This window comes from Arvicola amphibius, chromosome 9, assembly GCF_903992535.2.
Source record: "Arvicola amphibius chromosome 9, mArvAmp1.2, whole genome shotgun sequence".
Classification (NCBI taxonomy): Eukaryota; Metazoa; Chordata; class Mammalia; order Rodentia; family Cricetidae; genus Arvicola; species Arvicola amphibius.
In genome coordinates, this window is record NC_052055.2 from 120,619,989 (window position 1) to 120,870,341 (window position 250,353).

The window sequence follows — 250,353 nt, forward strand, 5'->3', positions numbered from 1 at the left end:
GGAATTATTATATATCCATCCAGTTCTAACTGCACAATTACAGGTCAACATGGTTATGTAAATTATACACAATGTGGGTGCATCTGAATGCAGGGCCTCCGAAGCATAGTGAGCGTTTGCTCAGACACTGCATTATCCCTGGCAGCTATCCAGAGGATCTGGGGACCAGCCTTCCACCTTCTAGTCTGCTGGTGACCAGGAGTGGTGATGGGATGGGGTGACTCTCAGCTGCAGGAAATCTCCGAGAGGGTATTACACATACCAAAGCACATCCGACAGGGGGCTGGGGAACATGGCAGGGACCTCAGGGATAGGCGCAGACCCACTCAGGAGACTGGGCTGGAGGACACATCAAGGCTGAGACCTGGGTCTCCTGGCAGGTTAGGGTAATGGGTGAGCCTTTTTACACTTCTGCCTGCGAGTCAGCCACTAACCTGAAGTCTTTGGGAACTGCCCTGGTGTTGACAGAGGTTTATGTCCTGCCCAGTCCCGTGGTTGTTCAGTCCCAAAGAAACACACAGAGGCCTATATTAATTACAAACTGGTTGGCCTATTAGCTCAGGCTTCCTTATTAACTAACTCTTACATCTTATAGTAACCCATAATTCTTGTCTGTGTTAGCCACATGGCTTGGTACCTTTTATCAGTGAGGCATTCTCATCTTGCTTCCTCTGTGTCTGGGTGATGACTGCAGGCTGAGACTTTCCTATTCCCAGAATTCTCCTGTTCTGGTCATCCCACCTATACTTCCTGCCTAACTGCCAATCAGCATTTTATTAAACCAGTACAAGTGACAAATCTTTACAGGGTACAAAACCATTGTCCCACAGCACCCAGGGACCTCGGGGACTCAAGGCCCATAATCACTATTATCATGTACCTTAGCAATTAACTGAAGATCACATCTTTGCTTTGCTTTGGACAATGTGCATTCATTGTTATTCAGGGTACAAATGAAAGTGTCTCTAAGAATCTGGAGTCCATCTTTTTTTGTTTAGAGACAGGGTCTCCTCCAGCCCTGGCCTATAATGCGCAGCTCACAAACAGTCAAAGAACAGCTTGCAGGGGCTAGTTCTCAAGGCCCCTGAATTCTTTTTTTTTTTTTTTTTTTTTTTTTTTTTGGTTTTTCGAGACAAGGTTTCTCTGCAGCTTTTAGAGCCTGTCCTGGAGCTAGCTCTTGTAGACCAGGCTGGTCTCGAACTCACAGAGATCCGCCTGCCTCTGCCTCCCGAGTGCTGGGATTAAAGGCGTGTGCCACCACCGCCCGGCAAGGCCCCTGAATTCTTAAACTTCTAGTGTTTGCTTTTTTTTTTTTTTTAAACAAAGGAGCACATGCTTATTGTTGAAGAAAGAAGAGCATTAAAATGAAATGAAAAAAAAAAAAAAGAAACCAGAACCTCAGAGAGATGGGCGAGAAGGAAGCCTTCCTAATGTCTGGCTTCTGGGTCTCATCTGTGGATGTCTCCCTCTCCACCTCCACCTCTGCTGATAGAATTAAACTGACTTAAAAGATAAGATTATGGGCTGAGTTTCACAACCTTTGGGTAACCACTGAATTGTGTTCACTTTGAAGGACACGGCACGGTTTCCTCTGGAGCCCTGTATTGCTGTGGCAGAGGGTGAATGCCAAAGCAGAACCAGGTCGTGTATTTTTTTTTACCCGCCCCTCACCCCAAGACTATGTAGCCAAGGATGACCTTGTCTCTTGTCTCTCCAGTGCTGGGATTACAGGTGTGTGACACTGTGCTTGACTTTAATCAGCATGTTTCCTTCAGGACGGCTTCAAACATGCGGCAGTCCTCCTGCCTCAGTTTCCTCAGTGCTAGAATTGCAGGCACGAGTCAACATGGCCCAACTCAAGTCCATGTGCTTTCTGTTGTTGGATGATAGGTTCTTTTCCTTTTTACCAGATGTCAGACGAGGCTTTGACAGCTCCCTATTTGTCTAACCCTTCGCCAAGATAATTTACTTAGACTCCTAGGGGTGGAATTTCTGAAGACAAAGCACCATTAACGTATTTTAGTTTCATTTAACTTATGTTGGAGGGTGTTTTTAAAGATTATTTTTTGGTTTTGATTTTCAAGACAGGGTCTCACTATAATCCTGGCTGCCCTGGAACACACTCTGTAGACCAGGCTGGCTTTGAACTCACAGAGATATGCCTGCCTTTTTCTCCCTAGTATTGGGGGGATTAAGGATGTAAACCACCTTGCCTTCCAAGATTTAGTTGTGCACTCGTGTGTGTGTGTGTGTGTGCCACATATGTTGTTAGTGTTCTCACAGTCCCAGAGAGGGTGTTTGAATCCCTGAAGCTGTCGTTACAAAGGATTGTAACCTTCTTGACTTGAGTGCTAGGAACTGAATGTATGTTCCCTGGGCGATCAGCAAGTACTCTTAACTGCTGAGCTGTCTTCCTGGGCTGTTATTTTGATTTTTGTGAGGCCTCAAAATCTGGATCCTCCTGTCTCAGTCTTCTGAATGCTGCATTAAGAGCAGGTACTACCACAATCAACGATTTTTATTATTCATGTATTTACTTATTTTTATTATTTTATTTATTCAGTTAATTTTAAGTAAGAGAGAGCTGGAATATGCTTGTGAAGGTCAAAGGACAACTTGCAGGAATTAACTCTCTTCTTCCACCATGTGGGTTCTGGGGGTTGAATTCATATCATTGGACTTGGTACCGGAACCCTGACCCACTGAGACATCACACCACCCTTTTTGAGATAGGGTCTAGCACATGCTGGCCTCAGACTCCCTAAAGAGCCTTGATCCTCCTCCACCTCACGAGGGCTGAGATGACAGGCACCATCCATATTCAACTTTCCTTTCTCTGTCCAGGATTTTGTCACACAAGATGTCCTTGTGGGCTTGAGCTGTAAGTGTATCGGTTGCCTGGTGCTGTGTAACAAACACCCGGGAACTTAGTGACTTATAACAAGATGGCGTTAGTTCTGGCAGGGCTGTGGGTTGGTGGCTGGTCTCATGAGTGCGGTTGCAAGGCTGCTGGGTGCTTGGCTGGGCCAGGTAGTCTACAAAAGCTGCCATGCCTGGGCCCCTAGTGGTCGTTCAGGCTGATAGAGTTTCAAAAGGGCAAACGCAAGAGCTTGGCCTCAGAAGCAGGATGCCATCACTTGTGAAGATCTTATTGATCAGAGCAAGTGGCAAGAAGCCCCCCCCCCCAATTCAAGGAAGGACAAAATGGTCCCCCTTGACTCCAACAGCAGAGTCACAATGCAAAGGGACCTGGGCACAGGCATGACATTCTACTGGGGACCCTTTTGGTCACAATTCTTCCCAAGGATGTATGTAAAGTCACTGGCGTACACTGCCCTACGCTGACGCAGATATGCCCCATTGTGATGCAGCAGTCCCATGTTGATTCAGCACGCCCTAAGCCAATGCCCTATGTCCCACGCTGATGCAGCGTGCTCGGCACTGACACAGCATGCCCCGCACAGGCCTTGGCTGAGACCGTCCGAAGCTGACCTCATATTCAGCTTTGACTCCAGTGCTCCGGTGTCTCCCTGCTGCCTCCTGGCCAGACTCCTTGGCCTGCTCGGCCCAGCTTCAGAGCCGATTGGCCGGCTGGGGCTCCAGCTCTGGCTTTGCTGATGACTGGAGGATGTGATTTGGACCCTCCAAGCTCCCTCCCACTACTCCCAGGCCCCTTTCCGATTCCCAGAACTCATAGCCCGAACCCCAGCCCTCGGCTTCCCTTTGGCAAACCTGCCCTGCCCTCCCCAAGGAGGAAACCCCAGCGGTCCCAGAGTGCCAGCGCAGATTTCCCAGGAAAACTGCACAATGCGCTTTTTGTATGGTTTCAGTCTTTCTTTTTTGTTTCTTTATTTCTTTTTCTCTTCTTTTCTTCAATGCTGGGAAATAAACCTAGGGCCTCACATGTGTGAGGCAAGCTCTCTAACATTGATCTACATTCCCAGCCCATGTTTTCTCTTTTTAAAATCTATTTATAATTTGTTTTGAGATAGGGTCTCATTGTGCAGCTCCGGCTAGCCTGAAGCTCTCAGCATTGTAGAACAGGTTGGCCTTGAACTCACAGAAAGCCACCTTCTTCTGCCTCCTGATTGTTTTGATTAAAAGTGTGGGCCACCACTCTATGCACATACCACACACACACACACACACACACACACTCATGCACATACACACACAATGCATATATACACACAATTTATTTTTAATATACAATTATTATGGGGGAATTTCATACACGCATACAATGTGTCATTTGTCATTCTTTTTTGAGACAGGCTTTCATGTAGCACAGATTGATCTTGAATTACTGATCTGCTCCTACCTCTTAAGTGCTGGGATCATAGTCCTGAGCCAACACTCCTGGCAAAAGAATAAAATGCATTAAAAATATTTAAAACATTTGGGGACTGAAGATGACTTGCTAAGAATATTCCCAGAGGCCAGGGCATGGAGGTATCTACCTTTAGTCTCTGTACTTGGGAGGCAGGTGGATCTCTGTGAGTTTGAGGCCAGACTGGTCTATGAAGCAACTTTCAGGCCAGCCATGGCTACATAGTGAGACCCTGTCATTGCCCCTGTTCCCCATGAGAAAGAGTGCTTACTGCTCTTTCAGGGAAGCAGAGTTCAGATCCCAGCACCCACATCAAGCAGTTCACAATTGCTTATGAGTTCAATTTCAAGGGAGCCAAAGCCTCCTTCCGTCCTCTGTAGATACCCGCACTCATGTGCATACACATATACACAAATAAAATAAATCTTGGAAGCAAGAAAGACTATGTCACTGACAAGGCTCAGCACGTAAAAGTATCTGCCACCAAGCATGACAACTTGAATTTGATCCCCAGGACCCAGGAGCTGGTTCTCTGACACACACACACACACACAAATAAAATAGTAAAAAAGGACCTATGTCCTCAATCTGTCTTCGCAGAATGTTGCATGTTGGGAGAGACCAAGTGACCTCTTTTTCTTTTCTTTTGCATGTGTGTGTTCATGTGCACATGTGTGTGAGTATGTGTGTATGTATGTGCAACGTGCCTTGAGAGCCGGAAGACAGCCCCGGGTGTACCTCAGGACCCATCCATGTTGATTTGGCCTAGAGCTTGCAGATTGGACCAGGCTGGCTATCAGAGGAAAGAAAGCAGCTGTGAGGAAAGTCCCAGGGGTGAGGAATACAAATCCAAACCATGGGGGATGGGGCATGGGTAAGAAGAAAGGTTAGACACAGCCTAGCATGTCTGCATGGCTGTCATCCCAGCACATGGGAGGTGGAGGAGGAAGGGATAGGAGTTCAAGGTCACCCTTGGCTACAGCCCGGGCTGCTTGAGACCCCTGACTTAAAACATAAAAATCAACAACAAAGTCTAGTGATATAGCTCAGCTGGCAGAGTGCTGTTGAAGCATCTACCCCGGCACTGCATGGACAGAATATGGTGGCACATGCTATAATTCAGCCCTTTAGAGGCTGAGGCAGGAGAATAAGATGTTCAAGGTCATCCTCTGCTATATAAAAGTTCCAGGCCGGCTGGGGCTGCTAGAGACACTGACCAAAAAACAGGCATGCGGTTGGAGAGGTGGTTCAGCTGTCAACAGAATAGGGCTTGCTGCTTTTCCAGAGGACCAGAGTTTGGTTCCTAGCTCTCACAATGGGCAGCTTGCAGCCCTTTGGAACAGCTCCAGAGGATCTGAGGCCCTCTTCTGGCCTCTTTGAGTACTGACAGGCACACACACACATACAAATAAATAAAACTGGTCTTTTTTTTTTTTTTAAGATTTATTTATTACATATACAGTGTTCCACCTGCATGTACGCCTGCAGGCCAGAAGAGGGTGTCAGATCTCATTACAGATGGTTATGAGCCACCATGTGATTGCTGGGAACCGAACCCAGAATCCTCTGGTAACGCATCCAGTGCTCTTAATCACTGAGCCATCTCTCCAGGCCCAAAACTGAAGTCTTATAAACAACAATATACCCGAACATTTGGAAGGCAGAGGCAGGAGGATATCTGTGAGTTTCAGGTCAGCCTGATCTAAAGAGTTAAGTCCCAGGATAGCCAAGGCAACACGGAGAAACCCTACAAAAAACTTAAAAGAAAAAAAGAAAAACAAAAAACCACCCTACAGTGATAAACAGAAAACGCAGAGACTTGAGGAGGGAAAGGATCAGCTCCTGCCAGCTTGTGACAACAGACATGGAGTGATTGGCAGAGGCCAGGGTCAGGTCAGGAGCAGAGGCGGAGTCTGTCCTCAGCCCACCTTGGCCTTCAACCTCCAAGAGTGTCACCATCTGCCAAGGCCCACATCCAGCTGGCAGCTTGCCTGGGCACATGGAGAGCAGGAGAGGATGGGGGAAGGTGCCTTGGCCACCTAAGGAGTTAGTGGTATTCAGGTAAATCAGGCCATGGCTGGTGACTTCCTGGGTCTCTTAAAAAGGCCCCCTCCCTCCTTGTCCTGTGCTCTGTGTGTGCTGGTAGCAGTTTGACATTGACTTTGATGGGGGTTGGAGTCAGAGGGATTGATTTGCCAACATGCATGTTTGCTAATTCCCATGGTGTAACTATACCCATGGGGACCAGTGTCAAAAGCAGTCCCAAGGGAGGCCAAGCAGGCAAGAGGTGAGGGCAAAAGGATGGGATCACGGGCAGTTAGGGGGCTTCGTTCTGATTCCCCCTTCTCTTGTGACCTCAAACACATCATTTCACCCCCCGACTTCTGGTCACCCCAACAGAAGACAGAGAACACCCGCCATAGAGTGGGTCAGAAGACCCAGCAGGACATGCAAGGATTTGTGTTTCTGTCCTTTCTTGCTTTTTCCTTCCTTCTTCCTTGTGTTGTTTTGAAGATATTTTATTTACATGCATGTGTGGATGCATACCATGTATGTGCAGGCCTCTGGAGGTCAGAAGAGGGCACCAGGTCTCCTGAGAAGGGGAGTTATAGGTGGTTGTGAGTTACCCAGTATGTGTGCTGGAACCTAAGCCAGGACCTCTGAAAAGGTAACAAGCGCTCTTTACCACTGAGCTGTTCCTCTTGCCAGCCTCTTGTTGTTGTGAGTTAGGATCTCATGCAGCCTGGTTAGCCCCGGGCTAGCTACACCTGGCCAGATTGACCCTCAATTCCTGATGTCCCCGCCTCTACCTCTTAGTGCTGGGACTATAGGCATGCCGCCATGCCTGGTTTAAGGTGTGCTGGGGATCAAACCCGAGACGCGTGCACGCTGGGCAAACATTCTCCCACCTGCATCCTCAGCCCCGCCACTACACTTCCAAGCTCTTGCTAACTGTTAACCTCTGGGAACCAAAGGTGAATTAAAGAGTGGGTGCTGGGTTAGCCGACAGACATGGAGACCCTATGACATCACCAAGGGAGTGGCAGCATCAGTGAGCATGACCACACACGTCATGCTGCCGTCCCTGATCCTCAGGGAGGACAGACCTTGTGCCTGGTGCTGGAGCTCCAAGGACTCAGTCCTCCAGAAACCCGAACTCACGTTTTAAGAGACAAGCTAATCAGGCTAACAGAAAACAGCACTGATTTCGGGGCAACAGTTACAGATGAAGCAAAGTCAAAAGGGCGACCCTGGGGAGGTGGCCAGGGAGATTCCTGAAGAAGGTCATTGAGGCAAAGGTCTGAGTCAGCCAGGGATGTTCGGAGAAGTCCCAGTTGAAGGAATCGCAGGTGCAAAGGCCCTGAGGTGCACCTGGGAGTCCTGGACACGGAGAAGATTATCTTAGAGGAGACGGGGGCTAGATCACAAAGGGCCTGGTGGCCCACAAAGAGGGCCGTCCATCAGACAAACTTCTAACCCGATGTTGCAGACGGAAGCCACGTCCTACACATGTGTCTTGGCTACTTTTCTATTGTTGTGATTTAATTAAAAAAATGGCCAAACATCTTATAGAAAGAAGGGTTTATTTGGGTTTACGGTTCCAGAGAGCTAGAGTCCGTGGACATCACAACCAGGAAGCAGGGCATCAGGCAGGCAAGGAGGAAGGAGCAGCAGAGAGCTCACACCTCTAGTAACAGAGAGTGAACTGGGCATGGCAAGAGGCTTTTGAGAACTCATAGTCCAGGACACACTTCCTCCAGCAAGGTTACAACTTCTGAGCCTCCCCAGTGTCACCAATTGGGGACCAAGTATTCAAGTGCCTGGCCTATGGGAGACATCTCAGTTAAACCACAACACCACCATTGTAGAGAGAAGCATTTATATGACCAGGCACAGCATTAGCCCCAACACTTAGGAGACAGGCTGGTGGATCTCTGAGTCCAAAGCCAGCCTGAGCTACATAGAAAGTTCCAGGCTACCTAGTGTGTCTCTGTCAGGAAAGAAAAAAAAACAGAGTATTTATGCAGAGCATGGGCATCAGGACCCATGTGAGAGCCAGGGGAGTTTAAACCAGAGATGGCATGGTTTAGGGTAGCATGGTGAACTGTGGACCAGGGTGAGCAAGCTGTCCCTTTGGAATACATGCTGAAGGCGGAGGCAGTCGGGCTTAGGGCTAGATGGAGTTATTCTGAGAATGTGCTGATCTGGCTCTGCTGGTGGAGTTGCCTGATACACAGGATCCCTGGGTTCTGGCACTGCATACATGATACATGGTACAGGTAGAGACAGGAGGATCAGAGGTTGCAGATCATTGACTTCAGCCTGGGCACAAGAGACCCCTAAAAAAGGGAGGGAGGCTGGAGAGGTGGACCAGCACTTAAGTGCAGGTATGGCTCTTCCAGGGGACTTGGGCTTGGTTCCCAGCACCCATGTCAGACAGCTCACAGCCATCTCTAAGTGGAGGTTCCAGGGGATCCGACGCCCTTGTCTGGCCTCTGCCACACTTGCGTGGACATGGTACAAATACAAATATACACGTAAATAAAAATAAATAAAATCTTAATTAAAAAATAATAAATAAAAGCCGGGCGGTGGTGGCGCACGCCTTTAACCCCAGCACTCGGGAGGCAGAGGCAGGTGGATCTCTGAGTTCGAGGCCAGCCTGGTCTACAAGAGCTAGTTCCAGGACAGGCTCTAGAAACTATAGGGAAACCCTGTCTCGAAAAACCTAAATAAATAAATAAATAAATAAATAGCTCATGGTACGCTCACACGCCTACCAGCCAAGGCTATGCACATATTCAATCAGTGGCCACCCTCCTCCAGAGATGTGTCTTGCCCTAGAGGACATAGGCAGGGCTGTGCAGTGGGCTGGACACCACCTCCTGGGAGATGCTGCCCCCTAGTGTTGGCTGGGTGTGACTTGGAAACAGTCCCTGAATGACCTTAGACCAGTCATGCTACCTTTCTTGGCCTCTCCTACTTCGTCTGTATCTGTGGGTACTCACTGGTGCCAACAGACTGGTTTGGAGCTGAGGATGTGGCTCCAGCTGGAAAGATGCCTTGTTGGCAACACGGTGCGTTCAGATCACGTCCAGAAGGAAAGGGTGAAGGGAGCCAGAAACCTTGAGTGCCAGTGGCAGGGTCCGGTCCTCAGACTGAAGAGTAATGTCCCAGAGGGGGGGTCAGGAGAGGCAAGCTTTCTCCAGGCTCTGGCACCTGACCACGACCCCTTCATCAAGGTCTCCTCCCAGGGGATCCTCGCATCCAGGTTCCTCCTCAGCTTTCACTATGTGGGTGCTGGGACCTGAACCCAGGTCCTCTGCAACAAGTGTTCCCCCACTGCTGAGCCACCTCTCCAGTTCCAAGATCATGTGTGTGTGCATGTATGCATGTGTGCATGCATGCGTGGTGTGTGCCTATGTGTGTGTGTGTGTGAATGCAGGTGCCCTTGGAGACCAGAAGGTTCTGGATCCTCTGAAGCTGTTGGTGCAGTTAGCTATCTGCTGTAGGCCCTGGGATCCCAACCCAGGTCCTCTAAGATCAGCAAACGCCCTTCACTGCTAAGCCATCTCTCCGGCCCCTAAGTTAATTTTAAAATCAGTATAAGGAACGGGTTCCGCCGTAGATTCCTGCACGCATTTCACTTTTCCCTTCCTCCGCTCTCTTCCTGTTCTTCTTCCCATGCTGACTCCCCTCCCACATCTTTCCATTTTCATGTCTCACGCGTGTGCCCCCCTTTTCTTCCCCTCAAGACCTTCTTCCCATCTCTTGGTTCCCTTTCTAGTTTTAAGACCTAAATTCCCCTACATATATATATACATATTCATACATTTTAAAATTCAGGTCCCATGAATGAGAGGAAACATGCTGTGTTTGTCTTTCTGAGTCTGGCTTATTTGGCTTAAGGCAGTAACTTTCATCCATTTTTATGCAAATATGATGACTCCATTGTCCATCATTGCATGAAAGTCCACTGTGCATATATGTGCAATGCATTCACCGTATCGTTCATCGGTTGATGGATGGACAGGGTGACTGGTTCTGTCCTCTGATGACTGTAGACAGTGCAGCAGGACACACAGATGTGCAGGTACCTCTGTGGCATACTGACCTTGTTAGAGTGCGTGGCCAGAGGGTGGCACATCTGGGCTGGACGGTAGTTCTATTTCAGTGTCTGAGGAACTTCCATCCTGATTTGCACAGTGGCTGCTCTTTATTATTATTATTATTATTATTATTATTATTATTATTATTATACAGTGTTCTGACCGTGTATATGCTTACATGCCAGAAGAGGGCACCAGACCTCATTACAGATGGTTGTGAGTCACCATGTGGTTTCTGGGAATTGAACTCATGTTCTCTGGAAGAACAGTCAGTGCTCTTAACCTCTGAGCCATCTCCCTCGTGCCAAACGGATTCTTCTTTCCTCACATCTTAGATGCATTTTTTTTTTTGAGACAGCATCTCATTATGTAGCTCTGGCTGACTTCAAACTCACAGAGATCCACCTGCCTCTGCTTCTTTAGTGCTGGGATTAAAGGTGTGGGTCCCCACACCCAGCATAGACCTTCTTCTCAAGATGAACTTATTTAGACTTCCAGTTTTGACATCAGGGAAGTAGCGTATGGCTAGTGATCGTGACATTTGGCAAACTCTGTTTTGCACTTGTGTGTTCTGCCCTGCCAGTTCCTCCCTTAAAGATGAGCTGCCTGGGGGCGCGACTGTTGCTATGTCTCTAATGAATTAGACTCTTGGAAGATGTTCAGCATTTATTGATGAATGAACACAGGGACAATCTTCTGGCCAGGCTGGTCCTCACAGGGATGATGCCAGCGGGGGCTCGGGACTTTTACAAGCCCTCCTTTCCTACCCGGCACCAGAAGGATTGCTAGGCTAAAATCATATTTTTCCACATTTATTTGCTGAGGGTGGGGGTTATATGAGCATGCCTGGCACACATGTAGAGGGCAGAGAGTCAGTTTTTATCTTCCATTTTGTGGGTTCTTGCTGTCGGGCATGGTGGCAAGTGCTTTTACCTGCGGAGCCATCTTTCTATCTCTAAGCTTCCCCACTCTTTTTTTTTTTTTTTTTTTGTGCTAGAAGGGGTGGGGCCAGACAGAGGTGCCCATTTCATCCCTATCTCCCCCACTCTCCTCTTCCCTCCTTTCTCTGCCTTCTTTTCGCTGAGCTAATGACTTACTCTTGTGATACCTGTGTGACCCAGAGGCAATTGTCATTCTCCCTGCATCGATGTCCTCATCTGGAAAACGGGAGTCTCAGCTCATGATTCAGAGAATCCAGATGAAACATCCAGGGCATTGGTGGCCTGCGCCTGTAGTCCCAGCACTCTGGAGGCAGAGGCAGGGCCTTCTCTGTGAAGCCAGCCTGGTCTACATTGTCAGTTTCAGGCCAGATGGGGCTACAGAGCTACACAGTAAGACCCTGAAAACATGCACATCAACACATGCACGCACGCACGCACGTGTGCTCACTTGCAGAGGCCCCACGGTAAGCTTACTGCTGTGACCATGGTCCCACTGGTTTTGGCAGGTACCCGAAGATTTTTGTTTCCTCTCCAGCCATGCAGCCCAGCACACACTGCTCTCCAGTGGAAGCAACCCAAGTTCTCTTACCTCCCTCTTCCCAGACCAAGCAACTAAAAAGCCTTGCTAGTAGACATGAACAATGTTTAATTTCAGAGGCAGTTGGTGTCTGTTTTCCACAACCATTCTAAACCTTCCTAGGTGATTACCTCGCAGCCTGGGCTGAGACCCTCATGAGGGTGCCAACAGTCATGGGTAACTGGGACTTCTCATACTTTGAGTTTTTGTTTGCTTGTTTTCATTTTTTCCAGACAGGGTTTCTCTGTGTAGCTCTGCCTGTCCTGGAACTCACTCTGTAGACCAGGCTAGCCTCAAACTCAGAGATCTGCCTGCCTCTGCCTCCCCAGTACTGAGATTAAAATTGTGTGTCAAACCACCTCCCAGTTTACCACTACCTGGCTTATTTTGATTTCTGTGTGTGTGTGTTATGTGTTGTGTGTTGTGTGTGTGTGTTCTTGCAAGGTCTCATGTAGTCCAGGCTGGACTGTAACTCACTATGTAGCCAAGGGCGACCTTGAGCTTTTGGTATTCCTTCTTCTACCTATGCAATTGCTGGGATCACAGACATGTGTCACCATGGCCAGTGTGTGTCGTGCTGAGGACCCAATTCAGGGCTTCATATGTGCTAGGCAAGCCCTCTACCGCTAAGCTACAACTCTCGTCACGCCTCCCGGTTTCAGCAATGAAGGTCTCACAGCTCAGGGACACTCCTGCCCCCAGCCAGCTGAGACACGTGGTTGTGTCTTCCTGAAGTAAAGGACCTTCATCTACTGAATACAGAGTCGGGGTGAACTTCTGGACATAGATGACAGAGTGGGTCAGAGTAACCTAACTTGGCGTGGAGTGACAGAGCAGTGGGGTCAGCCGGGGAAGGCTGCCATGGGCAAGGTTCTTGAGAAACATCAGCCATGGTTCAGTCAGAAATGTCCTCCTCGTCAGGTCCCTCAGGGGTCCAGCCATTGGCTGCGCGCTTGATAGCCCTCACCCAGCGGCCCTGCAGCTCTTCAGACTCAGCTTTGAAGGTGTACAGCTGACCTGACTGTTGCAGCTGGAAAACCCGAGGGTCCCCCTGGGGTCCCGCCGTCACCTGATAGCCCAGCAGGGGAATGGAGGTGTGAGCCTTCATGTCCTGGTGGAGAAGAAAGCCAAGTGCTCCGCCTTAGCCCTGATGCTCCCGACAGCCACACACCCCTGCTCACGCAGAAGCCCCCTAATGGAGGGGGCTGTCAGAAGACAGGAGGAAGAGGAGGAAAGAATGGGCCTTCCTCAGGGCAAAGTAGCTGCAAACTACAGTCTGGGTCAGCTCTGAAATTCAGTAAATTGTAACTTGAGAATACCATGTCCCCATAGGGCAAATAGTACCCTAAGCCCCCCTCTCCCCACCCCGTGAGAATGAGGCCGCCTAGGTGGGACAGGCGTGGCGTACCTGAGGGGCTGCGTAGACATACAGCACAAGGGGGTCATCTCGAGGGATCACACACCAGCCCCGGGGGCCGCTCCTGCCCCACTTGTCCCCTATGAGATGCAGGAAGCTGCACACCAGACTCTGGTCAGGCCCTGCCAGGGAGTCTTTCTGAAAGCAGAGAGGACAGTCAGGTGACAGAGTGCTCTCAAGGTGTCAGGGGACCAGACACAGCCAGGGAACTTCACGATCACTGCCATTTTTTCTTTTCGAGACAGAGGCTCACATAGCCCAGGATAACCTAAAAGTTGGTATTTATCAGGAGATAGCCTTGAACCTCTTCCCCGCACCCCCAGATTCTGGGGGAGTAGGCATATGCCAGCACTTCCGACAGTCGTTACCCTTAATTAATCTCTGCAAGTTACTACAAGGAATGAAGATGTCATTTGTCTCTGGAGCGTGAAGACACCCCACCATGTGGCCCTGGCTCATGCTGACCCACAACAGACAGAACTGCAGGAGAGACAGGTGTGTGTGTGCTTACAGGGCAGGTGCCAGAGCCAGGAATGTCATCCCGAGCTGCTCAGGGGACAGAGTTGGAGTTTGCCAGGCATGAGACTCCAGATGCAGGCCTTTTGCCTAGTCAGGGTCTGATCTGAGGGGATACATGGGACGGGAAGGGGCTGCAGTCTGAGAAGGTGCTAACTTGCCTGTCGGAATCAGTTTCGGCTCAAATAGGCCAGCTTTTCCTTCTTTCCCAAGGGACTGCAGGATGCCTCTCTGGCCATCGTGGGGGAGATAGGGGCGCTAGCTAGCATCTGGGTTTTAACATTGCACTTGAGAGTCAAAGATGAACCTGACTGGAATCCACAGTGAGGGCTCACGGGATGGGGAGTGGTCCCGGGACGCTTTGAAGGTGCACACAGATCACAGAGGTCAAAAAGAGCTGCAGGATGTGAAACAGGTCACCTCTCTGGATTGGTTTTCTGAGGCCCCTTCTGGTGAGGACACTGCCTGCAGTCGGCCTGACTGGAGCCTGGGCACCCCATTCATCACACATATTCCTCTCTCTACTGTGCAGAGCAGGGGGCTGGGCCCTAGGACCGTGAACTGGAACAGATGGGCCGCACTGTTATTGGATGGGGACGCAGCGGAGCAGAAGAGATTGGATAGTAGCCTACAGTCCATAGCCACTTCTGGCTGCTGTCAGGCCCAGGGTGGTTGGACTGGAGGAGACAGGGCTGCCTGTGCGTAGAAAGATGAGGAAAGGCGGGACGTGGTGGTTTGTTTCTCAGAACCGAGGGCAGAAATCTTCCGGGAAGGGATGAGTGGGGCGGGTGCTGCCAACCTCACCTCCAAGATGCCTCTCCTCTTGTCCTCCTTGCTGTCAGGGAGCACGTTTCCGGTGAGAAACGTGTAGCAGGCCAAGCAGACGCGGTTGGGCCTGTTGCCGTCATATTTCAACTCTGCGCGGTAGTCGGAGCACTTGGCACATACTACCTGAGGATGGGGGCAGAGGGGAGGGGGGTTGAGAAAGCATGGCCTCCGGAGCCCAGGCAGAAGGCCCAGGGTTCTGCGCAACTAACCACGCCCCCTCCATGAGCCTCTTTCCTGGGGCTGGGTCCTGGAGGGCTCGGCAGGGCAAGCCAGTAGCTGCCAGGACCTCGCCGGCCCCAGCAAGGGCAGGACTCTAGTCTCCGCTGATACAAGGCACAAGGGCAGGGTGACTCAGAGGAGAAAGTGCCTTGGTTACGCCACACGGCTAACTGGCAGCGCAGGCGCCCTCGGCGTCTTCACAGGCCCACAGTTTAGAGCCAGGGATGTAGTTCAGTTGGGAGAATGCACGCACAAAGCCCAGGGTTAATCCCCGGGATCACAGAAAGCGGGTGACGTAGTGCACACCTGTAATCCCAGCGTTTGTGCGGGAGCAGGAGGTTAAAGATGTTCAAAGGCCACATTACATTTGCAAGAAAAATCTTTCTTGCACGTTCTGTCTATTTTACGGCGGCAGCCGTGACTGAGCACAGGAATACAAGGGGAAGAAACGCTCAAGGCTAGCCTACACTCCGTGAGACCATGTCTCAAAAACACAAACAAAAAACAGGAAGTCTGTCATCTTGCTGGAGTCTATCCTGCATTAACGGAGGGGCAGGAAGACCTGGCAGGAGTATTTTGGGGAGTCCAGCCACCCCAGCTTACCCCTAAGGGTGGTGGTGCATAAAATATTCATCGATACTAGGTAAGGCTGAGTAGGGAGGTGTAGAGAGAAACTCTGGGTGCTGTGTGACTCCCAGGAACACTGGGGTGCCCCAGGCATGCTGGGTGTGGTCACTCTCAGGGAGTCACTGTGTACCCCGCCCTTACAGGGTGCCCGAGGCACAAAGGGGAGACAGAAACTGGCAGCCAAGCACGAAACGAAACGAGAGAGTGACTCACTGGCTCCCTAAAGAGGACATCACTGGCCCCAGACACTCAGGAGTCAGGATGGGGACTCCCAGGGCCTGCGTGCCTTGGGTGGATATTAGGTTTTTATTGAGAAATTTAAACATTTGTTTCTATTTATGTGCATATAGGTGTCTGTGTGAGTGTATGCCATAGGCGTGTGGATGCTTGTGGAGGCCAGAAGAGGGTGTTGGGATCCCCTGGAGCCGGAGTCCTCTGCCAGTGCTCTGGAGTACTGAGCCAGCTCTCTCCTGCCTAAGAGAAATTTGTTTCCTATAACCCTTCAACATTTATTTTTGTTTGTTTATTTTTAGTTTTTTGGGACAGGGCTTCTCTGTTTTGCCCTGTCTGTCCTGAACTCACTCTGTAGACCAGGCTGGCCTTGAACTCACAGAGATCTGCCTGCCTCTGCCTCTGCCTCCCGAACGTTGGGATTAAAGGCGTGCACCACCACGCCTGGCTCAATATTTAATTTTTTTCTTCATCAACCTTGTTTGCTTTTCTGAGGCAGGCTCTCATGTAGCTGTGCTCCAGGCTGACCTGGAGCTTCTGATCCTCCTACTTCTACCTTCCGTGTCCTGAGGCTACACATGTGTCCTGGGACATTTGGCTTTGTGTTAAGTTGTCACCATTATTTTTAAATTTAGTGTGTGCATGAGCATGAATAGTGTTTGTATATATGTGTGCATGCATATCCTGCATCATGGCATGGGTGTGGAAGTTGGGATAACTTTATAGGAGTTAGTCCTTTCCTTCTCATATGTAAGTTCCGGGGATTGAACCCAGGGTTGGTGGCAAATGCCATCACCCTCCGAGTCATCTCAGTGGCATAGTGTTGTTTTTTAAAGATTTAAGACTGAGTCTTTCTCTATAGCTCAGGCTGGCTATGAACCCTAGATCCTCCTGTTTCCCCTCTCCCGGGTTCTAAAATTTTATTTTAGGTCAGGTGGGGAAACTGAGGCCTGCACAAGAAGGTGGAGTTCGCAGCACATAAGAGGATGGGAGGGGGGGGGCTGGAGAGATGGTTCAGTGGTTAAGAGCACTGGGCTGCTCTTCCAGAGGTCTTGAGTTCAATTCCCAGCAACCATCCACATGGTGGCTCACAACCATCTGTAATGAGATCTGGTGCCCTCCTCTGGCGTGTGGGCATACATGGAGGGAGAATGTTGTATACATAATAAATAAATAAATTTAATAAAAACGAGGATGGGAGCAAGAATGAGGTTGGGGTGCCTGCCAGATGGTGGGACTGGAAAAGTGGTGGGTGGTGAGCCGATACCCCCCTGGGGATAGAGACCCTCTCAGTAAACAGGAGAGTCACAGAAGGAGGCTTCAGGGAGCCAGTTCACCCTCTGAGCCCACCTCCCATCCCAAGAAAGCAGGGAAGTAGCACACTGCTTTACCATACTGGGCACTACAAGGCCAGGGCAGTGGACACTCCACTCCCAGTGTGCCAGCCGAGGCTGCAGAGTTGGCCAGGACGGGGATCCAGCTGGAGCCAGACGCTGGAGGCAGGAATGGCATAGGCAAAGGCAGGTCCTGGGCTGGGTCCCCAGTCCCCACAGGCATACTCACATAGCCACAAGCCCGGCAGTGGTGGCGCCGACGCATCAGGGCATTGAAGGGCTCCTGGCAGCGCATACACATGGTCACCATTTTGTCTCGGATCCACTGAGGCGCTCGGAGGCCCAGCTCCTCTGCCTGTGGCTGAGGGAGGAGAGCATCTAGCTGGGTGGGCACGTCGAGGCATCTTGCACCCATTGGAGGCCTTGCAGCTTCTGAGGTAATCTACCTACTAATATCCTTACTGTATAGGGGAGGAAACAGGTCTAGAGAGGTTGAACAACTCAGGATCGGCACCCAGAGAGCCAGAGTTCAGAGCCAAAAGCCTACTCACCTCCCCCGCACCCCCACCCCACTTCTCTGTTAGACTCAGCTCTGGTGAGGAGCTGGGATTAAAGGCCTGTTGCAATGCCCAGCTAAAGGCAGAGAATTTTATTTTTATTTTTGAAGGTCTTTTTGAGTTAGGATCTCATGTGGCCTGAGTTGGCCTTGAACTCACTAAATATCAGAGGACGACCTCGAACTTCTGACCCTCCTGCCTCTCCCTCACGAGGGCTGGCATCCCAGCACACCTGGCTCGGAGAAAGATTTTGCTAACTAGGATACTGGCCCTGGGTCACCTGAGGGTGGTGTCGGGTGGAAGGGCTTCCCTTGTGTCAGTCCTGGTAGGGGACACTCTCTGTTCCTGCCACCTGGCCTTGAGGTACAGAAGCTGCTATTACCTTGGGCTCTTGTGTGTCCCCCTGCGGTCCCTGGACAGCAGTCTTGAAGGTTTCACTCCGCTTCTCGACGTGGTCAATAGCTGCCTGGCAGGCCTGAGTGGAGGTGAGGGTGGAGGGTGAGAGCCGCCCCAGGCGTCTTGCCCGCCCAAACTCTAACCGCATGGAGAAGTGTTAGCTCCAGATTATACACGTCAAAAACTCCTGTCTCAAATGACAGGAGTTGCTCCAGACTCCCCAGCAAGGCAGTGGGACACAGCAGGATTTGAATTCGGGGCTGACTTCAAACTCCACAGGAAGAGGGGACAGCTGAGCACACTCATGTGTGGGGCACACATACACCCTCTTCCCCCTTCCTCCCAAGTAGGCCTGGAGTGTCCATACCTGAATCCAGGAAATCATTTCCTCTCTGGACCTGCGCGGAAGGAAACAGAACAGCGCAGAGGGTAGCACCCACCCGCCCTGTCCGCCCTGTCTGCCGGTCTCCCGTAGACCCCCCGCCCGCTGGTGCCTACCGGGCCTGCAGCTCCAGCGTGCGCTGCTTTCCAGACACCAGGAAGGAGTGTGGGAACTCAGCGTCAGTCAGCTCCCGCACCTGCCCATGGAGGAAGGAGCACCAGGCCTTACACTGCAGGCAGGAACAGCCCTAACCCAGGCAGGTGCACAGGCACCCGACTCTATGCAAACTGGACTGAAGCCTTAGGGATTTTGTCAGCAGCATCAAAGCTGACCCAGTGTGAAGTGGAAGGACAGTTCCAGAGAGTCACCAGAAACAGAAACGACCTCAAAGTAAGACGGGTCTGTGAAAGCTTACGGGACTATTCCCATGGCCTAAATATTTCCATCATAGAAAGTTCGGTCATTCTTAGGGGGATCCTGGGAAGTGGATCTCATCCGTATTTACACGGCGCTGGAACTGGAAGCTCAGAGCAGGTTTGAGACCTGCCCGAGACTGCACCACATTTCAAGGGGAAAATGAGGCACCGAACATTGGATTTCTGCCATCAAGAGCGAGGTTAGATGAATACTGACTTTCACCCCTCCCCCAAAGTCCAGCCAACCCAGTCCTGCCCCAGGTGTACACAGGGAGTGGCCCAGGGAATCTAAGCCAGACCCAAGACTAGAGCCTGGGGCTTGCGTTCCTCCAGCTCCGCAGCGGCCAAGGCTTCTCTGCGCAGTCTGTCCTTTGAGAAGGACTGGGAGTGGCCTGGACCCTGTGTCCTGCCTCAGGGAGGCCCTATGAACGGTGTAGACTGCACACAGCCACTATGCACAAGGGATGAATGGCAAAGCTTGGGTGAGATGGGGCCGAGCATTTCTGCAGCTCAGGCCTTTGGACAGAGGGGCTGGGAGAGAAGGGTGACTCCACTGACGGACAGCATGGGAGGCCTGGGCAGACTCTGTAACCTGTCAGGGGAGGGTCAAAGAAAAGAAGGTGGAAGCCCAAAGCTTGGGGTCCAGGGTAGGAAGGAAGAGAACGGTTGAGAGGAAAGGGGGAACCCTGGGGAACTCTCTGCCTGGGTCAAGATGCTCTGGAGTCCTCATTAGCATCTTCAGGCTTTGGTGCCCTGCTGGGCCATCTTAGCCTGCTTGGCCCTCTCTGGGTCTGGCTCAATTCAGGACTCCTCTAGCCCACTCAGGTCTTTGTGCCCATCATCAAAGGACTCCCTGCTTCAGAAGGCTTTCCTGGCTTCTGTTGGCCAACTGGCTCATCTCCAGATCTTGTTAGAACAAGACATTTGACTGCCATCTGCCGGTCAACTCTCGCTATTAATATGCGAGCTATGCTACGTCACAGTTGGCTACAGATGGCACCTCTGCGATGGGGTGCCCTCGAGCACCTGTTTGGGTGGATATGAGGTTCCGGAAAGGCATGCCTCTGTACCCACTCCTTCACAGGACCAGCTCAGACCAGGGCACAATCACCTTGTGAGAACCATGTGGTCCTGGCACCAGACCATAGACCGGTAGAACCACCAGGGTGGTTCAAACCAGATTCCTTCAAACCTGACTCAGAAAATGGTTCCCATTTGTTGTAGCCTGCTCTTCACCCGCTGTGCCCAGCAACATCCAGCAGAGGGTACTGTGAGGCCACTGACAAGAGACGCAGGCTTGTGCCAGAGGGTGGCAGCCAAGAGCAGGCACACAAGGGATACGTGGCCTTCTCAGCGGACCTTCTGTTTCTGGGGCGGGTTCTCACGTGGTCTTGTCCGGCATTAACCTCACTATGTATCCAAGGATGGCTGGAACTCCTGGCCATCCCACCAGCACCTGCCAAATGCTGAGATTACAGGTGTGGGCCAGCACATCTGGGCTACTGGTTGCCTGGATCTGATCCAGGGCTCTGGGAATGTTAGGCAAGTTCTCTACCAACTGAGAGACATTACAAACTCTGTTTTTTGAGGTGGTCTCTCTGTACACCCCAGGCTGACCTGAAATTCACCGCACAATTCAGTTTGTCCTTGAATTTGCAGCAATCCTCCTGTCTCAGCCTCCCAAGCGCTGAGATTACATGTGAGCGCTCCCATGCCGAGCTGTGGATCTCCTTTGGTCTGTATAGCTTTTGTCTCCTTTAGGTCCTCCCCTTCTTTAGGGACAAGGTTTCACTATGAGGCCCTGGCTAGTCTTGTAACTCACTATGTAGACCAGTTTAGTCTCATTATGTAGATCCATGTAGATTCAAACTCACAGAGATGTGCCTGTCTCGATTCCATAAAACTGAGATCAAAATCATGTACCATCACACCCGGCCCTGGTGTCTGTTTCTTGCCTTTGTCGGTCAGCCTCTGACACTCTCTAGGCTGAGTCCGTCCTTCCAATATATTTCTCCTACCCATAGTTCTGTCTACCTCCTCCCTCAATCTTGCTCACCAAAGGCCCTTCTCAGACATGCCTGCTCACACTCTGGCCTCTGAGACTCTCTGACCATCTCAGGATGGAGGCTAGAAGCCTCAGGTGGAACCACACACTTAAAAGACTCCAGCCAACTCAGGTGAAGACACTATGAACTCTCAGAAAGTGTTCATACCCCTGGAACTCTCCATGGGGTGGGGATGGGGGTGATATCCTGGGCTCCAGACTCAGTACCTCTGAGTTTTCCCCCCTGGCTTGGGTACTATAGGGAGAGTTTACTACCCAACTTTGGGGTCCTCAGGGCCGGGATTCCAGGGGTGGCCCACTCTACCTAGCTGTGCAGCGCAGGGGATGGAATCCACCAGACAAGCACTCAGTCAATCGAGTCACATCCCCAGCCCTATCTATAACTGTCCTTAGACGATAAGAAAACACCTCATCCAGGGAACACGCGGCAGCAGAGGACTGTGGAGAGGGTCTGATGGAGGAGGAGGCGGGGCTGGCCCTGCTCATCTGAGCTCTACTCTAGATGAGAACACTCCAGCCAGTGGCCAGGCCAGGCTTACTCTCCAATCCTGCTCAAACATCAGCACGTGGGCAGGAGTATCAGGGTCACTTGTGGTCACCTGGAAATGCAGGACTCCAGGCATGGGGTAAGACCCAACAGAATGCTTGCCAGCTATCCCAGGCAGGTGGTCCATCCCCAGCAGCACACAGTACAGAAGAGCCTACACACATCAGGCCGCCAGGCCCACCAGGCCCACCCGGACCTGCCACTCAGAACATTGGTCACACATTGCCATGTGGACAGCAATGGTGCCGATAGCAAGGAAAGCTAGGGAGTTGACAGGGTTGTGCACTGTCCTGGGATAAGCCGTGCTGCCCCCACAAGGGCCAGACAGAGCTCTGCTCACATTTCCTCCCAAGGACCTGCTCTGCCCCCCCCCCCACCGTTGCCCCCTATCCTGGGTCCTCTTTGGAGGATGGCTCACCTTCATGCCAGCCACATCGATGCGGGTCCGCACCTGGAACTGGGCACCCACTTGGAGGACACGGGGTACACAATACAGCAGCATGTTGTTGAACTGGGGAAGACACAGGCAGTATGGGTAGCAGCTCAGGGTCTCTCGGGTGATCTGGCCATACCCTTCCCCTTCCCCCTGGCCACACTCTAGGCTGGCTTACAGGTCTGCACAGGTGATCCCTCCCCTTCCCCCGGCCACACTCTAGGCTGGCACAAAGTCTGCACAGGTGATCTGGGAAGGAGCGAGAATGTAGCTGTCTTGCCCCCAGTTGCACCATCGGACTCTGAAGGGTCCCTCTACTCTGAGCACTAGGTGACCAGAGCAGCCGGAAGAGCCTCAGAGCTGACTGGGTTATTGACCTCAGTAGCCATACGGCTGGATGTCCGGAGACCCTGGTTTTTCCAGGGTCAGTCCGGCAGATCTTCCTGGTGACTGCCTTAATTCCCTCGGGCTGTGCTGTCTTTAGAAGTCAGCCAGGGCTCAGACTCTGATTTTCTGCTTCCCAGCGCACACCTGACAGCGGAACCCGGCAGCCCCTACCAAAAACAGGTATCGCTCCATCGGGTCGCTGCGACGGAATGAGATCTTCAGGACGGGGCCCTCTCGGAGCAGGGTGTTGGAGGGGTCCACCATGTCGTCCTCCAGGCCCAGGCGCTGATATACCTCCCACAGGCCCTGTAGCCGCTCCTGGAGATGGGGCACACCTTCAGCCTACGCTGGGCAGGGTCCCAGCTTCTTGATAATGTGCCTGGTGGGGATGGAAGGAGGGAGCCAGAGGCAAGGAGACAGCGTGGGACAGGTACCCTGGGCGAGATCGGTGCATCTGGAAATGCCCCACACCCACGCCAGGACGGGCTGCTCACCATCTCTGCAATGGCTGCATTGGAGTGCTGTGCGGCTGAGAAGATCATGTCCAGCGCTCCTAGCAAGGGAGCAAGGATGCAGTTACTCCTGGAGACCTGCAGGCTGGGGCTGGGGCCCCGCAATATGGCCTAGGGAACCTGCCATAACCACCACTAGGCACAGGACAGCCCTGCCCATGCAGGCCAGCATAGTGAGGGTCTAGAAGGCAGGAAGAACCACCTAGGAGAGGGGCACCGAGACCCCCGGGAAGCTGTGTGGTTAGATGTATGACTTCAGTAATCATCTCTACTCCCTGAGCAAAGCCAGACCTAGAAGGTACACCTTACAGATGTAGATTCAAATTCCAGCTCGGCTCTGTTCTGGCTTGTGTGACCCTGGCAAGTCATTTAACCTCTCTGGGCCTTACTGGCCTGTCTGTCAACTGTGGCTGTGGTGTCGATAACATGTATGAAGTGTCAATGATAGAGGTCATGAGAATCATTTTAGTAGGTCCTTGGTATACACTTGACCTTGACCAGCCTGCCTTCCACCCCAGCTCCCTGGGACCCATGGTGTCCTCACTCTGAGCATCTGCACGGTCTGGAGCTTCAGCTGGCAGCTTCTGCACATATTCCTTGAGCAGCAGTTCGTACCGCGGTATCCTCTGCACAGGCTCCAGCATGTGGTGTTGCAGGGTCAGGCTGCCCGAGGCCTCGCTGAGCTTGGGGAGCAGAAAGCGGGGGCGGTAGGGTAAGGGGACAGAGAGCAGAGTCCGGGGTCTGAGCGGGGCGTCCGACCTGGGGAAATGAGGCAGGCCCACCAGGTGAACGTGCAGGCTCCACCCCTGTGCCCCTCACCTGGATGCGGGTGACCACCTCCTGGAAGGGCTGAGACTTCTCCATCCAGGTGGCCAGCAGCTCCGCCGCGCGCTCGAAGTTCTTCACATACTCACTGTACATCTTCAGGAAGGGGGCCAGTTTCTGGATCACATCTCCGATGCGGGGTGTGGCTGTCCTGAGTGGGGGATGGGAGGCTCTCAGTCTGGCCCCAGCCGCGAACAGCCTTTCCAGCACCCTTGGGGCGGGTGCAGGAGAGAGCAACACCCCAAGGGTCCCACTCCTCCTTAGACTCTGAGCTCCTGGGCTCATGACATCCATGGTCTCTTAAGTCCCGGGGCCTAGGATTGCCCCCTTCCTCCTCAGCTGTGCAAAGAGTAGAGGCCTTTAGGAGACAGTCATGGCCAGCATTACACTCAGTGTCTCACAGGCTCCCTGGCCTGGGTCTGTGGCCCCTGATCAAGCTGGGGCACTGAGACCTGGCATCTCACCAGTCATCCACGCGCTGCTGCAGCTCTGGGAGGAAGAACTGAGCGTGGAAGCAGTAGATGGAGGAGATGTTGGAGAAGATGAGCCGCACCACGTCCTCAGGGAAGGCCTTGCTGCGGCCCGCCTCCCTTAGCAGCTCCTGGAAGAACACCTGTGCAGGGGACCGGCACCGGGTCATACCCTGCCTAAGAAGGAGCCGCTGTCCAGCATCCCTGCCAGCCCAGGGGAACACCCGCTCCAGCAGAGCCAGATTTACATCCTAGCCACAGCCCTGGGAGAGATGGCCAGGGGAGAATGGATTCCAGCTACTTTACAGACAGGCAGGCAAGCCAGGAATTTCTAGGACGTGGCCAAGGGAACAAGGGAAACAGCTTCCTTGGTTGAAGCGCCATAAGAAAGGAGGGGTGTCTGGCGAGGGCAACCTGGAGAAACCAGGAAGGGCTGCCATGTATAAGGATGATTAGGAACAAAGGCAGTGCCCATGGTGCTAAGGGTCTCAGTTCCGATGCTGGCCCAACACTACCCGAGGGTCAGTGGGTTGAGTCAAAGCCAAGCTCTGGGCTGCTGTCAGCATTCCTGATATGGAGGGTGCTGGGGAGTCTCCACTGGCCTGGTCAAGCAGGTGCAGGCGTGCAACGTAGGCCTGCTCTGTCTCCAGAAGCTCCCACACGACCCTCTTCTCCTCAGGTTCCTACGAGGGGAGGGGGAAGAAGGATCGTCACTTGGCTTGCCACTCCTCAGAAGACACTGTGGCTGTGCCCAGTGAGCACACCCTCTGGTATCCCTGCCCTCCCACAGTGCACCAGGTCTGGCCCTGGACCAGCTTTCTTAGGATACAGCCTAGAGGGGTGCCTAGTTTGTGGGCTGAGGCTTTAAGGTTAGGCAGCTTCCATCTGGGTTTTCATGGGAGCCAGGGACAAAGGAGCCACTGTGGAGGAGACCTGGCTGCCTGCTGGGGAGTTCTCTAGACATGGAGCAGAAGGGGCCTGGCTTCCCAGCTGAGCCAGTCTGGTTTTTCAGGGGTAGGGGGCTATCAAGGTTACATTAGGTCATAAGGGAGGGCCACGAACCAATAGGAAGAGGGGGACTTGGGCTTATTGGAACACACTTGCCATCCCAACACTGGGGAGGTAGAAGCAGGAGAAGGTGACTTTAAGGCCAATCTGGGCTACATTCTAAGGTCCTGTCTGGAAGAGGAGGAAGAGGGAGAGGAGGCAGGAAGAGCGAGAGATGGAAGGCTGAGGGGCCCTTCTACCCATCCCCCATTAGAGCCAGCAGCCCTGAGATCCACTCCTCACCTGTGCTTCTGGCCCTGGGCTGGCCCCAGGCTGGCCGGATTTCCTCCAAGCCCCACTTATCAGCTTATTTTTGAGGGAGTTCAGATATGTCCTGCTGACTGGTCGGTGCTCAGACTTCAAGGCCTCCTCAGCAGGAGGTGCCTCCCAAGGTCCTGGGGACAGGGGCAGCTGGTGTTCGGGGCTATGGGGCTGGTCATCAAGACTATGGGATCCAGGTGTTGTTCCCAGGTTCCTGCAAAGAACAAAGCACGCTTGAGGGTCCCCTCCGGGTGACTGGTGTGAGTCACTGGTATTCACGGGGCCCCCAAGTGCCTGGTACAGCGTGGGAACTTGCCAAGACTTCCGCATCTCTCCTCAAGCCCTCCTGCCCCCCACTCTTTTGAGCCGGGATCTCAAGCATCACAGGCTGGCCTTGGCCCTCTTTATAGTGGAAGGTTATTGGGGATCACCAGACCCTGAATTTCCTGTAAACAACTTGTTTTCCTCTGGTCTGAGCAGCCTGCAGCTGCTCTGAGCATGAGACCCTGATGGCAGGGAGTGGGCTCTGATGAGGTCTGCAGCTGAAAGAACCCGAGAACTGGGGCGTGGCCAGAGCCCTATGTAAGCTGTCCCTGAGCACAATAAAGTGGGCATTCTTGTATCTTGTATCAGGGATGGCCCGTGTCTCGTCTGTGTATGTGCGTGTTTAAGTCTCCCGCTTAGTTCCTGGCTTGCTCACCATCCCATGGTGCAGGTGCTACTTTGGACTCCTGTTCCTCCTGCCTCGACCTCCCTAGAGCTGGGATAGGCATGGGGCACTGTGCCTGGTTTACATGGTGTGGGGGACAGAACCCAGGGTTCTGTGCATGCTAGGCAAGCACTTTAGCAACTGAGCCATGTCTCCGGCACCATCAACACCCTTCTGGGAGGGAACTGCACCGGTTCTCTGAATGAGTCATTGTGGACTGTTTTATTCTATGGGGAACTGTATACTTCCCTGTTTCAAACTCAACCACGTCTAGAGAACCTCTCCTTTGGCACACAGAAGCTTTTCAGGGGCACCTTCAGGGTCACCCTCACCTTTGGACTTCACGCCGGTTTTAATTTCTATAATCCTGATCGAGGGAAGGTGGGAGCCATAGAGTAATACAGAAGGACCCAGATGATAACCTGGGGCTTTTCAGGGGAACCCATGCCCTTCACACCATTACCAGGGGACAAAGGCAGCCTGGGGAGCAGGGCTCCTGCCCCGCGGGTCTGACCTTCACAGGGCAGTTTTATTCCACTGGATATATCAATTCTACAGTCCAAAGAAGCCTGCCCTGGCAGAGTGCTCCCTGCTAGGTGTGTGCAGGGAAGCAGACCAGGTAGGCATCCCCATGAAAAAGACAGACTGGGAAATAGAGGCCAGACAAGTTGAAAAAAACCCTCCAAAACACAAAGAGAAAGAATATCATTGCATCCATGCTGCAGCTGTGGAAACTGAGGCAGAAGGATGAGAACTCGGAAGGGGTTCAAATTGTGCAGGCTGGGGTCCAAACCCCCAAAGGATGGTGCCTTTTCTCTTGAGAACTGAAGCGATTGTCCAGGTCACAGGGCCCAATGGAGGTAGTAGCAGGAATATTGGGGCCCATTCCAGGCACTGAAAATTGAGTTCCTTGGCTTCATGGCGTGCAGCCAGGGAGGCATGGGTAGCGGGAGCTGAGCGGCCGGGAGTGTGCTGAGTCTCAGATTTTCTCTTCATCATTTGGTTTCAGCTTCTGTATTTTCCAAGCACTCAGGCCTGTGGCTGTTTCCTCCCCAGGCTTTAGTTTCAGATCAGCTTGGTGCCAAGGGCCCCACGGGAAAGCCTGCATAGCACCCCTGGCTTTGTAGGCTGACTCCCACATCTCTGAACATGCTTCTTGTGACCTGCTCCTGTCTAGGGTGACTCCACCTGCGAGGTGCAGCCTGGCACAGCTTGGTACCCCAGGGGCTGACACCCACACGAGTGTACCCACCCTCCGGCACTCTGGGTGTGGTGGTCGCATGGCTGGGGTGGTGGGGAGCTGTCCCGGGTGCTGAATAGGATGAGCTTGGCCAAGCCCCTGGAGAGGCAGGATGAGCTGCCAAAGTTTCAGAAGGGAAAGTACTGCTGGCTTGATGTGGGACTCCGTGGCCTGCACACAGCATGGAGGCCTGTCTAGTCCAAGCCTGTGGTCTTGCATTGTGGGAGGGAACTTTTTATCATAAGCAGAAGTCTGTCCCTGCACCCTCCATAGGCCCCTAGGCACTGCACTGTGTTCTCATGGCTCCCTAGGGCTGGGAGCACTGGTGGCTGAGGGTTATTGTCAGAGTCCCCCTCTGGGAGCTGCCCTCCAGGGAAGAAACCTGCCTCACCCAGCATCTAGCAACTGGAGGCCTAGGTGCCTCAGCTAGAACAGAACCCCTGTGGTCATCCAGGTTCTAAAACTCCCTAGCACAAACAGGGTCCAGCCTCTCCTCCCCCCCCCTCCTCCCCTTCTTTCAGGCTCTGCTTCTCAAAGAGTCTCCCCTAAGCCTCCTGAGGCCAACCTGTATCTGGGTGTGCTTCCAGAGAGCGTACCTAAGACACTCCCAAGTCCCAGGTCTGCAGAGCAGTTCCATGTGTCACACTCCAGGACCACCTAGGACCCCCCACCACCTGGCTTTGTCCTTTCCCTTCAGATGCAAGCCTTAGCACAGGTCCCAAAGCTCAGAAATGTAAAGAACCTGGTCCCACCCCCACCCCTGCCTCCTCTTTCTTCTTTAAAGGTGGGAACAGAACCCTGGGGCCATTAGGGTGAGCCCGTATGAAAGGGACCGTGAGATGGTGGCAGTGTGAGCAATGGCTCTGCTTGGCCCCGTCCAGTCCCATGTCATCTGTGCCCTGCCCTTCGGCTCCAATCTCAACGACAGCCACTTAACTGTGTCCTGGTTTGAGTGGGAAGTGTGTGTGTATTGGGGATCCCCCAATGCATGCTGTTTGTTCACCCTGTCCAGCTCAGGACCCCAATAGCAGTCTCCAGTACTGCCAGTCACCTGTCCTGAAGGGACCTGGGAGAGAACCAAGGGCAGGACCCGAAGAACCAGGCAAATAGAAGGGCTTGACCCCTCCCCAAACACCTGTACCTGCTGTTCTCAAACACAGCCACCAGGTTGCACACTGAGGCCTGCTTCTCCTCGCTGCTGGCAGCATGCTCCATCCTGCAAGCCTGCAGGGTGATCCTCAGTTACCCCAGAAGCTGGGAGGAAGGCAACTGGCCAGCGCACTCCACACTCCCTATCCTGGGAGCAAGGCAGGGCTAGGACAGCCTGAAATCTGTGCCCATCTCTTCAGACTGCCCTGCAGGGTAGGTCCTATTTTCAGAGTGAGAAAAGAGGAAGTGGTCCCAGATGCAGCTCTCCCTGCTGTGGGAGGAGCCTGCAGAGTTTTGCCCACTTTCCTGAACTCTGACCTTTACCCCCTGGAGATGTCTACCTTGCCCCTGCTCTGTTAGAGAAAGCACCAGCAGAAGCAACAGGGGTCACAGGAAGTTTCTGGAGCTAGAACCTGGACAGAACAGCTTGGCCTGACCCATAATCTTCTGCACGGGGTTCAGGGATTTTTTTTTTTTAACTTAGTACCATTCTCGGCATCTTCTTGCATCTAACCCCCTTCATTGCTGTAAGGTGCAGCACACAATGACCGTCTGCACTCTATGTGCTATCATACAGTTCACAAGCTTTGGGCAAGGGGCTGGAGGTTGAAACACACAAACACACAGAGACAGAGAGACAGAGACATGAACCTCTAGTCACTGGTAAGAAGCCCCCTATTCAGTAGCACCACGGAGGCTTAGATACCCAACAGTCAGGTGGACCAACAGCTGAAAACCTTATCCTCTGATCCTCAAGGCCAAGGCAACACGTGCTCGTGAAGCAGAGCTGGTAAACAACTTTGACACAGCTTTCAGTAACTCAAATCAGAAGGAAAGTAAAGATCTCTAGCAGGGAAGAGCAGCTGGAGGCCAGGACTCCAAATGGTCCCAACAGTAAGGAAACAGCTAAATGTTAAAAATGGATCACAGGGCTGGGATGTAGCTCTGTTGGTAGAGTGCTTGCCTGGCCTGCAGGGAGCCCTGGGATCCAGCCTCAGCATAGCAGAGCTGGTGTGGGGATGCAGGCCTGTGGTACCCACTTAGGAGGTGGATGCAGGAAGAGAGAGATTCAAGGTTGTCCTTGACTGCCTAAGGAGTTAATGACAGCTTGGGCTATATGAGACCCTGTCTCAAAAAAAGGGAGGAGGGTTGGCATGGGCTTTAAAATGGCATAGTGGGTAAGAGTCCTTGCTGACAAGCCCGGGGGCTTGAGTCTGATCCTGGAGTCCTCCATGGTGGAAGATAGCAGGCTTTCTTTCATTTTATTTATTTTTACTTTTATGCGTGTGATTGTTTTGCCTGCATGAGCATATGTGAGCCACATGAGTGCTAGGTGCTCATAGAGATCAGAAAAAGGTGTTGGATTCCCTGGAACTAGAGTTACAGATGGCTTTAAGCCACCCTATGGATACTGGGAACTGAACCTGGGTCCTCTGAAAGAAGAATAGGTGCTCTTAAACACTGAGCCATCTCTCCAGCCAGAGAAAGACTCTTCCAGGTTGCCTCTGAGATCCAAGCCCCCTACTGTGTCTCTTGTACCCCTCCCCTAAAAAATAACACACACACACACACTGGGCAGTGGTGGCGCACACCATTAATCCCAGCACTCAGGAGGCAGAGGCAGGTGGGTCTCTAAGTTCGAGGCCAGCTTGGTCTACAGAGCAAGATCCAGGACAGTCACAGCTATGCAGAGAAACTCTGTCTCAAAAACAAAGGAAAACACAGACTGAGAGGAGCTGCAGGGAGGGGCCCTGTGCTCCACAAATGCCTCTCTGGGTGCATTTATCTTGATCCGTTTATGTCAAAGCTATCAGTTAACTGTTTCCTCCAGTAGCTCTGCCTTAGGCAGTTCGCTCTGTTACCAGCTCCAGTTCTACAGAAAACTGAGGCCCAGGGAGGTCGCAACACCTGCCTGAAGTCATCCAGTAAGGACAGGAGGGAACTGCCATTTCCGAAGCCCAGGTGGGTGTCCTACAACTTCAGCAAAGGTCTGGGGAGCCTGGAGAACGACCTTCATGCGCCCCATCCCAGGTCCCCTGATCACAGCACCCTAGGGAAACTTGCCTGCCGACTCCTGGGCCCCTTGGTCACATGACCAGTGCCTCTGTTCTGCTCACTCAAGCTGGAAGGCCATTCACTCCATTCTCCCATGGCTTCTGAGCCAGGACCCTCCACTGAAGCCAGCCTTTGTCCTAGGATCCACCGTGAATCATTGTGGAGACCAAAACGCCTGGCACAGTGTATGCTGTTGTAGCTGTGGCCTGGGGCCTCCTGCCCAGCAGTCATGCACCCTAAGCCTTCCTCAGCTCAGTTTTCCACTGGAGGCCTGCCCAGTCCTGAAACCTAAATCTCACTGACCCCACACCCAGATCTTCTGCAAGCGCTAATTTTTGTTTGTTTGTTTTTGTTTGTTTGATTGTTTATTTTGAAGTCAGGGATTCTCTGTCTAGCCCTGGTTATCCTGGAACTCACTCCAAAGACCAGGCTGGCCTTGAACTCAGAGATCCACCTGCCCCTGCCTTCAGAGTGCGGGGATTAAAGTGTGCACCACCGCTCTCCTGCATGGCAAGTGCTCCTAACCACTGGGCCATCTCCCCAACCCTCACAAGGCCTGAGGACTCAGAGCTGGCCAAATACTCTGCCAACTGAGTGTCAGTCACCCTCAGCCCCGCTCCTACTTTCTGTCTCAGAAAATTTAGAACAGAAACAGAAATAACAATGAACAATTCATCCCCACGAGCTCTCAGCCCAACCCAACTAATGAAGCGTGACTAATAAAAACTCATAGAAAGAAATTGGGGTTCAACCTAAAGACTAGAAAAGCAAAGCATCCAGTCACTGGCTCTTACCTCGATCTCAGTACGAAAATGGCCATCCTGACTCCAGGAATCTCAGAATGAGACTGTCTGAGAGCTGTCTTCTCCCGTTTTATAATCCTCTCTAGGACTGAGATTAAAGGTGTGCACTGCTCGGTTTCTATGGCAACTAGTGTGGCTACTGGGATTAAAGATGTGTGTTACCACTGCCTGTAACACCCGATTCTGTGTTACCCCCTCGGTACAGTTCGCGCGCCACTGTACCTTGCGCAAGTCGGACAAGGGCCTGGAGATTGAAAGAACACACAAAGAGACCTGGGTCATTCGAAAGGAGATCAGCCGAATGCCGTTTATTTAGCCTTGGGGAAAATCTTATATACCCCACTTCTGCCTAAGGAATTCCACCTAGGCAGGTGGGAAATTACCATACCAACAATAGAGTCAACAATGCCCTACAACAAATCACCAGGCGGGGCAGAGGGAGCACAGGAACAAACAGGATAGCTTAGTCATCTGACCAGAAACTGTCCTCAAAATGAGCCCCAGGGGGCTGGAGAGATGGCTCAGTGGTTAAGAGAGCTGCCTGCTCTTCAAAAGGTCCTGAGTTCAATTCCCAGCAACCACATGGTGGCTCACAACCATCTGTAATGGGGTCTGGTGCCCTCTACTGGCCTGCAGGCATACATGCAGACAGAATATTGTATACATAATAAATAAATGAATTTAAAAAAAAAAAAAAAAAAGATGAGCCCCAGGAACAAGGGCAGACCCGGGCCCTACAACTGCCTGGTCTGTAAGGCTGACCAGTGGGGCTGTTTTACTCTCTGATCTTCAGACAAGCTTTATTTATTAAAATAAAAAAGAATATTTTATGTATTAAAATACAAATAGCTGAGCTAATAGACCAAACAGTTCATAGTTACTATAAGCCTCTGTGCGTTTCTTTGGAACTGATCGGCTGCAGAGAAGGCACTGGACTGAACAGTCCAAGGCCTAGGTGGGGACAGGGTGTGTTCTAGTCCCCTTTTCAGCCCTAATCCTGCTTTCAACACAGCCAGACACAGCACCTGCAAAATGACAGATTAGCCAGCAAAGCAGCTGACACTGTGGCTTCAGTACCCACGGAGGCCTCACCTCCTGGTTGGTCACACGCAGGCAGAGGCCACTCATGGCCATTCTAGGAGGCAAGTGAGTGTGCAGGTAACCAGTCCCTGGCTATACAGGGAGGAAGAGGGGAGGGGAATGGCTAGCCTAACCAGCCAGTCTGAGCGCTTGCTGCCTGCCCCTCCCCCAGACAGCTAGGATTTTTTTTGTTTCACTGCCAGAAACTCCACAGTTCTCTAGGGCTTTCCTGTGGAAGGGCTTGCAGCTGACTGTCCCCTCAGCATGCACAAAGATTTTGCTGACTTCCTGATGTCCCTTTTCCTAGGAACTTGCCTGTGTTCTGGCTGCCAAGAGACCTGAGCATTCCTGTATTTTACTGTTAAACTGAGCAATATCTTCTTTGGTTAGCCCTGTGAGGGCAACGAGGGAAAACACCCCTGAGCCAGGCTGCGGCTTGGTGGAGGGCCCCCTCCAGTCCCTGCAATGACACAAAGCCAGGGTGACCGCAAGTACGCAGGCAGGCCTGACGTGACACCTGCAGCTTGTCAGTGGGCCACGCAAACAGCCTTTCATCCTTCTGGGCACCAACTATCCAGTTTCAAAGCTGGGAGTTGGCTGGGTTCTGGTGAGGCCTGTGCCAGGACCTCAGGAAGGGCCCAAGGTCATGAGAGGTGGCTTCTAGACTGGCTGGGGACCAGGAGGGGCAGCTTAGGCCTGGGGATCAAGCAATGGTGCCAGCCTGACCACGACAGTATGAAGCTGGCAGGAGCCTGGGTAAGGAGGTGCCAGAAGCGATCCCAGGAGAGAGGTCCATGCAATGCCTGGGAAAGTCCCTGAGCCCTACACAGAGACAGCACATAGGCCCTCCAGTCTAGCCTGGGCTTCTCCATATTTCAAGGCCCTGACTGCTTTTGCCTTTACACAAAAGAAGAAACCCAAATGGCGTGGAGAGAAGTGGCCAGGCGTCCAAGCGAGGAAAGGACAGCTTGTTCCTGCCTGTCTAGCCACCCTGCCCACTGTTGCTCTCTCTCCCAGCTGCCCCCCACCCTAGGCTGGTCACCCACTGACTTCGCATACAATAGTAAACAGTGAGCCCTCCCACAGCCTGGCCATATCACAGCCTGGCCATATCATCCTTCCTACATTACTAAGTGCCTGGGTGATAGCCCTCCGGGAAAGCTGATATGTGAGCAAGCCCACTAGAGACACCAAACGTTCATTCCCAGAGTCAAGTGTCACACAGGAATAAGGCATGTGCCGAGCTTGCAGGAGGCCCTGGGCTCCGTCATCACTAGGGAGGGACCTGGCAAACTGACAAAGGATACTCACCTGTGGTTTTAGTCCTCACAAAAACCCTGAGAGGGTGTCCCTGTTCCCAGAAGCCAGCACAGAGCCTGCTGACCAGCAGATGTACCAGAGATCTCTCCCAGAAGGGGACAGAAAGGACTCAAGGTTCTTTCTTCCACTTCCTACCTCCAAACTAGGGATGGAATGGGCAGTCACAGAAACACAAAGGTGACCTTTTCCCTGAGAAACCAAGCACAGCCCCCAGACCCAGATTGCAGGCTATCCCCGGTGCCAGTTACCAGGGCTGAATATATAGATGTCCCCAGCCAGAGCTCAGACCGACTCCAGGGGCGAAATCACAAAGGGCTCAGCTAACCCTGAACGGAAGTCTGAGCTTGGTTATTTATTCTTCCTTGTTTTATTCAACATGAACCCAACAGGGTCTCATGAAAACTCACTATGTACCCAAGGATGACCTTGAACTTCTAATTCTCCTGCCTGTGGTTGATGTGGTTCCAGGAGAGAAACCCAGGGCTTTGTGGGTGCTGGGCCAGCACTCTACATTCTGAGTTATATCCCCAGCCCTTCTCCTTTTTAAAACAGAGCCTCACTCCACAGCCAAGATTGACCTGGAATTCACTATTGTAACCCAAGCCAATCTTGAACTCATAAGGATCCCCCTTCCCCTGCCTCAGTCTCTTGAGAGCTGGGGTTGCAGACAGGAGCCACCATACCACACCTGGCAAATAAAACATTTTTGTTTTTGTTTTGAAACAATCTCATGATGTCTCCTGGCTGCCCAGAACATTCTATGTAGACCAGGTTGGCCTTGAATCCTGCTTTCGCTTCTCAAGTGCCGAGGTTAAAAACATACGCCACTATGCCTGACCCAAAGCTCCTTTAAAAAAAATTATTGGTTTATATTTATTGTAGATAGTACTAGGTACTAGGTTTCACCTTTGTACAAACTTATAGCTTTTTGACTGTGTTCTGTACCCGCCCCTTCCCTTTTTATTTTCCCCTTCTTCTAGTTCCGTTCATCTTCCTAGGCAGCTTTGCTATACTTCTGCTATATAGACATGACTAGGATCTACACATGAAAAAAATATGATGTATTTGTCTTTCTGAGTCAGACTTAACTCACTTAATATGATAATCTTTGGTTGCATCAGTTTCCCTCCAAATGGCATGATTTTATCACTTTCATAACTGGATAAAATCCCACTTCTTAAAAGATTTTATGTGTGTGAGTGTTTTGTCTGCATTTGTGTTGCTGATGCCCTCAGAGGCCGCTGGACCCACTAGCATTGGAGTTACAGATGGTTTCGAGCCACATGTGGTGCTGGGAATTGAACATGGGTCCTCTGTATGAGCAAAAAATGCTGCTAACCACAGAGTCATCTCTTCAGCCCCCCTTTTTTTGTTTTGTTTCATGAGACAGGGTTTCTCTGTAGCTTTGGGGCCTGTCCTGAAACTAGCTCTTGTAGACCAGGCTGGTCTCGAACTCACAGAGATCCACCTGCCTCTGCCAAGTGCTGGGATTAAAGGTGTACGCCACCACCGCCCAGCTAAAAATTTATTGTGTATACAATATTCTGCCTGCATGTCCACTTGCAGGCCAGAAGAGGGCATCAAATCTCATTACAGATGGTTGTGAGCCACTATGTGATTGCTGGGAATTGAACTCAGGACCTTTGGAAGAGCATTCAGTGATCTTAACCTCTGCGTTATCTCTCCAGCAAGTTTTTTTTTTTTTTTTTTTTTAAAGTAGGGTTTTGTATAACTCTGTCTAGCCTGGAATTTTCTATGTAGCTGAGGCTAGCCTTGAATTTTTCATTCTTCTGCTTTCAACTTGCTAGTGCTGGGTATGCCACCAAGCCTGTCTATTTATTTAGTCATTTTTGAGGTGGCGTCTTTTGAGTTAGTGTTTGTCTTAGGGTGTCTACTGCTGTGAAGAGACACTGTGACCACAGCAACTCTTATAAAGGAAAACATTTAATTGGGGCTGGTTTACAGTTTCAGAGGTTTAGTCCTTAGTTGTCATGGTGGGGAGCACGGCAGTTTGCAGGCAGACAGGGGCTGGAAGTCCTACATCTTGATCTGCAGGCAGCAGGAAGTAACTGTGAGCCAAGAGGCCTGGTTTGAGCTTCTGAGACCTCAAAGCCCACCCTATGGTGATATAGTTCCTTCTCCAACACCTCCTACTAGTACCATTCCCTGTGAGGAGCATTTTCTTCCAAACCATAGTGTTCTATTGCTGTAAAGAGACTCCATGACCAAGGAAGCTCTTACAACGAAAAGCACTTAATTCAGACTTAGCTTACAGTTTCAGAGGTTTAGTCCAGCATCATCATGGTGGAGAGAGTGGTGGCACCAGGTAGGCACTCTGCTGGAGAAGTAACTGAGAACTTCACATGCCTGATCCCCAGGCAGAGAGAGACACTGGGGCTAGCCCTGGGTGTTTGAAACCTCAGTAGCACACTTCCTCCCACAAGGCCACACCTCCTAATCTTTTCCAAATAGTTCACCTCCTAGGGACTAAGCATGCAAATATTTGAGCCAGTCTCACTCCAAGCACCCAGATGAGTTTAGGATCTTCCTGCCTCACCGTCTCAGGGTTTAGATTATAGGTGCGCAAGCAGTACCTGACTGGACTGGCTTTTGTCACTGCAATGTATTTATTTACCTTGTGTGTGTGTGCGTGCGTGAGTGTGCATTTAGTGTGCATTTACGTGAAGCCACTGCTCCAACTTCTGGCCTGAACTTTTTATGTTTTACCTTAGGAAGCTGCTAGAGAAATGGCCCAGCGGTTAAGGGCGCTAGCTACCCTTCCAGCAGATCCCAGCCTGGTTCCCAGGATCCCTGTGAGCCCACTCACAGCTGCCTGTCACCCCAGCTCCAGTGCAGCCAATGAACTCTTCTGGCCTCCTTAGGCATCTTGCACACACTTGGTACACACACGTGTTGGGCTGAAATCACCAGCTAGGCCCCCGTTCTCTCTCTTAGAGAATCTCCAACAGGCCCAGTTACATATGCTCAGATACGGTGGGCAACGACTCCCCTGAAGCCACCAGTTCCCCAGTCCCTGTCCAAAGCGTCATAAGTGGGCACAAACCCAGCTTGCGGAGGATGAGTAATTACCCCGCCCCTACAGGGTATTTAAGCCCCCTCCTTCAGATCGGCCTCATGATTTTCTCCTGCTGCCCTCCCCTGCCTTGCTCTCTGGGGGCTAGTCTTTTACTTTTTAATTCAACTTGATCTATTGCGCTGGTGAAGAAACGGATTATCGGGATATAGAAAACCTATCATCTCACACACAATCGTAAGTAAAAATAAATCTTAATTTTTTATGAGAGAAGGTTTTAAATTTTTTAAATTAAATTAATTTTTTTTGTCATGCTGAACTGGAGGCTTTGACATGCTGTTCAAGGGTTTGCCCTGGTTCCTTTAATCCTTTGGTGACCCTAATAATTAGGAGCAGGAATGGGGTGTCCGGACAATGCTATAGTGAAACAATGGTGGTTCTCGGTGTCTCAAGTCCTACTGAGCACCCAGAGTGAGCACGGGTTCCCTGGGACACCTTGTCTTGTGACTTCCACTGTGAATTTTTGGGAGTGTATGAGTGGAATTCAGCCCCATCCCAGCTTGGGGTATGGCCCAGGGCTAGACCGACTGCTTAGGATGTGTGGGGCCTTGGGGTCCATGATCCCAGTACTGCTAAAAACCACAATTTTTAAAAAGAAAGGAAAAGTAAAAAAAAAAAAAATAAGACTGGCGTTACTAGTTCTCAGTGGCACACACTCTAAACAATGATTAGCACACCCTGGTGCCAACTGAAACCACATGGGGAACGACACCGGCCTCAGAAGCTGTAGGATGAACTTCTTTTTTTTTTAATGTTTTTTTAAAGATTTTATTTATTTATTAATGTATACAACATTCTGCCTCCATGTATGCCTGCAAGCCAGAAGAGAGCGCCAGATCTCATTACAGATGGTTGTGAGCCACCATGTGGTTGCTGAGAATTGAACTCAGGTCCTCTGGAAGAACAGTCAGTGCTCTTAACCACTGAGCTATCTCTCCAGCCCTAGGCTGAACTTCTTGTGTGGAGAAGTCAGGCCTCTCTCCTGGGGGCAAATTTTCTACTGCAGTGGCCTGTGGTTGTCAGGAGTGGATATCAGATTTTCTTCTTTGTTCTCCTCAACAGGAACTCAAGACTCAGGGATGTTTGTTTGTTTGTTTTTTAAGACAGAATTATCTGTGTAACAACCCTGGGTGTCCTGGAACTCACTCTGTAGACCAGGTTGGCCTCAGACTCACAGAGATCTGCCTGCTTCTGCCTCCTGAGTGCTGGGATTAAAGATGTGTGCCACCACCACCCAGCAACATTTCTAATAGACTCCTTGCTCCCCAGTAAGCTTTCTTAGCAGCACTCTTGAACTACAGTTCTCTCAATAACCTTCCAGCCGCTGCCTGGGCAGCCCTACCCAATGGCAAAGACAGATAGCTTATTCCTAAATGTAAAGAGCCATCACCTGGAAACTTAGTCAAGCAGAATGGGAACTGACGGGCACATGGGCACACTAAAATCATACTAAGGACTGGAGAGATGGCGCAACCATAAAGCTCTCTCGACGCTCTTACAGAGGACCTGGGTTCAATTCTCAGCTCACAACCATTTGACCTCCTAGGATACCATGCACACATGTGCACATAGATATAGACACAACATCCATGCACATAAAATAAAACAGGCCCCTTTAATCCCAGCACTCGGGAGGCAGAGGCAGGCGGATCTCTGAGTTCGAGGCCAGCCTGGTCTACAAGAGCTAGTTCCAGGACAGGCTCTAGAAACTACAGGGAAACCCTGTCTCGAAAAACCAAAAAAAATAATAAATAAACAAAAAATAAAATAAAACAGGCCTCAGAAATTAGCACACCAGACCAGGAAAGGATGGAGCACCCTCCCTGGGGCCTCATAGAGATAAGGACACCTGACAGTGAATGGCAGACCTAACATTTGACCACTCAGTGGACAAGCCAGGGAAGATACAGAGAACTCCTGGCAGCCCCGGAGGCTTCATTCAGCTTGGCTGGGTCCCCAGTGTTTGATACAGTCTGTTTGAACTGCCATCCACCAGTCTGTCGGCTCGTTGTTAGCCTGTGTGAATTGCCATGCACCGGTCTATTTGCCCATCTGCCTGGACCCCATCTTTTTCAACTCCACTCTCCCCGCCAGATCTGCAACCCTTCTGCTTTCGGCATTTTCTCAGCAGCTCTTCAACTGGTTAATATCTAACCTCAGAAGTGACTTTCTCTGCCTCTGCCTCCGGTAAAGCCTCTTGAAAGTCCTTGAATTCTGTGGCCTTTGCAACCCTTTGAAGTCATCTGTAACGCAGACACACACATACAACTTCAGTGTGGTTTGTATCTTGCATTAAAAGAGCCTGTATTGCCCACAGCCAGCTACCAATTGCAGTCAAGAAAATTGACGTGACAGAGTACACAGCCCAGGCTGGCCTTGAACTCTTGATTCTGCTGTTTCCACCTCCTGAGTACTGCTGGTTTACAAGTGTGAGCCACCACACTTGACTGTTTGCACTTAAGTTTCTTTGTCTGGTTCGTTCACTTAGGAAGAATTTCCCTGAAGATATACTTTGTATGCATCCCTATATTTGGGGTCGTGGAAGACAGACATTAATACCACACAATACAATACAGAGATAATACAACACAGCTCCCTTACAGGGAGTCACAGGCTGTAAGAGCCAGACACGGGGCCCAATGGTGGACAGTCAGATTCAGACAGAAAAGCAAGGCGTAGGGGGAAATACCAAGGAGAAAAGCCCACGGAAGGAAAAGATTTGGGTGGGGAAGTGTCAGGAAGGTGAGGTAAATTTCGCCCCTTCCCTCATCCCTGGAAAGCAGTCTTCTGGGTATAGTCCTGCGCTATGAACTTGACATGAAGGTCCCCATAAAGAAGTTAAATCAGAATCCAGGCAAGAGGAAATCATTTAAAGCCTGTCTAGGAAAAGGTAGAAGGTTTGATGATACAGTGAAGTGAAACCCTCCCCTGCCCCCACTCACCAACCCCCCTCCCCCCAGGGGAGGATGGACAAGTCTAGGTTGGGGGAGCAGAATGGGAGGTGGAGGAAGCTCACTCTAAGGGGAAACTGTAAGGTTCTGAAAATGACAACGGGTTGTTGTCAGAAGTGGTGGTGTTGGTGGCAGTGATGGGCTTTTTTCATGGGCAATCATGAATGGATGCACATGCCTCACTAAAGATTGTCCTCAGGAATGAATTAGCAACAGAGTAAGGGCAGGCAAAGAGCCCATGTGCCTGCTCACGCTAAGGTCCAGAAAATTATATTATTGGGCAGGGCTCGACTACCAGAGCGCTGCTGGGCTTGCTCAAAGGTGGGACCAGGTCACAAACAAAAACAAGACACTCGCTGGAGGAAGCACCTTCCTGGAAGGTGGCTGTGAGGATTGCACTTAAGGCCCGCAAAACACCGTGTTCCAGCCACTAGACTAGAGCTACTCTAGGCCCAGTTACTTAGTTACAAAACACACCCAGCACGGGGCCTATGCCAGTGCACAAGCCACGGGTGCTCCTAACCCTCACCAGCCATGAATTACTCAAATACTGAGGGGTTTCTACTCAGGCCCGGGGAGTTCGCTGGAGGGGCGCAGAGGCAGGCCGCAGAGGCGCTGATCAGTAGGCACAACTGCGGCGACAGGCCTGGTCCGCAAAGGGGCGGGCTGCAGAGAACGGGCCCCGGGCGGACGAGGCCGGGCAGCAAAGCAGCACTGGATGGCACGAGCCAGCCAGCCATGCCCCCTTCTCCCAGCGGCGCTAGTGGTGCCGCCCGGCCCCGCCCCTTGACGCACGAGGGGGCGTGGCCGTCACCACGTGACGGGGAGTGACCTGCCGCCTGGCGCCATGGGGGCTTCGGACCCGGAAGTGGCGCCTTGGGCTCCCGGCGGCGCCGCGGGGATGGCGGGAGCCGGAGCTGGAGCAGGAGCTCGCGGCGGCGCGCCGGCGGGAGTCGAGGCCCGCGCTCGCGACCCGCCGCCCGCTCACCGCGCGCACCCTCGCCACCCTCGGCCCGCGGCTCAGCCGTCGGGGCGCAGGATGGACGGCGGCGCGGGGGGTCCGGGCTCCGGGGACAACGCCCCGACCACCGAGGCGCTGTTCGTGGCGCTGGGCGCGGGCGTGACGGCTCTGAGCCACCCGCTGCTCTACGTGAAGCTGCTGATCCAGGTGCGGCCGAGGGTGCTGCGGGAGGATGACGATGGGGGTGTGCGATGTGGGGGTGCAGGGAGGGGGCTAAGGGACGCCGGTGACAGACGTGGAATAGGAAGAGATTTGGGGGTGCAGGGAGGGGGCTAAGGGACGCGACTGACAGACGTGGGATAGGAGGGGGTTGGGGGTGCAAGGGGGGCGATAAGATATGAGAGATAAATAGTCGGAGGCAGTGGGCTTGAGATTACGAAGGGTAATGGATTTGGAGTGCGAGAAGAAACCACAGAGCTGGGGGAGGGCCGAGAAATTTTGGTGAATGGGAAGAGGAGGGCTGGGGACGTAAGCAAAGTGTTTAAAAGGTGAATCCATTTGAGGCAGAGGACAACGGGGTCTGGATTTATAGGGATGGATAAAAGCGCTTTTGAGGGACAAAGGAGTGGGCACTGGGGCCAAAAATCTGGGAGGGAGAGAATGCAACAGGAAAAAGCGATCGGTTTACTTGAGAAGGGGGCTGTGGATTTGATGGCGACGACAGATTTGGTGGGAGGAGGGGCCTCCGCATTGGGGGAGTGGAGCCGTGGTAGCTACGAGTCTGGAGAGGGGAGCCAGGAGGCGGCTTTCAGGGGGAAGGGATGACGCATTTATGAGAGGAAGGAAATGGAATTGCAGTGGTTGTGTCTGCGTGGGTGGGAATGGGCAGAAAGGGCAGTGGGGATAGGCACAATAGGTAAGGGCCGGCTAAAACTGAGCCAAGGTAGGGATGTCTAGACTCTAGGATGCTTGGACATATAACGTTTTTTGTTTTTTGTTTTTTGTTTTTTGCTTGTTGCCAGTGATGCAGTTCAGAAAGAGGATGATGGGAGGAGAAAGGCGGGATGGGGGATGGGGGAGATGGAAGAACGTGTTCATTTGGCAGAACTAGGTGGGTGTGATGGGGGTGGGGACACTTTGATTGGCATGGTTCAGTCTCAGACTGATAGCCAAAGATGTTTTCTAGAAATTTCCAGTTCAGAGGAGTGGAGGATGGGTAGTGAAAATTGAGATGGAGACCCAGCTAAGATCTGAGGATTGATTTAAGGCCAGTGGGTGTGAGGTTTTACTGTCCTTGTAATAGAACTGAGAGAATCAGGAATGCGTTTGGAATAAGAAGGCCTTGAGAATGGGAATCATTGAAGCTCTGGGGGATGGGGCTGTAGAATCTGGAATTTGACTAGAAAATATGACAAGGAATGAGAAGACGCAATCAGGGCCACTGGGCATCAAACTGACAGGTTTGGAGGTGGCTGATGGGACATTTACAGCATTAGGATTTCCAGCACGCTGAGCCTCAGCTTGGGAGAAACACTGCGCTTTGGAGGTATTTTGAGTAGAGCTGATGGGTTGAGAGTTGAAAGCTGGACCTTAGAATGACAGGTGGAGTGTCTGTGGGGTGGGGTGGGTGGGGGGACTGCTGGGTGCCAGGAATGGGTGGACTGCATGGGAGGGCCCTGGGTGGTGTTAGTATACAGGTTTGAAAAGAAGAATGACATCAAAGGGTTTTGGAACAGGACCTGGAGTGTGCGTGGGAGCCCAAGGGTGGCGAGAACTCGATGGCAGGGGTAAGGACTGAAGAGCTCGGTTGGGGGTGACAGCTAAGGCGAGAGCTTAATGGGTGTAGCTTAGCAATCAGAGTAACACTGGGGAAAAGTACTAATAATGACAGGTTGTCTTTTGCAGGGAGCAGGTGTGCAGTGCTAGATGGAGGTTGCCTGCAGTGAGGGAAGAAAACGTAAGGCCTTAGATCAAGACTGTGGGTGTCAGGGTGGAGGTGGCACAGGCTTGAAGGTGGTGAACTGGCTCTGCTGGTATTAGGTTCACAATGCTGGATGTGGTCAGGACACACAGAAACACATTTGGGTGAGCATGACGGGAACAGATCATGGAGAACTTGACCATGGCTAACAGTGTGCCTTTGATGGTAACCCAGTGGACATTAGCAAAATAGACTCTCGGCCGGGCGGTGGTGGCGCACGCCTTTAATCCCAGCACTTGGAGGCAGAGGCAGGCGGATCTCTGAATTCAGGGCCAACCTGGTCTACAGAGCGAATTCCAGGACAACCAGGGCTACACAGAGAAACCCTGTCTGGGGTCAGAATAAAGACAATGCACTCACCAGATTTGGGTGACGTGAGCATGTGCGGCTGGGGGGGCAGGTTTCAGGGCTGGGCTGGAGCTGTAGTGTGAGCCTGGGAGGACAGCTCCGTAGCAGGAGCCTGGGGCTGGAAGTTAGGAGCACAAAGGAAGGACCCAACACTACTGAAGGAAGATGGCAGGAACTTCAGACTAGAAGAAAAGCTCTGGAAGGGAAAGCTGTTTGCCTGGCTCACCTGACTCTTCCCTGGATAAGCTCTGCAAGCTGCATTTTTTAATTTTAAAGACCTCACAATGAAAGGGTTTTGAAATTGTACAGTCAGGGTCTGTGAGATGGTTAGCGGCAGGTAGGCCACTCGTTGCTCAAACCTGAGGGTGTGAGTTCAACCCCTGGAACTTACAATCAAGGTGTCGAGAGAAAACCCGACTCCAGAGGTCTACCTACACAATGATAATAAAAAGAAGAATTAAACATTTGCGAGCAGTTGTCTTTAATATGTCTCAGAGGCGCACCCACAGGAATAGGGTAAACTTTGGAACCCCTTCCTAATGAAGATGAAGAAACAGCAGCAGGCAGCAAAGGGCCAGTGCGGTTTACAAGGCCAGGCCTCCTAACCTGTGGGCTTTGTCCTCTGCTACATCCAGCAGGTGCCGCTCCCGTCTGTGCTGAGGGCACAAGGCTAGTGTGCCACCCTTTGTGCCAAGTATGGTAGTCCTCACCCCCACATAGGCGCTGGTCTGTGCCCCTCATCTCATGGTAGCAGTTTCTCATTTATTGGCAAAATATTAGCGCCCTGGCCCCTCCACAGGGGCCTCATGTAGGTGTGGCTGACTCAGTCCTCTTGCTGTCCCTCTGTGGGTCAGACAGATCCTCGGTGATAATGCCCTGCTCTACAGTCTGCAGAAACAGGCCCTCTTGTCCTCGGGATACAGGGTGATTGAGACCTTGCCTGCTAAGCCTGGTACTGGCAGGGACAGATGGGGAGGTATTCGCCAGAGCCATAGAGGAACCGGGCAGGTGGCAGCAGAGTTGAGACCCAAGGCTGCCGTTTTGTCATTGTGGTGGGAATTAGGCTGGAATGAAGTTTTCTCCTGAAGATGGGAATGAATAGATTCATCTCAGAGGAGAATGGAGAATGAAGACTTAAAACTGGGGGCTGCAGGTCAGCGGATTGGTAAAGACATTGCTGTCAAGTGTGATGGATGACCTGAGTTCAAGCCCCAGAACCCTGAGTTCCAGGACACTACACAGTGAAACCCAGTCTTGGGTGGCGGGGATCCCCAGAACCCACATGACAGAAAGAGAACCAGTTTGTGCAGATTGTCCTCTGACCTCCGCTTGTATGCCATGACATATATGTGCACATAAGTTAATAAGTGTTAAAAAAATTTAAACAGTTGGGCAGTGGTGGCGCACGCCTTTAATCCCAGTACTTGGGAGGCAGAGGCAGGCAGATCTCTGAGTTAGAGGCCAGCCTGGCCTACAGAGCGGAGTTCTAGGATAGCCAAGGCTACACAGAAAAACCCTGTCTCAAAAACCAAACAAACTTAAACGTGTATCTCTGAGCCAATGAGATGACTCTGGATAAAGACACCTGAGGACTTGTATTGACTCCAAAGGATCTACATTGTGGAAGGAGAGAACCAGCTCAGCAAGTTGTCCTCTGACCTCCATTGCATACCTGGATGTGTGTGCCCGTACACAAATACACAGGGATGTAAAACAAATGTAGTAAAGCAACCTGAGTTCTATCCCCGAAGCCCACCTCAGAGTAGGAGAAGAGAATCTGCTCCACAAAGTTGTCCTCTGAGCACGCACATCTCAATCAACCTCCTTCCATCCTGCACACAGTCATAGACTACAAAGTAGCAAAAGGCTCTTAAGTAGTAAAATGTATCCCTTCTTCCATCCTGCACACAGTCATAGACTACAATGTAGCAAAAGGCTCTTAAGTAATAAAATGTAAGCCCGTGTGTGTACTGAGATCGTCTAGCATCGAGGTTGTGGGGGAAGTGGGATTTAGATTGAGGCCAGAGTGGGACCTAAGTCTGGGCATTGATGAAGGGTATCAGCTGATGCTCCCAGGGAGGTGTAGTTTAGTTGCGCATGTGTAGGAGGTAGCCACGAGCGAGGCGCCTTAGAGTGACCCTGTCCTTTGTCTCTGTTGATTCTGAAGGTGGGTCATGAGCCGATGCCCCCCACCCTTGGGACCAATGTGCTGGGGAGGAAGGTCCTCTACCTGCCGAGCTTCTTCACCTACGGTGAGTGCCACAGGCCCAACTAGCCTTGGGAGCCTGCTGTGCAGCCTGGCACTGGGAGCCAGTGCCAGCTCCAAGGAGGGGACCTGAGAGTGGCCGAGGCAGAGGAGTTGGGTAGGAACCTATTGGTGCTGCAGCCCAGGCTGCAGGACAGAGGCTGGTTCTAGAACTGGGCATTGGTGGTGGTGGGGGTGTGCAGCAGAGATTCTCTACAGATACACGAACTTGTACAACCGCTTGTCTGCCCCAGCCCCACGAACAGCACTGGTTCCTCCCTGTGGGGAGGTTGGTCTGACGAGATACCCACCTCTCTGGCTCCGCTGCTGTTCTCAGGCTGTGGGTGACAGCTGGCTAGGGCATGGTAGGATGTGTCTCCCTGACCCCTCCTGCCAGCACAAGGGATCTTAAAATGCCTTTCCGAGTTTACTGCCTGCGTCCCATTCCGGACCTCTCTTACCCATTTGGCTAATCTAGAATGTTCTTTTTGAGTCTCCCCTGCTACATAACCTGGTTCTTGACCTCTGAGTCTCCTTCTCCAGCACACATTAAATGTTGGCAGAATCACAGGTCAGGTTCTTTTCCAGTTTTGCCTCCAGTTCCGAGTGTAGCATGTAGGCCCAGGCAGAATGGCCATTTTGTGGGGACATGTGTTTGTGTTTCTTTTAAGATTTTTGATGTAGGAGAACTATGCAAGTAGAGCACCCCCACCCACCATTGTACACAAAGATAACGTGATAACCCGGCTTTCTCAGATTTGACCATGGCAGCTGGCGCCGTTAGGAAGGACTTGTGTCTGATGTCATGCCTGTTCACATGGGACCATCCTGACCTTTTAAGGGTCCCTCCTTGCTAGCGTGAGCCAGGTTCTGAGGCGCCCCCACCCAGGTTTTATAAATGTTTCAGATCAGATGTCAAGAACGGATGTCAGCGGGGCTCTTCTGGACACTGGCTGCTCCTGGGTCAGGAAGTGCCGGCTGTCTGGCTGTCTAGAACTGTCTGGCCAGTGTCTCCTCCCCCACAGCTGTGGACATTGTGTGGTGTACGGCTGGAATCCCTGGGGGTTTGCAGGCTCTGCAGAAAGGGCTTGAGGAGTTGGGCGGCGCGGCTCCGGAGAAGGCCTCTGGACAGTGCTGTCTCGTACTGGACAGCTGAGCACAGAAGTGGGAAAATCCGAGAGCTGGCTCTGTGAGAGCCTGCCCCTCAGTCCAGAGTCGAGCTCTGCTCAGTTCATTGTCCAGCCTCCGGCACCCTCATCTCCTCCCCCACTCCCCTCCTCAGGAAGCTGTTTATGCAGGTAACAGGTGTACTGCCTGTCCCTAGAAGCCCTTGCTGGGTGTGACGTGAAGGCATCTGGCAGCTATGCTGCAGAGGAGAAAAGGGCACACATGCTCGCCACTGCCTGTGTGCGTCATGTTTGTGTTCTGTGCTAGAGAGCTGACGTCACAGGTCTGAAAGGGGATCCAGTTGAGGGAATATTCTGTTGGCTTCCAGGGTTTAGAGAAGCACGTTACCTTCTTGAACATGGATTAAATGTAAAGTAGGGAGTGCAAGACATGTCACACTGAGTGTGAAATACAGCAGTGGGGACAGGAAGTCCCCATTGCCACCTGACCATCCAGGGTCTCTCCCAGTGCTGCTCTGTTTCTACCTTGTCCCTTACTAACAGGAGCCAGAGGTGTCAAGTGTCGTCCTAGGTATAGCACAGCATGGTAATGGTTATAGCGTGGCCCACAGACCTTCCTAGGCCTGTCTAACTAACCATGCCCTTCCTTTCCCCCTCCCTTAGGTAGGGAAGGTCATCTCTGCTTGTGGGCAACCCACCCCCACCCCAAGAAAAATATAAGCAGCTGAAATTGGTTTTGGATTACAGCATTCCAGCTGCTGAGTTGAGAAACGACAGTTGAGTTTGCCAAGTAGTTTTCAAAGCTAAGGAAAAGAAAGAAAGGAAGCACGAAAGAAGTCAGATGGGCTTATTTGTCAGAAGAACTGTGGAACGCTTTACCAAAAGAGACAGATCAGGTGACACTTGGGTTGGAGCTGGCTTGTGTCAGACCCTGGACACACACCCTGGCTGCGTTTAGCAGTGATTGGGAAACCACTGGTCTGGGTGTGTGGTCCAGCAGTGGGTGTCCTGGGCTGGGCGTGATGCCACCCCCTTTGCCTTCTTACAGCCAAGTACATTGTCCAGGTGGATGGGAAGATAGGGCTGTTCCGGGGCCTGAGCCCCCGCCTGATGTCCAACGCCCTGTCCACTGTGACCCGGGGCAGCATGAAGAAGGTAAGCAGTGGCCCAGGGTTCCCCAGGCTCCAGTCACAGTCGGGTGCAATCTGCCGGCCCTGGTCCCACTTCTCCACGCAGACTCCAGTGAATAGCCCCTGGGCTTGTGCTTGGGAGGCCCCTACCCCACTGTCCTCCCTCTTTCCCACAGCTGTGGCAGCAGTGATGGTGGCCTTGCCCCTCAGTTCCCCAAGCCTGGTGGTTACCGACAGCCCAGACAACAGACAGAGTGCCTGTCCCTTAGGCGCTCATCTGTGATTCATGACTCTGTTTGTGGCCAGGTTTTCCCTCCAGACGAGATCGAGCAGGTTTCCAATAAGGACGACATGAAGACTTCACTGAAGAAAGTTGTGAAAGAGGTTGGTGCCAAGGGACAGAGAGGAGACTTCTCATCCCCAGGTGGACACTGCAGGGGCTCTCCCTCCCTAAAGCCTGTGAAGCCGCTCTGGCCCAGGGTGGCAGCACATCTGGGGAAGCCACAGGGTCGGGGTGGGCCGCATCTGTGGTAGACCCAGGCCTGAGGAGGGAATCCGGGTTTCTCCATGTAGTCTTGTGTTTCCCTGTGGATAGAAGCCTGACAGTCCCCACCCTCCTCTCTCTCACAGACGTCCTATGAAATGATGATGCAGTGTGTGTCGCGCATGCTGGCCCATCCTTTACATGGTAAGGACCATACTGCTGAGCCCGCTACAGTGCAGTGGGTGGGGTGGGCTGGCCCCTTCCGGACACAACAGAAGCCGCGGTAGATGATGACTGGGAAGACTGGCGGGGGAGGGGGTGGGAGGAGACTGGCTGTGCCCTTCCACAGGCGATACTGTGGCTGTGGGGTCCGAGGACCACCCCTCCTGAGCTGCACTGGACGCCCCAGGGGTCGGGTGCCAGCAGTTTCCCTCCAGGTCACCCCAGTGCTTTCTCTCTCCTCAGTCATCTCAATGCGCTGCATGGTGCAGTTTGTGGGACGGGAGGCCAAGTACAGGTAGGTAATTCTTGAATATCTGTACTCTTCTGGCGGGGGATAGATTGTTTACCGATTCACTTCTGAGGAATGTCCCTGCCTCATGTGATTCTCTAAATGAGCCTCAGCTCCTTGCAGAGTGAGGTGCGGAGCCTCAATGCCCTGTGCTGGAGTTTGGGTTAAGTGTGAGCTGGGGTTCCCTCCTGGACTTCTCAGTTTCTCTGGCTCCCGAAACCTGGCTTTCTGCTCTTCTCATCCTCCACCTAGAAGCTCCCTTCTCCTCACACGCCCAGATTCAGCTCAGGCCAGGAGGCCCATGGCCCAAGCACACAGCCTTTTCCGCTGCTGTTTCCTGACTTCGGTTGTTTTCTTCAGCCAGGATGCTTGGCTCTGGGTTCACTCATGGGAGTTGTTTGATTCCCCAGACTGAGATATGAAGTTGGTAAATGACCCGAGGGGACAGCTTGGCTGAAACCCCAGTGGGTCAGGCCACCGTCACAAGAAGAACATAGGGTATGATAGGGCTGGGAGCCCGCCACCAGCTCTAGCTAGCCAGGCTTGTATGCCTGCCTCTTCCACCTGGGCATTGCAGCGCCTCTGTGCAGGCCAGCTGTTTCCAGTCACAGGTCAGAGGTGACTGTGGAGCCAGGAAGCCGTAGCCTGCCTTCCCGCTAATCTCCTGCAGGCAGCCGCAGGGCTCTTGACCCCAGGCTTGCCGAGTGGGGGGGGACTGAAGTGTTTTACTGGGTTGACCCCAGGCCTTCCAGCTGCAGTGCCCTCTGCTGCCCAGTGCAGGTGATCTTGTCTGCTCTCACTCGCCTTTCTGTCTTCTGCCCTGTGGGTTGCTGCGCCCCAGCATCCACGAGTGGTTTAATAAATTCATCTTACCCCAAAAGAAGGTTGCTTCTCCCCTATGGTCCTTCCTGGTGACAGACTCCCACTCTGACTTGTGCTTGCTGATCTGAGTAAGGCTGGAAGGTAGCCTTCTGCTAGGTGACCTTGTCTCCATCTTGCCTCCCCAGTGGCGTCCTGAGCTCCATTGGGAAGATTTTCAAGGAGGAGGGACTGCTGGGATTCTTCGTGTACGTGAGTCTATCCCAGTACCGGCCACACATGGCTCCGCTAACAGGTGTGCTCTCCTCACCACAGAGTGGGCCAGGCTCAGCAGCTGCTGCCCAGCTGTGTTGCACTTCATGGCATGGTGGAGACCAGAGCTGTCCATGTGACCCGAAAGGGTCACAGCTTAGGTGAAAATGGACGTGGGCAAGGGATATAACTTAGTGATAGGGTGTGGCATGCCTGAGGGCCTAGGCTCTGCACCCAGCACCACACACACACACACAATCTCATGCTAGGGAGAGGAGCTAGCCAGCCCCTGCCAGGCCTCATCTGGGCTCTGGGGTTGCCAGGGACACAGAACTCGACTTCAGAAGTTCTGCATAATCCTTGGTGCCGTTGCCAAAGGTGACTGTCAAGCTACGACTTGGACTAAGGTTTGAGTGTTGGCAGTGGGGCTCTGTTCGGACAATTAGTGGACTTTGAATGCTCAGTATGATTTGCTCAGAAGTCCATGTTTCTGACTTCTTATAACAAGTCAGAAAACCTGACCTTGTTGGGCCTGTGTTTCCACAGGGCAGCCATTAACAGAGGTACAGAGGCCTGTGTCTCTGGGTATATGATCTCCTGAGGGCCACAGACCTGGCACTGTTGGTTTTGAGCCCAGCTTACTTACCCACAAAGAAAGATCAGACCATAAAGACTTTTCAGAAAGAATGTGTGTCAGGCAGCCAAGGAGGCAGGCTGACAGTGTGGCTTTTGTTTTGCTACTTGAAGGTCTAGGCAGTGGTGTACAGTGGTCATGCGCATTGTCAGAGACCAGCTTTGACAAAAATGCCACTTACTAGGGTAGAAGCATGGGGATGAGAAAAGTAGTAAAGAAGATAAAGATGCAAGTGAAAATAATAACACAGAAACATAGATAGTACCTGGAGGGAGTTCCAGTGAATGCTGAAATCTTCCGTGTTTAATTTCCGACTGCTTAAAATACCTGACCCCCAAAGCTAGGAGTAAGATAAAAACTGCATTAACATGATACAAGGAAGTGAACAGACCAGTTGTAGGTAAACATTTTGTTGCTAGAATAAGACAAGTAACACACCCTAGATCAGTTAAGTGTTGCTCAGCTCTAAATGGCCGTAGAGCAAGGTTGAGAAACCCATCCCTGTACTCACACCCATGTGTAAGAGTCCACAAGTGCCCGTGACACACTCCAGCCCTGGGCAGCTCGTGACTGGGGTCCTCTGCAGCACATGCTTGTTGTGGGTGGCTTTGGAGAAGGGATGCATATAGGTATAGTCTCTGCACCCACTGGGGAATGGTGCATCTGCCGAGATGTTTGTTGACCGCCCTTAGAACACTGGTGTGCTACTTAGTTAACTTTCTTGGACTTTCAGATTTTTTTTTAAATTTATGTATGTGTTGCTTTTATGTGTGTGCCTGTGTGAGTTTGTGTGTACCGGGTTTACACAGGAGCCATGGGTGCCAGAGGAAGTCTCAGATCCCTAGAACTAGAGCCGAGCCGGGTCCTTTGTAAGAGCAAGAGGCCTCTAAACTGCCTGGTGTCTCTCTGGCACCTCAGCAACCTCACAGGGAACCTTACGATCCAGAGAATGGTTTGCCCTGAAGCATCTCCACAGGGAAGCTGTCCTTGCAAGCACTTGTGTGGTGCATTGCAAGCACATGCATGATGCATTGTTGGTGGAACATTCCAGGGTGAAGGACAGAGACACTGAGAGTTGGTCGGGTGAGTGACCAGGAGAAGCTGCCAGCTGCCAGGCATTCCTTTGTGACCTGTATTTGTCCTGCTATCACACTGGGACACTGGGGCTTCTGAGAGTAGCTTATGATACCACTAATCAGCTTGTGACACCCGAGACCTCCATGTGGGAGGAGGACCGCCGCTATTCTCCCAGGCCCTCCCGAAGGCTGGGCCTGGGTGCTGCAGGTATAAGCTGGGTGCAGCCTTCCCAGCTCCTGGGTCTCGACCCTGCTCATCTCTGCTCACCTTGTTTTTTTAGCGGCTTAATTCCTCACCTCCTGGGCGATGTGGTTTTCTTATGGGGCTGTAACCTGCTGGCCCACTTCATCAATGCCTACCTGGTGGATGACAGCGTGAGTGACACCCCAGGGGGGCTGGGGAACGACCAGAATCCAGGTTCCCAGGTTGGTTGGAACAAGGGCTTGCCTTTCTTTCTGTGTGCTGATGCCCAGGGGCTGGGACAGGCTGGGATTTGGGGATTTTCTTGACCTGGATGAGAGGGGGCCCTGACTGTCCCTAGCGCTGGGGAGATGAGATTACCCTGACCCCTGCCTAGATAAAGTAAAGTAATTCCGTCTCTATAGTGTTAGAAGTGGGCCCTAGTTTATACAAAGCTTTGGCAGATGAGGGCAGCTAATAGCTCCAGTTCTTTATTATACGTCCTGCTTTAAAACCCACTGTGAGCGGGCCAGTGGTGGCACATGCCTTTAATCCCAGCACTCAGGTGGCAGAGGCGGGGGATCTTGGAGTTTGAGGCCAGCCTGGTCTACAGAGTGAGTTCCAGGACAGCCAGGGCTATACAGAGAAAGCCTGTCTCAAAAAACAAACAAAAGAATCCCACTGTGGCCTGGCATGTAGTCACAGCACCTTGGAGCAGAGGCAGGAGAATTATGTAGTCAAGGCCATCTCAGACTGTAGATGGACACTGAACCTACAGTGCCTCTCCGTGACCATAGTGACCTTTGGTCCTGGCAGCACAGGTGTGCTATCCTGGGCCAGGTGGTGCCCTCTGTGTCAGCCTGCAGACCTCACCTGCAGGGGTCAGGCATCAGAAGGCCCGGGCACTTGAAAGTTTGATGGCTTCTGCTCAACCAAAATAAGGATTAGGGACTCACAGCCGGTTAGGGTTCCTGGAAGCCAGGCATTCTGAAAGCAGGAATGGCCAGACCTGGAAGGATAGGGGAGGAGATCATTTGGTCATTCATGGTCCATGGGGTGTCTGTTGGCTCCAGTTGGCAGTCCTGGGGGAGACTGGTGGGTGGATCTTCCCTGCCCGTTCAGTGTCTACAAATTAAAGCAGTTTTGTGGAGCTACACCCTCATCTGCAGGAACTGGCCTGGAAAAGGGGGTATGAAGGGTGAGATGAGGCCGGGTGAGGGTACCACAGACCTAAAAGTCTGCCCCTAACATCCCTGTGGTAAACGCTGCTTCCTTTCTGTCTACAGTTCAGCCAGGCCCTGGCCATCAGGAGCTATACGAAGTTTGTGATGGGGGTAAGTCCTGCTGACTGCCTTCTTAGGCCAGGGTGGGCTGGAGACAGGTCTCATTTGCCTTGGAGGACCCGGTAAGAGGCATGCTGGCACTGAGGTCTGTCTGTCTTTCAGATTGCAGTAAGCATGCTGACCTACCCCTTCCTGCTTGTTGGAGATCTCATGGCTGTGAACAACTGTGGGTATGTGTGTACCCTTCCACCTGGCCCCCTGCCAAGGCTGCTGGGACATTCAGATGAGCCCTTGCAGCCCCTCCACCTACACATAATTTCCTGTGGGTTAGCATGGTGTCTGGGTGGGCATAGGGCACAGCGCCTGAGTTCTCTGCCCTCTTTGACGATGTGTCTAAGGACCCCTGTTCTCCCTCCACAGGCTGCAGGCTGGACTCCCTCCTTATTCCCCTGTGTTCAAGTCCTGGATCCACTGCTGGAAGTACCTGAGCGTGCAGGTGAGCAGCTAGAAGCGGGGAGGGGGGGTGTTCTTGGCTGCTCCGGAGGAGACACACCTGCTCTGAGACATTCACAAGGTCACCTTTCAAAAAGGCCTCTGTACTAAGTAGGTACTAAGTAGTCCCAGCTCTGGCTGAGAGGAGAAAGTCACATGAGGCTGAAGCTCAGGGCCTGGGCAACAGTGAAAACCTGTGAACAAAGGGCCAGGCGGTAGTGGCGCATGCTTTTTAATCCCAGCACTCAGAGGCAGAGTCAAGCGGATTTCTGTAAGTTCGAGGCCAGCCTGATCTACAAGAGCTAGTTCCAGGACAGGCTCCAAAGCTACACAGAGAAACCCTGTCTCGAGAAGCCAAATAAATGCTGTACCTTCTTTGGAGGTGGGAGCTAGCAGAGACCAAGAACTCAGTCCCCAGTAAGAAGGGTGTCTGGGATGCCTTCAGCCAAACTCCTCCATAGGCCCTTTCTGGACCTGGGGGATCTTCGGGGTTCATCTGGGTCGGATGGGAGTCTGGCAGGGACAGCCATGGTTTCTGGGGCTCTGTACTGAAGCCTCCTGCTGGATATAGCTTTTGGGGGTCAGTGGCCAGGGACCAAGCTCATGGCTAGGAGCAGGTGCTTGCCTTTTCTTGGCCTTACTTTGCTACCAGTCAAATGAAGCTCTGGCCTGAAGAAGAGCCAAGAGTGCCAAGTGCCCTTCAGGTAGAGAATAGGTGGAATGGGGTGAGGCGGCTCAGTGGGTAAAGGTGCTTGCGGTGCAAGCCTGACAGCCAGAGTTCATCCCCAGAATCCACCCAAAGGTGGAAGGAGAGAGCCAGCTCCTCAGAGTTGTCCTCTGCCCTGCACACGTGAGCCCTAGTGCACACACACCTCACCCCCAGCATATGCACACGCAATAACCGTTTAAAAGATTTTTTTAATCTTTACTCGGAGGGAGAAACAGAGTAAGAGGCAGAGTTCCCTCTAGCACCGCTCGTCGGGCTGCATCCTCAGCCTCCCCGTGGGGATTCCTGCAGGGTTGGGGCTGGGATTCCTGCTCAGCCATAGGTACTAGAGCCCCCAGGCATAAGGGAACACTTTCGTTTGGAGAGTGAACCCAGTGTCTTGTGCATGCTAGGCAAGCACTCTGCCACTGAGCTAGATCCATTTTCTGCCTCCCTTTTTTTTTAAAATTTGTTTATTTATTTGGTTTTGGTTTGGTTTGGTTTGGTTTGGTTTTCAAGAGCAAGTTTCTCTGTGTAGCTCTGGCTGTACTTGAACTCACAGAGATCCGCCTGCCTCTGCCTCCCGAGTGTTGGGGTTAAAGGTGTGCGCCACCACCGCTTGGCTCTCATCCCCTTTTACTTTTTATTTTTAGACAGGGTTTCACTAAGTTGCCCAGGCTGGCCATGAACTTGCTTTGTGGACCGGACCAACCCTGAATTAGTCTTGCTGGTGAAGGCAAAATCTGTCCTTGCTTTCATGACTGTGTCTTGTCCTTACACCCTTTCTGTGGCTCTGGGCCTCTGGGCCTCTTGCTTGTTTTACTCTGAGGAAGTATGGCCTCGTTCCCGCTGACTGCCTCTTTTCTCCCGCAGGGCCAGCTCTTCCGTGGCTCCAGCCTGCTTTTCCGCCGGGTGTCCTCAGGATCATGCTTTGCCCTTGAGTAACCTAAGTCGCCTGACCAAACATTTATGGGGTCTTGGCCTCCCCCTGGTGAGGGCCTGAGGGACTCCAGCCCAGTCCGGCTTCATGTCCATATTTGCCATGTGTCCATCCAGATGTGGGGCTGCTGGAGGTGGTTCACCTGGGACCCGAGGAAGCCTGGGGGAGCAGAGTTGGGGAAGAATCCCCTCCTGCCCAGAGGTACTTGAGTCTGTCTTGTACAAGGGCAGAGAAAGGCTGTGGAGGCAAAGGTCATGGGCAAAGGCTTACGGGATCAGGTCCCTCCACCTCCAGCCCAGCTCACCCTGCCACTCAGCCAGAAGCACCCATTCCTGCTTTGTAAATAGGGCGCCATCATGCCTGGGCCTGTGTTGGGAGGCTAGTGCTGTGTCCGGCCCTTGTCCTCAACGCTATTTTTCTGATTGAAGGGCAGTGCCTTCTCCTGATTGGGAAATCATGTGACTCCTAAGACTATCCCTCTCATTCGCTTGTCTGTGACGGTGACACCAAGTGTGAGGGTTGTCACCTGTGCAGTGTGTGAATACACACAGGTCACGCAGGCCAATGTCTAGTCCTCCCCTCGTGGTAAGATATGACCCCATCTCCTCAAATAAATGTATTGGTGGTAATTTGGACTTTTGTGGGAGCCTCTTTATTCTGTGAGCTTCGCCAGTCCCTTGTGCTGATGTCTTAGGTCTCTGGACTGCCAGTGTTTGCCCAGAGGTGTGACATGGCCTAGCTGTCTGTCCTCGGGGTTCAGACTGAGAGCAGCAGCTGGCACTTGGGCCTTCTGCCAGGGAGGTAGCAGCTATTCCAGAGAGTCCCACCCAAGCTACCAAGTGGCAGCTTTTGAAGGTGACTGTTTACAAGCCTTCAGAGCCTTCTGGTACAGCAGCCACATGGTTAGGGCAGAAGGAAATGGCCAGCCAGAGTGTCTGCCTTCCCTCCAGGGGCCTGGCGTGTGAGAGCTGCAGTCTGCTGCTTCTCTTGTCCCCTGAGAGGTAAGGTCTGGGTCATCCCCAGGCAGCTTTGGCAATCTGCTCTCCAATAGTCTAGTGGCAGGGACTCGGGGATAGGCCTGCTGGGTCCTGTGCTCATGAGCAGTGTGAGGCTCTGTGCTCTCACTGCTGTAGATTATGTCCCCTCTGCTGGAGAGCATCACCCCAGGTGGTGATGACCGGGGATGCTGCCCACATTGTGCTGTGTCTTTAGATCAGTGTCCCGAGGCTGTCAGCCCAGTGCACCCCCACAGTCACGATGCTGGGGGTGACTCTTCCTCTAGATTCTGTCTTTGCACTGGTCCTTCCAGTGACCCCCAGTTTTAGGGACACTTGTATTTCAAAGTTGAGCTGAGCTATCCCCTTACCATGACCTCCCAGAGGTTTCTAAGAAGCTGTCCAGCCTAACAAGGCTTTGGTGGCCTGACCATTCAGCACAGGAGGCCCTGCTGTTCCCAGGTACTATCCTAGGAGCTGGAGCAGGGGTCCTTATCGGTTAGGAGGTCTGGTAGCCTTAAGCATGGTGTAGGGCAGGAGCTGAGCTGCCAGTGAGGGGGACAGATGACTCTAGTGGGGATGTCCTGCAGGGAACCAGTGGCCTCCCTCTTAAGGACCTCCCTCTTAAGTGTCCCCCTCAGCAGCCCATGTCACTGCCAGCCCTAAGAAGCCTGGAAGCCGTGGCTTATAGTGTGAAAGGCTTTCTCAGGTCATCAAGGCCTCTGGGTGCCAGGCCTCTCCATCTTCTGTTGAACACAGTTCAGTCCTTACTGACATGTCCCCCTTCCAGCCCATTTTACGTCCCTCATCCTGTACCCCTGATCTTTGACAGAGCTGCAGGCCGCCAGCAGATGCTGGGCAAGTCAGGAAGAGCCACAGGGAAACCAGGATAGGCTTGGGCCTCTGAGGGCTCTGGTCCAGAGGCTCCCACCCCTGACCACTCAGGCCTAACACTAGCTCAAAAGAAGGCCCTTCAAGAAATGCAGCTGCTGTAACACCTGTAGATCAGCCAGATGCTAAAGTCATACTCTGACCACATGACCATCTCAGTAGACACAGAGAAGGAAGGCCTTTGAAGTCAACACTCTAACAATAAAATACTCAGGTAGACAAGGACTAAGATAGCATCCATGCAAAGTTCTCACGACTGGGGCTGGGGAGATGGGTCAGTCCGTAAGGTACCTGCTGCACAAGCATGAGAGTCCAAGTGTGATCCCTAGCACCCCCACAAAAGCTGGGTATGGCGATGCAGGTCTGTAACCCTAGCACTGGGGACAGGGTGAATGGGGAGTAGAGACAGATCCCTGAAGTGCATTGGCTAACTATCCTTGCCAAATTGAGCTCCAGCATCCCTGAGAGATGCCAGTTATCTCACAAAAACAAGGTGGCGGCTCCTTAGAGTGACACCCAAGATTGACCTCGACTGCACGCGCATATGCACACAGGAGTGCGACACACAATGCAGCTTTGTAGTGAAGAAAGCATTCATGCTGCAGAATGCATGAACCTCAAAGATATATTAAGTCATCACAAATACATTGATTTGGCAGGAATTTACATGAAAGTCAAACAGAGGCAAATGAGAGCCGTGAAATGGCTCAGCAGGTAAAGGTGTTTGTCACCACACCTGACCCCTGTGGTGGCGGTGGCAGGAGAGGGGGGTCCTCTGACCTCGAGCACATTGGCAAGAACCCCTCCCCCTCCCAACGAACAAAGAGGGAACAGGAAGTGTACATACAGATAGAAAATAGAGGAGCAGTTGCTTCGGGCTAAGGGGGGTTGTGTGGGAGTGGGGACCAGTGTAAGGTGTTTCTTGGGTAACAAAAATGTTGGTATTAGTTATAGTTAATAGTCCTATAATACACTAAACCCATCAGGTTGGGATTGACCAGTTGACTCAGTGGGTAAGGGCACCTGCTGCCAAGCCTGACACCTCGAGCTTGATCCCCAGAACTCAGAACTATTCCTGCAGGTCTTCCTCTGACCTCCCTGTGCACATCACTGCACTCGCCCCACCCTGACAGACACTAAATAAATCTTCAAACGTTGAGTTGTGTGTGTTAATTTTTTTCAGCCAAGAATGGTGATGCATGCTTTTCATCCCAGCACTCAAGAGGCAGAAGCAGGTGGATCTCTCAGTTTGAGTCCAGCCTGGTCTACACACAGAGCTCCAGGACAGCCAGAGCTACATAAAGACCCTGTCTCAAAAACAAAACAAAAAAAGCAAAAAATAAAACCACCCCAATAAAGATGTTGGGGTAAGAAAATGTGTGCCACGGCACTTATGTGGTTGGAGGATGACTTGTAGGAGTCTGTTTTCTACCATGTGGAGCCAGGGGATTGAACTCAGGTCATTGGCCCGAGCAAGCACCTTTACCTATGTATGAGCGATCTCACTGGCCCCAGGTTGTATAGTTGCCTTCTATGTCTTTATTGAGAGGAACAGCCTGGACCAGGGTCAGTACTTGTTTTCTGGCCCACAACACTTCTGGACCACTCTATTCTGATCCCCAGAGAGGTTTCTGTCTCGGGGCTCCTCCAAGCACCTGAAACCTGTGTCCAGGACAGGCCCGGAACATCAATCAGCACCCTTGTGAAAATGTCCTGAAGCCACCTGAATAAGTCCCACTGAGACTGAGGTTAGGGGAGCCAGCAGGCACCCTGAGCTCCCTTCTCTCTGTTCTCTCTTCCCTGCCAGACCATTTGTGGCTTGGGTGGAGCAGAAGGTACAGGAAGGAAACAGGGGGGCTCAGAGTGAGGGAGAGGGGAGAGAAAAGGCCAGAGTTGCTTAGGTGGGCAGAAGCAGCTGCCCACAGCGCTCCATCTCACACACCAGAGACTTGGCTCTCAGACAGGCTTTATTCAGGAGTCAGGGCCACCTGGGTTCCCTGCTCCCTGTCTCCCCACCCACAGAACCCCACTTGGGTGGGGCTTGTTCTTCACCTGCCCCCTCATGGTCTGCTGTCCCAGCCATATGGACACTCAGAGATCCGGGGCCCCAGAGCCTGCAGGAAGACAGCACCCCTCTTCCACCCTGTGGGGCAGGCAGGTTTCCTCAGAATCATGTTCTCTGTGGGGGCTCTGTTGTAAGGGGCAGGAAGGGCCCTGGTGTGCGATTTCTGGTGAGCTGGACCCCACAGCCTTTCCCTTCCAGAGGGCCTTTAGCCAGGCAGACTCTTGTTTGAGGGCTGGGGACAGGACGGAGGACACAGCAGTCAGGCAGCTACCTCTTCTCCCTGGGAAGGAGTAGGGACTCCTGCAGACACTCCTGGACTCAAAAGGCTCAAGAAAGAGCCCAAGGGACTAGAAGGGGCCAAGCAGTTCCTGAGGAGGCTATGATCCTTAGGCACATGTGGCCCCTAGAACCCTGCTGAGGGCAGCACCCCACCCCCACCCCCGTGGAAGAAGCACTTCTTGGGGTACTGGGCTGGCACTGCTCAGTAGAGGGGAGGGAGGGCATGCAGAGAGCAGGACCTGCTCCAGAAGCTCTCGTTTCTAACTTGGAGACAGAATCCAGAACAGGCATGAGGCCAGTCTCACCAGGCCTTGCCTCTGAGTGTCCCCTTCAGAATATTCCACTCAACAGCAAAGGAGGCAGCAGCAGTCCCAGGAAAGGGCCCTGAACGTGGCCAGAATTCTCCAAATCCAAGCCGGCACCTGCAGAAAAGAAGGGGCTGTGGCTGGGTTTGAAAAGAGCCTGACTCCATGCACAGTGCAGGCAGCAGGCAGCAGGCAGAGGAAGCATCTTCCAGATCACGCATGCTTTGCCATGCCCCAACTGCTGGTACCAGCACAGGACACCAGCCAGGAAGGGAAGGAGGGGCTGCGGGCCTTACCTGTCAAGGGTGACTGTAGGGCCAAGGTGCGCCCACCTGTGGCATTAGCCGCGGCAGAGGCACTGGGGAAGTTGGGCAGGGACGTGAAGGCAGGGGCGCCCGAGTGGTCCAGTGAGGCCTGCGGCCCACCATGCTCCTGGGCTGGAAGAACTGGGACCGCCACCTCACTGGAAACGGGCAGCTCGGCCTCTGCCTCAGGCAATTCGCCCTCTGCCCCAGGCAACCGGGCCTCTGCTTCAGGCAATTCAGCCTCTGCCTCAGGCATTTCAGCCTCTGCCTCAGGCAATTCAATCTCTGCCTCGGGCAACTCTGCCTCTGCTTCGGGCAACTCAGCATCTGCCTCAGTCTCCTCCTGGGCCTGGGGTAGGGACTCTCCTGTCTGTGTCAGGGACATCTTAGGGTACAGAGATTTCTCTGGGCTCACGGAGGTTGCGCTCGACTTGCTGCCTTCTTTGTCCGTAGATTTGGGGACAGGGATATGCGCTGATGTGAGGAAGTTAACTGGCCCTTCATCCATTGAGGGCTGAGTGTGCGTTGTGGAAACGTAGGGGACCTCGGTCGGGAAAGATTGAGCCTCTGTTGCCATGGAGGAGGGGCCTTCCGTTGCTAAGGAAGATGGGGCTTTTGTTTCTACCACAGGTGAGGACTCGGTTGCCTGGGAGTCCGAGACCTTTGTTACCGAGGAGAAACGTAGAGTCTCAGAGGTTGCTAGGGACGGAGTACCGGTTTCCCTGGAGCTTGGGGCTTCTGTTGCCCGGGTGATGGAAGGGACCTCAGTCACCCGTGGAGGAGAATCCTGCTCCTCTTTCGGGTTTCTTGTGGGCTCTGTTTGGCAAGGCTAAGCATTAGTGTTGCAAACGGGACCCCACCCGGCCGCGCAATGTTCCACCGGGACACGCAAACCACACTCCTCTGCAGCGGGTGTGCCCCTCTGGTAATGTAAATTCTCGTCACTGACACGACTCCTCCACCCACCACTTTCTCCAAGCTTCCCTTAGGGACTGAATTGGAGGCCCTGCCTATTTGATCACAGACCCCGCCCACCAGCCCAAATATTCCCGCTCAGCCACGCCCCCTGGCACAGCACTCCAGGGCCTCTGGCTCTCAACCCTCTGTAGGGACCAAAGAATGGAATCTGTCAGTTGGGGCGCCAAGGTGGCGTTGCAGGAAGTTGCAGAAGGTCCCCGCCGTCGCATCTGTAGCCCCATCTCCTGCTTCTCAAGATGGGAGTCCTGAGACTCAAGGCCACTCAGACAACATCCCATTCTCCCAACCCCTTCTCAGCTCTGGCCTGTCACTCACCACAGAGAGAGTTCTCGCAGTTGTAGCCAACGGGGCACTGGGAGCAAGGAGTCCCTTCCTGGTAGGGCTTGCGCCCCTTCACGTTCCCCCTGAAGGAGAAGGCGTTGCTGCAGGGGAAGGTCCTCGCCTTCTTACCCATCCCCACCGTCCCCAGAGGCACAACAGGTTAGGAGCTCAAGGGGCTGCTAACTCCCACAAGTTGCTTGCTGGGGACCACAGGCTCCCTGGCATGCTCTGCCTAACTAAATTAGACCTGCCATTGGAGGGACATCACAGCTGCCAGGAGGGACTAGGCCAGCCCACAGTGTCCTTGAGCTGCATCCAGGTCTGTTCTCTCCCAAACCGCTGGCCTCACGGGCACTTACGGAGGCTCATAGTTGCACACCAGCAAATGGATGTTGGCTTCTTCCACTCCCTGGAGCGACTCACAGAAGTGGGAACCACAGCCAATCCTCTCCGTCTTGCTCCAGACTACCTAAAGGAAGGCAAACCCAGCAGGTTAGCTCTGAGCTGGGTAGACAGTCCCTGTCCTGTGTAGCTCCACTCCAGCTTTTTGTGGGTGGCTTGAAGACACTCTATAGCCTTGGCCTTCCAAGTCGGCTAGAGGTTGGAGGTCATAGCGGCTACCCTGTCCTGTCAAACAAAGTCACCAGGCCTCTGATACACCCTGCCCACTTTCCCTGTGGCCTCTTTCTAGAGGTTCTCAGGATGTTTTCTGTTTGTTTTGTGGGATTTCTTTTGGGCAGGGTTTCTCTGTGCAGTCCTGGCTATCCAGGAACTTGCTTTGTAGACCAGGTTGACTGAGAACTCAAGAGATCTGCCTGCCTCTGCCCCGAATGCTGGAATCAAAGGTGTGTGCCACCACACCCAGCTCTGTCCTTTTAAACAAAGGGGTACAGGCAAAAAAGACATGGTGGAGAGTCACAGCCACAAGGGAAGACCAAGGGAGGGGCTACTCCAAACTGAATCCTTCCTCATCCCAACTCTCACCTCCGCCAGGGCCCCTCTTCCTCATTTTGTCTGCCTCTTTGGGGGAATGGGCTGGCTACTAGAATAATTTCTTCTTATATGCAAAAACAAAACAGCGTTAATCCCAGCTCTGGAGACAGAGGCAGGCAGATCTCCGTGGGAGTTCAGGCCACCTTGGTTACCTAATAAGACCTGTCTCAACAACAAATGTGTGTCCTGCCACGGGTCTGAGAACAGCAGGCTTTCATCCATTCCTAGGCTCAGGTTGTCTGGGGTTGGGACGTGGGGAGGGGCCCTCCTTGTGCTATCTATGGCCCCTCGGGTTCCTGTTTGGGCAGAGATGACTCCTGGCTTCGGGTAGAGCCAGAGAGAGCTTGGTCAGTCTGGAAGCACTGTGTTGGGTGAGGTGAGTTGCAGGGTCCCAGGAGGGAGGGTGCCGGGACCTCACAACTTCCCATCTTGGGTGGGTGCTTCTGAGTATTTCCTTAAGATTAGGGCTAAAAATATCAGCTCCAAAGGGCACTGAAAAAGGGAGGGAGGGAGGGATATGGGTGGGATTCTTTCCCTTTGGTTTCTGGTGTAATCATTTGTACAATAAGCATCGGGAAGAGAAAACAATTCCTTTAATTCTAATCCTAAATGGTTTTGCTATTTGTTTGGGTTTTTTGTTTTTTTGTTTGTTTTGAATCAGGGTTTCTCTGTAGCTTTGGAGCCTGTCCTGGATGGAACTAGCTCTTGTAGACCAGGCTAGCCTCATACTCAGAGATTCACCTGTCTCTGCCTCCTGAGTGTTGGGATTAAAGGCATGTGCCACCACCCAGCTCTAATCCTAAGTGTTTTTAAGTTTTTGGTTTTGTTTTTTTTGGTTTTGTTTTGTTTTTTTTTTTTTTTTTTGTAAATGGGGTAGAGGGGATCCAGCTTGGTCAGGCTTGGTGGCAACTCCCTTACCCACTACTACTCTCATCTACCCTTTTACAGAGGTTTTTTGTTTTTTTTTTTTCTAAAACAAAAATTAAATGGGTTCGTCTATTTGCTTTATCAGTTTGGCAGATTTGAAACAGCAAATTAGACGTGAAAAACGCCAAGAGTGTTGGGCGGTGGTGGTGCATGCCTTGAATCCCAGCAGAGAGGCAGGCAGATCTCTGTGAGTTAGAGGACAGCCAAGGCTACTCTGAGAAACCCTGTCTCGAAAAATCAACAAAAAAAAGAAAGAAAGAAAGAAAGAAAGAAAGAAAGAAAGAAAGAAAGAGAGAGAGAGAGAGAGGGAAAGAGGGAGGGAGCGAGGGAGGGAGGGAGGGAGAGACAGAGACAGAGAGAGAGACAGAGACAGAGAGCAGGCGCCAAGAGCAACAAGTGGCAGGAAAGGGATAAGTGGGGCATTTGCGGCTGCTGCGAATGCTTTGGACCTCTCAGGGTCCACTGTCACCCAGGACAATCATTGCATTCAGGAGACCGGCGCTGAAAGGGTGACCTAGGTTGTCAAAAGATGAGTCTTTAAGAGGAGATGAAAACGGTGGGGGCAGTCTAAGTGGCCTCTGTCTGCGCGCTATCTGCTGTGTACATCGTTTACGGAGGCTCTAAGGAGAGTACCATTCTAAAGCCAGGCTGCGCCCACTGGAGCCAAAAAGCTAGGAACCGCCCCACCTGGCCCAGTACGAGGGCTCCACGCAACACCCGCAGATCCTGCCCATCCTGCCGGTCCCACCCCGCCCCGGACCAGGTGGCTCCACCCAACACTAAGAGGCCCCAGCGCACCCCACCCCCAGCCCAACGTGCACCTCGAGGTTGAGACCAAACTCAACACGCACGTGGCACATCACATCACTTGGAGCCCTCCCTCCCCCTACTTCACGAGGTACAGACCCTCTCCACACACGTGACCCCATACACCTGGAGGCTCCAGTCCGCCCCGCCCATCGTGCTGGCGGCCGTTCCCGATACCAAGAGACGCCCCCCATCACGTGGCTGATCCAACAAGCTGAGGCCTGCCCGACACCTGGAGGCCTCTGCCCTCACCCCGACCCACACCTGAGCTCAGTGCCCGACGCGGTCTGCCCTTCCTCCGCCCCACCCCCGTCCTCCTGGACCTGTCACCTGAGTGTAGTGGCCGCACATCTGGCCCGGATCGCAGGTGGCGGTGCTGAGGTTGTAGTGTTCGCGTTCCTCAAACCAGTTCCCCACGGCCAGCGGCACGTCCATTCCCTCGTCGGTGATGGCGAACAAGTTCTCCCCGCGCCGCCCGCGCTCCTTGTTGTGTCCCCACACGCATTTCTGCGCATAGGCCTTGGCGAAGGCGGCTAGGTCGTCGTCCCACCTCTGCAGGGTTGCCAGGGAGGCAGGAGAGGGAGGTGAGGTGGTTAGAGTAGGCTGGGGTGTCCTGGGACCTCAGTAGGCCAGAGACAGGGCTTGCCTCACCCAAGGTGACTCCCGACCTTTCTCAGGAATCTGATCCCGTGGGTTTCAGTGGGATCGGGAGAGTGCCACCTCCGGCCTCTCTTACCCCTCACAGGGCGAGATGGGGGACTGAGGCCGAGTGTGATCTTACTTGGCGTGTTCTGTGTAGCTGGGGAGGGGGTGGAGATGCTCGGAAGATCCAGTGATATGGTGGAGGACGATGGTTTGTTCTGGTCCACGCGTCTAACACAGGGCCCACCCCACTGCCTAGGCCCTTCCCAGCAGGCACTCTTCCTAAGAGCTCAACTCCCTCCATCGGCTCCCTCCTCCGGAGGAAACTGTCTCTGTGGCACACTGAAGGTCCCTCACTTCCAGTAGGCAGAGCCTTCCTTAACCCCAGGTCAATGCTCTCCGTGGGCGTCTCGAGTGAGACGCTGGAAAAAGAGCAGTTTTGCTTAGAGCCGCTCCGAAGTTCTGTCCCCGGCTAGGAGACAGTGTGGGAGGTAAAGGATTGGGGCATCTGACCCCAAGGACTGAGGCAGAAGGTCTGGATCCTATTAAATTATGTTCTTGGCCTTTCCTGGAAACGGATGCCTACTGGGACTCTTGTTCAACACTCTGGGGGGCACCATTCCAGCTTCCAGAGCCCCACAGCCAAAAAAGCAGCAAGAGCTTGGTGACAAAGAGACCGTACCCACTTCCCACCCAGTCAGTGCTTTTGGGAGCAGCTGCCTGGAGCCCTCATGGGAGCCTGAACCGGGACAGAAACCACCGCTGTGCCTTAGTGACCCCTTTCTCTCCGGTCATTTAAAAAAAATTTGTACATACTATTAGGTGTGTGTATGTCGTGAGGCTAGTGCACACCCAATAATGCCTGCATGACCGTCAGAGGACAACTTTTGGGGGTCCGTTCTTTGTTACTCTAAGGGAGGAAACTCAGGTCACCAGGTTTGCGCAGGCAAGCACTTTTACCTGAAGGACACCCGGCCGTCCCTGCTCTAGCCATTTTGGTTTCAAATCACAGGTTTGGGTAGTCCCTTGGACTCTGGCAACAGCAGGGGTGGAAGCTGCGGTCAGGGACTCTAGGGTGATCTGCAGGGCTCCGGGATAGACAGGCCCCTTCTAGGGCTGACAGTAGCATGCTCCATCAGTTACAGTGCTGGGGATTGTGGGTACTTCATAGATAGTTGTCAGTTCTTCCTGACCAAGAGGGAAGCCACTGTGGGTTTCTCAGCCTGTGGCATTGCAAGAACCATGATCTTCCTGTCCCTGGAAGTAGGTCCGTCCACCCTGTCATTCAGTAGTCCTGGGCACTGGGCCAGGATAAAGCAACAGAAAGAACCAAGAAAACCGACTTCACGTAGTCATAAGTCACTTGGAGAACATGACCACTGTGGTCAGTGGCACAGGCAACTCAGTATTGTGGGGCATAGGAAGGCTGTGTAGCCAGGTTGAGGGTAGAGAAAGAGATGGGGCTAAATGACAAGGTGCTAGCCAGGTGGGGGGCACCCTGAGCAAGGTACACACTGGCCGCCGGGGTGTGCAGTGTCTACGGCGACTCTGGACCTCAGAGTCCAAGAAACTGATAACTAGTATCCGGGCTTCAGATTTTTCTGCAGTCCCTCGTTCCAAGAACAACGGGGCTGAGATGGCTATGGTGCTGTGAGCACTTCTCACACTTCTGTGTGACCTGCAGGTGGGGACTGCCATACCTAACCGTCCAGCAGGAAAAGGCTCCCTCAGAGTAACCAAGCCACCGAGGGCAAGCTGAGGCTATCACCTAAACGTGGGGACCCCAGCTTTGCTGCTGTATTTCCCTGGTGACTTGGCTCTTGGCTCAGGGGTTCCAAGTCACCAGAGGGTGTCTGGGGGGTGGGGAGGGGGGCTGGATCAGTCAGACCTCTGCAAGGACAGAAAGGGATCTTACTTTATCAGTTGAAACCAGAGCAGACATCCTGTCCCAACCCTGTCATCTGATATCATCCCTCCTGCCAGATTGGCCGCCGCCACCCTGCCTCTGGCTCCTGTTAACTGCTCCCTTCTTGCTCGCTGCCCTGTAGACAGTTTGTATTTGTGCTATATGTGTGCTTTAGACTTCACTGCATGTAGGATTACATGTGTGAGATTCAGCCCATGTATGTGGATGTGCTTAAGACCTCATTTCATGGATGAGAGGCTGAGAGCCCACATGGTGACAGAAGGGGCCCTAAACCACGGTCTGGGTGCTCGAGTCAGCACCTGTGGCCCTTCTCAGGCATGCTCTCCCCTCCCCAGTGCTTCCCAGGTTCATCCTGCTCCTCTTCTCGGGGAATGTCAGGACATTCACAAAGAGCTTCCCCTCAGGTCATCACATCTTGGGAAGAGTTGGAGCCAGGGTTGAAGCCTGAGTGCCAGTCCCTCAAGCCTCAGTTTCCCCATCTAGATGATGGAGCTGCATATGAGGACCACATTATACAGCATTAGGGACTCTGCCGCTGGCCAGAGGAAGGGGTCTGAGAGCATCCCCGGGAGGAGTGGGGTGAGGCAAAAGGCTGCGGCAGGCTGCACCCAGCACCCCTCCAATCCCAGGAGGCGGGGCCCTCAGTCACACTCACCATCTGCAGCATGTCTGAGGCTGGGGGGGACACCTGGGCACGGTAGAAGTTGTGAAGCTCCACCATGGTTTGCTTCTCATCCTCCGTGAGGGCTGAGGTGGGGCCAGCAGCAGTCAGCAGCAGCAGCAGTGGGGACAGCGCAGTCGCCCAGAGGTTGCAGGAGCTATGCATGGTGGCCAGCCCTCTCAGTCTCTCCCGATCAGGGGTCTGGCGGCTGGACTTAAAAGTCCTTCCCACACAAGCACCACCCTGGCTAGGGTGGGGCGGCGGGGGCTGTGTCTGGACGCCCAGCCCGGCTCACACAATGTCTCCAGGAGGGCTGGGTGCCTTGGGTCTGGACCAGAGTTGAGTCCACTCCCCTGGAGTCCTTGGCAACAGTCTCCTTTCTCTCGGTAACAGGGCTCAGGCCAGGGGCTGTAAGCTCCATGGACCCTCCAGAGGTGTGGGCAGATCCTCAGGGGACAATTCCAGAAACGGCTCACACCCACAAATGCTGAGGACGGGACAAGGAAGGAGCCTTATAGATCTGCTTCCCCCAGCCCCACCCCAGGATTGGGTAAGATGAGGAAGTTGCCAGTGCCACCAAGAGAACAAGGAAGGATGAGAGGATGTGCCCAGCTGCCCGGTCCCTAGGCCCTGGCCACGGAGATGCGTGTGGCAGAACTGAGTGGTGACAGCAACACCACCTCAGGTCCTCTGCAGGAGCATCAGGCACTTTCCAATGCTGAACCTTCTCTAGAGTCCCAACACAGCCTTTTAAATGAGACTAGGAATAGCCACAGAGACAAGGAAGAAATGGGTGGGGGAAGCGGTGGTGGTCTCTCATTCCTCAGATGAGGTTTTCATTATGTAGCCCAGGCTAGCTACTCTCCAGTTGCTATCCTTCTGCAATTGCAGGTTTTCCCCTCTCCATTTTTTATAAAAGATCTCTGAGACATGAAATATGGAGTTTAAGTTCCTCACCAGTACAGACTTGTGAACATTTAAGTGTGATGGCTTAAGAACGAGCCGGGCAGCAGTAGCGCATGCCTTTAATCCCAGCGCACAGGAGGCAAAGAAAGGCGGATCTCTGTGAGTTCAAGGCCAGCCTGGTCTACAAGAGCTAGCTCCAGGACAGGCTCCAAAGCCACAGAGAAACCCTGTCTTGAAAAACCAAAACCAAAAAAAGAATAACTAGAATTTAAACAGACACATACAGAAGGGGTATCAGAAGAGGGGGAAGGGATCTGAAGATGTCTATTCCAAAAGTGACCTGAAGTAAACTGCCTGAAGGAAATGATGGCCCACAGGCCTCGCGCTCCGCTGTGTGGCTTGCTCCTGCCTCAGCCGTCTACACTGAGCTAGATCCTCGCCTGCTCTTCACTGCGCCTCTCTGGCCACCGCTAGCGCTTCTGTCAGCCTGCTGCAAACTCACGGGTGACAGTGCTTACTTGTTTGAATCCCATGGCCCTTCCGGGTTCTTCCTCCCAGAAGCAGTTCTAGTACCCTCTCCACATGGCCACGGAGATGGTGCCATGGAGGGTGGATCCTTGCAAAAGGGAACCACCATGGGAGGGGACATCTGGCTCCTGTGGACCACAGCCCTTTCTGGAACCCTTGGCATCCACACCTCGGAATACTCTCTTCCTGGTGTAACATCTGCTTCCTCTCAGAGAGAAGGAAAGAACCCAGGCTTTTCCACTGGGGGAATTCCCAAAGCGGGATGGATAGTCACATATAAATCTGAGCTAAGACGACACACAGACAAGGGCTGGGTGGAGCTCAGGGTCAGGGCACATGGATTTGGTCCCCAGCACTGCAGACCAGCATGAAACCAGGCAGGCAGAGGAATTTAATTAGAAAGAAAATAGTTAAAATGGCTGAACTCATTTCAAACCAGGAGCAGTGGGTTGAGACGACTCAGTAGGCACCTGTCTGGGCTAAGACAAATTACTGACGCAGGACTGTTGTCCCAAGCCTCACGGGACAGATGGGACAAAATGATAAACCACCGTCTTTGAGAAACATGAGGCTGGGCCTGAGTCTGCGGTCAAGCGTGAGGAGGGAGGGGCACAGTCAGGGCATAGCAGGGATAGGGAGTGTGTCTGACTGGCAGGGGGCCAGCCTGTGCAGGTGTTTGTGACTAGCCAGACTCAGAGCTACTGACAGCTGGCACCGCGGACCAGGGAAGAGTGTGAAAACAAAGGAGCAGCTGAAGGGAGGGTTGGCTGTCCACAAGCAGCCCTTCCTCCAGTCTGGTCTCTCGGAGCCCACAGTGACCTGAAACTCCTGATCCTCCTGCCTCCAAGTTCTGGGATTCTGAATGAGCATCACCACTCCCGAGTGGCGACTGCTTATCTTAGAGGTGGTCTTCCTCACACAGTACCTCGTGCACAGGGACCCAAAACTCCAGAGAAGTAAAAGAGTTCTGATGAGAGCAGAGGTACCTGTTGGGGGATGGTATCTTCAGCTGGGTGACTTTTGTTTACACTGCATTTGTTTAACTCTGTGAAGCTGTGTTACTGTGCCTGTCTAACACACCTGACGGTCCTAATAAAGAGATGAACGGCCAATAGCGAGGCAGGAGCAAGGATAGGCGGGGCTGGCAGGCAGATAGGATAAATAGAAGGAGAACCAAGAAGGAGAATGAGAAGCAAGAGAACAAAGAAAGGAGGACCTCAGGGATCAGGCACCAAGCTACACAGCAAACTATGGAGAAAGAAGCAATGAAACGTATACAGAAATAGGGAAAGATAAAAGCCCAGAGGCAGAAGGTTAATAAGGTAAGAAAAGCTGGCAAGAAACAAGCCAAGCTAAGGCCAGACACTCATAACTAGGAATAAGCCTCCATGAGTGATTATTTGGGGACTGGGTGGTGGGCCCCTTAAGAGCCACAGTAGGCACCATGTGCCACGTTCAGACTGGGAGACAGCAGCGAAGGCCCGGAATCCTGCAATGTGGAGCACGTGGCACACGCTCCCTGCCTCGAGGAAACCCGGCTGTTTTCGTCCTTTGCCCGTTGCAGGGTCTCTGTTGCGCTGCGATTGAGCAGGACACATCAGCGCAGTCTCGCAGCTCCAGTGCTGTCCAGCAGATGTTCTGTGTTAGAGCTTCCACTTGGTAGCTGCTGATGCCCAATGCACAGGGCTACAAACACCCTGCGGCCAGCGTGGCTGGGGACTACGCTTTTAGCTTAGTTTATTCAGGCTCATCTAGACATGGTGAGCGGAGGACCGCTCTGAGCTGAAACACGGTCGTGCGTTCCCTAGACGGACTCATAACACAGTGGATTTACTGGGAGGTGAAGGGAGTTCACAGGGTGTACCCTTCTGTGTTCCCCCAGCTCCTTCCTTTAGCCTCGGTTTCTGCTTCCTGGTCACTGGTGTGGGTGACCCCACTCTGTCCCCCACTCCACCCTCTGGTGCACAGAACCCCATGCTCTGTATGAACCACAGGAAAAAGGTGCTCTCCTCCGGTCGCAGCAACGCAGGCTCCTGTCAGGAGTCAGCCTAGACGGCCAGGATGTTCTGTCAACCTGGAAGACTCGGCTCCTGGCACGTAGGGAGCCGGCCTGCATGGCTAAGCTTCACGGGAGACCTCCTCTTCCGACAGGCCCGGTCTCCAACGGGTTTCTGTTCCCAGCGTGCTTTGCGCCAGACCTACTCCTCGGGTGAGTGTGTGTCTACTGCTCTGATTCGCTTTCTGCTGTTTGATGGTTTCGTCCTCGGAGGGCATCCCGTTTTCCAGTGTTTAGTTTGCTTTCCCAGGCTTCTTGTCCCTTTCCATGGCGTAGAGGCCCCAGACTGGGCATTTTGACGTTGTGGTTTGAACACAAACGTCCCCCATAGCCTCATACTTGATAACCAGTTTTTGGTGCTGTGTTGGAAGGTTGTGAAACCTTTGGAGGCCATGGACCACAGGGGTGGGGTCTAGGGTTTTATAGTCGGCCCCACTTCCTGTCTGAAGATGCAGTGTGGTGCCCCTTTGCCATGATGAAACACTTTTTTTTTTAAATATTTATTATGTATACAGTATTCTGTGTGTATGCCGCAGGCCAGAAGAGGGCACCAGACCCCATTACAGATGGTTGTGAGCCACCATGTGGTTGCTGGGAATTGAACTGAGGACCTTTGGAAGAGCCGTCAGTGCTCTTAACCTCTGAGCCATCTCTCCAGCCCCATGATGGAACACTTTCCTTCTCAAGCTTCGATCCAAAACAAACCCTTCTGCCCTCAGGTGTTTCTTGTAAGGCATTTGCTACAGCTGGGCGAAAGCCCCGACAGGTCCCCTGGTGCGGTGCTCAGCTCCAGACGCCCGCCCGCCCAGTAGGGGCTGAGCTGCGGGCACTAAGAGTGAGGTAGAAGTAAAACAGGCTGGGGGCCAAGAGGCCAGGGGACAGCTCCTCAAGCTTTTTGTGTGGCAAGGGTGCTCACCCAGTAGCTTGTAGCTGCTGTCAGCCAAGTGGGCAGGAGGGAAGGAGAGACCCGCCTCCCTGGGAATGCTGAAAGGCTTAGCTCTGAGAGAAATGAGTCTTTGTTCTCCAAAGCTGGACCAGCAGGGAAAGGACACTCGATGCTAGGAGTCCTCGGGTCTGAAGGCTCTGCTTGGTGCAGGACTGTGAGCATCCCCTTGGGGAGGTCTACAGGGTACAGGATGGAACAGGGCTGAGGCCATTGGCTACTTCTGATTGGTCCAGCGTGGGGTCTCAGCTCTGTCCTCTGTGCAGAAAAGGCAGGGCTGGGAGCTGTGGGTCGGGGTCCAGTTGCCAGGGCAGGACAGCTGTGCTGTCCGCTGGTGGCTTGGAGGACAGCTCTTGAGTGACAGTTTGCTACAGAGGAGGGCCTGTTCCGCCCCCACCCAAAGTCATCCTCTGGGCAAGCCACAAACTGGATTTGTAGGGAGGCTGCAGGTCCCACTTTGGAGTCTTACCCAGCTGGGTCTGACCTGTGTGCCCCAGCTCTTAATTTGTTTCATTTTGTCTTGCTTGAAATTTTATTACTTGTTCTTTAACGGGTTGGGGGAGTATACGCCATGGCACGTATGTGTGGGACACTTGTAGGGGAGGCTTCTCTCCTCCTACCATGTGGGTCCTGGGGCTGGAACTCAGTAGTCGGGCGTGGCAGCAGCGCCCTCACCCACCGACCCTTCCCACTGGCCCTCTCCGTCGGTTTTGATAATTTCATTTTCAGTATTTTTTTCCTAGTGGAGGTAAATACAAGAATTTTAAGAAATGAGAGTGGGGTGGGGTAGGGAAGAGGAAATGGCTGGCAGGGAAAATGTTCGCTCCGGTGCATGCAGGAGGAGTGAAGAACAGAGAAAGGGCGGAGATTCTCGTTGAGCCGAGGCTGCCTGGTTATAGAGGAGCAAGATGGCAAGCGGCGAGTCCTCAGTGGGCCATGGAAGCGAGTTCTTTTAAAACAAAGATTCTGGAGAGATGGCCCAGTGGTTTAGAGCACTGGCTGATCCTGCAAGGATCCAAGTTCAATTCTCCAGCACCCAAATGGCAGCTCGTAACCACCTGCAACTCTAGTCGCAGGGATCTACTGCCCTCATCTGAATTCTGTAGGCACCAGGAACTCTTGTGGCACACAAACATGCACACAGGCAGAACACGCATGCCCATAAAACAGGAAGTCTAAAAGATAGAAACCTAGCTGGTGAGTGCTGTGTAATGGATTGAGGATGTACCATATTCCACAGAAGCAAGAGGTCCAGCCTGGGCTACCACAAGAAGCAGCAGTTGTTTTAAAGAAAGGGTGTGGGTGGCTGGGGTGTAACTCGGTACACTCTGTGCTTAGCATATTCTAACTTAAGGACCAAAAATTAAAAATAAAGAATAAGGAAAGAAGGAAGATAGTGTACAGAAAGTGGGTTGAGAGGAAGGGGGGAGAGAAAAAGAGAGGGAGGGAGCGAGGGAGGGACTGAGACGGAGGGAGGGAGAGACTGGTGGCCCCAACATCTGAAAGACAAAAACAAAGGAAAAGGGCAGCGGTAACTGGAAACAGACACTCCCAGCAGCCCTTGAGCTACAGAAGAATGAAATGACCTGGCTTCTAGAAAGTGCGGGCTCAAGGATAAAGCAGCAGAACAAAATGAGGAGATCACCCTGAGGGGGACTTCAGACTGGAGTGGGGACACAGCAAGAAATCAACAGATACAGCCTGGAAAACTGTTTGCTTTTTTTTTTTTTTTTTTTTTTTTTTTTTTTTTTGGGAGACATTGTTTCTCTGTGTAGCCCTGTCCTGGAATCCACTCTGTAGACTAGGCTGACCTCCAACTCAGAAGTCCACCAACTTCTGTCTCCCAGAGTGCCAGGATTAAAGGTGAGCATCACAACCACCTGGCAAGGGAAACAATTTAAATAGAAAGCTTGAGATAGTCACAGTAAATGAAAAGTTTTTGTTTTATTTTCATTGATTTATTTACTTTTTTTTTTTTTTTTTTTTTTTTTTGAGACAGGGTTTCTCTGTGGCTTTGGAGCCAGTCCTGGAACTAGCTCTTGTAGACCTGGCAGGCCTCAAACTCAGAGATCCGCCTGCCTCTGCCTCCCAAGTGTTGGGATTAAAGGCGTGAGCCACCACCACCCAGCTTTTTTTTTTTTTTAAAGGCCAGCATTATAATAAAGAGAATGAGTATAGATAGACTTAAAAGCAAAAGTCCTTACACAGCTAAAGTAAGGGGTTCGTAGTGGGGTAGTGGTGACACACACCTTTAATCCCAGAACTCAGAAAGCAATGGTAGGCAGAGCTCTGAGTTAGAGGCCAGCCTGATCTATACAGTGAGTTTTAGTACAGCCAGGACTTGAAAAAAAACAAAAAACAAAAAACAAAAAGTAAAAAAGTAAGGATTTCATAAATAAACCAAATAAGGCATACAAGATGGCTTAGCAGTTAACAATTGCTGCTCTTGCAGAGGACCCAAGTTAGGCTCCAGGATCCACATCTGGCAGCTCACAACCAACTGCTAACTCCTGCTCCATGGAATCCAACGTCTTCTTCTGACCATTGCAGGCAGACATCCATGGCACAGCATATACATTCAGACACATAAAGTTATATATTTAAAAATATATATAAATTACAGAATGGGTTCCTGAGAGACAGGTCCTGACTAAAAGAATTGGCTGCTCATCCAGAGACCCAAGTTTGATTCCCAGCCCCTACATAGAGGCTCACAACTGTCTGAACTATGATTCCAAGAGATTCAATGGCCTACTTTGGCCTCTACAGGCACCAGACACTCACATGGCGTGCAGGCAAAACACCCATACACCTAGGAATTAGTAACTAAAATAATGTGTGATTTTGAAAGAAAAAGCCATTATACTGAGAGAAAAATGACACTTGGTGAAGTATCTGCCTTGAGCACAGCGTCGAGTCTCATCAGGAGCCTAAGGAACGTGTCATGCTGGAGGAATGTGCAGTCGTAAAACCTAGCTTGAACGGAGCTAAAAAGGACGTACTAAATATTCAAAATGTTATCGTGGGATGGGAATCATAACTTCTAGTTACATTAGTCTGAGGGTGTTACTCAGTAGTGGAGCACTCTCCTGGCACGTATGAGGCCATGGGTTTGGCCCACAAGCATCACAACCAATCTTTCTAATTTAAAAAATATATATTTTTCATATATATATATATATGAATACACACACACATTTTATCTTTTAGATCTTGTGTGTGTGTGTGGGGGGGGTGTTTTGTCTGTATGTATGTCTGTGTACCATGTACCCGCCTTGTGCCCATGAGGCCAGAAGAAGACTCCAGGAGTCCCTTGGAAGTGGAGTTGCAGTTACGAGAGTCCATGTGGGTACTAGGAGTTGAACTTGGGCCCGCCAGTGCTCTTAACCAGAGTCCTCTCTCCAGCCCTCTTATTTTTACTTTTGTTTCCCACTTAGTTTTATTTGAGACACTCACATACTCTAGGCTGGCTGCAGCCAAGGATGATCCTGAGCTTCTGGTTCTCCTGCCTCCGTCGAGTGCTGGGGTTACCTGTGTGCACTGTTTACACAGGGCTGGGACTGAATCTAGGTCTCTGTGTAAGCTGGGTGTCGTAGGATCCCTGCTGCTGTGACAAACATGACCGAAGCTGCTGGGGAGGAAAGGGTTTATCTCAGCTCACAGTTACAGTCCATCACCAAGGGAAGTCAGCAGGAACTCAAAGCAGGAGCTGGTGCAGAGGCCATGGAGGGGTGCTGCTTACTGGCTTGCTTTCATGACTTGCTCAGTCTGCTTTCTTTCTTTTGTTTTTCTGAGACAGGGTTTTTCTGTATAACAGTCCTGGCTGTCCTGGAACTCACTTTGTACACCAGGCTGGTCTCGAACTCTCAGAGATCCACCTGCCCCTGCTTCCCAAGTGCTGGGATTAAAGGCGTGCGCCACCACTGCCCAATCCCAAACTGCTTTCTCATAGCATCTAGGACCACCTGTCCAGAGGAAGCAACCCCCACAGTGAGCTGGATCTTCTCCCACCAATCTTCATTCAAGAAAATGTCCCCTAGGCTTGCCTACAGATCAACCTGGTGGGGAAATTTTCCTCAATTGATTTTCCCTCTTCCTAAATGATCTTGCTTGTTGTTAAGCTGACTTAAAGCTAGCTAGCACAGTAGTCAAGGCCTACATCTCCTGTCCCCTAAAATAACTTTGTGCACGAGCATATAATCTGGATACAATCCTACAGCTTCCATAGAACCCAGCCAGAATGTGGGGCACTTGTTTCATAACTGTCAACAGCTGACTCATAAGTTCACGCTGGGCAAGAGCCTCAGAAGACCCCACTCAACACAGAAGGAAATGGCATTACTGACGTCAGGATTTGATGTTAAAGCCACCGCCATCATATAGCATCATCCCTGTAAAAGAATTCACAGTGGAGCATAGGAGTGAGCTGGGAAGAGACCCGTAAAAGCAGTTGGCAGGGGCGGCTGACAGGGAGCAAAGGCATCATTGTATGGCAAAGGAGGACTGACGCCCCAAAACAAGCATCCTGGACCCAGGCTTTTCACCCACCACAAGAGTGAACTATTTGGTCCCCAGCATTGGAAAAAAAGTTAAAAGGCAAAGGTGGTGGTGGCGGCATACACCTCTAATCCTAGCACTCTGGAGACAGGGACAGGCGGATCTTTGTGAGTCCGAGGCCAGCCTGGGCTGCAGAGCTAGTTCCAGGACATCCAGAGTGGCTATATAGAGAAACCCTATTTTGAAAAACAAAGACAAAACAAAAAAGACAATGTCAAGAGAATAAAACAGTCCACAAAGTGGAGGAAATATACATAAAAGACAGAGTTAATAAGGGGTGATTACCAAAACGTACAGAGAACTCATTTTTAAAAAAATAATTGAACTCTATGAGCAATGGTGTGACGGTTTCAGATTCCCTAGAACCAGAATTACAGACAGCTGTGAGCTGCCATGGGGGTGCTGGGAACCGAACCCTGGTCCTCTGGAAGAACAGCTGGTGCTCTTAACCGTTGAGCCATCTCTCCAGCCCCCAGAGAACTCTCAAACACAAGAAAACAATCTAACTTAGAAATGGGCAAAAGACCCGAGGGACTCTTAATGAATACATACAGATGACGAATAGCAACAGTGTCCTTCATTGTATGTCACTGGGGAAATCACAGACTAAAACAGTCATACCAGTAACACAGACCAGACAGAAGGGCCAAAATCCAAACGTGGACGTCACCAAATGCTGGCAGAGGTTGAGAGCAACAAAATCTCTCATTGCTTGGGCAGGAGTGAACGTGGAGACTCAGGAGCGGTCAGAGTGCTGGGGGTGAGTGTGAGTGACCCAAATGAGACCTAGACCAGCTGTCCCAAGGCTCAGGGCACATTGCAGAAGATAAGAGCCAGAGAGGGTGGGCAGGAGGGTTGGGGAACGCTGCCTTTTGGAAGTGATGGGGCTACTGCACTTGTTACGGCAGCTGTAGTCAAAACCTGCATAAACTGGGGCCCTTAACTATTCTATCAAAGGTGAGGGAGGGGCTGAGGCCCCGCCCACCCCTAAAGAGCTGTATTAGCAGTTTATGATTGTTGGGAGGGTGTGTCATTTCTTCATCTGGGTAGCTAAATGGTAAGTTGTCCACATGCCAATAAATAACCCCCACCCATGCATATGTGGGCAACCCTAATTAAAAGCAATAAAATACATGAAAGTGGATGGGAACTCATTAGAAGAGATCAGTGAGAACAGAGTAAAAATGACCAAAATGGATCATATACATGCATGGAATTGTCAAAGAATTAACATTGTTATTAGGAACATGGTTAGTAGGAACGCTGGATGGCTGTAACCACTCGGTAAGGCGATGTGACAGTTTCATAAAACTTTACTCTTACTGTAGATCTAACAACTGTCCACCCAAGGGAACTAGAAACGCGTCCACAGAAAACCAGCACACAGCACATTCTAGCAGCTTCATAGCTGCTCAGACCTGGAGGCAGCCAGGAGCACTCGTCAGCAGGTGGATGGAGAAGCACTGGGACGTCTAGGTAGTGGAGTGCCAGGCAGCACGGGAAGGCAGCGAGCCGTCACACTGAGATCATGTCTGTATCTGTTACCAAGAAGCCAGTCTGAAAGCCACGCTGAGGATGAGCCCACAGTATAGCATTCTGGGAAAGGCAAGCCTATACACATAGTGAAAAAAAGACTTTCTACAAGCCAGTGGGTGGGATGATGGATAGATGAATAGACCTGATAGATAAGTAAAACCTACTGAGCATGCCCAATGTGGGGGTGCACACCTTTAATCCCAGCAGAGGCTGAGGTAGGCAATCTCTGAGTTCAAGGTCACCCTGGTCTATTCAGTGAGTTCCAGGACAGTCAGGGCTGTGTAGAGAGACCTTGTCTCAAAAACATACAAACGAAAACAAACCTACTACATGTGGTGCCACTATAATTGTGTGCATGTTAAATGCTTGTTCAAGCTGATCCCATGTGGGGTAGCAAGAGTGACGGGAACCTGGGGTAGAGTGGACTACAGGTGGTAATGACAGGTCAACATGGGCTCAGGTGGAGTATTCCACCCCGGTGCAGGATGCTGGGATGGGGGCAGGCTGTGTGTGGTGGTGAACCTCACGGCCTTTACGTGATTTTGGTGTGAACCTAAAAAAAGTTCATGCAAACCAAAACCTTGGCCGGGACATTTCCAGGAAGCACAGTGATCCAGTAGAGGTGGGCACAGCAGAGAGGATGGGAAGTGATGGTGGGGAGGAGACTGAGGCAGGAACGGGGAGGGGGGCATGAGTCACAGGGAAAGTGAGGCACTTGTGTTCTGGAGAGACTCTGTGGCAGCTTGCGTGAGCAAGAGCTGGGCTGGTGGGAAAGACACAGAGGAACCAGTGAGGGGCTGCGAGCAGGAGGCAGCCGGAATCACTGTGGATGTGGTGCCTGAGAGGGCTTCAGAGCATCAGCGAGGAACTCTAGGCACTGGGTAACCAGGGCCAGCCTCAGGAGTGCTGGGCACTGCCCTGCAGACTGGAGGAAGGTGCAGTACCGAGGGGAGCTCTCGCTGCGCAATTTATGCAGAAGACAGAGAAGGTCCGAGGGCAGGCAGGGCTTTCTCAGTCCTGAGGTCCTAGGGATAGAGAAGGGGCAAAGCCTGGGAAGGGAGTGGTGAAGGTGAGAAGCTGAGGGAAGGAGGGGAGAAGGGGGGACTCAAGTCACACACAAATGCTCTCAAGGGCTAAGATTAGCACTGAGGACAGGGAACCAAATGCTAATTGAGGCCAGGGGCGTTAACATGTTCTGAGTAGGCAGATCAGTTACAACTTGGGGGTGCAATGATTTCTGAAGAACAAACATTAGGGTGGTAATGAGCAATAACATTCATTTTGTACAAACACTTAACACCAAGCTCCTTGGTGTATAATGCAAACGGTCGCTCTGCAGGCTGTGGTTCACCAACAGCAGAATGGCGGGACTAACGGAGGCACAGCCACGCCAAAGTATTAGCCATGTGGGGCAGCCTTAGGGGAACTCCCTCCGTGGCGAGCTGAGCACAGGGCACCTGGAAGAAGTTTCCGCTTTGAGGGTGATGCACTCAGGTGGTACAGGGCTCCCTGGCATATGTGGGTTTGGTCCTAGATACGTTTTTTTTTTAAAAAAAAAATATTCATTATGGATACAATATTCTGTCTGTGTGTATGTCTGCAGGCCAGAGGAGGGTACCAGACCTCATTACAGATGGTTGTGAGCTACCATGTGGTTGCCGGGAATTGAACTCAGGACCTTTGGAAGAGCAGGCAGTGCTTTTAACCTCTGAGCCATCTCTCTAGCCCCTTAGATACTGTTTTTAACTGACTGTAATCTGAGCACTCTGGAAGGGATGGCAGGAGGACTGGATATTCAAGATCATTTTTGGCTACATAAAGAGTTCAAGGCCAGCCCGGGTTACATGAAACCGTATAAAAATTCCATATCTGAGAAAGTGACGCCCCAGGAAAGTTCCTAGCAAGCAGCATACATTCATTACACAGCACTTTCATGTACACCCATTCTTTACCTGGTACAGCTTCTCAAGTATGGTATGCTAAACTACCGTCAGTGCTCTAGAGCAGTGGAGCTCAACCTTCCCACTGCTACGACCCTTTAGTACAGCTCATGTTGTCATAGAATTATTTTCATTGCTGCTTCATAACTAATTTTGCTACAGTGATGAATCATAGTATAAATATCTAATACGCAGATGGTCTCAGGCAACCCCTATGGGATGATCTTTTGATGCCCCCAAAGGGGTCATGACCCACAGGTTGAGAACTCCTGCTCTATAGGATGCCCTGGCTAGGACAGGTGAATGCCTCTCTGTTCACACGGCCCACCCAGAGGCCGCACCTTGATTCTCTAGACTGCACTGGTCCCTAAGGACAGCAGGCAGAGGCTGTTCTGGGAGCACCATGGCTACCTTGAGCCTTTCCTCCCTCACTCTGGGCATCTGTCAGTGTTCTTTTCACCGGAGTCGGGGAGAGGGGGTGGGGGGGGGCAGGGATAAGAGGCCACTGTCAGCCGCTTCTGGGGAGAACTATGGAAAGCTGTGGAGGGCAAGTTGCCTTGGTGAGACAGGCTTCTTTGGAAACGCCTGTGTCCACCGGGTCCTGCACCAAGTGCAGCTTGAGGGAGGGCCACTGTGGAGTCAAGATGGCTGCCCAGAAGGACCCCACCCCGGAGTGGCTGCGGTGGAGTGAAGTAACGCCTAGTATGAAGCAGATGTTGTGACTCCCCAGTTTGTGTGAAACTCAGAACACAGCGGGGTGGGGTCCCCTTCTCCGCAGAGCGCTGGCAGCTGTGGCTCTTGGACTAGTGAGCACTGCCTGCCGGTCAGGCATGAGTGGAGGCGGAAGGGTCCCTGCTTGGTTATGTAACATTCCTTTGCCCGGCTCGGCTTCAAGAGTCTGGACAGTGCGGTCTCCAGAGGGAGAGAAATGACAGATGGATTTAGCACTAATGCTGAAATCATGCAGGGCAAGGAAACCAGACACTGAGGGGCCTGGACAGCTGACAAGCTGGCTGGAGGGCTTCTCTGGAGCCCAAACTTGAAGTCACATGGTGCCCAGGCAAGCTGACTTGGCACAGGGTGAGCACCTGCCCATCTTTCTGCTATGCTCTTCCAGAAGCTGCTGTGTACTGGAGACTAGGTGAGGACAGGCTGCCTGCCTGGAGCTGTTTAACATTTGCCATGGCTGTCTCCATGAGCACCGACAGCTCCCTCCTGGGCATGCCTGGTTCTGAAGGACCACAGCAAAGCACACTCCTAGTCACTGGCTGGGTGGTGGGGAGCCTCTCCCCCGCCCATGCCCCAGCCTCGGCAGGGCAAGGAGACGCTACTTGAACAGTTGCTGTGGAAATGATAGGCTGAGCATGTCCAGACCACAGGGACAAGGCTGAGGCCACCTGTGGGGGAAGGAAGAAATGGGACACTGGTTTTCAAGGCAACAGTTCTGAAACCCTGGGGCCTCTGCTGGGTTTTGGAAGAAGGGAACAGATGGACAACAAGTGACGTAACTCCAAAGGGACCCACATCTGGAACTGCACACACATCTGGAAAGGCAGAGAGGGAAGATGGCTGGATGCAGTTGCTCGCGCTCCGGCTACATCCTGTCAAACGGGGAGCGACATGGGGAAGGCATTTTATAAAGACCGGATGGTGAGATTCTTTCCTCTGGCATGTCTTCCCGAGGGCTTGGAAAGCAAATCCCACAGAGCTCCTGTTTTACTGACCCGTCTGGGTAGGTCTCCCACCCCAGTGGGACACACCCACAAGCCAAGGGCATGTCCCCTGGGTGGAACCACCTGCCACCTGCCCGTAACTTCCTGTTCTAGCCTCAGTTTCTTGCCCTGTGAAACAGGGATCTGCCCCTACTTCACAGGACTGTGTGATGGGTAAGGGATGGTGTATGTACTCGAGGTGCACTGGAGGCTAGGATGACATGGGGTGGTATTCCTTTCTGTTAGAGAATGAATCATGGAACTCCAGCACTTGGGAGGCAGAGACGGGCAGATTTCTTTTTTTTTTTTAAATAATTTTTTCAAATATTTATTTATTGTTATGTATACAATATTCTTTCTGTGTGTATGCCTGAAGGCCAGAAGAGGGTACCAGACCCCATTACAGATGGTTGTGAGCCACCATGTGGTGGCTGGGAATTGAACTCAGAACCTTTGGAAGAGCCGGCAATGCTCTTAACCGCTGAGCCATCTCTCCAGCCCCAGACGGGCAGATTTCTGTGAACGGATGCCAACGTCTCCACAGTGAGTTCCAGGCCGGCCAGGGCTACATAGGGAGGTTCCGTCTCCACAGTGAGTTCCAGGCCAGCCAGGGCTACATAGGGAGGTTCTGTCTCAAACCAACCAACCACCCCACCCCCAAATTTGCTCTGAATTGCACCAAATAGGAGAATTCTACTATCACAAATCATTGTTTGCTCTCCCCCCTCCCCCTTAGTAAAATCCAGAGCGGATGAAGGCAAGCCTGCCTCTTCACAGACCACAACAGGTGCTTGAGTTCTGGCCACTCGGACTCAAACGCTTCAAACTGGCTCAAAATACTTGCCTTGCCAGAGAGCTGATTTCCAGGGCCTAGAGGCCCACAAGAAATGAACCTGACTCACACAGAAGTCACCATGTCACTGCCAAGTAAACACTTCATAAACTGTGAGCAGCACGATGTTTTTGGAGCCCCCTGGCTGGTCCGCACTGGCACCTGAGGTGAGGTGGTTAGACTGTCCTGGCCTTCCCAATGCCAGTTCCTCTTCTTGCTGATGCGCACCCTCCTCTCCACACTACCACACACGCAGAGGGGCCTTCCCTGCTTCTGTCTCCAGGCCTCCGGCTGGCGGAGAAACCCATAGGCAGCCCGTCCTGCCTGCAGGATCCACAGTTCCTTGAGGTGGGCAACTCCTGTGCAGGGCTTAAGAGCAGAAAAGCCTGAGGTGTCTCCCTGACCTGCACACAGGCCTCAGCTGAAGCACGCACACGAACTCCCGTACTGCTGAACTGTAGAAAGTCTGGGACTTTGGGGCCTTCCAGGTGCCTTCTAAGGCCAACATAGGCAGTTTCCTTGTTTTCAGTTGGAGAGTTCTTTTCTGGACTCGAGGATGTAAACATGGAGTCCAACAGGGAAAGAACAAGAGAGAACACCTAGTCAAAGACAGTGGCTCTGAACGTCACCTCTGAGCCTCCTCTCCAAGGATCAAATCTCAGAAGGCTCTGGAGACCCTGGGCCCAGGACCTGAGTGTAACCCTGCCCGACTCACCCCAGGGGAAGACTGCGGAAGCCCAGAGCTGACCTCTCATGGTCCTCTGACTTACAACTCTGAAACCCCAACTGCTTCACAGTGGAGCTTGTGTGTGGACAAAGCTCTGTCTTCCTCCAGCAGCCGCACAAAGGCTCCACTCTCTCAGGAAAGCTCCTCTGCCCGCAGTTCACACTCCAGCCTGCGGAGGCTCTGCGCCACTCCATCCAGGGCTCATGAGGGCTTCTTGTCTTCCACAAACCACCTCAGCCTCCTCAGAGCCCTCTTTGTTTAACCCCACTTGTTCCCCCCACTGTTGTTCATGAAACTCAAGGGACCAAGGGCCTGGCAAAAGGGACAAGGTCCCTCCATCGATGGCGAAGACTCCAGAGAGGGTCGCAACTTCCATCGACTGCGCAGGCCTGTGCAGACCTACTGTGCAGCCTTCTGACTTCCGCAATCTAGAACCGGGGGCCACTCAGTTTATCTTCATCTTTGTGTGGCATGATCAGTGGTCAAGTACTTAGCCATGTCAGTATAGGGCCAATATGAGGGCAGAGGAAGCTGTGTGTCGTGGTGCATGCCTTTAATTTCAGCAATAGAGAGGGTGAGACAGACAGAGATCCCTGTGAGTTCAAGGCCGGTCAGGTCTACAGGAGTTTGAGACTAGCTGAAGCTACACAATGAGAAACCCTGTCTCAAAACAAAACAAAAAAAGGGGGCAGAGAAAGCAAAAAGAGCATCCTTGCTGGGAGAAGGTGAAGCATACCTTTAATCCCAGTGCTTGGGAGGCAGAGGCAGGTGGATCTCTGAGTTCTAGGCCAGCCTGGGCTACACAGAGAAACCCTGTCTCAAAAATTTAAAAAAAAAAAAACCATCCTTATTATTTGCACTGTTAGATGAAGATACCCCAAAAGCACTTGGGGGAGCAATAAGCACAGCAGACCACTAGTTAGGATAGTTGTGCATCCTGATAAAACCAACATGTCACCTTGCCTCCCAGTATAAAGGCAGGACCACGGTAGGACAACCATGAAGTGAGCCGCACACCGATAGCAAACACTTTGGCTCTGCAGCTCCTTCCCCAACCACATTACATCAGCTTTGAGGCTGCTGAAAAATATCTCTGTAGAAAGTCAGGCCTAAAGATCAAACTCGGGGAGGTGCCTGTCTCCCTCAGGCCAGCTATTCTAACTCATTCCTTCTGAAGGGGGTGGGGCGCCGCAGCAGTTGACTCAGTCAGGGCACTGCAGCCTCTGCCAGGGTGCTGGCCAGCGAGAGGCACAGGCACCCAAAGGAAGATTCAGAACTCTAGCCCAGTCTCCAGGACCCACCACCAGAACCCCAGGAACCATGGGCATTATGAGAAAGGGACACTCTCCTTTTCCTCTTTGGGATGCGGGGACTGATTCACACGTGCTGGGCAAGCACTCTACCACTGAGCTACATCCCTAGATTGAGGAGGTACACTGGGGGGTGCTCAGACAGTCTCACTATGTAATCCTTGGCAAATCTAGAACTCACTATGTAGATCAGGCTAGCCTAGTACACACCACGATACCTGGTGTTAGCAGGCACTTTTAAAAATGCAATTTTGACTATCTGATCCTACCCACACTGGTTCCAAATTCATTCTGCTTGTCAAATTGTAGGAATTCTTTTTTTTTGAAACAGGGTTTCTCTGTAGCTTTGGAGCCTGTCCTGGAACTACCTCTTGTAGACCAGGCTGGTCTCGAACTCACAGAGGTCCGCCTGCCTCTGCCTCCCGAGTGCTGGGATTAAAGGCGTGCGCCACCACCGCCCGGCAAATTGTAGGAATTTTTAAAGCTGGTCATGATTTCCCTTTTGTACTTTTTAGTACAGGGTGATGTGGTCAGGGAAATAGTGGACAGATAGATGCACCTGGTGAAGGGTGCGGTGTCAGCACCCACTGCTGCCCCTCCACTGCCGGGAAGCCAGCGAGGAGCCATATCTACACACACAGAGGGAACCACTAGCCCATTTCTAACACCTCGGTGTTCAAAGGCCCGGGAGAGGACAGATGTGGACAAAGTGTTGGGTAGCAGCCTGGCTGTAGCCCTCCTCAGAGAATCTAGTGAGAGATGGAGAGGTAGCCCTAGCTGCTGTCTCCAGCACACAGCTGACAGCCAGTGCATCCAGGGCAGGTAACTAAGCAACAGACCCAAGGAAAAGGTTTTAGTGTTTTTATTCCTCCTCCCTGTTCTTTTCAGCCTGGTTTTCAGCTCTTTAAGCAGTTCCTACAGACAGTCGTTTCCTATTGCTCTGAGAGAGTGGTTCCATCGCAGACGACCAAAGGCTGGACCCCTCTGGCTACAACGTAGACCTTCCAGTGGGTGGCACTGGCATAGCCTGGGAGGAAAACAGCAACAGGAAAGCAGTGAATGTCAGGATGAGGGACACCGGGCAGAGCCATGGTCTGCAGTCCTGCTGCTCTTGCTGGAAGTCTCTGGGCTCTCTGAAGTCTGAGTACGCCTTGCTATTACTAGTTCTCTGTGACCTGACAGTCAGACACTTCAAACCCAGACTTTTCTCCCCACCCTTTTCTGGGCAACTGAATCACATTCCGGCTGGTCGCAGAGGCAGCTTGTTTTACACGAGGGAGGTATTGGCCATCAGGTCCCAGGCTGAGAGTCTTTTTTTTTTTTTTTTTGGAAGTGGAGTGCGTGTTTGACAGGTTCTTGTTACGTAGTCTAGACTGGCCTCAAGCTTGGGATCCTCCTGCCTCTTGAATGCTAGGACTTCAGGGTGCACACCACTATGCCCAGGTCTGGATGGGTTCTGTGGGGAACACACAGCTATTCCTAAGATGATGTGCTCCAGCTCACACAGACTGACTTAAATCAGCATTCCCTAGTGTGGCTCTGCCTGTCTTGAATATCTGAAGAGGCTTCCACGGTTCCAAGACTTCTCGGGGCCCGTGTATCCTCCACACTGGCTTCTGAAGTCCTAACTCAGGAAGCCTGTTCCAGGCCTTCTCGGGAGGCTCCTGTTTCTACCCAGGGTTGTTTGGAAAACTCAGACCTGCCACTCACAGGACTGTCTTGCATGCTCTAACATGGGACAGGGGATCATGCTGGGTGCGGGGCTACACCTGTATTCCTGCACTTGTAAGGCTGAGGCAGGGAGACTTTTGGGATTGAGACTTCTGAGCCAGGATTACCCAGCCAGATCTCAGATAATCTCTCCTCTCTCAAGATTTATTTATTATGTATACAGTGTTCTGTCTGTGTATGCCTGCAGGCCAGAAGAGGGCACCAGACCTCATTACAGATGGTTGTGAGCCACCATGTGGTTGCTGGGAATTGAACTCAGGACCTTTGGAAGAGCAGGTAATGCTCTTAACCTCTGAGCCATCTCTCCAGTCCCAGATCCCATATCAAAAGGACCAGAAGTCAGCCAAGTAAAGAAGTACATAAAAGTGGAAGGCTGGAGGGGGTGGCACATCTCTGTAATGCCAGCACCGAGACGGAAGCCAGCCTGGGCTATCTAGTGATACCTAGGCCAGCCAGAACATATGGCAAGACTCTGCCTTAAAAGTCCAAAACAAAATCATCTCATGCTAACCCTTCTCTTCCCCCCTCCCCCCTCCCCTCCCTCCCTCCCTCTCTCCCCCTCCCTCTTGTCCCTCTTCTCCCTCTTTCCTTTTTCTTTCTTTCTCCTTTGAGACAGGGTTTCTCAATTTAACAGCCCTGTCTGTCCTAGAACTTGCTTTGTATACCAGGGTGGCCTTGAACTTTCTGAGACCTGCCTGCCTCTGTGCTGAGATTAAAGGCGTGCGCCACCACTGCCCAGAACCCTCTCTTTAAACATTACTAAGATAAACAGTCTCAACTGGAAAGTCGGTCTAGAAACTAATACTCGGTGACTGAGGAAAGGTCACATGATCTTGCTGGGCCTGTGTCATGACAGCTGGTGCTGTGCCCAACATCTGTCATCCTTGATTATATCTCCCTCCAGGACTCCTGGTGGATCTGTAATTCCGGCCCTCCACTTCCAGGTTAAAACCCCAGCATTTTGGTTAAAAAAAAAAAAATAGAACAGCTCGTCCCAGTGCCATTCTTAAGGGGCCATGCTATACTCCCAAATTACTCTTTCTCACCAACAGGCCTGACTCTCATCCTTACCACCCGAGGCAGCTGTACCTCTATTCCTCTACTTGACTCCATTCCCAACACGGCTTTAGGCACCAACCATCCCCCCTCCCAGCTCCCCCTTGCTTGTTCTGTGCCCGCCCCTTTTCTGTGCCTGCCGTGAGGCTGGCCACTAAGGCTCTGCCAGTCAGGAGCCTGGCATCTGTGTCTTAGGCTGCTCTCGTCTATCAAACTTCCTCGGCAGCTGCCAGTCACCTCTTCTTTTCAAATCTGATAACTGGCATACTGGATGCTTGCAAGAACTGGAAATCTAGGACCTGGAAAATTTAAGGTGCTCTGAAGCTGTCTGAACAATAGTATTTGTAGAAAGCAAGACAGAGAGGCCTGTCTAAGTGTGACCACAGATTTAACACCCTGTTTTCTCTAACGGCCACTCAACATAGGGTCAACTCCACTGCAGGAAACGGCCTGCTGTTTCCACACACATTCACTTTTTACCGCAGTTTTGCACGGCCGGGCCAGACCAGCTGGGCCCCATTATTACTGTTTAGTCTGTGTCATACTTCCCTCGTCTACGCTAAAACAAAGGTTCTGAGATGTGGAGCAGAGCTTGGCACAATGCCAGCCCCTGGCCCTCACGGAAGTGAGTGTTTTAGGTACCTGGGACTTCTGATGGCCAATGGAAAAATGTCCCAGCTGGAAGCTGGCCTCAGCCTGGCAGGGGCTCCAGATCATGTGATGTAGCACCAACAGGGGCAGCAGTGGCATTTGCTGCCACCTCTGCTTCTGCCAAGAGGACTGCTGTCAACTGACTAACTCTGGAATAGGTTCTGAGGACACTGGTAGGAAACAAGAGTCAGAATTGGGGTGTGTCAGCAACTGAGCTGGGACTTGCCTGTGGGATGCACACAGAGGTGACACACACGTGATAGTGGCCCGTCACATCAAACTGACTCATTAGCAAAACAGGTATAAAGGCTTCCTATGACCTTGTCTTGGCTCTGCCCTGACATGCCTGTGTGACCGAATGGTAGGACACTGGGAAGGTCATTTGACTCTCATTCCAACTTCCTCATCTATAAAATGAAGAATTATTCTAAATAACTTCCAGAATCCCTTTTAACTTGGAGTGATTATGCCAAACAGACATCCACATTCTCAGAGCTGTTGGTGCACATGTCTCCCTGTTGTGCACGCGTATCCTATGCTACTTTACCTGTTCTCTTTTTAAGCATAATATATTGACTCTGTTAATAAAATGTTAATTTTGATTTAACCAGATAGAACCTTTGTATATTTTTGGTTGTCAGCCTAGCCTCTAACACCTGACCTATCTGTCCAGCCCAAAAGATAGACCTTTCTTGAAGACATTGTTGATACTTAGAAATATTGTCTCTGTCCTCCTGGGACCCTACATACCAATATCTCCAGGTTCTATCGGCATGGCCACGGCATGACAATGTCTTCGGCACTGGAAGGGAGGGATGATCTGCAACATGGCTTCCCCACTGCCAACAGTAAACAGGTCATGCACCTTATGCATCTGGAGTAAAGAATGGATGCAAAAGAAAGAGGGAAAAGAATGAGTATTAGTGGACAAAACCCTTTACACATAATGGCTTTTTTCTTTCCATCTCTGTCCTAGAACTCTATGTAGACCAGGTTAGCTTTGGACTCAAGAGATTCACCTGCCTCTGCCTCCCAATTGCTGGAATTAAAGGTGTGTGCCAAAATGCCTGGCCTTACATATGGCCTTGCATTTCCTAGTAGGCTGAGCAATGAGGAAAACACGATTAATAACAAATTTTTTTAATTAATGTATTATGTATACAATGTTCTGTCTGCATGTATGCCTGCCCGCCAGAAGAGGGCACCAGATCTCATTACAGATGGTTGTGAGCCACCATGTGGTTGCTGGGAATTGAACTCAGGACCTCTGGAAGAGCAGCCAGTGCTCTTAACTTCTGAGCCATCTCTCCAGCCCCTAACAAATTTCATAATTATCTCTAAAAAAAACAAACTAGTCTCTCCTAATCACGGCATCTCCTGGTACTGAGGCCAGGGTAAAAATCTCTTCTCTGGGTTATTTTTTTTAAAAATATTTATTTATTATGCATACAATATTCTGTCTGTGTGTATGTCTGCAGGCCAGAAGAAGGCACCAGACCTCATTTACAGATGGTTGTGAGCCATCATGTGGTTGCCGGGAACTGAACTTAGGACCTTTGGAAAAGCAGACAATGCTCTTAACCACTGAGCCATCTCTCCAGCCCCCTCTGGGTTATTAATATTTTTTATTTTATTATCTGTATGCCTATGTGTGGGTATTCCTGGAGCCTAGAAGAGGGAGCTAGAGTCCTTGGAGCTTGAGTCCTAAGAGCTGTGAGCTGCCCAATGTCAGTGCTGGGAACTGAACTTCGGTCTCCTGCAAGAGCAGAAGTGTTCATACCACTGAGCCTCTCTCCAGCCACCTACAGGTTCTTCTTAGGAGGAACTGCATGATTTACTGGGCAGCATCCTCAGTGAGAGCCCAAGTGTCTCCAAGGCCAAACAGAGCCATTTCACTGGCAACCAGGGGCACAGGAGGCCTCCTATCTTGAGCTGGCGTGCAGGAAGTAAGAACCAACACTGGCAGATGCTTTGCCATCTGTAGTCCTGAAAGACTACATAAGACCTCAACCAGGTGGTGCAGCCCTCATTCATAGGCTCAGAGGCTTGGGCGGTGCCTGCCCCCCATGCCCAGGATGGAACAGAGGACTGAAGGGCCCGGGGCAGCACTGAGGAACAGGGGACGTGGGCTGAGTGTGGTGACCGACCCTACTTCTCCTCCATCCCGGCACCGGCCTGGGACACTGCTGCTTTCCCAGGGCCTAGGGACCAGGAGGAGGGCAGCAGGGTGGAGTAGTGAGGCTGGGTGGGATACACATGTTCTAAGAAACCCAGCCTTTGGGGCACTCCCCACAAGATGACTGCCATAACCGTTTGAATAGCTGTATTACTCCCCTGGCTGGACTCCTTTGTGCTCAGCAAGCTGATGAAACTGACTTCAGTATTCAAGTGGGAAAACTGAGATAAAGTCCCTCGCCAAAATTCTATCATAATTATGAAGATGAAATCCTACTGGGGCCCTGAGGTCTGGCTGGACACAGCAGGCCAAACCAGTGAAGTCTGCAGTGAGAGCGGCCCCTCCTGACACCGCAGCAGGCAGGCACTTACTTCTACACAAAGTAGGGTTTTTCTTTCTTTTTTTTGGAGGGGGGGCAGTTTCAAGACAAACTTTCTCTGTAGCTTTGAACCGTCTTGGAACTCGCTCTGTAGACCAGGCTGGCCTCGAACTCACAGAGATCTGCCTGACTGTTTCCCAAGTGTTGGGATTAAAGGCTTGCACCACAGAGTAGGTTTTACAGGCTATGAAATTCCATCCTGACAGTTCAGCAAGCTTGGAACAAATAAGGAGTATCAGGAGGCTGCAGACACAAACCAGAACTGGTAGAAGGGCACAGGTAGGAAACTCATTCAAACTCATTCAAAAGATGAAACCATCTTCAGGAATGAGAACAAATTCAGATAAAAGCAGACAGACCCAAACACAGAGGGGCTTCTCCCATCCACTGGCCCTGACCAATGGAAAGGGTGGCATAAACAGGTCAGCCGCTTGCCTTAAAGTGCCATTCAAATGTCCCAGGCCCTCAAGTGTTGGCCTTTCCTATTTGCTGCCCTGACTCTCTTGTTTGTAGATGGGGTTTTCTAAGTTCTCCTAAAGTTGGGTTAAAGGTTTCTCTCTCAGGTTCCATTTCCCTATTGGCATAAAGAAAAGGCTGGGACTATAAGGACACACTATTCATCTACAGCCTTGTCTACATTCTGACTTGAGGTAGGGATGTCAACTTCCCACTCCTCTGAAGAGAAAAAGCAACAACACAAAGATCCACAGGAAAGATCTCTGGGAGTGCACCTTCCTGCCAGACGCCAGCAGTGGGGTTCAACTCACTCTCTGAGTCCACATGCAGAGAAGGCCTCCATCGAATGGGGAAAATAAGACCCGAGTCCTGACAGCATGTCTTACCTTGCTATCCACCACAGGTTCCGGGTGGATCAGGAAGCACTTGTTTAACGAGGCGTCTTTTGGAAATGGAAGTTGGGTAAAAACAGGAAAAAGCTCCCGTAGAATTTGTGATCTGTTTAGAGGTCTCCTCCTGAAAAGTGTGAAAAGAAACAAGTCACCAGCCAGGTCAGCCAGCTCATCTGCAGGAGGGACAGACCATGGCGGAGGTGCAGAAGAGAGAGCTCAACTATGCCTTTTGTGCTTTTTTTTTAAACATTATTTTAAAAATGTTTTATTTCTGTAGTTGGGAATGGTGGCACACGCCTTTCAATCCCAGCACTCGGGAGGCAGAGACAACTGGAGCTCTGAGTTGGAGGCCAGCTGGTCTACAGAGAGTAGAGCTACAAAGCGAGCCCTGTCTCTACAGATGCAGGAGACACTTGTGTCTGTGAGAGTATGCATGTGTGTGCGGGTGCCCACAGGGGCCAGACAGGGAGTTATGTGCTGTGGCTCTAGGAACCAAAACCAGGCCCTCTGGAGCAGCACACCCTAACTGCTGTCTTCTCAGACCGTCTGATCTTTCTGGAACAGTTTCATGGATCCCAGCTGGCCTCCTACTCACTTTGTGGCTGAGGCTAATAACTTTATCTGATCCTGCCGCCTCCACAGTCCGGTGCTGCGATGACCCAGCAAGACCATGTCTTAGCATCAGATCCATGGGGACAGTCATGCAGAACTGATGAACAGTACCATACACGCTCACCAAGAGAAGGCCTACAGGTAGTTATAAGGGTGGGTGTAACGCTAAGTTCCAGCAGAACCAATACAAAGAATAAGAATCAACTCATTGTACCTTAAAAAATAAGCGGAAGTAACAGCAGGCTAGCTGCAGGGAGAGAGACTGAAGGAGGGAAGAGGAAGGGACCAAAGGCAGGACTTTTCTTTGAGGCAGAGTGGGAGACAGTGAGCAGCCATTCCATCACACAGGACGATGACAAGTGTAGAGAAAGGGGGGAGGTCAGGGAGATGGCTCAGCAGGCTGAGGAACTTATATGTAGGCCTGACAACCTGAGTTTCACCCTTGGGTCTCATAAAGTGTCAGGGAGAACGAACTCCAGAGAGCTGTCCTCTGACCCCACAACTGAGGAGGGCCTAGCGAGGGCTCAGAGGTTAAGAGCTTATTCTGTTCTTGCAGAGGGCTGGCGCTCGGTTCTCAGAGTGCATACGCAGTGGCTCACGACCAGCTGCAACTGCAACTCTAGCACATCTGTTCCTCTGGCCTCGGAGGGCACCTGCACTCACGGTGCATATCCCATACACACAAGTTAAAATAATAAAAAGCTACATGGGCCGGGCGGCGGTGGCGCACGCCTTTAATCCCAGCACTCGGGAGGCAGAGGCAGGCGGATCTCTGTGAGTTCAAGACCAGCCTGGTCTACAAAAGCTAGTTCCAGGAGAGGCTCCAAAGCTACAGAGAAACCCTGTCTCGAAAAACCAAAAAAAATAAAAAAAATAAAAAAAAAATAAAAAGCTACATGGTAGGAAGAAACGACTCCTGAACATTGTCCTCTGACACCTATGCACGTGCTATGGCACACAAGTATCCTTTCTCTCTCTCTCTCACACACACATATAAAGTATGTAAAAAGAAGGCACAGGCATTAAGAAATTAGCCAGCAAAGGAGCTGGTGAGATGGCTCAGTGAATACAGGCATCTGCTGCCAGGTCTCAGAACTGAGTTCCATCCCAGGCCCCACACGATGGAAGGCAAGAACTGCCTTCTACAAGTTGTCCTCTGACCTCCACACATACATGATAGCACAAGCACACACACATGAACACAATAAACAAATGATGAATGTAAAAAGCATTTTAAAAAGAAACTATCCAACAAAACCTTAAAGTGTAATTTTAATTTTCCTTTGAACTAGTTCTCCATGGAGGCTGGCTCTTCCTTTCTCACAGGAGGGAGTCTTAGCCTTAAGGAATGGCCTATGTTTTCTGTCAACACAGAAGGAACTAGGGAGCAAACAGGTTTTCATGGTGAGTGAGCTTGGCAACTGTCTTAACCTGTCTGAATCTAATCTTCAATCTGCAAAGTGACTGAGAATCCTGCTTTGCGCCTTGGCCTGGATGCAGCTCTTGTACCTGCTAAGCTTTCTCCTCAGCCCTCAACCTCCTGAGCCTCCTCCTTAGAAGAAACAATCAGGTTCTGGTGGTTTAGATGAGAATATCCCTCGTAGCCTCAGGCATTTGAATTCTTGGTCCTCAAGTGCTGGCATTGTTGGGGGAGGCTTGCTAGAGAAGTCACTCTGAGAGCTTAAAGACTCTGTGTGTCCAGGCAGTGGTGGTGCGCATGCCTTTAATCCCAGCACTCAGGGGCGGAGTCAGGTGGATCTCTGGTCTACAGAACTACACTGTAGCCTGTTTCCAGGCTACAACGAGAAACCCTGTCTCTAAAACCAAAACCAAAACAAAACAAAAAATCCAAAAAACAAAACAAAACAAAAAAGACTGTCTGCTGGGTATCGGTGATAGCTTCTCATTGCTCTGGAAACACAGGCCCAGATAAACACGGTATTTGGTCACGGTGTTTATCACAGCAGAAAGTACCAGATACATGAGCTGCATGGCAGCACCTTCCTTAGGGACCCTGCTCCCTTCCTCCTTGCAGTGCATGGCAGGCTGACCTGAGCTTCTGTCCTTGACTTGAAGGTGTGCTGTGAACTGATCATTTTATGGTGCTGGCTCTCACAGCTGACACCTACCCTGCCCCTTCCTCACATGCAAGCTAAGCACCCTCCAGACTCACCATGGGTAAGGAAATGGGAACCACCTCTCAGGAAAGCAGCGCCACCACTTGGTGAGAAACCCCTCAGTGAAGCCCTCTGTGGCTTCAGGGTACTGGCATGAGAAATGCTGAATCTCTGAAGACAACAGAGGCTGCCCTGTCTTGATGACACAGAAAGACAAAGAAAGCCACAGTGAGTTACCACAGCTTCGCAGGGCTTGATCCAGCCTTTTATGGGCAGGCTGTTCATAGGAAAACCCGGCTTCTTGCCTACCTTGATCACCAGAGGATGGAGTCTCTCAAAAGTCTTCGGAGTGTCCTCTGGGAGCATTACTTTGAGGGGAAATATCTGGGCACAGCCAGTGCAGTTGACAGGGATGGGTTCTGACTCATTCTGCTCACAGTCACTTGATGACCAGGGGTCAAAGTCTGAGAGGGGAAGAGACAGAGGGCAGACAGGTTCAGAAGGACAGCTGCTGAGCCAGGAGCAAGCGCAGACAGGGAAGGACCAGTCTTCTCCTGAAACCCCTGCGAGCAGGTCTGAAGGGCGGGGAAGGAGAGATACTTTTTTCTGTATGATTTTCTATACTGTGGAAATAAAATCTTTTAACACATACATGCATGTCCTCAATCAAATCACTCAGAAGAGCCTAACAGTTACAAACATTTAGCTACACCATTCTGTTTCTGACCTGGACCTGGAATGTCTGAACATCTCCATCCCGGAGCAGGCAGTACGTACATACGTGCTCCCACACTAGGAAGCTCCTCATGCATGCACACACTCTGCTGTGCCTAGACCCTCGGTTCTTGGGCACACCTGTGTGGAGGCCAGGCCAACTCTGGGAAGGAAGCGTGAGATGAGGGCTGACTCTAAGGCAGAAGGGATAGAGACTTCTCTGGCTATTTTGGGTGGGGGGGGAGGACAGTGAATTGTCTTTGCTTATAAGACAATGCTCTACCTCAACTGGGAAGGGATATGCTACTACCAACTGCTGCTTCCACTCCAAGGATCGATCACAACGTGGTCGGAATTTGTTCCACTCAGACCCGAGCATTAAGTGCCAGCTAGCTGCCTGGCACTCCTCCCCGGCTTCTCTGAGGGGGTCCTGTATCCATCCCCTCTTTTTCCCACTTCTGACCTATTGCTTTATTTCTTGTTTATTTCCCATTCTATATTTGTTTCCAAAATGTTTCACGAGATGGTTCTGAGAGATCCTAAACCACAAGGCAGCAGACAGCCAAAGGTGGCCGAGACAGTCAGCTTTCTAAGCCAATACGAATACTTGGAAAACTGTTCCTCAGTCAGTGTGGTGGCGCATGCCCTCAATCCCAGCACTCAGAAGGCAGAGGCAGGTGGATATCTGAATTGGAGGCCAGTCTGGTCTACAGAGTGAGCTCCAGGACAGCCAGAGCCACACAGAGAAAACTTACAACAACAAAACAAAACAAGAAAACTGCTCCCCACAGAATGTTCTCTGAGACAGACAGGCAGCACCCACAGTTTAGTTCTGAAGGCAGCAGTGGGTGCAGGCGTCCTCACCTCACCAGTGGGTGCAGACTGCACTCCCTGTCCCCCGCATCACCCACTATACACAGCACCTGGCTTTCCTTGGGAGAGATCTCCACTTCCAGGCTCTCAGGTTGATGATGTGCCTTTCCTGTGAGGGCCTCTCCCCTAGGGCCCTGCAAGGGCCACCTGTTTACATGATACAGGTCTTTACATGGCACACCTACTTACATGGCACATAGTGAGCTGCCAAGTAGGACATTTTTCTTCTCTTCTGGAATATTTTCAAATCTTTTATTCTTCCCTCCCTCCCTCCCTTCCTCCTTTCCTTCTTTCTTTCTTCCTTTCTTTATTCAGAGACAAAGTTTCTCTGTATAGACCAGGCTGTCCTCGAACTCAGAGATCTACCTGCTTCTGTCTCCCAAGTACTGGGATTAAAGGCGTGCGCTACCACTACCCAGCAAAATATTTATTAAAGGCCAGATATGACAAAATACAAGAACTCCCTCCAGGTAATGGATATACAAGGAAGCATAAATAATGAGAAATTACAGTGATGGGAATGAGGCTAGTGCATGGAGTCGAGGCCAGTCTCAGACCCTGAGCAGGGACAGAGGGGGTGGGGACAGAGCTGCAGCTCTGGGAGGAGCTCTCCCCCACAGGAACTGTGGCTTCTGGCTCGGGCTTCCTGACGTCTTAGGAAAATTATATCAAGTTGCGACTAGGATATCCTGAGAGGAGAGGCCAGCCAAAGGAAGGCCTGGTTTTATATCCTGCTTTACCCCTCTGGACAAGGAGCATGCGATGCTGAGCCTTGGCAGTCTGGGGAGAGAAGAGCAGACTGCAAGGACAGTGGGGGAGACACTGCCGGAGCGACATGGTGTTTCCTGGTGTCACCCGAGCACGGGGAGCACCACGCGGGGGATCTGCAGATCTGACTCAGACTCAGTGATGACAACCTCCCCAAAAAGTAAGAGGAGGGTGTCGGGACAAAGGAGACCGTCCTCATCTGTGCAGGGGTCTGGTGGGCTCGTGGCAGCAGCTCTGAACCTTTAACTGTACTTGGGGTTTTGTTGTCTGTTTGGTTTAGGTGTGCTGGGGTGAGCGTCCTGCGATGCTGAGCCTGTCGGGAAGCCACTCTACCACCATGGAACTATCCTCTAGGCCTGTAACTTGTTCAGCTCTATTACGAGGCGATACCTGAGTGGCGAGGCCTTACCAAGTGAGCACTGACGGAAAAGAAGAAACGTGGGAACCAAGAGAAAACGCTGCTGCTGCTGCTCCCTGAGTCTAAGCAATACACGCCAATACTAACGGGCTGGACACAGCAACGGGCCAGGAGGCGCCAGCTCAGTATGTACGTCATTAGCTGCCTGGCCAGGCTTGGCGGCACACAGCTGCAATCCCAGCTTCTTGGGAAGCTGAGGCAGGAGGATTGTTTGAGACTAGCCAAGGTCACATAGGAAGACCTCATTTCAAAAATAAAAATTAAAAAAAAAAAAATCAAGTTTTCCTACTCTTCTAGCCATGAAATCAGCTGAAGCTGAAGTAGAAAAAATTACCCAATCCACGATAATGGGCGGGAATTCCCAAGGGGGACAGAACTAAAGCATGCATATAAAGAAGACTGAGAAATAACTAAGTATGCTCTGGTCCTACAGAACACTGGCCATGCATGTAAACAGAGTGCACCATACAGACACAGCTCATCTTCTTACGGAGCGCTCAGCTGCTCTGGGCTGAGCAAGGGCCCCTGTGCAGCTGGCATGGGCGATGCCTGCTCTTCTTTTTCACACCTCACACTGTAGGTCCCTGGGGAGCAGAGGCTGCTCCATATATTTTCCCCACTTAATTTTGCTTTGAATTCAAATTTTCTCTAAAAACTTGAGTTTATTACTATTGTGTGTGACCTGAAGTGCTGTTTAGTTTTCCTAAGCAGAAGAAGCCGTGCAGTGCCTCTGCAGAGAAACTACGCTGATAACTTTTAGACAAGGCTAAAAGTGCTGCCGACTGAAGACGGTATTAATAAATCAACCATAGGTATTAAATAAAAGTCTTTAAGTAGGAGCATACATAAAAGTTAAATAATAATTTTAAAACTATTGCAGAGCCAAGTCCTGTGCTTTCTCCAATGACAACGAGTCAATACACACTAACCCAGTACTGGGTAAGAACTAGTTTTTTTTGTTTTTTGTTTTGTTTTGTTTTAATTTTTTGAGACAGGGTTTCTCTGTAATAGCCCTAGCTGTCCTGGAACTCATGCTATAGACCAGGCTGGCCTCGAACTCATGGAGATCTACCTGCCTCTGCCTCCTGAGTGCTGGGACAGCGAGACTTGGCTCTTAACAGTTGTATGTGCATGGACCGGAGCAGCTCACAGCTGAGAAATGTAACAGACCCATGTGTTTCCCACAAGCAGGGAAAATACACATTCAGGCAAGAAGCTAAGGCACAAAAGAATTGATATGGGATTCCCCTCCATATGCTGTGAATATCACTAGTTAATAAAGAAACTGTCTTAGGCCTGTACAGTGCAGAATATAGGTAGGTGGGGAAAACTAAACTGAATGCTGGGAGAATGAATGCAAAGTCAAAGAGAAGCCATGTAGCCCCACCAGAGAGAAAGAGATGCTGGACACGACCTTGCTGGTAAGCCACAGCCAAAAGGTGATACACAGATTAATAGAAATGGGTTAACTTAAGATGTAAGAGCTAGCCAATAGGAAGCTAGAGCTAATAGGCCAAACAGTAATTTAATTAATACAGTTTCTATGTGGTTATTTCAGGTCTGGGCGGCTGGGAACGAACAAGCAGCTCCATACAACAGAGAATGTGGAATGGATTCCTCTGCATGTGGGATCCATTACTGTTACTCCTGTACATGTGGGGTCCATTACTGTTACTCCTGTACATGTGGGGTCCATTACTGTTACCCCTGTGCATATGCGATCTATTACTTAGTAGAGGCTGATTTTTTTTCTCATGAGGAAGGGCAATTCAGCAAACATTTAAGGAGCAGGGATCTTTATTTGCAAGAAAGTAGTCTGATCTCTGATCTTTCAAAAACACAGAAGTGAATCCCAGATTACTTAAAGATATAAATGATAAAATTTAAAGACTAGAGAAAAATATAACACAATTTTTATTATTATTATAATATTTTTTGCATGGGCGTGTTGCCTGCATGTATGTTTGTATGATACGTGCATGCCTGGTGTCTGAAGGGGCCAGAAAAGGGTGTCAGATTTCCTGGAACTAATGTTATAGAGGTTGTGAATTGCCATGCGGGTGATGGGAATTGAACCTGGATCCTCTGAAAGAGCAGCCAGTGCTCTTAACCACTGAGCCATTTCTCCAGCACTTGTTTACTATTTTGTTTTGTTTTGAGATAGGATCCCTCTATGTAACCCTGGCTGTCCTGGAGCTTATTATGTAGACCAGGCTGGTTGCGAACTCGGATATCCACCTGCCTCTGCCTCCAGAGTACTGAGATTAAAGGTATTAACAACACCCTCCCTCCCACTTTTAGAGACAGGGTTGTACTATATAGCTCTGGCTGGCCTGAATCTCACAGAAATCTGCCTCTTGAGTGCATGGATGAAGTCATGTGTCACCATGCCTGGTCTTTTCTTCTTTAGGGTGCATTGGTGTTTTGCCATGGATGTCAGATCCCCTGGAACTGGAGTTACAGACAGCTGTGAGCTTCCATGTGGATACTGGGAACTGAACTTGGGTTCTCTGGAAGAACAGTTAGTGCTCTTAACCACTGAGCCATCTCTCCACACTCCCCTACCCCTTGGTTTTTAAAGACAATGTCAAATGTCTTACTAGGCTGGTAAGATGGCTTGGGGTGTGTTTTTGGCACAAGCTTGCTAACTAGAGTACAATGGTAGGAGAGAAATGGTTCCAGAAAGCTGTTCTCTGACCTTCAGATGTGCACTGCTGTAAAACACTCACACAAAAATAGATACACAAATAGATAAACAAACAAACAAACAAACAGATGATGCTTAAAGAAAAAGAATATCCGACCATGTAGCTCAGACTGGCCATGCCTTAAACTATGAAACCTCTGCCTCAGCCTCTCAAGTGCTAGACTTACAGTTATGTCTGGCTCCAGGATTACACAGTACAAGAGTACATGACATAAAGGGGTGTGCATATAAACACCTCACATTGTAGTGCTAAAACAAAACGTGACACTAGCCAAATTAAAGGAAGGCATAAAACACAAGATCCTTCAATATCAGCCCCTCATTCCTGTCCTTTCTGGATTTGGAAACTCTATCTTTGCAGACACAGTTATGATGGGTCATACCGATGGAGAATGGGCCTTGAATCTAAACTGAATGATGCCCTTACAGGAAGAGGGGACACAGGAAACCACGGAGGGAAGACAATGTGTGAAGATGAGGCAGTGAATGGAGCCACAAGCAAGGAAAGTCAAAGCTGCTGCCCAGCAGCGGCTGGAAGCAGTGCCAAGACTTTGGATGGAGCACAGTGCGATCAGTATTTCGTTTCAGATCTTGCTCCCAGAATTTCCACAGGATAATTTCTCTTGTTTTGACCCATCCAGGCTGCCATACTTTATTTTGGTAGCATTAGAAATCAATAGTATGTCTAGGTAACAGTATTATATACGTAAAGATTTTTATGTACACATGATCTAAGAAGGATCATACATATGTATATATCTATGTAAACAAAAGTGTTTTTTTAAAAGATTTATTTATTTATTATGTATACAACATTCTGTCTTGATGTATGCCCCCACGCCAGAGGAGGGCGTCAGATCTCAGTACAGATGGTTGTGAGCCACCATGTGGTTGCTGGGAATTGAACTCAGGACCTCCGGAAGAGCAGCCAGTGCTCTTAACCTCTGAGCCATCTCTCCAGCCCCCCCCAAAGTGGTTTTTAGGCCAAGCTTAGTGGTACATACTTGTGGTAATCCTAGCACTTAGGAGGCTAAGGCAAGAATATCATGAAGGGAGTGGGGTAGTGGTGTTGCACACCTTTAATTCCAGCACGCAGGAGGCAGAGGCGGGGAGACCTGAGTTCAAGGCCAGCCTATTTAACACAGGAAATTTCAGGTTCACTAAAGATAAAGATTCACAGAGAAATGGTAGAGGGGAAAAGCACTTTAAAAATCACAAGAATGCCTATTTGTGTGCGTGTGGTGGAAGAGAATGGTTTGTTTGTATCTGTCTCAAAAGCAAAAATGTAATAAATACTGGAAAAAAAAACCTTAAAAAAAGATCCATAGAGAGCCTCTGTCTCAACAAAAAAACAAAAGAAAAAAGAAAATTTGCTTCTCAGTCTTTTGGCTAGGCTCATGTATAAAATATTTTAAGTTTTTTTATTATTGTTTATGTGTGGGCATGCTTGCTACAGAATGCATACAGAGGTCAGAGGTCAGAGTGGAGTCAGTTCTCTTCCTCCACCTTTATATGACTGGCAGGATGGCAAGGCAAGCACTCTGACCCCTCTGAGCTGGTTTGCCCGGCCAGGGTGCTTTTCTTAAAAACAAACTCTTATGTCTCTTTATGGTCTTTAGACTCATTAGGTGTTTCCCATGAAGATCAGGAACACTTAAGCCAGGATTATCAACTAAGACTGAGTCTCTCCTAAGGCAGCCCTAAGCAGCCCCTGACAGGAGCAGGGCAGATACCAGCCTGGTGGCCAGCAAAGCAAGGGGAAAAATGAGGGAAAAGGACTAAAGGGACTGGGTAATACAGCCTACCACATGTCATGAGGGAGAGCTACATCTGCTTCCTACACAGCCCTGAGATCACTGAGGAGGAATGGTCAGCCATGGATTGTGGTGGTGAGGGGGCATGGAGGTGGCACATCACCCCACAGCATCCGAACAGCACAGAGATGTGGCCAGACTCAGTTGGCCCTCTGTCTCTCCACAAAGGTTTTGTTTGCCAAGCCAGTGGGAAAACGCCAGCAGCAGCAGAGAGGGCACCAGGCCACCCTGGCTCAGACCCCGCCTTCAAGAGCTCCTAGAAGGCCACTCTCGACTCTCCAGCCTCTGTCCTCACCACTTCCTCCGCAGCACACAGGGAAGGCGGGCACTCAGCGACTCCCGCCTTCCACTAGTTTCCAGGACTGTTACTCCAGACACCCTCCTCTAACAACTAGCTATCTCAGAAACCAGGCCAAGGGTCACTGAGACGGGAACACCTTGGAGCCAACTCTCAGGCACAGTCAGACCCCAACCCACCTGCTTCTGCTGATTACCAACCTCAAGATAAAAATGGCATGTGCCCACCCTCAGGATGTTTTCATCACAAGTTCTCCTATCTGGCTTTCGTTGTTGTTATTTTCTTTAAAACACTAAAAATGAGCTTAATAAAGCTCATGACCTGTATTTCAAGTTCTCCCTGGGGTCTGGATCATTCCACTGTTTGAAATGTCAAATTCAGTGTACCAGACCAAACACAGCCTTGAAGTGCGTGTGCAGAAACCCTCCCACCCTTTCTCACAGCCGGGAACCTCTGCAGAGGAGTGGGTGGGCTGACCTACTGTGGAGGCCTAGTTGTTGAAAAAGAAAACTGGGCACAGCCTAGAATTCTCAGTAGGGAAGGCCTTTCACACACATTATTACCCTGGCAGAAAGCAAGACTAAACCCCTTTCTGGGTAAAGGGCAGCGCAGGAAACAAAAGCACAAAGCTCTTGCTCTGTGGGTGGGGGCTGTGGGGCCTGTCTAAGGCGCTCAGGGCTCAGCTGAGAACAGCGCAGGACATACATGGAGGGGGGGGGGCGCTGACTTTTCAGAACCTTCCCCTGGGGAAGAACATCGGAAGAGGAGATTGACACAAAGCTCAGAAGAATGACGACAAAAACAGCCCACGACGCACTCATCATGGCTCCCCACGCCAGACCTCCTATTCTAGGAATATGCTCAGAAGAATGTGCCGAGCCTGTGACAAAGGCCCTCATTCCCACGGCCTGTGCTCACTATTTAATCAGACTCTGAAAGCTCCTGTTGCACAGAGCCCTTCCAGCACCCCTAGCGGTCAAGGTGACCTTCTCAAGGTGCCTTACGTTGGAGGCAGCATGCCCAGAGCCATTTTCACACACAGTGGGAATGGACAGGGCAACCTTTTGCCACTCGCTTTACTAGAGGAGCACAGCACTGGAGCTATTCCACTAGAGCCCCTGTCCGCATGAGTCCGGCTGTTTCTCTCCAGCTTTAGGCAGGCTAGTCAGTCCCCATCTTAGCACGACCCGCATTCTGAGGTGCCATAAACACTTAAGGGAGTCTGTGAAGGCTGAGAAATGAACACAAAGACCATGCAGTGTGCAGGTGCTTGTCAGAGCTCTTACCACAGGGGAGCTTATTTGCAAGTAAGAGGCAGGCAGGGCTGGGGCAACTCAGCAGAACTCACGGAGCACCAACAAGGCCTCCAGGACCACACACCCAAGTACTGCACGGTGGGCTATGGCGTGGACTCTAAGCCTTACTTATTCCTTAGATCTGAAGCAATGATGGGCCCGCCATTTTCCTAACTCCTCGATGACACTGCATCCGTGTCCTCCTTCCTTAGAAGGGTCAGAATGCAGAAAGCTCCACTTGTAAGGAGAGACAGCTTCCCACACGAGGGCCAGCCCAGGCTTTCCCAGTGCAAAGGTAAGTTCTGACTGAAAACTGTCCACTGAGCTTAGTTCAGGTTGTCTGTAGGAGCATATATGGGGGTGTTCCTACCAGAGCATGGACACCAGTGGCTACCCCGCTGAACCAGCAACACTTAAGTGCTCCTCAGGGTAGGCAGGGTCTCTTGAGCCATCCCCATTTATGATGGAGCAATGCTGGTCCCATCTTGGGCAGGCAGCCATGAATATCTTTAATGCAAGTATTTTCAGTGGCATCCAAAGTCTATGTCAGAAATCTGAGAAAATGCCAATTAGGGTAAGTGCATACATTTCCAAAAGAATTACTAACTGTGGTACTAGAAATTGCTGTTCAACTCTATGGCAATAAATAAATATGATATTTCCTGTCGGTTTAAAAACAAAAAATCATGGCGCAGAGTTGTTTGTTTGTTTGTTTGTTTTGAGACAGGGTTTTGTTGTAGTTTTGGAGCCTGTCCTGAACTAATTCTTGTAGACCAGGCTGGCCTCGAACTCACAGAGATCTGCCTGCCTTTGCCTCTGTCTCCCGAGTGCTGGGATTAAAGGTGTGCATCACCACCATCTGGTGGCACAGCGTTCTTATCACACAATGTTCCCTTCCTCTGGCTTTGATGTAGTTTGGAAAACCTTTTCATAACTTCCTCAAATGTACACAGATAGCTTTCAAAGGCGACTTTCATGGCTGTCAAAGTCAGGCTTAAAGGAATGACACTATGATTTTATAAAAGTCAGGGAGAGTCTTTTTCCTGAAACATTTTCTAAGACCCTGGATTCTAAAGGCTTCAGAGGAAAGTTATAAAGAAAATGTGGACAAACGGGAGTGATACCACAAAAACACGCAACCAACCAACCAACCAACCAACCAACCAAACAAACAAACAAACTAAACAAACAGAAAGCAACCAGGGCTTGAGCAGGCTGGCAAGATGGATCAGTGTGTACAAGTGCTTGTCAGGCAAACCTGAAACCTCAAGTTCAGTCCTCAGAACCCCGTCAATAGGAGAATCAACTCTTGGAAGCTGTCCTCCACAATTGTGAGTGCTCATTGTACACACACACACACACGACACACATGTGCCTGTACTCACACACACGATGTGCATGTGCCTGTACACACACACACACACATATACATGATTCACATGATACTAATAATTTTTTTTCAAAATCTAAAGGGGGATTGGGAGTATAGTTCTAGCCTTGACTGTCCAAATGCCTGGGTTTAATCTTCAGCATGGAAAAGGAGAAAGAGAAGATTAAGACTCAGATCCCAAATACCCTGAGCAAGAGCCTTCCTTCTATGCTTTCTCAAAACGTAGGTCTGACGTGATCCCTTGCGACACTGTTTTCTAACAGAGTCCCTGCGGCTCCATCATTGTTAAAGTGTGTCTTGACCTGGTTGTGGGGCAAAACTGCCGTCCTCTGGAGCTGCATTAGTATCGCGCTTTACTGTGGTAGTGAAAAAGAGCAAGGTGAGAGGGACAGCCCCGTAGGGTAAGAGCAGGGCGAGGACCTGGTTAGAGCCATCCATCACACACAGACCCCAGGGGGGAAGGCCCTAGAGAGAGGGTGGCCCTTCTGCAGACTCCATCCCCAACATTAGAGAATTTGAATCTGGCTCCACCAGACATGTTTCTCTGGCAAGTTTAACTTCTCTGTGCCTTAGATTTCCTGTCTCAAAAATATGGATAATACAATTCATCCCACAGTCTTAGCAAGGGTAGAATGAAGACGATATTGGGAAGATGTCTCTTATTAGGTACCAATAAATCATTTTCTATTAAGTATCATCAAGAAAAGTGGATCTCAGCACTGGTGGGACTGAGGCCAGCCTGAGACTCAAATCAAGTCTTAGGACAGGTTTAGCAACGTGAGACTCTATCTTAAACACAACAAATTAAACAAAAAGAACACCCATCTCTAAGTGCAGCCTTCTACCTGGGAAGGATTTGTCTTCCTCTCCGCCTTGCAGAGGAACGCCCGTAGTCTCTGACATATACTTCTTGGTGATGGGCAAGGACATCAGCCGAATGTGATGGATGAGTGAACGCCAGGTGTGAGCTCCCGAAAGCACTGGCTCGGGTGCTAATGAGCTAAAAGGTTGAATTATAAAGTATACACCGAACAAGATTAATCCCAGCGTTAGGAGGACCTAGAACGAAAGACAAGAGTGGCATTAAGAATTGCCCCAACAAGAAAGTTCCGTAACACTGAGGAGAAAAACAAGCCTCTTCTGCTATTTCCAGTATACCTAGAACTGATCCACTTTCATAAACAAGCCATTTGCTTGCACTCCAAAGGCATTTAAAGCTTGAGAGCTGTGAGGCCTCCAAGGCTCCCCAAGCTTCCACCCCACAACCTGGGGCTATGCCCACTATACACACACAGCTTTCACTTCACATCACACAAGTCAGATTTCCTAGCAACAGACAGCAAGGATAATGGCTGGTTTATGCTAGAAAAACCTAGTTCAGAGCTGGGCGGTGGTGGTGCACGACTTTAATCCCAGCACTGGGGGATGGGGGCAGAGGCAGACGGATCTCTGTCAGTTCAAGGCCAGTAGGGACAGGTTCTAAAGCTACAGAGAAACCTTGTCTCAAAAAATCAAAAACAAACAAATGGACAAACAAACAAAAACAAGAACAAAGAAACAACAACAAGAAAAACCCCACCTAGTTCAGTACTGGATCAGTCAGCAGTAATGGGAGGGGAGCTGAAGCCCTGAGATAGGCTCGACAAGCAGCACTTTACCTTATATATCTTATACACGGTTAAGAGGAGAGGGTACTGGGGTGGTTCCCTTTGAGGTTCATTCTTCTCCAGTAGCCGTCTGATAAATTTTTCGATTGCCTTTTCTGACATTCCACACTGATGGCCTGTCTGTCTCACCAGATCAACAGTCTCTGAAAGCTTGTCATAGATGCTGATCTCATTAGCAGCAAGATCCATGTTTTCCAAAATGAAATCCCTGGAGAGAACAAAAGAACAATGAGCTTCTTTCTTCTTCTTCTTTTTTTTTTTTTTTGTTGTTGTTTTTGTTTTGTTTTGAGACAGGGTTTCTCTGTGTAGCCTTGGCTGTCCTGAAACTCACTCTGTAGACCATGCTGACCTCCAGCTCACAGAGATCCACCTGCCTCTACCTCCAAAATGCTGGGATTAAAGGTGTGAGCCATCACCACCTGGCAAATGACAGTTTCTTTTCTTTCTTTTTGTATTTTTCTAAGACAGGGTTCCTCTATATAACAGTCCTGGCTGTCCTCGAACTCACAGAGATCCGGGATTAAAGGCATGCACCACCACCGCCCAGCAAATGATTTAAAAATGTTTCCTGCCGGGCGGTGGTGGCGCACGCCTTTAATCCCAGCACTCGGGAGGCAGAGGCAGGCGGATCTCTGTGAGTTCGAGGCCAGCCTGGTCTACAAGTGCTAGGTCCAGGACAGGCTCTAAAAAAGCTGCAGAGAAACCCTGTCTTGAAAAACCAAAAAAAAAAAAAAAAAAATGTTTCCTGCCCAACAATGTTTCTTGACCCTGTGTTTTTACTCCCAAACCACAGCAGACCAATACCCTACCAAACACAATGAGATGTGCATGGAAAGACAATGTCCAACTGTTGCATGAACAACACTTTTCTTTTTTTAAATTTATTCTATTTTTTTAATTTTATTTATATATTTTTATGTGCTCTGCATGTACACCTGCAGGCCAGAAGAGGGCATCAAATCCTAATACCAATGGTTGTAGCCACCATGTGGTTGCTGGGAACTGAAGACAGGACCTCTAGAAGAACAGCCAGTGCTCTTAACCTCTGAGCCATCCTCCAGCCCCTGCACAACACTTTTCAAACTATCGTTTTGTTTTCTGTTTTGAGACCATATCTTGTTATGTTGCTCAGGGTATTAGAGTTATCAGGCTTGAGAGATTTTCTTGACTTAGTCTCTCCAATGCTGAGATTACAGTCCCAGACAGGTCACTGCATCCAGTTTATGCATGACTCATAAAATGTCATTTAACCAGGCTGTGCATAGTAAAGCACATCTTTAATCCCAGCACTCAGGAGGCAGCAGCAAGTGGATCTGTGTGAGTTCCAAGCCAGCCTGATCTATAGAGTTCCAGGCCAGTCAGGGCTACACAGTTAGACCTCAAAATTTTTTTTTTAAAAAAATATTATGTGCATTGGTTTTGCCATGGGTGTCAGGTCCCCTAGAACTGAAGTTACAGACAGTTGTGAACTGTGATGTGGGTGCTGGGAATTGAACCCAGGTCCTCTGGAAAAGCAGTCAGGTGTTTTTAACTGCTGAGCCATCTCTCCAGCAAATATGGGACCCCCAAATTTTTAAATTAAATACATTCAACTATTTTTTCATATAGGAGGAACAGTGCTTAGGATTTCCCCCCCCCCCCTTAAAAGCAGAGGGTCCTCTTGGTTGCCTACTTCAGTCTCAAAGTGCTTCTAACCCTGACAACTCCTGGCATGGAGCATGTGGGATCTTCAGTAAGAAGATGCTGCACCTGTCAAGCAGCCGAGCAGTTCCACAGAAAAGACGTGGCCTGACATGTCACTGCTCAGGGCACACGTGAGTGCAGCTCCTTTTTCCACACTGTGCCTCCTGCCTCCCTCGGGCATCTTCCGATTAGCCTCCTTTCTGCCAAAACACTAGGTCCACTCTCTGAACACAGCCTGCACATCAGAATCTCTTAGAGAGCTTACAAGGTAGATCCAACCTGCCCCTCTTACGGGCTGCTGTGCTCACACTACTAGCGGGCAGGGGTCCACAGACAGTTCACGGAGCTCTGCTCCTCACATCTGACTTTTGAACGCAGCCACCCCAGGGGATGGGAGATGGTGGCTCACTGTGGTTTTGATCTGTATTTCTCTGAAGGTTGGTGATGCTGAGCATCTTCTTGGGTGCTCATAGGCCATTGAGAGTCCCCTTCTACAGGAAGGCTGTCTCATGATTAGTCTGTAGAAATTTTCAGTGTGCTCTGTCCTGGACAAGAGGCCCTTATCAGACATTGCAAACATTCCCTTCAGACATCTAAGCTTGCCCTCTTCCTGTTGGCAATACTAGGATTGAACCAAAGGCTCAGTTCCATTTCACTTTCTTTCTTTCTGCCTCTTTAAAGATTTTTGTTTGTTTGTTTGTTTTGGTTTTGGTTTTGGTTTTTCGAGACAGGGTTTCTCTGTGTATCTCTGGCTGTCCTGGAGCTCTTTAGACAGGCTGGCCTCGAACTCACAGAGATCCACCTACCTCTGCCTCCCTGAGTGCTGTGATTAAAGGCATGTGCCACCACCGCCTGGCTTCTTTCTGCCTCTCTTTTTTTTTTTTTTTTTAAAGTTTATTTATTCATTAAAAGAAAGGTCTCATATAGCCCAGCCTGGCCTCAAACTTGATGTGTAGCAAAGGCCTTCCTTGAGTTCTAATCCTTTGGTGTGCACCACCATAGCAGGTTCTATCTAACATCCTTTTTGTACCTTTCTTCTTTTTTTAAGCTATAAATGTGTATGTACACGCACACATGTGTGCACGCACACATGTGCATGCTCAGGTGACTGTGGAGAGCAGAAGTTTAGCACTGCACACACTGGATCTGTAAGAGCCCCGCCCCCCCAACTCCATTCTCTTGATGGATTCTTTGCACCACAGCTTCTACACTCCGCAGAGGTCCAAATTCTCCCTTTGCTACTTGTGCTTCTGCATCACACGGGAGAAACCAGTGCCTAGGTCAGTCTCACAGAGGTTTTTTTTTTTTTTTTTTTTAAAGGTTATTTTATGTATATGGGTGCATGACTGATACCCTATGTGTGCATGGTACACTCAGAGGCCAGAGGATGGCACCAGATCCCCTGGTATAGGAGCTACAGATAGTCGTGAGTCACTATGTGGGTACTGGGAATATAACCCAGGCCCTCTGGAAGAGAAGTCAGTGCTCTTAACCACTGAGCCATCTCTCCAGCCACACAGAGGTTTTTCTTTATGTTTTCTTCTAAGAGTTTTTTTTTTTAATTTCATTATTATTATTTTGTTTTTGAGACTGGGTCTTTCTGTGTAGCCTTGGCTGTCCTGGGAACTCATTCTGTTGACCAGGGTAGCCTCAAACTCACAAAAATCTGCCTGCCTCTGCCTCCTAAGTGCTGGGATTAAAGGTGTTGTGCACCACTACTGCCTGGCTCTAAAAGTTTTATAATTTTAGCTTATATATAATTATATATATTTAGTTTTCTAAACCACCTTAAATTTTATTTTTGTGTGATATAAAGGAAGATCCAACTTCATTCTCTTACAATGGATATCCCATTGGTCCCCTACCACTGGCTGAAGACATATATTGTGTGTGTGTTATGTAATGCTGGAGACTGAACCCAGGGCCTCATGTATGCTAGGTAAGCACTCTACTACTGATCCTCTTGCCTCAGCCTTTTGAGAGCTTTTAATCTTGGTACTTAGAATGCTGAGACAGGAAGATTAAGATTTCAAGGTCAGTCTGGGCTTAGCTACACATCAAATACAGACCAGCCTGGGCTACATAGAGAAACCCTGTTTTACTGTTTGTTTGTTTCTTAAAGGAATACACATGCACCATGTCAGTAAGTTTTGAAGTTAAAATCATTGGGGGAATAAAGTGTGTGAAACAAGAACTGGAAAAAAAAAAAAAAAAAGGCCGGGCGGTGGTGGCGCACGCCTTTAATCCCAGCACTCGGGAGGAGGCAGAGGCAGGCGGATCTCTGAGTTCAAGGCCAGCCTGGTCTACAAGAGCTAGTTCCAGGACAGGCTCTAGAAACTACAGGGAAACCCTGTCTTGAGAAACCAAAAAAAAAAAAAAAAGAAGCTACTAATGGGGATGTAAAATAATACAGGCACTGTGGAAAAACAGCTGTCAGTTTACAAAGTTAGACAATGAGTTAACATGTCATATAACAATTCTACTCACAGGTATGCACCCAAGAGAACTCAAAACATATGTCCACACAAATACTGGAAGACAAATGTTAGCAGTGGCATTATTTATAACAGTCCTAAACCAGAAGCAATTCAATGAAGCAATGAATTAAGGAAAAAGTGTGATACAGCACTTACAGACTATCACAGGACACTAAAAAGTGATGGCGTACTAATGCAAGCTATGTGGCCCAGCCTTGAAGACACTGTGACAAGCGGAAGACAATCACAGAGACCACCCGAGAGCAGGAGAGTCTACAAATAAAAAGTGGACTAATGCTTGCTTGGAGAAAAGAGTGGAGAGATCCAAGGATAACTGGCAGTAGTTGGAGGCCCTCTCTCCAGAGTGACAAAATGTTCTCATCTTGAATGTCATGACGGCTATACAAATTGTGAGCATAAACCATGCTTTTCGCATGGGTGAACTCTGTGACATATAAATTATATTTTAATAAAGGTCTAGTGTAAGTTTAAGGATTTGAACTTGGCTCTCCTGTGGCATTTATCATTTTACACTGCATTTTCTTTCCTATTGCCCAGACACTGGCCTCTGAGGTCTATGAGGGCAGGCCACAGACAGTACATATCCTTACCAGAAGTCAATGTCTGGTGCATATAATAAAGACGTACATACACGTGGTGACAAAGATAAACTAGCTGAGGATCAGCAAAACAAATTATAAAAGGATTCTTTTAGAAGTCTACAGTCTGGGGAGGTGGCTCAGTTGGCAGTGCTTGCCTAGCATTCATGAGGCCCTAGGGTCAATCCTTAGTACTGAGTAAACACCATCTGTATGGTGGAAACAGAGGGACCAAGAGTTCACCCTCGGCTCACAGAAAGTCTAGGGCAGGCCAGGAACTCACAGATATCCACCTGTCTCTGCCTGGTATCAAAAGTACACATTAGGGCTGGAGTGATGGTTTGGTGGTTAAAAGCACTGGCTTCTCCTCCAGAGGATCTGGGTTTGATTCATAGCATCTATAGGGGCCCACAACTATCAACAGCTCCAGTCCCAGGGGATCTGATGCCCCGTCTGGCCTCTAAGGACACTGCAATAGGTCACAGACATACAGGCAGGCAAAACACCCATACACACTAAAAAATAAAATATTTTAAAGATAAAGGCATTTTAAAGACATCCACCACTATGCCCAGTCCTCCAATAGAGATTCTCTTACTGCATGTGTTCCCAGCTATAAAATACTTGTTAGTGTGTGCAGACTAGAACAATCATTACAAGTCACCCAGTTCAATGCTTTAATTTCTGGGAGAAAAGATGCATCTGAAGCCAGCTGCACCCGCACTTCATCTGGACCTCATTGCTTCCACAAAGCTATTCTCAATGAGCAAGCAGGAGGGACTAGAGAGCATCAAACCAAACAAACAAAAATGTAGTATTTCCAATCCAAGTACTGGTGGCACAAACCTTGTGATCTTAGCACAAGTGGGCGAGGTTGGGAGCTGAGGATGTACCTCAGTCGATAGAGTCTGGTCACTATGTACAAAGCCCTGGGTTACAGAACTGTAAGAAACAGCACTTGGAAGGTAGGAGGATCAGAAGTTCAAGGTCATTCTGGCTACAAAGCAAGTTCAAGGCCAGCCTGGAATACATAAACCCCCAACCTTCCCCCAAACAAAAACAGGGACATTTCCAAAGAATAATAAAGTGATCTCTGTAATGATTCTGTAATCATAAAAATCCTACTGTTACTCCTTTTTAAAAAAAAATTTTATTTCATTAATCATGTATACAATGTTCTGCCTGCACGTATGCCTCCATGTCAGAAGAGGGCACCAGATGTCTTTACAGATGGTTGTGAGCCACCATGTAGTTGCTAAGAATTGCACTCAGGACCTCTGGAAGAAGAGCTCTGAGCCATCTCTCCAGCCTCCTATTGCTACTCTTACGGAGCATCACTAGGCACAAAAGCAACGGACTGTGAAGGAGAGACAGTTATGGTACACCACAGCACTCCAGTAACTGCCACAGAAAACACAAGGCCTGGGATTCAGAACACTGGTGGCAAGAACAGGGCTCTGGGTTCAACTCCCAGAGCACACTCAAAGGGAATAAAATGGTAATACCATATGATTCTTTTGTGACTAGTAATTGCAGAAACAGCAGTTTCCTGTTTAAACTGGAGACTCTAAGAATTGTCAGAGAGAATATTAGTGGTTGGGTATAACATTAACTAGCTAACGACGACAATCCTGCCCATTTAGACACATGAAACACAAAGTCATGGCTGAGCACCGAGCACGAGCAGAAGGAGTGAATCAGCTGAGGCCTGAAGACAGACAATCCATTTACCTCCAGAAAGAGGGTCCAGCCTGGCAGAAAGGAGCTTTGTCTCGGAGGGAAGTTCAGAAGAATGAGCTTGACTCTTTAACAGTGGTTTAACCCTGCAAGGACACAGGAGGGACACCAGGGGGTTAGGTAACCGAGGCCTCTGTCCCACCCTTGACATAGTCGTCCTCTGTTGGTGATGGGGGAGATGTTCCTAGACACCAGCGCAAGCCTGAAACCACACTGTACTCAACTGTTAGACACACCACGTTTTCCTCATGTGCACGTGTAAGTAAGTTCAATTTACAAATTCAGCAGTGAAATAGCAACAATAACTACTAATGAAATAGATAATACACTCTAATAAAGTCATATGACTTTAGTCTCACTCTTAAAATGTTTTGTATTTACCCTTCTAATGATGCTGTGATGGGCTAAATGCCTACACAAGTCACATGAGGTGAAGGATGCGGACATCAGGGGTTACCCTTGGGACAAGACACTGTTACGTTACTAACAAGCAGGTGGCAGGCGCAGGCACACTGAACAAGTGATGACTGCCCCAGGCAGGTCAGTGTGAGAGCTCAGCAGGCTACTCAGGAGGGCACACTGAAAATGTAGGCACTGCAGGTAGTAAAGCCGCAGATATGGGAGACTACTGGACTGAGAGTGACAAGCTCAGGGAGTGGGACTCGACACAATGCTTTCAAGTCTTCCCTGCTGACTAAAGGCACAGGCCGAGGCCAGCTAGCTCAGCAGAAGCTATCCCCAGCACTGCAAAACGAACAAAAGTAACAAAGGAACACTCCCTTTAAAGGCGGTTACTTTAGGATGGCAGCTCTCAATCAAGTGATTCTGTTCTTGGGGAACATTTGGTGATGTCTGAAGGTGTTTCCCCCTATATTTACTGTCAAAATTGGAAGAGTCCTATTGGCATCTAGTGGGTAAGGGCCAGCATCACACAGGGCCCAGACAGTCCTCCACAATGAAGAATGGTTCTTCTCAAAGAAAAAAGAACTGAGCCTGGTTTTCAAGAGAGTCTGGCCAGGGGTGAGCCAGGGTACTGGTTCACAGTGGAGAGGGACTTCAGGAACAGAAGCAGGGCAGCTCTGATGAGATGTTCCCCACAACTCCACCTGGGCCTCAGTCCCTGTGGAAATAGTATAGGAGCATGGCTCATGGGGTTGCTGGGAAAAACTTGTCAGCAATGAGTTGATAGAAGAACTGAACATGGTGGTACTATGAGTTCCAGGCCATTCTCAGTTATAAATCGAGTTCAGGACCATCTTGGGTTATGTAAGATCCTGATTCAAAAAACAAGCCAGGTGGTGGTGGCGCAAACTTTTAATCCCAGCACTCGGGAGGCAGAGGCAAGTGGATCTCTGTGAGTTTTGAGTCCAGCCTGGTCTATAAGAGCTAGTTCTAGGACAGACTCCATAGCTACACAGAAACCCCGTCTCGAAAAAACAAAACAAAAACAAAAACAAAACAAACAAACAAAAAACCCCACGAAAACGGGATAAAGAAAGGGCTCATCAATTAAGAACACTTGCTGCTCTTGCAGAGAACCTGGGTTTGGTTCCCAGAATCCACATCATGGCTCACAACCCACCTGTAACTCCAATTCTAGGGAATCTAATACCCACTTCTGGCCTCTACAGGGACTACATGCACGAGGAGTGTGTGTGTGTGTGTGTATAAAATAAAGTCATATGACTTTAGTCTCACTCCTAATATGTTTTGTACTTACCATTCTCATGATGCTTTGATGGGCTAAACGCCTACACAAATCATGTGAGGTGAAGGACACAGGCATCTCACACTAAGTAATTTTTTTTTAATTATTTATTTAACTTTATGTACATTGGTGTGAAGGTGTCAGATCTCGTGGAACTGCATTTTCAGACAGTTGTGAGCTGCCATGTGGGTGCTGGGAATTGAACCCGGGTCCTCTGAAAGAGCAGTCAGTGCTCTTAACCGCTGAGCCATCTCTCCAGCCCCCTAAGTAAATTTTATAATCAAAGTCAAACAAGTTTGTGGAAAGCAGAAAAATGGCTAAGAGAGCAGAATAAATATTGTCACTTTTGGACTAGCCTGACAAGTGACGTGTCCTAAACACTGACATGAACAGCTGTGGCTCACCAGCAAGCAACTCTAAGATACGATGCTGATCCAATGATGCTTTAGCTATAAATAAAGCACACATTCTAGCTGAGGACAGTAAGAACAATACTCAGAGAAATTCTCTCTCCTGTTTGGCTCCCTAGATGGCTGTGGGGTGTGCTGTATACTATTCATGAATACATTCCATTCAGTGCCATCCCAAGGTTCTCATGACTGAAGACAGAGTCTACAATGCACTAACAGATTGCAATTAAAAACTACCAAGAGCCAGGTGTGATGGTGTATGATTTTAATCCCAGCACTTGGGGGGAAGAAACAGGTGGATCTCTGTGAGTTCCAGGCCAGACTGGTCTATAGAGTGAATTCTAGGACAGTCAGTACAGTGATATTTTATTTGTGTTTTAGCAAATAAAGCTTGTCTGAAGATCAGAGTGCAAAGCTAGCCACACTAGTTAGTCATACAGGCCAGGCAGTGGTGGTGCTCACCAGCACTAGAGAGGAATATAGGGCGGGATGAGACAGGAACTCGCTCTTTCAGTCTGAAGATTTTGTAGAGGTAAGAGCTCTCTGGTTGTTAGCTGCTTTCCTTTTCTGATCTTCAGCTTGAACCCCAACATCTAATCTAGGTTTTTATTATTTGTGCTACATCAAAACTACACAGAGAGATCTTGCCTCAAAATAAATAAATAAATAAATAAACAAATAAAAACACAAACAAGAACTACCAAGAAAAACCAAACATATTTAAGGGGAAATAACTGATAAAACATTAAAATGACTTATGTGATTTAAACAGTAATAATTTAAAGCTGTAAGTACTTGAAATTTATAGCACTGTAAATTTTCACCATTGGTAAGCAAGAATGCAGAAAATAACATGGACATGTTGGAAATGAACAACAGATTGTTAGCCCAACAATCCTACGTGTAGCTATATATTCAAAGGAAATGAAGCATGGGTTTTGAGGAGCTACCTGCACCCCAAGCTCACTGCAACACTCTTTACAATAGCCCAGACAGAAGCAACTCAGAGTCCACTCATAGGTTAGTGGACTTGATTTCCACTAGTTTACAGAAGGCGGATATAAATACAATGGGAAGTTAGTTAGTCTCTGAAAGGGAAGTCTCAAGAACACCAACGATATGGTGCCATTACAGACTACTACATACATACAGTGGTAGGATAATGTAAACTAAACACAAAACAAACCATGAAATGGCAATTATAGGGGCTAGGAAAACTCAAGAAAAATGAGTCAAAGATTAGAAAGTTTTAGGAAGCTATCAAGATGGCCCAGTTGGTAAAGTGGCTTGCTGCCACCTCTGATAACCCAAGTTTGAGCTCAAGGACCCTCATGGTGAAAGAGAGTGCCAAGTCTTGCAGGTTGTCCTCTGACCTCCCATATACTCCATGGCAGGTGTGCACTCATGCATACACACTGTACACACAAAATAAATAAATGCAGTAAGGGTTTAGTCATAAATGAAAAATAAATTACAGAGATCTACCATAGAGCACAGTGCCTAGGGCTAATACTATATTCTATACTAAAACTATGCTTTGAACATAGCCCAGTGATTGAGCACCTGCCTAGCACACAGAAGGCCCCGGGGTTCAATCCTCAAGACACAGACAAAAACAAAATAATGGGATTGGGAGATGACTCTGAAGACATGAGTGCTTGCTATGCAAACCTAAAGACCCAAGTTCAATGTCTGGAACCCACAGGGAAAAAGCGCCAGATACAGTGGTAGGAACTCCTGTGGATAGACGGGTAGCAGGGGTTAGCCTGCTCAGCACAGTGGCTGCCTCAAAGTGGAAGAAGAAAACTGACTCTCCACATGTGCTCCATGTGTGTATCTGCACTCACACAATATACTAAACAAACCTTTGAAAATAAAAGTTTTTTTTAAATGCTAAGATAGATCTTGCAAATAATGAGGCAAGAGGAAACCTTCTGGGATGATGGACAGGCAAGAGCTGTGTGGCAGTTTCAGTGTCTCCAGCCTCACCAGGCTGCATAATTTAAGCATATACAGCTTTCTACATGTTGAATATACTCAGGAGTTTAACATGCCAGGCATGGTGATGCATGCCTATAAACTCAGTAGAGGCAGGGGGATCACTGTGAGTTCAAGGATAACCTAGTTTACACATAGAATTCCAAGACAGCCAGGGCTACAGAGACCTTGTCTCAAAAACACCCAAAACGGGTGGGGAGTAACACCACAAAGAGATTACAATCAAGGAACACATTTTTTGCATTCTATCGTGTGATCTGTTGACCGTCTTTCCAGGCATCTCTGTCTGGCAAGACTTGAGGTTCTGTATTTGTTTTTCAAATGCTTCTGCACTCTTGGCAGCTCTAGCCCCTCCTAACTTGAGAGAAAACAGCCACCCCACGAATACACTCTCATTTCTATATTTTCACCCAAACTTTTCATTTTGAAAGATTTCGAACATCTGGAAAACAGAAAGACCAATAAACACACATGTTCACTTAAGACCTATCTGTTGTCAACAATGGTACACACCCTCTGTTCCTGTTTTTAACAGAATCATTTGAATTAACTGTGACACATAATTATATTACCTCTAGACATTTCATCATCCCATTAAAGAATTTTCTAGGTAACAATGAGCATGCTTCATTACCACTTCCACTAAAACAACTAATTCTCTAACATTACCTAATGTTAGGTATGTCGTTGGATCTCTCCCTCCCTCTCCCTCTCCCGCTCGCGCTCTCGCTCTCTCTCTCTCTCTCTCTCTCTCTCTCTCTCTCTCTCTCTCTCTCTCTCTCTCTCTCACACACACACACACACACACACTACTGAACTGACTGCTGGCTCTGACCTATCCAGTACAGAACACCCCTAGTGTCACTCTGCCTTCTGATCCTGCAGCACAAGCCTGCACATCTTTAACTGATTTCTACTCCAAGTCTTGTTTTTCCTGTTTCTATTACTAAACAATCTGTCCCTCCCTCCAGAGCCTCACTTACTCACTCACTGTCTTCTTCCTCAGGCCTCCACTCCTTCACTAACCTGCTGAATCATATTCCTGCGCTTTCACTTGACCGATTTGGCTCTCACTAGTCACCAACGGTTTTCCTGGTGACAAGTCCAAAGGGCGTTTTTCAGTGCCTGCTTTCTCTGACCTCTGCTAAGCACCCGCCATTACTACCCATTTTCTCCCCAGTCCTCTCAAACTTGGCACAACTGTCTCCTCATACCGGAGGCTAACATTCGCCAGTTCTTGACCTTCTCCTTCCCTCCAAGGTGTCAACTACAGCTACTGCCGATTCCCAAACCCTTTCAGTCCACAACTCTCTATAGAGCCAGAGAGCCAACCACGGATTTACCCGAACTGAGCGCCATGGACGGTTGTCGGTACTGAACCTGTTTTCCTGTCACTCACTCTCCCATCACACTTCCTTCTTAAATGCTTGTTTTGTATACACACATCCACATGGAGGTCAGGTTTGCCCTTCCACAGATGGTCCCAGAGATGGAGCTCGGGCCATCAGAATTTGACCTGCTGAGCCATCTCTCAGGCCCTTTCCTTCTTCCTCCTCTTGATTTAAACTGAAACTTTCCCTCTGCCTCATTCATGCCAACTAAGTCACACTGAATCCTTCCGATTCAGGTGATGTCCATAGTCCCAACATTCGGGTAGCAGAGACAGAAGCTCTCTCCAAGTCTGAAGTCAGCTCATCTCAGTGAGCTCCAGGCCAACCAGGGTTAGAAAATGGAAACTTTTATCTCGAAAGAAGTGAATAGCAGTGTTGGTGCACACCTTTAACCCCAGCACTCAGGAGGCAGAGGCAGGCAGATCTCTGTGAGTTTGAGGCTTGCCTGGTCTACAAGAGCTAGTTCCAGGACAGGCTCCAAAGCTACAGAGAAACCCTGTCTTGAAAAACCAAAATAATAATAAAAAAAATTTTTAAAAAAGAAGTTAACAATAGGTAACAACAGGAAGAGCAGTTCTCATGTGACCATCACAGACATACAGTGGTCTCTGGATCCCAGCCTTCTTCTTTTTTTTTATATTTATTTATTTATTATGTATACAGTGTTCTGCCCCCACGCACGCCTACAGACCAGAAGACAGAAGAGGGCACCAGATCTCATTACACATGGTTGTGAGTCACCATGTAGTTGCTGGGAATTGAACTCAGGACCCTTGGAAGAGCAGCCAGTGCTCTTAACAGATGGCTCAGGAGGTGAGAGCTCTGGCAGCTCTTCCAAAGGACCTGGGTTCAATTCTTAGCACCCACATGGCAGTAACTCCAGTTTCAGAGGATCCAGCATACTCACACAGACATACATACAGGCAGCAATGCGCATAATAACAATAACTTTTAAAAATATTTTTTAAGTGGAGAAAATAACACACAAAAAAAGACTAGATACAGAAATTCACTTCAGTTATGGAACCTGATAAAGGAACAAACTCAGAAAGGACCCACTGTGCACTGTTTCCAAACTGTAACTAGTGCTTTGTTCATTTCACCTCCTGACACACATCAGCCAGGGCAGGGCATAGTGAGCAGCAGGCTTGAAGCCAGCGTGTGTGTGTAGCAGAAATGAGGACAGGGACTCAAACTGGGTCATAAAAAAGGCTTCAAGGCAGAAAAGGCAGTTTCAAAGCAGATGAATGGATAAATGGAGAAAATGCAGGCTGCTGAGAGTTTGGTGATTATGAATGATTACTGTTATTTCAGAGGACCTGTGTTTGGTTCTTTCTGGTATACAAGTCAGAGCACGTGAGTACTCAGCCAAACCTGCAAGGCAGCAAAGGTGGACTTTTCCACACACACACGTGTGTATTCTATACAATATATGTGTACTTGGGGATCTCATGGGGTGGGTTTTTTGTTTATTAAGATATGGTTTGATGTAGTCCAGACTGGCCTTGAATTTCCAATTTTCCTGCCTCTATCTCCCAAACCCTAGGATTAAAAGCATGCATGCCTGTCTTAAGCATTTAATGTTTTGCTTCCTTTCAGTACTGAAAACTGAACATAGACATGCATACAGTCCAGTGCTTTACTCTATTCCCTGCATTTGTTTCTTTGTTTGTTTCTGCTTTGCAAGATAGGGTTTCTCTATAGCTTTAGAACTTGTCCTGGAACTCACTCTGTAGAACAGACTGACCTCTAACTCACAGAGATTCGTCTGCCTCCTGAGTGCTGGGATTAAAAGTGTGCGCCACCACTGCCTGGCATCCCTGCATGTTAAGAGAGAAATATAACTTCAAGTTGACCTAATCAGAGTGATACATCTGTGAAAAGCTCCACCTGGGAACTACCAAACGAGCAACGAGAGGGTCAGCATCCTCGGTGTGCAGTGGCTGTCTACCAAGTGCGTGCTAACTAAAAAGACGTCCACCACCAAGGTTATGCAGGCTTTAGATCAAGGGTGATGGTGTGACCGAGCTGTGCGTGCCCTGCTCTAGGCTACTATACTGCTGTGTGCACAGCAGCTTTCAGGCTGTGCCTTGCCCTAAGTGACTCCACTTCCTAACCAGCATTTGGCTCCGTTTTAAGTGCAAACACAGAGGCAGGAAGACTATACACTTCCCTGCACATATGGCACCACGACCTGTCGGCACCTTCCGCAAGGCAGACTGACAGATCGCTTACTTCCAACAGTAAACAACACAGACTTTCTCACCTAAACTCAAAGTAGCCAGATGTGGTGGCACAGGTCTTTAATCCCTGTGCTTGGGAGATAGAGGTGGGCAGAGGTTGGAGTGAGTTCCAGGCCACTCAAGGAGGAAAAACAAAAAACCACCAACTAACCTATCAGAATAAATCGGGACCCTATGAGCACTAAGTGTACTGAATTCACTCAGGAAAGCCACTCCCAAGAACTTGTCAGATCCACGAGACTGAGGCAAAGAACCAGCACCCAAACTTGGACCCCGTGAAGAGGAACTGTAATGGCACCAGCCCCCACTGACTGGACATTTGCCTACAGTGTGTTCCCGAAGGGCTGACAGAGAACAGTCGCAGAGCTCAAGCCCAGCCTGGTCCCGTCACCCCCTGGTGATGTGGCCACCTCTCTGCCCTTCTGGACCGTCCTCCACTTCTTTCCCGAAGCTCACCCCAATGGCAAGGTCTAGCTCAGGGCCTCTCTCAGCTCTGAGACCCTCACGTCTTTGAACACTTATCTTTCTCTTTACACCTGTTACACTCTCTTCTGCCCGGCGTGGCCTCCTTACCCGCTGTGTAGCCATTCAATAACCCATAGAGAGGCGTAACTACTGTGACTGTGTAGTGTCACGTGAGAGTGGATATTCACCCCCCCCCCCCCCGGAAGACTGCAATAAACCTATCTGGGGCAGTGACCAGCTGTCAAGGGAAACCTCGAACTCTTGGCAGAACTGCAACCAGTGGAACCCAGCCTGTGAGTATGCTCTTCCATAAACCTTGACAATGTGAAGAGCAAACGTGTCCCTTTCTGTTTCTAGCAGCATACTCACGACATGTGGCCTGCAAGCTTAAGTCTTAAAATGCGACGAAACACCAGGCAGGTGATTTTCTCGCACTGGCAGGCGACTGCACACAGTTCTTTTACTCTGGTCAGTACACCAAGACACGTCCCTTTCTGAAAGCTGAGGCGCCAGGTTCATCACATTAAGTCCACGTTTTTGTAAATAAAAGTATCTCCTCCTTAACCATTAGGGGAAGATGTCTGACAAGGGGTCGGGCTCTCGTGATGCTAATGGATCCGTGGCGAGGGTGGCAAACGGGGTCAGGGCTCTCGGACCCGGCCGCGACGCCTGCGAACCGAGTTCAAGCAGGGTCGGAGACCTCGTTTCCCTCTCCTCGGTGGAGCCTCCGAAAGATGTCTGAAGGGAGTCGACCCCGAGGGATGGCCGGGGGATGGTTTCAGTCAGCAGAACGCAGGGAGGCTCTCCCCGGGGGATGGGAGCGGAGGGGAAAGGTGGCGGCAGTGGCGAGGAGGGGCGGCGCGAGGCTGTGGCGGCCGCGGAGGGCGGCCGGCCTCCCCCCCCTCCCCTCCCGGCCTCGGGCCCCAGTCACTCACATGCGGGCCCGCGCCCTCTCGGGCTCCTCCCGCCTCGGGGACACCAGTCGCCGGGCGAGGAGGATGGGCCAACAGCTTCCTGCTTCCGGCAGCGCGACCCGGAAGCGATTCTCACGCCGCTGGCCGGGCCCCGAACACAAAGGTAAACCTCTTTGCGCCCCACGCTCCAAAACAGATCCGGCGAGGTCGCGGGGCGCGGGGGAACTCTCGCGGTATCTGGAACGCTTTGCGCTTGCGCCCCCTGGTGTCCGCCTCGCGTTACTGCGCCTTTTCAGGACTAGAATAGACTTAGTGACTCACATTTACACTCAACATTTATCACATTATCTCTCACATTTACACTCTTCCTCGTTTGTGTCTATTGCCCGCTGGTTCTGTGGTAGGCATACTAAGCGCTGTACTATTAGGAAACGCTTCAACAATTCTATTGTAACATAAGCATTCTCACAAGCCTTAACCTTGTACCAGCCAAACAAGTTTATGAAACTGATTAACATACTGGTGATTTCTCTAAGATAGGGAGTGACAGTCAGCATTTGATGCCGGATTCCTAGTCCGAATTGTCTGTGACGTTAGAACTTTTTTTTAAATGTATTTTTACTCGTTTTACTGATGTACGTGTGTGTTTCCATGTAAGTGTGTGCATGCGTCCTCGGAGGCCACAGGCACCGGATCCCCTGGAACTGGACTTACAGACAGGTGTGAGCAGAGTGATGTAGGCTCTGGGAACTGAACTCAAATCCTTGGAAGAGCAACTAATAGTGTTCCTAACCACTGAGTCTTCCCTCCAGCCCCTGTGTCAGAGCCTTTAACCAATTTCTACAAGGGACCTGCAGACAAAACCCTGGGCTCTGCCTGATGCTACAGCGACAGAACCATTGGGATAGATAGTGAGTGACTCAGGCTCCAGCCAGCCAGAGAAAGAGAACGAAGCCTCAGGGCCATCAGGCCTCTCTGCACCGCCCCCACCCAGCCAGCACAGACACGGTAAGATCTCCTCTCCTGACCCCCTACTACCTGTTCCCATAGCTGACACACTAAGACTGTGGGAGCTGACCTTTCTTTCAACCTCTAGAGTTGAGAGATGGCTAAAGAGATGACTCAGCAGTTACGAACACAGGCTGCTCCTGCAGAGGACCCCAGGTTTGGTCCCTAGCACCCACACAGTGATTTAAAACTGTCTGTTACTCCAGTTCCAGAAGATCTGATGCCCTCCTCTTACCTCCATGAGCACCAAACACACGTTATGCACATACATGCATGTGGGCAAAACGCTCATACACGTGAAAATGAATCAATCTGAAACTAACTGTAATTCCAGTTCCACTCTGAACTAGAAGGAATTTGGGTTAGTACAACAATTTTAATTTATGTTAGCACTTACTTCTAAGCCAGTTTGGTACCAAGGAAACTATAAAAACCTAAGCATTTATAGACAGCACACACCTGTGCAGAGACCTGCTCAGAGCACTAAATCAATCCTTACTCCTGAATCTGTACTTTTTAAACAATACGAGTTTTTCTAGACTCCTGGAGAGAACTTACTGTGGAAGCACAGACTCGGAGCCTGAGCTGCTCACGGATAAGACTTAAGGGACAGATGGACATCTAGACAGACGCATGAGTGCAAAACTCGAAGCTAGTCATGTGGATGTAGGCAAATCCTTTTCCTAGGGAGATAAATGGCAGAGGAGATGTCTTCCAGACAGAAATGACTTCCACTATGTCTACTCTTCTAATTAATAGAGTTGAACTCCCTTCCCATGTGTGTGCCTAGAACGGGGAGGGAGGAGATAAAGATAGAGATGCCTGGGTCAGGCAATCGTCTGCCTGTGCAGTGCGGTGCTGGTACAGGCTACGGAGCCCCTCCAGGCCAGGCTCTGCAGACCAGCCACTGTCATGTTAACCCAGCTGGTGGTGCTCACCCATGCTCAGGCCGCTTTTTAGATCTGCCAGCATCCCTGGAGGCATCCCCTTCCTGGGTCAGAAGACACTGCCTGCCAGTGCCATGTTCAGAGACACCGAAAATGTAGTAGTTAGGGCTTTAGCCTTCTCCACATAAGAATAAATCCATTTACCTTGGCCTTGGAAGCTCTAGAAGCCCCTTCTTCAGAACGTCACATTGTGAGAGTCCGGAGAAGGCCAGCAGAGTTCCCACTGCTTGGAGCTGTGAAGCAGACAGGTTCACACTGAAGGTTTGCACTGAAGAGGAAAGGTCCCCTTCCCCTATGGGTACCCATTTCACAGAGAACAGTGCAGGTCAGAGTAGCAGCACCCTAAGACGAGAGGCTAGGAGAGAACGGAGAGCACCTTCTTTAAGATTTAGGTCTGGAGAGATGGCTCAGTCGTTAAGAGCACAGGCTGCTCCTCCAGAGGACCTGGGTTTAATTCCTAGCACTTACATGGCAGCTCACAACTGTCTATAATTCAGGGCATATGACATCCTCACACAGACAAAACACCAATGAACATAACATAAAATTAAAAAAAAAAAAAAGAAAGAAAGAAGGGCTGGAGAGATGGCTCAGTGGTTAAGAGCATTGCCTGCTTTTCCAAAGGTCCTGAGTTCAATTCCTAGCAACCACATGGTGGCTCACAACCATCTGTAATGAGGTCTGGTGCCCTCTTCTGGACTACAGGCATACAGTCAGGCAGAAATTGTATACATAATAAAATAAATAAATTTTTTTTTTTTAAAAAAGAAAGGTTGTAAGGGCCATAGAGACGTAGAAGTGACTGTTCCTAATGCTTCTGCTCTAGACTGGGCAGCTGGGGAGTAGCTAGCTCTCTTGGCCTTTACCTGAGCAAGGTCCACTGTACTGCTGACTGCTTTCTCAAAGGTAAGGCAGCGGCTTAGGAAATCTGGAGGATTAACCCTTAGTAATGATGTCCCCCCAAGAAATGCCATGCCCTGTTCTAGCTGAGCTAGGAACAGCTCAGGACTACACAGAGAAACCCATTTCTCAAAATCAAAAACAAGAACCAAAACAAAAACCAAAACAAACAACAACAAAGAAACCAGGATGACATGAGGCCTTGCATAGCAGGGCAGCCCCGCAGAGCGCTTGCACCTGCTGCTCTGGATGGAGCCAGAAGCCCCAGGATATCAGAGGAGAAAGCGACAGAGACAGACTGGCAGTGTCACCTTCAACTGTCCAAACTGGTCCAAGGATCTTTCAGAGACCTTGACTCAGGCCAACTCCAGGATTCGTGACGTGGACACCGCAGAGATTCAGGACTAACTAATTTAAAGCAGAGTTGGGTTTTCTTTTAAGATTTTTTTTTAATTACTTAAGTCATGAGGATGGAGGGAGGAAGAGAGGCACTCAGAAAGACAGACATTGCTAAGCACAAAGATGCTGATCTGTGCTTCCCAAGGGAGAGCTGCTGAAAGGCAGCCTGAGATAAGCCATGCCCAAGGAGGTTGAGAGAAAGGGGGGCAGAGAAAGGGAGGAGGTGGAAAGGACAAGAGGACCTATGGGGTAGCCTGCCCAAATGACCCCAAAACCTCAGGGAGAAGCCGCCTGAAGGCCTCCTGATGCATGAGGAGTGGCTAGGCTCACTGTCAGCTCATCCAGCCTCACAGAAGGCTGGCAGGTCAGCTCACACAGCGCACAGGGTAGAATATGGGTCAGAGAGGACTGCGTGGAGCTGAGCGGAGGGCTTGACTTGACACAGGATTTCTAAGTCATCACGGCTTGCCTTAATAACACAGTTGTAGAACACATTGAAAATGCCAAAACTTTAAAAATGCTTCAAAATACTTTCAAACACTTAAAAAAAAAGGATACACAAAAAGTATCTATGATTTCAGTCTGTAGAAGCTAGCTGTTTTGATGTTTCAGGGTGAGCTTCTAACATGTTGGGCAAGTGCTCTACCACTGAGCTATAGACCCTGCCTTTGTGTGTGTGTGTGTGTGTGTGTACATAGTATGGGTATCAGTTCTTTTCTTCGACTGTGTAGAGCCCTGATTGAACTCCTGTAATTAGGATTGGCTGTAGGCTCCTCTACCCTCTGAGCCATTTCCCCAGCCCAAGAGATTGTTTTTTTAATCATTTCCTTAATCATGAAAAATGTCATTCTTAGGGGCAGAGAGATGGCTCAGGTGTTTAAAGCACTTACTGCTTTTGCAGAGGGCCCAGGTTCTGTTCCCAGCACCCACATTCCTGCTCAAAACAGTGTGTAACTCCTTCTTGGGATCGGACTAGCTCTTCTGGCCTCTGTGGGTTTATGTGTGCCCATGGTGCACATACACACACCAAGATGCACACAAAATAAATAATTACAAAATCATTTTTATTTATCTATCCTTTGATGGGAGAGTTCCTCATGTGCTCTTACTCCCAGCTCTGTTGGGCTTATAAATTCATTGCATTAAGAGTTCAGATTTCTGTAATATTTTTTGCTCAGTTTTCCTGGGAACTGAGGATTAGGGTTTACATTTGCTTTGTTTTTGCCTAGCTGTCAGGAAGTGGGCGGGTGGGAGGGAGGAGACATCTTAGAACTGAAAAAACGATGTAAATATTTCCCTGCTTCTTTGTTGTTAATTATGGGATGTTTAATATGAAACATACATTTCCCTTGTGGCTCACTGAACTTGTAGCAAGCTGTTTGGACTAGACTGAATGGCCAGCCAGCTCCATGTATTCTTGGTCCCTGCTTCCCTAGTGCAGAATCCACGGGTGCATACCCTCCTGTGAGGAGGTCACGGGTGCATACCCTCCTGTGAGGAGGTCACGGGTGCATACCCTATTGAAAACTAGTTTTTGTTTGATTGTTTTTAAGAAAGGGTTTCTCTGGGTAGCCCTGGCTGGCCTCAAGCTCACAGAGACCCACCGGCCTGTCTCCTGAGTGCTGGGATAAAAGGTGTGCACCACCGGTCAGCCAGTCCTATTTGCTTTCTGTTTTGAGACAGGGTGTCTCTGAGTATCCCTGGCTGTCCAGGAACTCGTACTGTGGGCCAGGTGGCCCTCGAACTCAGAGATCTGCTTGCCTCGGCCTCGGAGCCCTGGGATTAAAGGCGTGTGCCACACCGCGGGGTGCAGTCATTTTAATTCTTGTCACCCTCTTCCCAAGCCTCTTCCCCTTTCCACACGGTCCTTGCTTTGAGTCTGGAGGATCAGATTTGGCATGTGGCACTTAACTGCAGAGTTTCAGTTTTCACATCTGAAAAACAGGAATAGTGTTACCCACAGGGTTGCTTTATGAAATAGATAAAATAAGAAAGTGCGCTGGGCGGGGGTGGCGCACGCCTTTAATCCCAGCACTCGGGAGGCAGAGAAAGGCGAATCTCTGTGAGTTCGAGGCCAGCCTGATCTACCTAGTGAGTTTCAGGACAGCCAGGACTACGTGGTTAGTAATACAGTTCGTTTCTGAGCCATCCCAGTTAGGGAACTTAAAAAATTCTTCAATGTTTGGACATCCTGCCAATCAGAATGAAAACGGTTGTCCCGCCTTCCGTGTCTAAACAGACCAATCACCGTTCCGGAGCATGGCGCGAAACGCCGCAGAAGGATCTTGCACTTGCCTGTGGCCCTGTACTGGGTAGCTCGTCTTGCAAGCCCCTTCCCAGCCTCGAAAGAGATCTTTCATCTTCCTTGTCCCAGCGCCCTAAACCCTCCCATCAAAACCGGCTGAGCGGCGGGAACCGGAAGTGTGCGTACCTGGGACGGGTCCCCCATGATCTCCACCGGAAGTAGCCATTGTTAAGGGGATCCCTTCTTCGCTCAGTATGGCGGCGATTCCCCCTGACACCTGGCAGCCGCCCAACGTCTACCTGGAGACTAGGTGAGGGTTGGGGGCCGGACTGGCCGAGGGGACTTGGGTTCGTGCCTCAGCGGCTAGGCTGAGGGAGGCGGCCTGACTCGCACGTGGACGGCATGGAGCTGCGGCCGGGAGTACCCGTGAGTTCTGAAGGGTCCTCAGGAGAGCCCCTCCAGTACCGCGGGAGATCTCGATAACGTATTTGCTGTTCTTCTTCCACCCGGTTCATTAGTTCATTTATCTATATCCATCTTCATTCATTCATTCATTCACCCACTTATTCTCAGCTGTGTATGGAGTCCACAAACCGTGCACGTAGGACCTGGACTTTTGAGGACCCAGAACTAGATAAAACAGTGTATTATGGTGAAGGAGAAGGACGTGTGAACACTACGGGAAAAGTAGTAGGGCCGTTTGAACAAATTGCTTTGAAAGTAGAGGAAGACAAATTTTCTCCACGAAGTGTGATCTTTGGGCTGAGTGGCGCATTTGGTAGAGAGCTTAGCATGCTGAGGTCCCGAACTCGGTCTCCACAACCGCATATATGGTGTGGTTGGCACTTGTCTATGATCCTAGCTCTCTGGAGGTGAAAGCATGAGGATCAGAAGTTCAGGGACTGGGTCGGGGACCGGTAGAATGCTTACCTAGCATCTACGCCCTGAGTTGAAAGTCCAGCACCACGGGCAAAAGATATGTATTCCCTGGGGTCGTGAGACGTGGATTTAATTCCAGGAGGCAAAACTCGAGTTCGAGGCCTGCCTGGTCTACATAGCAAGTTCCAGGCCAATCAGGGCTCCACAGTTAGACCCTATCTTCGAAAGTGGCGGGGGGGGGGGGGGGGGGGGGGGGGGGGGGGGGAGAGGGAGGGAGGGAGAGAGAGAGAGAGGGAGGGAGGGAGGGAGGGAGGAGAGAGAGAGAGAGAGAGAGAGAGAGAGAGAGAGAGAGAGAGGGGAGATTATTAAACCACCTCCTACTAGTGCCAGGCCTTTGGTGTGTGGTTCCATTTGGTTTAATCTTGCTAGCAACTCCTATCATGAACGCATTGTTTCACACACACACACACCCTCCAGCTTTAACTAGGGAGATACTAGTTATATATGTGGGGTGTATGTCCACACCACATGGAAGTCAGAGGATGACTTGCAAGAGTCAGCAGTGGTTTTTTTTGTGAGACAGGGTTTCTCTGTGCAGCCCTGGCTGTCCTGGAACTCACTCTGTAGACCAGGTTGGCCTTGAACTCACAGAGATCCACCTGCCCCTGCCTCCCCAGTACTGGGATTAAAGGTTTGCGCCACCACCGCCCAGCATCAGTCCTGGTTTTAATCACAAAAAACATCGGCAGTTAACTCTAGGTAGTGTAAAAGATACGGGGTAAGCCAGGAAAGCTGCTTCCCTCCGGGAAACCACTAGTAACAACTTGTTGATGGTTGTCCCAGATTTCTGTCACGTGTGTGTCTTATCTCAGCAGAGTTGGCACAGCGGCTGTAGCCGCCTTTGGTGTGGTAGTTCCTGCGTTAGCTCCCTTTCAAGAGTCTATAAGTTGCTTCTAGTTTTCTTTGCTTTCTTTTTCTTATCTTTCTTTTTTTTATTTTTTATTTTTCAAGACAGGGTTTCTCTATGTAGCCTTGACTCTCCTGGAATGAACTCAACAGGGATCCACCCGCCCCTGCCTCCCCAGTACTGGGATTAAAGGTGTGCACCACCACCGCCCAGTCTACTAGTTTTCTCACTGTGACAGATGCTGCTTCTGTGGTATTGGTCATATTTGTACACACAGACTCTTAGGCAACTATAACTTTTCTTAGAGAACAGATATTTAGAAGTTGAAATTGCTCAGGGACACATCAATTATGTAAGTACTTCATGCCTGTCACTTGCTGTCATTATATTTAGAAAACGCCGAGTAGGGCTGGTGGATGGCTCAGTGAGTACAGGGGTTTGCCACCAAGCCAGAGGATGTGATCCTTGCTGTGTGGTGGGAGAGAGCTGGCTCCTGACAGTCTTCCTCTGACCTCTACACTTGTGTCATGCGTGTTCATGGCTACACACACACACACACACACACACACAATAAGTGTAATTAAGAACAGTACCCATCAACACACAAAATAGGAAGGACAAAACCCACAAGAATGTAAGCTCCCAGGGGAAGAGCACCTCAGATATTGCCTCCCACAGCATGACTAAACCTGTGTTGGCTGGTACCCGGCAGAAGGATGAACTGCAGGCAGGAAGACTGCTAGAAAGTGATTTTCTAGTATATTTTATATACATTTATTTATTTATAATGGATTTATTTATTTTAGTTTTTTGAGACAGTTTCCCTGTCTCTGGCTGTCCTGGAATTCACTCTGTAGACTAGGCCTCAAACTCTGATATGCCTGCCTCTGTCTCCCGAGTACAGGGATTAAAAAGTTGTGTGGCTCTCCCACTGGGCTCTACTGGAGTTCTCTCACTGCTGGGCCCCCTGTGTCTGAGCCACACACACTCAGCTCAGCCCTCATGTTCCTAGAGCTCAGTGGGCGATAACATACAGCATGAGCCTCTCTACCCCCGCTTGTCTCTTGCTTGTCTTATCCTTAGAGGTCCTGGGGGAGACAATACAAACACCCATGCTGGGGGCTGGAGAGATGGCTCAGAGGTTAAGAGCATTGCCAAAGGTCCTGAGTTCAATTCCCAGCAACCACATGGTGGCTCACAACCATCTGTAATGGGGTATGGTGCCCTCTTTTGGCCTGCAGGCATGCACACAGACAGAATATTGTATACGTAATAAATAAATAAACATTAAAAAAAAACAAAAAAAAAACCACCCATGCTGGTGTATGCAGACACGTGCAGTCAGCAGCCTTGGTGTCTGTTTTACACGTTCTCTCCCTTCAGATTTCACTTTCATCTTTTTATTTATTTATTTATTATTTATTTATTATATATACACTATTCTGTCTGTATGCCTGCAGGCCAGAAGAGGGCACCAGACCCCATTACAGATGGTTGTGAGCCACCATGTGGTTGCTGGGAATTGAACTCAGGACCTTTGGAAGAGCAGGCAGTGCTCTTAACCTCTGAGCCATCTCTCCAGCCCCTCACTTTCATCTTTATGTGTGCGGATGTGTGCACATGAGTGCAAGTGCCAGCAAAGGCCAGAGGCGCCCGTGGTAGGGAGTCTTCTGCTGTGAGAGAACAGAACCCCGGTCCTCTGTAAGAGCATACATGCTCTTAGCTGCCGAGCCATCTCCAGCCCTGTCTGACCCTCCTTTGAACTCACAAACTGCTTTTATCTTTCTATTCAACTTTGGTTGTACTAGGTAATATATTTACATGATCTAAAATATAAAAGTTAGAAAAGGTATTTATTGAGCATCCACCACCACTGATGTAGATGTCTATAAACTCTCCACACTTTAGTATCTCTTATTAAATCTACAGATGGCATGTGAGGCCCTTTTCCTTGTTTAGGGCTGGTTTCGGAGCATGGTATATGTGCTTAGAATCCTGCCTTGTTTGTGGTTGTTTTATTTAGAACATAAGCCAGAAGCTGCCCTGCGTGTCACACTCGAGTGCCTGGCAGTAGCCTTGTTGCTTTGTGGGTTGTTTCCTTCTGAGTGTGAACTCTGGTCACAGCTTGATGCTTCACTGGTTGAACAACAAAAGTGCTAGAAGTCCCACGCTGCTCCCTGCTGCGACCTTGCTGACTGCCTGTGCTGTCTGTCCCAACTGCAGCATGGGGATCATCGTGTTAGAGCTGTACTGGAAGCATGCTCCAAAGACCTGCAAGAACTTTGCAGAGCTGGCTCGGCGGGGCTACTACAATGGCACCAAATTCCACAGGATCATCAAGGACTTCATGATCCAAGGCGGTGACCCAACAGGGACAGGTACAGTTACGCCACCACACATTTCAAGTCTCACTCGGTCGTATCTGCGGGTAGAGCAGCCTCAGCTCACTTTTCCATTTGCTGAATTTGATTCGCTTTTGTTTTGGGACAGGGCCTTATAGCTCAGGCTAGCCTTCTCCTCACTGAAAACGACCTAATCCTCTGGTCTTCCTGCCTTTATTTCTTCAGTGCTGGGATTTCTGTGTGCTACCACGCTCAGCTTTTGTAGGGTTGGGGATTGAACCCGGGGCTTCCAGTACACTGGGCAAGCGCTCTACCAACTGAGTTGCATCGGTAGCAACACAACCTGCTCCCCTCCCCCGACACTACCAACTGAGCTGCATCAATAGCTAGCCACCCCCACACACACCATCTTGCTCTCCGATAGGGTATCAAGGTAGCCCAGGTTGTCCTTGAATTCCTGATCCTCCTGCCTCCACCTCCCACATGCTGGATTATAGGCATTTGCTGGCTCTGGTTCACTGAATCTGCTGCTGGTTCCTGCCTTCCTCCGAGCACGTGTGTAACTCACTGGAGAGACTTTTCACTCCGCAGCATGGTAGTTTCTCAGGACTTAATTGTGTTGTTCACTAAGAGCTAATGATATGCTAAACCCGGAGTGACGTGGAATTCAATCAGTCACAGCTGAGAAAAGACAATCCTGGATCTTGGAAATAAAGTCTGGGCTCCTTTATTAACTCGCTCGTCTGACAGGTGTTGAGCCTGGGCTTTGTGTCAAAGCCCCTACTGAAGCTCTAGGGACACAGCTCTGAGCAAAGAGACAAATATGGGGATCAGTTTTGGAAGGATGCTGCTGGAGCTCTGACGTGGGGGCGGAGCCTGTGTAGCCCTTGCAGAAGGAAGAATAGACAAAACCTCCTGGCTGTTGTGAGCACAGTGGCAGGCTCTGGCCTCTGTGTTCAGGGGTCACTGGCTGCTGTTGGAGATTAGATGGAAGGGCAAGAATGCAGGCCCCAGGTAGTGTGATGGCGCACACCTTTAATCCCAGCACTCAGGAGGCAGAGGCAAGCGGACCTCTCAGTTTTAGGTCAGCCTGGTCTTCAGAGCAACTTCTAGGACAGCCAGTGCTGTTATACAGAGAAACCCAGTCTCCAAAAAACAAAAACCAACATAAGAAAGATTTAAAAAAAAAAGAATGCAGGCCTGGATCCCCACCCAGGCAGGAAGTACATGGTGGAGTAGGATTTGTTTGATTCTGTGTGTGGTAATGGGAAAACTGACTCCCTCTTGTGAAGATGAGGCAGTTAGCATTTACAAATTTCTGTTCATTCTTATCCTCCCACCTTAAATTTTTCTACTAAAATTTAAAAATATTTATTTATTTGTAGTAATTTTTAAAAATTATTATTTTATGTGTATGAGTTTTGCCTGCATTTATGTCTCCACACCGTGTACACACTTGCTACTCCTGAAGGCCAAAATCCCCTAGAACTGGAGTCACTGATGGTTGTGAGTTGCCATGTGGGTGCTGGGAATTGAGCCTAGGCTTTTGGAAGTGTGGCAGGTGTTCTTAACAGCTGGGCCACATCTCATCTCCTCACGCGTGAATTTTTATTGTTGGTTTTGTTTTTTCTTTTATATTCAAAACAAACCTGTGGAGTCTCCATTTTGGTGGTACTCAGCCGCTCAGTTATTTACAGTGCGTGTGTTGATGGATGCTGCTTACTTGTTTCTCGGCTGCCCAGACCTGAAATAATCACATAACAAACTATATTAATTACAACATTGCTTGGCCAATACCTTAGGCTTCTTATTAACTAATTCTTAACCCATTCCTATTATTTTATATTTTATCATGAGGCTTGTGGTTTACGGGTAAGGTTCTGTGGCAACTGTCTCCTTTGGCAGCTACATGGCGGCATCTCCCTGACTATGCCTGTTTTTCTCTTCTATCTCTGCTTGGGATTCCTGCCTTGTCTGCGGTGCCACAGGCCTAAGTAGCTTCTTTATTCACTAACCAATGAAAGCAACACATAGACAGGACATTCCATACTGCTTCCCCTTTTCTGTCCAAATAAGAAGGTTTTAACTTTAACATAGTCAAGTTAACATATAACAAAGTAGTTATCAAGCAAGAATTATAATGCAATATTTAGTCCATTTACATTTGGCAAATTAAGGAAAATACTCTATCATCTATCTTTGTGAGTCTAAAGTTTTATATCTGATTTATATTTTATAACTATCATTTTTAACTCCATAAAGACTGCAAAAGGATATAATATTACCTAAGTAAACAGGAAGTACATTGTAAGCAACTTTCAAAACTAGACAGAGACATCTTGCTTCCTGGACAGTCAACCAAAGTTCTTCTGTGACCTTGGGGTATCCATCTTTAGACTATATAGGCCTATAGTATCTGGCAGATTTTTCCATGAAGCAAGAAATTTTAAAGACACTTTTGCCTATATTGGCAGTTTGTCAGTCACTTTCTTCTGTGTCCTGCAGAATGTTTGGCAGACTCTTTCATGATGAAGGAACCTGGAACGACTGTCTCGCCTTCTTTAGGCAGCTTCAACAGTCATTTTTATGTGAATCCTGCATGTCCAGCTAATATAGCATACCATCAAGCAATCCAGGAAAGAGCAGTTTCTTGCCCAAATGGCTAGCCTTGTTGCATTGTAGGCACATTCCATAACAACTTTCTTCAATGCCCATCAACCTCTCTGAAGTAATTGATGCTGTCAGAAGCAGACATATCTCGCTGTTGAGAAAAGTCTAAATTCTTAAAACATTTTAAATGCCATATTCTGTTAGTCTTTGAAAGGTTTGAAGAATACCCATTAATATGAAATATATCTCTGTACATCTAGAAAAACTAACATGACTACAAGTTTGACTGTTATAGACGACTATCTGTTAACCTATATTTCTTAATTATACATCACTTTTTTTTTTTTTTTTTTTTGGTTTTTTTTGAGACGGGGTTTCTCTGTGGCTTAGGAGCCTGTCCTGGAATTAGCTCTTGTAGACCAAGTTGGTCTCGAACTCACAAAGATCCACCTGCCTCTGCCTCCCAAGTGCTGGGATTAAAGTATATATACATAACTTTTTAAAAATGAGCTGCACAAATACAATAACCTTAATCAAGAACAGAAATATACATATAACAAAATTGACCTTAAATTTGTGTCAACAAACCAAGATCCATACAAATGCAAAGTATTCATCTCTATAGCATATCCCTCTTTAAATGTAAAAAGACATTTATAAACAGTATTTGGGAATTTGGGTGTTGTTCTCTAGACTACTTCCTGCTGATTGGGGCTGATTGGGGCACTGTTAATGAGGTCTTTCTTTGGGTGTCCTATGTGATAGGTCCATCTCAGCCAGCAGTCCTGAAGCTGTCATGAATGTTGAGCCATCTGGGCTATTGCTTTAGGGGCTCTTGTTTGATCAAACCATATTAGTCTGGAAGGAATCCACAAGTTCCCAAATTTTGAAGTCAAGATACCTTTAAAGTATATCTGTTGGTTTAGCTTAGCAGCCCATACAATGAAATGTCTCTGTCCTTAGCTCATTCACAGTCAGAACATTCAGAGAAAACACAATAATATACATAATCCAGACTCTGTGTATTTTCCATCTTTACGTGCTTATTTTCCTTTACTTTTTAAATCTATAACTGTCTATCTTCTCTCTTCCAAGCTTATATACATTTAACCAACACTGTGACCCATTTACAGGCCTTTTTAAAATTTGAATCTGTTTTTATCATTTATTTGTAATTATTTTTTTTTACCAGAAGCACCTTTTTAAAAAAAATGCTAAATGGTCATGATTAGGACCAACTCTGCAGCCCTGCCTGCTTGTTTTGCCCAATCCAACATGACAGAGGTATGTTCACTGCCTCTGAGAGCCATGTACACCGCCCCAACTCTAGGGTCGCAGCGGGCCTATGTCACCATGAAGCAATGTGTAACACACTGCTCACAGACCCTATTTAAGTGCTGGCCTCCTGAAAGAGCCAGAGATGTTTGTGTGAACCAGGAAGCCTTCTTTAAGGAGCCGCACAGTTTTTGCTGTTACTGCCGAGTCAAAAACCTTTTTTTTTTTTTAAGGAATCATGTTTTTGCTTGCTTTTAGCAAACAGAGCCTACCTGAGAAAATATTACTACCGTGAAGCCGTTTTTAACTGGTTTTCTTATTTAGAATGTTTTTTTAAGCTCTCTCAGGTTTATGCTGATGTAATTGCCCCACATTGGGTACCAATTTGTTGATGGAGGCTGCTTGTTCATTTCTCAGCCACCTAGACCCAAAATAATCACACAAAAAACTATATTAATTACAACACTGCTTAGCCAATAGCTTAGGCTTCTTATTAACTAACTCTTACATCTTAAATTAACCCTTTCCTATATTTTATCACAAGGCTCGTCGTTTACCAGTAAGGTTCCTGGGCGTCTATCTCTTCAGCAGCTACATGGCATCTCCCTGTCTCCGCCTTCTTTTCTCCTGTATCTTTGCTTAAAATTTCCACCTTGCTCTATTCTGCACTGCCATAGGCCCAAGCAGCTTCTTTATTCATTAACTAATAAAAGGAACACATATACAAAAGGACTTTCCACGTGTGTACATGTGTGTGCATGCATATGTGTACCCTCCTTTGTTGGGGGTCAGGGGGCAGTTCTAGAGCTGATTCTCATCTTCTCAGTTGGGCAGTTCTCTCATTTCTGCTGCACAGCCTACTTTGGGTAGCTGGTCTGGAAGCTTCTTGTAGGTTCTGTCTGCATCCCATGTTGTGAGAGTATTGGGACTACAGATGACCTCCCCACCGCAGTTGATCTGACTGAGCACAGGTCAGCAGGCGTGCACAGCCAGCTCTTTTCCTGGCTGAGCCATCTCTGGCCGTGGTTCCATCTCTTACCAGGCTTCTGTTTCTTGCTTTTTATGGCAAGAACTGAGGGGGTTTTATTTTTGGGTCTGTTCCTGTTTCAGACTCTGCCTGTTGCCTTTGTACTTAAAAAAAAAGACTTTGAGTAGTTATAGTATCATATCAGAGCCACATTCATCCCTTTAGATCCTTTGCAGAAAAGTCTGGTTTGAATATAGCTGCAGAGAATCCAAGGCCAGATGCGCTCCCCTCAGTCCAGGGAGTCAGAGCAGCCTGCAGGAGCACCTGCCGGCCAGGGAGTCAGAGCAGCCTGCTGGAGCACCTGCCGGCCAGGGAGTCCCAGCAGCCTGCTGGAGCACCTGCCGGCCAGGGAGTCAGAGCAGCCTGCTGGAGCACCTCCCGGCCAGGGAGTCAGAGCAGCCTGCTGGAGCACCTGCCGGCCAGGGAGTCACAGCAGCCTTCTGGAGCACCTTCCAGCTAGGGAATCACAGCAGCCTGCTGGAGCACCTCCTGGCCTGGCTTATGGTGTTCCAGGAAGCTGCTGCATCATTCCCTTTCTCTTCCATGTCTCACATTTCCTATAGTCAGTGAAATGGTTTTTTCCTTTTCCCCATCTTCGCTAAAACCATCCAGACCCTCACCTTCCTTACTCAGTTGTCATTTGTGTCTATTCTAGACATTTTTGCTGTTCAGTGTAGTGTTATGCCTGCACTACGGGATGGTTCGAGAGTTGGGCAAAGGGCTGGAGATTGAAAACACACAGAGAGACATGGGTCATCCTTCAAACAAGAATGCCCCTTTAAGTGTGTTCTAGGGCAATTTATGTAGGGCTCTCCTTGACTAATGGCCACGCCCTAGCTCTTAGAACTTTTCAGTTGCAAGCCCACCAGAAACCACTCCCCTGTCAGCAGGAACTCTTGAGGGTCCCGTGCCTAGAGCAGCTACAACCATAGGAAAACAAGTTGTTTACTCTGGCAGGCAGTGGGTCATAGAAAATTCAGGGTCTGAGTGTCCGCAGTTCCCAACAGTTCTGTAGCGGTGTTAACTCTATTAGTGTCGAGTTCCTGCGAGTTTCTTCCTGCTGTGTACATCTGGCCTCTGGCCTCTGGCTTCTAGCCACTTCCCTCGTGCTATGGCCCCGAAACGGCTATCTGCGCTCCTGCCTCAGTCCAAGAAACCGAAATCGGCTCCTTCCCCGAAACTGGAGGACAAGTCGGCCTCTCCCGCCCTGCCGAAGGGAGAAAAAGAACAGCAAGAAGCAATTGAACATATTGACGAAGTACAAAATGAAATAGACAGACTTAATGAACAAGCAAGTGAGGAAATACTAAAAGTAGAACAAAAATATAACAAACTCCGCCAACCGTTTTTTCAGAAGAGGTCAGAATTGATCGCTAAAATCCCAAATTTTTGGGTAACCACATTTGTCAACCATCCACAAGTGTCTGCACTGCTTGGGGAGGAAGACGAAGAGGCTCTGCATTATTTAACCAGAGTTGAAGTAACAGAATTTGAAGACATTAAATCAGGTTACAGAATAGATTTTTATTTTGATGAAAATCCCTACTTCGAAAATAAAGTTCTCTCCAAAGAATTTCATCTGAATGAGAGTGGTGACCCATCCTCAAAGTCCACTGAAATCAAATGGAAATCTGGAAAGGATTTGACAAAACGCTCGAGTCAAACACAGAATAAGGCCATCAGGAAGAGACAACACGAAGAGCCAGAGAGCTTCTTTACCTGGTTTACTGACCACTCTGATGCAGGAGCAGATGAGCTAGGAGAGGTCATCAAAGACGACATTTGGCCAAACCCCTTGCAGTACTATTTGGTTCCTGATATGGACGATGAAGAGGGAGAAGCAGAAGATGATGACGATGATGAAGAAGAAGAAGGCTTGGAAGATATTGATGAAGAAGGAGATGAAGGTGAAGAAGATGATGATGAAGATGATGATGAAGGGGAAGAAGGAGAGGAGGATGAAGGCGAGGATGACTAGCACAGAAGACTGATGGATTCCGACCCTCTTTTTTATTTTCTTTTTTTAAAATTTTCTCCAGTCCCTGGGAGCAAGTTGCAGTCATTTCCCTCCCGTCCCCAATCCCTCTTGTGCTCAGTTGCCCTGTTTTTGAGGTCTCGCTTCTCAACACCATGGTTCTCAATTTATTTTGGGGGAAATGTCTTGAGCAGAATACAATGGGAAAAGAATCTCTACTACTCTGTTCTACATTCATTTTTATCTTTTCTTGTCTTGAACTGTGGATTCAACACCACCACCACCGTGCTCTGTGGGAAAAAAGAAAAGCCCTCCAGCCCCTTTGGCTCTCTTTGCTGGAGGCTGGGGGGTGCTAGGCCCCTGTGTAGTAGTGCATAGAATTCTAGCTTTTTTCCTTTCTCTGTATATTGGGCTCAGAGATTACACTGTGTCTATGTGAATACAGACAGTTAGCATTTACCAACATGTATCTGTCTACTTTCTCTTGTTTAATAAAAAGAAAAAAAAAAAGAAAAAAAGGGGGGGTATAGAAGGTCAGCAAGGGTGGGTTTGAGGTGTCTGGGGGGGTAAGTGGGCATTGTGACAACATGGCTTCTCCTTTGGCATGTTTAATTGTGATGTTTAACAGACATCCTTGCAGTTTAAGATGACACTTTTAAAATAAAATTCTCTCCTAACGATGACTCGAGCCCTACCACTCAATGGGAGAATCAGCAGAACCTGTAGGGGTTTATTTGGAGTTCACATTCTCTGTTGTAACTTTATTTTTAATTTTTTTATTTTTAGTTTTTTGGTTTTCACTGGAAGGAAAAGATGCTCATTTTAAATGTTGAAATGTACAAGTTGCTTTGTTACAATAAAACCAATGTGTACACAAAGAAAAAAAAAAAACTCTATTAGTGTCATTTGGGTCCCAATTTGTGTCCTCAGCCTAGCTGTGTCTTTTTCACCTCGCTGTGTTCATTTTCTCTGCGCCTCTGACTTACTAGGGTCTCTCTAGGGTCAGCAGGGCTCCCGCCTTCTCTGCTGTTGTCCTTCCATTTGCTGGAGTTGTCTCACACTGCCCACACCATTTCTGTTGTCTGGTACCAACATGTTGTTTTTGTTCAGGGACATGTAAACAGATGCCTGTCATTATCTGAATTTATGTGGGGCCATGTGTCTTCCCCACTGCAATTCAAGGCTGCTGGCTCTCTGCTGCATCCAGGCTGAAAAGAAATTGGGGTTGCTTCTTGTGGGAAGGCTAGTCTCTGTCTTGTCTTCCCAGATTTCAGTAAATTTTGTCCCGGGGTTCCTCATCCCAGGCTCTGACTCATCCCCCTAGTATGACCCTGGGAAGTAGCCAGCCCTGCCCCGCTGGGTGTGTGGTGTGTGGGCTTCTGCCCTCAGGCTGTTCCTGGTGCTCTTGCGGTCTATGAGACTTCTCTGGGACTTCTCAGGGCTCAGCTCTCAGTCTCCCAGAGTCTTTCTTTCCTTGGCCAACTCTTCAGAATTTTAAAAACATTTGTTTTTCTTTATCTAACAGGGCCTTGCTGTGTAGTCCTGGCTGCCTTGGAACTCATTAATCCTCCTGCCTCTGCCCCTCGAGGGCTGGGGTTAAAGGTGTGCTCTTCCACACCAAGCTGTTGAAAAATCGTTGTGCTTGTTTATTTCACTGGGCATTGAGGCAAGACAGGATTTATGTTGACATTCATGTCTCTCCTTGACTTATCTCCCTTTTTTAAAAAAACAAAAAAAAACCCAGGGTCTTACTGTATATCCCTGGTTGTCCTGGAGCTCACTTTGTAGACCAGGCTGACCTCAAACTACAAAGCTTCACCTGCTCTTCCTCCCAGATTCTAGGATTAAAGGCGTGCGCCCCCATGCTCCATGCTCCGCTTCTCTCCCTTTCTTGCTCTAATGAAATGGACTTTAATCTGTGACACCAGTGTACCCAGAGCCCATGCTCAGTGAATGGGAAGTGACTCGGAAATGAACTGTTGGCACAGTGCTCGCCTGTCTCTGCAGTTACTCTGCCATCTTTCCTAATGTCACATTTCCATGATGTACTTTTAATGAAATTGAAGCACTCAAAAGATTTCCAATAATGCCGCAGGCTCAAGTATAACAAATGTTTGCGCAGCCTGCCAGCAAGTCTGTGAAAAGCAAGCAGGAGACGGCCCTCCCAGGCACTGGGTGTGCCTCCCAGCCAACGAAGGGCAGTTCTTTGCTAGATGTCGCGAGTGGATCGCAGGTAACATTGTAGGCTCTCCAAGTTGGGTGTCTGCTTTCCATCCTGCTGTGCACAGCCTGGCTGCTCGGGAGTCTTCCTCCCCAGCCTTCCTCACACCCAACCTCAGGTACCTTCTTAGTTCAAATGTTCCCTGACTTCCTGCGTTTCCCTCTGAGCCACACCCCCCATCTTTTTCACCACTCACATTGGAACAACCGCATCAGCCCTTTCCTTGGCTTTCTGTGAGTCTTCTGTTTCTGCTTACCCTCCCTCACCTCCAGTTAGTTTCGACACCCTGCCGCGCTCTCAGCCTCGATTAACTGCACGCGGTTATCTTGCGCGGCAGCCTCCCTCTGATTTCATCTCTCTTCTTGGTAGCCCCTGCAACACCTGAAGTTTGTCTTGTGGAACAGCGAGCCATTGTTAATTTTGCCCATTGAGCGAATATTTGCTAGGAGTCTGCTGGGTATCCTGCCCCTTTCCAGGGCCCATGAGGAGTGCTGAAGCCCAGAAGCCGAGGCAGTCTCTTTGCTCATGGAGTCCCAAGCTCTGCAGGAAACAAGCTGTTCATTTTAAGAAACAGGAAGGTGGTGACATCATGAACGTACAACTTTGTGCTGGCGTTCTGTGGTTTGTGTATGTCAGGCAAGTTGACAGTTTGTAGTGAGGGGACCGGTCTGATGGAGTAGGACTAGACAGGAGAGGAACCTTGGGGGTGAGCCTTGAGGAATCTGGAACTTCCCTCGCTTTGACACTCCTGCAGAGAAGCGTGGAGGAGAGCCTGCTATCCCGGAGTCAGGGGCTTCCTTGCTCCACTGGTCCTGTGATGGAACCAGTCAGCAGTTCATTCTTTTTTTTTTTTTGGTTTTTCAAGACAGGGTTTCTCTGCAGCTTTTTTTTTTTTAGCCTGTCCTGGACCTAGCTCTTGTAGACCAGGCTGGCCTCGAACTCACAGAGATCCGCCTGCCTCTGCCCCCCGAGTGCTGGGATTAAAGGCGTGCGCCACCACCGCCCGGCAGCAGTTCATTCTTGAGACTGGATTGGATGACTCCGAGGCCCTGTGAGTCACTCTCAGACCTCGTGTATAGGGAAAGGGGAGGAGCAGTCCGGGCAGAGGTCACCAGTGGGAAAAGGCATGGGGTCAGTTACTGCAGATCCCACCAACCAAGGGTGCCGGTTTGATCTGGCATGGTCAGATTTCATTTGGCACTAGGGAGTAAGAAGAGAATACCTGAGAAGCTGAGTCCAGCGGGGGTCTGGTCACATCCAAGTGCCCGGCAGGGATGTGGGGCCAGATGTGTTAGACCTGAGTCCTGCCCCACACAGTCACTTGTCACATGTACAGCTTAGGCGGCTTTGCAGAGCTCTTGTCAGGAGGCAGGGAGCATGGCTGTCCATTTCTCCTGGGGTTATTGTGGGAGCTATGTGAGCTTGTGCTGGTAAAGTGATTGGCAAAGGCTTGGCACAGAAACAGTGCAGAAGATCATTTCTTTTGGTTAATTCCTGTAGCATTCACAGGTGTCTGCTAGACTCCTGCTGTCGGCCCTGCCACTGTGGGCTGCAGTCCAACAGGAAGAAAGTTCGAATGAGAAGGTGGAAGGTGATCCGTTCCGATGAGATGTCGGGTATGACAAGTGACTTGGAAAAAGTGGCTGTCGGAGAGAGCAGAGGTCTTCCCCTTGGCATTATCGGTTGAGGCGACAGCTCTGATACGGGCTGGGCTGGCACTGAAGGATGTTTAGCAGCCGGCCTAGCCTGGCATCTACCCACTAGATAGTGGACCCTTCAGTTCTGACAACCAAAAATGTTCCTGATGTTACCCAGTGTCCGTAGGGCCACAGCCAACCCCCTGTTGAGAACTGCTGGGCTAGAGGATAGAGCTGCTGTCTGGGTGGTGCACATAGGGCAGGCCTCTCTAAGGTCGAGGAGAGCTCTGGGTGCCAGAGTTGGGGCAGGGGCACTGCAGAGGACCGGCACTTGGGCCTTAGAGCAGGCTGCAAGCCACAGCAAGGAAGGGAGGGGGACAATGACCACGAAGTGTCCTCTGGGGCAGTGGTGTGGATCATGGATCTTGTCCTGAGTGCTCAAGTGTGGTGGAATGCTCATGGAGGATTTCGAGCAGGGCTGAGCAGAGTCCTCCAGCTCCTACATGAAGAGGTCCCTGTGGAAGAGGGTGGCAGGGCCTGGTTGGTGTAGCAGAGATAGTTGTAGTTTGGACCAGGATAACAGCAAATGTTGGTTTTTGTTTGTTTGTTTGTTTTTTTTTTTTTTTTTTTTTAGATTTATTTATTCCATGTGTGCCTGCAGGCCAGAAGAGGGCACCAGATTTCATTATAGACAGCTGTGAGCTGGGAATTGCACTTAGGACCTCTGGAAGAGCAGCCAGTGCTCTTAACCTCTGAACCATCTCTCCAGCCCCACAACTTTGTTATTTTATCCCTGGGAAGCAGATACCCAGGCAGTTAGGTGTTCAGAGATTACCTGGGGGAGAGAACCAGAGGGGAAGAGGTGTGTTCTCAGGGCGCCATCAGCCTGACCCCTGAGGAAGGAGCTGCTTGGAGGGGGACACCAGGACAGTCTTGGAGAAGGGGAACACCAGCTGTGAGAGGCTGCTGGGGGACTGAGGGCTCCGTGGAGATGAGTGTGTGTGGGGAGTCCTCAGGATGGAAGGAGGGTGGTGCTCCCTAGTTCTCAGACCCCAGATCAGAGTGGAGGTAAACCAGATGTCCCTGTGATGGGGACCCAGGACACAGGGACTGTGGGGCTGGGGTTTTGCTTTGGTTTTAAAATAGGAAGCATTAACGACGTGCTGACAGGAAAGGAAAGCTGTGGGCTTCCTCACAGTGTGGCCTTGGGTTCATGGTAGTGGATGATCTGGCCACAGTGAGGGAGAAGTGAGAGGGAGGAGTAAGAACCAGGTAACAGGGACAGCTAGGAGAGCCAGGAATGGTGGGGAAGGGATGGGCCAGCCTGACTGCTTGCCACTTAGATGGTGCCTATTGCTGCTGCCCTTGGTTAGTGGGCTAGCAACCCTGGTACTTCCGTGCTCACTCCTGTGCACCTGCGTGACTTCTGAGAGAGCCTTTGCCCTCCTCTTACTAGTGAGTGTAGCATCAGGTGGTGCTCAGTTTGGCTCTAAGTAACCAACATGGCAGCCGTTATGGCTGCGTTGTTTCTCCACATAGAAAATGTCCTAAGGAGGGCAGTTCTCACTGCCCCACATCCCAGCAGTGTCAGGGCTGAGCTTGCTGTGTCTTCCTGTGGGCCGCTCTTAGTGTTTGGCCTTTGGTCTTGGACTTGTGTCCTACGGTTGCAAGAGGGCTGCAGTTGCCTTTGAAGGAGGACAAGACAAGGCTGTGGGAAATGCACAGGAGAGGGCTCATCTGTGTTTGTACGGAAAGCGCTGGCTCCTTGAAAGCAGGACCTACAGGCTTGTTTATGTTGTAAGACAGAACTGGGCCGTGGGCATCAGCTGGCTGCAAAGGAGCTGCCCTGTACTTGTCTCTGAGGCCAGGGAAGCTGGGGTGAAAGCGCTGGGAATGCCCAGGGGACAGTGACCTGAAGTGTCCCTCGGAGGTTTTGTCACCAGAGGAGAAGCTTTAATGACCAGCTGACTAGGTGTCGCGGGCTGCTGCCCACCATGGTTCCTTTTGGCTTGGATATGAATCTGTTGCCTGTCATGGGCGGGATGGGGACAAGTAGCACCAAGCATAGTAACCGTTGTGTCAGCCCACGCTTCTTGTGTCATGCCTTAGACGTCAGTCTGTTCCTCTCCAGGGTTTTTAGGGGGCAGGGGAGATGCTGGAGAGTCTTGAAGACAGCTTTTATTTATTTATTTGTTTATTGTCCAGCTGAGACAGCAAGAAGGTTTGTTGTACATGAGTTACAGTTGGCCATGGGTGGGGGAACACAACTGCTCCAGAATGGCACAGGTTCAGGGTTGAGGGCCAGCGGAGCTGTGGGGGTGGGGGGCAGTCAGTGTCCCAGGCGGTGTCAGGAGTGACGGTGATGCTTCAGATCCACTGAGACTTATTACCAACAGTTGCACACAGCTCAGCTTGTACCAGTGTCCTGGCTTTCGGTCTCCCTGACTTCTTTCTTTTTCTTCCTTTTTTTTGTTTGTTTGTTTTTTGTTTTTCGAGACAGGGTTTCTCTGTAGCTTTGGAGTCTGTCCTGGAACTAGCTCTTGTAGACCAGGCTGGCCTCGAACTCACAGAAGTTCACCTGCCTTTGACTCCTGAGTGCTGGGATTAAAGGCGTGCACCACCACTGCCCGGCAGCATCCCTCATTTCTGCTCCTTCAGCCTCTATGGGAGCACAAGCTCATTTACTTGGACCCCTATTTTGTCTTTGGTCTCTTCTTTCCGCCTGGTTCCTGCTGAAGTGACTCAGAGCCTGAGCTCTCTACGCTGCTGCATGGTTGTGGCTGCTCAGCGTGGACAAAGCAGTACTGAGCCAGGCCGTGGCACGCATGTAGTTGGTTAGCATTAGTTAGAGCCAGCCTCTCGTTAAGTGTTCCTATGTGAACACCGTATTTCCTTTCTTTTCTTTGAGGCACTGTAGCCAGGTTAGTCTTAAGCTCATCAACCTCCTGCCTGTCTGCAGGAATTACAGGTGTAGGCTTCCACCTTCAGTTATGCCCTTTTGCTCTGAGGGGGAACCCTGCCCGAGCTTAGGTGCCGAGCACCAGCGCTAACATCCTGGACGTGGTGATGGTGGTGGTGTTAGCTGGTCGTCTTTGTTTTCCTCCCCCCCCCACCTGTCCTCTCCGCGCACTCTTCCTGGGTGATGCTGTTCCACTCAGCATGGCACCGCCCTCCCTGAGCCTCCCGATAGCTGTCCCTTTCCATCTCCTCACTTCAGGGAAGCAACAGCCATCTTGGATCCTTCTACAGCAGGTGCCCGGAGTGGTGGGTTGGTAGGATTTGTGGGCAGAAGCTAAGCTCAGCAGGAAGGTGTGTTGGTTAACAGTGTCTGCAGTGGGCACTGGGCTCAGGGCCTGGACACTCTTGCTGGAATACTGAATACTCAACAACATGCTCCCTGTTGGGGCGTGAGTAGTTGGGTACACCAGTGCCTCTGCCCCTTTGGATGCTCTTCTGTGCTTCCTGCATGTTGACAGGGGACATCAATTTAACGAGCATATATTATTGTCTTACCTGAATGAAGCCAGTGACTAGACCACTATAATGTGTCTACTGGAGGCTGGGCTGGAGTGCTCGCTTCCCATAACATTCCTCTCTGTACTCTGAAAAGTCCTTTGACCTCAGGCTCTTTTTGTGCGGTAGACTATGGGACTGGCCAGGTCACTACTTATCTTCTTGATTGGACAGGTCGCGGTGGCGCATCTATCTATGGGAAACAGTTTGAAGACGAACTTCATCCAGACCTGAAGTTCACTGGTAAGTGTGTAATCTGGCTGGATGGGCAGGAGAGGGAATGCATATTGGAAGCTTGCTTTTTCTGGCTGTGGTTCAAGGTGTGTGTCTGACACCATGGCATGGTGCCAGACAGCTGCCCAGCCATGGCGCCACAGAGTGCCCTGGCAGATGAAAGAAAACAGCGCCTCTTGAGAGTCCTTGGCAGTTCTGACCCCTGGCCTGTGTTCCGGACTCTGCCCACTGTTAAATGTGCTAAAGTCAAGTCAGCTGAAGTCTTCAAGCCATGCTGGACTCTTGAGGAATGAATGACATGGGCCAGGGTTAGTGAGGAGCAGCAGAAGTAAAGCTGGAGACGGAGGCAGAGGCATCGAGGTGATTGGGGTGATGCAGGAAGTGTCTGTCCGCCCTGTTCCTAGGAAGAGGTTGTGGGCCCTGAAATCGATGATGGAGATGGGCCTGCAGTCCTCTGTATCTGCTGACAGTGTTGCCACCCTGATGAACTGAGGGTCCTTGCTCACATTCTTCTCTCTCCTCATCTCCCCCAGGGGCTGGGATTCTTGCGATGGCCAATGCAGGACCAGACACCAATGGCAGCCAGTTCTTCGTGACCCTCGCCCCCACTCAGTGGCTGGATGGCAAACATACCATTTTTGGCCGAGTGTGCCAGGGTATAGGAATGGTGAATCGAGTGGGCATGGTGGAAACAAACTCCCAGGACCGTCCTGTGGATGACGTGAAGATCCTTAAGGCGTACCCTTCTGGGTAGAGGTGATGCTGTCTCGGGCACACCTGGTCTTCTAAGATGCTCCTAGTGAGCCATCTTCCGGATGACATAGAGTGCCATGTGTTGGGGTCATGCATATAGACTCTGACACCCTCTGGACAAAATGAAGCAGAGGGCTTGTCTTTGGGGGCATTTGTATTCTGGTCAATAGTCACAGACTTGGAAAGCAGGCAGTGTTGAGGCGCTAACTGCACAGCCCCTTCCAGCCTCCGGCGTGTGCTCTTCCAGGAATATGCACAGTTCTCTATTCTCCCTCGGAGCCTGAGCATCAACACTGCCGCTTCTGACACTAAACATCCCATGCAAAGCCAGTTTGAATTTTTGCCAAATGAAAAACGCATCCAACAATCAAATTGCTAAGATGTCAAGTGGGGAATGATAATGTGTAATGGTGGAAAAATGGATCTTTGAGATGGAAGCAGAAGCGCTGGGCACTTGCCCCCGGGAAGGACGGGCAGTCACTGAACACAAGGCCAGTCCTTCAGGAACCTTCGCTCACACACAGTGACACCTTAGGGCTCTAGAGAAAGTAAGTAAGAGGTGTTTCTACATGATATCTTTGTTTTTTAATCTTTCTGGATTTGCAGGGGCCATGAGGGTGACAGGAAGGATGTTAATACTTTGAAATACATAGATGTTTCCAGAATAAAGTACCATTGGTGGTTGAAATCAGTGCTGTGGTCTTGGTATTCGTCTAGATTGTCAGCCTTTTTTGAGACAGAGTGTCGCTGTGTAGCTGGCCTTAACTTACTATATAGACCAGGCTGGCCTCGAACTTGGAGAATTCTTTAGCTGTAAGTGCTGGGACTAAAGGCATGTTCTTGGCCATTTTAATCTTGGTGGTACTGAGGAGTGCTGTAGCATTCCTATCTTCAGGATTCACACTGCCAGGTTTGTAAGTCTCTATCGGTTTCCCCCATGCAGGAGCAGCTTCTACTAGAAAGAGGCAGAACCAAAGAAAGCCTCAAGGGATGTCACCTAGTGTTCTGAGGGAGGGGTGAGCTAAAGGTGACCCGGTTCTACTGCTGTGATAGAGTACTGGCCAGAAGCAGCCTGGGGGAGGGAAGGGAAGGGATTTTTTCATTTAGTCCCAGGTCACAGCCCATCATCCAGGGAAGACTGGACGGGGGAACCCGAAAACTAAAGTGGTGGCCACAGAGGGAGAGAGAGACACTGCTTACTGGCTTGCTTCCCTGCCTTGCTTAGCTCCTCCCCCCACCTTTTTTTTGTTTTGTTGTTTTGATTTGTTTGAGATATGGTTACTCTGTGTAATAGTCCTGGCTGTCCTGGAACTTGCTCTGTAGACCAGGCTGGCCTCAAACTCAACAGAGATCCGCCTGCCTCTGCCTCCCTGGTGCTGGGATTAAAGCTGTGCACCACCACTACCGGGCTTAGCCACTTTTATTAAATAGCCCAGGCCCACCTGCCCAGGGATGGTGCTGCCCACAGCGGGCTGTGCCCTCCCATATCAATCAACAGCCAGGAAACCGCCCACAGGCCATGTGAAGGCGGTTCTTCAGTTAAGTTTCCTCTTCCCCTGGTGTATCGAGTTGATTAGCTAGCACAGGTAGGTATGCTGAGGGCCACAGTCATCCCCTGTTGCTGTGGGCCTGAGGCATAATATCGTGTGGCTTTGCTTCCTGACACAGTGACAGAGGTGGCACAATGGGCCAAGTGGCAGTGAAGGGAGGAAGCCCTGGGGTCCTAGTGCGGCTGTGAGGGGACCTGGAAACACGGCTTTACTTACAGACCGTGTTTACTGACAGGTTCACAAGTATCGCTCTGCGTAGCTGGGAATGACCTTGATCCTCCACCCTCCTTTCCAAAAATAGGGACAGAGGCCAGCCTTGAACTTGTGGCTCCTTGACAACAGACTCACACTACTGCTCATGCAGAACAAGTGTTCAGAGCATGATCTGTACTGGGAACACTGGTCAAAGCCAGCTTTTGGTAATAGACATTAAAGCCACCACACACCTCGGGCTGTGTGCGTTGCATGTGCGCGTGCGTCTGCTCATTCCACTGCACCCCACCTCTCCCGCCCCCGGCTTCTCTGCCAGTCTGCTGGGAGCCTGCACTCACAGCTCCCCCCTCCCTGCTCTGACCTCAGAGCAAGGCCCGGTCTTCTTCCATTCCACACTGCCTACCCAGCACCTGTGTGATGCTTTGAGGTTATTGCTGAGTGAATCAAAATGTTCTCCATCAGGAGAAGATGGAGGCTCGCTGGCAGAAATAGCTACACCCGGAGTCGCAGCCCTGGGCTTTGACTGGCGCGACAGCAAAGCCTCTTCCACTCAGCCCTCTGGAAGTCCTCAGCTTCGTTTATTTTTGGATTGTGGCTCCAGAATATGTCAAAATAGCTCTTCCCACAAATGGCGAATGGCTCCTACCCCCAGATCCTCGAGCCAATCTGAGTCTCTCGGTGGCCCCTCAGGCACCGCGCTGCGGCTGTGGAGGAGGAGGCATGGCCGGCACATCTGTTCAGGCTGGGCGCTTCCTGCCAAGAAGCACTCTCTGCCCTCAGCCACATTCCATAGAATGGATGTCTGTTTAGGTAAGTGCCAGGACAGAGGACGCCCCAGCGACTCTGGGCAAAGTGCAGCAGGAGAGGGAAAGCCAGGGACAGGGACGTAAGGCTGCTTTGGTCTCGTGGAGAAATTAGGTTCCTGTTTGTTTTTCCAAACTAGTGATTCAGAATCCCTAGTGGCAGGTCTGAGACTAGCCTGGCCTGCGTAGTGAGTGAGATCCCTGTCTCCAGGGGAAAAAAATAGACTCCTGTCTGGGTGGGAGGGGTGGCTCAGGGGTCAAGAGCGCTTGCTTCTGCAGCTGAGGACCAGGATTCTGCTCTCAAAAAACCCATAGGCGATTCACAGCTGCCTGTAGCTCCATCCCTGGGCATCCACCACCCTCTGCTGGCCTCCACACCCTCCTGCTCACAGTGCACACAGTAAGCACACTCACACATTAAAATCACAATCTTTGTATTAAAGACCCTGTCTTTAAGTGTGTGGGTCCAGGAGTGCGAAATCTTTGTGTCACCTTGGGAAACCACATGCCTTCTGGAATTTGGTCTCCTTGTTCATGGGCTAACATTTGATCTAGGCCTTTTGAGCTTCAAGTCTGAATGTAGGTCAATTTGAGAAGATTTCCTCCAGCTGCCAAGTTTGCTTTCAGCATGCTATTTTGGGAGTCTGCCACTAGAGGCCGTTATGAACATAGCCTCGCGGCAGCGTCAAGAAACTTACCAACACCTATCATGGTTTTACTAAGCCAAGCCAGCTGCTCTTGGGATGTGGAAAACCAAAGATTGCTCAGATTGCGACAGACTAGACTCGAGATGTGAGCCCAGCAGAGGAAGCCTAAGAATGCTGCACGGGTCTAGCTCCATCGGTTGGTCTAGGCAGAAGCTCCCATGCCCAGGTTGCAGGAAGCCTGCATATATATACCTGGTCCTAATATTCCAGCTCCTGGCTGTTTAGTCCTCCCCTGTGTGGCAAAGTCATTCTTTCCATGGTAATCTGGAGCCCCTCACTGACACCAGCCAGAAAATTATTTCACTTGAGAAAACAGCTCAATTTGTGTATTTCTGTCTTTAACACCCAACCTCAGAGGTTGCCCTCATTATACCCATTTCTGGAAGAGCAAACTGAGGACCAAATCCAAGGATCGCAAAGCTCAGCAGAGTGAGTGAACGAATGGAACGAGGGGGCCAAAGCCACCAGCTAGGAGCAGATGTGGGGATTCCTAGCTGTGTGTTTAGCTTTCAGTTGTCCCCACCTTTGATACATAGAGGGAGCAGATGAGGGTCGGGTCGGGAAAGAGCCGGCCTCGCAGGGGGGGTGGAGGGAGTGGGCTCAAGGGGCATCACCCTGCTTGCTCCGCCATCTCAGGCCACCTCCCCAAAAGCAGGCCTACTGGGGCCCAGGGCACACGTAACCCTGACTGGTGTGTTTATTGGGTCATAAGTATAATAGCCGCGCCACTCTGCCCAGCTCGCGGAAATCATTTTCCTCTCTATGAGGATCTGGCTGGGCTCCATTAAGACCTGGGCCCTGTGTATTTAGCACAGGCAGAGGCAGTGTGGGGGAAGGGCCAGGATTGATGGCAAGAGACTATTCCAGAGTTGGCATATAAGGAAAGCCATCGAAGGAAAGAATCCAGAGTTCGCAGTTGTCTTCGGCCACACTCATCCCGAAGACTGTGTTTCTGTGTCCCTCTTTGGGGACATAGGCTTGAGGAGGGACTTGGCTGATGAACTCATTTGGTGGGAGGCTGTACACTCCTGGTTCCAGTGGACTCCCAAGGCAGGGTGGCAGAGTGGCAAGATTCCCCTCCTTGCTGATCTGCTTTGTCCTCTGTCACAGTGGAAATTTACATATCCTTCTTTGCCCCCTCCTCCCTGCAGCTCAGAAAATTAACAGTTTTTGGAGCCAGAATTGGTCAGCCCTTGGCTGTAGGAAGGTCCTTCCCTAGCCTCAGATTGTCTGCAAAGTGGGCGGCCCACACGCATGCAAAGCCCCACTGACCTAAGTACCTGGGATCTTACATTATTGATTTATTGTGTGCGTATGTGGGTGTGGATGTCTGAGGACAACTGTGGGCTCTGGGGGACTGAACTCAGGTCATCAGACTTGGTGGCAAGTGCCTTTACCCAGAGCTATCTCACTGTGCTTTTATGGTCCCTGTTTCTCTAGGGAGCTCCCAGCAGGCTGTCTTAACTGGAATCTCCTATGGACACTGGAGGAGATGCGGGCACGGGCACACTGAGCGTTTTACTAGTGAAGGAGTGTGTGCCTGCATGTGCTGTGCGTGGATCCTAGAGCCCAGAAATATACCTCTGACCCTACTGTCAGTGATCTGAGGCCGGAGGGTGGTGAGAAGCCTGCCCTGGGCCATCGGCAGCTCCCGAGCCTCACACCTGAGCTCACACGGGGGGCGGGGGGGGGGGGCAGGCGCTGAAGGAATGAGTTACTGGAGACCCGAGAACAGACGTTACCCTCACTCGGAGAGTGTGCCTGATGAACTGCTGGGGGTGGGAGGCAGAGCCAATAAACCCAGGGAAATCACGGCAGGCAGTTGACGACTCCAGTAGGCACACCAGGACAGGGCCGCAGGGACGTCGGCTCGCACACAAAGCCGGGCTCGTGGCATTTTGTGCACATTTCAGTTACCTTCGCAGCCAGGCAAGCAAACACGAGTGGCTTGGCATGAAATCAATTTAGAGCTGCAGGGAGGAAAAGGGTGTTTCATCCTTGGTGGCTCCACAGGACAGCTAGGAGAGAGGCTAGGGTGCAGGGCTGACAGAACGGCAGGGCTGTGGGACCGCTCTCTCCCCCCCACACACACCATTTTTAGGTTCCCGAGGGAGGCAGTACCAGGGCCTCTGGAGCCAGTTAGGGGAGATGTCAGAGTTCCAGGGATGGAATTGGCCAAGAGGCTGTGTCTCCCTGCTCCTCCTCGGCTTGAGTGTACCAGTCGGGAAGACATCATACTCGCTGGTGGGAGGCTGACAGTACAGGGAGGGGCTTGAGAGCAGATGCCAGGAGTCAGTCTTCCACTCCTAAGATGCTCAAACCAGGGGAGATGGTCTTCCACGGAGCAGGGAGTCCTGCAAGCCCCCAAAGCAAGCCAGTCTGTCGCACCAGGTAGGGAACTGTTTTCAAATGGAAAGGAGCTGGGGGCATAGCTCAGTGGCAGAGTGTTTGCGGGCATGGGCAAGGCCCCGGTTTCCATCGCTAGCACTGCAAAGGGAGTTGGGAGAGAGGAGAAGGATGAAAATTTAGATCCAGCAACAAAAGAGAGAGGGCTGAGGTCAGGTAAGGCCAGGCGATGGAAGCATGGTAAGGTGTGTGTGTGTTCACACAAAGCTGGAGAGGAAAGGAGCATCTACTGAGAGCAGCAGTGGTCAGATCCTGGAGTCCAGGCTAATCCGGAAGAGGGGACTCAGAAACGTGGAAAGGCCAGGGCCTCCAAGTTAGCTGGTATGGAGCCTGTTGGCAGGGGCGAGGACATGGAGCTCCTTGCGGGGTCAGATGTTTGTGTGTTAAGATGAAAGTTACAGTGACCATCCTTCCTAGAAGGAGCTGAGGTAAGATGATTCCTGCCTAAAATCCCAGCACTCATGAGGTTGAGGCAGGAGGATAGCCTACGAGTTCAAGGCCAGCTAAGGCTACACAGTCAGCTGGAGGCCAGCTCGGACCCAGACTGGGAATATAGCTCAGTTGTGAGCATGAATAAAACCCTGAGCTCAGTCCTCAGCACCACATAAAACCAAGTACCTGGAACCCATACTCCAGAGGTGGGGCCGGGAGCATAGGGAGTTTGAGGCTAGCCTGGGCTATACGAGCTCCTGTCTCCTAAAGGAACAATAATAACAAAACAAACAAACAAAAAACAAAAAAAGACTAATTTGAATCTGAGCTTTTATTAGTTTTTATTGCTAATTACTCACGGGCAAACAACCCTGAAGAGATTTCTTATCCTCCATTGGCCTCAGTTTCCAGATCAGCAGAGCCACTTTTAACCCTTTGCAGTACTGAGGTCGGTGATGCCGTGACAACCGCACGAAGCCAATACCGGATTAGGTTTGTGAGGGAAGACAATCAAGGGAGGTGACAGGCCGTGCTGTCTATGCTGGGATATAGTGAGACCTAGGGATGGGTATTCCTCTGAGGATCAGGAAAGTCTGCCCAGCGTCAGGGTTTGGGCCTACCAGACTCTAGGCTTGCATCCCACCCCTGCCTCTTAGCTCTGTGAGCTTGGAAGAATAAAGTCGATGAAGTGATCCAGGTCCCTAACCTGTAGAAATGCAGCCAATGCCGTCCCTTTGCAGCTTCCTCAGGAGGGAAACTCTAGAGATGGGGGTCTGCCCTGCCCTGCATGGAACTTCTACATACTGTGACCCCCCCCTCAGCCCTCCACCCTGGAGATGGTTGGGTGCAGCCCCCCAGCCCTCCACCCTGGAGGTGGTCGGGTGCAGCCCCCCAGCCTTCCACCCTGGAGATGGTCAGGTGCAGCCCCCCAGCCCTCCACCCTGGAGACGGTCGGGTGTAACCCCCCAGCCCTCCACCCTGGAGACGGTTGGGTGCAGGAAGCGGAGCAGGAGTAGAGATTTATTAAGTGGGACGACAATGGCTCCACTTGTGAGGACTGAGTGGGCGGCAGATGTGAGATTCTCGCTGTGTATTCATGGCAGGTTCTCAGTAAATAAGATGGAGACATCCAAATCCCTTTCTTTCTCTGAGGCTCTGACCCTAGACCCCCACAGTGTCAGCCAGATTGTTGGCACACAGTCCCCTAGCTGCAATCGTGACATATACAGAATCAGTATTTAATGATGCGGGTGATGGACAGTTCTCTGACAGCACCGGTGCCTGGACTCTGGGGGCTCTTATGATGGACTCAGCATTTCCAAAGGCAAGAGTGGGAATCTCAGTCACTCATCGGATGAACCGAGCACCTGCCACATGTGATCTATTTGTGACTGCACTGGCCTCAGGTTCTGGGAACCAACAGTTTGCCGGAAGCTTTTCCTAGTGGAAAAGAGGAAGAAAGATAGAGGTGGGCGGGGTGAGTGGCAAGCTCCTGTGTCAGGGAGTGTTCCCGGAGTGTCTGTGAAGGGTTGGGGTATTAAAGCAGAGTGGGAACATCTTTCCAGGCAAGGGAAAGAAGATAGCAGGTACCAAGGTCCAGGAAAGAGGCCAGTGTGACTGATTGTGGTCACTGAGGTGACGGAGGAGATGCAATTGGAGAGGTCGTGGGAAGATAACCAGGGAGGGTCTTGAGCAGAAGGGTGACATGTACCACGTGGGTTGAGGGCACCCCCTGCTTGTGAAGGTCCAGAACCTGGACTGTAAGAGCAAGAGGCCTCCATCACCTGGAGGTGATGGCGAGGGAGGAGGGAGGAGGGCGAGAGAGGCCGGCGGTAGAGGTGCAGCCAGGCTGGGAACGGTCCCCAGAGAGGAAATCCTGGGCACAGCAACTTTCTACGCTTTGCTTTGTGTTGGTGGCACCAAGCAGAATGGAGAGGGGGGTCCTGGGGAACAGGGGACCCTTCTTACCTCTTCTATCCCAGTGGGAATGGCTTTACCCCACTCTGTGTGAAGCAGGCCCTTGCTGCTCTTGGGTATCTAGCCTCACAGTTATTAGTGGGGTTTCTCACTGGGGAAAGACTTGGACGAACTTGAACTCATCACTCTCCTTCTCTAAGCTTCTCAGCAATCAAAGGGGTTTAAACTACAGGTCCCAAGTCCCTTCCAGTATTTCTGTGAATGGAGGGACTCAGACTCTGCATCTAGCCTCCTTCCTACTACTGCACTGGTTTCAAGTCCTCCCCTCCCCCCGCCCCGCCCTGTGCCTCTCCATCTCCACCTGAGGCTGCCGCGCACAGTGGTACAAAGCTGTCGCTGCTTAAGAACTTCCAAGTAAGCAGGTAAGTGGGGGCTTAAGTGCAGCCCACAGCTGCCAAGCCCAAGGCTGTGTTCACCCAGCAGACAATGCTTTCAGGTGTAGTGCAGGCACCCCCACTACCGTCCCCTGTCCCCTTGCACACTCCAGGGAAGATCCCAGGGCAGCACTTACTCAAAGTGCCTCTGGAGGGGCGGGGAGAGGAGGGCGGTGGCAGCAGCTGCCTCTTCTGCAAGGAGCACAGCCCTCAGTGCTTTCTCCTCCTTATCGATGCGGCGAGTTGCCTCTCAAAATTGCTCTGCCATCATTAACGCCACGAATCAGGTCAGAGGAAGGCCGTCTGCAGTCTTGGACGCGAAGGCGAAGTGCTGATGCTGATTATCCAACATCTTCCTGGCACGGCCCATTCCGTGCTTGTAGTTCTTAATCAGAGGGATGGCAGGGCTTACGTGGCGGGTGGGCTAGGATCAAGGTTGCTTCTAGTCTGGGTCTCAGGACCACAGAGCCAGTCTAGGGCACGTGTTAGGTCCCCAGCGGGCTTGTCTGGATGTCACAGGTGGCCCGGTGGCCACAGTACTGTTTCACCTTCTAGAGAACAAATTCATCCAAGGGCAACACCCAAAGGGTTTGCTCTGTGCCAGCAGTGAATGGTTCATTTGAGCATAGGCCAGAAGCCATGCTCCTGAGATTCACTAGCAGGTTCCTGACCTCACTGGTTGGTTGGCCATGGGGCAGAGAGGTGCCTTTCAGAGCACCTCACCATTGGTGCTCCCTTTAGGACAGGCTGGTGGCAGCCAGAGCCTAGTGTTGTGGACGCAGCTACCTCCACCAATCTTTAGCCTCTACTCCACACACACACACACACACACACACACACACACACACACACCATGGTTGCCAGGCACAGATCTCTGGTCTGGGCTCTATAGGTCTCCTTGAAGAATGCAGCTCAGCCTGGCTCTGCTGCAGAAGTTAAGCCCAGGGCACCCATGCCCATATCAACCCGCTGAAGTCTGCAGCTCAGGCTGAGACCTTCCTGGCTCTGGGACAGTCGCTGGCACTCTGTGGATCAGGCTAGAAGCCTCAGAAGGTGCGATCCTCTGGAGCGGGGCAGCCATGGAGCTGACGACAGCTGGCAGAAGCCACACAAGCATTCCCCTGCTTGGGCAGACGGGGTCTGAGCAGAGTGCTGGGCCCTCCCAGCCGCCCTGCTTCCCCTGACAGCTCAAACCCTTCTGTCCAGTCTGTGTCAGGGAAGATTCTGGCACCCACGCCCCAGCCCACTCTTGCTGTCATTACATCGTCACCGCCCCTGCAGGCTCGCTTTCTGCTTGTCCCCTGCTCCCTAGCCCTTTACACCAATTCCTGCAGCACTCCTAAATGCCGCCCAGTTCTGTCTGCATGGCCTGAAGCCTCACTACCCCGGGAACTTTTAGCAACAGATACCATGTTTTTTTGCCCCTTGTTATTTTTGAGACAGGGTCTCTCTACATATCCCTGGATGTCCTGGAACCCTCTCTCTCTAGACCAGGCTGGCCTCAGACTCACAGAGATCCTCCTGCCTCTAATTCTGGAGTGCTGGGAGTAAAGGTGTATGCCACCACAACATCACACCAGGCCTTATTTATTTATTTATTTATTATTGCCTTTTTATTCCAGCCTAGGACTTAACAAAAGAAGCTACCAGATGCACTCTGTTCTGCTTTGCCAAAGAGAGCCAACAGAAGCACCACAGTCAGCAGGGATGGGACAATACAGACTCCATGCTTCTGCAATGACACCCTGGAGTCACTGTTCCAAATGCTGTCACTTTCCAAGGTCATCAACAGACTTTTAGTTCTATGGCTGCCACCCCAAACAGGACCTGGGTGGGGGGGGCGCCTGTTGAGCTGTGCTCTTGTCCCATGCCACAGCAAGCCTGTGGTGAAGGGTAACTTAATTTTTGCCCAATCATTTAGAATTGTGTTTTAAAACAAAGCCCTAATCATAAATGTTGGCAAGTTCCCTCACGTCTTTATCTTCTGTACCGTCCCACGATGGCGTTAGAATCTGGACTCATCCTAAGAACACACACTGTGTGGCACTGGGCCGGGTGGGAACTTCTCTGGCTCCGCCGTTCACTCTATCTCATTACCGTATCGAACAATAGCTCCAGACGTATATTGACGAGCAGCTCACTTGTGGTTCAGCTGGATTTTGTTCTAGATTTGAAACTAATTGAAAACTGAAAAACAATAAAAATAAGAAAAGAAAGAAGTGGAGACCCAGTTGTTATTTGCCCAGGGAGGACCCCAGGCTCAATCCAAACGTGAATCATTGTTGTTCCCCTACCCCTTCTTGTTTTGTTTCCCCAGGGAATCCCAGTGCCAATCTGTGTGCCCCAGGTGACAGAACTGAGTCCAGCTGATCTAGAGCTATAGGTAAACAGAAACCACTTGTGTAAACCCAGGAAAGGTGCTCTGTTTGTTTCAACTCTGGCTAACTGATGTACCGAAAACTGATTTCAAACAGCATACGTGTAGATCTGCTCTGAGTGCCTGGCTGTCAGAAGGCCACCACTGATGGAGACAGTGGAGTGGCGGTTGAGGAAGTAGAAAGCTCCTTTTCAGCAAAGCTTACACTGAGTCTGAGGAGGGGCCATGGGTGGATTTTCTGGAAAGGAAACTGCTTGCACAGCCTCCGGGAGCCAGCTTGGCACTGCAACCCCAAGCCCAAAGGGCAGGCCTGGCCAGGCAGGAGGCTTCAAGCTTGGCTGGGATGACACGGCCTGGGAGATGTTTTGACCTCCCCTCTCTACCCAATGAGGGGCTCTGAGCCTGGTATACCGAGAGCTGGTTGCAAAGCCCGGAGAGCTGAGGCTATTCTCTCAGTCTGGAGGAAGCTTCCAGACCTGGGGGTTGGCTCAGCCCCTATGGTCAGGATGGGAGGAGGAGGACGGAGGGGCTGGGTAAAGGTTCGGGCGACTGGCCAAGACCAGTGTCGGCGGGCACCAGAGGTGGATGGGCAAGTGTCCACTGGCCCACCCTACCTGCGTGGGAAACCAGACCAGCCCTCCTGGCACCAGGCTTGTTACCGGGAGATGGAAAGCCAGCTCTAGGCTTAGACCCTTGCGTGGCGCGCACACTAAGCGGAGCCCTCTTCTCCGAACCCCGCCTAGATGCTGCCCAAACAGGTGCCCCTTGGACAATCTCCCTCCCCCAGCACACAAACCCTGGACAAGTGGGGTGGGGGACTGGCGCAGAGCAGCGCGCGCCCTGGAACTCTCTGGCTGTCGCCAGCCCTGTCCCCGACATCCAGAGCCGCGTCTCCACGCCCGCCACGCGCGTGCACACACGCGCGCGCACACTCGCGCACACACACACCACACACACACACACACACCCCGCTCCCACACTCGCCCCGCGCAGACCCCGCCCCGGCCCCGCCCCGGCCCCTGCGGGCGGCCCCTCCGGCGCCCGCGGACCCCGCACGCAGCGCGCGCGGCTGGCGGGAGGCGGCGGCGACTCCGGGCACATTTGATTTTCCCGCAGTCCGGGTGCCCCGGAGCCGGAGCCCTAGGCAGAGGACGTGGCGCTGCGCTTCAAGCCCGAGGCGGCGCGGTCCTAACCCCCCGAGTCCCCACGCCCCCTCCGGGCCCCCCTCCCCGCTGCGCCCCGGCTCCCTCGCCGCGGCTCCCGCCTCCCCGCAGCAGCTCCCGCGCCCCGTTTTTCCGCGGCCCCCGCTCTCCGCCCCCTTCCCTCTCGCACTTCCCACGCCCCCTCTTCGCGTTCCTCTCCTTCCCTGGCCGCCCAGTCCAGGGCTCCATCCGCTCCGGAGGAGGCGTGAATCGCCCAGGAATATTGACTAATTTGGGGTGGGGGGAGGACAGTGGGCGATGGAGCAGCCCGAGGACATGGCGTCGCTCAGCGAGTTCGACTCCTTGGCGGGCAGCATCCCGGCTACCAAGGTGGAGATCACCGTGTCGTGCAGGTGAGCCGCCCGCCGGCGGGGTCCCCCTGTCCCGCCCGGGGTCGGAATTCCTCTGTCTCCACAGCTTCCATCCTTTGCTTAGCGAGTCGCTTTTCAGTGTCCTGGTCTCTCAGGCGCCCCGATGCCTGTCTTTGGTCTTCGGAGACCCCTTACCCAGTGGCGGGTGGTGACGGCTGAATGGGCAGCCAGGCAGGGGTCAGGTTCCCAGAAAGTTTGTGTTCAGAGCTGTTGCTTCCAGGACAGCAGGAAGACACAGGAACAGGGGTCCCAGAACCTGAGTGGGAAGGGGAGGAGCTGCCTCAGGGCAGCTCTCTGATTTACCCTTCCCCCAAAAGGAGGAGAGTGACTGGCTCCATCCCTCCCAGGCGTGACCCACTGTGCCTCCTGTGACCTCCCTCTCCCTTCCTAGTGATCTATGCCCCAGCCTCTTCCCCCCCTCCTCCACTCTCTTAGAACCCAGGATTTGAAAGCCTTCTCTTTCAAAAAAGATCAGCCGGGACTCTCTCATAGTGTGGGAAGCCCTGGCGAACTTAAGAGTGGCGCCATTAAAAACCAGTAACTCGGTGGAAAATCTTAGACCAAAGGAGTGAAGGGCTGATGGTGAAAATGTCAGAATCCGCAGGCAGGAGTGTGTTCTGTAGGCTGCCACTCCCGAGGTCCCCTGTGACACCATACAGGTTGGGACTAAGTTCTCCGAGGAGCTGGGTGACCCGAGGGTGAAGAGGCCTGTGGCTAACCCTGGGCACACTGCTTTGATGGGTCTATGAGGGACACCGTGGTCCAGATATAGCTCACCTTTTGTACCCTTGTTCCGGATCACTCACCTCTGCTTCTTGCAGGTCGCTGTTGGATTAGGCTTTGTCCACCCTCATGTGCCCTCAGCTCTGAGTGACTGAGTTGAGACACGGAGGAAGTGTAGGTAGAGCCTGAGATGCTGGCCTGGGCTGTGATTGAGGATGGGTTCTGGGGAGGCACTTCCTGAGGACTTGAGGCGAGGGCTGCTGGGGTGGTGTCCCTAGCCAGATTCTCCAAGGGGCCTACTGTGTGTCCAGCCCGCCCCCACCTCGTTCCCACGCAGAGAATCTGCCTTCACTCTGCTGGGAGGTTCCCGATGCCCATTAGCGCCAGCCTCACCTCCTCAGCTGTCAGCAGCTGCGAGCATGCCCTCCTCCAGCACACAGCCTGCCTCCCTCCTTCAATCACGCCTGTCGCCTTCAGGCTCTTCAGTTGTCTCTCGGAGCCTTCCCACCTCTGGGCCTCTGAACAGCCTGTTCCCTACCCAGAAAGGCTTTGTGCTTTTCCATTTTCAGGGACATCCTCCTCTTGTCCCTAAAGATGCCAGCCTGAAGCACTGGCATCTCCATCCCTCGGACCCTGAGTGCAGAGCGTGAACATGGGACGCAGGGATGCCCCTGTGACGGGCCCGAAAGCCTTCCACGCCACGGAGAGGAAGGGTGATGGCAGTGAGACTTGCCGTCAGACATCTTGTGGGGGACCCCTGACATGCCGCTTGGGACAAACTAAGCCTCAGTTTCCCAGTTGCCATCTGCTTCCTCCCCAGGGTACAAACGCTGCAGGTAGATGACGTGGTAGATACAGAGAGTCTGTGCCACACCGAGCAAGTGGCCAGGGCAATCAGCCCGAGACAGAAATTCTTGGTCCCTCTCTGTTTCCTAGAAGCATCCAGGGGACGGATGTCGACACCCTGCATGAGAAGTACCTGCTGCAGGAGAGTTCCCAGAGATTGGCTTCTGGGTTGACCCTGGTGTCCATCCCTCCGAAGGGATAGGATCCACATTTTGTCGAAGGCCCGGCCAGGCTCCATGTCTGCTCTCCTGAAATGGAGGGAGATGTGGTTTTGATGATGAGAGATGAGGACAGAAGGGTCACTTGGAACAGAGAGGAGAGGTGGCCTCTCTTAGTGGCCTCGAACCTGGAGATCCACCTCTGGTTTGGCTGGGGTCAATGGTCCAGGATCAGGGGTGGGCAGAGACCTGCAGAGCCCGCATGGCCTTCGTACTCTTTAGTTCATGCTTAGCAGTTAGAGTCCCTTCTGCAGCCTTGACAGCACTCACTGGACCTTATGGAGTGGAGACTTTGGGGTACCCTACCCTGAGCATCTCAGTGACCCTTTCTGGCTACTTCTCCAGATGGGCAGCTGGGGGCAGTGTTTCAGGATGATCCCCTGATCTGACCCCGGAAACTCTGCCTTGTTCTGGGGCCTGTTCTGCTGTGGCTTACCTGGGCTCTTCAGCAGAGCAAGGCTGCCTGGTTCAGGGCACGATCCTATACCTTTCCCAGGACTTGCTGGCGCCTAGTGAGTGTGTGCAGAAGGCAGAGGACACCATGGGTGGACACATCAGGGCCTCTGCCCCTGTAGAGAACATCTTGGGTCAGTCTGTGGTCCACTCCCAAGGGTAAGCCAGCCTTGTGTTGTTTAACACATGGTTAAGAATGTGAACTTGGCCAGGCATTGTGATTCATGCCTTTGATCCCAGTACTCAAGAGAGAGAGGCAGTAGTATCTCTGTGAGTTTAAGACCAGTCTGGTTTACACAGCCAGTTCCAGAACAGTCAGAGCTACATAGAGAGACCTTGCCCCTACAAAAAAGGCCCAACAACAACAACGAGTGTGAGCTTAACTTTAATCCCAGCATCCAGGAGGCAGAGGCAGGCATGTCTCTATTAGTTCCAGGCTAGCCTGGTCTATGTAGAGCTTGGCTCTATCTCCCTGGGTTCAAATCCCAGCTTTTCCTGTGATGTGGTGTGTGTGTATGTGTGTGTGTGTGTATGTATGTGTACATGCATGCACTCCAGGCTTTTGAGGATCGAATCCATATTACACAAGCACACTACCACTGAGGTACACCCAGCTCTGTTCCTGGGATCCCTGATGAGCTGGCTCGGCTCTCTGGCCTCAGTTTCCCCCTCTGTAAAAGGCATAGTGATCCCTGTTAGTTTATAGGGATTTGATGGATCATTCTGAGAACAGTGGCTGGTGTCACCAGTTAGCTGACATCACACAGTAGCCAAGGTCTACACATCTACAGAGATACGGAGTCCTGTTGTTCGCTTGATGTGGTGATCCCTGGAGGAAGGATGGCTCGCAGAACTAGATTCCAGCAGATGTAGTACAAAATGTGATTTAAACACTCTCAAGCCTGGCACTCTTCCTCCTGACGGTCTGTCCCAGACAGTTTTTGACTAGGAATGCTAACCATTCTGCAGGCCTATTCAGAGCTTACCTGTCCTGTGACTCCTTCTTCCTCCAGGCCAGGTCAGCATCCCTGTCTTCTGCTGGCAGCTCCATCAGCTCTGTGGTTTGAAAGAATGGGCTTGTATTTTTCCCATTACTGGATGCCATTGTGCTTGGGCAGGGTCGTGTTGGAGAGGCATGCGAGGGCTCCTGAGACCAGGGCAGGCTGGATGTCTACTCGGGATCTCACACAGCTTTCCTTCCCCCACCAGCTGGTGGGGGCTAGTGGGTGGCTAGGTTTCTTCCACCCCAGAGGTTGATTCCTACTGTCTGTTCAAGCTAACATAGGCATCCCCGTGCAAAGAGTCAGCCGAGCTCTGGGGCTGTGTCCTGGGCCTTTGTAGACAGGTGTGAGTTCACTCTGACAGCAGGGGAGATGGCAGTGGGAGGGGGTGAGCCTGAGGGCGTGGTGGCATTGTAAGTCAGCATTAGGAAAAGGAGATCTGTTTAAGAATTGACCACACCCAGATATTCAACAAAGCCAGGAAAGGGTGATCGCGGCTCAGACTGGACGCTTGCTCCAGCTGAGCGGTTGGCATCCTTGTTACACAGACCCATACCTGTTGCATCCAGAGTAGCAGCTGCCGACTAAGCTGGCACCTCAGATCTAAACTGGCATCTCAGATCACACCGTCTTAGAAGCTTTAGCTTTCAGCTGCTGTGGAACAAATGTCCATGGTTTCCTGAACCCCTGACTTTATCCCCTCCCACCTCCATGTCTCAGTGCTGGGACTTCACCCACGGTATGATCCTTGACCAGGCTTGCTAACTGCAGGCTGCTGCAGAATGGAGGCTCATGGTCTTGCTGGTGAGGACCAGAGTGACCCTCAGCAGGCTTCCGGGGGCTGTGGTCCCAGCAAGCTGCCTCCACCGTAAGACAACTGACCTCCTCAAGGCTAGGGGAAGGCTAGCTCACTCAGGACTGTGACAGCGAGATGTGACTCGCTGGACACATGAGAAGGGATACCTTTCCTTTGTCCTATCCAGACCCAGGAGCCACTTCCCCACACCCAGCCCACGCCAAGGGGAGGGATTCCACAGTGTTCTCATGGGGAACGGGACTTCTGCCTGCCCCAGCTGCTGGAGCTTTCGGTTTTCTCTTTCCACCTCCACCCCAGTGTCTCTGTGTCTTCCCGTGTGTCAGGAATCATCCTTGGTTGCTTATCCACCTTATTCATTGGGGCAGAGTCTCTCAGTTAAACCCAGATCCTCTGTCTCCAGCTTCTGGGTATGGGGTTACTGCCAGCTGTCATTCCCAACAGGCATTTCTGTGGGTTTCTGGGGACCCCAGCTCCAGTCCTCATGCTTGCAGAACAAGCGTTTAAACTGCCGAGCCATCTCTCTGGCCTCCCCACTGTGGCTTTTTAGCTCCCCGACAATCCTCTGCAGTAAATTGCAGTGTTTCTTTTTGGTCTGCCTAGGAAGTCAAGGCCCTTAGAGGTGGAGGCACGCGCCCGAGGTTAGCGCCAGCAGGGTCTGGAAATATGTATCCATAGCCCATGCCCTCAGATGTCAAGAGGGTCAGGCTCTGTGGAGATCATGGTGGGACCCGAGCAGCAGCCATTGTAGGTAAGACAGGTCCTCCCTCAGGCATGGGAAAGGCCTCGCTTGCTCGGAGAGGCAGAACACAGGCAACAGAAGCCAGCCTTCCACAGTATACTTACTGTAGGGCGGTTGGTTCCTATCAGCCTCTCCCTGCTTACATTCCTTCTGCTCAGCCTTAAGGGTTGATGGAGGTGGGGGAGATGACCCTCCTTTGAGAACAGAGGGGAAGGAGGAGGAAGCTCAGGGAGCTGACAGGCTCCCTAGGAAGCCCTTGGCTGTCTGCGTAACAGGAAACCTGACTGCTCGACTGCTCATAGCCTGGACCTGAAATAACTTCTGTTCTCAGATGAAGGGAGTCTAGAGGTAAGCTGTCTCAGGGCTGGTTTGTCAGCCACTTTGCCAGGAAGAACCCCACCATCCTTCTCCTTGGTTGCTGTCCAAATGGCAAGCCTCACTGTTACAAAACCCTCTGCTTCTTTTTTTTTTTTTAATTAATTAATTATTTATTTATTTATTTATTTATTTATTTATTTATTTATTATGTATACAATATTCTGTCTGTGTGTGTCTGCAGACCAGAAGAGGGCAGCAGACCTCATTACAGATGGTTGTGAGCCACCATGTGGTTGCCGGGAATTGAACTCATGACCTTTGGAAGAGCAGGCAATGCTCTTAACCAATGAGCCATCTCTCCAGCCCCCCAAACCCTCTGCTTCTGTACTCGGTGTCGCGACTGCATCTGTAGATAGGAAACACACTCCGGAGCGAGTCTTTCTGGGAAGGTGCTTCCACTTGAAAAACACACTCTTGCACAGATCCATAGCCTTCGCAGGGATTGGCCAGAGCTGGACCTCACGTTCACTACTGCCATTTTTGACATAAGGGAATCTCCATCACATCAGGACCTTGTGGATTTTGGTGCTGGATGGGCAGCCATGACTTCCAAGATGGCTCCACAGGCTATTTGGCCTCCTTGAAGCTACAAGGGGAGGGGCCTAGTGTTAACCTCTTGAGGCCTGACCCCTCATATTCTCAGGTTAGGGGACAGCCAGTTTGAGGACAAGGAATTGGTTTTCCAAGAAGTCATCTTGACCCTTGAATACTTCTCCTCCTAGTGTGACAGGCAAGAAAAGCCAAGTTGTGCACTCTTGCCAAGCCCTGCTGGGCACCTCTGCCCTCAGTTTCCCTCCTGCCCACCCATGCAGTTCCCACAGGTCTCAGTAGAACAGCACCATGGCCTTGGGGGCAGCTGCGTCCTGGCTGTCCACTTGCTGGAGAATGTGAGGAGCCAGACCTCTAGAGGCCAACGCTAGGCCCCTTGTGAGTACATGGATCTCTGGGTCCAGAGGTACCAGATCCCCTGGAGCTGGAGCGCAGAAGCTGGTGAGCAACTTGATAATGGTACTGTGAAATGAACAGCAAGTGCTCTTAGCTGTGGAACCATTTCTCAGGCTCAAATAACTGCCATTAAAAAGAATAGACATAAAACTCACAAGAGATGTGTGTGTGTGTGCGCGCGTGCATGTGTTCATGCAAGTGTGCGCACGCATGTGTTTGTGCGTGCATGTGTTTGTGCGTGTGTGTGCGCTCGCGTGTGTTTGCGTGTGTGTGTTAGTGTGTGCATGTGTGTGTCCGTGTGCGCGCACATGTGTGTGTCCGTGTGTTTGTGTGCATGTTCGTGTGTGCATATGTGTGTGTATGTGTGTGTGTATGTGTGTGCGCACACACGTCTTGCAATGCTGGCGGTGGAACCTAGGGCCTGACAGTTTCCCTAGCAATTGCTCTGCCGTTGGGCACCATGCGTCACTGGTTCTGGGAGACAGTCTGCAGTGTGTACCCTGTTCTCACAAAGCCACCTCTGATTTCTCACCTCAGCTTCGCGGGTGCTGGGCTTACATGTGTGCACCACCATGTCCAGCAGTGCACATTTTTGTTTTGTCCTTTGAGAGAGAGTCTTACTATGTAGCCCTGCCTGGCCTGGGACTCACTACATAGACCAGGGTAGCCTCAAACTCACAGACATCTACCTGCCTCTGCCTCCCAAGTGCTGGAATTAAAGGCGTGCACCACCGATTCTGTCCTACGTACATCTTTATTAGGCAGATAACATCCATGGGCTTGTCAGCAGTAAGTTCATTCCCTTCAGATGGTGAGACGGGTGACAGGGGACTGAGACCCAAGGGGAACATGGAGAAGAGAGATTCAAGGGGCAGGGAAGGTCTTGCTCTGCTCGTAGGAGGACAGGAAGGGCAGTGTGGCTGGAAGAGTATGAGCGGTCAGTCAGGGTGCACAGATGAGATCAGCGGGGAGTGGGGCTGTAAACTGTAGCTTTGGGAGCCCCAGGAAGGGGTTTTGGTTTATTGTTCTCACAGCATTGGGGGATGGATCTTGTTAAGTGGTGGTTAGGATTAACCTTTACCAGCACACCTCTGGTTGCTGAGCAGACCCTAGGCTGGTGGGGAGTGGGTACATAGGGAAGATGTGTTGCTAGGCAGGCCAAGTGGAGGGTGGGAAGTGGCTCGAAGTAGAATTGTTAGAGCTCACTGGGTGGAACGGGAGTGGCACCCAGGGAAGAGAGGACGGCGCCACTTCTGGTTTGTGTGAACTGGTGGCTGGTGGCTCACACCTCTTCCGAGAAGCAAATGGGTGACCCCCATGTACCTGTAAGAAGCTGAAATGTGGGGAGACTGTCCAGGGTGACAGATTGCCATGTGGCCAAGCAACCCAACCTGGCTGCTTCTGAAACCACAGCTTTCTCCCCTGACCCTGCATCTTGCCAGGGTCAATTATGCCAATATCTCCCAGCAGATAAACATTTCTGCCAGCCCTAGAAATCTCTCTGGGCACCTTGTGAGAACTGCTCGTTAGACCTGGCATGGTTGCTTGGCAGGGAGATGGCACAGCCAGGCAGGGAATGAGTGGGATGTGGAGGCAGCGGTGGGTGTCAGACACTCAGGTCCTTCCTCCTGGCCTGGTTCCCTTGATGGCCTCCTGTGAGGGCCGAGGACATGGATATCCTGCCATTCCTCTCTACTGCCTCAGTGGGACGGACAGGGCACAGGTAGCCCACGTGGGCGTGGGAGAGCCCAAGTTTTGTGACATGGGTGGTCATGAGCAGCTCCAGGTCTGTCCCTTCTCGGGATGTGAACAGGTCCTGCTGGTAGTGGGACACAGGGTCGCTTGAGTGCCTGACACCCCCCATCCACTCCATTGACTAGATGTTTGACGTGAAGTCGAGTTTGAAAAAAAACAAGGTGATAGCCATGTGCTCTCAGGTCCCGGGCTCTCTCTGTGTCTGTCATTGCTACCTGGTGTCAGTTCATCTGTCCCTAAGCACTAGAGGCTGGGCTTATACTGGCTACTCTCCTGCCTCAGCCTCCCAAGCACTAGGATTCCCTGTGTATACCACCATTCCCAGCTCAGAGAATCCTCCCTCCCTCTCTCTCTCCTCCCTTCCTCCCTCTCTCCCTTCCTCCCTTCCTTCCTATGCTGGGGATTGAACTTGGGGCCTTGCACGTGCCAAGCGAGTGCCCTGCCACTGAACTGTAACTCTTTTGACTCCTGTTCTTCTGAGACAACTAAGTTGCCATACTGCCCCTGAACTCACTATGTAGCCCAAGCAGGCCTTAAAACGATTCTCCTGCCTCACACTCACAGGTGACAGGGACTGCAGGCCTGGGCTGCCAGGTTTAGCTTTCTCCTAACTTTTGCAGCCTTATGGTTTAATTTGGGAATTGGACAACAACAGCAGCAAACTTGCATCCAGCACACACGGACCAACATCAGTCTGCTTAGTTTCTGGGGTTCGTGGTCCCCGCCCAGGACCCTGGGCCAGGAATAGCTGAAGTACAGGTTCTTAATGTACTTCCTCAGCTACAGCCAAGAGCAAGCTCAGTGCATCCATGAAAGAGAACCAGGGATGTAGTTACCTCGCCCACAGCTCAGGCAAGGGCAGGCAGGGTATTCCCTTCAGCCCTGCCCATTTCCCTTGGGGTCCCTCTGCTGGGAGGTGTCACTCCCTGGTCCCTTAGGGGGTCCTCCTTCACCTTCTGTTGGGACCTCAGAGACTCCAGGCCTCACAGCCTGGTACTGTTTTTCCCAACCTCCTGAGTTGGAAATGAGTCCTTGGGGGTGGCAGGAAGCAAAGGCCTTGGCTCTGCTTTTCCAGCCTCAGTTTAAGGAATAAAAGAGGTGAAGCTCCAGGCTGCTGAGAAGACAGCTGAAGGACTTTATGCTCTTTTGGGGGAAAAATACATTTCGACTGTTGGGGGATTTTTTTCCCCCTCTTTGAGCTTTCCCAAAGTAGAAAGCAGAGAAAAAACACTTAAGATCTGGTTTAGTCTGGTCTGGTCAGTGCCCCGGTGGCTGGGGCCCTGTGTAGGACTAAAGGCCTGGTCTCCCAGGCTACTCTGGCTGTGAGCCTCTGGCAGGCCGCTCCCTCTGTCTGAGCCAGAAGTTCTCAGTGGGGTAGGTGAGGGTTAGTGGGGACCTGGCAACTGTGAGGGATTCTCAGGGGCCAAACAAACGTGCCTTGGGGTCTTGGCTGTCCAGTGGGACATTGAGGCACTAAGACAAAGGGTTTTGACCCAAGAGGGGGCTGGTGGGTGGGACAACAGCTAGTTAAATATGAGCTCACCCCACTCCAGACTTACAAAGCCAGTCTCTGGGAAGGGCCCCAAGAGCCTGCCTTTTTACCCCTGGGAAGTGAAGTGAGCCCCAGGGAATGAGAGGCCCATTGCTTAGCCAGTAGGCAGGCTTCTCAGGAGTCCCACACACCCCACTGGGTTAAAGGCTATAAGGACAATGGGTGCATCATAGAGGAATCAGGATGGGAACCCAGGCAAGAGTACTTGCAGCCAGTGGGGGCAGGAGGTGGAGCCAAAACTGGGGGTCAGGCTCAGATGATGAGATAGTCCCTCTTCAGATCAGGGTTGGGTCTGGCTCTTGGACCAGAAAGGGTGCAGGTGGCTGTGGCTCTCTAACTTGTGAGCCTGAGGACTGACCTGTGAGTCCCAGCCCTGGACTATACTGAGCCCCTTTTTATAAACGGGGAAACCGAGGCATGAGATAGCTAGGTCACCTGTGCACAGAATGCAGTTTGTCTGTCTGTAGCTAAGGGGGGTGGGGAGTATGAGGACGCTCTGAGTGTCACCCTGCACGGCCCTTGCTGTTCTGCTCTGGTTTAAACACAGGGTTGCCCTCTGTAGCCCAGAGCTGCCTCCAGTTGGTGGACGTCCTCTTGCTTCAGCGTGCCATGTGCCGGGATCACCAGTGGGACAGGGACTCACCGGAGCCAGGAGCCGTGTGCTGGTTCTTTGTTAGTGCAGTACTGTTGGCTGAACATGGGGCCTTGTGCATGCTGGGCAAGCGCTCTACTACTGAGCTACATCCCTACATCCGATTCTTAGTCTGTGTGCCTATGGCCCAGCTACAAAGCGGATAACTCCATCTATTGATCCTCCCACCTCTTTCTCTCTCTCTCTCTCTCTCTCTCTCTCTCTCTCTCTCTCTCTCTCTCTCTCTCTCTCTCTCTCTCTCTCTCTCTTTCCCCACCCCTCTCCTTGGCTGAAACCTAGGGGTAATCCTTTTTCTCACTCACCTAGAAATGACTAAACTTGAACCCCACATCCAGACTTGGAGGAATCTGTTCAGGCTCTGCCCCCAGCCTGTAGGAGGCTGTCACCAGGGATGGTGGAGGCTGGCCACGTATGCCCTAGCTATTGCTGCCTTTGACTGTACTGTCCCTGGCATCAGGACTTTTTGCTACTGTCTAGAAGTGATCAGGTAACATGGAGGACAGCCTCTGCGTCCTAGAGTTCCAGGGACTCAGGGAAAAGACTATGCTTGACAGCCTCTAGGACAGAAAGGATGGATCTCTGATCCACCGGAGACAGTTTCCATTGGGCTAAGTAGCTTCCTGATGGCAGCTGTGGAGGGAAACACTATAGGATAGGGTTCCCAACTCAGCTTCTTCCTTTCAACTGGGACAACACTCACCCAGTGCTGACCCCCAGACAGTGCTTTTGTTGCTGCTGCTAAAGGCAGTTCTCACATCTCTCTCGTTCTAATAAAACTTGAGATTAAAAGGCTGGAGTGAAAACCTACAAGCTCAGAGACACAGACTAGCAACTGGCTAACTTTCTCCCTTTGCTGCTGCCCCCTGAAGCTGCTCCCTTCCACACCCCAACTAAAAGAAAACCATGCTAAGCTCCTCCCTGCTGCTTCCTGTCAACTGGTTGCTAACCCCGCCTCTCTGAGCCCAGGTTAGTTTTATTTAATTAGTGCAAATGTAACACATCTTTACACAGTTAACAGAGGCAGCACAAACAAATGTAACACAACTTTGTCCAGTTAAAATAACATCCACAACAAGGAAATGTCTGAGAAGGGCTGGTATCTGAGGCCGACTGAGGTTTGATTAGTGAGAAACACCAGGGTCCAGGGCACCGTGGTGCCATCTGGGGAAGCTGTGGCCGTGGTGTGGTGGGGGGAGAACTTTGAATCTTAGGAAAGCTGGACTGGAGTCGCTTCAGGGCCTCCCAGCTTCTGAGTTTTTCTTTTCTTTTTCTTTTAAAGACAGGGTTGCATATAGCCCAGGCTATTCTAACTCACTGTATTGCCCCAGGCTGGCCTGGAACCCGTTAGTCTCCTGTCTCTCTTCTACCTGAGTGCTGAGGTAGCAGACATGTGGCATCCTGTATGGTTCCTGGCATTTAATGAAGTTGAGCAAGTGTGCTGAGGGACCTATCTTCCCTTTCATCATGTCTGAGTCTGGGCCAGAGGCTGTCTCCAGACCTAGGCCTCATCACCTGTCCCCTCTGTCCTGACTAATTTCTCCTTTCTCCCCTCTTTCAGGAACCTCTTGGACAAAGACATGTTTTCCAAGTCTGATCCACGTAAGTTCTGCTCTGACAGCAACAACCATCCCTGTGACACAGTGGCCTGGCGACTAGTGACAGAGGCCGCCAGCAGCTCTTGCTGAGTGCTGGAGCTGTGTAGGCATAGGGGCCAGTGAGTCAGGGCTGGAGAGCGCTGTGCGGTGGTGTCCAAAGAACTGAGGACCTGGCCCTGTTCTGCTGCCATACTTGTGAGGTCTCAGCACCTCAGAGCAGCTTGGGAGGTGTTGGGGTGTCTAGGACGAAAAGGCCTCTGTCCCCATGGTTAGTGGCACACTTATGTTGACCGCGGTCTGAGAAAATGAGCATGGGCTTGGGAGGACTGTGCTCCAGTCCTGAGCAGTGCTGGCCATGAGCATGATCTTGGATAGGTCTTTGGCCTCTGCAGAGCCTCAGTTTCCCCATCAGTAAAGAGGACCTGGTGACAGTAATGGGATTTGAAGGGACAAAGTGTCTCAGGTGCCATCCTCACCACACCTGCCACTCAGCCCTCTGCCATGCCCACCTGTCCATGTGTCGCACACTTGGGACCCTTTCTATAGTTTAGAAATGGACAGCCCTTGAGATCCCTCCTACAAGTCACGCTGAGGTCCCAGACCTCTTTGCCAAGCCAACTGCTGGTTATTGTGGAGAAAGAGACCCATTGTGGGACTGGAAATGTAACTCAGTGGTAGAGTGCTTGTCCACGGATCTGGTTACCAAAGTACCACGGAAACAACAAAGCTATTGTGGTTTAGGCTTGGAGGCCAGGCTCTTATCCTTGCTCCCCAAGACCCCAGTTGCCTCCACAGACACCTGCCCTTTCCCCAGACCCAACAGAACCACCCAGGCTGAGGCTCTTGACCCTCGACTTTCCTCTCGGCCTGGGATATTAACTCATGTTTTTTCTTCTCTTCCCCAGTGTGTGTCATGTACACTCAAGGGATGGAGAACAAGCAATGGAGGGAGGTAGGTGCCACCCTTTCCCCACCCAGGAAGTGCCAATGCTGTATCCTCCCTCAGAGTGGACCCTCCGTGGGTACTCTATCCAAGTACCAAAGGCTGTCAGGGAAAGCAGAGGGTACAGAGACCAAAGGCAGAGCAGGCCATGCCTGTCCTCAGGTAGCTCTGGCCAGAGGGGAGACGTGACTATGTCAGCTGCTTTGTGTAACTCAGACAACGGCTTAAAGAAAAAGATGAATCTGGGCTCACATTTTGGAGGGGCTAACCATGGTTGCTTGGCCCCGCACACTCGTTTGGGGGAGCACGTGGTAGGGGAAGCTGCTCACCTCATGGAAGACAGGAAGAGGAGGATGGAGGAAGTACCCAGGAAGGACAGAGCGCCCAGGGACATGGCCCCACTGGCCTGCTTCCTCTACTCCTGCCCCATCTCCATCATTCCACACAAAAATCTGAATGCAGGGGGTTAAACCAGTCATTAAAAAAAAAAAATTCCGTTTATTAGATCAGAACCTTCATCAACTAACTAATAATCCCTGGGAACTCCCCCGGCCACACACATATACATAGAAATGTGCTTTCAGCTGTTTGTGGTGATGCACACCTTTAATCTCAGCACTTGGGGGGGTGGGGGGACAGAGACAGGAGGAGCTCTGTGAGTTCAAGGCTAGCATGGTCTACAGAGTGAGTTTTCGGACAGCCAGGACTACAGAGAGAGACCCTGTATCAATAAAAGAGGAGGAGAAGGAAGACGAGGAAGAAGTGTGCTCTGCCAATTACGTCCCTGTTTCTCAGTCCAGTTGAGCTGACAGCGTTAATTACTGAAAATCTACCCCGACCCCCAAAAGGCTCACATTTAGTTCATTCTCCACAGCCTCCCTATTAACAGTCCCAAAAGGAGACTCGAGGCTACTCTCAGCTGTAAACCTGCATGGGAAAAAACAAAACCCAAGTCACACGTTCTCAAGATACGTTGGCCCAGAGCACACACTCCCATTCAAAGTGGAGGAATGGGAGAGGAGTAAGAAAAGTCCAGGCCAAAGCAAGACCCCAGAGCCACCCAGCTGTGCAAACACTAGGTCCTGTAGCTCCGTGCCTGTGGATACTGTGTGGTGACGCGCACCCTAATGAGAGCCCTCTGTTTGCAGCCACACGGCCTCTCTCTCAGGTTCTGCTTCCTTGCCTGAGCTTTTCCTCAGCAGATGCCCCACATTTCTGTCAACTCCAGCTTCCTGGGGTCAGTCAAGTGCCACTGTTACAACTTCATAACCACCCTCTCCAGGGCTACTCACAGGAACTCAGACCTGGCCCTACGCTGCCCGGCTTTGTGGGCTTTCCTTTGAAACCTGGGCGCAAGCTTCCATGATCATGTCACCCTTGAGTTCTGAATGCCAATGACATGAGCATCACACGGCCCACACCAAAGCCAGCTGCGGCTGGGTCCTGTTGGACCACAGCTACAGTAGACTCTGGGTAGATTACTGTAGAAACAACTTCCTAGGCCCCTATTCCATGCCTCAGGCACCTCAAGTCTTTCAGGTGAGTTTATAGGTTCATAAGCTTCCACCTGCCATGGTGGATTCCCTCAAGGCATCTCCCTGTTGTCCCTGTGTTGTGTGTGGCTTCTTTGTGAGACCGTATTAGAATCTAACAGTACACCTCCTGGTCCATGGCTTCAAACACGCTTTTCTGCCTGTACTGTGGTTTTCAGGTCTCTCCGTCTGTTTCTTGCTCTTCTAGCTCTCCCTGTGAGCTTAGCTAAAAGCAGCCAGCAGTGTCCACGCCACAGCCTGGATGCAGTGCTATCTTGATGTTTCCTCCACCAGATTAACGAGTCTAGTACTTTTAAATCCAGCTGTACCAGGCTTTCTTTTGGGCCACCAACCAGCTCCCAAATCATGGCACGGACTTATGAATGCTCGGCCTAGCTTAGGCTCATTTCTGCCTAGCTCTTTTAACTTAAATCAACCTTTTTTTAAATCTACCTTTTGCTTTGGGCTTTTTACTTTTCTTTCCTTCTGTATATATTTTTTAAAGGTTATTTATTTATTTATTATATATACAGTATTCTGCCTGCATGTGTACCTGCACCCCAGAAGAGGGCAACCAGATTTCATTATAGATGGTTGTGAACCACCATGTGGTTGCTGGGAATTGAACTCAGGACCTCTGGAAGAAGAATCAGTGCTCTTAACCGCTGAACCATCTCTCCGGCCCCCTCCTTCTGTATATTTTATATTCACTGTTTCTAGTGTCTGTCTGATGACTGGCTGGCATCTTACCCCAGGTGTCTCCCTTTCCCTGTTATTCCTCTTCGTTCCTAGATTTCTCTTCCTCCTTATTCTCCCTGCCTGCCAGCCAGCCAGCCAGCCCTGCCTATCCTTTCTTGCCCTATCTATGGACTGTTCAGCTTTTTATTAGTCCAACCAGGTGCCTTAGGCAGGCAAGGTGAAGCAAATGCAACCTTTTTGTTTTTTCAAGACAGGGTTTCTCAGTAGCTATGGAGCCTGTCTCAGAACTTGCTCTGCAAGCTGACCTTGAACTCACAGAGGTCTCTGCCTCCCAAGTGCTGGGATTAAAGGTGTTCGTCACCACAGCCTGGCTAACACATCTTTTCATCATTAAACACATTCTTACATTGTTAAACAAATGCAGCATAAACAAATGCAGCACACCTTTACATTGTTAAAGTAACATTCCACAGCATAAACAGAGAAACCCTGTCTCAAAAAACACCCCAATAAATATTTAAAAAAATTTAAAACAATATAGCCCCCAAGAGCATGCCCTCCAGTGACCTCTTCCTCCAGCCAGGACCCACGTTCCACAGTTCCACCTCCTGCTAGGAGTCTCTTCAAAGTTTGACTCCATCAGTGATTAAGCCATCTAATTACGCCTCTAGAAATGAACCTCACAGGCACCCAGGGCTGCACTTCGCTGTTCTCCTAGGCTCTTCTTAACCCAATCAAGATGATAAAAAATTGGTCATCACAGTGGTCCTGTTCTCAAGGTCCCCCAAAGTGAGGAGACATAGCCTGTCCTCAGGGATGCCCCCAGGTACAAAGGGAGGAACCAAGGCTCACACTGCTCCCCTTGGTGCCTGGGGCAGGGCTCCCTTGTTCGCCCTGCGTCTCCCCAGCAGACTCTGGCTAATGTGAGCATAGCTTCCGTGAGGGGATTCCCTACTCAGAAATCTTCCCCGGCTCTCTTCTGCTTGGATCAGCCTGGCTTCTACACCCCATTGCAAGCCACGCTTTTCCAGCCTGGGCCGGTTTCCGGTGCTCAGATCCTGCTCTGCTCTATATGCCTCTGTCCCCGGTCATGGAGGCGTAGCGGAAAGGGCTTCTTGAGCCACAGTGACTTCAGGAGGTGCAGGAGGTCTAGATCCCTCTGTTTTTGCCCATGCAGCTGCTGGCAGGGTGCTGCTGCAAGCTCGTCACATTCTATCCTTTCTGTGCCCAAAGTTGTCCAGCAGCTGCAAGTAGACCAGACTCTGGGCCTTCCAGGGCCCGCCAGGCTCACGCATTCTGACATCCCTTACCTGGATGGCCGACCTCCCCTCCTATTACCTGTTCTCTCCATCTCCCTACCACCCTGTCCAGCGCACCTGAACTCCTCCTTCCTGGGGGCCTTTGCACGTGCTACCCAGCCACGCTCTTTTCTTACACCCCATGAGTTCTTCAGATCCTGACACCTGTGCCTCCCATCATAAAGTTTTTCCGGGTCTCAGTCTCCCCCATACATCCCACATCCCGCCCCCCTCCTTTTTGGTCTCCTTGATCACCTTTTACCTTCAACCAGACTCTGGTGTCAGTATTTACCTTGCCACATGTCAGCTCTTCAGAGCAGGGGATTTCCGAGCTCTTCGCCTACTGTTCCATTTTGAGGCCTAGAACAGTACCCAGCACACAGCAGGCACCTCAGACATGCTGCTAAAGGAACGGACAGCTTAGGAATGGGATTTGGACCAAGGCAGGCCGATAAGAAATGGCGGCTGCTGCTTTTCCCCCCCACCTCTGCCTCCTTGCCCCCCACTGAGCTCCCAGCAGAGAAGAATGAGTTGGGGTGGGGGGAAAATCTGATGGTGGAGGCTAGTGCCCCTAGGAGCACCTGTCTTCCTCGTTTGACACAAAAGCTGTCCCTCCTGATTCTTGAAAGGACAGGGCAGAAGCCAGGGGTGGAAGGGAGAATTGTTTCCTTCCATGGTGGGAACATGCAGTTTCTTTGGCCTCTTTGCTGAAGCTGACTTCTTGTGACTGTCCGCAGCTAAAGGTCTGGCTACTCCTTCTGCTGTTTAAGCTAATGAACAGGACAGGAAAGGGTCGCTGAGGCCGTGGCCTTTGCAGCCTTTTTGGCATCTCTTCATTCCCCTCCATCAACTCCTGGGAGGGAGATACAGGGGGGCTTTGCACAGAGACTGCCTGCTGTCTCCAAAAGCCCCAACATGTCCCCTCAGAAAGGTCTTGGGAAGAGCAGGACCCAGGCTGAGTCGCCAGGCTTAGTGGAAGCAAAGACAGAGGGTGTGGATTGAATCTGAGGAATGGAACTCCTTCCACTGAGTCCGGGCCGATATGACTTCATTTTCTAAGGCTTGAAATCCATTGAAGCATAAACCAGATTGCTAGAGAACCGTTTAGTCTGCTTAAGTGGACTAATTACTTTGGAGGCCTTTGGCCGAGCTTCCCGGCTTGAGCACCAGGCATACACCCGTGGCTTGGTGATTCATTAGAGCAGGTCTGGAAGGACCTTTTCCGAAGGGCACTGCCTGGCGAACTGTTAATTACATTCCATAATTGAAAACTGTCACCGTTCAGTCTAGGGCCTCCTATTGTCCAAGCTTCTTTGTTACACCCAACCTTGGTCAAAACGCACATGCAGGGTAGGGTGTGGACACACCTGAGCTTTGCTCAGCGTTCCCGGCCTTTGGGGCGGTGGCACCTGGAGTGAATTCTCACACAGAGGTGAGAATATGGCCTGGGATGGAAAACAGACTGTCAGCGGTAAAGATCCCTGGTGCCTGACACATGGCACTCACCATGGAACATCACCTGAGCGCGGGTCTTGCTGGTGGCTCTCCCGGTTAGTCAACATCTACAATGTGCAGCACTTATGTGAGGTGTTGGCAAGGTACCACAGGGTAGGGAGCGGGAAAGGTGGGGGTACGACAGAGCAAGCGTGAGTGCAGACCTGGGTGTTTGCAGTGTGTGTGTGTGTGCACGCTAGCCTGGTCTGCATAGCAAGTTTCCAGGACAGCCAGGGCTACATCCTAGACCCCTGTGTCAAAAAACAAACAAGATTATATTTATTTGGGTTGGGTGGCATGTGTCCCGTGGCTCGAGCCCTGCTTAGACTTGCTGGCAGGCTCCTTCACCGGATGAGCCATCTTACTGGCCCTATTTGGATTTTTAAAAATTCTTTTAAAATTATGGTTATTTATTCATGTGTGTGGGTATACACAGACCATGGCACACGTGTGTGGGTATGCACACACCATGGCACACATGTGTCGGTATGCCCACACCATGGCACATGTGTGTTGGCATGCACACACCATGGCACACGTGTGTTGGTATGCACACACCATGGCACACGTGTGTGGGCATGCACACACCATGGCACACGTGTGTCGGTATGCACACACCATGGCACACGTGTTTCGGTATGCACACCATGGCACATGTGTGTCGGTATGCACACACCATGGCACATGGAAGTCAGAGGGCTACTTTGAATTGGTTCTCCTTTCACCATGTAGGTATCAGGGATCGAACTTAGGTGGTCAGGCTTGGTGGCAAGTGCCTTTACCCAGTGAGTCCCGTGTTTGGATGTGTTTAGACACCATAAGACACACATGAATCTAATGTCCAAGCCTCATGGTTCTACCTTTGAACCAGCCTTTGGCATCGTCTGGTCCCACCTCTTGGCTGGTTGTAGGCTGTGGTGTTGGTGTGCTTTACCCTGCTCAGTCAGTGGGCGAGCATACTTAGATTTTTGAGGCTCACTGGAGTTCATGGACATCAGGGATATAGCACAGGCACACAGTAGTGAAAATGGTTGCAGAGGAGGCAAGAAGATGAGCTGAAGGAACAGGGCCACCCTCGTGTCCTTGGGGGAACGTGACCTGGGTGGAGGGCTGAAGAGATGGCACAGGATGCTCTCGAAGAGGTTCAGTTCTCAGCACCCAGATGGCACCCACAATCACTTCTTTCTTCACTTATGGGGGAGCCCAATGCTCTCCTTCAGCGACTGTGGGCTCCTGTACGCATGGAGTATACATAAACTCACAGAGGTGCACACACACCACAAAAATCATCTGTGGTTTTAAAGGAGGGGTGAATGAGTGCCATTAGCCAGCTTTCCATTGCTCTGACAAACAATTGGGGTCATTAGCTCATAAAGAGCTCTGTTCTAGGTCACAGTTGTTTTGGTTTTTTTCAGACAGTCTCTCCGTAGCCTTGACTGGCCTAAATTTTGCTGTGACCAGGCCAGTCTCGAACTCACAGAGATCTGCCTAGCTCTGCCTGCCGGGTGCTGGGTTAAAGGCTTGGCTGGCCCCACTGATTGCCATGTGGCGAGTACATACAGTGGAGTAAAACCTCTCACATCTAACCATAGGGAAGGGGAAACAGGGGTCCCACAGCCCCCTCAGGAGCAGCCGCCAGTGGCATGAGACCCTACAGGCCCCATCTCCCAAAGGTCCCACTACCTCCAACGGCCCTGGAGACAAAGCCTCCAACACATAGGCCTTAGGGGGACATCAGGGTTTGATCTGTAGTCGTGGGTTAAGGGGAGTGGGGCAGTCACAGGAATGGCAGTGGTTGGTCACTGTGACTGGTCCAGGCCAGGCAGTGTGAGGGGGTGGTTCTAGGGCCCCAGGGAACTGCTCACCAGAATGGGAACCCCATGGAGGGGCACAGTCAACACAGGCCACCTCACTCTCTCTGGCTTCTAGCTCACGTCCCATTTTGGGCACTGGTGCCATCTAGTTGGTCCACCTCCTCAGCCACAGAGCCGTGTGGACAAAGGGGCCCAGATATGGCCCGGCACAGAGCATAGGCAGATGGCATATAGGGCAGGAGGCTTCAAGATGCGAACAGCTTCAAGATGAAGGCAGCTCTTGACTGTCCGTCTGAGGGTGGCTGGGATCTTCAGATGCAGGATAGGAGGGTCCCTCAGAATCAGAGGGGATCATCTATTTATAAAGGGTGGTTAGGGCTAACAGCAAACTCATGGGGAAGGGTAGGAGAGCCCGGGCTTCTCACTTTCTCTAGGGAAGGGAAGATGTGCTCAAACATCTGGGGTTATCCGGGCCCTGCTTGCTAGGTTCCCTGTGTTACTCTACAGTGAAAATCCCTGTACCCATACTGCCCTAGGAAGGGGGTGGCACTTTCCAGTAGGCAGAGGCCAGCTTGGCCACTGCACTTGCAGGTTTATTGCCCTGAGGGGACAAGCCAATCTCTGAACAGTGGATGTGAGCTGAGCCTACTGAGGCCAGGAGAGTCAAGGGGGAGCCTCATCTTGAACCTGCCCACCAACCCCTGTCCTGGGAAGGAGGAGGCTGTGCTCACAGCCCCTGTCACCAACAGCACATCCTGGGAAGGAGGAGGTTATGCCCATAGCCCCTGTCACCAGTGGCCAGTCCTGGAAAGGAGGAGGCTGTGCTCACATCTGTCTGTCAGCTTTCATCTGATTGTAACCATTTGGGTCATTTTTGTGCCTTCTGAGAAAGCCCCATCTTCTCAGCACCTAAATCTGTCACCACATTTTATGAAAATTGACTCTAAGATGTAATTTTAGCCTAGGAAATCGAGCACTATCTGCATCAAGCGCTGCCTGGGCCTCCTGAGAGTCCTCAGGTGGCCAGTGGGGTAGAATCTCAGAACGAATCATTTGAGAATGGCATCACAGGGCCCTTGAACTTGAAAGTGGGCAGGGGATCCTGCCCCTCCCTCACCAGCTACCTGTCCAAACTGAGGTCCCCAGGGAAAGGGAAAGATAGGAAACAAAGCCTTGGGTGGCATGGCCCAATCACCACCTTACCCTCCGTAGGGCATGCAGCCTAGGCCACCACAGCCACTCAGAGCTTCTCCCAGAACACTGCTCAGTGAGCAATCTCAGACGGTTAACACTTACCACCAGCAGGAAATGGTCTTCCTGGGGCTGTCAGACATGTGCCTTCACACGGCCATGCTGCCACGTGCTTCGTGGTGGGCACCAGTTTAGTCTGGGAAGCTGCTGCAACGCAGATGCCGTAGACGGTGTCCTAGTTTTGTTTTTTTTCATTTCTGTGGCTGTGAACAATATCCTGGCAAAGAGCAACTTAGAAGAGGGGAGGTGGTGGCACACGCCTTTAGTCCCAGCCCTCGGGAGGCAGAGGCAGGCAGATCTCTGTGAGTTCGAGGCCAGCCTGGTCTACAGACCCAAGTTTCAGAACAGGCTACAAAGAGAAACCCTGTCTTGAAAAGCCAAAAAACCCAGTCAACCAAACAAAGGGGAGGGGGAGTTGTTTGAGCTCCAGGTTACAGTCCCTCACTGCAGGGAGGTCACAGGGATGGGGGGGCGGGCATGATCAACAGCTGGTCAGGTCCCATCCAGTCCAGAGCAGAGAGACATGAACGCATGCGTGCTCAGTGCCCTACCAAATTCTCTCATCCCGGAGCCAGGGATGGTGCTGCCCACTCTCAAGCTGACCTCGGTGTCAGGTATTTTCCACTTCCTTCGTCTTGAGTTTGGAAACGCCTGTGTCTCTCACCAGAGTCCCTCAGCACCTTAGCCTAGCCATGTGATTTTATCTCCATCACGTGTGCCTTGCTGGAGTCCACGGGGTGATGATGCATTACAGTTGTATGGCGACGTTTTGGCTGGTTTCCCAGCCCTGGGTAAGCCGCAGTTACTGTCTGTGTGGGTGATGAGGGAGCGGCTGCTGTGACTCTTTCAAAAAGACCTTCCCCACAGGGCCCCTCGTTTTCTAGTGGGCTTTTGGGTGGCTCGCCAGCCACCCAGATTCTACATGACTTTGTTATACCCATCCTGTTGTCTCATTTAGTCAAGAGTCCCAGCCTTGTGAGACGAGGCCCTGAATTTGATGTCGGAACCCTGGTTCCCCACTCAGCTCCAGTATTCTGACTAAGGCGTTTACCTTGCCCGAGTCTCATCTCTAAAATGGGCTTAGGAGAACTCGGAAATTAGAAACTGATGTCCTAGGGTTGGAGAGATGGCTCAGTAGTTAAGAGTGCTTTTCGTTCTTCCGGAGGATCTGCGTTCAATCCCCCAAACCCACAGTTGAGGGGCTCACAACAGCCTATAACTCTAGCCTCAGGATATCTGACACCCTCTCCCGGTCTCCATGGGCACCCACACACGTGTGCACCTACCCAACACAAACACACACATGCACACATAAAAACCTAAGGTTGTGATTCTGATAAGCCCTGAAATCGCTGATGTGTGCCATTGCCCAGGGTGGGCACCTGGCCCCCATCAACCAAACCAACTTGGGTGACATAAGTTAGATCCCAGGTGGCACAGCGGGTGCCTGGGGGGGAGGGGACAGTAAGGATCCTTGCGATCCTTCTGCCACTGTGAAAGGAACAAAGGCCAGTGTGGCCTGAGGGGCGTCAGTGATGGAGTCAGGGGTACAGTCTTCAGAGTCACGAGAGCTGGTCCTCGCTGGGGCTGTGTGCTGTGGAAGGAACTCCCGAGTGGAGCACGGTGGGATTAGCAGCTGCGGAAGTGCCTCTGGTGAGGGACACGGCCTGGTTTATGTCTGGAGTGTCGGCTTTGGCCACGTCACACAGGGTAGGCTGCAGAAGAGGGCAGGCGTTGACATTGACGAGCACCTGCGCGTACAGTCTTAGGACTCTGCTTTTAAACCCTTGGGGCCGGTGCGATGGCTGGGGGAGGGACGAAGGTGCCTGACCACCTGAGTGCCATCTCTGGGACCTGCTCTGTAGAAGGAAATAACTGACTCCTGCAGTATTATTAAATAATAAATATTATTAAATAACGCATAATATTAAACCATTTAATTATGTAATAAATAACAATAGAATTAATAATATTAAATATTATTAAATACTAAATTATTATATAACTGACCTCTGACCTCTACATGCATCATGGCACACACAACTCTCCACACACTAAATACATGAATGTAATAGTTAAAAAAAAACACACACACAAACCTGTTTTGACCTGACAAGGCACTGTCATGGGTCACTTGCCTTCGTTTTTGTCGTTACTAGAATGGAATCCTGGTGCTAGCTCCCTTAGACTTTGGATTAAATGGCAGGATCCATGGTACAGTGCCTGTTTGTACTCAGGCCTGTGTCCTCTATTCCCTTCCTTCCCTTAAGCAGGGACGACTGACATGTCTGCACCACTGCGCATGCTCCATAGCATGGCCGCACCCTCGCGCATGCTCCATAGCCATAGTGTCTCTACTCCCTTGACTCTCCCTGCACCACAGAGGAGGAAACGTGAGGCTCGCCGGACGCTTGTTCCATCCAGCAACTTGACTAGATTGTTCTTCTGAGCCCAGATCCCTGCCCAGGCCACTGAGTTTCAAAGTGGGTTTTGCTGTGTGTGTGGGGGGGACTCCTGCCCTCCTTCAACCTGAGAGCAGACATTATTTCTGGGTGGTATCCAAGCCCTCATCTGCAGAAAGGAACGTGTGTTTTTGGTAGCCTGGAGGTTTTAGGCCTGGTTCCCTGGTGCGCCTAAGTCCTCTGAGGCGTTAGCTTCCAGCTGCCATTTACAGCTGTGGAGCTATTGCCAGAGTGGTTCCAAAGTCAGATGCCAGACCAGTTTCCACCTGTCTACCTGGGAGAATTCGGGCAGGTCTTGGCTCACCAGTGGTTCGGAGCATTAGATGAGTTCGTTCTGGAAGGTTCTCCGGGTGCACACAGAGCCGGCGGTGGTTCTTCCGCTGAGAGACACTGATAGCAGGTAGGAATTAGGGGTGAGCTGGAGGACCGTGGCCCTGGAACCTTCCTCTGGGCTTGCTTGCCCTCACCCATTCCAACAGCCTGGCAAGGCCAAGGAGGGTGGAGCAGTGTGGGAGAGACTGACTTGCTGGTGGCTTGGCAGCCAAGTTCATTGGCAAATGGCTGCTCCCCTCAGGGACCTGGGACCATTTAACAGATTATATAGAACAATGGCTGATTAGAAGCTGAGGTTTGTTCTTTTGGCAGGAAGTCTTTCGTTATAAGCAGCTTAGAATTTTACATCCCCAGCTAGGCACCTTCTCCATCCTGCTCCAGAGGCAGGAAGGCCTTGAGCCTCCTCGCTCAGGCAAGTATCCCAATCATGCACCCCCACCCCATCTTCCACACCTTGATGCCCAAACAGAATAGGGTCCTGTGTGGGAGGCCCTGAGCCCCTGCCCCACACGACTTCTGCTGGGGATTCCATTCACAAAGAGCTTTCCAGACTCAGAACAGCAGGCCTGAACAGAGCCAGATCCTCAGGTCCCTCCATCCTCCCAGGTAGTCAGCTGTTGGGTCCACAGTGAGGCCCAGCTCCCAGCCTTGGACAACACCTCTTCCTTTCCTACTCTCTGAGGCAGCCATGGCTCTTTCTTGGCCTCTAATTTTAATCCTGGTGAACGTGATTCATGATCAGTCAGGGCTGGGCTCAGCAGCCAGGCTTTCAAACCCCCAATTTAGGAGCCATATGAAAATTGCAGGGGAGCTTGGGATGGAAGATAGTCAGTCAGCTCCTGGTCTCCTGTCCCCAGTCACCAAGGCCTCTACAGCTGGGGACCTCAGAAGCTCCCTCCCAGCTACAGTGTGTGAGGCAAGTGTTGTCTCCTGGGGAGGAGTGACTTTATGTTCAGGCTTGCAAAGAGCTGCTCACTCACTACCGACCGAGGCAGGGGGCTGTGGAGATTTACCTCTTCTCTTGCCTGCTGGGTTTCCTGCAGCCTCTGGGCACTCCTCACCCTCTATGTAAAATGGAGACCATAGCGTGTCTTCCTGGGGTTACTGGGGGAACTAAGTGACATCATGGTTGTGGAGAAGTGTTTGAAGACAAGAGAAGTCACAAGACGAAGTTGGAGAAGAGGAAGATTTGATGGAGAGAGGGTGTTGTTGGCAGCTGCTTGGGCTGGAAGCTGGCCTACCCGGGTGCTGTCAGATTTTGTTTGGGCCTCCAGCTCACAAATAAAGACACAGAGACTAATTAATTTTGAAAGCTTGACCTTAGCTTAGGCTTGTTTCTAACTAGTTCTTATAACTTAAATTAACCCATATTTTAAAATCTACATCCTTCCATGAGGCTCATTACCTCATCTCAGTATTGCCCATCCTGCTTCCTCCGTGCCTGGCTGGTAACTCCACCTTTCTCCCCCAGAGTTCTCTGCCCTGAAGTCCCTCCTATACTCTCCTGCCTAGCTATTGGCCATTCAGCTTCCCCCACCACCACCACCAATCACAGCAGGGCATCTTCACAGAGCTCACAAACATCCCACAACACCCTGGCCCCATTTGGACCATTTTCTAATTAGCTGTGTGACCTTGGCCAGACTGCCCAGGCCGGTTACCCTCTGCTTTCTCATTTGGTTAATTGAAAGGACTTGGTCTCTTCCAACTATCAAGTCTTTAGACCCTAGGGTCAACCTGTCAGTCAACCACAGGAGACTTCAGTGTGTATATGAGTGCATGTGTGTGCATGCACGTGTGTGCATGCGTGTGTGCATGTGTAAGTGCAGGCTGTGTGCATTGCAGTGTGCACATAGAGGCCAGAAGCCAATCAAGGAGTCCTTGCCTCCCATCTTGCTTGAGACAGGATCTTTTTTTTCTGTTCACTGCTGTGCACACCAGGCTAGAAGGCCCGAACCTTCCAGGCTTCCCCTGTCTCCCCTTATTGCCATAGGACTCACTTAGAGATGTGAGCTTTATATGGGTTCTGAGAATTCATACTCAGGGCCTCACGCTTGTGTGGCATGCGATTTACCTTCTAAGCCAATCCACCAGCCCCTATTGATTTGTGATCATATCAGTTCCTTCTTGATTTGAAACCACCCTGCCGGGGTTTCAGTTCTGTCTTTATAGCCCAGTAGCTATGTGACCTCAGGAACCCCCCAGTCTCTCTGAACCTTTTTTCTGTTTACTTGTCTGTAAAACAGGGATCTCAATGCTACCACCTCATAAAATAGTTATAAGACTAAGTCAATACATGAGAAAAGTCTAGTGTCTAGCACACAGTAGGGCTACACAGCTCTTATATCTTATAGAATGAATAAATATATAATGATTGTATATTATATATTATGCATAATATAAAATAAGCCCCAGAAAGTTCTTTTGTTTTTTGTTTTGTTGTTGTTGTTGTTTTTCAACACAGGGTTTCTCTGTAGCTTTGGAGCCTTGCGGCGAGCGAGCCCTGACCAGCAGGGAAAGATCACCACCGACACAGGATTCTTCTCTGATCACACTTTAATGAAGCGCTGCTTGGTTGAGGGAGAGCTGGAAGCAGGGGGCCCCGAGCCGGGCTGGGTGGCGGCTTATATAGAGGAGGATGGGGCGTGTCTACTGATTAGGTGACGTGGCAGAAAAGGATTGGTGGAAACCTGTTGCTAGGCAGATGTGGCGCGAAAAGTTCGCGCCACATACTTGTTTACTTTAGCCCTCGGCGCCATCTTGTAATGGCAAAATGTAAGTGCGGCCGCCACAGAGCCTGTCCTGGAACTAGCTCTTGTAGACCAGGCTGGCTTCGAACTCACAGAGATCCGTCTGCCTCTGCCTCCTGAGTGCTGGGATTAAAGGTGTGTTACACCACCGCCCGGTTCTTAGAGTCCATGAGTTGTTTGGCTCATGAGGCTGGATGTCTCATCTGATCTTCAGATTATGCGAGAATCCCAAAGAGCTGGGCCCTAACGCCAGAAGGAATGGGTTTGACAGTGAGAGCAGGCAGGCTGTGAAGGGTGTGATGTTTGAGATAAAGTCTCTGTAGCCCAGGCTGGACTGGAACTTGTTAAGTAGCTTAAACAGACCTTGAATCCTGCTCCTCATCTACAGGAGGATAGGGATCTGGGATTGCAGGCACATGCCCAGCCTGCACGTTGTCAGTATTGGGAACTCAGCACAGCCATCAGGCAGCCTTCCTGAATATCCCTCCACCTTCTTCCAGAGCCACAGGGAACACCCTCTGTTGTTCACAGTTTTGTTTGTTTTTAAAGCAGTCTGGAGAGATGGCTCAGTGGTTAAGAGCACTGCTCTTTCAAAGGTCCTGAGTTCAATTCCCAGCAACCATATGGTGGCTCACAACCATCTATAGTGAGATCTGGTGCCCTCTTCTGGTCTGCAAGCATGCATACGGGCAGAATGCTGTCAACATACTGAATAAATAAATTTTTTAAAGGGGTGTGCCTACAAACCCCTGAGGACATCCTGGTCTAGGCCCATGGCCTGGCCATCCCACTGTGCTGTTCTGACTCTTGCTCCCTACATCCTTGGGTTGTGGGCATTTTAGGGAGCATTATGCCAGGCTAGCAACATCCTTGAGCTGCCTTCTGTTGCTGCACCTGCCAGGTGGTTGAGAGGAGAAAGGGACCCAGATTCTAGAAACCTGGAAGCAACAAAGCAGGTTCCTGTGTGTGTTGCCTGTCGGGCCATGCAGTCTGTGTGCATGTGTGCACGTGTGCATGTGTGCGCATGTGTGTGTGTGTGTGTGTAGGGACTAGGTCAGAGTGTGTTTTCCTGTGGGCTCCTGGCCTCATGCAGAGCTGGGGCACTAGGGACCAGTCACTGTGGGGAGGACCTTAGGGAAGAGAAGGACCTGATTCGTTATGAAACAGGCTTCTAGGAGAAAGCACCCACCTCATAGCCCCCTCAGCCCTGTCCCGTCAGAAAAGGGCTCTCAGTGGCCCCCAGCACAGGGGAGCCCTGTGTATGAAGGATAGGCTTCTGAGTTAGAGGAAAGAAGTCAATTGATCAGACCTGGGGACACCTGAGGAGAAGGTGCAGGGACATGGGAGACATTTCCTTTGGGTGACTGGCCATACTCTATGTAGAGAGTATGCCTAAGTCCCAAGAGTCTCTGTAAGTCACCCAAGCCTCCATAACATGGGCACAGAAGAGAAGAAAGACTGAGACACAGAGAGGTGAAGAGACATAGCCACGGTCCCCCAGGCAGGAGTATGAGCCCTGGAAGAGTGGCCCCAGACTCTGCTGTGAATGGCTTTGCTATGCTGTGGTCATGGGATCTGCTTTGGCAGGCAGAGGTGGAGCTCTGTGCACACCTTGTTCTGTTTAAGAGCCCCATCAAAACCACGGCTCTCCTCCCCAGATGATCCAGGCGTGAGCCCACAGACTCCTGCACTCTGCTGCAGAATCCCAGACCCACTCAGACCCAGGAGAGTGGTTTCGACCTTTGACCCCGAGTGGATCACCTCCCCTTCCCACAAGCCCTCGCTCCAGCACTCATGTGAATGGCCCCAGCAGGGTCACTTCCCACAAAGTAGGGGAGGCTGGCCCCTCATTGTCCCTATGGAAGCCCTTAGATGGGACAATAGCACTGAAATCCTCTTCCAGAAGGTTGCTGAAGTCAGTGCAAGCAAGGGTTGTTTGTTTTCTTTCTTATTTTATTTTTTGAGACAGGTACTTACTATGTAGTCCTGGCTGTCCTGGAACTCTATATAGACCATACTGACTCAGACTCACAGAGATCCACCTGTTTCTGCCTCCTGCATGCTGCTGGGATTAAAGGCATGTGCCACTATGCCTAGCCCCCCTCCACATTTCTTAAAAAAAATATAAAAAATATTACATTTACTTTGTGTGTGTGTGTGTGTGTGTGTGTGTGTGTGTGTGTGTATGGCAGGGTGTGTATGCCATAGGGAGCTTGTAGCGGTCAGAGGACAGCCGTAAGGGGTCAGTTCTCTTTTATCCTGTGTGTCCTGGGATCAAACTGAGGTCATCCGGCTTGGTAGCAAGCGCCTTTCTCAGCTAGCCATCTCGAGGGCTTTTGCCCATTTCTTAGGTGACAGAAATGTTGTCACAGTGGATTTGAGCAGAACGGAGTGAGGGTCAGGACCTGTGGGCTGGAGATTATGTTTGTGAGAGAGAAAATCTGTGTTGGCATCCCAGCAGGAGGGAATTTGCCTCTGATGTCTGCTGAGGTTTTCATAAGGGGTTTCTTTCAAAGACTTGGGTGTGATTAAAGATGTGTTGTAATGGGACAAGCAGCAGTGGGGAGCTGCTCCCAGCAGCCTGCAGGGGCAGCGAAGGCTCTGCTGTACCTGGGTAGAGGGGACGGTGTGTGTGCCTTGGAGATGTTGGACTGAGAAGAGCCCTTCTAGTGCCTATCTGCCTGTTTTAACCGGGGTCTTCCATAGCCAAACCCAGCTGGCAGCAGCCACAGGACAGCCTGTCACCTCTGTATCAGGCCAGGCCCTTGTCCTTCAGTGAGCATAGAAGGCTGACCAGGGTTCACACACCCCACACCCTGTTCTGACATGTTCTGAGGACACCTGAGCACGGGGACTCATCTGTCCCCAGAAATGTCAGTTCTTGTGTGTGGCAGAGCCCCTGGGAGCCACTTAATTCAGTCCCTGAAGAAGTTTCAAGGTTTGCCTCCCTTTGAGGGTCTCAGTGGACTGGATGATCTGCAGTTAATGCCGCTTAATTGATGTTCGCGGAGCTTAGTCATCTGAACCCTCGGGAGCGGCTTCCTCGAAAAGCTTCGCTGGGTTTGTTGCTAGGGACGAAGCTATTCAGAGGGCAAATGCGCTCCTTTCCAAGCTCCTTCTGGTTTGTGCTTTTTATTCTTTCCTCCCATAGGAGGTGTCCCAGTCCTGAGGTCAGGGAGCCTCCCCCTGCCACCCCGCTGTTCCGGGTCCATTGCTCATCCAGCTCAGAATGCCCTGGAAGGTTCAATAAGTCTCCTGCATCTATGTATGCTGTGTACTGGTTTCCTGGCTTTACACAGCCTTAGTTCATTCAGACCCTGTGCTTGCCTGGGGCTTGTTCAGGGTTCAGGATGTTCATGCTTTCTCCCTGGTCCTCCGAGCTCAGAGCTTGGGCCAAGCAGTGGTTCAGAATTGACCAGAGGGATGGACAAGAAGGTGTCCAGGCTCTGGACTCCAGGCTGGTGAGGGGCCTACCCTCCTCCCCTGCTCACCCATGATGGGATGGATGCCCACAGCTGGTGAGGGGCCTGCCCTCCTCCCCTGCTCCCCCGAGATGGGATGCACACAGCAGTTAGAACATAGGCAGGCTCTGTCTCGGTCTCCGTAAGGCCTTTCTGCCTAGAGACCTCAGCAGATCTGTGTGAAATACAGCACCCAGGTCGACTCCCCCCCCCCCCCCCCCACTATCGTCAGTTTGGTTATATTCCTGCTTTCATTAGCAGGAGTATCCGTTGAGCCCGATGGAGACTCCGGTGGCCTCTTCGATTTTGAAAAATCTGAGTTTCAGCACTCACACCCGTCTCTGTTATTAGTCCAGCTAATGAACGCCGGAAAGCTTCCTAAGCAGCCCCTGGCTGTTGATTTCACAGTTGGGGTGTGCATATATTAATTACATCTGAGTCCTAGAAATCCTTCAAGCCCCTCCATATTCCAGGGACCTTCGGAGCCCCCTCCCATCCTGTTTCCAGGGGAACCCCATCTCCTTCTCTGGCAGTGAACTGGTCTCCAGGGAATCCCCTGTGTCGAAGCTTCAAGTGCCATTTTCAAAGCAGCTGCTGTCATCCTCCCTGATGGGGGGTGGGGAGTGGGAGTCGCATGGGGGGTAGGGGGTGTTCCGTGGGGCCTGTGCTGGAGAAGGGGGCTCTGCCAGCCCCGCGGGGAGGATGCTTCAGGCTAGATGCGGTGAAAGAGAGCGGAAGGGTGTCTGGCCTTCCCAGAGAAGTCTCTAAACCCTAAGTGTTTACCTGCAGGCCTCCTGCAAGGAAGCCATTAGGAGAAATTTTCCTTTTGTCTGAAGACAGGAGGTTTGCGTGGAAGGGGCGGGAACATGTGGGCAATCCTTTGCAGCGGGTGCCATCTTTGAGAGGTGGTTATGGAATTCAGAGGAGAAATAGGAGGCCAGTTTTATTGAACCTGGAGTGCCCCCACCGCCCCCCATTGCTCGCACACAGCGGGGCCATTCTTAGTGTCTGATTTTCATCAGTTCAGATGGTGCCCAGCAGTCTGACGAAGTAAAAAATATAATGGGCTTTGGAGTTCCTTGCTGTGCAGCCGTGGGCAGCTTACTTAACCTTGCTGATTTGTTTCTGCGCTTGTAAAACGGGTAATAACCCTCAGGATTTTTACAAGAATTAAATGAGATAGCTTAATGAGCCACTTGATCTACAGAACATTCAGTAGAGGCTCAGTAAATGTTAGTTTTCCTCCTCCCTCCCACTGTCCTCATTCATTAGCTCTCAACCCCATGGGCTTGCTAGCGGTGTCTAGAGACCCTCCCAGACGCAGCTGTTTGGGCCCCACGCTCTTCGATTCGACTTTAATTGTCCTGTGGCGGGGCTGAGCGTGGGTATTTTTTTAAGCACCTGTTAAAGCAGGATTAAAAAAAAAATCTGATTCTCACACAGAATGAAATGAGCACAGGGACAAAACTGCACAGCCCCACGAGACAGTGAAAACAACACATGGCTAGGTGCATGGTGAGTCTGAATTAGTACATGGGTAGTTTAGGTGTGTCCACGCAGGCCTGGGAGGAACGAACTGCACTGCGTTCCTCAAGCTCACTTGTCTAGGTCTGCTGGGTGTAACCAGTCACACTGGGCACTGAGCTCACTGGTCTGTAGGGCAGAAAAGACACTGTAAGAGATGAGGTCCTGCGCTGGAGCTCAGGGTCCTGCACTGGAGCCCTGGGTCCTGCACTGGAGCTCAGAGTCCTGCACTAGAGCCCTGGGTCGTGCACTGGTGCACAGGGTCCTACACTGGAGCTCAGGGTCCTGCACTGGATCTCTGGGTCCTGCACTGGAGCTCAGGGTCCTGCACTGGAGCTCAGGGTCCTGAACTGGGGCTCAGGGTCCTGCATTGGAGCTCAGGGTCCTGCACTGGGGCTCAGGGGTCCTGCACTGGAGCTCAGGGTCCTGAGCTGGTGCTCTGTATTTCATTCCATTCTTTTTACAAGTATTTGTGAGTGTGTACATGTACGTGTGCCTGTGCACAGGCACAGAGTTCAGAAGAGGGCATCAGATGGCCTCCTCTGTCAGCCTCCACTTATTCCTGTGAGTCAGGATCTCTCCCTGAACCTGGGGCTACGCTAGAAGCCAGCAAGCCACAGCGATCTTCCTCCCTCTGCCCCACCTTGGATCTGGGCTTTATAGGCATGTGGGCAATGCCCAGCTTGTTATGTGGTTGCTGGGATCTGACCTCAGGATTATGCAGCTAGTACTCATAACCACTAAACCATCAGTCTGCCTACACCTATCCCCACCCACATACACTTTTTTTAAAAAAAGACCAGGTGGGGGCTGTAAAGACAATAGTGCAGGCTATTCTCAAGTTTACTGTAGCTAAAGAACTTTGGACTTCAGATCCCCCATTTCTACCTCCTGAGTGCTAGGATTCCAAACATTGCACCCCAGCTTAGGTGCTTTAGTTGCTGTGACTGCACCATGTCATAGGTATTGTTCAGTGACTCTGAGTGCAATAGAGAATCTTCCAGTATGGCTCTCATGTTCTGCTCCTGTACCTCAGTACTAAGTGCCATGTCTGCCTATGCTAAGGTCTCCAAAGCTGTTTAGAGCCTGGGTGTAACTCTTGGCTCCGTGGTAGAGCACTTGCCTAGCATGGGCAAGGCCCTGGGCCGACCCACAGCTCTGCAAAAGCAACCTTTGTGGAATACAGAAAGGGCTTAGATAAGGCAGGGAATGTGCAGGAGGCAAGGCAGCCTCCACCCTCTGCCAGGACCTCACAGTTCCCGAGAAGGCTTCGGCTACACTGCCCTCATTCAGCTCCTCCCTGGCCACTCCAGAGTGTTTGCCATGAGCCAGTCTTAGCGTAGGTCTCATCTCCACATACCCGTGGCACCTCGTGGCATAGAACTCATAACCTGACTTGTGCCTTTGGGTCAGCGAGTCTTGACTGTGTGCTCCTGGACAAGTTGCTTGGCTTCTCTGGGCTTCTCATCTCTAAGAGAGGGAAGCCTGCCACAAGACATTGCATAGGACTAGGGCACAAAGTATTCACAGGTTGTCTGGGGCATGGTGTATGTTCATGGCCCTGTAGGGTAGAGAGAAACTCCGTGAGTAATTTCCAGGCAGTGGTGGCAAGGGAGCAAGATGGAGAACCATGCTCTCAAGCCTCAGGGATCAGCCCGTGTGGAGGAGCCCATAGGAGCTGAGAATGCTTGAGGCTTGCAGAGGAGGTGGGGCCAGGAGAAGGGCTGTGAAGCTGGGGTTGGCAGGGCCAAGGTGGGAAGGCACTGAGTCTCCAGTAGCTGCTAACTTTACGAATGTGAGCAAGACAGCAGGAGCCTCCAAGATGCAAGTCCCATGATTGACTTGTGTGCCTTTTGCTTACCAGGTGTGTGTTGTTAAACTGGGTCACGAGGCACACACCTGTAATCCCAGCGTTTAGGGCAGAGGCAGGTGTGTCAGGAATGCAACGCCTTGAGACTAACCCAGGCTATCTAGTGAGCCCTGTCTCAAAATAAACAAACAGGGATGTGTGTGAGGTCCAGCCCACACTCCAAGGTGGGAATAGGAGGGGATGGATCCTCAAGGAGGCTGCCTCCCACCATCAAGTCTCTTGTGACTGCAGGAGGGGTGTCAATCATCTACACATAGCCCAGGTGTTGGGCAGTAGAAGCAGGAGTTCAAGGTAGAGCATCAGCTCCTTAGAGACTTTGAGACTAACCTGGGGTACATGGGACCATGTCACACACAAACTGAAAAAGTAAACCCCTAATTGTGGAGCCTGTCAGAGGCAACCGTGGTTACAGGGTTGATACATGTTCAGCGGTGACTCAGAGAAGTAAACTTAGGATGAAAATATCTAGAAGGTTCCCTAGGAGAATCGTATCCACAGTGGGCCTTGAGGGATTGGAGGACCTGTGTGCTGATGAGTTTTATGTCATCTTGACACAAGACATCATCATCAGAGAGGAAGGAGCTTCAGTTGAGAAAATGCCCCCATAAGATCAGCTAGCCCATTGTGGGTGGTGCCATCCCTGGGCTGGTGAGCCTGGGTTCTATAAGAAAACAGACTGGGCCGGGCGATGGTGGTGCACGCCTTTAATCTCAGCACTCGGGAGGCAGAGGCAGGTGGATCTCTGTGAGTTCGAGACCAGCCTGGTCTACAGAGCTAGTTCCAGGACAGGCTCCAAAGGCACAGAGAAACCCTGTCTCGAAAAACCAAAAAGAAAAAAAAGAAAAAGAAAACAGACTGGGGGCTGAGCAGTAGTGGCCCAGACTTTTAATCTCAACATTAGAGAGACAGAGACAGGTGAATCTCTGGGTTTGAGGCCAGCCTGCGCTACAGAACAAGTTACAGGACTGCCATGGCTACACAGAGAAACCCTGTCCCCCGCCCCACCCAAAAAAGACAAGAAAAGAAAGAAGAGAGAGAAGGAGGAGGAGGGAAGGAGGGAGGGACAGGTGGGAGAGAGAGAGAGAGAGAGAGAGAGAGAGAGAGAGAGAGAGAGAGAGAGGGGGGAGAGAGAGAGAGAGAGAAGAAGAGATGAGAAGAGAAGAGAAGAGAAGAGAAGAGGAGAAGAGAAAGCTGATCAACCCAATAAGCAGCTCCTTCCATGGCCTCTGCATCAGTTCCTGCCCTGACTCCCTTCAATGATGAACTATAATGTGGAAGTATAAGCTGAAAAAGTCCTTTTCTCCCCAAGTTGCTTTCGGTCATGGTTCTCATCACAGAAGTAGCAGCCCTGACTAGGACAACCTACCTGGTAGTGAGGGGAGTCCAGGCCAGGAGCCCATGGCCTGGGCTAAGGGCAAAACCAGAACACAGGGCCACTCGGGTCTGATACTATTTACCATGCAAGAGATGCCTGGAGCTCATGCCTGGAGAGGGAGGGAGGAGTGGGGGAGGAGAGGCAGTGTGAAGAGATGTAGCCCTGTTTGCAGGAGGCAGCACCCAATGCCTGCAGCCTAGTGCCGTGGGCTGGAGCCGCACTGGCCCTGTTACACCAGCGCCTTCTTGTCTTGCAGTTTGGACGCACCGAGGTCATTGATAACACGCTCAACCCAGACTTCGTGCGCAAGTTCATTGTGGATTACTTCTTTGAGGAGAAGCAGAACCTCCGTTTTGACCTGTGAGTGGAAGGTGGGGCTCATGCTGGAGGGGCTAGGGGAGGGGATAGAGTCCTTGGGACTAGGGCCTGGGGGTGACAGGATACAGGTGGAAAAGCAAGGATATTCTGGGAAGTCGGGAAGATAAAAGTGGCAGGTGAAATCTACCTCCAGTCTTGCTAGGGTGTGGAAAAGGGGGTGCCAGATCTTATCCAGCATTTTTTCATTTATGTGCGCGCGCGTGTGCATGCGTGCGTGCGTGCGTGCGTGCGTGTGGGTGTGTTGGAACCAGGTGAATTGCCTTACTCTGGGAGCATCCATGGAGGCAATTCAGGCCTCCACCTGGTTGACTTTTGTTCCCTGGCGTCCAGGGTACCTGCTGGCCTCTCCCCATGTTGGGAGGTGTGTCTAGTCTCCCCGAGTCATGAGACAAGTCGGGTTCTGGTATCTGTGTTTCCCCAGAAAGAGGGACAGGGCCATCAGGAGGACTTTCCCCCTTGGAAACCAGGCAGGGAGTTTGTGTCATTTCCAGGGGCTGTGAGGGAGAGGGGCAGGGTCGCAAAGGGCAGTGTCCTGGAGAAGAACCGAGTGGAAAGAAAGATTCCTGGGGGATTCTGGCAAAAATATGGGGTGAGCTGAGGGAGGTAAAAACTTGGAAGCTAGCGTAGGAAGAAGAGAAAGGCAGAGAAGTGTGAACAAACATGGCCCATGACGTGACAAAGAAGTTTGGTGACAGTCTGGAGAGGCAAACTACTCGAGACAGTTCAAGACAGTGGGGTGCTGATCCCCAGCCCTCAGCAGGTGCGTGCATCTGAGCCTAAAGCAGGGGAGGCTGCTGGAGGAAATGCTGCAAACAAGATCCTTGGAGAGGAGGCTGCAGCTCAGCTGGCTCCAGGAGAGGGGACCAGCTCGGCTGCAGGAGCAGCTCGCAGCCCACTCGGGTGGAGGTCGTGACCAGGCCCGGGTAAGGAGAAGGTCTGAGTACAGGGCTCCCAGACAGACCACGCTGAGGCTGGGAAGACAGGCAACTGGCAGTGATGGAGAGGGTGACTTAGCCACCTGTGACCCAGCCAGGATACAGGTTCACTTGTGTCATTTCCCATTCTTAGTGAGGTAGAACGCGTGTGCAGGGAAACACACAAATCTTTAAAAATGAATCATGTTTGTTTGTTTGTTCGTGTGAGTCTATGTGTGTGCCGTGGTGGGGTGTGAAGGCCAAAGGGCAGCTTGTGAGAGGTGTGGGTCTCGGGGATTGAACTCAGATCATCAGGCTTGGCTGAAAGCATCCCTAATTGCCAAGTCATCTCACTGGCTGGGAAATGCATAAATCCTGAGAGAGAGCCACAGGACTGTCTCCAACCTGTCTTCACAGAGATTGGGCGGGAGGAGCCTCCAAGGGTCCCAGTGCTCGGGAGTGGGGGGGGGAATCTGACTCTACTCAGGGTCCCAGGCAGAGTTTGGTGGGATCTCCCCTGCCTGCCTTTACCATTTCTCTGTGTTCCCTGTAGATACGATGTGGACTCCAAGAGCCCGGATTTATCTAAACACGTGAGTTCTGCCTGTGACTGCCCAGCAAGCCCAGGCTCTCTTAAATGCCGTAACCTGACTGGGCCCTGGACTTCACTCAAAGAGCATGTATCCAGGACTGCACGTTGTGAGGGAGGTGGGGTGGCTGTGAACGCGGTGGCTGACGCTGGTCTCTTCTGCCCTGGGTATGCAGGATTTCCTGGGCCAGGCCTTCTGCACCCTTGGAGAGATCGTGGGGTCCTCTGGGAGCCGCCTGGAGAAGCCCCTCACGTAAGTGTAGAAGGGGTACAGCCTGTCCAGGTGGCTCCCACCCTGCTGAGAGTCTGCGGGTGTTGGCCGCAGACAGACAGCCAGGGCTTTTGGAGAGGGATCCCAGGCCCCGCCCTCTTGCGCAGGTCCAGGCTGTTAGAGCTTGCGTTCTGCAGGGAGGGGGAGGGGCCATGACTGAGAACTACCTCGTCAGTTTGTAACCCACCTCTCTAACTGTGTAAGAGACCAGAGGACACCAGGGGAAGTAACACATCCAAGGCCACACAGACAGCAGTGGGAAAGCTGAAATTTGAGCCTGGGATTTATTTGCACAGCGTATTTCTCCCCTTATCCACGGTGTGTAGGTGTAGACCTGAGCTGGAGCTAAGAACAGGCTGGAACTGGGGGGAAAGAGGGACACTTCTCACCTCCCACCTCTGATAGTCTACAGGAGAGCTGTCACTCTGAGCAGGATGGGGAGTCGCCAGGATTCCCTCTGAGCAGCTGTGGATGGCTTGTCCTTATTCCTGAGGAAGCCCTCGGGGCAGGGCCCTGGCAAGGGCCGGCACAGACCAGGACAAATGTCCAGGCCACAGGGCAGGCAGGAGAGAGAGGGGGTTCATGAACCCCTCACTGGCTTCTGCCAGGTTTCTGTCCTCACACTGTAGTTCCTAACTGGTGTGTTTCTATGTGCGTGTGTGTGTGTGTGTGTGTGTGTGTGTGTGTGTGTGTGTACCTGTGCTTATCTGTATGCGTGTGTGCATAAGTGTGTGTGTATAAGGAACAGACTCTCCTAGACCCTTACCTGTAACTCCCCAGCAACTACATGGTAGAATCAGGACCCCAAGAAAGGTTTCTTTTTCTCCTCAAAAGTCCCATCTCTGGGTTCCCCGAAAATTAATAATAGCTACCATTTATTGAGATCAGGAGAAAAACTCAGTTTTGGAGATTCTGGAGCTTAAAGAATTTGAGGCATTCTTCAAAAAATATGATACAAGAAGATGGGGAGACGGCGTTGTGGGAAAAGCACTCGAGCACGAAGAATAGATTCCCACACACAAGCTCCACAGACTTGGCAGCCTGTGACCCCAGCCTCAGAGGCATGGTCGGGCTCTTGGCTGGTTACACAGAATTGCGAAGCTCCAGGCTCCCGATGCCTTGGCTTATATAGTGATGGAGGAAAGAGATCAGCCTCTGGGCACACACAGGCACACACATGTGTGTCCACACTCACAGATGGTGCAAAGTCACATTTGCTAGATAGTCCCCAACACATCCTTAACTGGTTAACCACAGCAACGGTATGGAGGGGGCTGAGACAGCTCAGCAGTTACGAGCGCTTGCTGCCTTAGGGGACATGAGTTCGCTTCGGCATACCAGTGTCAGGTGGTTCAGGATCACCTGTCACTCCAGCTCCAGGGGACCCAAAGTCCTCTTCCAGACTCCAGGCACCTGCATGCATACACACAGGCACATACACTCGTAAATAAAATAACTCCTAAAAACACGAGCAGAATGTAGATCTCGTTTTTCCTTGGAGGCTCGAAAGTCGTGGAAACACGTGAAGTAGTCGCTTTTACTCAGTTCATTTAGGTGTCTCACAAAACCAACGAAGACTTCATTTAGAATTTTTAAGGATTTGTTGTTGTTTGGTTGGTTGTTTTTAGTTTATTGTTTATTTTAAGGTTTTACTTGTGGAGTTGTTTGTTTGTTTTGTTTTTTGAGACAGGGTCTTTTTTATGTAGCACGATCTGGCCTGGAACTCACTATGTAGATAAGGCTAAATTATAGATTTATTATCCTTTGTTTGTGTGTTTGTTTCAAGATGGGGTTTCTTTGTTTAGCCCTGGCTGTCCTGAAACTCACTCTGTAGACCAGGCTGGCCTTGAACTCACAGAGATCGCCTACCTCTGCTTCCTCAGCGCCACCATCACCCAACTTGAATTATAGATTTATTTTTTAAAATATTTATTTATTAAGTATACAATATTCTGTCTGCATATATGCCTGCAGGCCAGAAGAGGACACCAGATCTCATTACAGATGGTTGTGAGCCACCATGTGGTTGCTGGGAATTGAACTCAGGACCTTCAGAAGAGCAGGCAATGCTCTTAACCACTGAGCTATCTCGCCAGCCCCGAATTATAGATTTAAAGAGGCCCAAAAATTGTATCCAGTTCCCAAGACTGGAAGGATGACTCACGAGTTAAGAACACATACTTCGGGGCTGGGAAAATGGCTCAGCGGTTAAGAGCATTGGCTATTCCTCTGGAGGACCCAGTTCAATCTCCAGCACCCACATGACAGCTCACCACTGTCTGTAACTTTGGCTCTAGGGGATCTTGTACCCTCATGCAGACATACATGCAGGCAAAACATCAATTTATGTAAAATTAAATCTTGAAAAATTACAAAAAACCCCAAAGCCCAAAACTTCATACTGCAGCTGTGTGTGGTAGTGCACAACTTTGCCCCAGCACCCACCCCAGGTGACTTACAAGTGCAACGCCATCTACAAGGGACTGGACTGGACACCTCTGGTCTCTTGTGCACACACCCACATGCAGACACACACACACACGCACACATACGAGTTAAAAATAGTAAAAACAAATTTAAAAGGGGAAGAAGGAAAAGTGGGATTTTCCCAGGAGAAATCCCAGTTAGCTCTTGTTCAATAGCAGTGTTCAGGGCCTTTATTTTGAATTTGTATGTTTTAAATTTATTGTTATTTACTCTTTGACAGTCTCACACATGCATATAGTGCGTTTTCATCATCCTCCTTCCCAATTGCCCTCTCTTATCGCCTTCCTACTCCCTGTGGCCGAGGAGAGGCCTAGGATTGCTCCTATACCTCCCAGCTCCCACCTGAGTCTACACCTAAGCAGTTACAGGGCCATTTCTTGCCTACTGTCACCTGTCCACCTTGGGTAGGGGATGGAGGGGTCTTCCCCACAGAAGATGCGCCCAAGGACAAGCAAGATCTGAAACGTGGAGTCACAGGAATGCTGCAGGGGAGGCAGGTCCTTTCCCCCAGGAGGTCTTGTGTTTCTAAGTTTAGCCGTTCATGACTAAACCCCACCAGCAGCTCCTGTTTACTGGGCATCTATTCTGGGACAGATGTGAGGGTCAATGTTTTGCTGGTGAAATCTGCGCAGGAAGTCCTTGGTGCCCATGGGCTCCACATACATGTACTCTATCAACTAAATGCTTTTTAAAAGGCTTCATATTCCTGAACGTGTGCTGTCGTCGTCTCCCTGGTCACCATTCCCTGGATGATACAGTCCAGCCAGCCTATGCCGATCATTTACTCTGTGTTAGGTATCGTAAGACCCCTAAGGATGGCTTAAAATATAGGAGATGCCAGGCATGGTGGTGCGTGCAAGTAACCCAGCAGGAGGAGTTCAAGGCCATCCTCAGCTACACAAGTTGAAGGCCAGACTTGGCTACATGAGATTCTGTTTATTTACAAATTTATTCACTGCTTATTTACAAATAAATAGTAAAATAAAATATATGGCAGAATGAGTGTGGCTCCTATTCAAGTACCGTAGTGGCCTTTTAAGAGATTTGTACATCCAGAGGCCTGTCCCACAGGGGCCGAGAACCAGTGCCTTGTGCCTATGAGGCAATGAATGACTGCACTGGTTTGTTTCGTTCTGTTTGAGGGTAGAGGGGGACGTTGTTGTTTTGAGACAGAGCCTCACTACAGGGCAGCCTCAAACTCAAGATCCTCTGCCTCAGCCTCCTGAGGACCGGGATTGCACGTGCACTGCCACACACAGCTTCCTTTGAGATTTTTCTGTCGGGGACCAGGGTCTTCGTCTACAGCCCAGGAAAGCCTCATGGAGATTGTTCTGCCTCAGCCTTCCAGATGCTAGAGTTGTGGGCCTGTACCACCCCACCCTGTCCAAGGCGCAGACCGAGGTCACGTCTGCTAAGGCCGCTCTCCTTTGCTTGGGCTGACCGTAGTTTTTCTTCTTCTATCTTCATGGAGCCTGTCCTTCTGTGTGTGGACAGTCAGGCCCCACCCACGTGACCTCAGCTCCTAATCAACTCCTTTTTTTCTTAAAAGTTTTTTATAATTATTTTTACTTAAGTGTGTATGTCTATATTGGTGTGTGGGTGTGTGCACTTGAGTGTAGGTTCCCTTGGATCCCAAAAGAGGGGATCCAAACTTGGTTCCTCTGGAAGAGCAGTCCTTGCTCTTAACTGATGAGCCATTTCTCCAGCCCTTTTAAAGGTCCTGTCTCCAAATATAGTCATATGGAGTGCTGAGGTTTGGGCCTTCAGCATGCGAGTGGGAGGGACGGTTTAAGTCATTGAGGCCCAGTGATGTGACAGAGACCGTCTCCACCTGCCGCAGGTGTCTGGGTCACCTGGAACAGAGGAACCCATTCCACCTTAGGGTTTCTGAGTAGGCCTGAGGCATGTATGTGATACATTTGCTGGAGCCGCTGGGGCCGCTGGTCTGGGGCCCCACTCTGAACACTTCAGGGGTAGCCTGACTTGCCCAGGGTTTCACCCAAAGGTCTGGGAAGTATCCCTTCTGTGATCTGGGTTTTGGTCCTGTTTTAGTGACTTCCGGGGCAGAGGCTCCAGACATCTGCAGGTTGGCCCATGAGGACTGGGGTCGTGGGCTCACGCTTGGCTTTCTCTTCCTTTGTCTCCACAGAATAGGAGCATTCAGCCTCAACTCCCGGACAGGCAAACCTATGCCAGCTGTGTCTAACGGGTAGGTCACCATGCAGCTGTGGCCTTCTGCATTCAGCCAGTTCTAAAGAGTTCACCTGCCTCTGGGCCCAGTTCCTGATCTACTGTTAACCCCTGGGTAGGAAGACAGAGGGTCCTGGGTCCCTTCATAAGGTCTCCGGCGCCAAGGTGACAGCCTACCCTCTTCTGTCCGGGCCAGAGGTGGGGCCTTGTGAGCCCTGGTGGCTCTTGGGACTTTAGGGAGTAAGGAGGGATTCGAACAAGTGTCATGTGTCGAGGGTGGATGGGCCTGGGACCTCTCAGTTCCCTCTTTCCTCCCTTTCCTCATCTAATACCCCCTTGGCTCTCCCTCCTCCATGGCTTCTCTATTAAATATTAGCCTTCTCTTCCCTATGGAGTTGATTTGGCTCAGTCCCACCCTCCCCCCCACACACATACACACATACACATACACATACACACATGCACTTCTTTCATAGCTTACCGGCTGCAGAGAGCCATCTACTTCTTCCAGTTCCCCCTCCGACTTTGTGCTTTTGGCTGGCCCCATAAAAAAAACGTGACCAACACAGACCCTCCATGGGTCTTCCCTCTCCTCTCCTGAGGAGCATCTCCGTCCTGGTTTCTTTCTCATACCCTGTGGACCTAGGACCTTTGGGGCTGAGTGAGGGAGTCCCACCCGCTGCTTGCATGTAAGGAAAGAGCCTGGAGGAGCCATATGTGCACCCCCCCTTACAGCTCAAGACCAGCATGGCTTCTGGTTTATGGGGAGAGTAGATGCCAGAGAGCTGAGAGGGAGCATAAGCAGCTGTAAGAGGGGGATCAAGTCTGGAGGGAGGGAGGGAGGTGGGGAGAGGAAGGCCAAGCTGGTGGAAGCAGGCTGAAGCAAGAGAGGAGGGAAAGCAAGACCAGAAAAAGAAGGTGGAGTCCAAGGCAGAGCAACAGATGGAGAACCAGGGGCGGAGGAAGCTGCTGCTGAGGATTCTGGTCTCTACCAGACCAGCGTGTGGGGAAGGACTGCCCGAGAGTAGGGGCCAAGCTGCAGCACCGCCACCTGCCTGGGGCAGGGTTGGCCCCTCATCTGCTCACCCAGTTTGGAGAAACCTGGACTGTGTCTTCAACCCCAGGAGGCTTCTCTTTCTCTCCTCCCTCCTCTGCTGGGAGCCTCTCCCTCCAAAGTGATGCTGGGTGAAGCTCCAGCTGTGGTCCTCAAAGGCTTCCACACATAGCTCGCTGCTGCTGCCCTGGACTGGGCAGGAGACAGGGTCTGGATTCCACAGCGACCCACTGCAGTGCAGCAAGGCTGCGGGGAGGGAGACTGAGGTCGGTTGAGGGCCTTCTCTGCACAGGGCCCTGTGCGTGCATGTCTGGAAAGCAGATTCTGTGTCACTCCCAAGTGTGCGCAGGGGCAGAACCCTAGTCACAGCTGCCCCACAGCCTCACACGTGACTCTCCCCCTCGGTCACCCTATGATCCCCCAACTTAGTCTCAAACCTTAGAGTGGCGTGGGCTAGTCCTTGGGGGCATGCCCCCCACTTCCACCAAAAGAGAACAGGTGGTGGAACACCCTTAGTAGATCCCCTCTCCAGCTCGTCTTCCTGGAGAGGCTTCTCTGCTGTGGATGGTCCCTTGTCCTGCATGGCCCCTCACTAAGTGGGGTGTCTTTTGGCCCCAGAAGACCCCAGTCCCAGGAATTCAAATGGAGGTAGCTGCAGGCGAGAGCCATGGTGAGGACCCTAACCCACCCTCAGCTGCTCCTCCCTAGTGAAGCTGACTGGCTCAGAGCTGGAATACCTGGGGACCCTGGGTAGCTGGGTACAGGGTGGCTAGCCCACAAGGTCTTTTGCCCACAGAAGTGGTCTTTGGATGGAAAGCTTCAGAACCACTGGTCCGGAAGCTTCCGGGTGAGTCCGGGTGCTGTTGCCATTCTTAGACCTCCCTGGTGGGCCTTGGGAGCAGGGGGCGGGCCATCAGGCTGAGGGCCTGACCCAACACACAATGCTCTCTCGGCCACACTACCCAGGCACTTCTGGGGGTGTTCTCAGGAATGCTGGGGGTAGGATGCCTGGATGGCACGGGGCGGGCGTGGGAGCGGCCGACCCAGGAATGTCAGGTTGGTCTGTCCCTGTCTGGCTTGTCATTTTTGTCTTTCCTCCCTCAGTGGTGTCCCAGGGAAGAAGTGTGGCTCCATCATCCTGTCTGCGGAGGAGCTGAGCAACTGTAGGGTGAGTAGCAGGGGTTCCTCTCCATGATCCAGGATGACCCATCCCTGGAGGGAGCCGGGGTAGACAGGGCTCCTCGTGACCCGGCTGGCATGAGACTGTGACTAGAAGCCAGAGCTAGAAGATGCCAGCCTGTAGTTGACCAGAGTGAGACCCGAGGCACGAGGGACCAGCTGCACCACAGAGCCAGGCTCCTGGGTCCAATCACACACACGCCCTTCAGCCCAGACTGCCCCAGCCCCGCCTGGCACACTTGGCATTCGGTTGTCACTGTTCTCTTTGCCTCTGGCACAGGATGGCACCCTCTGCTCCACAGAGGGAGAAGATGTCTGAGTGTGTGGGTATAAGTGTGAGTGTGTGTGGATGGTCTGAATAGGAACCCAGGTGGGTGTGGCTGTTGGGAAGCCAGGAGTCTGCAATCCTGGCAGCCTTTGGTTTCGACTCTTCTGGAGGAGTGTGGAGCAGCGGCCCATGGGGTGGCTCGGCACCAAGAAAGGGGTCAGGGCTCTGATGGCTGACGACAAAGGGAAAATGTGGTAAGGATGCTGACCGCTGTCAAGGGATGAGTCTCGTTCTGCATGGGGGAAGGACTTGAGTGAGAGTCTCATTTCACCGGAAACTCCAGCTTCTCTCTGAGACAAGAGGGAGCACACCTGGGCTCTACTCAAGATCAGCTGACTGTAAGATCGGGGCTCTGCCCACAGGCCACCCAAACCAGGCATCCCTGAGGCCAGTGAGGGGTTGGGAGGGAGAGAGGCCTGAGTATTTGGGGACAGGGCTCCCGGGGACTGTAGGAAGGAGGAGAAACAAGACTTCCTGACCCGCCTGGATCAGAGCTGCCATCCACCAGTACCCAGCATGTGAAAGACCACGACAGAACAACCTTAATCCTTTTAGGGTAACAATAGTGGAACACAATAAGAATCAGCCAGGTGTGGTGTCGCACACCTTTAATCCCAGTGCTTGGGAGGCGGGGGCAGGCAGATCTCTGTGAGTTTCCATAACAAGTTCCAGAACAGCCAGGGATACATTAGAGGGACACCATCTTAAAAAACAAGCAAAAGGAATCGACATGGGGGACTGGAGAGATGGCATAGTGGTTTAGAACACTGGCTGTTCTTACAGAAGACCCTGGTTTGATTCTTAGCACTCACACTATAGCTCACAACTATCTATAACTCCAGTCCTGGAGGACCCAATGCCCTCTTCTAGCTTCTGGAGGATCAGGTATGCACATGTTGTATAGACATAAATGTAACACGCTTATATAAAACACACACACACACACACAAAGGAATCAGCATAGGTTTTGCGGTTTCAGCTGGCCGAGTGCTTGCCTACTTAGTAAGAGTGAAGCCCTGGGTTTCATCCACAATACCAAATAAGCCAAGTATGGAGGTGCAGGCCTGTAATACGAGCACACAGCAGCTAGAAGCAGGAGGATCAGAAGTTCAAGGTGATCCTCAGCTATATAGTGAGTTCAAGGCCAGCCAGAGCTACATGAGAATGTTCCATTAGAGAGAGTATGTTAATGTTAAACAACATTTCCCAAAAAGGAATATTTGGGGGGAGAAGAGTGGCTTTGTAAATCTCCTCAATGTCTAGGGTCCTAGAAGATACCAGAAGGGGCTGAGGTATGTCTCAGCTTCAGAGTGCTTGCCCTAAAGGAAGAAAGGCCAAGTGTCCCTTCCTCCAATGGGCGGGGTGGAGGAGACAACTGGATGCTCACTTCTGTGTAGGTAGCGTGCTATTTCTCATGGCCTGTTTGATGATTCTAGACCACACTAATGGTTCATAGATGTAGACTTGTTTATGTCTTCCTGTGTAGTATGACATTTCTGACATTCGGTGGTTGAGGAGACTGAAGCCTGGCCACACAGTCACCCAGGAGATGAGGTTTGGACCCAGGCAGCTTGTTCTAGAGCAGGATGTAGAGTCACAACCTTGTCCCTGGTACTTCTGTGTGGAAACAGAATGGACTGTCGAGAGGTGACCAGAGGAATGCTGGCACAGCTGCTTTCCCGGTGGTGGCCTTTCCTGTCTGTTTAGCTGGCTAGTGGAGGCCAGGATGCCGGGAATCGGGCTCACTCAGCATCTGCACCCTGGGCAGGGCTGCTGTGGTTGGTATGCACTGAGGATCTGATAAGAGCCTAGCCAGGGAAGTCCAGCAGAGTGTTTAGTGATGACGGTCACTGCGTCAAAGGAGGGCCTTGTTGCATGAACCAGGCCTAGAACCAGGGCATGTTTTTCTGTTTCTGAGTGCAAGAGCCGCAAGGTTCCCCTGCTGTGGGGCAGTTTGGTTTAACTGTTGAGGATGAAGGTGATGAGGATGGTGACTGTCATCCTCATAGATAGATAGATAGATTATATATACATATGCATACATATATTATATGGATATATATGGATATATATGTGGAGATATATATATATATATATATATGGATATATATATATCCATCCATCCATCTATCCATCCATCCATCCATCCTCAGGAAAGGCTGTATGGGAATCACTTGATGGTCCAAATTCAGTTTCCCCTGAGCTCTTAGCCCAGCAATGACCTCCTCCTTGGTGTTTAAATAGCGTCAGTTAGGTCACTTTGGACAAGCTTAGTGGGCTGGCGCTGTTACTCGGTTTCCCAGCGGCCTGTGAACATCTTCCTTTACCACCTAAGGATCCCCCAACACCCCTCCCTCTTCTTTCCTTTCCCTGCTCCTCCTCCCTCTTTCATCCTTGGACACAGTAGTTTTCTTGCTGGAGGCTGTGCCCACACTGGGGAGGTTTAGGGGCTCCCTCCCTCCAGAGGCTGTCGGCTCCCTTTTCTTCTGGCATATCTTTGGCTGAATTCTCTCTTTCCCTAGAATCCTTGCAAGGAAAAGACACTAATTCTCAGCATCTGGCTGAATTAAAATAATTACATGTGAGCAGCTTTGCAACTCCGGCTTTCGGTGGGAGGATCAAAGGGAGAGGGTGGGGTGCGGGTCTGCAAGGCGCGGGGCTTCCTGCCTTCAGCCTGGAGCCTGCGTGGGTGGCCAGGGACAGCAAAGGATCGAGTGGATGCCAGCCTGTCACACACAGGCTTACTTTAGTAAGTAAAAGAAAAGCCTTGCTCATGTAGAATATTAATGCCAAGAAGGTTCTTACAATCGGATTTGATGCAAATACAGTTGGGGCCCTTATGTTGACAGGGTGAGGGCCAGCCCCCTAGACGCCCACATTTCCCCATGCTCAGCAGGGGTACTGATGTATTCCTGCAAGGTTCTCAGCTCCCTGAAGCTCTTGCTCACAAACATGTCTTATGCTAGAGATTGAACCCAGGACCTCACTCTGGGTGGGCAAGCAATCTGCCACCGAGCTACATCCCCAGCTCTCTTTCATTTAAAAAAGAAAGAAAAGAAAGGGACAGATATGGTGGCGCTCACCTTTAATCCCAGCATCTGGGAGGCAGAGGCAGGCAGATTTCTGAGTTGCAAGCCAACCTAGTCTATATAGTGTGACCCTGTCTCAACCAGAATAGATAAGGATAACTTGGATGGTGGCCCTGAAGGCTCTGCGGGCTTCTAGCTGTCAGTGAAGAAGCGAGCTTTGAGCATTGGGAGTGAAATTCGGAGAGATGGGAGCCAGCTGCACATGCAGCGGAAGGCCTGGGCCTCCTTGGCTTTTCTGGTTTGTTATATAATCTTGATTGGTACCCATCCTCCAGGCTCCTGATGAGAGGTGGGAAATCCAAGTTTCATACTGCAGCATCCTGGGGTCTCCCCACCGGTGAGCCATTTCTAGACTGCTCAGGAATTCATTTGTTTCAAGTCAGCAAGTCAGCGTTTCACTCCCGCTGCCCGCTGCCCGCTGTTCTAATTTAGTGTGAGAAACGCCAGCCTGCAATCCCAGCCTCTCTGCCCTGGCTCTCCATCCTGTCTGACCCGCTGCCCCTTTTTTATCACACATGCTGCTGCACGACATTCTTGGTCCCGAAGGAAAATCCATGGGCAATTTATTATGTGCCCGTGTGGAAAAGCAGGTAGGAGCTAAGCTCTTGCAACCAGCTCCCTGGGAAGCGGGCAGTCTATCCAAAGGCCTAGAGGCAGGAGAGAGAGGTGATGACCAGTCAAGTGGGATGGTGGCGGGGGGTGGGGGTGGGGGACTGGGTTCTTTTTCTTTTCTTTCTTTCCCTTCCCCACCCCTTTTTGGGGGTGGGGTTTCAAGACAGGGTTTCTCTGTGTAGCCCTGACTGTCTTGAAACTCTCTGTAGACCAGGATGGCCTCAAACTCAGAGATCCTCCTGCCTCTGCCTCCCGAGTGCTTGAATCAAAGGTGTGCTGCGTCACCATGCCCAGTGAGGGGCTGGATTCTGTGAAACCTTCCAGCCAAGGAGTCTAGGGGACTTGAGGGTAGTGTTTCTCCTTGCTGCAGACTTTGGAGGAGGATAGCCATGGGAGGGAAGGAGAGAGGGAAGAGGAAACCATGGGGTAAAGTGGGTGTGGGGTGTGGGTCCCCTGACACTCAGTTGCATTCAGGCTGAAGTGTAGGGAAGGCGTGTTGCCCATGATAGAACAGACATGAGCATCCTCCCTAAAACACAGTGTATAATTTCTTAGTTTGAGAAATAATTTCTCTAGTCAAATCAAAGCAAAACAAAAAACAAAGGCTCTATCTCTGATGCTAAAATATATATGTGTATGTAATATCACATTAACCATATTAGTCCAGGGGAGATGGCTCAGTGGTTTAAACACTCACTGCACAAACAATGGGACCACAGTTCACATCCTCAGATTCTGCATGGATGCTTAGTGGGCATGGCAACCCTGTCATCCCAGCCTCTGAAGGTGGATATGAGCCCCCCTCCCCAAGAGCAAGCAAGCTAGCAGTAGGAGCCACAGTAGCCAGCTGTAGGTTTGATTGACACCTGCCTCATAGAATAAGATGGAAAGTGATTGTGGAAGGTGCCAAATATCAGCTTCTCCTCGAGCCTCTACACACTCAAGCATGTATGCACATGTACTTGCACAGCTGTACCTACACACATGTGAACAAGTATACACATGCTCTCACATGTGGAATAGAACAAAGAAAAATACCATGCTAATTCTGTACAAGTCGGGAAGACACAGAAAAATTACCCAAAGATAATCACTGTTACTGACATTTGGATTTTTTTTGTTGTTGTTGTTGTTGCTTTGTTTTTCAAGACAGGGTTTCTCTGTATAGTCCTGGCTGTCCTGGAACTCACTTTGTAGACTAGGCTGGCCTGGAACTCACAGAGATCTGCCTGCCTCTACCTCCCAAGTGCTGGGATTAAAGGCATGTGCCACCACCACCTGGCTTGGGTGACTTTTTTAATGGGTACATATATACATCTTTTTTTGGTATAATTAGTACCTAACTGTTTAGTTGTTTTGTTTTGAGATAGGGTTTCACTGTATAGCTTTTGCTAGCCTAGAATTCACTATGTAAACCAAACTGGTCTCAAACTCAAAGAGATCCTCTTGCCTCTGCCTCCCAAGTGCTGAGATTAAAGGTGTGTGTCACACAACCAGCCAATATGGTACCTTGTATTTGGGCCACAAGCTCCTTCCTGTCTTAGAAATGAGTGTTTCATAGTTTCCTCATAGGAGGGGGTTGACCACCATTTATTGAATATAGTTTCTTTTGCAATACAGTGAAATAATAGTGCATTGAACATCCTATCCTTTTTGTTTGTTTGTTTGTTTTTACATGTATTTATTCATCTACTGTGTATGTGTGTTCATGCATGTGTCCATATGCCCCAGGAAGCATGGGCAGCTAGCTTCTTCCTTCCACTGTGTTGGGCCTGGGGATCACACTCAGCTTCTCAGGCTTGGCAGCAAGCGCCCTTGCCCACCGACTCTTTCTACAGTCCATGCTGGCCTAGAACACCTTCTCAGTCCCACATGGGTCTCAAGCTCCCCAGCGGTGCTCCTGCTGGGATTGCGCGCATGCGCCGCCACGCCCAGCTCACATCCTATCCTGATTCTTTTTCTTTCAAGCAGTGGATGTAGGTCAGCTTCCCAGACGCGTAGGCACCATAAGTGTGGGAGGGAAAGTGGTCAGCGGGGGTTTTCAGCTTGCAGTGGATCAAATCCACAGACACACAGCTGACTGGGTTGTTTGGGAAGCCGACCGTTACCACAACAAAGAAAAGCCAGCTTGACCAAAGGCCCCGTCACAGTTAGTGTACCAACAAAGGCTCCGGCACCCAGGCTGTGTGACCACCACCAGCACAGCCCCCTCGCTGTCCCCCACCCATCTTTCTCCCTCTCTTCCTTCTCTCTCTCCCTCCACTAACCCTCCTTGGCTCCAGGTGGAATCACTTCCGGATGGAATGTAGTTTCAGAGTCCTAGATAGATTTGGGGTGTGTGTGTATGCGCGTGTGTTGGGGAGGGGTATATACACATTTCTACTTACAGTGCCCTTGCAGAGCCCAGAGAAGGACATCAGGTGTCCTCCTGTAGCACTGTCCACCTTGCCCCCCTGAGGCAGGATCTCTCCCTGACCCTGCAATGTTTTCGTTAGGCTGGGCTGGCAGCCACAACTCCAGATCCTCCTGTCTCCGATTCCACAGCACTGGGGTTCCAGGTGCTCATGAGACCATGTGACCTGTTCTGTGGGTGCTGGGATCTGAACACAGGGCTTCACCCAGCACCGAGCCGTCTCTGCAGCCCTCTTTTCTTGTTTATTTGTGTGTTAGTTTTGAGACTGCCTCACTATGTATGTTTGTATGCATATGCATGTATGTATGTGTACATGTGTATATGTATGTGTGTGCAAGTGTGTGCATGTGAGTGCTTTCTTGTACTTGCTTGCGTGCTTGTATGTCCATGTGCATATGGAAGTCAAAGGACAACCTTAGTTGTCATTCCTTGGGTGCTGTCCACCTTGGGTTTTTAGACAGGCTCTCACCAGCCTGGAGCTCACCAGTAGGCTAGACTGGGTGAACAGTGGAGCCCCTCTCGCTACCTGTCCAGGACTGGAATTGCAAGCTTGAGTCACCGTGCCCAACAGTTTACCGTGGATGCTGGGATTTGAACTCAGATCTTCAGACTTGTGTCGCAAGTGCTTTGCCGATTGAGCCATCGCTCTAGCGTCCTGATCCCACCCTCGCACACTCACATACGCATTCTAGACTCAGGGGCACACACACAGTGCCTTTTTATCTGACTGTGCTAATTTTAGGAAATTTGGAAAATCCAACAGGCCAAAAGACAATAGATAACACCGTGATCCTGTTGTCCACTTAAAAACTTCTTTCAGGCTTGGCTTGTAAGGTGGTTAAGAACTCAAGTGCCATTTTTGCCAGGTGACTCCAGGCAAGTTACCTGACTTTCTGTGAACGAGTTGCTTTGTTTATAAAAATGTTCCTTGTTCAACATTTTAGTGTTCTGTTTATCACGGATAGTTTTTTTTTTTTTGCATTAATTCTTTTTAGTGATGTTAAAACATTTATTTTGATCATTGAGCCTTTGAGGTGCCCTTAAGTTTTACATTATCCTCTTGACCCAAGGCAACTTAGTGGGCACCATGCCTGCTGGCCTCTGACCTCCTCAGCCTTCTTCTGGGGCTGGGAGGGTTGAGGTGCTGGAGGAAGCCTGGCCCTGCCTCAGAGAAAGGCAGCCTGCTGAATTTCTGAGGCGGTGCAATTAGCATGTGGAGATATGCAAATTGAAGCGATCCTGCTGTTTTAGAGAAACTTAATATGCTTTTTAAAAAGATAGGGTGAAAGGCAGAAATTGCAGGAAATTATATATCTTGGGAGCGGGTTTTATCTTCCCTGCCACTGATTCCCATGGGCTCCCAGGCTGGGAACAGCATCTCTTGGGCTCAGAGAGTCCCAACTCAGCATCAAATCCCCAAAACCAACCCTCACAGGAACCCTGGGATCCAGGCCATCAGCACGCCCTCCCTGCCTCTTCTCAGATTCAGACGGTGCCAAGAGTTCGATCCATCTGCTAACCGCATTGATGGGGAATCAGGAGAGTTCAGATCATCGTCCCCCTCCCCTAGCAGAGGCTGCAATGCAAGTCACGGATAAGGCTTGCCCAGCCTGTGCCGGGCCCTCGGGTTCCATCTGCATCCCAGGCCGGGACCTTGAGCCATTCCTGCCCCGCTCCAGGACTTCCCTAGTGCTTGTCAGCGACCCTTGCTTTGGTGACAAGCTGGAAATCTCTGTAAGGGTCCGGTTTGTCTTCCAGGGCTCCTGCGACGGGGTCCAGCAGTCACAGAGGGTTCTAGGCAATCGTCCCTGGGTCTAGAGTGTGTGTGTGCTGGAATCAGATGAGCCTGCCGTGGCTCACTTATCTACCATAGACAGGAAACCTGCTGTGTCACACTGTCCCACCCTGGCTGAGCTTTCCACCCAGCTGGAGCCAGAGGCTTGTCCTTGTAAATGGATTTCACGCTTCTCTGCCTCCTCCATTGAAGGTTCTAGAACATAATCAAGCTTGCCTTGGGGGTGCAGGGTCATTATTTAGAATTTCAGTTTCTCGCGTCTGGAGCTGTCCTGCGTGACTCCAGCTGTGTCCTAGCTGTGTGGCTTCCTTTAGGAGCATGACCCTCTCTGTGCTTCCACCTTCTTTGTCGTCCCTCTATTGCTTACACTTTATTTGTGTTGCATGTGTATGTGAATGGGCACACATGTGCATGGCAATATGAAGGTCAGAGGACAACTTGCAGGAATTGGTTCTTTGTTTCTACTGTGTGGGTACCTGCGATTGAATGTAGTCAGGCTTAGTGGCAGGAGCTTAGCCTCAGTAGGTCCTTTTGTGCATGCGTGCGTGTGTGTGTGTGTGTGTGTGTGTGAGAGAGAGAGAGAGAGAGAGAGAGAGAGAGAGTTTCACTATATATCCCTCTCTGGCTGACCTAGTCTAGAACTCACGCTCTGCAGACTAGGCTGGCTTTGAACTCACAGAGATCCGCCAACCTCTATCTCCTGACTGCTGAGCCCCGGTCTGTATAAAATAGGCAGGAGACCAGCGCCCACCTCACTGGATTGTCGACAGGGTTAAATGAAACATAGACATCAAGAATCAAGATAGCCATGTGGAGATGCACAGTGGCTAAAAGTGCTTGCTGTGCAAGCGTTGAGGACCGCATTGTGAATTCCCAGAATCCACGTCAGGACTGGATACTCAGTGTGAGCAGCTACCATCCAGGGTTTGTTCCTACAGCCAGGCAGGAAGCTACAGATCAATCCTCAGGAGCTTCAGGGCTGGCCAGCCGGGCCTGCATAGCAGTGAGCAGCAGAGACGGTCTCAGCAAGGTGAAAGGCAACTAATACCTTGGTTGCCCTGTGCCTTCCACAAGCATGCCCACCTTCTCTCTCTCCTCTCTCTCTCTCTCTCTCTCTCTCTCTCTCTCTCTCTCTCTCTCTCTCTCTCTCACACACACACACACACACACACACCTTTTAAAAAATCGGTAGGCATGTTACATACAGCCTTGGTTTTTGTTTGGTTGGTTGGTTTTTTGAGACAGGGTTTCTCTGTGAACCAGTCCTGGCTGTCTTGGAACTTGCTCTCTGTAGACCAGGCTGGCCTCAAACTCACTGAGATCCGCCTGCCTCTGCATGACAGTAGGTTATTGACAATTTCATATACTTTCACCCAAAAGTAGGTGACCCCCCTGCAAGTGGTAGCCGTAGTTTTTCTTATTCTAATCCTGGCCATGAACCCAGGACAAACATTTTACCCCTGAGCCACGTTGGTCTTCCAAAGCCCTCAAGGTTCTTCAAAAGGCAGCAAAAGCCTTCGCTCCTGGGCTCTGCTGTTGGGTTCTTTCCTATGTGAACTTGGTTTAGGATCAGCCTGAGCGTGTTCCACTCACAAGGCCCCATAGAGTCAGGACTGGGCCTCTGATTGCCTAGCAGGGCCAGGCTGCCTCCTTACAGATGTCAGGGCAGTGGGGCAGGGAGCTGGTCTGGGGGTCAAAATTAGCTCTGCCTGATGAGCTTGGTAAACCTCTCCTTATCCCCACCCCATTTTCTTCCCCACACTCCACCCGTTCCCCATTATGAGCCTTTGGCCCCCGACTTATGGCTTGTCCCACCCCCCTTAGAGTGTTGGGTGGGAACACAACGTTAGTGGAAGAGGATGCCTATAGCCTAGAGTGTCCTCTGGGAACCACACAGGTAGATGAAGACATGGTGCATCGTGGGCAGTGCCAGGCTGTAGGTTCAGCAGGCCATGCTCAGAATGGCCTTTGGTCGCCATGGTGAGCGCTGGAGGGATTACTCATGGACCGCTTCCTCTCCTCTATCTCCTGTGCTTCTCACTGCCACCCCGCGAACCTCAGCGAGGGGAACCAGAGGCTCCGAGAGGTTATCTGCCTTCCTTGGGGTCACATAGCTCCAACGTGGTAGAGCTGGGGTTCAAACCTAGGGCAACTTCAGATCCATCTGCTTCTCCTGCCTGCTGGCCCACTAGGCCTATGTGCCTGGGGCTTGTGCCAACATACTTAAGATGCTACCCTGTCTGCTGGGCAGTGGTTGTGCACGCCTTTAATCCCAGCACTCGGGAGGCAGAGGCAGGTGGATCTCTATGAGTTCAAGGCCAGCCTGGTCTACAGAGCGAGTTCCAGGACAGCCAGGGCTGCACAGAGAAACCCTGTCCTGAAAAACAAAAACACAAAAAGATGCTACCCACCCTGACTGCTCTTGCCAGTCCCTGGGATCCCTGTGCCTCACCACCCTGTCCTCCCTCCTTTCCAGGATGTCGCCACAATGCAGTTCTGTGCCAATAAGTTGGACAAGAAAGATTTCTTCGGGAAATCCGACCCCTTCTTGGTGTTCTACAGGAGCAACGAGGATGGAACGTAAGTTCCCCTGACACCCCCACCCCAAGGCACCTGTGCACTGGGCAGGGCTGGGAGTGTGTGGCCATCACTGGGGCCCCTGCTGTGTGGCATTGATGCCCTGATAAAGCCAAGGTGGGGACCTGGCATTGACGCCCAGCAATGGTGGGCACTGTGTATGCCTGGGGAGCGTGCAAAACCGGGGTGACAGCAGAAATGCCTCAGGCTGCACAGCCCAGCCCCTGCCTTCACAGATCTCAGAACACCCTCTAGGGTTCCCCGACTGCGTATCAGACCAGGCAAAGCGGTGACTTTTCCTCACAGCCCCACGCTCTACCTCAGAACTGTAGGGTTGAAGGACCGTATTCCCTCCTCCTCATTAAGCCAGATCTAAGGGAAACATACACTGCACACTGGCCAATGTAGGTCAGCAGCACAGAGAAAGACCCTAGGCTGAAGATCTGAGCATTTAGGTTCTCCCCCACCAACCAGCTCTGTTGACCCAGGGCAAGTTACGCCTCCTCTCTGGGCCTATTTTCTCCTCTATGCAATGAAGCAGTTGGATGAGATAATCTCCAGGGTCTCTTTTAGGCAGCAGGTTTTGGGATTCTACAGAAGGCGGAGTGATGAGGCCAGGAGGGTTAATTGGAGAAACTCGGCCAGGAAGAAAATGGGTCCTTGGGGTGGAGCAAGGAGCAGAGTGCTGGATGGGCCAGAGAGCCAACCTTGTGCAGAGACAGAGCGCAGCACACACTGGCCCCTTGTGCTGAAATGCCAGTGTGCGCACGCGTGGTGTGTGGTGTGTGTGTGTGTGTGTGTGTGTGTTGGGGGCAGGGCAGCAACGGGCAGGAGGTGTATTTCAGTGCAAGAGAAAACTGATTTTGGAACCTGAACTACTGAACAGGAAATTAGGTGTGATCATTTGCATGACAAAGGGCTTTGTCTCTCAGAGGACTCCCAGCAGGGTGCTTCAAATATTCCTGAACGTCTGACTTGGCTTTAGGGGAGGAAAAGGCTTGGGTCCTCTACTCTGGTGTCCAAGTACTGTCTGCTCCCTCTGGAGCGGCTGAGCCCTGGCCCGCAGGGCCCTGGTGGAGAGCGGAGGAGCGTTGGGGGGAGGAGAGCGGCGCTGGAAAGGCTGTGTGGGAAGTATCTGGGGTTCGTGACTGTGACTGACACGGGATCGGGTGGGAGGTGCCCAGGCTGAGCTGTGGGTGGGAACAGGGCAGGGAGGGGGCAGAGGAACCTCATGGAGACCTGTGGGGACCAGGGCTGAGGCCTTTTCCAGGAGGCAGTAGGCACTGCAGGCTACTCCAGCCATCCTGGAGCCGTCCTGCTCTTGTCTGTCTTCATGTTAGTGACCCCTCCACAGCCTCCATACCCTCCACACCACCCTCTGCCAAACCAAGCTGCCTACAGGGCCCTGACATGGCATTAGTAGGTACAACCCAACAGAACCTTCTAGGATGCTCCCTGCCAGAGTGGCCACCTTGTCACTTCGCCTTCAGCTGTGATGAAATAGCCTGACCAAAGCTACTTAAGGAAGGCTTTGTCTTGGGTCACAGCTGGAAGGTCCATCAGGGCAGCAGGAGCTAGAGGCAGTTGTATCTGCAGTCAGGAAGCAGAGTGCTCAAGTCTAGGAAATGAGTGTGTGTGTGTGTGTGTGTGTGTGTGTGTGTGTTAGTGTGTGTGTGGATGTCTGTCTACGTGTGGCTTTGGCTGTGCGCGTGTGATTGTGTGTCCGTGTGTGTGTGCTCTCACTGAGTCTGTGTGTCTGTGTCTATGTGTGTGACTATGTATGTATGTGTGTCTGTGTATCTGTATGATCTGTGTCAGAAGATACCTTGTGCGAGTTGGCCCTCTCTTTCCACCATCCTGGTCCTAGGGATTAACTCGGGTCATTAGACAAGTCTCTTTACCCCCTGAGCCATTTCTGCAGCCCTACCCATTCTTCTTACACTTTGCCACTAAAGGACACTTGGGAAGGCTTGCCTGGGGATGCACAGCTGGCCCTAGGACTGGAACTCACATCTGTCTGACACTCTCCCACACCCATGTTCCATCTGTGTGTCTACAGGGACCACTTGGCACAGTGAGCATGGTACCTGCTAGGCAGGTGCAGCAGGGGAGCTGAGAAACCTATGGAGCTGATGGTAGAGATGGCAGAGTTTACAGGAAGCCGTTGTCAGCTGGTGCCTGGGACAGAACCTAGACCACCCAGGCTCCAGGAAGGAACATGGAGGAGGGAAACTGGGCTGGGCGCTTAGGAGACCCGCTTGTGGTCAGGAAGGATAGAGGTCTATGTGGGAGGACCGAAGCGTCTGGGTGAAAGTTCCAGGGTAGATTCCTGAAGCACAGGGGGCCTCTGCAGTCTGGGTCCCCACCCGTCAGCTGCTCCGTGTCTCTCTGTTGTCCTCAGCCACCTGCCCCAGCCCCAGGCATTGGGCCCCTCCTGCCCAATGCCCGTCCCCTCCTCCAGCTCTAGGGTTAGCTACAAGGTCTCCCACGTGGATCTCACATTCCAGTGGGTGGGCGTGGAGGAGCACAGAAGAGAAACGCTCAGCCTGGTGACAGGAATGACATTTTGACTTGAAAATTGCCGAAGAAGAAACAGTACAGGCTGTGTGGGCTCGGGAGGGGTACTGGTGCTTCCTGGTGACCTTTCTAAGCTGGAATGTCACTGCGGTGGATGCCCAGAGAGCTTTGCCCATCCTTGAGGCAGGGCTGCTCCTGAGATAGGTGGCTAGCATGGCAAGGGGAGTGGGCAGGACACCATGGCAGGAGCAGCAGAGACAGCCCATCTGCATGGTTAACAAAGCAGGTTCTTGGATTCCAATTGGAGGTACTCAAGGGTGTCCGGTGGCCCAAGGAGAGAGGGTTTTGCGTCCACCAGACTGGAAAGCCTGCTGGGGACTGGCTCCCCCAGATGCCTAGATGCACAGTTGCACAGTTCCTGCCTAGCTCCTCTGCTTTTTTTTTTTTTTTTTTTTTTTTTTTTTTTTTTTTTTTTTGAGACAGTGTCTCACAGTGTAGCCTTGGCTGGCCTCTGCCTTCCAAGTGCTGGGTCCAAAGGTGTGAGCCACCATGCCTGGAGGCTCCTTTTTACTTTATTTTTTCCTCTTTGTGTTCTGTTTTAGCAGACTCCGGGGGCTGCTGCAGGTAGAGCTCCCGTGGTTTGAAGCATCTACTACCGAACAAGCCCCGCCCTCATCAGTTCCTTTTAAAATATGACCAGAAGCCAGAGGTAGTAAGAGAAACACTGTCTGGAAAAACAACGACAATGACAAAAATATGACTTGGGGCTTGAGAGATGGCTCAGCTTTTCAGAGCACCTACTGCCTCCTGCTGCTGAAGCCTGGATTTGGTTCTCAACAGCCACGTGGGTGGCTCCTAATCACCTCTAGGAGAGCCAACATCCACTACTGGCTTCCACAGGCAATTGCAAATATGTGGTACATAGCAACTCCCTCAGGCATACACAGAATAACTTTTTCTGTTTTGTTTTTCCAGACAGACCTTGGCAGTCCTGGAACCCAGGAACTGTAGATCAGGCTGGCCTCAAACTCACAGAGATTCCCCTGCCTCTGCCTCTGCCTCCCCAGAGCTAGGATTGAAGGTGTGCACCACCACCACACCTAGCTACTTTTTTTAAAAAGTGGTTGATAGCTAGGCATGGTGGTAATTCTTGGAATCCCAGCACAAGAAAGGTAGAGACAGAAAGATCAGAAGTTCAAGTCCACCCTAAGTGATATGAGACCCTATCACAAATAAAATAAAATTAAAATTAAATAAAAGATGAATGACTGTCTACTACTGCCAGCCATTGTTCTGGGCTGCATCGGGAACACCTTTTGTTCTTGCGGACCTTCGATGTCACTGACAGATCGTGACAGAATGTTTAAGGAGAAAACGAGACCATGTCAGATGGTGACAAATGAGACAGGAAGGAGAAGCCTGGCAGGGGAGAGACCACAGGCCATCAGTCAGGGTTTGTGCATTCCAGACCTAACGGTTGCACAAGTCCTGGGAGTGATGTCTGGCTGGGAGTGCAAAGATGGAGCCAGGGAATGGAGAAGGTATCCCAGGGTGGAGACCACAGGCACACACTTGCATACACCCACCCATCTAGCCCTGAGGTTCAGCTCCTGGGTTGCCAGGAAAGGAACTGCCCAGAGAGAAAGGGCATGGTCAGAGTCGCACAGTAGGCTGGCCCTAGGACGGTAGCTAGGACTCAGGCCCCTGATGCTCCCCGCTAGATGCGCTACTCCAGTCAGGGCCTTGCCTCCTTCAGGAACTTCTCTGCCGTGCCATCGTGTGTAGCCTGGCTATGGCTGTTGAGGAGGCTGCGACATTGGTCATCTGAGCCTCCGGCCTGATGCCTTTCCCTCGATTCTTCTTGGCCAGGTTCACCATCTGTCATAAGACCGAGGTCATGAAGAACACCCTCAACCCAGTGTGGCAGACTTTCTCCATCCCCGTGAGGGCCCTGTGCAACGGGGACTACGACAGGTGAGATGAAGAGCCTTCTCCTCAAGGGGAGAGCATGCGGGTACCTAGGATGTCCCAGATGCCCTGCTCTGGAGTTCTCTATTGCCCTGGAAGGGGCAGATGGCAGCAGAGATAAGAGATAGGGTGGGGTAGAGGTAGGAAAGGCCTTTCTCCAGCAACCTTACTCTTGGCCACTGGTCTCTCTGGAGTCAGGATCCCAGGGACAGTCCCAGCCAACCTGGTGGGCATCAGTGAGGGGCGAGGGCGGGGATGATGACAAGATTTATGAGATGCTTCATCGTATTGCATGCAGGCTGTCTTCTTCCTCATCCTCATGCATTGGTACCAGTGCCTGAGTGAGTTCTGCCCCTGACTAAGGGAGCAGTCAGCCTGGGCAGGCTCTCACCTGTCAGTCTCCCGACTGACTATCCTTCCCTGAAAAATGAGCCTGGGAATCCTGCTGCTGCCCTCCCAGGGCTCACAGGAGGCCAGCAGAAGGAGTGATAAAACATCACAATCAGCATCCCATCTGCTCACTTACTGAGCCCCTGCCACGTGTAGATCTAACTGGGAAGTCAGCTGGGAGCAAATGTGCCCACTTCACCCTCTACCCAGCGTCACGGAGCTTAAGTGTTCGTGGGGGAGGCAGACATTAATCCAGTAATCATACAGAGAAACCTGTCATTATCCACTGCAGAAGGTGCTGGAGAAAGCAGGGGGGCAGGTCGGATGGGTGCCCCAAGAGTATTGGTTTTCCTGAAGTCACCTAAACACTGGCTGTAGAAGTGGGGTGTCTGCTGGCTGCTCCCACAGAAGCCCTGGGGCATCAGAGAAGACATCTTGGGGTACACTGGGACTCCGCACAGGGTTTCCAAGGGTAGATGTATGGGGGTGGTGAGTGGATGGATGGTATCCTGGTGCCTGTTTCCCTCCAGGGACACTTTTAATATTTTTTATTCATTTTACATTCCAATCAATGTTCTCCCTCCCATCTCTCCTTGTGCCCCCCAGCCCACCCCCATCCACTCCTCCCAACAGGTAAGGGCTCCCGTGGGGAGTCGACACAGTTTGGCACATTAATTTGGGGCAGGACCAAGCCCCTCGCCTCTGCGTTAAGACTGAACATGGCATCTCACCATAGGGAATGGGTTCTAACAAGCTAGCGCCTGCACCTGGGATAGATCCTGGTCCTAGTGCCAGGGTTCCCACACACAGAGGCCCCTCAGCTGTCTGTCCGGAGTTTATGATTTTCCACGAGTTTAGTTCAGCTGTCTCTGTAGATTTCTCCATCACGATCTTGATATCTCACTTGTTCATGGTTTTGTTGTGTCACAGCCCATAGGCAACCCACAGCCAATTTGGAGAGAACAATCCTAGGTTAGGGAAGTTGTATTTGTGTTTGAGATGAGCTGTCACAGCCAGGCCACCGCTGCCCGTGATGCTAATCCTGGGATGTGAGTGTCTGAAGGCCAGGCACAGCTCACAGGGGAGGAGTCAGAGACCAGTCAGTGAGGCCACAGGCCCAGAGCAGTGAAGAGAAGGTGGGGTGGGAGACAAGAGGGCTGAGGAAGGGCCGCTGCCAGGGAGCTAAGCAAGGCGAACATACCAGAAGGACATACTGGAAGGCTGGATATCTGTACTGAGAGAGTACAGTATCCCAGAATGATGGGGTAGAAGCAGTTCATGCTGTTAAAATTATGGGATACTTAGGATATGAGTCTCACTGGTTTCGATTGGCTTACACACCTTTTCTTACATCATGAGAAATAATCTTCCGAACCTCCCTCGTGATGTGCCCATTTCACAGATGGGGGGTCAAAGTCTGTCAGAGCAAGACAGTGCCTTCCCTTCTGTAGATGGCACCTCTGGGCTCATCCCTGGTCTGGGGACCCTCTTGCCACTTTCCCATGTGTCTAAGCCAAACCTGAATGGCCCAGCTGAGCAGAGCTCAAGTCAAAGGAGGTGGTAGGGTCTTGGGGTGGCAGACAAGGCCCAGGGGACAATAAGCCGTTCCTTCCCTGGTGTTCCCAGACTCTGTCCTCTGTCTTAGCCTTCTGTGATTAAACAAGGTTCACCTGGGTTAGGCTGCTGTTATCCCCTCACACCGTGACAGTGAGCGTACACACTGTACACGTGGGAACTAAGGTGCCGAGAACTCACCTGAGCTGAGAGTATTCCAACACTGGCCTCTTGCTTCTGTTGGGGCCACTGAACACTGAGTGGTGGCGCAGGGAGGGGCCAGGCTCACAACCAAATGCCTCAGGCAGGGCTGCCTTATCAGCCCCACACTAGCACAAAGCTCTGGTCTTGAATGGGACAGTCCGTACCCAACTCCCTGTGACTGGCCAGGTGTGTTCTTTCCCTCACTACAGTTTCTCTCAGGGTGTCTGCTAGGGGAGAGAAAGCCTTGAGGGCCTGTCAGCCCTAGGGCCTTGTGAGCAGCGTGGAAGCATCTCTTCTCCTGCCTTGAACCGCCATTCTTACTGCCATGGTCCAGAAGGGACTGTAGTATATTGTAACAGGCTTTCTTATGGGCCACCGACCGACTCCCAAATCATGACACGGGGACTTAGTTATGAATGCTCGGCCTTATCTTATGTTTGTCCCACTAGCTCTTTTAACTTCATTTAACCTGTTTCTCTTCATCTATGTTTTGCCTCGGGCTTTTTTTTTAACCTTTCTTTCATTCTGTTTGTCCTGTTTTCACTACTTCCCCCATGTCCCGTGTCCAGCTGGCTGGCTCTAGGGCATTTCCCTCTTTCTCCCTCATTCTATCTCTTCCTCAGCCTAGATTTCTCCTCCTACGTATTCTTTCTGCCCACCAGCCCCTCCTAAACCTCTAATGCTTAGCTATTGGCTATTTAATAGACCAATCAAGTACCTTAGGCTGGCAAGGTGAACCAGCAACACATCTTTACATAATTAAACAAATGCAACATAAACAAATGTAACACACCTTTACATGGTTAAAGTAATAGTCTGCAGCGTAAACAAATGTAACACACCTTTACATGTTAAACAAATGCAGCGTAAACAAATGTAACCCACCATTATATAGTTAAATAGTCTGCAACGTAAACAAATGTAGCACACCTTTACATGGTTAAAGTAATAGTCTGCATCGTAAACAAATGTAACACACCTTTATATGTTAAACAAATGCAGTATAAACAAATATAACACAGCTTTACATTGTTAAACAAATGTAAGGTAAACAAATGTAACACACCTTTATATGGTTAAAGTAATATTCTACAACATAAACAAATGTAACACATCTTTGCCTAGTTAAAGTGATATTCCCCAACAGTGTATACTGTGGTACTCAGGAAGGAGGCCTGGAGATTTCACCTGCTTCCCTACCCTGCCCATCTCACTCTGATGTGACTTTATGGTTTCAGCCCTGGCTGTCAGGGGCCTGGGACACTGACTCCGGATTTTACACTCTGAGCGTGCTCTGATGCCTCCTTGGGTGTTTTTGTGAAGCCAGGGAACATTACAGCATAGTCCGTTCACAGAGGTGTCAGGCCACCCCTGCCAGCTGGCAAGTGTTCATTATATGCCTCCTATCTGCCAGGTACCTTTCTCGAAGCCAAGCCTATGACAGTGAGCAAAACCAATAATCTCTGAGCCATGGAGGATGTTCTCACAAACAATAATAGGATTGGCTGGCGACGGAAAAAAAAAAAGCTTGAGTTGGCCGACAGGGACAGAGATATGTGTCGGTGCCTGCAGGGTGGCTGGAGACAGCACCTTCACAGAGCCAATAACTGTCCCAAAATTTACATAGGAACAGAGTCCCCCGTGGAGCCATCAGGGCTCCACACAGTATCTGCAGGATCTGGGGCACTGCCCTGGGCTACTGTCCCCAGAGCAATGCCCGTCCCTGCCCTTCTCACTGCCTCCCCTGGGACTCTGAGTTCTCAGCCTGTTTGTGCCAAATGAGATGTTGGTTTTATGGGCCGCTGTGGTCTGTTTTCTTGTCCCTCACCCACAAGCTCATTTTCTTGGGTCTTATGGCTAAGTCACAGCTAGACTAACTTTAGCTTGCAGAGCCTAGGCCCAGAGGTCCCAAGTCCCATCTGCTGTGACCTGGGCTTGCAATAGAGTGTAGACAGTGACAACCAGCTTCTCTCCAGGCCTTCTTTTTTTTAATATTTATTTATTTATTATGTATACAATATTCTGTCTGTGTGTATGCCTGCAGGCCAGAAGAGGGCACCAGACCTCATTACAGATGGTTGTGAGCCACCATGTGGTTGCTGGGAATTGAACTCAGGACCTTTGGAAGAGCAGGCAATGCTCTTAACCTATGAGCCATCTCTCCAGCCCTCCAGGCCTTCTTGTACCTGGGGCTGCTCCATGGGGCTGTTCTGCACTTTCTTCCCCACCCAGGATCAGCCTGGAAATACGGCCTCTGAGCTCTGCAGACCCTCCCAGGCTATAGCAGTCCAGGAGCCTAGGTTGAGGCCAAACTGGCACCCAGGAATCTCACAGCCATCCTCAGCTGCCAGTTCCCATCCCCTGGGGAACTTCTAGCCACCACCCCGCCCACACTGCACCCTGGACCTGTCAATTCTAAATCAACCAGGGTGAGAGCCCTGTCCAGTCTGGAGAGGCCAGTGCTCTGCAGCATGCTGGGGCGGCTTGGAGGAGTTCACAGAGCCGTTCACAGCCAGAACCACAGCCAGTGAAATATCTCAGGCCCTTCAACTCTGAGATCTAATTGTTTATTACGTGTGTATATTTACTGGTGGGGGAGGAGGATGCTGTGCCATGGCACACCTGTGGAGGGCAGAGGTCAACTTTCAGGTGTCAGTTCTTTCCTTCTACTGTGTGGATCCCAGGGATCAAACTCAGGGTGGCAGCCTTGGCCCCAGTGTCTGTCCACAGAGCTGTCACCACCACACATCCCGTACAGTTCCTGTCACCAGGGTAGTCCATTTCTCAAAAGTGTTAAGGGACCTCCACCAGCTACAGGACTTTTTTCATTTGGTTGGTAGTTGTTTGTTTGTTTGTTTGTTTGTGTCTCACTATGTAACCTTGGCTGGCCCAGAGCTTGGTAGGTAGACCAGGCTGACCTCCAACTCCTAGAGATCCGCCTGCCTCTACCTCCCGAGTGTCGGGGCCACCACAAGGGGGCTTAGCTGTAAGACTGAAGGACAGTTTTCTCATCAATTTCTCGAAAGCACTTTTGTTGATACCAAGGACTGTCACCATAACTAGGGACCTAAGATAGCTTCTGGACATATGGTTGTCACTTACCTAATCTCCCAAGAGGCTGGTGGCCAGTGGAGAGGTTTCCCTTACCAGTCTCTGAAGGTCTCTGTGGTGAGCAGAGACTAAGAAAATGGTAGCTATAACTAGCCAAGCAGGGAGCCTCCCTTCAGCCTCACAGGCAGGGCTGGAAGGCAGGGGCCTGTACTTGTCTTCACAGCTGGGTGGCTCTGGGCAGTCACAGAACCCTTAGGGCTCTGCTTCATCCTGTGGAAATGAGAAGTGGAGGCCACCAGTCACCAGTGTCCCTCCAAAACCTCAAGCTTTGAGAATGGCAGGCTGTGTGAACTCGGGCCAAGAGGCCAGACTTAGATACCACTGAGGTCACTTCCAGCCTTGTCTGCCTGGGAACCAGAAATTGCAAAATCTAGGAGCCCAGGCTCAAATGTCCTCTCTCTCTCTCTCTCTCTCTCTCTCTCTCTCTCTCTCTCTCCCTCCCTCCCTCCCTCCTCTCCCTCTCTCCCTCCCTCCCTCCCTCCCTCCTCTCCCTCTCTCCCTCTCTCCCTTCCTCTCCCCCTCCCTCATTTCCTCTCTCCCTCTCTCCCTCCCTCCCTCCCTTTTTCCCCTTTTCCAATCCCGGTTTCTCTGTGTAGCTCCCTCTGTAGACCAGGCTGTCCTCAAACTCAAGAGATCCGCCTGTCTCTGTCTCCTGAGTGCTGGGATTAAAAGCGAGCACCACCACTGCCCAGCTTTAAGTAAATTAAGGCATTCATGCATGGTGAGACCCCACCGCTACCACCACACATACACAGAGCAAGCTGTTTATTCTTTGAGGCTCTTACTATCTCCATTTTACAGTCAGGGCTTGTGGCTTGGGAGGAATACCACCCCAAGGCCCCACAGGTGAGTCCAGGGTCCAAATCGAAGACACCAGTGTCACATCTGGCCTCTTTCTAGCACCTTCAGAAGCTCAGGCGTGCCGACATCAGTCTGTACTTCCACCTAATAATCTGGCTCAAGGAATCATGAGGTTTGTTTTCGTAAGAAAGCAAAGGACACATCTAAACCATGCTTCAATAGCTGCTTCATATTATTTTATTTACAGAAAGCTAGCCCATGCATAACCTTCCAGGCATCCCAGGGTTCTATTCTGGAACTTTCTTCTGCCCCATTCTATGAATCTGCGCTCTGCCCTCCCACCCCCACACGGAGCCTGAAAATTTTCATCTGAAAGGAGACAGCGCCCCCTTCTGGGAGCTGCAGAACTCCCAGGCAGACTTCTGGCAGGGCCAAGATGGACCACACCACCGGTGGGATAGATGTTACAAGAAGAGAAACCAGTTCAAACTGCTTTGTGCGTCCCAGGTGGAGCTCAAGACCAGACACCTCTGCTTCCGGGCCTCTCTCACCTGCCCCAGACCCTGTAGGTGCTGCCTGGAAGCTCCCGCGTGCTTGGGCATCCCAGAGGACAGAGCAGACAGCACAAGGGTTAACCGGCAACCCTCCACCTCCCTCCTCCTGCTTCTGGTCCACTAGCCTGTTGCTATGGGAACACTGCTAAAAATAAGATGGGCTCTTAAAATCCAGCCCATGCTTAGGAGTCAAAACAAACTAATTAAAGCAGCCTGGGCTAGAATGTGATGAAATCACACCGTTTCTCAGGGGTGGGGAGCTCAGGGCCCAGGGGTCCTGCCTTGACCTGCAGGGTTGGGGCTAGCTCTTCACCACCCACACCCCTCATTCACGATTCTCCCCGCCAAGCTATCTTATGACTATGACCCTCTCTAATAAAAGCTTCCTTGCCTCCTCGTTGTGAGAGCTGCCCCCTCATGGCCCTGCCGCAGGTAAATGCCCAGTTTGGCTTCCTGCCAAGGCTTCTACTCCATCCAGGGAAGCCAAGAAGATGGGTAAACAGAGGCCTGAGGCCACTTGAGCCAATCCTTGAGATGTCAAGATGGCCCACCATAGCTCTTGGTGGCCTTCGGCCCTAAGATCTTTGCTTAAAGGTCTCAAGATGGGTCCCTGGACTCTCTTGGGTTACTTTCTTTCCACACAGGCTCGGAATGTGGAGGGAGTGCCTGCGTGCGTCCCTCCTGGCCCGTCTGTCCTCAGACCCATCCTACCCAGGGTTCTTTGCTTTTTGTTTTCTAGGACCATCAAGGTGGAGGTTTACGACTGGGATCGTGATGGCAGGTAAGGGCAGGGGGCTGAGAGGTGCGGAGGAAGGTGAGCAGACAGACCTAGGGAGCTCTGGGGAAACCAAGCCAGGCCCCTCTGGGTACTCTGGGAATGAGTGGCCAGAATCCACACAGGAAGGCCTGCCATCCCGGTAGCTTAGCTCCGTGCAGATCCTGTGGGGCAGGGTACCTGAGAACCCTCCTTTCCCCCACGTGGCTGCTAGGAGCCAGCCCATGCCTGCACCGTCCTCACGTGAAGGATGAGGATGCTCTGAAGCGCTCGTGTTGTGAGACACTGAACATTCGTGTGTGCCTCCTTTCTCCGTGTGGCTAGGCGCTGAGGAAGGCCAGGCGGTAGACATGCGCTGGATGCCCAGAGATGTCCCACAGTCTAGCAAGGGTCACTGCAAACTTAGAGAGTAGACGTAGATCGAAGAGAATCACTGTAGGGACAGCGACAGCGGGGTGTTCTGAGGCACAGGAAGGACTAGGCAGTGCTTAAGGAGGGCTGGGTCTGGCCTGCAGGAGGGTGACTTCTGTTTGGGGATGGAGGGGTAAGTGTGGCTGGCAATTTCTAGACAGGACAAGCGCAGGAATCCAGAACCCTTGCTGTCTCCCACTTGTCTGTTGATCCAAATACGGACGTAGCCTGGCTTCTTGTGGCCACTCCGTGCTGGGGCACTCCCGAAGAGTGGTCACAGTTGGCGTCTCCCAGATCTGATATGGGCTCCGGGCGGGGGCTGTTCATATTAGAAAAGGTGCTGGTGCCCGCCCCCACCTTTCCCGTCCCTTCCAGCCAACAGGATCAGCTCCGCCACACTTCTAGCCCGATTGGCCTTGTTCCCTTATAGACATCCTCCATATATCTCCTTTTCCTGGGAACTAGGGACAGCCACCAGGGGCTACAGGGTCCTCCAGTTCACTTACCATCCCCAGAAGTCCGATAGTTGTGAGTCTGTGGTCAATACTGTGGGGCTGGGGGTGTAGCTCAGTGGTAGTGCCATCGCCTGGCATCTGCGAGACCCTGGGCGTCATCCTGTACTAAAACTAAATAAATACAGCTCTCAGGGCTGGCAGATGGCTCAGTGGGCAAAGGTACTCGCAGCACAAGCCTGACAGCCTGAGTTTAATCCAGGATCCAGGAAACCCACATAAAGGCAGAGAGAACTAGGTCCACAAAGTTGCCCTTTGACCTCCATATTCACTTGTGGTTCAAGCACACACACACACATACACATGACCAGTAGAATTAAACAACCTCCCCCCAAACTAAAGTGTATATATCTATGATGGTGTCATAATGAAATCCACTACTTGGTATAACTTAAAAAGTCAAAACAAACAAAAACTACTGTGGGCTCACAGCAGGGACAAGGGTGCACCAGCCGGAGGACGCCCCAGCTAGAGTGCTAAGTGCTGCATTCTAGCAAGGACTCAGGGCTGGGGGGAGGGCTGTTTGTGGAAGGTCTTGATGTGTTTAATATAAACACACTCTGGAAAAGACCCCTGCCATCTGGCTGAATGTAACGTTAGCGGGACGGCCGAGTAGAGTGTGTAGCTCAGAGGCAGAGCCCTGACCTAATGTGTTCAAGACCCAGGGTTCCATCCCAGCGCCTGAGGAAAGTTGGGAAAGATTCAACTGTGGCTTCCTGCAGGAGTCTGAGGTGGGAGGATTGAAGCTTGAGACCAACCTGGGCAATACAATGGGGAGATATCACCAAATGAATAAAATAATAAGACAATGGTCATTAGGTACACAGAGTGGCCATCCCTGTCACCCCAGCACTCTGGAAGTAGAGACAGAGGGATCAGGAGTTCAAGGTCATCCTTGGCTACACAACCAAACTGGGATACACAAGACCACGTCTCCAAAAGCCCAAAATTGAAATAAATAAAAACAATAAATTTCTTTTATATAATAAAGGTATGGCCCAGCGGCCACACCTTTAATGCCAGTACTCAGGAGGCATTGGCAGGTGGAACTCTAGGAGTTCTAGGCTAGCCTGGTCTACATTAGAAAGTTTCGGGCCAGCCAGAACTCCATAGCGAGGCTGTGTTAATGGAAACCTGTCTCAGCGGGGAGGAGGTAATGAATGCCTTTAATCTGTCATCTGAATTTGACAATTGTTAAATTTCACTGTTTGCCTTATCTATATTTTACTAATGTAATTTAAAGGAAATTCCATCGTGGCTTTACCCCTAAATATTTTATTAGACATGTCTAAAAAATAAGCACATTTCCCCCACGTAACTCTGAATGCCATTATCCCACCTGACATATTGAGCGGTAATGCATGATGACTGCCATCCAACGTTCACTCCGCAGTGACTGTCCCCAAATGCCCTTTCTTGCTAACTGTTTAAGTAAGAACCCAAGCAATCCTGCATCTCCTTCCTCCAGGCTCCTGTCTTCTGCCAAGTGGCTCTCTTGGTCCGTGAGTAACAGAGAGTTCCCTTCCCACACTGGGCTCTCTGTGGCTTGGATTGGAGGCCCTGGCAGAATGGGGGCAGGGGCAGGCTGTGGGAGAGGCCAGGATGAGTTAAGGCTTTCGTAGCCTGGGCCTCCAGGCTCAGCAGCCTCTTCCCTTGCAGCCACGACTTCATTGGGGAGTTCACCACCAGCTACCGAGAGCTGGCGCGGGGCCAGAGTCAGTTCAACATCTACGAGGTGAGCTGCACCAGGGTGGGGTCTCCTCTCATAGGGGGTCCGGGTTATGAAAGCAAGGACATGGGAGCTCTGAGCTGGGGACTTCCATGTTGCCTCACAAGGTGAATTTCATGTTCCCATTCCAAAGAGCCCTCCAGACACACAACCCATACACCACACACACACCTTCTATTTCACAGAGCCCCCCAGACACACACCCGTACACCACACATACTCCACACAAAGCTAACGTCTCTGACTTCCAAGTCCTTGAGCTACACGGCCCCCTACAGAACACTCCTCACCAGGGAGGGGACAGTAAGGAAGTCTGTGTAGAGTTGGCTGTCCTGGAACTCGCTCTGTAGACCAGCTGACCTCCAACTCACAGAGATCCGTCTGCCTCTGCCTCCTTAGTGCTGGGATTAAAGGCGTGCACCGCCACCTGACTGGCTGTGAGATTTTAAGCAAAATGAGAATCGGAAGCATAGATAGTAAAAACGAGCATGGGCTCATTCCTGCAGTCAGTCACTGATCATTGCTTCCTTGCCACCAAGGAGATCCGAGCTGCCACATGGGAAGCAGCCTTGCCATCTCTGGATGGAAAAGCCAGCCTGAGAAAAACAATCAGCTTCTGCAGCCCCAGAGGCAGCTTTGAACCCCAGGGGGTGTGTGTTGCTAGGAGGCTAAGTGAGCTCAGGAAGGCCTTGCTAGAGTCAAGACTGTGAAAGAAAGCTCTCAGCAGTCAGCACCTCATGTCCAACCCTGAAGCCACCTTGGAGGGACGCACTGCTAGGCCAGCGGTGTGCGGGCACCTCCCTGGATCCAGCCCCTGCTAAGGGCTGACTCACCAGCCAGGCCTCCTCCCGCCAGCGAGAGAGGCCTCAAGTCTCCAAGCCCTCAGGGTCATCACCAACATTACCTTCTTCCTCCTGAACTTGCCAACCTCAGTCCGCCACCATCCTCTCCACAGTGTGGGCTTTGCTATACTTTTGTGGCTTCTTACATTCTTCTCAGTGACCAGAATGCTCTGGGCGTGGCCCACAGGCAAGGTGCCCTGCAGCCCTGTGCTGCCCTGAAATGAGCTTCCGTCCACATCCCCACTCTCTAACGTGCCAGCTTTAAAGTCACAGCAGATCTCCGTGCGGAGCTGGCGTGCTGCAAGGTAACTGACCCTGCTGCTGCGGCCTCCAGCCTGTCTGAATAGCCAGGCCTTCACCACAGCTGAGCCCCACTGGCCTGTAGAAGGAAAGTGTGCTCCTGTGGAGACAGGCTCCATGCCTGTCCAAGCTGTGAGCTGCCTTGCTTCCGGCTGTCAGTCACTTCTGCCCTCTGAGGCTGTTGTCCTTCATATAACCTCATTTTTGTAGCTGTCCCCCAAGGACCCCCCCTCTGCCACAATATCTATAGTTCCTGGAGACCTTCTCAAGTGCTCCCTCCAGGAAGTCATCTCCACCTTTGTAAGTCTCTACCCACACACCGCCCCTCCCCATGGTGTGCCTGGGCCCCTTCCAAGACCACGAGGTCCTCAGAAGTGGGGGGTCTTTAATTCTGCACTCCCAGTAGCCTGGTGCACAGGCAAGCTGATTTCAAAACGGGAAAAGTAGCCTGTTGGAGTGGACCAGTTCCTGATAGTGTCCCTAGGGGGCGCTCTGTCCCTGTGTGGAGCCTGGCAGTCACTTGTGGCTAGAGAGGAGGTTCTGGGGAATCCCAGGAGCCCTCAGAGCAGACAGGGGCCAACTCATTATCCATTCAGACCTGACGCCAACTGTTGCTTTAACGTAAACGAGACGCGTCAGAGAACAGAAATGTGACTACGTGTTCATTTAAAGGTAATGCAGAAGGCTTCAAAGACATGTGTCAGACATGGTGGTGCGTCTCTGTGTGGTCCCACCACTCAGGAAGCTAAGGCAGGAGGAGCGTGAGTTCAAGGCTAGCCTGGGCAACATGGTGAGACCCTGTCTCAAAAACAGAAAGCAAAATAAAGTAAAACAAAGGGGTAATATAAAGAAATCCACGCCCCAAAGTCCCGTTACACACTCCTTCCCCTCTGCTGAAGGGAAACCGCGGAACACATTTGGTTCCAGTTGGTCAGACGCTGTAGTTGCAGGTGTAGAGGCCGCAACTGTCTGGGCAGCTGGGACCCTATGGTGCAGTAGGAGAGGATTGCTCCGTGGCTAGAGAGGCACTTCCCGGTGATTCAGCTTCTCAGACTGGACCTCAGTCCCACCTGCCAGCCCTGCCGTTTGAGCCTGTCACTCATTCACCAGATGACAGCCCTGTGTGTATGCATCGCTAGCCTTGACACAGATTTATAATCCCGTGTCTACCCAGGTGGCTGTGTGACCTTGAGCCAATCACCCGCTATCTCTGTGGGTATCAGTCCCAGTTAGGCCAAGCACACTGCAGTCAAAGGATTCGGCCGGTAGTGGCACACACCTTCAATCCCAGCACTGTAGGGCAGAGGCAGGCTGATCTCTGTGAGTTCAAGGCTAGCCTGGTCTACGGAGCGAGTTCCAGGACAGGTTCCAAAGGCAGAGAAACCCTGACTCAGAAAAAAATCAAAAAACAAACAAAGAGACATATTGAAGGCCCCCAACCAAAGGAGGCATGAGCCATGCAGCTGAGGGGCATGAGTTCAGGAGAAGCCAACAGGTGACGGTGTGGGTGGGAGCTGCCCTGCCCTGTTGATGAGAAGAAACCAGAGAAAGCCCAAACTTCCCCTGTTGTGCATGGAGTCAGAGAGTGCCACGTGGCTCACCAGGACAAGGTGGCCCTCCTCCTGGCCCCAGGGGTTCTCCAGCATTGGTCATGGGTCATGGCTGAGGGGCAGCATCCTGACCTTCCACTCTCTCCCCAAGTGGTGACAACATCTACAGACTTTACCAAATGTCAAGGGTGTTACTAGGTGTCACTAGTGTAGAGCGGAGTCATCCCAAGTCATTACTGAGCCTACCGCGTGGGGAGGAGGGGGCCGCCACGGGAGGAGGAGCAGATCTTGTTTGGAAGTGTCCTACTGTGGGTCAGGGTGGCAGCCCAGAGCCAGGCTCAGAGCTCGGAATATTCCTGAGTGGGAGACCCAAGGAGAAAGGGGAAGGCAAGGCTGAGGCATGACAGGTGTGTGGGGTGACAGCAGCTCAGCCGGGCGCAGGCAGGCGTGGGCAGAGCTGTCTTGCAACACGCAGCTGCTCTGGGCGGGTTTGAGGGCCTTGGAAGACAAAGGCTAAAGAAACTGGCCCAGTGTGTTGAATCCTGGGACACAGGGTTAGCGACAACTCCCAGCTTCCAGCATCCCACAAGGCCTGGCAAAGCCCTTCCAGCTGCAGTCACACCCGGTACCCTGCTGGGCTGGTGCCCAAGTCACACCCAGGGCTGGTGGGAGCCCTGAACCTTCCCTGACTTAACTTTCCCCTATAGGTGATAAACCCCAAAAAGAAAATGAAGAAAAAGAAATACGTGAATTCTGGCACGGTGAGTAGCCCCCCACTTCGCCCCCCCACTCCCCCCATCCCATCCCAATCGCGGTGGGCAGCAGCACTCAGGGGTCTGTCCCAGGTGAGTGGGTATCAGGGAGCCATCAGCCTGAGGGGGGGTCTCTGCAGAAGGAAAAGCTGATGTGCTTGTGGGGAATCCCCAGGCACTGGGCTCTGTGAATGGCCGATACTGAATATACTGGCATCTGTGTGGAGAGGAGCCCAGGCTGCAGGCTGGGAAGTGACTCAGCCAGGTTACACAGCCAGGAGTCAGGTGTGAGTGAGCACCTCTTTTCATTCGCATCTGCGTGGGCAGCAGGCCCTGCCCCTGCTCAACTGTTACCACCAGGGTCAGCGCTGGTCCTTGGCTTGTGGGGGCTACTCAGCCGGACATTCCCACATTTATTCAGCCACTGTGCACTGGGCTCTCAGCAGTGCCGTGGGGACAAGTGACACAGCCAGGGAGTGGCAGAGCCCCCAAGACAAAGGGTTAATCCACAAAGGATTGCAGTCAATGTAGGGGAAGTGATATCAAATAGAGCAGATATTGAGAATGCCGAAGAAAGCGGCTCGGCCTTCAAGAACATAGCACACCCAAAGGCCCTGAGGCTGAGCCCTAGCGCTGTTCTAGAACAAGTCAGTCTTATTTGTCTTTGGTGTGGGTTCCACCTTGACTGCAGGGGATCTAGCGGGGGGGGGGGGTTGTGAGGGATGAAGTACACTGTAGGCTGTTTCTAGTTGACTGGGAGCCACCTGGGAGGAGGCCGGTGGCTCTCAGGTGTTTCACACCCTGCTCCCCTGGGTGGGGCTCTCTGGGGCCACGGCACATAGACCTTCTGTCTCGTTCTTCAGGTTGGGGAACATCAGCTTGGTCACAGCTGGCCTAACCAAGTTGAGGGGCTGGAACAGTAACCAGATCCTCACCAACAGGGGCTCTAATCAGATCCACACCAACAGGGGCTCCTTGGTTTCGGGGCCCCCTCCTTTCAGGTCACCTCACTCTCCCTCCTCTCCGTGACCCAGACAGACCTCTTTGTGACAGGCTGCCTATAGGGACAAGACCATTGCCAAAGTCTCTGAGGGACAGGAGGCAGGAGGCTTCCACCAGGAGAGGGGGTCCTGGGGACTGGGCACCTGTAGGGAAAAGCCGGGTTGCTTGCTCGCTGGGTCTTGGAGCAGAGGGGTTGAGGGTGAATTACACCCCAGAAGTGTGCAAGGCCGGAGAAGAGAACAGAGACAGGATGGTGACAGAGAGTGGCACAGCCAGAGACAAGCACAGGCGGCTGGGCCTACATCAGGAAGACCCCGCAGCCCTCCACATTTCAGGCCAGGGCTCTGCCGGGTTTTCCCAGGGCGCCCTTGGAGGATGGCCGGGCCCTTCACTTGGGCCCTGTACTTCAGCAGTAGAGTTGGCATCGCCGTGAAGCGTGGTTCTAAAGCCCACCAAACTCCAGCACTCAGGAGGTGGAGGCAGGAGGAACAGGAGTTCAAGATCATCCTGGGCTACATAGCCAGTTTGAAGGCAGCCTGGGCTATAGGAGACCCTGTCTCAGTAAGAAAGTCACAGACGTTCTGGATTCAGATAGGTTCATATCCTTACTGTGCCACATCCTGGCAGCATCCGTGGAACCTCAATTTCCTGGGCTGTAAAATGGGGATGAGAGTCCTTTCTGGGGTTACCACAGGCACAACATGGGGTGACATGGGTGAACCCAGCACCCGTCTGTGAGATCCTGACCATCGGGGCTCTTCGCTAACCACACCCTGACCATCCGGGGCTCTTCGCTAACCACGCCCTCTTTCTTTCCCAGGTCACACTGCTTTCCTTCGCGGTAGAGTCAGAGAGCACCTTCCTGGACTACATCAAAGGAGGGTGAGAGAAATGGGGCCCAGCCTCCCCAGCCCCAGGAGAGGGCAGGGCTCCATACCATGTAACCACAGCACACACCATGAGGTTCCAACCGAGCCTGACACTGGGTGTAGGCAGACTCTGCTGAGAACCCTGTCAACTACTGGATTCTGAGGCAGGGGTCAGATCCCTGAGTAGAGGTAGGAGGGGCTAAGGGTGGTGGAGACTCCATGACAAAGAGAGCCAAGGTGTGGGAGGTAGAAAGCTCTCTGGGCAGGGCATCAGGGGCCGCAGGCTCTGTCCCGTTTGCCTTGGCTTTCCTGAGTTACTATGGTGAGTCACGTTCTCTCTGTGGATATCAGGGCTGTCCTCAGCTCAGGGCTTGCGATAGGTGAAAGTTGAGGTGCCTTCCAGCACTGGGCTCCTGATGGGTGTGGTACAGGGACCTGTAAGAACAGTGAGATTAGGGGACAGTCCCAGGGCCAGAAGGTGCCCAACAGCCAGCCGAAAGAGCAGAAGGAACTGTAGGGGGTGACCTCCAGGCCAACACGGCAGAACAGCCAGGAGGCCTCAGCTGACAGCTTGCTAGACATGGCCTGATTCCAAGGAGGGGCCTCCCTGGCACACTCCCTGCAGGCAGCTGCCAGGTCAGGGTGTGGGCAGCTGAGAGCCCACAGGTGCAGGCAAGCGATGACTGCACCTGCCTGAGAAGGAGACAAGCAGGGCAGCTACCCAGGGCGCATCCCAGCCTGGCAGGCACCAGCTGCCCTGTCTCCAGGGCACACAGAGACAGCTGTCCTGGGACATCGCTGGCTTTCCCATGACACGGCTCCTTCATCTCTTGAACTTGCAGCCTCAAGGTTACGAGCCCTACAGAGAGCACACACGCACCCTCCCTCTGGGCTCCCAGAGGCCTCCTCTAGTCCCTCACTGCATAGATACACCCCCTGTCTTGGCAGCCTTCCCCATCATTGATTCCTTGGCAGAACTGGGGTGCAGCTCAGTGGTACAGCACTTTCCTTGCATGCAAAAAGAAAAAAAAAATCTGCAAACCAAAAATTCTCCCTTTATTCCATTAAGCATTAAGCCTCCAGCCCTCATATTTCTCTGCACCTGGAAATTTTGAAACAAGCGTCATTTTGTTCGCCCTCTCATTTGCATAGCACTCCTAATTTACATAGAGGGTGGGGCGAAGACCTTATCTCCATTTCGCACCCACCTGCAAGGTGGCCTGGCTCCTTTTGTTCCTGGCTAATTACTAATCCTCGCCACCTCTGTTGTTCCCATGGGGCTAACTACAGATGGAAGCTGAAGAGGGTAGGGGGGCTGCTGGAGCACCGTGCAGGTCAGACCCCTAGAAAGAACTCTCTGGAGGGTCTGAGCCAAACAACTGACTCTGGGCTGTGGAAGCATAGAGAGCATGTCCAAGCAGGAGACTGACAGAGGGGTCCCTCTGGGGACCCTGGCTTCCCTTCCCTGCCTGCAGAGCCAGGGAGTAAGAATGATGGTGTCCCTGTCCATGATGAGGCCAGGAGGCAGGAGCAACTTTGCTGCCCTCTTTCTTTCTCTCTTCCTTTCCTTCTTTTTTTTTTTTTTTTGTTTTTGTTTTTGTTTTGTTTTGTTTTTCAAGACAGAGTTTCTCTGTGTAACAGCTCTGGCTGTCCTGGAACTTGTTTTGTAGACCAGGCTGTCCTCGAACTCACAGAGATCTGCCTGCTGCCTCCCAAGTGCTGGGATTAAAGGCGTGCGCCACCGTTACTTTCTGATTGCTTCCTTCCTTCCCCCATGTTTTCAGGACTTTGAATAAAAGAATAGTTAAAGGACAGCACCAGCCTTTCCCCTCATCCTGTTTTTTGGAAGACACAGTCCAGTAGTGTTTCTCAGCTGTGGTCCAGCAAGGCAGAGCCATCCTCCCAAGGATGTCCCCTGAATCAGGGCTTTTGCTCTCCAGGTGTCTCCCTTCCTCCAACAGAGATGCTGTTATTCCACATGGAGAGATACCATCAAACAGTCTATTGCTATAGCAAGGAGTCCCCAGCCACAGGCTTCAAACAATTATCTGGCAGAACTGAGTGTGGCCGTGATATAAACAGCCATTCAGGGGCCCAGGCTCTTGCTCTCTTGTGGCTCTTCTCTTAAAGTCCAGGGGAGACTCTGCCTCCAGCTAGCAGAATGATGGGACTCCCTCTGCCTATAAAACTTGGCTTGTCTCCTGCTGGCCAGGTGCTTACTCTTTCCCAAGGGACAAAGAGTTCATGGACAGCAGCTTGACTCTGATCAGGTGGTAAGAGAGCTTGGATTTCTAATAGGGACCTTCTCCTAAGTGCAGTTGAAATAGGACTCCTGTTACATCCTCTATGTCCCCAAGCAAGGTACCTTCCCCCATGTGACCCCAGAATTTTTGTTAAGCAGATTCTGAGGGCCCCAGTTGAATCACCACAGAGAGAGGGCCCTGGAATCCTCTCCCTCTGATTTACAGCCATGTGAGAATCACAAGATGAGGCTCCACCCAGGTGCACACCACCATCTGTCCATCAGTCTTACTCTGTCCACATCTGGCCTGGATTCCACAGCAGCCAGCCGTGAAACCTCCAGGCTAACTTCACTATGAAAATTTTCAACACATGCTGTAGCGTTGAGAAGGGAGCCTCAGGAGCCTCCCAGACTCTGATTGACCTTGCCCAGAGAGTCGGAGTCTAGTCTCCTTACCCACTTGTGATGAAGTAGATCCCAGCCCTCATCCCTCCCTAAGTCCTGCAGAAGGTAGCTCTAGAACACAGGACTTTCCCTTCATAAAATACACAGGGTTTAAAGTGATGGCTCAGTGGTTAGGAGTACTTCCTGCCCACAGGAAGTGACTCCTAGCAGACTGTGACTCCTGCTCAAGGGGATCTGGCGCCCTCTTCTGGTCTCTTCCAGCACCTGCACTCAAGTGCACATGCACACACACAGACACATAATTTAAAAAAAAAGTTTAAACTTAATAGCCATATTGTGTGATTACAAAATGAACCACAGTCCATAATAATACTCCAAACACTGAAAAATTCACAGTTCCTTAATACCAGAGGCTAGGCAGTTTCAAGTGGTTGTCTTGAAACTTTTTTAAATTGGTTGATTGCAAAGTCCAGTCAAAATTCAAATACTGATTAATGTATTTCTCTCTTAATAATGTTTTCACTTTGTGGGATCTAGAGGGAACCAGAGATTCCTAAGTTCTCAACTGTGATTCTTACAGCAATGCTATACAGTTTTTCATAGACTCTGGCTGTATCTCCTATGATGTTATTTAACAGCACACACACATACACACACACACACACACACACCACACCGTCTCCTATATTCTATGAGAACTTAGAGACTTGCTGTGGTGGCACATGCCTCTAATCCAAGCACTTGGAAGGTAAAAGACAGGAGGGTTTCTGTGAGTTCAAGACCAGCCTGGTCACATACCAAGTTCCAGGCTATCCAGGGCTGCCTAGTGAAACCCCATCTCAAAAACTAAGCAAACAAACCAAACACAACAAAACAAAAACAGAAAAAAAAATCTAGCAGAAAGCTGTGGAAGCTCAGCCAGGTTTGGGGTTGGGTTTTTGGCCGGACAGTATTGTGGGTGTCATTGTCTTCCTTCTAGAGATACGTAGTGTATGTTTTGACTTCTCGTTTGTTATGTTTTAACCATTAATCTGGCTCTGGATTTTAAGCAGGAACCCAGGAGCCCTGGCCTCACTTACTCACTCGCTTGGGCACAGGTTCAGTGAGGAAGGGACGGCGGCCATAGAACCATGCATGCCCACACAGCGTAACCAGCCCCTTTGTGTTCTGGAGAGCTCCTCCCAATGCTCACAGAGGCCTCACAGAGGGGCATGGCTGTTGCAACTGTCCCAGCCTCCCAGAGATTATGCTTCTCTAAGTGGCTTCTCTAAGGCCACATGCCTGACAAACATGGGTACCCAGTAGTTTTTACTGCCTTGCCCAGCGCTGCCCACGGCCCATCCTCCCCAGGTGACCCCAGGTCTTCTCCTCTTTAGGACACAGATCAATTTCACCGTGGCTATTGACTTCACCGCCTCCAATGGTGAGTGGGGCAGGAGTTGGGGGTGGGCTTTTCTGTGCTGTGGTAGACAATTCAGCTATGAGCCAGGCCCCTCATACTTCCTTCTCTTCCCATTGGGTGACACTATTCCTTGGGAGATGTAAGCAAAAATCTACTCCCCCAGATAGGGAACCAATAACAGATCAACATACAAATATTACCAAAGTCCAATGTGAGTTTGCTGGCTTACAGGAGTATGGCTCAGGAGTTACTACACACAGGCTAATGAGAGCCATCTCGGTGTGGGTGACAGCCCAGGAAAGCTAGGACCCTGCACAGCTTGCAGACAGTTTAACAGGGACTTCCTGTACCTTGTGATCTGTTTACTTCCTGAGTCTTATGGAACATCAGAGATGAAATGCTTCAATTCGAGGAAACTGCCCACCAGAGAAGGCGTCTGTGTCCAGACAACCAAAGCTAGAATGAAGAGGGTGGTGCAAGCCTTTCATCCCAGCACTTGGGAGGCAGAGGCAGGTGACTAGGATGGGGCAGCTCCCCTGATTTCCAGAAGTATCTGTAGTGAGGAGACTGAAGGGTTCAGATCACGCAGCTGGTAGGCTGTCTAGACTCTGGTCATGCCTCGGGGCCGTCAGTAACGAGTGGATCAGTGAAATCTGAACGCTTGAGGTGACAGGGGCAATGGGGACGTCATGACAGGAGAGGGAAAGGGAACTCGGGTAAGCGGGCACTACTAGAGGAGGGCCACACTGGTCGGTGGCCATAGAGACAAGGAGGTGAGCCTCATGAATGATCAGGAGAGAAACACACTGCCAGGGCCGTGCAAGGAAGCGTGGAGAGGCCGCGACTGGAGCTCAGACTGGGAGGAGGATGGGAGGCCAGATCCATGGGGATCCTGTGGCTTGGTGGGCCCTGGGTTGGTCTGGGTGGGATGAGGGCTCAGGGTCCTTCAAGCAGATGGTCTGGCCTTGGAGTCAGGATGGGCAGGCCAGTGTGTAGTGTGGCCTGTAGGTAAGGGCAGGGCAGGGGCAAGCAGGCATGGGGTGGGCATGAGGAGGCTTCTGCTGCCCTGTGCACTAGACAGTGATGGTCTTGAGGAAGAAGTGGGATTCTGAATGTGTTCCAAGGATTTGGCAGTCACTCCTGAACCAGGATGGCGTGGAGGGCGTGACGAAGAAGGTTCAAGGATGAACAGTGGTGCTCGTGGACACACCCTGCCCAGTCTGGCAGATGTTCCTACATCTTGTGTTGCAGGGAACCCCTCGCAGTCCACGTCCCTGCACTATATGAGCCCCTACCAGCTGAACGCCTACGCGCTGGCGCTGACCGCCGTCGGGGAGATCATCCAGCATTACGACAGCGACAAGATGTTCCCTGCCCTGGGCTTCGGGGCCAAGCTGCCCCCTGACGGCAGGGTGTCACATGAGTTCCCACTGGTAGGAGGTGCCAGGCTGGGAACGAGCAGTAGGGGACCGGGAGTTTCTAATTCTTGACCTTGGCCTAAATATTTGCAGAGTAAACTCCGTAGGCATGGCCACCTACTTGGGCTGGGGTCTGAGCTAAAGGCAACTATGCCCTGCCTCTGCCTGCTTCCCTCTCCCTGAACCCAGCCCTGTCTTCCCCCTGTCTCCCATCCCACCCATCATCCCCCACTTCCCCCCTCCGCGCCTATCCCTGTCTCTGTCTCCTGCCTTCCTGGCCCAGCCCTGCCTCTGCCTCCCCCTGGCTTCCTGGGCCCTGCCTCTGCCTCCACCCTGGCCAGCCCTGCCTTGCCACCTTCCTGCCTACTTGAGCTCAGCTGGCTCCTTTCTGTCCCAGAACGGCAACCAGGAGAACCCCTCGTGCTGTGGCATCGACGGCATCCTGGAGGCTTACCACAGCAGCCTGCGCACGGTGCAGCTCTATGGCCCCACAAACTTCGCCCCTGTAGTCACCCACGTAGCCAGGTGAGCCCCAGGAAGCATTGCTGGAGGGCATAATGGAGCATCCTGTGCCTCCTGCTCACCATTCCTCAAGGGGCCCAGGGGGATGTCCTTCGACCTCCTTAGGAAAGTGTTTGGGAGCCGTGTTCAGGAGGCCTGGGCCAGAGGCGCCAGGACAGACCTCTGTGTCCCTATCCCCACCCCCACAGGAATGCTGCCACCGTGCAGGATGGCTCCCAGTATTCTGTTCTGCTCATCATCACTGATGGCGTCATCTCCGACATGGCGCAGACGAAGGAGGCCATCGTCAACGTGAGTGGAGGATGGGGGTGTCACTTGCTCTCTCTCACATACACACACACCCCACACGGTTTCAGGGGACTGAAGCATCTTGTTCCACTCCTAGGAGAACCTGGTGGGGGTGCCTCATTTAAAGAAACACTAGGGGATTCTTTCCCTGCCCCCACAATGTTTCCCTAAAGCCCCCCCCCCCCCCACACTTTTGAATTTCCTTATTCCTCTAGTTGCTGGCCAGAGTCTGGCAGGACTATGAGACAGTGCTAGAACAGGGGTTTGGGAGATTAAAGAAACTCTGGGTCCATGAGAGGCCGGACCTTTGAGCCACACAGTTGGCCCTGTTCTCTGGGGGCCCATGGCTCCCTCAGCCACCCACCCTAGGCCCCAGCTTGCCTGTCATGTAGAGGAGGTAGGGGGTCCCAGCATGAGGAAAGCCTCTCCCCAACTCTGTTCTATGATTTCCATATAAAAGTGGCTCCAGCCACTGCTGCCCTGGTCCCTGAGGAGGTGGAGCCCCATGAGAGGAGGTGGCTCAGAGTCAGGCAGACCCAGCTCTCCTGAAAGGCTCTCCTCTTGCCCTTGATCTGCCTCTTCTATCCCTGTCCTGTCCTTTTCCTTGGGGTGCCCTACCCTTCATTATCCATTCCTGCCCCATGCTCTGCCCTCTCTTCGTTTGGCCCACCTTTCTATCCCTCACCTAGGACTTTTCCCCTCTCCTGTCTTCTCCCAGGCTGCCAAACTCCCTATGTCTATCATCATTGTTGGCGTGGGCCAGGCTGAATTCGATGGTGAGTCCCGTGTCCCCTTTCCAGACATCTCTTCCTACAGAACTCCATGGCATCCTATCCCCCCCATCAAGAGCTCGTGTCTGGATGGGTTTGTGTGTCCCGAGAGGGTGTGTCCATCCTCACGCGCATGCCTCAGCGTCATCACCGGAGCCTACCACTCCTCCAGGCAAGGAGCCTGGGCGAGGGGAGCAGGGCCCTAGCTGCACGTCGGTCTGTCTCTGCCTGTTTCCTCGTCTCTGGTGTAAGGGCAAGGGCCCTAGACTGGCCTGGGATTGGAGGGCAGGTCTTGCCAGATGTACTCTGTCATGCGCGCGCGCGCGCACACACACACACACACACACACACACATCCCTTGCTTGTCCCTACAGCCATGGTGGAGCTGGACGGTGATGACGTGCGGATCTCCTCCCGGGGGAAACTGGCTGAACGGGACATTGTCCAGGTGAAACAGGCCCTGCTTACTGTAGTGCATCAAATAGGAAGGCCTCTAGCCAGTCCAGCCTCAGCGCCCCTTTGCAGAGTCCCCAAGGACAGACCCTGGAATCCCTTCCTCAGCCAGGGTCCCTCCCTGCCCTGCCCTGTGTGAAGCTGCCTTCTAACCCGAATGATGCCCCCACAGAATCAAAGCCCTGCAAAAGGGCTCCGTGCTCATGCATTTTCAATAGTCTGTGTGATGCGGCCTTCCAGCGGCATGGAGACCCCTTGAAGATGGAGGAGGAGGGCAGGAAGGAGCCAGAGGGGGACAACACTGAGGGGATAGTGGGTTAGGTGTGGGCTTAGAGGAGAAAGGGTCCTAGAAGACAGAAGGGGTCCCTCTAGAGAGGAAAGGAAGCCAGGATCAAGCTTTCCCGGCATCCCTTGAGCCTCTGTGCTCATCACCAGAGTCTCAGATAAAGGGACTGAGTCAGTGTTAGAACCTATCATGAGCGGGGATGAGTGTCTCTGCATAGAACCCTTAGACAGCCCTTGGTGAAACCCATGAAGCGGGGGTTGGATACAGTGAGTCCTCTGGAAGGAGACCCAGATACCCATCCTGACCCCACTTTCCTGCCTGTCAGTTCGTGCCCTTCCGGGACTACGTGGACCGTACCGGCAACCACGTGTTGAGCATGGCCCGCCTGGCCCGAGATGTGCTGGCCGAGATTCCCGACCAGCTGGTGTCCTACATGAAGGCACAGGGCATCCGCCCACGCCCACCACCTGCCGCACCTGCTCAGTCGCCTCCACAGTCCCCAGCCCACTCACCCCCTGAGTCCCCCCTCCACACACATATCTGAAACTCGCAGGGCCAGGGGCCTGGAGGCTGAGACCTCACTTTCCTTGTGGTCGCCTTCCCAGACTCTTCTTGGAGGGCTGGCAGGAGATGGGGTGTCCATGGTCTCACCCCACTTCCTGGCCTCAATTTCCCACCCAAGTCCAGGAAACTGGGGGTGGTGTAGAAGACAAGGGGTACATAAGATTCTGCGGTTGAGTAGACTCCCCTAGCCTGTGTTGGATAGCCCCAGACTCCCCTATTCTTGCAGACCAACTGGCCTCCTCCAGCTCCCTCCCCTCTTGCCCTAGTGTCTAGTGTCCCCAGTCCCTTGAGATCCCCTGTCCTGTGTCCAGGGAACCCCAGGCTGATGGGCTACCAGGGATATGTGACTGATTTTCTTAGGGACACCATTTGTGAGCAGAGCCTGTGAGCCATCAGGGACTGTGATGGGGGCACGCTAGCGGAGAGTCAGTCCCTTCGCAGTCCTCAAAGGCTCGGTGGTATGCTAGAATGTTCTAGATGCACATTTGCAGCCTCACTGGAGCCGTCACAGGTAGCTTGTGGCATTAGGATGTCTCCTGCTCACCTGGAAGGCCACTCACCTGCAGGGCACAGGGCCAGCCCCTGCACTCTGACTGGCCTCCTCTCTGCCCTTCAGTGGCTCTGGGGCCAGAGATAGGAGCCCTGAGCACCAGCCTGTCCCCACCCAGCGCAGCCTCTGCTCTCTGGACCTCAGTGTCCAAACCTCCGTGACGACAGGATTGGTCAGGTGGTCCAGCGTTTCCTGAGCCATCCTGAGGGTCCATTCCATTCCACCCCCAGCCTCCCCATCTCCTCTTCATGACCGTGGTCCACACCCAGGCTATCTAGACTCTGGGGTTACCCCATTGCATCCTGTCACCCACACCCCAGCCCTTCAGAGCTCCTGCCCCTGTCGTGGGAAGGTTACCCCACTGGCCACCATCCTTTGTCCACTGGGGCAGGTCTTGCATGTGTCCCTTATGCCGCATGGGGTCCCCGCCTACCATCTCCCGTCCCACCCGCCTCTGTCATGCATGATGATGGTGGTGTTTCTGCTGTCTGGTCCCGTGCCTGTCTGAGACCGTCTCTGTGGAAATTGCCTTAACTGAAGTAAACTGGTTCTTTTAGTAGAAACCTGTCCCCATCTCCTTAGAAAACAGCTCCGCCGCTGGCCCAGCCGCTCTGCTCCCTCAGTTCTTTGGTTCAGCCATGCCTCTGTACGACCCTGGGAGAGGCATGGGGTGTGTGGCAGGGGATGCCCCTCACAAACATCCTGGAAGACAGGAAGGACAGCAAGTGTGCAGGCACTCAGGTCTGTAGCTTGGCATCGGACAATGGGAAGAGTCTGCAGCAATGGGAGAGAATTAAGGATCAGACAGCAGAAGAGATATTTTAGATGAGACAGTCAGATGATTGAGGAGAGCCCCAGAGCGATGTGGCAGGGAGCCATGCTGATGCCTGGCTGCACAGGGCTCCAGCAGTGGGGTGAGAACATTCTCTGAGGTAGGAGCCTGGTGTGTGTGAAGCGGGACAAGGAGAAGGTTAAGGAAGAGAGAGCAGGAGCTGACATGGGGGGTGTGTCAGAATGCACAGGGCCTTGTGGTTCATGGCAAGAGCTCTGACATTTGTTCTGGAGAGATGAAGCCATTGAGGAAGTGAGAGCCAGCACGTGACCCGAACCTCTCCAACGTGGGAATCCCTATCACACTCAATCACTTAGTTCCTCATCTCTTAACAGATATCTGCTGGGCACCCGTTCCAGGCCCTTACAGGGGTCAGAGGCCTTGGCTCCCTTCCCAGCATCACCCTCTGGGCTAAGTCAGCCACCACAGGGCAGCAGTGCCCGCCAGCAGGAAGGGCTGGGAGCTGTGGCACTAAAGGACACTCTGGCTCATCCAGGATGACCCCCGGGGTGTGTACCCAGCAGAGTGTGCCCTGATGGTGTGACATACCCAGGGCCCTGTGTACTTAGGCACATAGTAAACATATTTCTTGGTCCCTCCATCACCTACCTGGATCACGGGGACGAGGACTTTCCACACATACACACAAACTATGCATGCTGTCCAGTCAGCCCTCTGGGCAGCCCATTCTGAGCCTGTACCCGAGAGGAATTCAGTACTAATTATCCTCCAGTTCGGGGCTTGTTTACTTCTGGTGACTTCATGGTAAATTAGAGCTGACTCAGAGCCGCCCCTGTAATCAGATGCCCTGCGACTCCCGTGATGCCCTGAGTGGGCCTGGGGTGGGGTCGCGGCTTGAGGGAAGGGAGGTTTCCATAACCAGCAGCCTATTTTCCGTCTCCTTGGGCGCCATGGGAAAGTGTAGGGAGAGATAGGTGCCCAGCAGGGGAATCCAGACACTAGAGCAGCTGCCCCTGGGGTGGGGGAACATACCACCAAAAGAATCTTCCTTGTGGCATGGCTTCTCTGCTGGGTTCTTCCCTGAGATGCGTTTTGCACGGAGTCTGAGGCAGATGCTTTCTCTGAGAACCTTTGGAATAGCCTCAGTGCTCTTTGGGGCGCCCAAGGCCCTGACAAGTTCCATAGCAAGGACTGGTTTAACTTGATTCAACACAATAGTCCCTGGGGTTTTTGACCACACAGTCCAAGAGCTTCCCCTCCCCCCTCCTGTTTTGCTCTTGTTGAGGGGGGGGGTGTAAAACTGGTAATGTTAAGTTAAACAAGCTGTCGTGAGAATGAGAGTGGGCACTACCTTCCTGGTTCCAGTGCCAACACAGAAGCTGAGGCCACATCTAAAGAGTCAGAGAGAGAGAGAGAGAGAGAGAGAGAGAGAGAGAGAGAGAGAGAGAGAGAGAGAGAGAGAGAGAGAGAGAGAGGGAGAGTAGAGAGAAATCTACGATAGAGAGAGAGAGAGAGATAGAGCGAGCTAGATCTATAGCTATCTATAGCTAGCTAGACTGTGGGCCCTAATGGGAAGGCGCGGCCTTGGAAAAGGCCCTTCCCAGCTACCTTTGGAAAAAGAAACCACACAGAAGGAAGGGCAGGGCCCAGTAATTCACAAGCCCAGACTTGTGTCTCCAGCATGGACTTTATTTTTGTTCCTGTCTGGGACTGAGGGTGTGTGGGACAGAGCTGGAGGGGCAAGGCAGGTAAGGGGCTCCCTTGGACTCTACCTGGCTGGGGCAGGACTAAGAACCCCAGGGTAGTGCGCTTTCTGGCCCCCTTTAATCTACTCAAGTGCCCAGAATTGGTAAACATGAGATGGTGGCAGCATCTTGGTAACTCCTGCCAGCCACACGCATGCTCACCGAGCCCCTGCCCCTCCTCATGTGGGTTCCTCCTGGGAATCCCCCTGTAAAGAAGAGATTCTCATCTGAGGCACAGAGGCCCAAGAACACAAAACTCTAAGGTTGGGAGCCCACAGGTGTCTGAGCTTCACAGTTCTTCCACGGAGCGTAGACTGTCACCATCCACTTCATTGGCTGCTGTTTGTGGCAACCTGTGTCACTCTGTGTCCCCATGAGAAAATGGAGAGGCAGGCTCTAGATGAGGAAGACTCCGCCTCTCAGCCTTGAAGCTCAGCTTTTCTGGGCTCAGCCTGTCCTCTCTGACTCCTGCCTTGTCCTGGGGTCCCTGACATGGCGAGATACCTCCTGCTACTCCAGGAAGTACCGCTCTTCTGAAACTTTGGAAAATGGCCCTGAGTCTTGCCCAGAAAGGGCAGAACGTTGTAGTTGTGTTGGCGGCTTGGCTGATGGCACAGATGGCAGGGCCCAGCCAGCCACCAGCCCCGATGCAAGAGGCTCAGCAGCCGGGCAGGTACCACAAAGGATGAGAAGAGCAGGTCGGACCGTTTCACACCATAAGGCTGGTGGTCAGTGCCAAGAGCAGGCGAGAAACTCGAGGACCCCAGGCCACCACTAGCAGTAGGAGCCCATTGGCCAGCAGCCCCAATGAGCAGGGTAAGGCCGCCAGAACCCCGAGAAGGCCAGGTGGAGCCTCTCCTGGGTGGCTGCCAACCCCCTGCCTAGAGAGTGACATTCGGCGCCATGCTGGTGAATTCTGCAAATAATGGTTTTTTTTTTTTTTTGGTTTTTCAAGACAGGGTTTCTCTGCAGCTTTTTTAGAGCCTGTCCTGGACCTAGCTCTTGTAGACCAGGCTGGCCTCGAACTCACAGAGATCCGCCTGCCTCTGCCTCCCGAGTGCTGGGATTAAAGGCGTGCGCCACCACCGCCCGGCCTGGTATTTTTGTTTTAAGAAGGAAAGCTCAAAAGTTTTTCTGGTTCTATTATAAAAATCCTCATGGAAATCACAAAGGGAGTTGCCAGAAACTTCAGGTTTAAGTTAGGGGCTGATCAGGTCACATTCCACACGTGGGCTCATGGCTGCCAGCTGGCGTCCTCGCTAGAACCTGGCTGAGTCTGTTGTGACAGGCTCCAGAACTGGGACTCTGAACCCCAGGCCAGACACTGCTTGGGTGACACCATCTGCAGTCTCCTCTCTTCTGTTCCCACAGTCCATCCCAACACCCCCTGTAGTTCCAGGGAGAGACACACCCTCTTCACTTCCCCACAGCCTCTGTCTTGCATTCCTACCCCAGAATTCCCTCTACCCCTGCCCCTCAGGAATAAGACTGCCAGACTATGTGAGGCACCCCGCCCCCCAGCTTTTCTCTGAGACCTATAAGAAGGGATCCACACTTTGCCTGGCAGGTCTACTGAACTCTCTCAGAACACCTGTCTCCCTAAGGCAGGACCCCCGCCATGCTGTCTGTCTGTCTGTTCATGGCATTAATGACTTAACAAACATCTTCCGCCAAAGGACAGTCTGGCTCAGTGTCTCCCTTGGATGTTAAACAAGAAAAGTTTTAATAACAAAGTGTTGGGGGTAGGCATGCAAGACCATCCCTACTGTACAATAAAGCCCTGGAATTAAAAAGAGAGCGAGGTGGGGCTAGAGACTTGGCTCAGTGGTGAAGAGCATGCACTGCTTTTCCGAAGGACCCAAGTTCAGTTCCCAGGGCCCACATCAGGTGTCACCTGCAACCAGCTCCTGAGGACCCGATGCCCCTTCTGTTCTGCAGGCACATCCGCCCACAGTGACACACATTCATATACATAACAAAATAGACCTGAGTTTGGGGGGAGCCCCTGCAAGCTTAGAGGCAGTCTCAGGAAAGCCCAGAGATTGTGCCCCCCACGCACCTACTCAGAAACCCTCCCACAGGCTTTGGCCGTAATGGCCGACTCAGGCCCATCTCAGCTGTTTGCCACTGAACTTCAGACCTCGAGACAGCCCAACCAGGTGTCTGCATGCACAGCCCAGGTTCCAATCCTGCCTCTGCCACTCAGGAACCGGGGAACAAGAGAAAGTTCCACAGCATTCCTTGACCTCGGTGTCCTTGGCTGTAAGGACAGAAGAAATAAACCAGGGGCCAACAGTAGCTGTTGCTGCTCTGGGTCAGGGCAGCTCTCTGACAGGGGAAGGGACACAAAGCTGCAGCATGTCCCCTTCCTCTGGGTGCACAGGTTGAGGACATGGCTGGCTCTGATGCTGGAAGCAACCTGAGACCGACACCTGTCTATGACATACCACACCAAGCATGCCGGGGGAGGAATCCCACACACTCCCTGTTCCCCCACTCTAGGTGCTGAGGGTTCAGAAGCAGCAAGCTAAGCCAGGCCCCCCCTCTTCCCCGTTTCCTTCCAGCCCTAGTCAGAGGCTCTCCTCTACACTGGGGCCAGGGGAGCCGGGTTCTTCCTGCCAGCTTGCTGCCAGCCTGAGGGGTCCTGAAGCCTCTTCAACAGGGACTTGTTTGGTGTCTCTCCTGGCTAGTTTTATATCAACGTGACCCAAGCTAGAGTTGTTTTGGAAGAAGATATCTCAATTGAGACGCTGCCTCACCAAGCTGGCCTGTGGCAAGGCTGTGAAGTGTTTTCTTGATTGATGATTGCTGAGGGAGGTGTGGGTGGGGCTGCCCCTGGGCTGGTGATCCTGGGTGTTCTAAGAAGGCAAACTGAGCAACCCGTGGGGGTCAGACTAGTAGGCACCACCCCTCCATAGCCTCTGTTTCAGCTCCTGCCTCCAGGTTCCTGCCCTGCGTGAGTTCTCTCCCTGTCTTTGTGTATGTGTGTGGTACACGCAGGGGAGTGTCCCAGCATGCAATGGCCAGGGCCAGCTGTCAGGTGTCTTCCTCTGCCCTTGCCACCTTTCTGCCCTGCCCTGCACTCATTTCCGTGTGTGACAGACTATGACCTGGACACATAAGATGAAGTAAACCCTCCCCTTTCCAAAAAGCCACATGTGAGAGGCCGAGGGGCTGGGATAGAGGGGTCTCCCACTCCCATACAGCTTCCAGGGGCCAAGGAATAATGACACCAAGATACCCAATGACAGGGTGAATCAGTGTGGGTGTGTGGGTGAGGGTGTGTGTGTGTGTGGATGTGGGTGTGTGTGGGTGTGTGTGCTTGAAGGACCCATCTCTGCTCTGCGCATCCACATCTTCCTGTAAGAAATTCTGAATCACCAACCTTCAGTCCGTGGGTGCTGCAGCCCAGCTTCAGGACCCTGCTTCAGGGCCATGGGTGCGGCTCCGTTGGTAGAGCGCTTGCTTAGTATGCACAGACAATGAATGCCCTGTTATCCCCATTGCCGCATAAAGCAGGCGTGGGATGGGGGTATAGTTATTGCCTATTATCCCTGCACTGGAGAGGTGGAGGCAGGAGGATTAGAAGTTCAAAGTCATCCTTGGCTACCTCATCGGTTGAACGTTAGCCTAGGACTTATGAGATCCTGTCTTGAAGAGAAGAGAGAAGAGGGGATGGGGGGAAGGGAGGAGTGGAATCAGGTAAAACCAGGTAAGAAGCAGACGATGGCTGCCTGTGGCTGCAACCCCAATGCTGGAGGATGGACACAGGCAGATCCTGAGAGCCAGTGGCCAGCCAGCACAATTGGAACGGCAAACTTCTGGCTCAGTGACCAACTCTTTCCAGCCAGAAAGGTGGCGTGTGGCAGAGGAAGACACCTCACAGCTGGCTCTGGCCATTGCATGCTTGGACATGGGCACAAACACTGTAACATTTACCTATGTGCCCCCCCCCCACGACAAAGACAGGGAAAGCAGAGAGAAACATCAGTCCAAGGCCCAGTGATGCGGGCTTACAGGAACTTGAGATGCTGAGGCAGGGGGATGACAAGTTCTCACGAGTTCAAGCCTAGGCTGCAGAGTTAGTTCAAAGCCAGTATGGGCAACTTAGGGAGACCCTGCCCCAAAACAAAAAGTAAAAAGAGGAGCTGGTGAGATGGCTCAGTTTGTTCCCAAGGCACTTGCTGCCAAGTTCAAAGACCTGAGCTTGATCCCTGACACCTGCACTGTGGAAAGACAGACGACTCCAGAACGATGTCCTCTGACTTCTCTGCTTGCACCCCACACATACACACAAGAAATGTATTCAAGTATCTGCAGTAAAGAGAGGGCTGGGGTGTAGCTTACTGTAGGGCACGTGCCTAGCATGCCTGGTGCCCTTGGCTTAACACCCAGAACTGCAAGCAAAATCAAATAGCTCTGGCCTTTTCTGGCAGCCTTTGGGAAGGAGAGTCAGGAGTACATGGGTTTTTGTGTCATCATGGGCTACATAGCAAGACCTGTGTCAACGGCAACAGAACCCAGTGACTCGGGTGGTAGAGTGCTCATCCATCTCCAGCACCACATAAACCAGGTGTGTGATGCCAGCACTCATGAGCTGGAGGGAAGATCAGAACTTAAGGGTCATCTTCGGCTCCACAGAGAGTCCATGGCCAGCCTAGACTACATGAGACCTGGTCTTAAAACAACAGAGGAAGTAATGATAAAATCCACCCAGCCCCTCTCCTAGGGCCACTGTGATACAAGGACTGTGTGGTCACATGAAGTCAGTTCTCAAAACAGCACCTGTCACACAGGTCCTGAGGGAATAATGGCCACTGCAGTTTGTCCCTGCTCACCCTGTTTGCAAGCCCCCCCCCACTTCCCAGTCCAGGTTCCTCACCCCGGGTGGCCTGGTCTCCCCAGTCTTTTCTTTAATCAGCCTCAAGCCACGCCACAGCCAGATTCCCCTCGGACTCGTGCCCAGCAGTGGTTCCAGGTGTCTGCTTGCTGACTTGTGAACCCTTAGCTGTCCAGAGGGCTGATTCCCTATTGTATGATGTTTTTACTCTGGGGGGGGGGGCTTACCACCCAGCTCCCAAATAAATCACACGCAGAAACTTAGTTTGGAATGCCCGGCCTTAGCTTCGCTTGTTTCTTGCCAGCTTTTCTTAACTCATGTTATACTGCCTACCTTTAGCCTCTGGGCTTTTTTCTTTCTCTATTTCTGTTTATCTTTCTTTACTTCTTTCTCTGTGGCTTGCAGTGTAGCTAGGTGTCTGGCCCCTGATGTTCTCTTCTCCTGTTCTCTTGCTCCTCTTTCTCGATTCTCTTGCTGTTTTTCCTGTCTGCCAGCCCCACCTATCCTTGCTCCTGCCTCGCTACTGGCTGTTCAACTATTAGACCATCAGGTGTTTTAGACAGGCAAAGCAACAGAGCTTCACAGAGTCAAACAAATGCAATGAACCAAAAGTCACACACCGGAAAATAATATTCCTCAACACAGCTGGGCTCTGTGGCACACGGTGGATCCAGCATGCAAAGTTAAGTTTCTAAAAGATGTCTTTTTCTGGAACCAACCCCGAGGGAAGCTGAGCTGGCCGTCTGGAGGCTGCTGTCCCTTACCACCCCCACCCACTTCTCAGGAGTCATGTTCTACTACTGGTCTCATTAGCTTCCTGGAGCGCAGAATGGAGGTGCCTGGGCCTGCCAAACTGGACCCCAGAGATAGCATCAGCTCGGTAGGACCTGCCCCTCCCTCTTGTGAGTGCCTTTGCCTGGAGCTGCCCGAGAAGGAGAAGGGTCTAGAAGGTGAAGGCAGCGAGGTAAGGGAGAGCTAGTGAGGAGTTAGGGAGAGAGCAAGCCCAGTGGCGAGGGCCACTGCATCCAGGCTGGAGTGGAATGGGTATCTAACCCCATTTTTGGAGCCATCGGATGCCAGAACCTTCTGAACCTGGCCAGGTACCACAGGCTGCCCTGTGTGCCAGCTCCCTGCCTCTGAGGCTGCCCTAAAAGGTCAAAAGAAGGTGCTGGCTTGAAGCATGGGGAGTGTGGCTAACAGGTGAGCATAAAGCAATGTCCGTTCCTCTTGCCAGGACTCTTCACCACCATGACTCTCTGCTTGACCATTTCTACTGGTTCTTCACACACTGAGGCTTCGTCAAGTTCAATACC

The 250,353-nt window shown here is 51.3% G+C and overlaps 7 protein-coding genes across 16 annotated transcripts; 4 read left to right on the top strand and 3 right to left on the bottom strand.

Annotated features, from left to right (window-relative positions):
• Positions 1-12,007: 12,007 nt before the first annotated feature.
• On the bottom strand, positions 12,008-28,741 carry Fgd2 (FYVE, RhoGEF and PH domain containing 2). The gene is made up of 16 exons (XM_038344028.1): positions 28,519-28,741; positions 25,411-25,642; positions 24,723-24,803; positions 24,115-24,263; positions 23,645-23,801; positions 23,370-23,508; positions 22,808-22,866; positions 22,485-22,631; positions 21,912-22,004; positions 18,582-18,661; positions 18,451-18,481; positions 18,070-18,162; positions 17,360-17,491; positions 14,696-14,842; positions 13,367-13,513; positions 12,008-13,069 (listed from the first exon to the last, which is right to left on the bottom strand). The coding sequence occupies exons 1-16, from the start codon at positions 28,590-28,592 to the stop codon at positions 12,854-12,856; spliced, it is 1,977 nt and encodes a 658-aa protein (XP_038199956.1). The 5' UTR covers positions 28,593-28,741; the 3' UTR covers positions 12,008-12,853.
• An 11,928-nt stretch (positions 28,742-40,669) lies between these two features.
• Positions 40,670-55,632, top strand: Mtch1 (mitochondrial carrier 1). Of its 2 annotated transcripts, none has more exons than XM_038342299.2 (12): positions 40,670-40,997; positions 45,287-45,371; positions 47,540-47,646; positions 47,928-48,005; positions 48,252-48,309; positions 48,571-48,622; positions 49,624-49,683; positions 51,679-51,823; positions 52,865-52,912; positions 53,024-53,091; positions 53,282-53,357; positions 54,933-55,632. In XM_038342299.2, exons 1-12 carry the CDS (start codon positions 40,677-40,679, stop codon positions 55,002-55,004), a joined length of 1,170 nt encoding a protein of 389 aa, XP_038198227.1. In that variant the 5' UTR covers positions 40,670-40,676; the 3' UTR covers positions 55,005-55,632. The 2 variants fall into 2 exon arrangements, with proteins under 2 accessions (XP_038198227.1, XP_038198228.1); XM_038342300.2 differs by having other exon boundaries at positions 51,679-51,772.
• A 3,927-nt stretch (positions 55,633-59,559) lies between these two features.
• Pi16 (peptidase inhibitor 16) lies at positions 59,560-67,261 on the bottom strand. 3 transcript variants are annotated; one of them, XM_038343897.1, is made up of 7 exons: positions 67,090-67,261; positions 64,196-64,417; positions 61,498-61,607; positions 61,133-61,221; positions 60,171-60,655; positions 59,787-60,023; positions 59,560-59,631 (listed from the first exon to the last, which is right to left on the bottom strand). In XM_038343897.1, exons 1-7 carry the CDS (start codon positions 67,258-67,260, stop codon positions 59,560-59,562), a joined length of 1,386 nt encoding a protein of 461 aa, XP_038199825.1. In that variant the 5' UTR covers position 67,261. The 3 variants fall into 3 exon arrangements, with proteins under 3 accessions (XP_038199825.1, XP_041911716.1, XP_038199824.1); XM_042055782.1 differs by having other exon boundaries at positions 59,560-59,651; positions 59,831-60,655; XM_038343896.1 differs by having other exon boundaries at positions 59,560-59,651; positions 59,789-60,655.
• Positions 67,262-84,989: 17,728 nt separating this feature from the next.
• C9H6orf89 (chromosome 9 C6orf89 homolog) lies at positions 84,990-121,451 on the bottom strand. 6 transcript variants are annotated; one of them, XM_038341940.2, is made up of 9 exons: positions 121,303-121,440; positions 112,147-112,238; positions 105,648-105,864; positions 104,835-105,048; positions 94,022-94,176; positions 93,769-93,908; positions 90,978-91,107; positions 88,331-88,454; positions 84,990-85,169 (listed from the first exon to the last, which is right to left on the bottom strand). In XM_038341940.2, the coding sequence occupies exons 3-9, from the start codon at positions 105,843-105,845 to the stop codon at positions 85,075-85,077; spliced, it is 1,056 nt and encodes a 351-aa protein (XP_038197868.1). In that variant the 5' UTR covers positions 105,846-105,864; positions 112,147-112,238; positions 121,303-121,440; the 3' UTR covers positions 84,990-85,074. The 6 variants fall into 6 exon arrangements, with proteins under 6 accessions (XP_038197868.1, XP_038197870.1, XP_038197867.1 ...); XM_038341942.2 differs by lacking the exon at positions 121,303-121,440 and adding an exon at positions 120,737-120,904; XM_038341939.2 differs by lacking the exon at positions 121,303-121,440 and adding an exon at positions 117,252-117,358.
• A 5,340-nt stretch (positions 121,452-126,791) lies between these two features.
• Positions 126,792-146,841, top strand: Ppil1 (peptidylprolyl isomerase like 1). The gene is made up of 4 exons (XM_038341945.2): positions 126,792-127,090; positions 130,790-130,944; positions 145,341-145,409; positions 145,934-146,841. Exons 1-4 carry the CDS (start codon positions 127,035-127,037, stop codon positions 146,152-146,154), a joined length of 501 nt encoding a protein of 166 aa, XP_038197873.1. The 5' UTR covers positions 126,792-127,034; the 3' UTR covers positions 146,155-146,841.
• On the top strand, positions 136,899-137,990 carry LOC119822541 (protein SET-like). Its single transcript, XM_038341944.1, has one exon. It carries the CDS (start codon positions 136,932-136,934, stop codon positions 137,796-137,798), a length of 867 nt encoding a protein of 288 aa, XP_038197872.1. The 5' UTR covers positions 136,899-136,931; the 3' UTR covers positions 137,799-137,990.
• Positions 146,842-158,452: 11,611 nt separating the features above from the next.
• On the top strand, positions 158,453-241,092 carry Cpne5 (copine 5). Of its 2 annotated transcripts, XM_038342913.1 has the most exons (22): positions 158,453-158,547; positions 170,203-170,243; positions 171,145-171,191; positions 193,302-193,405; positions 194,891-194,930; positions 195,103-195,179; positions 199,834-199,893; positions 201,725-201,775; positions 202,033-202,096; positions 212,821-212,924; positions 217,308-217,412; positions 224,760-224,801; positions 227,378-227,453; positions 230,847-230,900; positions 232,714-232,775; positions 236,786-236,832; positions 238,063-238,244; positions 238,627-238,754; positions 238,940-239,042; positions 239,758-239,815; positions 240,184-240,257; positions 240,874-241,092. In XM_038342913.1, the coding sequence occupies exons 1-22, from the start codon at positions 158,453-158,455 to the stop codon at positions 241,090-241,092; spliced, it is 1,833 nt and encodes a 610-aa protein (XP_038198841.1). The 2 variants fall into 2 exon arrangements, with proteins under 2 accessions (XP_038198841.1, XP_038198842.1); XM_038342914.1 differs by lacking the exon at positions 201,725-201,775.
• The last annotated feature ends 9,261 nt before the right edge of the window (positions 241,093-250,353 follow it).

Bases quoted from the DNA above. Each gene is read 5' to 3' on its own strand.
- Fgd2 (XM_038344028.1), bottom strand. From the start codon at position 28,592: ATGGAGCATGCTGCCAGCAGCGAGGAGAAGCAGGCCTCAGTGTGCAAC. The intron at 23,802-24,114 runs GTGAGATGCCAG...TCCCCCACTCAG, and splicing joins CAGCAGCGCGTGGATGACTG to GACAGCCACACCCCGCATCG. The intron at 18,662-21,911 runs GTGAGCCATCCT...CTCCATGGGCAG, and splicing joins TCGATGTGGCTGGCATGAAG to GTGCGGGAGCTGACTGACGC.
- Mtch1 (XM_038342299.2), top strand. From the start codon at position 40,677: ATGGGGGCTTCGGACCCGGAAGTGGCGCCTTGGGCTCCCGGCGGCGCC. The intron at 45,372-47,539 runs GTGAGTGCCACA...GCCTTCTTACAG, and splicing joins GCCGAGCTTCTTCACCTACG to CCAAGTACATTGTCCAGGTG. The intron at 49,684-51,678 runs GTACGTGAGTCT...TTGTTTTTTTAG, and splicing joins GGACTGCTGGGATTCTTCGT to CGGCTTAATTCCTCACCTCC.
- Pi16 (XM_038343896.1), bottom strand. From the start codon at position 67,260: ATGCATAGCTCCTGCAACCTCTGGGCGACTGCGCTGTCCCCACTGCTG. The intron at 61,222-61,497 runs GTAAGTGCCCGT...CTTCTCCTTCAG, and splicing joins GTGTGCAACTATGAGCCTCC to GGGGAACGTGAAGGGGCGCA. The intron at 60,656-61,132 runs GTGAGTGACAGG...CTTGCCAAACAG, and splicing joins CTGCGAGAACTCTCTCTGTG to AGCCCACAAGAAACCCGAAA.
- C9H6orf89 (XM_038341938.2), bottom strand. The intron at 93,909-94,021 runs GTAGGCAAGAAG...TGTGTCATCAAG, and splicing joins TCCATCCTCTGGTGATCAAG to ACAGGGCAGCCTCTGTTGTC. The intron at 85,170-88,330 runs GTATGTAGGGTC...TTTTCCTCCCAG, and splicing joins GATAGAACCTGGAGATATTG to GCTATGCCAGTGCCACCCAC.
- Ppil1 (XM_038341945.2), top strand. From the start codon at position 127,035: ATGGCGGCGATTCCCCCTGACACCTGGCAGCCGCCCAACGTCTACCTG. The intron at 127,091-130,789 runs GTGAGGGTTGGG...TCCCAACTGCAG, and splicing joins AACGTCTACCTGGAGACTAG to CATGGGGATCATCGTGTTAG. The intron at 130,945-145,340 runs GTACAGTTACGC...TTGATTGGACAG, and splicing joins CGGTGACCCAACAGGGACAG to GTCGCGGTGGCGCATCTATC.
- LOC119822541 (XM_038341944.1), top strand. From the start codon at position 136,932: ATGGCCCCGAAACGGCTATCTGCGCTCCTGCCTCAGTCCAAGAAACCG.
- Cpne5 (XM_038342913.1), top strand. From the start codon at position 158,453: ATGGAGCAGCCCGAGGACATGGCGTCGCTCAGCGAGTTCGACTCCTTG. The intron at 201,776-202,032 runs GTGAGTCCGGGT...TTCCTCCCTCAG, and splicing joins ACTGGTCCGGAAGCTTCCGG to TGGTGTCCCAGGGAAGAAGT. The intron at 217,413-224,759 runs GTGAGATGAAGA...TTTGTTTTCTAG, and splicing joins TGCAACGGGGACTACGACAG to GACCATCAAGGTGGAGGTTT.